This window comes from Natator depressus, chromosome 1, assembly GCF_965152275.1.
Source record: "Natator depressus isolate rNatDep1 chromosome 1, rNatDep2.hap1, whole genome shotgun sequence".
NCBI lineage: Eukaryota > Metazoa > Chordata > Testudines > Cheloniidae > Natator > Natator depressus.
This window is the reverse complement of record NC_134234.1, coordinates 14482269-14691424: the sequence shown is the minus strand read 5'-3', so window position 1 is coordinate 14691424 and position 209156 is coordinate 14482269. Positions and strand designations below refer to the sequence as shown.

Genomic DNA, 209156 nt, shown 5'->3' with positions numbered 1-209156 from the left:
TCATGCTCAAATAAACTGGTTAGTCTCTAAGGTGCCACAAGTACTCCTTTTCTTTTTTCAGAAGTTAGAAGACCTTGGTTATCTTCCCAGCTCTACTAGGGTTTGATCCTTCACTGGCATTAACTACTCTTTGGGCAACTTGGGCAAAAGGTGTTTAGGCCCCTAAAGATGCAGATGGCACCTAGTGAGATTTTCAGAAGTGCCCAAATGCCTAATTCCATCAGTTGCAAGGGGAGCTAGGTGCCTTTTGAAAATCCTAGTAGGTGCATCTTTAAGCACCAGCATATTTTTCAAAATCTGGCCCAAATCTGCTTCCAGTAGGAAATGTGCCATTGATTTTAGTGGGCGTTGGGTCAGGTCCTTAGAGTCCGATCCTGCACTGAAAGGGGAGGTTTTGCTATTGACTTTAGAGAGAGCAGGTTCAGGCCCTTCACTCCATCTCTCTGACTTGGGGATAATATTTATCCAACTTTGTGAAGCAATTTGAGATCTAATGTTAGTGCTGAACGATGCTATTATTTTTCTGTATTTCCCCACAATTCCAGCATGGGCTGCAGCAGTGCTAGCTTCCTCGAGCCGCTTCAACCCTCACCTAGCAGCAACTACCTTTAGGGGTGAGCTTGAGTTATGTTCTTGCCCATGCAATCATAGCATCCCTGCTGGCAGGAGGGCAAGCTGAAACAATAACTTTCTGGCATGGGGATACCCATCTGTTAGGATCTGGCGTGAGATCAACAACTCATTTCACAATAAAGTGACCAGAGAGTTAACAGATGGTTATAGCTTTTGGTCGCTACCAGCCTGTGCTGGACTCGAATCAGTGACCTAGAGGTGAAAGGTTTTGGATTTCCCATAAGCAATCCCCTGAGCCATTACTGTATAAACCATTCCGTGCCAAAAGAGCATTTGAACTGTCCTGTTGACAGTCCCAATATTCTGTTGTAATATGTACCAAAAAGGAATATTGCAACAGTCTGTCTGGAAGCTCTGTTTTGCCCAGCAACTCCTGGGTGTAAGCTACAGCGATGCATCCTGGATGGAAAAACCCATAGTTACAGTATACTTTAATATTATCATATAGGAAAGAGGATGGGCAAGGAGTATGGATTCCTGAAGCAAGCAGTGCTGTGGTACGTTCTATGACTTGCGTTATATAGGAGGTCATACTAAACTATCACAATAGTCCCTTCTGGCTTTGGAATCTATGATCATCTATCAATGAACATCTATTGCCATCTGTTTGGCACTGACTGAGTTAACTGTATCAATGAGATCACACCTTTGTGCTTTCTCCTATGCTGTCCTTCAGTTGGGAGGAGCTCCTTATAAACATCTGCAAAACTAACTCTGTATCCTCCTTCAGATCTTTCCTCAAAACTCCTCTTTGCCATGATGCCGAAAAAAACTTGACAACAGTTAGGCCACTGGTAGTCTCACTGCCCATCAGGCTAACTATGCTGTTTCCTTGTATTCCCCCCATCAGTCTGTCTGTATCCATTTGTGGTGTCTTGTCTTGTAGTTAAATCAATGATTTTCAAACTTTTTTTCTGGCGACCCAGTTGAAGAAAATTGTTGATGCCCACGACCCAGCGGAGCTGGGGATGACAGGTTTGGGGTGTGGGTGGGGGCTCAGGGCTGGGGCAGAGAGTTGGGGTGCAGGAGCGGGTCAGGGCTCTGGGGTGGGGGTGCAGGCTCTGGGGTGGGGCCAGGGATGAGGGGTTTGGGGTGCACAAAGGGGCTTTGGGTCTGGGGGGCGCAGAGCTGGGGCAGGGGATTGGGGTGTGGGGTTGGGGCTCGGGCTTACCTCAGACAGCTCCCAGTCAGTGGCACAGTGGGGGTGCTAAGGCAGGCTTCCGGCCTGTCCTGGCACCACTGACCACGCTGCGCCCCAGAAGCGGCCAGCAGCAGGTGCGGCTCCTAGTCTTAGCGGCCAGCAGCAGGTCCGGCTTCTGGTCGCTTCTGGGGCGCAGCGCAGTGTCAGAACAGCTAGTACCGCCGATGGGACTTTTAATGGTCCGGTCGGCAGTGCTGACCAGAGCTGCCATGACCCAGTGCCTTCCATTCCGCGACCCAGTACTGGGTCATGACCCACAGTTTGAAAACCACCGAGTTAGATTGTAAGCTCTTTGGAGCAGGGACTGTCTTTTTGTTCTGTGTTTGTACAGCACCTAGCACAATGGGGTCCTGGTCCATAACTAGGGCTTCTAGGTGCCACAGTGATACAAATAATTGTAATGGATAGAGATGTGGTGTTCCAGGGCTAACTTTGTCAGGTTTCGGTCACTGCACCCCATTAATTATATGAGTATAATTTTCCACCCCTGTTTATTTGCAGAAACAGTTTGGGTCCCTTAAAATTAAGAATCTGCAGCCACAAACCAGGTAAGTAGATTGTCAAGTGACAGTATGTGGGGGGCCTGAGTAACACAGCACCAAACTCCACCTGTAATTGCAATTGCAAAATGTGAGACCAGTTTTTGAAAATTTGGCCTCAGATCTAGTACGGGTCTGCTTAATCCTAGCCTGTGAGCTTTCTGGGAACTGTTGTAATGGACCAGGATATAGGAAGTCAGGCCTGGTGGGCAGACCAGGAGTCAGAAACCAGAGCAGGGGGTCAGAGACAGAGTCAAACCAAGGGCTGGAGCCAGACTCACTAGCTAGAGGTGAGGCATAGAAGCATCTGGAACAACAACAGAAGTCAGGCAAGAAAAACAGTGTCCAATGCAGCAGCAAGACCAAGACTCACCAAGCAGCTGCTCAGACAGCTTTCTGTCCCTCCTTCTGGCTTAAATAGTGAGTCTGAGCCAGAGAGGAGATCGGAGACATCTCCTCCAATCAGAAGTTCTGTGGGTGGTACGTATGGTGAGCTAGGGTCCAGCGAGCTACCAGGCAGTTGCTGTGGTCTGAGGCCTACCTGAGGACCATGGACTCGGGTTAGAGACTGGTGATCATTCAGACATGGTCTGCTTCTGTGTAGATGAGAGTGGGCAAACTTTTTGGCCTAAGGGCCACATCTGGGTATGGAAATTGTATGGCGGGCCATGAACACTCACGAAATTGGGAGCTGGAGTGTGGGAGGGGGTGAGGGCTCTGGCTGGGGGTGCAGGCTCTGGGGTAGGGCCAAAAATGAGGAGTTCAGGGTGCGGGAGGGGGCGCTGGGCTGGGGCAGGGGGTTGGGATGTGAAGGGGCGGAAGGGCTCTGGCTGGGGAGCAGGCTCTGGGGTGGGGCTGGGGAAGAGGGGTTGGGGGTTCAGGAGGGTGCTCTGGGCTGCGACCGAGGGAATTGGAGGGCGGGAGGGGGATCAGGGCTGGGGCAAGGGCACAGGGCGGGGGCAGGGGTGCAGGCTCCAGGCAGCACTTACCTCAAGCAACTCCCGGAAGCAGTGGCATGTCCTGCCTCCAGCTCCTACACAGAGGGGCACCCAGACGGCTCCGCATGCTGCCCCATCTGTAGGTGCTGCCCCTACAGCTCCCATTGGCCGCAGTTCCAGGCCAATGGGAGCTGCGGGATTGGCTCTTGGTGCGGGGGCAGCGTGCAGAGCCCCCTGGTTGCCCCTATGCGTAGGAGCTGGAGTGGGGGACATGCCGCTGCTTCTGGGAGCTGCGTGGAGCTACAGGATGCACAGAGCGGGGCAAGCCCCGGACCCTGCTGCCCAGCGGGAGCTCAAGGGCTGGATTAAAATGTCTGAAGCGCCGGACTGTAGTTTGCCCACTCCTGCAGTAGATTGTCTGCACACTGCCTATGTACAAAAGGGTCCCTACAGAATCAGGGTCCTAAAATGCTGTTGCAATAGCAATAATGAATAACAGCAATGTCAACATATACTTGAATAATAGGACATGGGAAAGAAGTTGATTATAACCCAGATTCTGCCTGCCTTACTTGCATTAAGTAGTACCTTGTTCTGTAAGTTGTCCCATTCATGGAGCAGTGTATGACTCAACGTGAGTATGAGTGGCAGAATCGGATCCTAGATTTTTCTTTCTGTGAGCTCTTCCCCCTTCCCCCACCCCCAATAACCCATCCACCAAACTACTCACTTGTGAAATGTTTTTGTAAATTACAGGGGGCTGCATTGGTGGATTTTTTTTTTTTTTTTTTTAAACAGTGCTGCTTTGTGCTCACATTACTGATTTGGCACAGAGATAACAACCCGAATCTCCAGCAGAGTCTTCCTCAAACAATGCCATTCTTTCAAATAACATACTATCAGTTCACTTAAGCCTGTGGGAGAACAGGTTTTGAACAGGTTACCATGGATAGCATGCAATCTTTGGGGTTTGTACACCAAAACCATTTACAGTAGTAGCAGAAATCTTGAGGCGGCATTTTTATGTCTTTAGTAAACAGCAGGACCAGAAAAACAATGGGCAATAAAAATGCACCTTTGTGCAGTGACATTTTTTAATGCATGCACTGAATTTTTAGGAATATTCCTATTGAATATAATATAAATGCCGCCAAAGCTCTTGGTCTTTCCACCAAAAAGCAGCTTTTCTTTTGCAGTAACGTTCAGTGACTTTGAAAATATTTGAAAGGCACCTGTATACAGCAGTTTATGAGTCAGCAACAAGTTTAAAGCAGTTCTGTGGGCTACCTCACAATACAATATAATAAAGTCAGGTTTTCAAAGTCAGGCAAGTGTAATGATCTGTGTGCACATCATTCACACACACAAATATCTAAAGTACTTACCCAAAGATCAGCTATTTGCCAACATGTATGGCGATTTAGGGCTGCATATGTTAGGCACATACAAATGCATGCACATAATTGACCTCAGCTACCTTTGAAACTCTTGCCCTCTATGTATATATTTAAAATTTAGTTAATAGTGGACAGGTAAGCTAGTTAATATTTTTTGGTGTTGCTTTTATCGGTTTCTGGTTCCATGTGATATTATTTTTAGAAGATTTTGTTTCCAGGAAGTTGAGTGAATGTATAACCAACCATGCTTGGACTATCACAAGGATTTGAACCCGAGACTATAGTGGAAGTGCAGGCAGAGCCAAGCCATGTTCTCTAGCATGGGTTACAAACACAGTACTTCTTACAGTCCTTTTAGCCACGGTTTCCCTCCTGCTTGCACTGTCAAGGTGCATCAACTCTAACACAGAGAGACCACCTCAGTCTCCTTGCCCATTCATACCTTGGCCTCTCTGTTAAGCTGGCCAAGAAGGTGCCAACTTTGATGGAACTAGATATTCACATGAGTGAGTACTCATGTGAGTAAAGGTTGCCGAATTGGGTCCTCAGGTTGTGTAGGAGCAAATATTCTTGTGATTTTGGACTCTTAGGTTTAAGTCAGAAGGCCAGAATTCTTATCTCATTTATGCAAGTCATAAATCTAGAGTAACTACCTTGTGGTTGATGGAGTGACTCCGGATTTACATCAGTGTAACTAAGAATAGAATTGGGGCAAAAGATGAAGACCCCCCTCTTTGCATGCTACTTCCTACCATCTAGGTTGGCTAAATCCACACTGAACCAAACCCTTCTCATCTGGGTTACTCGTGTGACTCAGGTAAGCATGCGTCATTCCAACATCTACAATACAATAAACCACATTTCAGTTGGAAACAGGGGTGATAGAAAATGTCACCCAGCTAGAAGGAATAACGTATCTTACTGAGTTGGCTTGATGAAAGAGCTGGAGAGAGAAAGCTGTATTGTATTTAGATAATATCATGAATTGTTGTCTGTTAGAGCCCAAGTGTGTATCATAGGAGTCAGTGGGAGTTTTGCCATTAACTCTGTTGGGAAGTCATTCAAGATCTGAGTGCCTCAGGGAATGGGAGGATCCACAATCTTGGGATTTCCACATCAATTTTACTTTGAGCCCAGAATCCGCTACTGATAGCAATAGTAATTATGTATTTAAATTTGAATAATGTAAACCACATTTTCAGTTACATAGCATAATAACTAGACGGTAAAAGCAGATACATAAAAAGGGAATTTGAATGAGAGAGCCAGCAAGATTTATTTTGTCAAATTGCCAAGAAGACAAAACACACAGAAAAGTCTCCTTATAACTGTTGCTTTGGTTACTATTTTAGCTGCCACTCATTTTACTTATGCTGATATCTTTTTGCTCTATACATTACATGGAGTCCCCGCTCGTGCTGATGCCTGATGTTCTGTGATCAAATGATATCTCCTGTGAAGGCATTTGAGTTAACTCAACTACTTTTAACGAAGACGTGCCCACTTTCTCCATCAGCGAGTTTGGCACAGATTCCAGTGATTATTCACTCAGACTTGAGTGTAACATGATCTGCAAGATGCCATCTGGAGAGAAAAACTTGTAAGCCTGGAAACTAGAGATGGAAAACACCTATTAGGTCATCAAGTCCATCCCCTTACATTGCAGGATCATAGCCTGCAACATAGTTCCAAAGGTTTTGTGCAGAGATAGAGGAAACTCCATGTGACCTTCTGCTATCTGACAGATTTTTCCCTTCTTTTCCTTAATTTTAGTGCTCAATAGACGTACCAGGTTAACAGATTTGATGGCTGAAGTCCTGTATCCACAGAACATCTCTGGAAGCAACAGTGACAGCTTCCTCACCCTACTCTGTCAATAGACCTCAACTTTAAAATGGAGGGACCACCTGTATAATGGAGAAAAGTAGCTTTTTAGCCAGTTCACTTACTACATATTGCCTCCTCCAAGCACTATACAAAGATAGGTAAGTGCTGCTATTCCTGTTTTACAGAACTTCCAATCCTGTTCCTTATACAGAGAGAAATATTGCCTCCCTTAGAAAGATATTGTAGATTTCAGATCAATACATGATTTATACACACTCATCCTGCTCTCACTTACCCTTGGTTTTCACCACTGATTTCAAAGAAGACACGTCTGAATCACATCACTGAAAGTGGAAGGGGTGGGAGGAAGAGAATTGGGCCCCCAAGGTTTTGTGTGTGTTTTTTAAATTAGACACAACTCCAGTATTACAAACTGAGCTGTCACCAAGGATCTTTGACTTCAGCAACAAATCCAGGTTTTTCCATCTGTTGGAGCACATCCTCTATAATTGTTGGGTTGTGTCTGAAATGTCCTTTGTCAGGTTTTTTAATCGACGTAACAGCTCCAGAGCAGATGAGCAGCAGTGACAGACCATGATGTTACGTAACGCTTGTTAAGAGGGTTTTTCTGCTGCAAGACGTCTTGACTGCAGGACAGCAAAGACTCACTTGTCTTAAATAAGGGAGGCTTTGATCTAGTAATAGGAATAGCCAATTCCTTCCCAAGGTTGCTTGATTGTAATGTGTGATCCTGCTCTCTGTAAAGAATAGAACAAAATTTGGTTTTATTTTTCATTCCGGGCATCCCACACAACATGTCAGCAGTAGTGCAATGTGGATGGGCATCTACCATGCCCTCAATAACAGCTCACACACAACCATGGGAATTAATAATTATACTTTAAAATTCCAGGTCTTAATTCCAGGATGGCAAGGGACTGTACAAACATCTTTTCTCTCCCATGTCATCTCTGTGAGGTAGGTAGGTAGGCAAGTATTATTATTCCCAGCTTTCAGATGGGGGGAGGTGAGTATCTGGGCTCTGTGCAGGTGAACTCCAGCCTCCAAGTCAGAACCATGGAGGTTGGTGGGCCACTAATAGCTACTACTCAGAATGATCTAGTGGGTAGCAGTGTGGGCTAGTGAGCTGAGCACTTGACTGGGATGCAAGCATTTTTGTCTGATGTGGTCACTGGCCTGCTGTGTGACCTTGAGCAGGTCACGCCCCCACTCTGTGCCTCAGTTTCCCCATCTGTAAAATGCGGCGGGTGATGCTGCCCTCCTTTGTAAAGCATTTTGTCCTGGATCCACAATGAAACTCGGGTGCTGTGATGCTAAGTGTCATGGCACCTAGAAAGTTACAGGCACAACTCTGTGATCTACAGAACTTGAGTTAAGAGCCCTATACCATGAATGGAGAGAGATAGGCACCTTCAAATATGATCCACAAAAGCCAGCACATTAGGCAGAGAGCTCCCTAAGCTAGCCAATGAGAGGCATGTGTCTTGCAGAGATAGGTGCCTAACTCTGGGCTGCAGGGAAGGGCCTATCTCACTAGCGATCCACAAGCAGGAACCCCTCGCTTGCAGTCAGATGGCCTAGGTGCCCAAGTTCTCTTTGTTAGACTGCACTAGGTCCCTGTCTCACTCCACAGAAAATAGCCAGAGGAAGAGAGGGTGCCCCCGCCACCAGATAGCTTTCTGTCCAGGGGTTAGCATGCTCACCTGGGATGTGGCTGTCACAGGTTCAGTTCCTGCCTCAGGCAAAGAGGGTTTGAACAGGTGGTCTCCTCCCTCTCAGGAGAGCATTGGGATATTCCAAGGGGGGGTCCCTCAGTCTCTCCTTTGGAAGCTGTTCCAGTATGATACATAATTAAAGACTGAGTGGAGCAGGGGGACTGCACCCTGGGTTTGCTGTCTCCCAGGCCACACAGCCAGCCCCCCCACCTCGATTACTCTAAGTAGTTAATCCAAAGTTGAAGCTGCACCACAGGAAAGGCTGAGGTAATTCCATCGCTCAGGGGTTAGCACACCCTCCTAGGTTTTGAACAGGGGTCTCCCCCCTTCTCCAGCTTTTGAACAGGACTCCATGCAGTAGGCAGCCTCTGAGCACCCCAAGTGGATTGGGCCCACCACCTGAGTTAGGCGGTGGAACACCTGTCTTCTCCCAGTTTGTGGATCATGTGGTGGCTTAGATGGCAGATAGGCGTCTGGACACCTAGAGCGGGGCAGCAGCCTGTGTGCCTAGGGAACTTTTACCCTGAAAACTCAGGCACTGAGTTTTACAGGGTTCAACCTAAAACTGGGACTAAGGTGTCACCCCAGATGTAGGGCTTGTCTACACAGCACTGCAGTCTGGACGATGGGGTATGAATTGTGGAGCCCCCTGTGTTTTGCTCTAATTGCCCCACGTAGGCCCTGCTGGCATAAACTAAAAGGTACCTAGTTCATGTCAGTGTAGTCCTGTTTGAAACTGGACTACATCAGTGAGGGCTAGGTACCATGTGGTTCACACCGGCAGGGTCTGCACAGGGCAGTTAGAGCACCATATGTTCTAACACTCACAATTCATCCCCCTATGGCCCACGCTGCCATGTAGACAAGCCCTTAAGCACCAAAGTCTAGGATGTAGGGGTACTTAAATACCTTATAATCTCCTGTTACTTAGTGATCTTATCTAAAGTGTGCTTCTCATGAGAGTCCTTCAGAGAATTTGCTTAGGAAAAGGAAGATTACAAGGGCACTGGTGTCATCCCTCAATCTTTTGGAAAAAAGTTACCTTGTGGTTGGCTGGTATGTGCTCACCACCCTATTATACAAAATGGGAAGTGACTGCCTAGGAAGGAGCACTACCGAAAGGGATCTGGGGGTCATAGTGGATCACAGGCTAAATGAGAGTCAACAATGTAATGCTGTTGTAAAAAAAAAAGTAAACATCATTCTGGGATGTACACCAGACCCTCGCTAGAACACAGGATTTGGGATCCACGTGGGGACCGTGTTATAGCGGGGACCGCGTTAAAATGAATTGCAATTTAAGTAATTAAATTTGGGATTCATGGCCACGACCACCTTATATGCGAATTCGCATATATAATTTATAAACCAAGCACTAATTTAGAAGTCACTTTTGTTATTAGGTGCGCATTCTAGCGAAGGTCCAGTGTATTAGCAGGAGTGTTGTAAGCACGATACGAGAAGTAATTCTTCCGCTGTACTCTGCACTGATTAGGCCTCAACTGAAGTTTTGTGTCCAGTTCTGGGCACCTATTGGATCATATTAAAGAGGTTCTGTATTAAAATCACAAATGAGTTTGATTCCCCATAGTTTAAATTCCAGGGTATTACTAATTAAGAGGTCTCTTGGTTTTTGGTACTGTTTCTCTCCCTCTATGTGTGAAACTTGCAAGCTGCTAATTGTGTTAGTACATTCTAAGACAGAGCCTGTTCTCAAAGCAATTCACACAGAGAGAGACTCAAAGCAATACTCTGTAACAACAGAAACAGCACCCAGAGACTCCCCGCCCTTTTATTGTATTAACAATTGTGATTAAAATAGAGAGAGAGGATGTATGTGGATGGATGCTTGGTGTGGATAATAACCGAATGATCAGGGAGGTGCCAGCCTAAGAATGCAGTGTCCATCGGCTGAAGAAGGCGTCAAGTGGAAATAACCAGAGGACCCCCGGAGGGCAGACTGGAATCCACCCAACAGCCTCAAGAATGGGAGAACCAAAGAACAAGATAACATCTAGCAGCATGGAGCAGTCAGGAATGTGCCATCTGCTGATTGATTCAGCAACAGCATGATGAAGCAATTCCCATAGACTGGCATAAGAAGAAACTCCTATAAAAATGGGCTCTAGAAAGTGAGAACTTGGGGGGGGGCGGGGGGGGGTCTGATTCTGCAAACCAACTTCCAGGAGCATCAGATGAGCATCTGACAAGGCCCTGCTCCCTCCTCATGTCCAGGCCACCTGGCCAGTGGCTTGGCATGAGCAACTCTAAGGCTGGTAACTATGATAACAACCTTGCAGAATCTGTGTGTGTGTGTGTGTGTGTGTGTGTGTGTGTGTGTGTGTGTGTGAATAAATATGAGATTGAATGGAATGTTATAACTATAACTAACTGCTTACTATGATTCTTTCTGTATTCCCAATAAATGTGGTATTTTGCCTTTTCCTCTTTAATAAGATCCTGCTGGTTTTTATTTTATTGGTATAACATTTTGGTGGAGAATTGCAAAAGGGAGAATATTGGTAAAAAACCTCAGCTATTGTAAATATTGGTGTGCACACCGCCAGCTCTATTGAGCTAGGCATTTCTATTAGGTTAACTAGACCTGCTGGCCTCCGGGAAGGTAGCAGGGGACGTGCTGGCCTCCGGGAAGGTAGCAGGGGACGTGCTGGCCTCCGGGAAGGTAGCAGGGGAAAAACACATAGATTAAGCTATGATTTCAGAATCTAGGCTGTGTCACTTGCTAAGTAATACCAGGAGTGACAAAGAGATTGAAATATCCATGTTAAAATGTTTAAAAGAAAACAGGGTAAGCCAGTACCAGAGGGAGGAATGGAGTCAGAAGGAACTCCAACCTCACCTTTTGTTTAAAAAAAAAAAAAATTACACCTTTTAAACAAATCCTTCAAAAATTTGGGCACAGTCCTTGGACTAAACAAGCCCTAGCTGATGTCTGCACTGTTTCGGACCTGGAGGATCAATTGGCTCAGTGTATCCTCATATACAAACCTTCTAGTGCTGCCAAAAGAGATGCAGCAGCAATTTGGTTGTTGTGGGAGGCATGTAAGGATTCTTACCTCCACTTGTCCTCATATAAAGAGGAAAAGGCACAAACGGAAAAGGGAGCAGTCAGTTGGAAGGTGCTGGCTATAAATACCCAAAGCTAGCTGAAAATAGTCAAAGTGGCACTCCAGGAATACAAAAAGAGTGAAAAAGTTAACCCTGCAGAGGCTGGAGGGACGCAGGTAAAGGGGGAGAAGGTCCTATGTACGGCACCCCCAGGCATAATTACAAAGAGAAAAAGAGTAAAAAAAAGTTAACTCTGCAGAGGCTGGAGGGAATTAAGCAGCTAAACTTTGTGAAAATGTTAAAAAGGAAATGTGTTAGAGAAAGAACATTCCTGGTTTCTTTGCAACCATTCTGAAGGAAAAATGGGCCCTTTTCCAAAGGAATGTCAGTTTATTTTTGCCTGGCTAATTTACAATCTGATTAAAATCTTTTGACTGAACAATTTAGTCAAATTTGCTAAAAGAACATAAGGGGGTTCTGTTGGAACTTAGCTGCCTCAAATGTATAAAGGGAATGTAAGATGTAAAAAAAAAAAAAAAAAAAAAACACACCGAGCAGTGTGGAAGGGATGTTAAGGAAAAGAAAATGTGTATGTATCTATCTGTGTGTGTGTAAATATGTAAAGTTCTAAGGACCAATTGGTTTTGTTTTTGTTTTAAATAATGCCACTAAAAATCCATTTGACTCTTTAATTCAAAGTTGCAAAACTGACAGACCTTTTTGTTAGACACAGGTAATGAGTGTTGTTTGGCTTTGGGATTTGGCATTTAACCCTTAAAAGGTAACTCCATGCTTTACAACATTTAAAATGTTTTTAAGTTGTGGCTGCAGCAGGGCAGTCAAAATCAGGAGGAAAAAAAAATTCTGGATTCTTTTTGTTTGTTTGATTTTTGTTTGTTTGTTTTTGTAACAAAATAGCAGATGAGAGTTGTAGTAAAAAAAAAAATTAAAAAAGACTATGCCCCTCTGAAGCAACAGCAGGGATGAGGTGCACAAAACAAAAAGAATCAATGGTAGAAACACTGAGCCTTAAAATGGCTCTGAGTAATCAGACTGTCACTTTGATAAAGGTACATGAAAACTCTGTAAGCAAAAAAAAAAAAAAAAAAAAAAAAAGAAATAGTTACACCTTATGTAAAAATGGATCTGGATAATGTTATAGAAGTTAAACTATGGAAGGAATGTGCATTTACCCCAGAATATGTGCAGGGTGTATTGTAGAAGGGGCAAAAGAAATGCAAACATACCATGCTACTTAATTAAAATGCTATTCGGGCTCCAAAGGGAGCCACAATAGGTTGTTTTCTTTTTTAGATTGCTGTGTGGTTTGGAAGCAGAAGTTAAAAAAAAGTGATCAAAACTCTGGTGAAAGTTGATTGTGTCCCTTTTAAGATAGTCTCTGAGCTGCTGATGGCTTTAAATCCAAAAGCAGGAAGCGTCTGTGAAAATGCAAATTACCTAAATGATAAAGGAAGGAAAGAACTAGCAGCACAAAGAAGCTGAGATAAAGGACACACCTGGTCAGCAAACAAATTGTCTAAACAAAAGGCATGGGATAACAAGATAATTTTAATAAATTTAATGATAAGTATTCCTGTAACAACGTATAGTGTGTATGATTTTCGAAAAACCCCTTAAGGTCGTATGGTAATGATGCTTCTCAGTTATTACCTGTAAATAAAACTTAAAGCTTAACACAGCAGGAAAAACATTATAAACTTGGTCTGCTGTATAAGAAGGAAAACTCAGGGATTTAATGACTAAACAGTGGGATAATTTCCCCATAACCCTTAAAAGATAAAAGCCATTGAAACCTGGCCTGCCTATAGAACAAAAACAGGAAAACGTGGGGGCAATTCCTCTGTTTTGCCTGCAATCAGCAAAGGTATTTGTAAAAGAAATATTTTTAAGCAATAATCTGCCACCCCAAAAGGGGTAGAAACATGTTCTTTTTGTCGTTCAGAAAATCAGGAAAAGCTGATGCCAGCCAAAAAGCAACCCAATACCATGAATCTACTGTCACAATAGAAATTGTGTTTTGTGTTCTATGTTTTGTCTTGTGTTTTGTCTTGTTGCTAACACTGTTGTGTATTTAAAAAAAAAATACTAACGACCTGCAGGTACTTAAAAATAAATTAAGCTCTCTGTCCCAGCTACAGGACAGCCTGATACAAAAACAAGTACATGCCAATGTAGACTTGGTCCAAATTGGTCTGGGTAACCTAAAAGCCCGATGGAATCTTTGGCAATGGCTTAATACTACCACATGGCTTATGCATAAAAAAAAAATTTAGAAATCGGAAACTACACAGCCGTAGCTATGGGATGCACTGAAATGCAGATACTTGCCCTAGCTACTTTGAAACACAAAATGTTCTGGGTCATATTGGGAAATATTAAGCGTTTGATGCATTTGTTGAAACAAAGAAAGAGATCATTGTTTGACACTTATCAATATGAATGGATGCAATATGTTGTAAAACCAGACTTGTTAATTGGGAGAAATTGTTGTCAAAATTGCACACCAACAGTCCCTGGAGGCAAAGGTATTGAAGGTTAGCCCACTCCCCATATTACAGATAGGATCCTTCTGGCTACCCTGGACCTCGAGCCAGTGGGCTGGGGAGGGAGGGAAGCTATTGGACACTAGAGGTTGTACTGAATGTACTCCTCAAAAGTGGGTGTGCCTCACCTTGCCTGTTGCACCAGAACCTTGTAGTAAAGATACATCACTAGGATCATGTATGTGGGATGAATTGGAATCACAAACTCAAATTGCCTCACAGTACATTCTCTTGAATAGGCTACATAGAAAGTGACACTGATGATTATAAATCTTAGTGTCAAAAGGGGGATTATATTGTATCATATTAAAGAAGTTCTGTATTAAAATCACAAATGAGTTTGATTCCCCATAGTTTAAATTCCAGGGTATTACTAATTAAGAGGTCTCTTGGTTTTTGGTACTGTTTCTCTCCCTCTATGTGTGAAACTTGCAAGCTGCTAATTGCGTTAGTACATTCTAAGACAGAGTCTGTTCTCAAAGCAATTCACACAGAGAGAGACTCAAAGCAATACTCTGTAACAACAGAAACAGCACCCAGAGATTCCCCGCCCTTTTATTGTATTAACAATTGTGATTAAAATAGAGAGAGAGGATGTATGTGGATGGATGCTTGGTGTGGATAATAACTGAATGATCAGGGAGGTGCCAGCCTAAGAATGCAGTGTCCATCAGCTGAAGAAGGCGTCAAGTGGAAATAACCAGAGGACCCCCGGAGGGCAGACTGGAATCCACCCAACAGCCTCAAGAATGGGAGAACCAAAGAACAAGATAACATCTAGCAGCATGGAGCCGTCAGGAATGTGCTATCTGCTGATTGATTCAGCAACAGCACGATGAAGCAATTCCCATAGACTGGCATAAGAAGAAACTCCTATAAAAATGGGCTCTAGAAAGTGAGAACTTGGGGGGCGGGGGGTCTGATTCTGCAAACCAACTTCCAGGAGCATCAGATGAGCATCTGACAAGGCCCTGCTCCCTCCTCATGTCCAGGCCACCTGGCCAGTGGCTTGGCATGAGCAACTCTAAGGCTGGTAACTATGATAACAACCTTGCAGAACCTCTGTGTGTGTGTGTGTGTGTGTATTAATGAATGAATGTGTGAATAAATATGAGATTGAATGGAATGTTATAACTATAACTAACTGCTTACTATGATTCTTTCTGTATTCCCAATAAATGTGGTATTTTGCCTTTTCCTCTTTAATAAGATCCTGCTGGTTTTTATTTTATTGGTATAACACACCACATTTCAGGAAAGATGCAGACGAATCGGAGAAAGTCCAGAGAAGAACCACAAAAATGATTGGAGGTCTAGAAAACTTGACCTATGAGGAAAGGTTGAAAAAAGGGGTTTGTTTAGTTTGGAAAAGAGAAGACTGAGGAGGGACATAATTTTCAAGTACATAAAAGATTTTTACAAGGAGGATGAAATTTGTTTTCCTTAACCTCTGGTGATAGGACAAGAAGCAATGGGCTTAAATTGCAGCAAGCGCCGTTTAAGGTTGGACATTAAGAAAAACTTCCTAACTGTCAAAGTGGTTAAGCAGTGGAATAAATTGCCTAGGGAGGTTGCGGAATCTCCGTCACTGAAGATTTTTAAGAGCAGATTAGAGAAACACCTGTCAGGGATGGTCTATATAATACTTAGTCCTGCCATGAGTTCTGGGGACTAGACTAGATGACCTCTCGAGGTCCCTTCCAGTCCTACGCTTCTAAGTGGGCACATGACTGAAGGTTAAATGCAGCATTTAGTTCTATGGGATTTCTAATTTCTATCTGAATAGCCACAAGAGACTTCAGTTTAACTTTTCCTTTGGACAAGCTCTCTAAAAGCCTAGGCCTTCTCCTGTATTGCACTGCAATAGATGCAGCCCTGGGGAGGTACCATCTGTAATACCTGGTCACTGGACATCAACCCATGATCTTCTGATCAAGAGTGTGAAGTACTACCCCGAGAAATGCTTCAGCACTGTCTGCTGAGACTGCAACAGAGCAGGCCCTTACCATGGTATAAAAAGTTACTGGGCCACGTTCTCAGCTGAAGTAAATCAGTGTAGTTCCACTGATGTCAACAGGCCTGCTGATGGGGGGGGGCAATTGCCCAGGGGCCCCCAGCTGCCACTGGCAACGCAGTGGAGCTAAGGCAGGCTTCCTGCCTGCCCTCACTCCGCACTGCTCCCGGAAGCAACCGGAATGGCCCTACAGCCCTGGGGTGTGTGTGTCTCCGCACACTGCCCCCGCCCCGAGCACCTACTCCGCAGCTCCCATTGGCTGCGACCAGTGGGGGCTGCATGGGCAGCACCTGCAGGCAGCAGTGCACAGAGACCCCCCCGGGACCCCTCCTACAAGCCACTGTCCGAGGGGTGTGCCGGTCGCTTTCGGGAGCCACCCAAGGTAAGCACCCTCCCTCCGATCCCCTCCTGTACCCCAACCTGCTGTCCCAGCTTAGAGCCCGCACTTCTCACCCAAACTTCCTCCCAGAGCCCGCACCCACTCCTGCACCCAAACTCCCTCCCTGAGCCCAACCCCTCACCCCCTCCCATACCAAAACTCCCTGCTAGAGCCCACATCCCATACCCCTCCCACACCCAAACTCCCTCCCAGAGCCTGAACCTCCCCCTCCCAAACTTCCTCCCAGAGCCCAACCCCTCCCCCCTCCCACACCCAAACTCCCTCCCAAAGCCCACACCCCACACTCCCTCCTGCACCCCAACCCTCTGTCTCAGCCTGGTGAAAGTGAGTGAGGGTCAGGGAAAGCGAGCAACAGAGGGAGGGGGGATGGAGTGAGCAGGGGATGGGGTCTTGGAGAAGGGGTGGGACAGGGGCATGGCCTCAGGGAAGGGGCAGGGCAGGGGAAGGGGCAAGGGTCTTTGGATTTGCCCAATTAGACAGTTGGCAACCCTACTGGGCAGGCATGTGGAAGCCCTGGCAGTGCCGGAGGAGCACGACCAGCAGCACAGCCGGCCGCTCGCTGGGCACCAGCCAGCACTGCCCAAATGTCAGGCAGACCGCATCCGTGCCGGCACAGCTTGTGCGTGCAGGGGGGCCCATTGACTGCTCTGCCCTGGCGCCCGGAATTGCTGTCAACCAGCCTGGATGTCAACGAAGCTACGTCCTCAAACATTTAGGCACCTAACTTCCATCGATTTCAGTGGAATTTAGGAGCCTAAATACATTGAGACTCTAGGCCTAAGTATTTCAGGTCAAATTCTCAGTGACATCAGTGCACATGGTGCGAGATTAACACACAAGCAGATTTTCACTTGCTACCAGTTGTATAGACTGGTTTCAGCCCGCTGTCATAGGAGTGAAAGTCTCTGAAGCATATTATTACTCTAATGAGCCATTTAATCCCTGCACTGAATGTGGTCTGTGCATCAACAGCATCCATTGACACTACACTATCAAATATGTTTATCTCAGGATATTCTGTGCAGCCCATCACTTCGTGTCTAACCACTCTCTGTGAAGTATCTAAGCACAGCAGTCACTTTATAAACCAAGCACTAATTTAGAAGTCACTTTTGTTAATAGGGCAAAGGGTGCATATCATGTAATATACTGGTAAATGCTGCAACTGAAGTACAAAGCAGAAATCTGTACTTTTTATAGCACTGGGCTCATTTTTTTTTCATTTGAAAAGTTAAATCAAGTTGTTGAAAGTACATAGATTTTGAAGTGTAGGGACTCATTTTTCAGCTACCCTAATGGCTCCTGTTCACAAGTGGAAGCAAAGGTCAGCATGAAATCTTTACAGACAGAATGTGTGCTGAGCTGTGTGAAGAAAAAAAAAAAAAAAGAGGGACAGTAACAGACCGCAGGATTTATGCAAGTTCATGAGTAAGGCCAGATTTCAGAGGTTTGTACCCTTGCCATAGTACGTACAGCAGACTATTGATTGTCTAACATTAGAGTTCATAAAGATGGACTGTCTGGTTAAAAGAAAAGGAGTACTCGTGGCACCTTAGAGACTAAAATTTATTTGAGCATAAGCTTTTGTGAGCTACAGCTCACTTCATCGGATGCATTCAGTGGAAAATACAGTGGGGAGATTTATATTTTTGCGAATACAGACTAACACGGCTGCTACTCTGAAACCTGTCTGGTTAAAGTCTTTTATTCCTGATTCAGGTCCATGCGGGCTTTGCCTGAACAAGGATAGCAGCATTAACAACAGAGCTGATCAACATTTTTCTTTAAAAAAGAAATTTTCTTTAAAGAAACAGCTTTTCTACCAAAATGAAAATCTCCACAGAAAATGTCTGTTTTACTCCATGTTATGCATTTTTCCTCTGAATTTTTTTGTGGGGCTGTGTCCCCCTCTTCCACCAAAGAGCGGGGTGTGGGTAGAAATGAAATGTTCCATTTTTGCTTAGTTGACAAAAGTTCCAGGGAAAAAACTTTTAAAAGAAATTAACGTTGTTCATTTAAAATTTTCATGCAAAACATATAGCATTTGTGTAATTAATAGTAATCCAGCCCACTTCTATAGTGAGCATCTCCCAGTGCTCTACAAGTCTTCGTGGATTAAGCCTTACACCACCCAGATGAATTCATCCTTGTTTCAGATGGGGAAACTGAGGCACAGAGTGTGTGTGCATCTTGCCCAAACTCTCACTGGATGTTCATGGCAAAGCCAAGACTAGAATTTATTCTCTTTTGGCTGCCAGACTCCTAAACTATCCAGTCTCCTTCCATGCATACCTATTAACTCTTCCATTGGGCAAAGTTCCTATTGCCCATGCTGTTGGAGGGTGGGACTTGAAGCCATTGCAAGGGACTCTCTGTTCACGCCCTGCTGCTCCATGGTCTGGCCTCAGCAGGAGAGCAGGCAAAGGGGGCCCAGCTGGCCATGTGCAATTCATGGCCCTTGTAACAATTCTGCACTAGTCTATCACACTCCACCCTCTGGGCCACTCTTTGCTCCCCGAGAAGCAAGAGACTCTTAAGGATTGTTTCAGGTATCAGAGGGGTAGCTGTTTTAGTCTGTATCCACAAAAACAACGAGGAGTCCGATGGCACCTTAAAGACTAACAGATTTATTTGGGCATAAGCTTTTGCCGGTAAAAAAAAACATTTAGAAGTGGGGTTTTTTACCCACGAAAGCTTATGCCCAAATAAATCTGTTAGTCTTTAAGGTGCCACCGGACTCCTCGTTGTTTTTAAGCATTGTTCCTATCCATTATGTTTAAATTTGCAGCTGAAATGCTTGGCTAGGGCAAGTTGGGACAAGCTTAATATTATTAGCCAAGTCTGGGTGCATCCCCACTGACCTCACTGGCACAGCTGAGCCTCCCAAGCACTACACACCCCCCTCCGACAGCACAGCTCAATCCCAAACTCCTCCACACAGATGATAGCACCCTCAGACCTGCCTGAGGCAGGGCCTCACCCCACTTCACTCTCTTTTCTCACCACAAACTGCTCACAGACGTTCTTCTGGTGAAATACCTCGTGTCGTTTATTTAGAGCATTCTCACGCACCCCGTGAAGCTCTATATGTACAAGCCCCCAGTCCCTTCCCTCACTCAGCCAAGGAGACAGATAGACTCTTCACCTTGAGATCACTTTTCTAGCTCTTAAAAAAAAACAAAACAAAAAAACCCCTTCTTCCCATAGGTGCCGACTTCTGCTTAGGCTGGTGGGTGCTCGACCCCCCTGTGCCCCTGGCCCCGCCCCAACTCCACCCCTGCCCCCCCCTCCTGCCCCTCCTCCATTCCAATCCCTTCCCCAAAGTCTCTGCCCACTCCCAGCCCCTATTCTGATTCCTTCCTCAAATCCCCACGCCGGCCCCCCCCCTTCCCCTGAGAGTGCCACATTCCCGCTCCTTCCGCCTCCCTCCCGGAGCTTGCTACACCGCCAAACAGCTGTTTGGCAGTGGCAAGTGCTGGGAGGTAGGCGGAGGAGCGGGGACGTGGCATGCTTAGGGGAGGAGGTGCAGGGAGGTGAGGTGGAGCGGGGAGGGGAGCTTGGCTGCTGGTGGGTGTAGAGCACCCACTACTTTTTTGCCATGGGTGCTCCAGCCCCGGAGCACCCACGGAGTCGACACCTATGCCTCTGCCCCCCTGAGCCAGTCCTTCCTGTACCTTTCTACTTTCTGGGCTAATGGGTTAATTAGGCTTTGGGACTCTCCTCAGCCCATCCCAATCTTTCAGTTAGGGACAGCTTTGCCCCTGAGTTAATTCTGGGGCAATTTAATTGGCAATCCAGTGATCAGAGGGCTGGCACAATTACCGTTGCCTCACACTGCCTAAGCCCTGGTCTACACTAGGACTTTAGGTCGAATTTAGCAGCATTAAATCGATGTAAACCTGCACCCGTCCACACGATGAAGCCCTTTATTTCGACTTAAAGGGCTCTTAAAATTGATTTCCTTACTCCACCCCTGACAAGTGGATTAGCGCTTAAATTGGCCTTGCCAGGTCGAATTTGGGGTACTGTGGACACAATTCGACGGTATTGGCCTCCGGGAGCTATCCCAGAGTGCTCCATTTTGACCGCTCTGGACAGCACTCTCAACTCAGATGCACTGGCCAGGTAGACAGGAAAAGAACCGCGAACTTTTGAATCTCATTTCCTGTTTGGCCAGCGTGGCAAGCTGCAGGTGACCATGCAGAGCTCATCATCAGAGGTGACCATGATGGAGTCTCAGAATCGCAGAAGAGCTCCAGCATGGACCGAACGGGAGGTACGGGATCTGATCGCTGTATGGGGAGAGGAATCCGTGCTATCAGAACTCCGTTCCAGTTTTTGAAATGCCAAAACCTTTGTCAAAATCTCCCAGGGCATGAAGGACAGAGGCCATAACAGGGACCCGAAGCAGTGCCACGTGAAACTGAAGGAGCTGAGGCAAGCCTACCAGAAAACCAGAGAGGCGAACGGCCGCTCCGGGTCAGAGCCCCAAACATGCCGCTTCTATGATGAGCTGCATGCCATTTTAGGGGGTTCAGCCACCACTACCCCAGCCGTGTTGTTTGACTCCTTCAATGGAGATGGAGGCAATACGGAAGCAGGTTTTGGGGACGAAGAAGAAGAAGAAGATGATGAGGAGGTTGTAGATAGCTCACAGCAAGCAAGTGGAGAAACCGGTTTTCCTGACAGCCAGGAACTGTTTCTCACCCTGGACCTGGAGCCAGTACCCCCCGAACCCACCCAAGGCTGCCTCCTGGACCCAGCAGGCGGAGAAGGGACCTCCGGTGAGGGTGTACCTTTTAAAATACTATACATGGTTTAAAAGCAAGCATGTGAAAGGATTACTTTGCCCTGGCATTCACGGCTCTCCTGGATATACTCCCAAAGCCTTTGCAAAAGGTTTCTGGGGAGGGCAGACTTATTGCGTCCTTCATGGTAGGACACTTTACCACTCCAGGCCAGTAACACGTACTCGGGAATCATTGTACAACAAAGCATTGCAGTGTATGTTTGCTGGCGTTCAAACAACATCCGTTCTTTATCTCTCTGTGTTATCCTCAGGAGAGTGAGATATAATCCATGGTCACCTGGTTGAAATAGGGTGCTTTTCTTCAGGGGACACTCAGAGGAGCCCATTCCTGCTGGGCTGTTTGCCTGCGGCTGAAAAGAAATGTTCCCCGCTCTTAGCCACAGGGAGGGGGAAGGGTTGAGGGGGTAGCCACGCGGTGGGGGGGGAGGCAAAATGCGACCTTGTAACAAAAGCACATGTGCTATGTATGTAATGTTAACAGCAAGGTTTACCCTGAAAGAGTGTAGCCAGTGTTTCATAAAATGTGTCTTTTTAAATACCGCTGTCCCTTTTTTTTTCCTCCACCAGCTGCATGTGTTTCAATGATCACAGGATCTTCTCCTTCCCAGAGGCTAGTGAAGATTAGAAAGAAAAAAAAAAAACGCACTCGAGATTAAATATTCTCCGAGCTCATGCTGTCCTCCCACACTGACAGAGCACAGACGAATGCGTGGAGGCAAATAATGTCAGACTGCAGGAAAGCACAAAATGACCAGGAGGAGAGGTGGCGGGCTGAAGAGAGTAAGTGGCGGGCTGAAGAGAGGGCTGAAGCTCGAATGTGGCGGCAGCGTGATGAGAGGAGGCAGGATTCAATGCTGAGGCTGCTGGAGGACCAAACCAGTATGCTCCAGTGTATGGTTGAGCTGCAGCAAAGGCAGCTGGAGCACAGACTGCCATTACAGCCCCTGTGTAACCAACCGCCCTCCTCCCCAAGTTCCATAGCCTCCTCACCCAGACGCCCAAGAATGCGGTGGGGGGTCCACCGGCCAACCAGCCACTCCGCCACAGAGGATTGCCCAAAAAAAAAAAAAGAAGGCTGTCATTCAATAAATTTTAAAGTTGTAAACTTTTAAAGTGCTGTGTGGCATTTTCCTTCCCTCCACCACCACCCCTCCTGGGCTACCTTGGTAGTTATTCCCCTATTTGTGTGATGAATGAATAAAGAATGCATGAATGTGAAGCAACAATGACTTTATTGCCTCTGCAAGCGGTGATCGAAGGGAGGAGGAGAGGGTGGTTAGCTTACAGGGAAGTAGAATGAACCAAGGGGCGGGGGGTTTCATCAAGGAGAAACAAACAGAACTTTCACACCGTAGCCTGGCTAGTCATGAAACTGGTTTTCAAAGCTTCTCTGATGCGTACCGCGCCCTCCTGTGCTCTTCTAACCACCCTGGTGTCTGGCTGCGCGTAACCAGCAGCCAGGCGATTTGCCTCAACCTCCCACCCCGCCATAAACGTCTCCCCCTTACTCTCACAGATATTGTGGAGCACACAGCAAGCAGTAATAACAGTGGGAATATTGGTTTCGCTGAGGTCTAAGCGAGTCAGTAAACTGCGCCAGCGCGCCTTTAAACGTCCAAATGCACATTCTACCACCATTCTGCACTTGCTCAGCCTGTAGTTGAACAGCTCCTGACTACTGTCCAGGCTGCCTGTGTACGGCTTCATGATCCATGGCATTAAGGGGTAGGCTGGGTCCCCAAGGATACATATAGGCATTTCAACATCACCAACAGTTATTTTCTGGTCTGGGAATAAAGTCCCTTCTTGCAGCTTTTGAAACAGATCAGAGTTCCTGAAGATGCGAGCGTCATGTACCTTTCCCGGCCATCCCACGTTGATGTTGGTGAAACGTCCCTTGTGATCCACCAGAGCTTGCAGCACTATTGAAAAGTACCCCTTGCGGTTTATGTACTCGCCGGCTTGGTGCTCCGGTGCCAAGATAGGGATATGGGTTCCGTCTATGGCCCCACCACAGTTAGGGAATCCCATTGCAGCAAAGCCATCCACTATGACCTGCACATTTCCCAGGGTCACTACCCTTGATATCAGCAGATCTTTGATTGCGTGGGCTACTTGCATCACAGCAGCCCCAACAGTAGATTTGCCCACTCCAAATTGATTCCCAACTGACCGGTAGCTGTCTGGCGTTGCAAGCTTCCACAGGGCTATCGCCACTCGCTTCTCAACTGTGAGGGCTGCTCTCATCTTGGTATTCATGCGCTTCAGGGCAGGGGAAAGCAAGTCACAAAGTTCCATGAAAGTGCCCTTACGCATGCGAAAGTTTCGCAGCCACTGGGAATCATCCCAGACCTGCAACACTATGCGGTCCCACCAGTCTGTGCTTGTTTCCCGAGCCCAGAATCGGCGTTCCACAGCATGAACTTGCCCCATTAGCACCATGATGCATGCATTGGCAGGGCCCATGCTTTCAGAGAAATCTGTGTCCATGTCCTGATCACTCACGTGACTGCGCTGACGTCGCCTCCTCGCCCGGTATCGCTTTGCCAGGTTCTGGTGCTGCATATACTGCTGGATAATGCGTGTGGTGTTTAATGTGCTCCTAATTGCCAAAGTGAGCTGAGGGGCCTCCATGCTTGCCTTGGTATGGCGTCCGCACAGAAAAAAGGCGCGGAATGATTGTCTGCCGTTGCTCTGATGGAGGGAGGGGCGACTGACGACACGGCTTACAGGGTTGGCTTCAGGGAGCTAAAATCAACAAAGGGGGTGGCTTTACATCAAGGAGTATTTCAGGCAGGACTTCACGGAGGGTTCCAATAAGAAATGGTGCACCTAAGTTATTATTCTTATTAGAACAAGGAGGTTAGCCTGGCCTCTGATTGATACATGGCTAGATTTACCTCGCTGCACCTTCTCTGTGAGTGACTGCAGTGTGACCTAGAGGAATGAGTCCCCTAGACGGGGGAGGAGGCAAATGAGTACAAAACAAATCTGGTCTATTTCTTGTTTTGATCCACTCCATCTATCTTTTACATCTTTGGCTGGCAGCAGACGGTGCAGAAGGACTGCATGCCATTGACATCTCATGGCTGCTCGGCAGAAGACGGTACAATAGGACTGCTAGCAATACATATTGCCTGCCTGCTCACCATAAGACGGTTCAATAGGACTGACTGCAGGACTAAAGACAATGACCTGGTCAAGTCACTCCAAATTTAGTCCCTGCGCCCATGTCTGCCCAGGCACTCCCAGCCGACGCGGCCAGGAGCACCTTGTACATGACGATGACGGCTACCAGTCATATTGTACCGTCTGCTGCCACAAGGCAATGGGTTGCTGCTACTGTGTAGCAATGCAGTACCACGTCTGCCAGCACCCAGGAGACATACGGTGACGGTTACCTGAGCGGGCTCCATGCTTGCGGTGGTATGGCGTCCGCACAGGTAACTCAGGAAAAAAGGCGTGAAATGATTGTCTGCCCTTGCTTTCATGGAGGGAGGGAGGGAAGGGGGGACTGACAATATGTACCCAGAACCACCCGCGACAATGTTTTAGCCCCATCAGGCATTGGGATCTCAACCCAGAATTCCAATGGGCAGCAGAGACTGCGGGAACTGTGGGATAACTACCCACAGTGCAACGCTCCGGAAGTCGACTCTAGCCTCAGTACTGTGGAAGCACTCCGCCGAGTTAATGCACTTAATGCACTTAGAGCATTTTCTGTGGGGACACACACACTCGAATATATAAAACCGATTTCTAAAAAACCGACTTCTATAAATTCGACCTTATTCCGTAGTGTAGACATACCCTAAGAAAGGTGGGTGAGTGGCTGTGGAGATGGACATGACTGCTTCGGTGCCTCTCCCTGCGAGGAAGGGCGCTGGTGCTGAACCAGCTAGTCCTGTCCATGGTCTGGCACCGGCTCAACGCCCTGAGCCCAGCCCCAGAGATCCTGGCCCAGCTCCAGAGGGGAGCTCTGGATTTCTTCTGGCCTGGACTGCACCGAGTCTCTCCAGGTGTTCTGAATCTGCCCCGGAGGAGGGAGGACAAGGCCTGGTCTGCCTCTGCAGCCAGGTCCATGACTTCCGCCTCCAGGCCCTGCAGAAACTCCTTTATGGTGGAGGTAGTCTGGCATGGAGCACGTTGGGGCACGCCTTTCTCCGCCGCCTCTAAGGGCTCCAATACGACCGGCAGCTCTTTTTTCTCCACCCCAGGGTTCTTCTGCGAGACCTCTCCGAGCTGCCGGTCTTCTACCAGGACCTCCTCCAGACCTGGAAGCTGTTCTTGGTGACCAGATCTGTTGTGGCCACTGAGGAGGTGGATCTCATCGCGGACCCCCTGCTACACAACCCCTACCTTCGTGTGCAGGTGGCAGAGTCCCCATCGGTGCGCCGGAAGTTGGTCCTGGCAGAAACCACCATGGTCGGAGACCTCCTTGCCTATGATGGGGGGACTGGGAGAACCCCTGAGGGCTCTGTCAGCACATGGGGCTCTCCACCCTTCCGACCCCCCGGTGTGTATTCCAGGAGTGGGGGGGGCAGCCTTGTTGCCCACCTCTTGGGTTTTCCTTGAGTGGGTCCTCTGAGAGGGTGCTCCCTGCCCACCCCTCACCCCAGGCCCTCGGACCTTTTCATCGGGCCCCCGTCCCGTGAGCCCTCCCAGCCCCCTCCCTTCCACAATCCGAGCTGGCTGCATGCCCTGCAGCCGGTTCACTTCCAAACCGTGCCAAGGAAACAACTATACATGCTCGTGCTCCACACGTTTCACTTCCTCACCCTCGTGTCCCGCCTTGATACCAAATGGTGGGACTATCTACTACCTGTCAGAGATGGAGAATCCATGCAACCTGTGGCAAATTGTCTGAATGGTTAGTTATTCTTGCCATTAAAAATTTACATCTTATTTCCAATCTGAATTTGTCTCGCTTCAACTTCCAGCCATTGGATCATGAAGAGCTCATTATTAAATATTTGTTCCCCATATAGGTACTTACAAACTGAAATCGAGTCACTCCTTAACCTTCTATTTGTTAAGCTAAATAGATTGACCATCCTGAGTCTATCACTAGAAGGCATATTTTCTAATCCTTGAATCATTCTCTTGGCTCTTCTCTGAACCCTCTCCCATTTATCAGCATCCTTCTTGAATTGTGGGCATCAGAACTGGACAGAGGATTCCAGCAGTGCTCACACCAGTGCCAGACACCGAGGTAAAATAACCCCTCTGCTCCTATTCAGATTCCCCTGTTTATGCATCCCAGGATCACATCTTTTGGTCCCAACTCCCAGCGTCACTCTGGGGGCTCATGTTCAGCTGATTATCCACCAGGACCCCCAAATCTATTTCAGAGTCACTGCTTCCCAATATGTGTATGGCCTTCATTCTTTCTTGCTAGATGCATACATTTACACTTAGCCATATTAAAATGTGTATTGTTGTTTACTTGCAGTGACCTGTCCTCTTCCTTATTTACCACTCCCCCAGTTTTTGTTCTGCAAACTTTCCTCAAATGATGATTTTATGTTTTCTTCCAGGTCAGTGGTAAAAATGTTCAATAGCGTAAGGCCAAGAACCAATCCCTACGGGACCCCCATTGGAAACACCCCCTCTTGATGACGATTCCCCATTTACAGTTACAGACCTATCAGTTAGACAGTTTTTAATCTATGTAACGTGTGCCATGTTATTTTTATACTGTTGCAAGGGGGGCATTCCCCGCACACTGCCCTAGAAGAGTTAATATAGGCAAGAGAGGCCAGTTAGCCATAGGCTGCACCTGGAGCCGAGCTAGGATGCAATGAGGTTTAATGGGGATGAAGCTCACCTGGGCAGAAACAGACAGGGCTTCTATCAAGCCAGGGAGCTGGCAATGGGGAAGGGGGCTACAGTGAGATAAGGGGAAAGAACAGGTGCCTCTATGAGGAGGGTAGGAAGCAGACCAGGGAAAGAGCTAGGCTATGTACACACTACACACTATAAATTATGTCGCTTAGGGGTCTGGATATCCATACACCCCCCCACCCTGAGCAATGTAAGTGTAACCCTTCTGCCCGTCAGAGTTGGCAGCAACAAGGGCTGGGTTCAATATCTAGGGGATCCATTCCAATAACACAATGCAAACCGGCTCAAGCCCCCACCCAGTGACCTGGGACAAATATTCCACCCCCGCTGGGCACCTCCAAGAGGCAATACTTCCCCTCTCGCAAGCACATAGTCTGAGTGTAGCAAAAAGCCTTTTAATAACAGAGAGAAACAATGTGGCATTATGTTGGGGAAACACCACCAACGGGATTCATAACACAACCCATGAGCAAAAAACCCACCCCAAGCAAATTGGGGCATGCTCTTTCCCTTTGGTTCTTGAGTCCAGCAACCCCAAATCACCCAAAGTCCCAAAAGTCCAATGACCCAAAAGTCTCTGACCCTGGTCAGGGCAGCCCCAGCGTTCAAAAGTTTATCTACAGAGCTTTACCTCCCAACATGGGTGGAGATGGGGGGCGCAGGTAAGAGGCACCTTACATGATCTGAAGCTGACCGCCCCACAGCTCCATAGGGCTTCACTCCGCTCTGCCAGCCGCCCCACGAACTGCTTCGCTCAGCTCTGCAGCCCACACGCAGCTCCCACCGTCCCACGAACTGCTCTGCGTCCCACCAGCAGCTCCCGCCGTCCTATGAACTGCTCCACCAGCCTGTCCACAAGGCACTCCAGCCATCCCGCAAACTGCTCCATGATATATCTTCAGGCTCCCCCACTACTTAACACAACACTCAGTGATTTCAGCTCTTTGGTGAATTCAGCTTGTAGTAGGGGAGCCTCAGTACTGGTGCACTATTAGCCCAAAATGAGCTCAGCAGCCTGTAACTAGACTTCTAATGAAATCAAAATTAGCTCTGATATTCCTCGGTGGAGGGGGAGGGGGAGGGGGAGGGGGAGAGAGAGATGCAATTAGCCTGCAAGGGGCCCATGCCACCAAGTATTAATACTTGTCCCCAGCCTCTCTCAATTCACAGAGTTTTGGAACCCATGACCCTTGCCTAGCGAGTGCTACTTAGTTGATGGTGAGTCCCTCCAGCATAACAAAAGGCCAAGTACAGTTCCAAGCACAGTTCCCATAATCAGGGTAATAACAATTTATTCTTCCTGCCCCAATAACAGAGACACTGGGGATCCCACAGCAGCCAAAGTGACCATTTGGGCAGCTATGGCCTCATTCTAGGCGGGGTGGGTGTGCCTATGCAAATGAGATCAGCCCCTGAAGTTCTTTTCCACAACTTGCCACACCTCACCACCAGATGTCAGGGTGGAGCTCATCCTGACACTGCTTACATCAGTTACACTGACTTAAGGCCCAGTGTGGACAATGCTATGTCGGTGGAAGAGCTTCTCCCTCACAGGGGCTGGAGTAATTAAATCAATGGGAGGGCTCTCTCCCATCAGCACGAGCAGCACTGTGGTGGTGCTGCTGTAAGCTCTGTAGTGTAGCCATAGCCTTTGGGATTCAAAGGGAGAAGTTTCCCACTCTTCTCCTTTTCCTTATTCTGCTATTAGCATCCTTGAGCTTTCCCCGGTCTCCATGGACTCCAGCTTCCTCTCTGAATTTCTGGAGTCCTCCATTCCCTCCGCCACTCCAAGGGGTCACATCACAGGGACCTGCCCCCACCTGAGGGCCAAACGCCTCTCAGAGCCTCCCAATGTGGTTCCAAGCTGGGACCAGCAAGTCTCTGCAGTTATGAGTATTCGTGTGATGTGTTAGGTGCTCAGCTGAGTGAGATTCTGCCTCCATAACTCACTCCGCCCAGCAGCCCACCAAGTAAGAAATAAAATTCATTAACTGAACCCAGGTTTCAAAGGGCAATAAAGAAACCAATAACCTCGGGCTGGATGCCATTTCCCTCTGATCCAGATTTGCAACCCATTATATTTGACCCCCCACTCAGAGAGATGTGGACATCCCTTGGCACAAGGAGATCTTGTACTTTACAAGCAAATCACAGCTGTTTTTGTAAAAGCAACTGATGCCAAGCACATTGTAGTAGGAGAGAGACCGTGTGGTCTAGTGGTCAGAGCATAGGACTGGGAACAGAAACTACTGCGCCCTGATGCTAATGTTGCGAGGACTAATGATTTGAATGTCAGGTATCCCCCTATATGCCTTTTTAATCAAAGCTTTTTCTTTAAGAGGGCAAGGTCTAAACTAAAGTCCTCATTATATTTTTCTTTTTAAAATAGGAATTCAGGGTGTCTGTCTTTTAGTGTAAGAATATTATAATAATCCCTAGCTTTTATATAGCACTTTTCATCTGTAGATTTCAAAGCACTTTAGAAAGTAGGTCAGTATCATTATCCTCATTTTACAGATGGGGAAACTGAGGCATAAAAATGGCCATACTGGGTCAGACCAATGATCCATCTAGCCCAGTATCCTGTCTTCCAACAATGGCCAATGCTAGGTGCTTCAAAGGGAATGAACAGAACAGGCAATCATTGAGTGATCCATCCTTGTTGTCAACTCCCAGTTTCTGGCAAACAGAGGCTAGGGTCACTCAGGGCATGGGGTTGCATCCTTGCCTATCCTGGCTAATAGCCACTGATGGACCTATCTTCCAGGAACTTATCTAGTTCTTTTTTGAACCCTGTTGTAGTTTTGGCCTTCACAACATCCGATGGCAAGGAGTTCCACAGGTTGACTGTGCATTGAGTGAAGACATGTAACCTATCCACTTTACTGAGGAGCTAAACAGGATTTTGCATAATGACATGACCAGGCTTCATGGCAGTTTGTGGAGCCTGCTGGCTCCCTTCTCCGCTCCTCCCCCCGGAGGATGACCAGTAAGGATGACCAGAGAATGAACATGAGGAGGCCAATGCAGAGATCTCCCCTGAAAGCCAGGATCTCTTTGGGACTTAGGACCCAGATGCTGGCCACGTAGAAGGTGAATTTGATTCCTGCCTTGCAGCAATAAAGCCTGATTCCCAGGCACGATCTGAGACCAGGGCTGAGCAGGCTGATCCTATGGAGGGAACCTCGACGTGTACGTTTTCCCACTACTTTGTTAACGATTTACTGTTTCTTTCAATTTATAGTTATAATGCTCTACTGTGGCGCTAGCTTGTGTGCTAGCCGGGTGCATCCTGGCTGCAGCCATTGTAGGCTAGAAGCCTTTCCAAGTCTGACCTCCTCAGCTTCCCTCCCTCAGCCCACGTTGTCTGTTCTCCTCCTTCCCAAAATGCCCGCTGCACCGGCTGGACAAAAGCACCAAGTGCTAAAGCACCGAGGACTGACCATTTGGAGGGCATATTCCCATGTACCCGTTTCCTTTCGCCTTCCCTCTGCTGTCCTGGCCAGTGAATGCCCCCAAGGCCCTTTGCCAGCTCAAAATGGCGAGGAAGAGCATGGCGCAGCTGCTGATTGGAATAACAAAAACTCTTGTGAAATATGCAAACGCTTGTAGGCAAAAACAGAAGGTACAATAGGGCCTGCTACAAAATCACACGTCCACAACCCATAAACAACACTGAAAGGTGCAAAAAACCCTTCCCCGTAACCCAACCCGCAGGGGATAATACCTGGATGTACAGCGGCACCGTGTCAGGCCGCAATAGGCTTCCCTGATGATACCGCCCCAGCTGTTTGCACTCTGCAGTGGATACCTTGCTGACTGCTCAAACCACTGAGAAGGTTTCTGCGGCCCAGCTTCCCTGCCCTCACTAAGGCTTTCTCCCTTACTCTCAAACACTGTGCAAAATACAACACACGGCTACAACCTTTGGGGTGTTTCTCTCTGCTGCTTCCAACCTGGTCCACAAACAGCACCATCTCCCTTTCAAACAGCCAAATGCTCCCTGCACTAGTACCATTCGGCACCTGCTGCGGGGGGTAGTTAAACCGTTCCATCCTGGATCTACTGCTCCTGTTGCCGCCGGCACATCGTCTGCATTGGGGGTGTGGCAGGCAAAGTCCCAAGCCGAATTTCATCCAGCTTTGAGTGCTGAAATACAATCCAAGCAGCTTCTGCATATATCACGGTTGCCAGCATAGTGGTACGGCGCATTGTTGGGTCCATGCTGGCTCACAGCTCTTTTTAAATGGTGCTAGCCTGCACAGAACAGAAGTACAGTACGGGGTGGAGACAGATGGGTCATGTGAATGCACCAGGGTTCTGCTATGCCTCCCAAAATGCACAGTGGGCAAAGGCCCAGAATGCACACTGCTCACCAGTGATGCAAAGGAGCATGCGATACCCTCCAAGAATGCCATGCTCTCAGCTCTCAGCAAACAGCGGCCATGCACACACAATTATGTGCATTCACAGAGGGCCCACCCGCCTGTGTGCACACTATTATCGTGGCTTGCACACCGTGCGCTACCTGCTGCACAGCAAAACACCAAAGTTTAACCCCCAATGTAGACAAGCTCTTAGACTCTCACCCACTAAAAAATCTCCTAGTGCAATGAAGAATCTGCCCTATAGTCTAAGGCCTTGTCTACACTAGCCATATAAGTATAAGGGCAAAAACCTCCTAATTTAGATGCAGCATATTCTGCTATAAAAGTGCTTTTGCTGGTATAGCTTATTCCAGTTTGTTGAGAGAAAGAAGCTGTACCAGCAAATGGATGTTGATGGATGCCGCATTAACTGCATCTGCACTAGGGCTTTTGCCAGCAAAGAAATGTCATAGAAAACAACCCCACCCCAATCAACAGAGCTAAGCTGCCAAACCTTCGGAGTGTGGACCAAACTAAGTTAGTGTAAGGGCTACGAGGGCGTATCGACACACATGAGTTTAAACATCCTGGCATATTTCAGAGTAACAGCCGTGTTAGTCTGTATTCGCAAAAAGAAAAGGAGGACTTGTGGCACCTTAGAGACTAACCAGTTTATTTGAGCATGAGCTTTCGTGAGCTACAGCTCACTTCCTGGCATAGTTAAAGTGGTGCATACAGCCCTTTAGTGTGGATGCAGTTAGACAGGTGTATAGCTATTCCCATAAGGGAAGGGGAATATGCTCTACTGGTATAAACGCCTTCATACCGAGAGTAAGGGAGAAAAGTATAACTGCAGCCAGGCTAGTAGAACTAACCCCCCCTCATCAAAATAATGATACAAATCCAACGCTTGTGTGTAGCCCAGGTCTAACGTCCTGCACACACTGTACTCGGAACTAGCCTTGAATCTCGGACACTGGAACCTTATCTAATGACTGGGGCCTGGGCCCCAGATTTGCCAGTTTTAGATACAAAAAAATCTTGGGCTTGACCCTCATTCACACCTAAGTGCCTTTGCACCGCTCTGGCAATGGAAAGGGGACTCAACATGTAATGTATGCCCACTTTAAGCCCCCAGTGTAACAGGGTATAAATGAGAATAGGCCCATTGACACTGCCAAAGCACTTGGTTTCATTCACATTCCTCCCTTGCTGGGGGACTCGTGAAGGGCTGGGATTGGTGGCTGTCTCCCACCGGGCCGATAACCCCCCACCCATCCTTATTAGAGTGAAAAATTGCTTCCTTTGATCCATTCTAATTTTACCTTCTCTCATCACTGCTGGGTTGTTAAGTAGATCCCTGTGCCAGAAGCTAAACACCCGCACAACCCAGTACCACTCACAGACATGGAAGGACCAAAGCACCCATTCCCTGCATGGGATCACCTCCCCCAGCCTGTTCCAACGCCTGACACCACATGATGGATGCATTAGTGGCAGGGTGTCCTCCTGGATGCTATGCTGCCTTAGCGAGTTCTTTATTGCGGCTTGTCTCCAGAGAGCCATTAGATTGAAATACTTCTGTTAATTAATAGCCAGGAGGGCTCAGTTCTAATCCCAGGGCTGTGTGTACACCTTCCCCCCGGCCCCCTCAATCACTGTGCAGCAGCATGTGTGGTAGAGGAAAGCCCTGCAGTGTGCTTAGGGCTCTGTCCTGGGAGAAGATAAGGCCCTGAGGCCCTGTAGGTATCAATGAATAATCCTGCCCCCTCTCATCTGTCTGTGCCCCTCTCAGGGATCCCAATCCTGCAAGCTGCAAAGCTCCCATTGGAGCTGATAGGTAGTGTGGCTGCTCCGCACCTCTCAGGATCAGGCATTAAAGGGGTGCTTAGGCCCTGATCCTCAAAGATATATAGGTGCCTAACTCCCATTAAATCTGTGGGAGTTAGGTGCTTAAATGTCTTTGAGGGTCTGGGCCTCGGTGCCTCCCTGTATCTGGGTGGATCAGGCCCAGAGCAGGAGATTTTTCAAGGGACATGCTTGGTAGCAGAGATGGGCCAGACCCATTTATCCGACACCCATCCCTCCACCCCCGCACCCCTACCCTGAGTTGTGGGGTTCAGAGAAAAGAGGAAGGATAGTCCTATAGTTAAGGTCCTGGGACCCAAGTTCAATTCTTAGCTCTGCCACAGACTTCCTGTGACGCAGGGCAAGTCCCCTCATCTCGCTGTGCTTCAGTTCCCACCTGTGAAATGCAGAAGATAATCCTCCTCTTTCACCCACCCTTCCTCTGCCTATTTCGATTGTGAGCTGGTTGGGGCAGGACCTGTTTCTCACTGTGTGTTTGTACAGCCCCTAGCACCACAGGTTGGAGCCTCTAGCCATGACAGTAATCAGATAATAATAGACATCCACAGCGTACCCCCAGTTTGGTCCTCCTCTTGTCTTGAACCCTTAGGAGGTGCCCAGCTGGTGCAGGGTTATCCAGCATGGCTGGGCATGCTGTCAGCGGTATACAAGATGCTGATGTCAAGTGCACAGGCTGTTTAATGATGCCCCTTCCAGGTTTTTATAGTATCTATTTGATGGTGCTAGACTCTCCACAGGTGTAAATCGTGCTCGTCAATGCCGTTGACTTGAGTGGCGCTACCAGCGGAGGATCTGGCCCAGGATGTTTTAGACTCTATTGGTGTTTAAGTGACTGTGGCGCGCGCTGAGTGCCAGGACCTGCTTGAGGAGCATTTCTTGTTATTTTTATTATTTACTATTATTTGATCAATTGCCCTGTGGTAGCGCCTAGGAATCCTAGTTATGGACCAGGACCCCACTGTGCTAGGTGCTGTACAAATGCAGAATGACATGTTATTAAGCATTACTAAAATATGTAGTATTTTGATAGCCTCATTATTAGTCTGGACCCTGCCTCAGTTTACCTACAATGACAGGTTTCAGAGTCACAGCCGTGTTAGTCTGTATTCGCAAAAAGAAAAGGAGTACTTGTGGCACCTTAGAGACTAACCAATTTATTTGAGAGTAAGCTTTCGTGAGCTACAGCTCACTTCATCGGATGCATACTGTGGAAAGTGTAGAAGATCTTATTATATACACATAAAGCATGAAAAAATACCTCCTCCCACCCCACTCTCCTGCTGGTAATAGCTTATCTAAAGTGATCACTCTCCTTACAATGTGTATGATAATCAAGTTGGGCCATTTCCAGCACAAATCCAGGTTTTCTCACCCCCCCCCCCACACAAACTCATCTACCTACAATGGTCACCCTTAATAAATTACTAATTGCCAACAGCTATCACAATCTTGTCCTCTACTTGTTAGGGGTGTGTGGATGGCGGTGGGCGGCATGCGTCCAAATCTCTCTCATGCCGTATAAATCTGGGCAGTGGGTGAGGACGAGGGACCAATCAATATTAAGGGGAGGGACTGGGATTCTTTGGGAGGAGGAGCTAAATTCAATAACCTTTTCCTCAGTACATCACTTCTTGCATTGTTTAAAAAGTTAAATTATGACAATCCTTCAGCAAAAGGGAAGAAGTCTATCAAGTGGTTAAAGCACAAGATGGGGAGCCAAGAGCTCTGTATTCCATTCCTCTCTCTGCCACTGGCATGTTCCGTAACTATGGAAAAGTCACATGACCGGTCTGTGCCTCAGTTTCCCCATCTGTTAATGGGGGCTAATAATACCCCTCTCACAGGGAGATTGTAAGGTTTATTTAATAAATATCTGTAAAAGTGCTTTGAGGTCACTGGTCTTTGATGCTGCAAAGTATATTTATTAAGATATTAACATGGCCGGATATATAATACAGTAAGGGATTATGCAACCCAAGTAACTCCTTTGGCACAGGGGATTAATATTTAGTCCCAGCAGCGATGGGATGATAAAAGCAGGTCATTTAGAGTAAGATTTTCAAAAGTGACTGGTCTCTATTTTTTGGTGGCCAAATTTGAGACACTTTAACAGGACCTAATTTTCAGAGAGCAGGTACTTAGTCCTAGGTGGTCCCTTCTGAAAATTTTGGTGTTACTTTATTCTAGTGATATATAGGAGGAGAATTCTATAGCTTTATTTACCTGCTTTGGTCCTGCAGGGTTATTCACTGAGTTCAAAGTGCGGTCTGATGTGGAGTAGAATTTCTTTTTATTATTACTCCACGTGTACGCTTTCCCATGAATCAGTTGTTTGCAATCATAAAACTACTGTATTTACTGAACCCATGATAGCATTAGAGACAATTACACATTTGTCCCAAAATAATGGGTTTTTTTCCTGAATATCAGTTACTGGGGCTGGTTGAATAATTCAGAACAAATTAATTCGTCAAGTTGCACGTCTTTTTCTGTTCATGAAGCGTCTGCAAGTAAATCGTGGTTTTCTCAAATGTCATGTTGTTTGAAATAATTTGCCAGGACTTTCTAGACATTTTTCTTGGTCTGTAGCTTGCTCATGGGTAGTTTATTTTGCGTATTCAAACTTCAAGCTGTTTTGATTGGCTACATATATCACATTCCATGTTTCTGTCCCCTGATTGCATGAATTCTTAGACTCAAAATTCGGGTAGGAATACTAAAGATTCTGAAGTCAAAATGGACTTTCTGGTGTTCGCCTGCATCTCATTCAGCTGGAGTTAGGGGTCTCAATACTTTTTAAAATCCAGTCCATGGAGTTTCAGGCTGACACATGCAACATCATTGGCCACTTCTGAATATGTGGCCATTCCTTGTGCTTATGATAATGAAGATAATCCTCCAAGTGTAACCAAGGCAGTGCTGCCTGCTGAAGTCCAACAAACTATTTGCTTCTGGAGCATCTTTTTTGTCAAGCTGTGTTTAGAGGTGACAGGAGATCTAGAAAACCATGTAATTCAGCCCCTTTCAGAGGGCAGGTGCTCAGCATTCTCTGAAGTTCCAATCCCACAAAGGTGTCTCAAGTTGGGCTACCCACGAACTGAGGTACCCAAAATCACTAGGCATTTTGGAACCTTTAGGTCATTGTACTTGATTGAACTGAAGTCTAGGATCATTTTTATAAACATGTATAAATATACCAGGTGGATTCTGGATTTTTTCTGTTTGAATTAATTTAGTGATTTTATTATTAATTGCTATTTATTTATTTATTTATATTATAGTAGCACCTAGGAACCCCAGTCATGGACCAGGATCCTGTTACGCTAGGCGCTGTACAAACGCATTTGTAGTTTTGGGGTATTTTTAAGTACAATATACTTGGCAAAAACATTAATACTGTGAGATGTGGGATTGATTTCAGCTCAAACAGAGAAGGCTTTTTGCCATGACAAAGCATAATTTCTGTAGTTTCTTGCCATGAAACCAACAAACCTTAAACTTGATTCAAGGACATCTGTAAAGCAATTTGCAATCTCTGGAGGGAAGCTGCTGTAGAAGGGCAAATTGCTATTATATTTGGCTTTCCTTTTGCTTTGGAATCAGTCAGTGTTCTGTATTCTTCAGTTGTCTGAGTTGATTTTCTGAGTCTTATCATTTGAATCCACTAAGTAAGACAAATCCAGATTAGGGTTTTTCTTAAGAGAATTGCTAGAAAGAGCATCTGACAGATGGACAAGCGACCAAGCAAGCAGAGACCATTAAACCAGGACTCTCAGGTTTCTTCTGATATTTCCAAAACAAGGAAACATGAAATGTCTGTCTATATGTACAGCACATTCAGTTAGAGCTACCTTACCTACACCCGAAAGCAATCTCTGAACTGATCATTTCTTGTTGATGGTTGTGCCTCACATTAAACAAAGCCAGTCCCCGGTGCTGATGTATGGAGCAGGGGGTAGAAAGGGGGCTCTGTAATTCTATCTTCAAAAAGTGATGTATTTTTTAGATGACTCCTGCATATAATGTAATGAACTCCTGTGGATTTGGCATTGGCTACAGTATGGGTGGGGGGTCCACAAATTCTAGTACTTGTGGTTCAATCAGAGATGGCCCCAGGACAGGAAATTCAGATCCCAGCGTTGCTGTCGTTCAGGAAGGGGTTGGGGTTTGAGTCTGAGATTTTGGTTCAGGCCGCTCTCTGGTTCCAAGTTTTGATTATTTGTATTTGTATTTTTTCACGGGATTTTTTAATGCGTCAAGGAGCCAGTTGTGCGACCAAACTAACACAAGAGCTGGTCTCCTGACAATAATTCAGTTGCTGACCGGTGGCTCCATGAGGAGATAAGGCCTGGCATTGTTTTGATCCATTAATGGCTCCCTGCTGCATGACAAATACAATGCAAGCCCAAATACTGAGCTCTATGGGTTTTTTTAGGTTCCTGGGTGCCCAAGTGCACAGTCCTGGCGTTAGGACAAAACTGGCCTGTTAACGAACCATTTATAACCAAGGCCTTAATTCACTTCCTTTCTTCCAGCTCAAATCTAGAGTCACTCCAGCCTCAGCTTGTGCTCTGTCCACTTTATTGAAACTGCCCTCCTCAAGGTCTCTACATCTTCCTGGCCAGGCCTCAGGGCCTGTACTCCATCCCTCCTCCTGCCGTGCTGTTTCCTTTGTAGCAGGGCAGTCTTCCCCTCTTAAGGGTCTGCAGAGCCAGGGTGTAGCGAGCCCTGGCCTAAGGAGAAGCCCAGCAAGCAGGTGCTGGGAACCAGCTGTTCTAGCTAAGTAGCAGCTAAGGATTGGCTCCGCTTTCCAGAGAGACCCAGCTGTGTAAGGGAGAGAGAAACACTTTCCTGATTAGTAGCAGCAGCAGTAGGGTGGGGCGGGCAGGCCAGCTGGCCTGTAGTCCCCCTGATGCTAAGGAAGGGCCAGGACCCTTGAGCTACTGGAGGAGAGGGGGTAAAGACCCTGCTTTAGTCTCAGTCCAGGTCAGGACTATCACGCTGGTTACTTTTCCATATTTCCTGTGTTTGTGTGGCCAGGCCCACCAGACTACACTTTGCTACTACTGCTCGCTGCCACCCCCTGGACTGTCCTCCCTTGACTTTTGGGGCCCTGTGCACCCTTTGTACTGCCCCCTGTCTGACTGCTCACTCACAGCCACCTTTGGCACCTCTTCCTCCTCCCCCTCTCGGCTGGCGTCCGTGTGGGGTTTGTCCTTGGCCAGCTCCGTTTCTCCTCCCATGCCCTCTCCCTGCGTGACCTTCTCCATTCATATGAATTCAGCAATTTTGGCTGTGCTGAGGACTCACAAATCTACCTCTCCCCTGCTGACCTGTCTCCCTCTCTCTGGTCCTGCAGCTCAGCCTGTCTCGCTCATGTTCCCTCCTAGCCCAGTTTACCATGGATAAAACTGAGCTCCTGAGGTCTACTCCTATTCCCCCAGTTTCCATGTCTGCTGATATCACCATCCTATGTGCCACCCAGGCTTGCAGCCTGCGGGGTCATCGGGCCATATCTAAGTCAGGCCGCTTCTTTCTCCACAATATATCTAGACTCTAGGGCTTTTTGTCTGTCCCAATGTCTGGAATGCTTACCCAGGCTCTGATTATTTTTCATTGCAGCCTCCTCCCGTCTGGCCACCCTGGCAACAACATCACTCCCTCCGGGCCACCCAAAATGCAGCTGCCAAAATGATCTTCCTCATGCATGGATCTGGTCATGTCAGCTCCCCACCTATTAGCCCCTTGTCATGCTACTTCAAAGCTAAACATTTCCCCTTGTCTTCTAGGCCCTGCACAACACTGCTTTGGCCTGCATCTTGGACCTTGTCTCTTTTTATGTCCCTCAGACTCCACTCCACCAACAATATCAGTCTTGATGCTCTGTAGCTGTAGACGTCAGGCAGGAGACGGTCATGGCAATCGAGCTGAAAAGCCACTGAGGCACAGACAATGGCCATGAAGACAGAAAACACAGGACAGACTGTGGTGCTATTATACAAGAAGAAACAACAGGATTTAGCAAGAGCTTGGATGAGAATGGAGGGGGAAGGGGAGCTGGAGAGTAATTTCTTTTTCCTGATACATCTTCCTGCTGCATATGGCCACCTGCAACCTTATTTAAGGCCTGAGCGAGAGAGTTATTAATAGGAACAGTGCAAGAAATGATGGCAGATGACCTGCTTGATTCAGTAGGATTAAGCATGGGATTACTGGAGGAGTGTTTAGAAATGTTTACGAGGTTCTGCTGCTTTTTCATGTTGTTGTCTGTTGTTCCTTCCAAAGAGGAGAGTTTTGTGCAGGATTATTCAACCTCAGAATAATACCAGCTGCAATGTGATCAGTTTAGAATTTGGAACAAGTGCACTAGAAATCAATAGTATCCCCATTTAGAACTGATCAGCCCATTTTTACCCATGTGCTAAAAGAGGTGCTTGTTGGTGCATTAATACAAATAATTGTTACAATAAAAATCTTTGAGAGAATTCTGACTGCATTCCATACGGCTGGAGGAGAGAAGTGATGGTTGTAGAAGCCCCTGGGGAGCTATGGGCAGTGAAAAATAATCTAAACAGATGGTGATGGCCTCCTAAAGATTACTCCTCATTCCCCAGCATAACTTCCCCAATGCTAAATCCCATTAAGTTAGTGTTTAATAAAGTTCTCAATATCAAGAAGCAGCTAATTAAAGTCCTGATTACCTGCCAAACGTGCCCTTTAGTAACATGCTTCTTGTCTCAAATGCCTCTCCCTCCTCATCTTCTGTCCATACTCTCTGTGACAGGTTTCAGAGTAGCAGCCGTGTTAGTCTGTATTCGCAAAAAGAAAAGGAGTACTTGTGGCACCTTAGAGACTAACCAATTTATTTGAGCATAAGCTTTCATGAGCTACAGCATCCGATGAAGTGAGCTGTAGCTCACGAAAGCTCATGCTCAAATAAATTGGTTAGTCTCTAAGGTGCCACAAGTACTCCTACTCTCTGTGACGTTGCGCTCCATAATGTTTTATGGAAATATACTTATGAGTGTGAATGTGATGTAACTGGAATATGCTTTATGCAAAAGGTCTCTTGTAAGGTATCATTATAAGGCTTAAAGAAAAGGAGTATTCAGTGGATCCACTGAATGCATCCGATGAAGTGAGCTGTAGCTCACGAAAGCTCATGCTCAAATAAATTGGTTAGTCTCTAAGGTGCCACAAGTACTCCTTTTCTTTTTGCGGATACAGACTAACACGGCTGCTACTCTGAAACCTGTCATTATAAAGCTTATAATCTACTGAGTGTGTTCATCCTATTTGTATGAATGTATCATTCTTGTATCTGAAACTAGGTATACGAAAGGTTTCAGAGTAGCAGCCGTGTTAGTCTGTATCCGCAAAAAGAAAAGGAGGACTTGTGGCACTTTAGAGACTAACAAATTTATAACTCTGAGGTTCTACTGTAATTATGCAAAGTGTGGGCCATTAATGGTGGTTTGGAAGCTTGATGGCTCCCATTGGCTAGGACAATTGGTTGGTTTGTTTACTTGCAAACCTTCCTGGGTGCGTACGGGCCAGCCCTGGAAGAATGGAAGCTGGGGTCTCACAGGACATGTGAACATGTCACCTGATACTGGAATCCATCTTAAACCTGGTGCTTTTCCATTTAGAAGGAGGGGTAGGGACGCAGAGAGACAAAAGATTCCTGCCTTGTGCCAAAGCTATAAAAGGGGGTGGAACAGAACAAAGGGGTCTGCCAGTCATGAGTAAACCCCTAGTTACCACCTAAGCTGGAACTAACAAGGACTGTACCAGGGGAAAGGATTGGGCCCAGAGTAGGAAGGAGTCTAGTCTGTGAAAGAAGCTTATTAGAACATCTCTGAGGGTGAGTTTTTACTTGTAATCAGTTTCTTAATGTATTAGGCTTAGGCTTGCATGTTTTTGCTTTATTTTGCTTGGTGACTTACTTTGTTCTGTCTGTTATTACTTGGAACCACTTAAATCCTACTTTTTATACTTAATAAAATAACTTTTGTTTATTAATTAACCCAGAATAAGTGATTAATACCTGGGGGAGCAAACAGTTGTGCATATCTCTCTAGCAGTGTTATAGAGGGTGGATAATTTATGAGTTTACCCTGTATAAGCTTTATACAGAGTAAAATGGATCTATTTGGGGTTTGGATCCCATTGGGAATTGGGTGTCTGAGTGCTGGGGATAGGTGACCCTCTGAACAGTTTTTGGTTAAAGTCTGCAGCTCTGGGGGCGTGGACCAGACCTGGGTCTGTGTTGCAGCAGGCTAGCATGTCTGGCTCAACAAGGCAGGGTTCTGGAGTCCCAAGCTGGCAGGGAAAACAGGCTCAGAGGTAATTCCAGCACATCAGGTGACAGTCCCAAGGGGGTCTCTGTGACTGAAACCATCACACTCTCCCTTTAAGAAAGAGTTTAGGATTAAACGCTATGTGTACATAGCACCATTCACGTTTGACTCTCTGGGCCAGAGTCTCTCGTCTGGTATGTTGGTGCAGCCCTGTTGAAATCAGTAGGATTGCACTGGAGGAAGAGAGAAGGAAGCATGGTCTTGTCGTCTCACAGAGTTTGTTTTCAAAGGATTAGGATTAAGGTTAGGGTTACCTAATATGAGGGAAACAGTCGCAGTGTCTGTAATGATCCATTTCATCAGGGTGTTGCGAGGCCTGGTTAATGAATGTTAACAAAGTGCTTGGGAATCCTTGGTTCCCTGTACAGTTACAACACGGTGTGATGAAATGTGGATAACGTGCCAAGCTGTGAACATTTCCAAACTATCCAGACCTAACACACAGCAGGTGCTGCCTCAGCTGGGATCTCAAACCCTTTGAAATTCACCCTGCCCTTTATAAAGGGCCTCATCTCTTTCATGTCAGTGGGATACAGCATTCAGTGATGGCGACAGGTCTCTTTGTTACACAAGGCCATGCTGTGATGCCAAGAATCTGAACCTCCTAGTAAATTATATGTAGTTCAGGGAGGGGGAAAAAACCCAGTGTGAGTACAGGAACCAGCACCAGATTAAGAGATAAAACAGCATACATTTATCTGTCAAAATTATGTTAAAAAATTATAGCAATTTACACAGATGAGATTATGAATAAACATTCTTTTTTCAATGCCTGTTCTCAGCTCATTGGTGACTGCTTTGAGCTATCCCTTGGGGAGGTGCTCCTATCTGTTACCTTGGTCTGAATGCTGAGTAACTCTGGGTATGTCTACACGGCAGTCAGGAGGTGCGACTGCAGCACGTGTCGACATACCTGGGCGAAGGCCACTCAGGTGTGTATCCAGGGTCTGGGCGGGCAGGGCTAGCCCATGTAGCCACTGCTGTTGCTGCAGCATAACTGCTATTGTTACTCCATAAGCAGTTATACTGCTAGCTAGATCAAAGCCAAGTTGGGTATGTATACGTGTGTTGCAATCGCCCTATCTGATTGCAGTGCAGACATAACCTCTGTTGAAGCCAAACAGGCAATCCACCCGTGAAAGGCTCAATAGCCCATACTGATGCTGCGGGCATTGACCTCTGCTTCTTTGAGCCTGAACTTTTTCACGGCTAACCTGTGAAAACAACACCCATCTAGACTTAAATGCAAGGGAGGGTCTTAATAGTTTACCACTGTCTGGAAATAGCAGGGTGATTTAATAAAGGTGATGTAAGTCTTAAGGCTGGATTGGAAATAGGAGTTTTACTAAAGGGGACTTTTCATATTGCTGTGATTTTTATTTGGCAATCTCTTACCAAGTGATCATGACACTATAGAGTGTGGGAAACTGGAGAAAGTACCATACGGTACTAGTGGAAGCTAGAGATGGGCCTAAATTCAAACTCTGGATCTAAACGCACACAAATGTTGGGGAAACAGGCCCCAAATCTGTAGCTGGCCCCTAGCTTTATAGAGGGCAGGATCCAAACCTGAGGTTCTGAACGCTCCAGATGGTGGAGAAATGTGGAGCTGAACTTTCAGGCCCATCCCCAGAATAAATGAATGGGGTGGCCTGGTTTATATAAATTCAAGATGCCTGTCCTCTGGGACATTGTATTTCGTTTTATGCTCCTCAAAGAGTTTGCACAGTTCCTCAATGTATGTCTGATGTAATCGATCGACTTCTTCTTGGGATGGGTTGTGCTTCTTCTCCACCTTAATTGGCTTCCCAACTGGAAAACAAATGCACAAACATTAGGAAAGACTACATCCTATGTGCCAGGGTATCCAGATGCTGTCCTCATCTTTAATGCCAAGCTGTGGCCCGTGGAGGCTCTAGGTTCAAGTATGCAATGTTCCATTTGAACAGAATTGTAGTTAGGAATCAAGATGGAATATTGTATGCTATGGACTTGTATTTGGGAGGTGGTGGGCCTAGCTGACAGGGCATTGAACTACAACTCAGGAACTAGACCTGGGTTCTAGTTCCAGCTCTGCTGGGTAACCTTGGGCAAGTCTGCTCACCACTCTGTGCCTCAGTTTTCCCCATCTGTAAAATGGGGATAATGATACTGACCTTCCTTTGTAAAGTGCTTTGAGATCTGTGGATGAAGAGTGCTAGATAAGAGCTAGGTAATGTTATCTGTGGGTACCATGAGACGCAAAGGCAGGCTGTCACCATTTGAGATAAATGAGATATGGTATTGGGGCTCCTGGCAAGCTGCCCTTGCAGCCCTCACTGTCACTAGGATTTGGCACCTCTGGAGTAACCTCTTGTTTTAAAACACAGAGAAAAGATCTCAGTGAAGCCACAAGCTGCCCCCGGAATCTTGGCTCTTGCCCAGGGAAGAGCCGTGGGAGCACTGTGGCTATCACCAAAAAAGCCTCCCCCCTTAATCGTAAGCTGAATTTAGCTACAAAGCCATTCACAGAGCCCCAGGAGCTAGGCATGGGGCCTGGGGAGCATGTCTATACTGCAGTGAAACACCTGCCGCTGGCCCATGGCCACTGACTCAGGCTGGTGGGGCTCAGGTTGCAGGGCTAAAAAACTGCAGTATAGATGTATGGGATGAGGCTGCAGTCAGGACTTGGGACCTCGCGACAGGGGAGGTTCCAAGAGCCCCAGTTCCAGCCTGAGTCTGAACGTCTACCCTGCAATTTTATAGCCCCCCAACCCCAGTCCCACCAGCCTGAGCCAGCAGACACGGGCCAGCGGCCAGTGTTTTATTGCACTGGAGGCATATCCACAGAGGTCAACATTTTCAAAATACACATGTAATTTTGGTTGCTTCCACTTCTGGGCGCCCAACTGGAAAGGCACCTTAAAGGGGCCTGATTTTCAGAAAGTGCTATTCGCCCACCCTCTGAAAACCTTCACAGGGTTTCAGAGTAACAGCCATGTTAGTCTGTATTTGCAAAAAGAAAAGGAGTACTTGTGGCACCTTAGAGACTAACCAATTTATTTGAGCATAAGCTTTCGTGAGCTACAGCTCACTTCATCGGATGCATACTGTGGAAAGTGTAGAAGATCTTTTTATATACACACAAAGCTTTGTGTATATATAAAAAGATCTTCTACACTTTCCACAGTATGCATCCGATGAAGTGAGCTGTAGCTCACGAAAGCTTATGCTCAAATAAATTGGTTAGTCTCTAAGGTGCCACACGTACTCCTTTTCTTTTCACAGGGTTTGAAACTGATTTTGAAACACCTCAAAGGTATTTTGGCCCCTAACTTCCATTACAATCAATGAAAGATGTGGATGGGGCCTCAGAGACTCTAGCAATAAGAACAAATGTCCTTCCTCCCCAAGAAGCAATTTACAGTGGGACAGGCTGCCTCTTTATCAGGCAGGAAGGCCTTGAGGTTATCTGTTGTCCTTCTGAACTTCACTCTAATTGTGTTTGTCAGGCTGCAATGGGTTCCTATTGTTTTAGGTTGCTGTCCATCTGTCTAATTAAAGGTCCTGAAGATGCAGGTGTGAGGGCAAGTAAAGCCATTGAGAAGATCCAAACAAGCTGTAAAACAATTAGGAGTAATTGTAGGCTGTCAAACCCAATCAGCATGGTCAGCCTTGGCCTTTTCAAACAGCCTCTTTAATTAGACTAACAAATGCGGGCTGTGCTCAGTGGGTCAAATCCACTGTTGGTGAAAGCAGGTGCAATTCCATTGAAACCACTGAGCTCCACTGAAATCTAGCCACACGTGGACTGGCATGCTAGGAACCGCCTTTCTCTACAGTTTGTTCACCGAGGCTCAGACCCTCAATGGTATTTAAGTGCTTATCTTCTACCGGTCTTTGAGGGGTATTTAACCAGCTCTTTCAGCTGCTTCTTCTCTAAATCTAGTGCTGCTCCTTTTAAACACTCCGTAGGGCTGCAGATTTGTTTAGTCTCTGATCTGCTTGTGGAACTGGCTGGAGGATGCAGAAACAATCAAATCTACTTAGTGTGATGCAAAGTCTCAGGTCAGAGCTGAACTAAAGCAACCTGGTCCCTATGTACACCATAAAAGGGGCTCCCTGTAGCCCCCATCCCTATGCTGTAGCCCTGCCCATCCTTGCGGGAGGCAGGAGGTTTCTGAGTTCAGATCAATGGGACAGTTTACACTTCTTAGAGCTATTGTTTCAGGCTGTCTGCAGACTCAGGCAGACATCAATTATACTTGGGTCACCTTTTCAAGCTTTTCTTTGCATCCAGGAGCAGGTGCCCTAGACATGCCTGAAACGAGCCATGGCTTAGCTTGTGCAAGCTGGCAGCAAATCCTTAACTCCATCCTGGAGCCAGGAGAAAGCAGGGGCAGGAATTGTATGTTTCTGAGTAACAACGCCCCTTGGGGCTGCTTTGGGATTGATGTAGCGTAAGCACTACCCCGGCACAGGGCTATGTCCAAAGGCACCGTCTTGCTCTAGGTGCCTGTAACAATCTCCAAGCGCAATCACAGCACCCTGTGACCGGGACAAACTTACCCACGGTGAAGATGGGCCGTCGATATGGGAGCAGCCCGAAGCTGTACTGGAACATGCCCCGGGCGTGGAACAGGGGGAGGGAGATGCCCATGATTTGCTGAAGACGGTGCTGCGTTCGCCTCAGCCAGGAGCCCTTTGGGTTGTCGACCTGGTCAAAGAGCTCGTTCTCTCCGAAGGAAAACACGGGGACGAGTGGAGCCCTGCAGAGGCAGAACGGGGACACGGCAGGCAGCAGGCCAGCAGACAGGGCACGCAAAAGGAGGCTCTTTCTGTGCATGGCCAGAAGCCAGCAGAGCTCTGCACTCTGCACGAATGCTCGCCCTGCCGTTGGGCAGGAGACAAGGCGAAGGCACCACCACCTGCCCCTCTGGGAGAGCAGCGTCTGCAGCGCCCACGCGAGGGCTCTGTGGCTTATAGTGCCGGGGGAGTGGCGTGGCTCGGCTAGCCTACCCCTGTACATCAAAGGAGTCTCTATCTTGCTCAGAGCAGGCAGGCTCCCCCTTCCCGCGGATGGGCAGGGCTGTCTAGGGTGTGGTTTTATGAACACAGTGCCGGCCTTGAGCATGAGCAAAGCCAATGGCCATTCACGCCAAAGCCCACTGAAGTAAATGGAGAGACTCCCACTGGCGTCAACAGGCTTTGGAGCCGGCCGTTAGAGGCACCCCAACCAGCATCAATCCTGGCGCTCTCAGGCCAGCCCCGGCTCTCCTTCCGGCTGTGGGACTGGAAGGGGAATGGCCCAGCCAGCAGGCCGTCCTCCCCTCCTCTGGCCTAGTGGCCTTATTCCCCTGCCTCCCCTCCTGTTGCTGTGGTGTTGGCGTGAGGGCAGCGACAGGGCTCCCAGCATTACCCGTGCTCTATGGCCAGCCGAATGAACCCCTTGCGGTTTTTCAGCAGTAGGGTGAAGGCTCCGGGCCGTGCGTCCAGGGCCTCCTGGGCCCCTCCCACTGCTATGGCCAGCACGTTCCCGCCTCCCCGCCTCCTCAGCACGTACGAAGCGGTGTCTTTGTCGGAGGGGACGAGGCCTGGGTGGGGCAGAGACAAGAAGAGACACTTGACACGAAGAGCCTCCATTACCATGGGTCAGTCATTCATACATCACTACTTGTACAGCTCCACTACAGTGCTTCAAGGTGCTTCCTCCTCTCTTCTATAGCGCCAGAAGTTGATCCAGCCCTTTCCAGCCCTCCAAACCCCAACTGGGGGACAGTCACAGGGTGAGCTGGTCCTTTTTAGGGAATCTGGGCTCAGCCTCACTCTGTGACAGTGACCCAACGTGTGGGGCCCAGGCAGGAGACTGAACAAGCGTGGGATTTATCCCTCTCTTTGTTAGGTCGGGGTCAGGGTTCTGTATCGCTGATGTCAGTAATTTCTCCACAACAGATGCATAGGCACCACATTTGCGTGGAATGTGGGTGACTTTGGGGCTGAAATGAGTGGTGTCCCTGAAAATGAGGTCCCTTGGAGTGGTAAGTCCTGTTCCCTGCCTTGAAAAGTCTCCAGTCTAAATAAGACAAGGCAAGACCTGTGGCCCCATTTCTGCAGAGGGCAGGTCCGGGGTTACTAATGGGAAGAAGTAAGGGGCAGCGACTGCCTGGGGAGATTTTAAGAAGGGATTTGGAGGTGAGAGGTGTTTGGCAGATTTGGTCAAAGAGACTGCTCCTGGTGCAGGAGGCATCATGGTGGGAAACAACAGTACGTATGTGATTATTAGCATCTGGAGACCAGGCAGCAGCAGACAAAGGAATAGGTTAAAAAGCAGAACCGTAACTAGGGTGGGACAAGTAGGGTAGCCGCCCAGGGTGCCAAGCCGCGGGGGGGTGGGAAGGGGAATGAGGAAAAAACCCGGGTAGGGGCGCAAATATGTTTGCTTGCCCCAGGTGCTACAATGCCGAGTTACGGCTCTGCTAAACAGCTGCTATTGAGAAGCATGGGAGCTGTTGTGGCCTTTTGCCAAGAGGCCAGTCCTGAACCATTCCATCCTCTCTCTGCCACTGACTCACAAAGAGACTTTGGGCAACTCACTTGGGCTGGGATTTTCGGAGTTAGGTGCCCAACTCGATTGAATATTACTGGGATTTGAGTGTCTAACTCTCACTGGCCACTGGGGAAATCGTACCTAGTAGCTCTCTGGTTCCATTTCCCCATCTCTTCCTTCATAAAGCGCCGTGCGTGCTCAGCTGGAAAGTGCCGTGCATCATGCTATGGCGCGGCTGCTCGCTCGGTTCCCACCCCAAAACCTTGTTGCTCTTTCTGCCAGCTCATATGCAATGGGCACTTTCGGGTGCCAGGGGCACAGCAGAATCTGCGGTCCAGCACTTTGAAAGCGCTGCTGCAACGGGTGTAAAGGGTCTGGGCAAGCACCCAGGAACTGATCCCGCAAAGCACTTACACAGGTGCTTAACTTTGTGTGCAAATAGTGCCACGGACTTCAGTGAGACTATTCGTGTGCCTAGAGCAAAGCGGATGCTTCCGGCTTTACTGGACCAGGACCTAAAGCCTCGCTGATTTAATAATAAACAGCAACAGGGGCAGCATTTTGGAGGTGGAAAGGACAGAGGTGGGTTGGCGTGCAGTTCCTATTGACATCAATGGGAGTTTGGCCACTGACTTCAATGGGAGCAGGATTGGGCTCCCATGGGTGACCTGGTGGGATGACAAACCCCATCTTCACCTGTGGAGCCAATGCAAACGGTGCCAGCCCTGGTGAGCCCACTGGGTTTCTGCCTCCCTCTTATGTCTCTTTAAACAGTGGAGATGCAGCTGTGACTCGGCCAGCAGGCTGAGAGCCAGATGACCTGTATTCTATTCTGCCTCTGCCACTGACTCACCGAGAGACTTTGGGCAAGACACTTAGGCTGGGATTTTCAAAGGAACCTAATTAACATCCACTGAATCTTACTGGGATTTGAGTATCTAACTCTCATTGGCTCAGGTGGAAATCGTACCTATTAGCTCCCTGACTCAGCTTCCCCATCTATTCAATAACACTTAACCTTCTTCGGAAAGTGCTGGGGGTGCTCAGATGGAAAGTGCGATGTATTATTTTCATCTGCTTATTTTTTCTCACTGCCTGTTCCTTCCCCAGTCTCCAGGATTCTATCTCTGTCTGTGGGTACGTCTACACTGCAAAACAAGCCAGTGAGTCTCAGAGCCCAGTTTAACTGATGGGCTTGCAAGGCTCATGTTGCAGGGCTAAAAACAGACACCCCCCCCCCCCCCCAGGTTTCAGAGCCTGGGCTCCAGCCCAAGTGGGAACATCTACACTGCTATTTTTTTGCCCTGTAGTGAGCACCGGAGTCAGATGAGACTTGCTGTTGCAGGGTGTTTTTTGCAGTGGAGATGTACCCTGTGTGACCTGTGGACTGGCAGCTCCATCTGTAGCACAATGGTTTGTTATTTGCATCGTGTTTCCCTGCAACAGCAGCAGGGTCTAAGTCCAGAGGACGTTTTTTCTCCCTCTTCCGTAGTAAGAGCAAGTTCTCGCCTGTATGCGATTTGAACATGAAATAATTGAATTCTCCACCCAGCATGTGGGGGATTTAGCTCTGCCTGTGAGCAGCACTCGCCCTTTGAAATCAGCGGCAGCGGTGAAGCTATGTCCTCAGCTTTGAGCGTGTTTGGGGTTGCATCAGGGCGTGTTGGCTTTTCTTTAACCATTTCATGTAACGAGCAATGCATGAACAGAGGCAGGGTGGTCTCGTAGCTGAGACACTAGGCCAGGACCCAAGAGATGGGGGTTCAAATCCTTGTTCTGCCACAGATTCCCTGTGTGACCATGGGCAAGTCACTTAGCCTGGCTGTTCTTCTGCTCCCCATCTGCAAAATGAGGGTCTTTTTGTCTTGTCTGTTTAGACCAATGGTCTCCAAACTTTTTTGATCACGCACCCCATCAGTAAAAAATTTTTGAGCATGCACCTCCAATATATGTATATTTATTTATGTATAAATTATATATATGTACTACTGTACTAATATATTGTGTAAATTATAAAACATACACAAAAAATAGAAATTAAAAAATGATGAGATAAAGATGAAATAAAATATTTTTAAAATAATTTTTATTTTATTTATTAACAGTACAAAAACCCTTTTTTGCTCTCACTAAAATCTTATTAATAATTTTGTTTTAGTGAGAGCAATGTGATGGAATATGCTTTAGTATTTTTGAAAATCTTGGTTTAACACTTTGTGATACAGCGGGCGCTCAGGGTGGGGTGGGGGGTCTAGGACGGAGTTAGGGTGCGGGAGGGCGCTCAGGGTGGGGGTGCGGGAGGAGGCTCAGGGCTGGGGCAGGCAGGAGGTGCAGAGCACTGACCTGGGGCAGCTCCTGTTTGGTGCAGGGGGTGTGCAGGTGGCTCTGCGCAGGGTAGCACCACCCCCATGGCCACGATTCTGGGAGCTGCCCCCCCGGCAGGCAGGGCCACCCGGAACGCAGGGGCTTTAGGGGCTTCAGGGCCCTGGCCTGCAGCTCTAAAGCCCCTTTCAGAATGCGGCCCTGAGAGCACGGGCCGGAGGACTCAGGAGGAGATGGGGCAGCCGCGCAGCCAGTGGCTGGAGAGAAGCAGAGATTTCCCCTTCAAAGTGCCACTTCTTTCTGGTCGCTGGCTGTGCAGCTGCCCCTGCTCCTCCACGGGCCGGAGGACTCAGGGCCGCCCCCCCCCTTTTTTCCCCTCGGGCGGTGCTCCTCCTGCCGCGCCACCCTTTTGCTCCCCCCCATCGATCATCTTGTGCACCCCCTGGGGTGCGCGCACCCCACTTTGGAGACCACTGGTTTAGACTGTAAGCTCCGCAGAGCAGGGACCGTCTCGCATGATGTGGTTGTACAGCACCCAACACAATGGGGCCCTGATCTTGATTGAGGCCTCTCAGTGCTGCTACAACCGAGGTAATAAATAAGGATGAAAATTTAAACTGAGAAAGTAAGGAGAGGAGAGAAGGAAGGACAGAGCATTTAAAGGGCGGATTGTACCTGTTCAAAGCTTTTTTTCTGGGTCCCCTCCACTCCTTGACTGCGCCCATGCTTATGGCAAAGAACATATGAACCCAAACAACTAATAGGCTCCCCAGTGTGACTCTTCCAAAATCTCCAGCTTTTCACGCGGTCCCAGAGGGCCGAGGTCCTACCTGCGATTACCACTGCCACTCATACTCTGCCCCCATGCTACTGCTTACCTCCACTCAGCAGGATGTCCCTGAAGAAGGGGACTCTGAACCAGAGTGTCAGCATCATCATGTGAGGGGTCATCCCTGGGAACAGCTGCGAAAACCCCGTTGCCTCGGTGCAGAAATTGAGGAAGGCACCAGCCACCAGGACCCCGTGAGGATGGAAGCCAACCACGTAGTTCTTACTTGGATCCAGCTCTGCCGTCTTCACCAGCTGGAGACACAATCACCGATGAGGAGATATAACACAGACGGAGCTGGGAGTTTGTAATGCATCCTAGAGCTGCCGCCAAAGCATGGCTGGGCATTCGCCTGAGAGAAAAGTCATGATTTTTCTGTGTGTGCAGCTGTCTCCCTCCCTCTTGGGGGCGCTACCAGTGAGCAGCCCTTACCCTCTGATGCTCACAGAGGCTAGAGATGCTCAAAAATATCGTGTCCCCCCCAGTTTTTTTTTTTTTTTAACTTTTCATTGCAAATGCTCTTTGAACCAAAATGGGAGATTTTCACCCACCGTTTTCATTTTGGTCACTATTTTTCAATTTCTGACAAAAATGTCAAGCCAAAACCTTTTGAAGTTTTTGGAAACATTTCATTTGGCTGTATGTGGCCCGGTGTGTGTGTGTGTGTGGGGGGGGGAACCCTCTCTCCTGTCTCTCTCTCTCTCTCTTTTTAAACATCCCCTTCCTTTTCTAGTGGGAAAGTTTAAAAATTGAGAGACTGTTTCTCCCTCCCCCCCACTCATTTTTTCACCCAGCACTAGCAGGGACTGCAGCTGTGCCTGGCTCCTGTGGTGCAAACAAAGCATGCAGGGAAGGCTCCTTGGCCCAGATCCTCAAAGGGAATTTGTGCACAATAGGCCTATAGCCTCAGAAGTATGTCAGCACTCACTCCCATTGAAATCAGTGGGTGCTAGGCACCTAAATACCTTTGAGGAGCTGGGTCCTCGTGTCCTACCCCAGCGGTGTGGCGCTCCTGCTCTGCTTTAAGGTAAAGGCCCTCTGGGGTAAGGCGATGAGAGGACAAAGGCTTGTGGGTACAATTTGAATTCCTAGCAACACAGCCTGCCTGACTTTGAGGGTAGGGGAGCTCTCACATTTGAGGAGGAGGAAAATGGTGGCAGAAGGCTGAAAAAGAGCCACTGCCACCAGCAGGTGGCGCTCAGCGGCGTCTGGGCTAAAAGCACATTCCCTGGAGCCTCGTCTGCAGTGAGAAGGGGAAGGAATTCTCCCGCTGGTGCTATAGCACCAGCCCAAGCCGCTTTTCGAGGGGGAGCGACTGTGGGAGAAGCGGGGCAGACCAGGAGCAAGGGTAACCCCTGCCTGCTTGGTGGGGCGCTCTGCCCCCCTCTAGGAGTGGCTACACCATCAGAGATTGCTGAACCTGTTACGGGCTTGGCTAAGAGGCACGTGTCTTGTGGCTCATGCATTAAGCTCCAGAGGTCCCAGGTTTGATCCCAGCTGATAACAACCAGGGTCCCTCGGTGTTACAGAGGCGTAGCTTATCATCGTATTCTTTGCAGACTCTGGAAAGTGCTTCCCGCTTTGCTGGGCTGGCTTAGGGATAAATGTCACACACAGCTCCCTTGAGTGTCTAACTTTAGGAGGCAGATCTGGAGTCCCCCCATCCTTTCACCTGCTGGGACAGTTTCAGGGATAGGGGCATCTGCCCCTTTAAAGGGCATCCCTGTCCCACTTCATTGATGTGATCATCAGCAGGAGACAGGAGCCACTTGACTAGTTTGGTTACAGCCCAACTCAGATATTCAGTCCCTACCAGCTGGGACAGCTTTTGGGGACTGCGGGTCTGCCCCTTTGATGACATTCTCCCCCACCCTCCCTATCATTGCTAGAGCCCCCAACTATCTGGAGCTGGCCTGGATTTCATAGCCATTTGGATGTGCTGCAAGGGCTGCTTTTCTCCCAGGCTTTACAGGAGGAGGGTATGTCAGGGAACATGGCTGCTACTCTGAAACCTGTGTTTATCTGGAGAATTGTGGGTGGGGGTATGTTTTTATCTGGAGACTGCGGGAGAAGCAGATTCATTTGATAGGACATGAGACATAATAGTGCAGTTCAGGGTGCCTGGACTGTGCCTGGGGCCCTAGGCTGACTTGCCTGACCCATTTGAGAATGTGGACACTTCCAGCCTGAGTTAGACTTGACCAAGGGTCTGTCTACACTGCAATTAGACACAGTGGCTGGCCCATGCCAACTGACTCGGATTTGTGGAGTTTAGGGGCAGTTTAATTGCAGTGTAGATATACGGGATCCTAGAGCCTGGGCTCCAGCGCGAGCCCAAATGTCTACACCACAGTTAAACAGTCCCTTAGTCTGTGCCCCGCAATCCCGGGTCAGCCGTCACATGGGTTTTTAATTGCAGTGTAGACAAACCCTCAGTGACCTGGAGACAAAAGTTCCTGCCGACCTGCTCCCAGTTCCCTGAGTCATCCAGTCCCACCCCCATGGCTGTACAGTTAGCTTTACTTACTGTCCAGCTTCATGAGTGAAGAAGCGTGTTGAGAGGAGTCTGTGCATGTCTGGCTGCAGCACTATTAGGAGGGGAATAAAATCTACCAGGGAAAGCCCCCAGGGAAAGAAACTCCTCAAGAACGTGCACACGCCCTGCTGGCAGCGCAGCGGGCGGAGTGAGGCTGTAATCGGCACTCAAGGCAGGGTGGAGGCCTTGTCAATGAGCTCAGGGAGACTGGGAGCAGGGTTGGTGCAGAGCAGCTCTGCACCAGCTGGGCAAGCTCACTGCAAAGGGGTCCATTCAGGGGTCCATTTCCACTCAGCATAAAGCCCTTTTCACCTCCAGAGCAGCTTAAAGGGCCCTTTGCGTAAGAGAGAATCAGGCCCCACAAGCATTATCCACTCTGCTGCCTCCGAGTGCATCAATCCGCTCCGTGGTGCTATTCTAATGGCAGGGCAGCTAATTAATTCCCCTGGAGAAAGCCAGAAGCAGCAGCGACAGCAGGTAGGTCATAAGAGGTATTTTTTATGCTGTGGCTAATTTTCCATCTGTCCCGGAGCATTATTGACAATGCACATGTACCCAGTCACGCGTCATCTCCTAACGAGGTGAGGTCGTGAACAAAAAGCCCCTTTGCTACCGGGCCCAGGTGCTGAGCAAGCAAAGGAGTCCGACTGCTGATTTTACTCCGTAGCCAGGGACCTCTCCATGAGTCACTCAGCCTCAGGCAGCCTAGTTTTGTTTGCTAGTTTTGTTCCTCCTCCCCAAGTAGTTCATAAACGGGAAGGCAAACTAGATCTAAGGGTTTGGGGCATCACTGAAATGTCATCACCCCTGGGGCAGAGGGATTCTCAGGAGCTGTTTAATGGGCCACAGCAACACTTAAGAACAGCTTAGGAGAGGAAGTGAAGACCATTTCCACCGGCCGGAAGGGGAATATTGGAAGTAGGTAAGTTGTAGCCAAGGGAGGTAGTTTGGTCTAGTAGTTAGAACAGAGGACTGGGAGATCTGGTTTGTAATCCTGGCTGTACCACATACTTTCAGAAGACTTCAGCATGGGGATGGCCATAGGCGTCACAATAAGAGCTGAGTTTTTGAAAATTTGTCCTTTTATCTATGTGCTAAGGCGGATGCTGAGCTCTTAAAAACCTGACCCTTCGTGGGTACTGAGCACTTGCAAATCTGGTCCTGTGTGACCTTGGTCTGCCCCTCTAATAATGAGAGATGACTCCAAATCAAAATCTCAACGCCACACACTCCTGGACTTCAGCTGCTCACAATCTGAATATTGCAACCTACACCCAACACTAATAACACTGGCCGAGCTCACAGGGGTGAGACATGGATCCAGACCTCCTTGACATCCAGGAACAAGTGTCTCAAATTATGCACTCAAAAATGGAGGCACACTAAGTTAGGGAGCATATCTGAAAAGTTGGCTGGAAGCAATTTGTCCATGGCCACACAGAGCATCCATAGCCTAGCTAGGATTTGAACCCAGCTCTCCTGAGGTGAGTCCAGTCCCTTAACTAACACTCTATTCTTACAAGCACTATTGCCTCTGTTTGCATGGGCTCCTCATTAATCTGTATGCTACAAAATGAACATTTTTGAAAATGTCATGCAGGGAGAACTGATTTTTATCACAGACCATAAGGGAAGGAAGGACAGTGAGACACACGGCACAGTTCCTGGAAGGAGATCCAATTTAGACAAGCCGAGGATGGGGAATGCAAATCTCGAAGAGAACTATTCAATAGGAAGCAGACACCTGGGAAGCAGGAATGCTGAAAAACAAACCTAGATGTGACAGTGGAAATCATAATTTTGGATGCTGTTAGGCTTTAGGAGACCGGGTTTGATTCCCAGCTCTGCCAAAGGCTCCCTGTGTGTCCGTGGGCAAGTCATTTAACCTCTCTGTGCCTCAGTTCCCCATCTGTAAAATGGGCAGATAACCCCCCCCCACTTTGTCTCTCTTGTCTATTTAGAGAGTCAACTCTTCAGAGCAAGGGCTGTGTGTGTGTGTGCGTGCGTGCGTGCATGTGTGCAAAGAGGCCTGACCTGCTTGGGGCCTTGAGGTGCTATTGATATACAAATCATAATATAGAGATGTTACAGCTGAAGGAAAGTCCTGCTCCTGTCATCCTTGGGGAAACCATGCCTTGGACAGTACATTCAGTACTAGGTACCACCACAGCAAAAGGACACTGGCAAATAAAGATATAATTAGGGGGCTGGAGGGATTAATAAGGAAAGATTAACATCTTGATATTTTGGCTGAAGGACCAGCGAAGGATGTTGTTATGTAGAAACATTTCAAGGATGGAAACATGAAGGGTGGAATCCTGCCCTTCTGGGGAATTTTGCCATTGCTTCACTAGGCTCAGGATTTCACCCCAGTGATGGAAAGGAGCAGGGCTGACGGTGGGCCAAGGACATGCATTGTGTAGGCTGAATAGTGGGAGGAATTTCATTGCAGTGAGATATCAGGGACTCTCACAATAAAATATTTGGTGGCCTCAGAGTGCGGCTACCAACTCTTCCTGGTGGCCGCTATGACAGTTTTTCCTCAAATAATTAACTTTAGGAAAAACGAATACATATGCACATGTCCAAATCATTGTCATTTATTTATGCAAGGGTTGGTTTTTTTTGCAAACTCAATAATAAAAATAGCATACAGTTGTCTCTGTTCTTTACTGGACCTAAACAGAATAGAAACACAAATAAGGTGCTTTGCATGTTCTTGTCTTTTTTTTTGTTTTTTTGGTTGTTGGTTTTTTTTAGATTTGCTAGCTAGTAAGTGTGTTTCTGTTTTTTCACAGCAGCAGACTTATTAGCTAGCTGGGAGGCAGTGAAAAGTGATATTAAGAAACATACAAATATCACTTTTCACAGCAGACTTTCTCAGCCCTGGCAAGCTGGGAGACAAATTAAGCCTTGGATGGGGAGGGAGGCAGGAGGGGCTGGGGGTGATGTGGTTGATGGGTGAGGGGCTGGAGGAGGTAGCGAGGACCGGGTGTGATGCATGAGGGGCTGGGGGCCAGAGCCCACCACCGAATGGCTGGAGCCTGCCACTCCAGGGCTAAACTTGGGAAGCCTGAGCCCCACCACCCCAGGGAAGGTGCACACCAGCTGTCTGCTCCTCTGGCGTTTGTGGCTCCAGGGGAGGGCCACTGCTTCGCCTGCCCCCAGTCACCACCCAGAAGCTGTGTCCGCAAGAAAAGCCCCTGATGGCCACATTTGAGAAACGCTGCATTAGACTGGAACAGTCAAGTGGTTCTCAACCTTTTCCGTTCTGGGATACCCTCCTGTCATAAACCTACAGCTAAGGGTAGCATAAAATCCCTCCTTTACCTGTAAAGGGTTAAGAAACTCAGATAACCTGGTTGGCACCTGACCAAAAGGACCAATAAGGGGAGAAGATACTTTCAAATCTGTGGGGGAAGGTTTTTGTTTTGGGCTTGGGTGTTCTCTCCGGAGACAAAGAGAGAGACCAAGCAAGTAATCTAGCTCCTACTGAATGATACATCTAAACTTACAGAAATAGTAAGTAATAGCAAGGAAGTGCATTAGAGTATCTTTTGTTTTAGCTTGTGAATTTTCCCTGTGCTAAGAGGGAGGTTTATCCCATTTTTGTAACTTTGAAGTTTTGCCTAGAGGGGAATCCTCTATGTTTCAAATCTTATTACCCTGTAAAATTTCCTTCCATCCTGATTTTACAGAGGCGTTTCTTTTACTTTTTTTTTCTTTATAATAAAGTTCTGTTTTTTAAGAATCTGACTGGTTTTTAGTATCCTAAAAACCCAAGGGGCTGGTCTGTGCTCACCTGGTTTACCTATTTAGTTGGTAGATTATGCTCAAGCCTCCCCAGGAAGGGGTGTGAAGGGGCTTGGGGGGATATTTTAGGGAAGCAGGAACTTCAAGTGGTCCTTTTCCTGAATCTTTGTCTAACTCACTTGGTGGTGGCGCATAACCCATCCAAGGACAAGGAAGGATTTTTGCCTTGGGGAAGTTTTTATTCTAAACTGGTAGAAATAAGCTCAGGGGGTCTTTCATGCGGATCCCCACTTCTGTACCCCAGAGTTCAGAGTGTGGAGGGAACCCTGACACCTCCCCTGCAATAAGAGCAATCAGAACCCCAAGAATAGTCCATCTGTGCCTCCTAAGACTGGACACAACACAAATAGACACTAGAGGGAACAAACCTGCAGCAGCCCCAAAGGCATGGACTAGATAAAACCGAACAGTCCTTTTCCATCCCTGATTTCCATGAATCCTGATTCCTGTGCAGTTAATTTATCACTGGTTGCACAGTGTTCTCATTATTTCTGGCTGCTTATTGCTCTCCTGCAATGCTTTCCTTTTAGGTTTCCCCGTGATTTATTATACTTTTATAGCATGCCTGTGTTTAGCCACTGCATTTAGAATTGCGCTATCTGTTCCTGTATCATTTGTTTTCTTTGCAGGTTCCTTCTGGCAGGAGCTGAGCCAGAATGAAAATCCTGGTGTTTTATAATCCTATCAGCTGGAACATCTGTTCCCAATATAGGTTGGGCCAGATCCAAAGGCCACTGAAGTCAGTGGAAAGGCTCCCATTATCCTCAGTGGGCTGTGGATTGGGCCCATACAGATGATGTTTCCCTAAGAGAAATATGTACCTCACATGTTCAGCTGTCCCGTGAGTGGCAGCAAGACTAAAGTTACCCTTCCGTCATTCAGGGTTATAAACAGGGCCCAGTCAAAGTTCCCCTCTTCTTGGGGGACATTGTCAACTCAGCATCCACTCATTGTGGGTGCCTCCAGTGCTGGTTGTCCAATCTGAGGGACACAGGGCCATGTTGCTCAGAAGCACTGAGCACCTACAACTCCAGCTGAGGCCAGCGGCAGATGCAGGTGCTCAGCACCTTTGAAAATCAGGCATCTCTAGTGGGTGATCCAAAAGCAGTGGACATGTTAGGAACTGTAGGCCAAAATCCCTGCTCAAGCTGGGTCCACTTCTTCCCGCCATACTCTTGGCTTCTCCTTTCCTCTCTCTCTGCCCACCAGCTCGCCCGGCAGCCTCATGAGCCCCATCGGCATCCACTCCCCAGTGCGTTAGCCTCTCCCGATCTGGTTCCATAATTCCGCAGACCCACTAGGGAACGCAGACGTGCAGATCTTGGTTCTGCCAGGGCAGTCCTGGCCAGGCTGCCTCAGCATGTCCAGGGCCCTGAGTAAGCAGCACACCCTGACCTGTGTACGCAGTACCAACTTTAGGCCGCTGTGGTGGCAAAAGGACCATGCTTCCACAGAGCTGATATTGCATGTCCTGACTGACAGCTGCACATTCACTAGCGCCTGGGTAAACCTTCCTCCCCTCTGCCCCATCTACTACTCTGCCAGCCCAGAGAATTCCAGATCAGCCTCCCTGTTATGGTTGCACATAGATTTGTATGTCCCAGCAGCCTCAGCAGTGGCTAATGGGTATGAGTGCAAAGGCTGCTAGGACATAAATGTTGGCAACTGGCTGACCCACCAGAAGGATGGTAAAGTGGAGTCAGCTGACCGGAGAAGCCAAGAGGACCCCACATTCTGCGTGGGTCAGTTCTGTAGTCCCACGAAAATTGTTTCACGGGCTGTTCCCTTGTTCATGTGTTGCTTGCAAGCATAGTGAAACAGGCATTTCAGCACAGAGCAGCGGTTCTCAACCTGCAGGCCACATGTGGCCCAATTAGTACACAGCTGTGGCCCAGCTCAGCAGTGTGCTAAAGGCAGGCCCGCGTGCTGGGGTCTGCCAGGTTCCCAGCTGCCCGGCATGGAGGTGTCCAGGCTGCCCTGCTGCCAAGGGCAGTGGGGTTGGGGCTGCTGGCCTGCCCTATGGGGTCAGGGGCCTGGGGTCTGGGGCAGCCGCATGGCAGGGGTCTGGGGTCGGGACAGCCAGCCCCCACCACAGGGTCTGGGTCGGGGCTGCCAGCTGACCCCGCGAGCTTCAGAGTCTGGGGCGGATAGCCGGCCGGCCCCGCGTGGCGGGAGTCTGGGGCAGGGGCAGCTACTGCCCTGCCACCCAGCTCCTACGGCCCAGGTAACACATTGTGGGCAGCATATGCGGCCCACAATGTGTAATAAGTTGAGAGCCACTGGCATAGAGATTGGGGAGGGAGGATGCTTTGGTGTTAGGTCACTGGCCTGAGACTCAGGAGATGTGTGTTCAATTCCTCACTCTGTCATGGACTAATTGTGTCACCTTGGTCACATCAGTGCCTCTATTCCCAAACTTCCATTGATATGTTGTGGGTGAAAGGGAAATTCCCGTCTTGCCTATTTAGATTATAAGCACTGGGGGCAGGGATGTTCCTTACTTATGTGTGTGTACAGCAGCTAGCACACTGGGGTGCTGACGTTGGTTCAGAGTCTGGGCGTTGCTGTAATAACAACAAGCAATTCTGCACACAGTGGACGTGTGAGCAACTTTTTCATGGGCAGCTCAAGTATCCACAGCTGGAAATTGCACCTAGATCAATGAATAAGACGGCTGCTCACATTCACATCACCTCTGCCCCTTTCAGGCTGGACTGAATAGTGATGTGCATATAGCAAGCTCGGGTAAGGGCAACCATGCTTTCTCAATATCTTAGGTACATATTTGACCCCTATTACCACAGTATCTGAACATCTCACTGTCTTTAACAGAATTAGCTTCACAACACCCCTGTGAGGTAGGGCAGTACATTATCCCCATTGTACAGATGGGGAATTGAGGCACAGAGACTTGTCTGAGGTAACACAGGATGTCTGTGGCAGAACATGGACTTGAACTGAGGTCTCCCAGGTGCTATGCTTACCACTGGACAATCCTTCTACTCTAGCCTTCCTCTCATTAAGGGAACTCCTAGACACAATAACTAGCTCCTTGGTGCCTGAATGTTTTCTTTTTAACGTTTAGACATTCCCATTTTCCCTCTTTGTCAAAGTTCAATCTCTTACCGGACTAGTGGTCAAGTCTGGGTCATGGTCACAATATTCACGTACTGGGAAGGGAGTTAATCTCTTACATTGTGCGGCCTAATTGTTATGCAATACAGACTTGTCCTATAGGCCCTTTGGGATGGGAGAAAGGTGGGGACCTCTTCTCTTGCTGATTGGCTGGCTTGTTTGTTTGCTTTTAAAGTGGGGTGGGATTTGCTCTTGATCTGTTCTTTTTGGATGAGTTGTGCCTTTAATAATTGTCAGAGCACCCAGAGTCTGGGGCAGGTGTATCCATGTAGATAAATCTAAATAAAGTGAGCTCCTGTCCTGCAGTGCATCCCAAGGTATTTCCCATTCCAGAAAAACAACAACCTGCAAAAGAAAATGGTAAACGAGAAACAATACTGTGTGGATGTGCCTTCCTCTTGCATCCAACAGATCTGAGGGATGCCGAGCCAATGGCAGGAGATCCAGATGCCTAAGAACCCACCTCGGCTGTGATTGTGTTAGATTTTCCAAGCTGAGCAGTGCTGGGTCTCAGATTAACATTGCTGCCAGCTATATTTGCAGAACTGTAGGAATTCAAGGTCAAAGGACAGGCTAGTTCATCTCCTGACAATGAGAGATTGTTCCCTACAAAAGTATTCCCCGGTTCTTTTTTCAGTGCAATTTTAAATTACTCTGTTTACTGGGCTTTATCCTCTTTCCTTGGAAGACTATTCCACAGCCCAGTGGACCTTGCTGTTAAATTATGAATTCATCTTACACTTTCCTGGGCTAAATTTCATCCTATTACATTACTCCATTTTAGATCCACTCCCTTTTGCTCTTTCCCAAATACCACTCTACGCCAGTGGGTAGAGCAGTGGTTCTCAACCCATGGGCTGCTTGCGGCCCACACAGCCATCGCCCATGTGACGCCCTCAGGGCCATACAGGTAGTATATATATTGTGAAGTGGACCAGGCCTCTATTACCCAGTGTTGTGTGTCCCACATAACACATGGGGAGCTGCGTATGTGGCCCACAGTGGTAAATAGGTTGAGAACCACTGGGGGAAAGTCATCAGTCACAGTAGTCAACATAAAGCCCAAACCCTCCAGTTCAAGTCCATGTCTCTTTCTTCAGGGCTGGTTTTCTTAATAAACAGAAGATGCAAAATCCTTTACATGACACACAACACTGGGTAATAGAGGCCTGGTCCACTTCCACAAGCTGGTAAGGGACAGGATACAGCTCACCCAAATCACATTGGCTTGTCCACTCTGCTAATCTGCTGTCTTCTCCTTAGCCGATACATAAGTATGGAGATAGAATCCCCCTCCCCTCCATGCAGGGGCACAGGCCAGCGAGGTAAGAGCACTGACCCTGGTATTGTCCGCACCAGCCGGCACAGTGCAGTGGGATACACACACTGAGCCCTATCAAAAGGCACAGCAAGGGTTTCCTGAGTGCACGCACGCCCAGAAACCTTGCACTGGCCTTGTTACAATGCTCTTAGGAGTGGCCACGCTGTTGTAGTAGCCAGGCAAGTTACAAGCAACATCTAAACACCACACACGCCTCACCCTTTGTGGTTCTCAAGTACAAGCTCATTAGTTCTTTGTTTTGTTCTCCTGAGCCTGAGATGGAGGAGCTGGTGTTTGCCAGGCAATCATTGCCCTTTACACCACTACACCTTTTAATCTTCAGTCCTAGGCAGAAAGGCCCTGGAGCCTAAGCTAAAGCCATGTTTTCTCTCTGGGTAGCACATCCACAGGGAGAAGGAGGACTGTTAATATTTCACGCAGCGCACTCGTCCAAGCAGCGTTTGTGTTATGCTTCCATTATTCAAATGGGGACCAGGCTGTGGGCCACAGTCCTTCTTCCTGCTCTGCTCCAGTAAACAACTAGACAACAGCAAACCTTCTCTCCTCCCCATCCCCTTCCTCCCGCCCTGGGCCACTGCTTTCTGCTGCTTTGTGATCCCATGTGGAGTCCCCTCAGGCCCACACACCCCTCATTCCAGGGCAGCTCTAGAACACAACTGGAGCTGCAAAGTTCCCCTTCCCCTGAGGCCGGGGCAGCCTGTCTTGTGATCAGAGCAAGGCATCAGGAATCAGGAGTCTGTTCCCCAGTCGGAGGCTGATTGATCCGGGATAAATCTCTTAGGCCAAAGTGTTCCTACTTGGGTGTCTTGAGCTGGTTCCCTAAATCCACATTGAGACTCCTAAGCAGAGCTGGCCTGATGTTCCCAGGTGCTGAGCACACGCACCTCCCAGCGACTTCCTGGCAGAAGACACCCCTCCTTGCTTGGCCTACCTGGGAGTCCAGTTTGGTGTGGAATGCAGGCCTTGCTCTCGGGATATTAACCCCTATGTGCAAGTGGGTGGGCAAGGGGAGGAGCTGTGTCTCTCTCCCGCCCATGCACTGGCCAGGTTATTTGCCGGATAAACATGGAGAAGTGTTATTATTTGTTTTGTGGTAGCACCTCAGAGCCTGAGTTATGGACCTGGAGGACCCCACTGTGCTAGGCATGGTACAAACACAAAACAAAAAACCCCTGCCTCAAAGATCTCAAGCAGCACCCTTTCAAAGGCTGTAGTAACTTGCTTCCAACCCACCTGAGCAAGAGGGGAGATGGGAGGAATTGTGACTTGTCACAATGGCTTCCTGGGGCTGAGCGATTACACACTGCCCCTTACTCAGGGCTGAGCTTAAAGGCTCAAGCTAGCCCTTCGCTTATATCTCACAGATGTGTCATTGACTTGCCAAGACTGCTCCCATGTTGTTGCATCTGACACTTATGCTCCTATGGTGTATGTATCCGTACGCACAGGAAGCTCAAAGAAGGACAGAGCTGCTGACCAGGGTGAGATAAATCTGATGTGCTTCCATCCAGTCGGAACAATGCTGGGCTTTTCAAGATCATGGTTTGGAGGTTTCACTGCCATTGGGATTTCCTGGCATTTGGGTGAACTAGCAGGGGCAGCTGCAGTGTCAGACAATAATGAAGCAAGATTGAATTCCAGATTGGTTTGTCTCATTTCAATCTCCCTGAGTTATCTCGTAAGTTATTGAAGGAAATGTGGGGTGGGCGGGGGAGAACATATGACCTATGTGCAGCATGAAAAGTTACATAAAAGGTGGTTTCAAAACAAGCAGGAATCACTTAGCAGTATCAGCATCAGCGTTCTTGCCGCACCATCAGGTGCATAAAGCTTAAGTCAGTAGCCAACGAATAAATGCAAGAACCATGTGCCATATACAGTACGATATGATAAATGGGCATATAAATCAATACACATCAAGTCACACACCTTCGAATCCGGGCAAAGGATTGAAGTTGCCGTACAATGAGGCTCATCTTGATATTTCACTTCTCTATTCTATTCTGGTAGTACCGAGATGCCTTGGTCCTGGACCGATGATTACAGTCAAATGATCACAACATGGGAAACCAGGCTGATCAGACATGTGCAGGGAAGCAAAAGCTACATTTTGCAGTGAAAAAACAGAGCTGGTTGAAATACTGAATTTCTGTTCCATGGCAAATGCCGACACTAAAAAAACATTTTTGGTTCGAGATTGGAACAAAAAGTTGACATTTCAAAATGTCCCCAAACATGAAATTTCAGAATAAAAAATTTGTTTCAGGTCAGCTGTAACATTTCACTTCCATAGAATTGAATACTGATTTTGACTCTTTTTGTCCATTATAGTTTTATTTTATATAAATTTTTACTTTATTTTTCTTTTTTTTATATAATTTGAAATGAGGGTTTAATTATTTTAAAATTATAATAGGAACATAAAATAATAATTTGTGTTTGGTAATCCAACTGCTAATTAGCTTGGTAACTGATACTGTAATTTGCATAACATAAAATGGTATAATAAAATAATATAAATAGGAAATAAAAATATAAAATAAAACACATTTCTAAATGAGAAGTCAATTTCAAAATGAAAAATTGAAATGCTCTGATAAGGTTGAAATGGACTGTCTCAACCACATTGAAATGTTTCATTATTTTTTTTTTTCAAAACGAAATGTTATTGAAATTGACATGTTCCCATGGAACCTTTAGGTTTTTTGAATTGGACTTTTTGATTGAAAAATGTTCCATTAGCACTGTTTGATCATCTCTGTGTCAAAGTGAGCTTTGTTTGGTATTTTAATGGCAAGGCACGTCAGTGATATGGTAAACGGGGGGAGCTAGCTGAATTAGAAAGACTGGACAGGCAGGGCGCTAGACTGTAACTGGGAGAAGACCTGGGTTCAAGACCCTGCTCTACCACAGACTACCTGGGTGATCTTGGGCAAGTCACTTAGTCTTACTCTGCCTTAGTTTCCCTCTTTATACGATGGGGATAATAGCTGTGCCCTACCTCACAGGGGTGCTGTGGGGATAACTATGTTAAAAGAGCAGGGGCCACCTTGGTACTATAGCAAGGGGGGCCGTAGACACATTTATTAACAATAGGCAGTTTATAGGCTGAGGTCAGTGAATTATCTGCAAACAGGCTTCAGTGTCGATACATTCTGCTCATTATTCGTGCATATAGGGGGCTAATTGAGGGGGTCAGGAGGGAAGTTCCTCTCTGGGCTGTTTATTCCACAGTTGCACATTCCTCTGAGGCAGCTTGTGCTGGCTGCTGTTGGAGCTAGGATCCTGGCCTGGAAAAGGCACTGATCTGAGCCAGTGTAGGCGGGAAGGAATGGTTTGCATGAACACGTCTCCGTTTGTGGGCTATTCAAGATCCATCCTCCCAGACTAGTGCTTCAAGTATTTGTGTAGTCTCCCAGATTGGATGGCTCCCAAAGAGGCTTCAAGCTGGTCACATAACTCCTACCAGTAAATATGAGTTTACGTAGGGTGACCAGATAGCAACTGTGAAAAAACGGGACATGGGGTGGGGGGTAATAGGCGACTATATAAGAAAAAGTCCAAAAAAATGGGACTGTCCCTATAAAAATCTGGTCACCCTAAGTTTACGTGAGTATTCAGTCAGGATCGGGCTTCCTGCACCCTCCTCCCTACGCAGGAGAGGAATGGTGACTCTGAGCTGTCTGTAGTTCTCTGGTCTCCTTCTGGAGTGATACGGCGATGCTCTGCCCCTAAATTAGGGCAGATTTCAAATGGCCTAGAGAGATTGGGGCCTATGCCAGTGACATAGAAAGAGCTAAGAGAGAGATGACTTTGCGCCACTTGACTTTGTGTAACCCCATACTCCCTTCTTTCTTCTCCTACCAATAAATGAAAAACGAAGTGACTGGCCAAGGCTGTTAGAAATTTAAAAGTTCATGGTTAATTTCACGGGCAACTGTATAAATTGCCTCAATTACGAATAATGCCGCCCTTTTATACAGCTCATGACGAAGGGTCCTCGCTGATGTAAAGAATTCCTGGGTGCGTTTGTTTTCAATCAAAGTAGTTTGTGCATCGGTCAGAGCCTGAAAAATCCAGCAGTGCCTCAGGACCACAGTTCTGTTAAGTAACCCCAGTCATGGTTTCTGCATAACCAATGGAATGAGCAAGATGCAGGCCGGAAAGTCCTGAATGGCAGCTTTACAGCATTACACTGTGCTATCTGAAGACACATGGGCTAGATTTTGCTCACGAGTTACACCAGTGACAATCCAGCATGACGCCACTTACAGTGGTGGCCTTTCAAAGTTTGCCAATTGCCTTAGATAAGTAGATTCCGTTAGATAACCTCAATATTTGCAGTACTCGAGATATTTCCTCTTGTAAGTAGCGGGAAAGAGAAAGGGATGCTGTATATACTGAGGTAAACTTTTCTATCTGTCCCGAGTACTAGAGCGGGGTTACTCTGTGGTACCTGATACCAGAACCGGAAGACAAGAATTTAACGGGTGGATTTGCTCTTCATACAGTAGCTGATTACAAAAGAGCCCATGCTTCCTGTGGTTTGCATCAGTTCTGCTCTGGTTCTGACAGGGTTTCCATTTTCTCCCCTTGCTTTCTGGGCTTAACGACTGGTTCTTGTCAAATTGTGTCAGGATGAAACCAGGTAACAGTCAATTTGGGTTTTGTTTGTTTGTTTACAAGAAATTGCTGTATGAGGGCAAGGTTCAGGCTGGTAGGCCTCAAGACTGAGCCCTGGGACGTTCTGGCTTCTGCACTTTGACAGGGCCTTTCCCCATAAGATCTCAAAGCATTAATTTTGCAAGGCAGGTAAGCATTATCACCCCTGCATTTACAGAGGGGCTGCAGAACAAGAGGTGAAGTGACATGTGGCTTCCCAGCAAGCCAGTGCCAAAGCTGGGTATAGAACCCAGGGCTCCTGACATCTAGTCTCTCACTGAAACCCCCAGACAATAGCACTTCCTGATAGATGGCCGGCAGCGTGAGTGGGGCAGGTGCATGGGAGATGCAAGTGGATGCGTGTGGAAGGGAAGGGACTGTGTGAAGGGACAGGAGAGGAACACTGAGTGGGGGATGGCCAGTGGTAATTAGCAAGTGCCCATTGAACCCACTGGTTCATTAGCAAAGAGTGAAGCCGAATGCAGGTTAAGCTGAACAAGTGCAACTTTATTAAACCCTGTGCCCTGCTCTAGTCTGTCCATCTGGCTGAGGTGCTTCCAGACCTGTTCCCCTGGTCCTAACAGCCCTTCTGGGGAGCGCGTGCCCTCTGACTCCAGTTCCCCTGGCCCTGATCATGATACACGCATCAGGGCCTCGCCCAGTTCCTCAGTGGCCCACTGCTGCAACCTCCCTCATTCAAAACCTGCCAGCCCCACCCCCTACAGACTGCTGCAACTGCACATAAGGGGTCTGGGTTGCCGTGCAAGAGTTTTCTGTGCACCCTGCTGAATTTCAGGTTTATTTTTCTCTGCTTCCTTCTCTCCCCACTCTAAGAAGTTCTCCTAAACTCACCAGGACGGGCATCCGGCCTGCTGACCTGTTCACAGGGGCCTGGCAGCCCGCGCTTACAGAATTGTCCCTGTTTTTTTAAAAAAGTCACACCCTGGTAACTCTGCTAGCATGATACCAGCAGCGGGGAGCTCTGACAGTGATAGATCTGCGACAAGCCCATGTTCACATGCCTGAAGCTTGCAATGGCAAAACTGCACAGCCAGTTAGTTACCTGCAGCCAAGTAGCTGCATATGATGAGTTAATTTCACTCAGACTCCAAGAAAATGGATGCACGAACCAGCCCTCCCCTCCTTTCTCCTGCAGCAACGGTGCTCCGAGATCAGAGATCAGCTTTAGGGGACATTTAAAATAGCTTCCTAAAATAACAGAGGTCAGAGCAAATCGGCAGCTCTTTTTCACCTTCTTACCCACAGAAACGGAAGGTTTGCCATGTCAGGTTTGCTGCTGGGATAGGGGAGGATTAGAAGCCATGTTTAATCCTCCAGGAGCAACTGATCCTTTCGTGTTAAATGAACTGATCGTACACAAACACTGCAGCCTGAGCTGCTTTTCTGGGGCTCGACTGAGGAGCAAAGACCAGATCCATTTGTTTTAGTAAATTAGATTGGTAATGCTCAAGCTTGCTAGCTATTTGGGTATCCATCACCTAGCCAACCGCACGGCAATAATACTCAGCCCTTATGCCGTATGGTGCGGGCCCTCCAGAGATTGCAGAGCTCTTTGCAGAGCAAAGGAAGGCTCAGTCTCCCTGCACCGTATCGATGGAGGGACAGAGAGACCTGCGAAGGCTAGGCAGCAAGTCAATGGCAGGTGCGGAAATAGCAGCCAGCTCTCCTGAAGTCAAGGCCCAGACCCTCTCTTGATCTGCCTTGCCCGCACTAGATGTTGCAAGTAAAGAAGCCTGTTGTACCGTGGTGTAACGTTACTGCTCTACAATACCATGAAGCACCGGAACGCTTTCCTTCCAAGCCCTGCCCGGCGGAATGGTTCCGGCTGCCTTCGCTCCCAGAGCCCAGTGGTTCTCTTTCGATATTTGTGTGCTGTTCAGGTTGTCTTCTCTTTGACACGCAACACCTTGTGTTTCTAAAGAGACCCCTCCCTGGGCCCAGGCCAACATTTTCAGCAGCGACTAGTGATCGATTTCAGATGCCTTAAACAGGAGCCTGATTTCCAAATGCTCCATGCTTTGCGAAACCTTTACACAGAGAAACCACACGTCACTCCTCATAATCTTGGCCTCAGGCTCTGCAAAAACCTGCCTGTATCACTTGGAGTCTGCGCTCCCCTCCCTTTGCTTGTCTCGCCTACCTGCTGTCAGACTGTGAGCTTTTTGGGGCAGGGGACTCTCGCTTAATATTTTCATGCCCATTGCCCAGCAAAATGAGGCCCCAGTCAGGGGCTCCCATCGTATAAATAATAAAAGCCTCTCGTTCCAGCTCTGAGTCTTCCTGTGACCTGGGTGAGTCTCCGGGCCTTTAGGCCTTGGTTATCTCCATCAGGATAATAACACTGCCCTGCTTCAAGCGGGAGTCATGATCCATGTTTCCAAAGGGCTTTCAAGCCATAAGGCCTTAATTGTTGTTTTTCCTATTGACAGCAGAGTGCTAAGCATCTGTGTGACTGAGGAGCATGGTCCTGAAGCACGGTTGTGTGGAGCAGGAAGGTTTTGGGGGAGTCCACTGTTTTCCCAGCTCTTCCTCTGCTCAGCAGAGTGAGCTGTATTGCATGGGCTTTGTTGCTTTGCAGCACCACCCAGTGGCAGTCTAGAGAACAGCAGCATTGCCTTGGAGGAGACTCTCGGGTCCTGATTCTGATCTCTCATTCACTGGTGTAAATCAGTGACTGATCTCCTCAGTCCAGGGCAGTTACACCTGTGTGAATGTAACTGCGGTGCGTGGCCTTCTGGCCTTGCAGTTACTACTGCAATGGAGTGATATCTGGAGGTGAGCAGGGGCTTAAGGTGGAAAATGGTAGCTCAGACAAAGTGGAAACCCCATTGGGCCCATGGGGTAAGCACTATCTCAGGGTCCGTGCTTGCATGCAGAAGAGGGAAGGGCTCCTTTGTCATACTCCCCGATCTGGTGCAGGTACAAGGGCTGCCTGAACTTTGACATTGGGGTCCTCATGAAGCAATACAAGGATGTGTGGGAGCTGGCTGTCTTCAGGCGCCTGTGGGTTGATCTGCTGAAAGGCACCATTGGGGAGGTATCAGGAAGGCTTCCAGCAGAGGGGAAGTGAGATCTCCTTGTGGGAGGTCAGGATTCTTCCTTGGGGTGTGTCCTACTCTGCCCTGCTGCTGCTGGAATTCCTCCCTGGCATCCCCCTGGTACACTCCACATACCAGACAGCCAGTCTCTCCACACCGCTGGTTTCTGACCCGACCCTCCTGTTTGGGGTGGGACACAGTGTGCCCCATTTCAGCTAACCTCCAGCCCCCTCTCCCAGCAGGAAATCTGAATCCAGGAGAGGCCCCTGGAAGGTGAGAGTTGGGGGGGGGGGGCTGATGCCATGAAGTGGCTGAGTCCCTCATCCACATGTGAGTGGGGAGTTCCAGACACGGATCTCAGGGGGACGATCCAGGCCTCATTGCTGGCACAGATAGAAAACAGTGCCCCAAATGATTGTGGAAACAGAAGCTTGCACCCAGTTTGCCCTGGTGTAAATGCAGTGTTGCCAACTCTCCTGGGATATGTGGTGCTTTTATTAAAGCCCCAGGGATCCTGTCATTAGGTGACAGGCTTCAGAGCGGTAGTCGTGTTAGTCTGTATCAGCAAAAAGAATGAGAAGTACTTGTGGTGCCTTAGAGACTAACAAATTTATTTGGTCATAAGCTTTTGTGGGCTACAGCCCACTTCATCAGATGCATGCAGTGGAAAATACAGTAGGAAGATAGATATATGTACACAGAGAACATGAAACAATGGGTGTTGCCATGCACACTATAAGGAGAGTGATCAATTAAGGTTTAGTGTGCATGGTAACACCCATTGTTTCATGTTCTCTGTGTATATATATCTCTCTTCCTAATGTATTTTCCACTGCATGCATCCGATGAAGTGGGTTTTAGCCCACGAAAGCTTATGCTCAAATAAATTTGTTAGTCTCTAAGGTGCCAAAGGTACTTCTGTCTGATGCTTGCTGACTGTGTGTCAACAGGTGAGGCAGAAATCAAATGCAGCAAGCCTAACCCATCTTAGCACAGTGTGTGTCCCACTCTCTACTCGTTGCTGGCTCACTAGAGGATAACAGCCTATTGCTGCTACCAGCTAATGGAGTTAGCCCCTTAGCTCAAGTGGTAGAGGCCTGTGCAGAAGGTCTTGGGTTCAAATTCAGCTGATGACCTGTACAGCAAGTCATGATGCTTTGGAATTATATGGCATCTTCCAGATTAGTTAATTTAATCATTACAAGCCCTTAGTGTGGGAAGTAGTTACCTCCATGTAGAGATGGGTAACTTGTGCCACAGTGCCTTACAGAAAAATCCTGTAGAACTTAATAGGCTTTTTTAAGCCATATAATAGGATTTAATATAACTGTGTCTCTCTGCTGTAGGATTCTATAGGATAGTGTCACAGAGTGAGCTGGCCCTTAAAGAGGGGTTCAAGGTCAAGCACTGTTCCTGTTCCTGATTCAGCTCAGAGCCAAGGCATTCTGGGACTTGTAGTTCAGAGGGACTATGGGAGTTTTAGTCTGGGCAGTGATGCATCCTTGGAAAAGGGGGCAGGGATATATAAGAGCTGTCTTTTAAATTGGGGCGAGACATTAGTCAAAGAAGAGACAAGATTTATTTTGGGATCTCCTACCTGAAGGGAGTGGGACTGACTGCTGAATTTCTCTATGCAAAGAGCCTGGGAAGAGGCCTAAGTAGACAGTCAAAGGGGCTCTGGAAGATGAGTGGTGTCTTGCTCTAGAAAACTAGAGAGACCTGGAGTGAATGGGAGCTCCTTGTGGTTCTCCACCAAAAGGCTGTGGACCAAAGTCCAGTGTCAAAGCACTCCTAAAATGGGAGTGGTGCGCCCCTGCACTGGGCTTGGATTCTTACTTATTTTGGAAGAGGAATTGTTGGGCTTGGCTGGAGCGCTAACTTTCCCAGCCTCAGAAGGGAAACTGAAGTAGCAGCTGCGTTATAGTGAAGAAAAGGTAAGTTGCTGCTACAGCGCTGTCTTAAAAACACTTTATAGACAAGTTAGCATGTCCTGTTGTCTGTAAGGATTGAGAGATCCAATTTCTGTGGAACTCCATTGGTAATTCCTGTTAAACTCTGGGCCGTATGTACACTAACCATACTTACAGGATGGTGGCCTCCTTCCTAGAAGCAATAACTCCAAAAAAAAGATTTGGGGAGGGAAGAGGGGGGAGAGAAAGGGGTTATGGTAGATGATAAGGTGAACATGAGCTCCCAGTGCGATGCTGTGGCCAAAAGGGCTAATGTGATCCTTGGAGGTATACATAGGGAATCTCATGTAGGAATAGGGAGGTTATATTACTTCTGTGTTGGCACTGATGAGACCCTCTACTGGAATGCCGTGCTCCATTCTGGTGTCTGTAGTTCATGATGGATGTTTCAAAATTGGAGAGGGCTCAGAGAAGGAGCGTGAAAACGATGACAGGGTTGGAAAACGTGCCTTGGACTTAAGGAGCTCACTGTATGAGCTCAGCAAAGCGAAGGTTAAAGGGTGACTTGAGCAGTCTGTACGTATCTATGTGTGGGGAATGGAAATTTGATAATACAGGATTCTTCCATCAGCAGAGAAAGGCATAACACAGTCCAGCGGCTGGACAGGGGCGGACTAGAAAGAAGCTGCAGTGTTTTTAGCAGTGAATGTGACTGACCATCGGAACAGGTGGCCAAGGGCTGGTGTGGAATCTCTAGCAGTGACAATTTTTAAATCAAGATTGGATGTGGTTCTAAAAGATCTGTTCTGGATGCTTTTCCTAGGGAAGTTCTCAGACCTGTGTTAGACAGGTGGGCAGAGCAGATGATCCCTGTGGTCCCTTCTGGCTTTATAATTTATGAACCTGTATATTCAACAGGAGTTAAGCTTTTCTGTTTGTTGAACTCCACAGGATATTTTCCTCTTCCTCCCACAGGGATCACCAGCCAATCCCTCCCCCCACAACCGGACCAGGGACCCCTCAGGGCCATCTAAAGGTAGGGGCGGGAAAGGAAGATTTGGAGACTGAACAGGCTGGCTACTTCCTGAGTGCCCCCTCATGGCCGGGGGTAGCACTGCAAGCTCTGCTTCAGTTTCCCCTCTTCATAGCCCCTTTAAAACATCACACACTCACTTAGCTTCAGCAACACCCCTCCCCATGGGTGGATTTATTAACCTGACAAACCATTCAGAATAAAAGTTCTCAAGTCCCTGCTCCCTGTCTTCCTGCTGGGGGGGTCTCCCACACCTTCCCTGCCTGGAGCCTCTTCCCTGAAAACTTAGTCTTGCCTGCTGGCTCCCAGCAGCCAGTGACACTGCTTGTTCCTCCCTGAGAATCCCCCTCTCTGCAGCTCCCTGCTGTTCTTCATAGGTAGGGTTACCGGATAGCAACTGTGAAAAAACAGGACAGAGGGTTGGGGGTAATAGGCGCCAATATAAGAAAAAGTCCCAAATAATGGAACTGTCCCTTTAAAAACGGGACAGATGGTCACCCTAGAGAGAAGCAGTTCCACCATACCCAGCTGGTTCTACTCATTCAACACCACACCCCAGCCTGGGTGTGGTAGGAAGGGCTGGCTAATTCCAGGCCTCTGGCCTGTAAAGAGGCACGCCACCCTGTTCCAGGGACTTGCTCTTAGATGGTGGGAGAGAACTTGGAGCTCTTGGGGGCCGGACCAAATGCCTGCTGAAACCAATGGAAAGACTCTTGTTGATTTCAGTGGGCCCTTGGTGAGGGCAGGTGGCTTGCCAGGAGGGAGGAAGGGGACTTGCAAATCTAGTAGCTGTGTGAATGTGCTGACCCAGACTTGCCCTTGGTATGACTCTGACTTCAGTGACACAAGTCTCCCTTCTGTTCCTGTTTGTGGAAGGCATTGGACCTTGAGCCCAGAAGTGATGCAAATATTTCATGGCCCTTTACTGGGAATTCTTGCATTCCAAATCAAACTCTGATACTGACTCCTTATGTGACTGTAAAGTGACTCAGCTCCTCAGTGCCTCAGTCTCCCCACTTGGTGATGGATAATTGCCTATTACATGGGGGTCTTGTGAGATTCAATCAGCTACTGTCTGTACAGCATTTTAACAACAGCATTTATGTAGCCGTGCTCAAGTATTATTGTTGACAATATTAATCCTTCCCAGACCAGAGCTCTGCAGCAGTGACTGTTCCTTGTCCACAGCATAAATATCTCTCTTGCAGCCTCTGCTCCTTCCTTATCACAGAGGGATCCCTAACGTCTACAGTGCCACTGGGCACTCAGATTCAAAGGCATTGTTAGTTTTGATCACTGCACCCAGGGGAAATGTAAAGTACAATGGGCATCAGGAGAGCAATTTCAGAAAGGCTTAAAATGTTACGTCTTAAAGATTAGTATGGCTGCTGTAGTCCAGCAGGATGCAGGGGAGATCCAGTAGCCCTTTGCAATGGGGACTCTTAGAAACTCTCTGGTCTAGTGTTTAGAGCCAGATGCGGCTCTGCTGGAATGGGGCTCAAGGAGACTGGCTGCTCTCCAAAGCAGAGATTGTCTTTTTATTCTTGTTTATACCAGACCTAGCACAATGGGGCCCTGATCCCTGACTGGGGCCCCTAGATATTACTGAAGTGCAAATAATAAGTAATTCTCTTACCACTTTAGTCGTGTTGATAGGACTTAACGAGGAGTGGAGGTTGGTCTGTTAAAGAATTGTTGGGAAAAATGATACAAGCTCACAGGAAAGTGTCCAGTAGTTAGAGCAGGTGACTGTAAATTGAGACTTGAAGAACTTATTTTTGGATCTACTTCTGGCTCGCTGACGACTACAGGTTAGTCCCACTGTACTTCATTATCCCCATTTCACAGATAGGCAAGAACTGCAGATTTCCTATCGCATTGTGCTCTAAAGGCTTCATACAGCCTTGTAAAATTGTCACTTTGAAGCAGCCCAGGCCACCCATCCCCCCCGCCTCGTTGCTGTCATGATGATGGTAACGAAAAAACAAATGAGATTTCACTCCCCTACAAAATATTACTCAACCCTGACACATGGGCAAATAACACTCTGCAAAGCTGGCTGGCTTAATTAACTAATGTACACGAATGACAAGTGCCGGCACCTAGCCGAGCAACAGTGGGGCATCTGGAAGGAAGCAACCATTAAAATAAGGGGTAGTGGAGTAGGGGGAGGGGAGAATTGGGGGACTTCATCCCCTGGAAAATGCTGGAATGCCAGATGGTGTCCTGCATTCTGGAATATTTTAAAAACACTGAAAAAAAACAAATGTGCCTACAAACCCATAAAGTGCCTCTCTGGCACCCACGTGCAAGTCTGGACGAGGGGCAGGTTGGTAGGGTAGCCGGCTGTATTCTGTTGCTGTAGGAATAGCAAGGCCCCTGAACCCCAAACACCTGCACGTATTTGCTATCAGCTGCCTGCAGACTCATTCTAAGGCTGCTCGGAGGAAAATGAGCGGTACTGGCTGGGATCAGTCGTCTTCATGGGCTGCACCTCCTTAAGGATGCACTGACTTGGGAAAGTATGGACTATGCTCTAAACCTGAGCTAAAGTGCTTTGCTGAGTTGAGGCCTAAAAGATGAGGGTGGCCACAGGCTGCATCTTGTAACTCCAGGACTGCACGGATTATTTAAAGGCAGACGTCCCAAATGAAGCAGGTGTAACACAAGCATCCACCTTTTTCCCCCACTGGCTCCAAATCAAAACCCACCAGTGAGTTCTGGCCAGACAGAGACTCTGGGTTGTCTTCTGCCCACCCCTAATCTCTGCACCGATTTATTCTTATTACTTGCAGCGCTGCACTTCCCTTTCACTTCCCTCACAGGAAGCAGCCGCAGCAGTGTGCGTGTCCTTGGCACTTCAGAAGTGCACTAAATACATGCTCTTGCAGAGAAATATTCCTTGTAGACCCAAAGCAGGGCTGCTCACCGTTGCTGTCAGAGGGGTGCGGTATCTGAATGCCAGTAACCAAGGTTCATGTATGACAGGCTCATGTATAGCAGAACACACTTCCACCATTGTTGCCCTAGGGTATCCCCAGTTCCTTTAATAACTCAGGGTATCTTTCATTCAAAGACACTGGAGATCAAGTTTCGCTTCCCCCATGAAGCCTTAGAAGGATGGCAGCCCCACTACACCCATTCTGTACCTTCCCTATATCCCTGCCCTGAAGGCTTCTCTGCTGGTCCCTTTGTCCCACCCATCTTCTCTGCTGACCATCTCTCCCTTCGCCCCCTTCATCCACTCCCAACTCTGTGCTGCCTTTAATGCCACCCTATTCACAACAACCACAAAATGCTAGGTATCTAACCAGCTGAACATGAGCTCCCAGTGTGACTCTGTGGCCAACAAAGGCCAATACAATCCTTGGATGTATAACCAGGGGAATCGCAAGTTAGGGAGGTCATAAGGGCACTGGGAATCCTGTGTCCAGTTCTGGTGTCCACAGTTCAAGAAGGATGTTGATAAATGGGAGAGGGTTCAGAGAAGGGCCACAAGAACGATTAAAGGATTGCAAACCTTATCTTTATAGTGATTCATTTATCAAAGAGAAGGTTAAGGGGTGACTTGATCAGCCTGTAAATACCTAAAGGGGGAACAAAAACTTGGCGGTAGAGGGCTCTTCAGTCTAGCAGACAAAGGTGTAATGAGATCCAGTGGCTGGAAGCTGATGCTAGACAACCCCTGACTAGAAATAAGGGGCAGTTTTTGAACAGTGAAGGTCGTTAACCACTGGAACAGCTTGCCAAGGGTTGTGGCGGATTCTCTGTCACTGGCAACGTTTTTTAAAATTCAATATTGGATGTCTTTCTAAAAGGTAGATTCTAATTCAGGGAAGTCCTTTGGCCAGGAGATCCGATTCGATGATCACACTGGTCCCTTTTGGCCTTGGAATCTATGGAAAACATCTTCCCGGTTAATGTTTGCCCCATGGCCCTCCCTCTCTGAGCTCCTGACAGCCCACCTGTTTGAAGTGTTCTGCCTGTAGGATCCTCACCGGGTCAACCCTCTCTATTGTACTTAGCAGTAGTATCTGTCTGCCTCCCAGGCTAACAGGCTGGCATGGCGAGGCCTGTAGTAGTGGACTTCTGGAGGCTCTGGCTTTGGCTCTTGGGAGCATTGATTGGGGGTTTTGTCAGCTTCTCCCCCGCACCCAAGCAGCTGTCGAAGAGGCAGGTCTTGTGACCTGACCTAAAGTTGCTCAGACTCCAGCCTAGTTTGGTCTCACTCCATGGCAGGATCCCTGACTCTCCGTAATACGTTGCTTTGTTCACAGGCACCAACTTTCCTTGGTGCCAGTGGGTGCTCACACTTCCCCTGGCCCAGCCCCTGGCCCAGCCCTGACTCCGCCCCCTCCCTGCCCCTATTGGACCCCTCCCCAAATCCCCGTCCCGGCCCCGCCTCTTCCCCGAGCGCGCCGCATTCCTCTTCTTCCCCCCTCCCTCCCAGCGCTTGCTGCGCGAAACAGCTGTTTCGCAGCACAAGCGCTGGGAGGGAGCAGGGAGAAGCAGGACTCGGCAGCACACTCAGGGGTGGAGACGGAGGGGAGGCGGAGGTGAGCTGGGGCCGGGGGGCAGGGCGGGAGCTGCCGGTGGGTGCAGAGCACCCACTAATTTTTCCCCATGGGTGCTCCAGCCCCGGATCACCCACAGAGTCAGTGCCTATGGCTTTGTACTGCACAGCTTATGCCTGGAAACTGCAAGCACTTTGAAGCCAGCCCTCTCATGGGTTCTGCACATGCGCGTTGTGTCATGTGCACTCAGGGTGCTGTATAGCCAACAGTAAAACAAAGCGCCAGTTAGGATTTAAAATGTACATTCGGCCCTGCAGCTGGGGGCTACAGTCTCGACTTCAAGCCAGTTAATTTCCAGCCAGCTACTTGTCTGTAAATTGCTCTAAGAACAGGACCTATGAGCCAGGAACTCTTGAGTTCAAGTCCAATCTCAGCTCCTGACTGGCTGTGTAACTTCACTTAGCATCCCTGGTTCTTCAGCTTCCTTAAAAGTGCTCAGATACCACAGAGGGTGCAGGACAAGAATCTAAACACACATGGATGGAAAATGGGGAGACTATTTCCCTACCTCCCAAGGTGTAGTGAAACTGAAGAGGTAGGCATCTAAAGCCAGATTTATTTAGGTCTGTGGGTCTGAAAATGCTGGCTAAACAACTATTACAAGGTCAAGCACCAGGTCTCCTACCCTCTGCCCTAATCTCTAGCCCACCCTTCCCTCCAGGCGGTGAAAGACAAAGCAGTAAAATCTAGTGCTGACTTATTAGGTCCAGTGCTAGGATCCCTTGGCCCCTCTTCAGGGCTGTAAGAGCCTGATCTAATGCCCATGGAACAAAATGGGAGTTCCTTCCCATAAACTTCAATGGGAACTGGATTAGATCCTACCTTTGGTTGCACTTACAGTGGCGGGGAAATAGTCCCTCATGTATCTCCAGATGACGCTGTTCCTGATGCAGTGAATTCGTCGCCCACCTTTGCTTGGCTTGTCCCAGTCCAGAAGCCACCATGTTGCATACAGGACGCTGATCAGCCACAAACGAGTGAAGAAGAGGCCGATGAAGAGAGCTATGCAGCACTGTGCTGAGATAAAAACAGGGCAGTCAATGGGCAAACCAGGCTCGGCTGGGGTCAAGAGGTGAAAGAACTTACTCAGAAATATCATGACTTCCAAGGCAGTTGCACCTCTGACTGCCATTGTTGCCTTCTTGAGGACACCTCAGTCAGATCTCCGGCCTCTACCCATCACATTTTGCAGGGCAGAGTTCTGGGATTCCTTCCCTGTAGACTAGGGATTTAGCTGCTATCCACTGTGATCCCATTAGAAGACCTGACTTTATGGCAGCACCTGCAATTCTGGTAGGGCCAATGACAGAGTTCACCAGTGACTTGCCAGCATTCGTAAGGCAAGATACTACTTATTCAGAACAAAAGCATTACAGAAAGAACATACCTTAAAAACAAAAAACCGCCTGTCTGCATGCTCACTAGACAATACCCATCTGCCACATGGAGCCCCTGGTAGGTTTCAATGTCCTCACTTCTCAGGTCGTTGCTTGCTAGGCTTCGCCAACCAGGTCAAACCAGTCTATGCAATTTCCCCCAGGCAGGGAGGGTTCTCCAGCCTGGTTTCCAGACTAAGGATTTGTATTAATTTCTCTGCCCCCCAAGTGACTTTTAGTTCATGCAGGAATCTCTTACAACTCCCCCATGGAGCTAGAATACAACATCTAGCCCACAGAGATACGTACATTTATGAAGTTGATATAATAGCCTTTGAATATTCCATGTGTCCCTAACAGCTGCCACTCCCCTACAGTCTGTCTGCATGTGGAAGGGGGCTGCCCTTAATAAAGCTGACTGCCACCTCCCTCATGACACTGAACATGAAGCCAGGCCCACAGGCCACATGGTTGCCAACCATCTGGGGGGTGGGCGGGACACAGGGACTGTGAGGATCAGGGGAGATGCTCTGAAAGGTGCATAGAGAGAGTGAGGGGGATCAGGAGGCAGATTTAAGGGGTGCAGGGGCATACTGGGGGCAGGAGGGAGGGGAGTGGAAGGGGGGTTGCGGAGGACTGGGAGGGAGGGGCGGCAAGGGGAGTGGAAGGGGGAGTTTGAGAGGAGGGGGGAGGGGAGTGGAAGTGGTGGTGGTGAGGGGACTGGGAAGGGGGGGTTGGAGAGGGAGGGTGGTGAGGGGAGTGGAAGGGGAGTTTGAGAGGAGGGGTGCTGAGGAGAGTGGTAAGGGGGGTTGAGAGGAGTGGGAAGGGGAGTGGAAGGGTGGGCTCCAAAGGAGGGGGAGGGAGGCGCGGGGAGTGGAAGGGGGGCTCAGAGGAGGAGTGGGCAAGGGGAGTGGATGGGGGGGTTCGAGAGGAGGGAGAGGGAGGGGTGGGGAAGGGAGTGGAAAGGGGGGTTCGAGGGGGGAGGGAGGTGAGGGGAGTGGAGGGGGGGTTCGAGAGGAGGGAGAGGGAGTGGTGGGGAGGGGAGTGGATGGAGGGGTTCAAGAGGAGGGGGAGAGAGGAGTGCGTGAGGGGAGTGCAAGGGGGGGTTCGAGAGGAGGGGGAGAGAGGAGTTGGTGAGGGGAGTGGATGGGGGTTCGAGAGGAGGGGGAGAGAGGAGTGGGTGAGGGGAGTGGAAGGGGGGGTTCGAGAGGAGGGGGAGTGAGGAGAGGGTGAGGGGAGTGGAAGCGGGGGTTTGAGAGGAGGGGGAGAGAGGAGAGGGTGAGGGGAGTGGAAGCGGGGGTTTGAGAGGAGGGGGAGAGAGGAGTGGGTGAGGGGAGTGGAAGGGGGGGTTCGAGAGGAGGGGGAGTGAGGAGAGGGTGAGGGGAGTGGAAGCGGGGGTTCCAGAGGACAAGAAGGGAGGACAGTTGTAATGAAACCCTAAACTGTGTTATACTTTTCACCCACTAGGTGGTGCTGAGTGTAAAATACCTTATTTAAGCTCACCTCAGCCAACAGCCATACCTGGCTGCGCATTAAGGGATCTTATGAGGAACACATCTGGTGCGTATAAGCAAGCTCTGTAGCTAGTCTGTATCTGGTACAGAATATGTGACAGCATACCCGGGGGGGAGGGAGCAGGGGGTGGCAGGCTGGAGCCGGGGGGTGTTCAGGGGAAGTCAGGGAGGGGGGTTCTGGACAGGGGGAGGCAGGGTGAAGGCTGGGGTCGGGGGGAGGGTCTTGGGCAAAAGAGTCGGGGGATGGGGTGGGGCGGCCTGGGAAGTGTAAAAGGCTAAGCCAGTCCCATATTGTCTTTGCTGTGATACTCCATGAATGATACTCATATTAAAAGAACTTTAAATTAATGTCTAACTCATCAGCCCTAAAAAGTAACACATTTATCTGTGAATAATGATGCCTTAATTTAGGTCAGTGGTTCTAAACCGATTGACCATCCAGCCCTTCTCTGACCAAAGGAAATACACCAGGAGGGGGGCAAGTCAGACAGTAAGAGGAAAGGGATTTTAGGGGTGAGACAAGACTAAGCAGAGTCTCCATCCAAGCAGCCAGGGAGAGGTGGCACTTTTGTGTGCATTAAAGGTTGATTTTGTTTTTCAACCTGCAATTATCACGCACGCACCGGCAGAGGAATAGAGGGGGAGTTAAAAAGTCAAAAGACATACACACAAACCCCACAATTTGATGCCAGTCTCATGTCTTTTGATCTCTTGAGGTTGGCAATGCTGACAATTACTGTCACAAGTACTGCTCTGTAGCTATTGGACGCTGACCCTAAGTAATCTACCACCATTATCAGATGGGCTAGGCCCAAAATTTAGTCTTTATTTTGCTTCCGCAAAACTTGATTGGCCCAAGACCTTCTGCACCACTTAATCCCCTGCATTGCCCTCCCAGAAGTGGGCAGGTGCCAATGGCCCTATTGCATGGGCAGTCACCCCTTATGCTGGCTTCCACTGGGCCAGCATGGAGGGGGCTGTTGGGTGGGGAGGGCCTCTGAATCCACATGTGCTGATCAAGTGGCCTTACCCCGCCCACAGCTGCTACAGAGAGTACAGTGGCTATTCTGGGTCATAGGCTGGAGTACCGGTTGTAGCCCACAGGTTGCTTGCTACCTTCAATCCCCTACATGACTGTATCTGGGGCAGGGGTGGGGAAGGAGGGTTGTGTGAGAGTGGAATTTGGGTGTGACTGGAAGGGGGAGTCAATGTGTAAAACCTTTCTAGGATTTTTTTTTAAAATCTGAAAACACTTTTTTTTTAAAAAACAACCAACATTGTTCTACACTGTGCAGCCCAAACATAACACTCGCTTTTCCTGCTCTCCTGCAGGAGGACAAACTACCGAGCTGTCAAGCTTCAGAGCAAAGCTCAAGAAGTCAACAGACAATAAAAATAACATGCTATCATCAGCATATATAAAGTTCTGTCAGAAAATCCAAATTGTGGTCCTGTGCATATCTAGTCATGCGACCAGTCACTGGGCCCAGGCACATAGGTAAGGACCCAGTAAGGGTGTGATTGATAACATAAGAATTTCTTTAAAGTTTATGCTGCTGCAGGCTCCTGTGTACTGGGTAACAGGCTTCCACTGAAATTGTGGTGTATGTGGATGGATCTTATGCCCTGAATACTAGATCTTCACCCTTATAGCAGTCGGCTGGCAGTAATTGCCATCTTGAGTTCATTTCAGATCCATCTTGCTAGAGGAGACACATACAGTGCTCTCTTGACATCACTGTAGCTCGTTCTTGTTTGGTTTTTCTTAACCAGGAGACGTCTGCACTGCTCTGCAGTTCTCTTTTTTTGTGTGCACAAAGTGCAGTCGTATCTTCAGGCAAAATGACTGCAAAGCCTTGTAGACACTGACAAACAGCTCTGCAGTTGTAAGCACAGGTGCTACCAATTAAATAAGCTCTAGTGTAGACCTAGCATAAGCATTTTAGCAGCCCCATGTTATCTAACTCTGCATAGAGCTGAAATAGGACTATGCAATTTCCTAGAGCAGATGCTGCAGGCTGGAGTGTGTCCATCTAAACTGAATACAATGGCCTCCAGCAGACAAGATGCCTAGGCGCACAGAAATGCAGTACACAAAAAAATAAATAGACCAGACCATTGCAGAGCTACAGATGCTCCACAGAATTCAATGGGAATCTCATGTAATAATCCACGGTAGAATGAGCCAGGACCTTTCAACCTGACAATCATGTTGAAATTAAATATTACAAATGACCTTTCACAACTCAAGGGCATGGACTGCTTATAACACGTTGTGAAAACAGCACCCAAAGCTAAATTAGGCGCTGGGGACAAGATGATGTACAAAAGCCCCATATTGACATTAAATTGGCCATGCTCTTAATACACCTCTGAGCCATGCAAACAAGCCTGCTGCAAAATTGCATAATATCTAATTACCTTTTTATCTTATTGCACCCAGCCCAAAGTATGTATTACAAGGAGGCAGTGTTCTTCCTGGCCAGAAGCAGTTGCTGGTCAGTAAAGTTAGATTTATTCTTGCAGTTATGTCTCATGATGATTAATGCCTGTTATTTAGGCTCAGGTGGTTGTCTTTTTTGTTAATAGATTATTTGTGCAGAATAGGTGCTGTACCCCACCGGACTCCACCCTAGCTTACTAGTGCATGTGCTTGTAAAACATGCCGCACTGAACTCCCGTTTCCCATACAGCAGTTCTGTCCGAGTCTAGAGCTAGCCCTTAAAGGTGCCCAGGCTGCAGTGCCTGTAACGCCTTTGGGTTAGATCATGCTGCCCATAACAGGGCACTGCCCCAGATGGGGAAGCGGGGAGCACAGAGGCATAATTCCTCCTGGGGCTCTATTTTTTGCTTGTGTGTGTACACATCATGCAGCCATGACTCTGCCCACTCTGCCCCCCTGAGCATGTAGGTGACCAGGCAAAAGGGATCCATATTCTCCCCTTGCCTGTGGGACCAGGTTAGGGTTAGACACAATCTAGCCCTTGGCATTTACTGCTGTGCAGAATTCAAGAGGCCAGGGCTTTCATTCCTGCCCTAGAATCTAAGATCCTGTCGTTAGACATTAGGCTGCCAAGTTATGAGTGTTCTGGCATCAGCCCTGATGCCTAGTGGTTACTGTGTAACACTGCTGTATTGGATTCCTAGGTGTAATTTCCCTGGTGCTGTCTAGGATGCTGTCCTCCTGGGTCTCACTGCTGAGTGTGTTATCTTAGTGGTTACTGCTCTGCTCTGCCATGTAGGAGACATGATTATGGTCTTTAGGGCTGGGGTGAGCATCTGCTCCTGCTGCCTAGTGGTTGTTCTTTGTAGTGGATTCCCTCAGAATTCAGCTGGTTCCTTTTGAACCTCTTGAAACATCAACAATGGCTTTTTATGGCTTTAAATAACCTATTCGAGGAGAGAAAGCAACAAAGGTGAGAGACTCTTATGTCTATGTCAAAGGAGGGCTCATGTCCCAGAAAAACTAGCTGCCCAGATGTCAACGGATCCTGAAATTTTAGTATCTGTCCATTTAGTCTTTAACTTGAAAGAACGGTGGCTTATGAATGGAGGCTCTTCAGATTCTGAAAGTGACATCAGTGTCCACTGGGGCTGACTCTCTGGCACTACTGCGTGAACTAAAGGAAGGTCTCTCAGCAGCATAGGGCCTAAGACAACATTTTGTAGCTCTAATCCCATCCAGTAGGGGGTGATGCACCAATACACCAGATGGCACATCACACACTAATTATCATAAGCATTTATAAGGTGCCAGATTGAAAAGCCTATTATGAAATATTTGTTCTCCTGGTTGGTACTTATAGGGTGTACTCAAGTAACCTCCTAACCTTCTCTTTGCTAAACAAAATAGATAGGCTCAAGGAGATCCATCACTATAAGGCACATTTTCTAAGTCTTTAAGCATCTCGTGATTCTTCTCTACACCCTCTCCAATTTGTCAACATCCTTTTTGAATTGTGGGCACCAGAACTGACACAGTGTTCTAGCAGCAGTCACACCAGTGCCAAATACAAATACAGTGCCTCTCTATACCTACTCAAGGTTCCCCTGTTTCTGGATCCCAGGATCACATTAGCTCTTTTGGTTACAGCATCATGGGGGGCTCATGTTCAGCTGATTATCCACCAGGGCCCGCAAATCTTTTTCAGAGTCACTGCTTCCCGGATAGAGTCCCCTATTGTGTAAGTATGGCCTACAGTCTTTGTATCCACTCACATTTAGCTGCATTAAAATGAATGTCTTTTGCTTGTGGCAGTTTACCAAGCGATGCAGATCGCTCTGCATCAGTGCCCTGTCCTCTTCATCGTTTACCACTTCCCCCAAGTTTTGCGTCACAGGGTAAGTGCCAGGACGCATTGGGGGGATCCACATGATGCAGATGCCCCTGTGTCCAGGCGCAGAACCGCCACTGCCATGGCACTGGAGCAGAGGCAGGCTGAAAGGGGCAGAGGGGTAAATGAGAATGGAGCTGGGTTCTGCTGATTCTGGAGCCATGCAAAACTCCAGGCAGATGAGGCACATGCTAGGGTAGCTCTTGAGGCTGTAAGCGTCCGATGGGAGAGGTGCAAACTGTTTTTTCACACGCTCCCCCCACAAGCTTTGTGCCTCCCAAGCTTTTTCTGCTTCTGAAGCAAGCAGGACCTCAATGTTCATCACACACACACACTCTCTCTCTCTCACGTGCCTCTCTTTCTCTTTTTCCAGGACCCAACCTCAGCCTCGTGGAGATGCAGATCATGTCTGCCTGTTGAAAAAGAAACTGCAGCAGACTCTACCCCCAGAGCTGGCCCAGCCCCTGGGATCTGGCTGTGCCATTCATGTGCTGAGCTATCCAGCACCCCTCTTGAGAAAGAATGGTTCCTCTTTACTTCCCAGCTGCCCCATTCTCCTTGCATTGGTTCATTTGCATAACCATAGCAACAGCTACCAGAGGAGGTAAAGCTGAATGGCTGATTTCTGGCTCTCCAGCTAAAGGTCTGTGCAAATGCCTGGCACAGCTTGACTGTACCTTGGAGAGTCCTTATCTCAGGGCCGAACCTTGAACCTTTCTAGGCCAGAGATTAGCAGCCAGGGACCAAACTCTGCTCATTTAGAGCCTGATCTTGTGAGTTTGGGTGGTACTAAGCCTCCTTGGCTGGGGGCACACAGCACCTTACAGGGTAATGTCCTTGTATAGAACTCATCAAAAAATTTCTGGCTGAATATTTTTCCATTGGAAAATGCTGGCTTGTCAAAACTGATGTGTTCCTGCGGAAATTTCTGATGTCAACAACGTTCTGTTTGGGGGGAATGGGAGGGTGTGAAACTGTCGGCATTTCAGCCATGTTGAAAGGTTCCCTTCTGACACTTTTTTGGAACACCTTGGTTTTTTTATGGGGTGCTTGTGTGTGTATGTGCATGCACATTTATATATAGAATATGAGCTATGAAGTGAAAATCTAAAGAAAACATTTTTGTTTGACCCCCAAACCAACTTTTTTTTCAACTATTTGATTCCCCGCCCTCTTGCCCCCCAGAAATTTCAGTTTGGAACAATAACAAACTTCAGCATTTCTCTCAGAATTGAAACTCTGAGTTTTGACCAGCTCTATCCTTACAACCGTGTGATCCAGAAGTAACCCCTTGGAAGTCAAAGGAGCTCATTCTGTTCACTTGTCGGGTCTAAACCACCATAACTCTATTGATTTCAGCAGGGTCGCTCTTGATTTACATCAGCGTGAAATAAGAGCAAAACTTGTTCCTGTCACTGATTAGAGAACTCCACTTGTACTTAAAGTGCAACTTGGCTACCAGTGTGCTGTTAAAACCCTCAAATATACCACCTCTTACAGGGGGAACTTCAAGTGCTTTACAATCATTGAGCTATTTAGCTCAGTTGGAGGAAGGTTGCCCATCATTTTATAAATGCGGGAGAGGAACTTTTCTGAACAGAACCTAGACATACTGGGTCCAGTGGAGCTGTATTCTGTGCAGAACCTGGAGGGGGAAAGGGAACTGTACACCTCCCTTGCATTCCTGGGTTCCCCAGGCTATAACAGACATTAAACCAGCACTTGGCAAATTAGAGCAGGTGCAAGGCAATACAGCGATTGCCCAGCAATGCTCTGACATGCACTGAAACACCACACATGCTGGGATGGTGTAGGGCTGGCCATGTCAGCTCTGCACCACCTAAGCATTCCTCAGAGCTGTAGGGGAAAGGGGAAGGATTAACTGTCCAGTTAGGGCGGCTTTAGGGGCTGTTGGTGCGCCTGGTACAATATAAAGGGGCCGATGCTATGGATCACACAGCATTGAGTCCAAACGTAGCCATGCCAGAGGGTTAACAACAAAACGAAACCTCAGCCTTTGCTTTCCTTGCAGGTCTGGATTCCCTGCAAGACCCCAGTTCTCTGCCCAAAGAACCTCTGCTGTGCCTCTTTGTATCCAGGGCACAGTTACATTGCATCTGCCACAATAAGTTAGCCACTTCCTATAGTCACTGAGATACAGAGAGGTTAAATGGCTTGGCCAGTGGGACAGTGGTCCAGTTTATTCCTGATCTTGTGGCTGAACCTAGGGGCCAGATCTTGAACTGGTATAAAGCAACAGAACTACCTTACACCAGCTGAGAATCTGGCCCCACATCTCCTGACTCCCACACCCACGTTCTGTCCATTGAACAATACTGCCTTAATAGAACGGCAAGTCTCTCCCTCTCGTTTCCATTATTATTTAATTTAATCTGTTAGCTGCACGATAATAGGTTTTCTGAGCTTCTGAACTTTTGAATGAGTTCCTTGCCCAAGCTGGGTTTCCTCGGAAACTGCCTTTTTTTTTTGTTTGTTTATCTAAACAAAGAACTCTGCTGCTCAGTGCAGGCAGACCAGCTTCTACATCCTTCGGCCATAATGCATTTTTGTAGATGCTCCTACGACTAACTTGAGTCCAGGCATTGTGATCATCAGGGTTGCATTTTTATGAGTAACACCGAGCACGTGTGTAATTAGACAAGCAAAAAGGCAAGCCTAAGGAGGTGAAAGGATAACTAATTTAGAGGCCAGCTCTGAGTAAGAAGTGGGAGTGGGGCTGGGCAGAGTGGCTCAGAGATGCAGACTACACCAAGTCTCTGTTCTTAGCTTGCAGGGTTTTTTTTAAATAAATCCCTAAATAAGGCAAAGCCACAGAAAGGGAGCGCTCAGTAAATCCTGGGACTATGCTGTTTGGGTGGTGATAACAGAAACAAGGCAGAGTGCAGCGGCAAATGCAATTTACAGGCTGCAGGACAGACTTTTCCTAACACACCCGTATCTGGGCACAGTATCCAAATTAAGAGCAACGTCATTTGTGTCCAAAGAAAGGACTTAACTTTCCACTCCTCTTCGTTATTATTAAACATATTCTGAGATGTGCTATCCTGGAGCAGGATAATCATAATCATAATCATAATCATGGAGCAGGTCCTCAAAGAATCAATCCTGAAGCACTTACATGAGAGGAAAGTGATCAGGAACAGTCAGCATGGATTCACCAAGGGAAGGTCATGCCTGACTAATCTAATCGCCTTTTATGATGAGATTACTGGTTCTGTGGATGAAGGGAAAGCAGTGGATGTATTGTTTCTTGACTTTAGCAAAGCTTTTGACACTGTCTCCCACAGTATTCTTGTCAGCAAGTTAAGGAAGTATGGGCTAGATGAATGCACTATAAGGTGGGTAGAAAGCTGGCTAGATTGTCGGGCTCAACGGGTAGTGATAAATGGCTCCATGTCTAGTTGGCAGCCGGTGTCAAGTGGAGTGCCCCAGGGGTCGGTCCTGGGGCCGGTTTTGTTCAATATCTTCATAAATGATCTGGAGGATGGTGTGGATTGCACTCTCAGCAAATTTGCAGATGATACTAAACTGGGAGGAGTGGTAGATACGCTGGAGGGGAGGGATAGGATACAGAAGGACCTAGACAAATTGGAGGATTGGGCCAAAAGAAATCTGATGAGGTTCAATAAGGATAAGTGCAGGGTCCTGCACTTAGGATGGAAGAATCCAATGCACCGCTACAGACTAGGGACCGAATGGCTAGGCAGCAGTTCTGCGGAAAAGGACCTAGGGGTGACAGTGGACGAGAAGCTGGATATGAGTCAACAGTGTGCCCTTGTTGCCAAGAAGGCCAATGGCATTTTGGGATGTATAAGTAGGGGCATAGCGAGCAGATCGAGGGACGTGATCGTTCCCCTCTATTCGACACTGGTGAGGCCTCATCTGGAGTACTGTGTCCAGTTTTGGGCCCCACACTACAAGAAGGATGTGGATAAATTGGAGAGAGTCCAGCGAAGGGCAACAAAAATGATTAGGGGTCTAGAGCACATGACTTATGAGGAGAGGCTGAGGGAGCTGGGATTGTTTAGTCTGCAGAAGAGAAGAATGAGGGGGGATTTGATAGCTGCTTTCAACTACCTGAAAGGGGGTTCCAAAGAGGATGGCTCTAGACTGTTCTCAATGGTAGCAGATGACAGAACGAGGAGTAATGGTCTCAAGTTGCAATGGGGGAGGTTTAGATTGGATATTAGGAAAAACTTTTTCACTAAGAGGGTGGTGAAACACTGGAATGCGTTACCTAGGGAGGTGGTAGAATCTCCTTCCTTAGAGGTTTTTAAGGTCAGGCTTGACAAAGCCCTGGCTGGGATGATTTAACTGGGAATTGGTCCTGCTTCGAGCAGGGGGTTGGACTAGATGACCTTCTGGGGTCCCTTCCAACCCTGATATTCTATGATTCTATGATTCTATCCTGCTTTCCTAACCTACAGAATGTTTAGAGTCTGGTAAGGGAGAGATGTGGGGGCGTCCGCAGCTTCTCTCTGCACAAATGTATTGCTGCTCGCGCTGTAAGGAGGCAGCATCGTGCAGTGGCTAGCTGATAGGCGTTGGTGGGCTTGGGCTCTGTTCCCAGCTCTGCCATTGTATTGGTGTGAGAGGTTAATTTCTGTGCCTCACTTTCCCCATCTGTAATGTGGGTCACAGGCTCTTTCTTCCTCTGTAAGGTGCTGCGATAGCACTTTTCTCTAGAGAGATATTAAAATAAATCTTACCTAGTCCCAGGAAACTGAAGACCCACTGAACTACTGAAGCAGTCTGAAGCCTTCTCTTTAAAGGAATAGAGAGAGGAGCAAATTCAACCTTCATCTTGGACCAAGTGTGTGATTCAAAAGGCACAGGACTTTCTTCAAGTGGGAAAAGCAGAGAGCAAAGTCTTTTGCATGTATTTACACTGTCTTACAGTACAGCAAGTTGTGCAACATACAGTGAGTACAGAGGTTGGTAATCTTGTTATCAGCAAGCCCAGCCCATTTCAGGAAGCATGAGTAGAAGAATGTTCTCTGGGAGTAGACAGGGACTGTAAATCAAAGCCCTCAACAAATAAACAAACAAAAACCAAACAGTCACTTAGGGTTTCACAATCTTACCTCCTACTCACCATCCTTGAAATAGGCTCTCTTTAGGACCCTGATCTGACCTTTTATTCATGTGTGTCCCTATTTCCGGGGGTGGGGGGGAGGAGTTTCTTTCCTCCAGCTGCTTGAAGTACTCAGCTGTGCATCTGCTTCTAGGAAGGGACTTGGTCTCTGGAGCGCGCGCGCACACACACACACACACAAAATTGAGACATGGCCACGGAGAGAGACTTTTCTTTCTCCCCATACAACGCTCCATGACAACTGTAAATGAGAATTGTTTTTGGTTTTCTTTTCTCTTATTATAGAAGGGACAAGCACAGACAGGTCCATTGTTTGCACTGTCAAGGGCTCTTGTATTTGCAGACTGTATGTAGCTGAAGGACCCATGCAAAATTCTCCTCCAGCAGTGCAGCTTTGGAAGCTGGAAATCCAGCTATTTCTTCTTTTAGAGCAAGGCAAATGCAGGGAGACAATATTACAAAATGAGGAAGACACAACAGCTGAGGGTGTTGGTGTCTGCTGGGCAGAGGCGAGAAGCTCTGTTGCTTTGGGGGTGATGAATCTGATTTTAAAAGGTTTACCTTGTAGATAAGGGACTGGATCTTTCATGGCTACTGCAGCTGGAGGGGGAGATTGGTAAGGAGGTTAGCGGAACTACAAAAGACTGCCAGTAGCAAAAATCCCCAACGGCCGGTGCTGGGACACGAGATGGGGAGGGCTCTGAGTTACTACAAAGAATTCTTTCCCAGGTGTCTGGGTCCTGGGTCTTGCCCACATGCTCAGAGTCTAACTGATCACCATATCTGGGGTCAGGAAGGAATGTTCCCCAGGGTCAGATTGGCAGAGACCCTGGGTTTTTTTTGCCTTCCTCTGCAGAATGGGGCACGGGCCACTTGCAGGTTTAAACTAGGGTAAATGGTGGATTTCTCTGTAACTTGAAGTCTTTAAATCATGATTTGCGGATTTCAGTAACTCAGCCAGAGGTTGTGGGTCTATTACAGGAGTAGATGGGGGAGGTTCTATGCCCTGCAATGTGTAGAAGGTCAGCCTAGACGATCACAATGGTCCCTTCTGACCTTAAAGTCTCTGAGTCTGAGAACTCCACGAATATTGATGATGTGGGCGTACCATGGATTTATATAAATTCATTATGATATTTTCTCTCTTATCCATCCCTTTCCTAATGGTTCCTAACATTCTGTTAGCTGTTTTGATTGCTGCTGTACATTGAGCGGATGTTTTCAGAGAACTATCCACAATGACTGCAAGATCTCTTTCTTGAGTGGTAACAGCTAATTTAAACCCCATCATTTTGTAGGTATAGTTGGGATTATGTTTTCCAGTGTGCATTACTTTGCATTTATCTACATTGAATTTCATCTGCCATTTTGGTGCCCAGTCTCCCAATTTTGTGGGATCCCTTTGCAACCCTTCTCAGTTTGCATCAGACTTAACTATTTTAAGGAATTTTGTATCAACTACAACCTTTGCCAACTCACTATTTATTCCCTTTTTCCAGATCATTTATGAACATGTTGAATTGGACTGGTTCCAGTCCAGATTCTTGGGGAACAACACTATTTACCTCTCTCCATTCTGAAAACCGACTATTTATTCCTACCCTTTGTTTCCTGTCTTTTAACCACACACTGATCCATGCGAGGACCTTCCTTCTTATCTCATGATTTCTTACTTTGCTTAAGAGCCTTTGTTGAGGGACCTTGTCAAAAGCTTTCTGAAAATCTAAGTACACTATATCCACTGGATTGCCCTTGTCCACATGCTTGTTGACCCCCTCAAAGAATTCTAACAGATTGGTGAGGCATGATTTCCCTTTACAGAAGCCACATTGACTCTTCCCCAATAAATTGTGTTCAGCTATCTGTGGAGCACCAGCTGTGGTCCTGGTATACATGTCCCATCAGTAGACGACTCGCTGCACTCTCCATTAGCTTCAGTTTCCAGAATAGCCCCAAGATAGAGCTCACGTGAATTGTCTGCTTTTGTGGTGACAAAAGCCTGGGGTTTTCAGCTGATTGATTTTAATGATTAAATTTGTAGTGAGAGAGAGAGAGAGAGAAAAGAGAAGATTCTGCCATCAAGTCTAAGAGCAAGGTGTGTGGTTAGAGGTGGGCAGCAAGAGGTTCTCTGATTGCACAGCTCACTTGGATCATGATCTCCATGATATTTGCTTGAATTATAAATGGGGCATGTGGCATATGATTGAGATAAGTGAGGTGGTGAACTCAACACGTACCAGAAGGGATTCATTTCTTCTAACAACCTTGAAGCGTACAGTAAACTTCTACCTTCTACTGTAAGGAGGAAAAATAGATTTGACAACTGGGAAACTAGACAACTCTTGTTCTGATTTATGTACTGCTTTCAAAGGCGGCAACAAGGACACCACCCTGGGAGTTGAAGATCTGAGTTCAGTTCCCTGCTCCGCCACTCACCAGCTGTGTGACTGTGGGCAAGTTTAGTTTCACTGTGCCTCGGTTTCCTCTTTATCAGGCGTTAAAGGTACACTTTCTATGGGAGATGCTTTGGAAATCTCTGGATAAAAACGGATACTGAAAAATTAGCGAGCTCGAAGGAGAGCTACCTTACTTTACTAAAGGAGCTCAATCTGCTTATCTTATTAAAGAGAATATCTGGTGCTAGATGGCTCTTTCACCCAGCAGACCAAAGTGTCACAAGATCCAGTTGCTGGGAGTTGAATGTGAAACAAGATGAAAATTTCTAAAGGAGGGTCTCTAACCAGCTTGCTAATAGGGGGTGATAAATTCTCCATTGCGTGGAGTTTTTAAATCAACACTGTATGATCTCTAACCAGTTTGCTAATAGGGGGTGATAAATTCTCCATTGCGTGGAGTTTTTAAATCAACACTGTATGACTTTGTACTAGTACAGCCACAAGTTTTTGAGATAGATACAGGGTATAGATTTCCTGTATTAGACAAGACTAGATGATCAGAACGGACCTTTCTGGTCTTAAAGTATCTGAATCTAAAGTGCTTTTATCAGAGCTAAATAGTGCTTAGGCTTGTGATGGCTGAGAACATCCTGATGACTAACTTATGTCTGCTACAAACTTGTCCTTCCACCGGTTTCTTCACCGTGTCTTGTCTAAATCTTAGCTTGTGAACTCTCTGGGGCAGGGGCTGTCTCTGTGGCTTGTTTGTTGTCTGTTATAATGGGATCCTGATCCCCCTGTGGGACCTTAGATGCTATTGCAATAGAAATAATTATCATTAAGTCTTCATTGTATAGATGGGGAATGGCGGTCCGGAGAGGCTAAGTGACTTTGCCAAAATCTCACAGGAAGTCTGTGGCAGGCAGGGCTGAGTACTGGTGTGCTCTAATCACTAGATTATCCTTTCTCTGTAGCTTTGTCATCAACCACATGATATTTCTGCTCCCTGACCAGACGATTGAGCCTCCTTAACCAGAAGAATAATGGATAACAAACTCCAGGTACAAATTTTCAGATCTGTACTGAAGTTCACAAACTTTTTGGTGGATCACCAGCAGCAGTCTGAATAATATTATCCCCCCCAAATCACTGAGAAACATTAATAGATTCCTTTCCTCTCCCCCACTAACGTATGGCCAGCTCTGATAATTAAGAAATTACTCAAGAAAATGAACTAATCCATTGCCAATCCCCTGTGTTGTGGTGTAAAGCCTAGAAGATAAAGGCTTTGCATCATAAAAGGACAATAAAGTAATAAACATTGGCAGAGAGACATTTGCTAACACTGACAACTTTCTGATAACCAGAAGATTGCAAAGCTTGAAGGTTCAGAATTCAAAAGTTGAAATCTCAGTTAAACCAGGGTCTGTGTATGTAAATGCCTTGGCGGGAGAGAAGCTGGGAAAGTATAGGGTGCCTGTTAGAATGTGCAGGGCAGTCACAACGAGTAAATGACTCCCTTGCACTGTGTGCAGTCCCCTGGGGAAAGATCTCCTTGAATTGCTTGACTCTGTCAATTATGGTATTAATGCAGATGATCAAATTCTAAAGGCAGCCAAATTCTGCTAGCCTCCCTGACTGTCCCTGCCCCCACCTAATCAAGACAGTCTGGCCCTCCATCTGCCTGATATGTCTGGTCTGGAGCAGGTCAGGAATATCCTGACTGAACAGTCTTTCAGCGGAAAATAACAATTTGTTGAAACCAAAATGTTTTGTGGAAGCACATTGGTTTTGATGAACTTCCAGTGAAACGCAAGCAGGCTTCAGAAACAAGGGTACTCAGACTTCTGGGGTCTGTGGCAATGGGGCTGCCCCACCACATGGACTGTCCTAGAGCTTCCAGTGACTGCAGCTCTGGGGAAGTCCTGCCGGATGGACTGCCTCAGAGACAGGACTCTAGAGCTCTTTAGCTCCCTGTCCATAAACCAAGAGTGATGTGGAGTCGGGGAGCCTTGGAGTTTGGGCTCCCAGACTCAACTTCTTTAAGCAAAACATTATTTGGAAACAAAGTGTTTGGGGTGGACGGGGGTTTGGATTCCCCTTTAGTGGGAAACTGAGAAATTTCCGTTTCGTTCCAAAAAGGGAGCAATCTTTTTTCAGAATTTTGGAATTTCCCACAGAATGGAAATTCCGACTTTCAGTCAGCTCTAGGCTGGTCCTTCCCTCTGTGCACAAGAGGTAGGACCATTTCTTCTCACCTCATCCCATATGCCCCGAGGCTGGGCCCAACTGCAGTTGCAGTCGCTGCATTCCCCTTTATGGAAGTGTCGTTCCTGCTGCTGGGGAATGTGGGCGGGATGGCGGTGAGGCCATGACACACACCTTGCACTTGGTGCCCTGCGCGGAGTAGCATAGGGCGAACTGTGCTATCCTGAGGCACAGTGCAACCCAGAGCTCCTACTATGGGCTTTATAGGCTTATGTTATGGGCTTGACGTCATAGACGCCGACTCCGTGGGTGCTCTGGGGCTGGAGCACCCATGGGGAAAAATTAGTGGGTGGTCTGAACCTACCGGCAGCCAAGCTCCCCTTCCCGCTCCCCCCACCCCACCTCACTTCCTCCTCCCCTGAGTGCGCCGCATCTCCTCTCCTCCACCTACCTCCCAGCGCTTGCCACCGCCAAACAGCTGTAGCATACTCCGGGAGGAAGAGGGGACGAGTGGGAACTTGGCACGCTCAGAGGAGGAGGCGGGGAAGAGGCAGGGCCTGGGCGGGGATTTGGGGAAGGAGTAGGAATAGGGGCAGGGAGGGGGCAGAGTTGGGGCGGGGACTTTGGGGAAGGGGTTGGAATGGGGGCTGGAGGAGGCGGGGCAGGGGTGGAGTTGGGGCAGGGCCGGGGACAGAGAGGGGTTGAGCACTCACCAGCGCCAGTAGAAGTTGGCACCTATGCTTGACGTGGGTGAAATTCTATGGCCTTAGTTCTGCAGGTCAGACTAGATGATCATAATGGTTCCTTCTGGCCTTAAAATCTATGCATGGGGCAGCTCTGCACCACTTCCAATGCAAGGCAGTAACGAAGCTTTTGGTGAGCATGATACAGTAAAAGCTGTGTTATCTGGCACTTTACCAACTGGGAAGCTCTAGAAACTGGCATTTAGGGAGGGGGTACAGCACCTGGGCTCTGGGAGAGAGTTTGGGTGCGGGAGGGGGCTTAGGACAGGTGGTTGAGGTGCTGGATCTGGGCGGCACTCACCTCAGGTGGCTCCCTGCAAGAGGCAACATGTCTCTGCTGCTCCTAGGCGGAGGCATGGCCAGGCCACTCTGCGCGCTGCCTCTGCCTGCAGGTACCGCCCCTGGAGCTCCCATTGGCTGCAGTCCCCAGCCAATGGGAGCTGTGGGGGCAGTGCTTGGGGCAGGGCGGGGGCAGTGCATGGAGTCCCCGTGGCCATTCCTCCACCTAGGAGCAGTGGGGACATGTTGCCACTTGTAGGGAGCCGCCCGAGGTGAGTGCCGCCCAGATCCAGCACCCAAAAACCCTCCCACGCCGCAACCCGCTGCCCCAAGCCCCCTCCCCACCCAAACTCCCTCTCTCTAGTTAACCAGAATTTTTGACTTACTGGCACGCCCCATTCCCCCAACATGCCAGATAACAAAGCTATTACTGTATATGGAGTCCTCTGGCACAGCTTGAAGATCTGCACTGCTGGGGAGAGGAGGGCAGAAGGCTACGGTGTGAGTCATGCAGGGCTTGTGGCCCAGAACTTGGCCTCAGTGTGCCATTAGTTCCTCATCGATTTCAGTGGTGAGTTCATGATAAAAACTAATGTCATGATACAGCCCTTGGAAAGCAGGAATTATGACCATGCTCAATGCATGGCCATATGGAGGGGTCCGTCTGTCTGCACTGAGCCCAGAAGAGTGATTATTAAATAGCTTGAGATCAAATAGCTCTTTAAAGTGCATAGCTGAAATGCTGTGTGGTAAGTTAAAAGGTAACCCAGGGGTCGTTTCTGCCAGGCAAATGAAAATGTCCTGTCATGAGAGTGGATGCAAATCCCACGTTATTTATGGCTACTTGAAAACTTCAAATTTAATTCCCTTGTAATGGACAAGAATGAAATTAGAAAGCTACTCACCGGATACATGCCATATAGTCACAGAGTAATTACACGAATACTTGAATGCTGCTATAGCTCCTTAAATATATTGCCAAACAGCAGTGACAGTGTTCCCATTAAAACACTCCTAAAGATCGCAGAACACATACATTTTAACTGGGATGCAGTTAAACTGCTGCACTTATTTGCATTACAGTAGGGCCTGAGGCCCCAGCTGAGACAGAGATCCCCTTGTGCTGGGTGCTGTACTAAGGCATAATAACAGGTGCTACATGTAACACTTTGCAGAGAACAGTTTGTTCCATTAATTTCGCCCCTTTCTTTGTTTGCAAATTACCAGCACTTTCAATTTGTACATCAGTAAAAACTGTTCAGTGGCTGGTCTATGTTGACTTATTTCAGCCTAGATTTTTGCTTGCAAGTCAGTTGCTGCAGCAGTTGCACTAGGTATTCCTTAGAGGCCTGATTCGGAGAGGTGAGGAGCACCTCCCCAGAGCTGTCGAGAGCCCTCTTTTCCTTTCAAGAGGTGCTTAGCACCTCACAGATACCACCCTTTGTGGTGCTGAGCGCTGGTCTCCTCAGTAATGCGGTATTGTTAATTGGACAACTTCTTAACTCCCTCAGCTGTCAAGACAGGCACACACACACACATTTCTGATGCAAATACACTCTGGATGTTTATTGCCGAGTCTCTTTAACACATAGTGGACAATTGTGGAATAACCAATCTCTTAGGGAAGTTTGCTTCCTTACTCTCATCAGTGAATAGGTAGTTCCTGCCCTGAAGCATGCATTTATGGTGTATCCCTTCCCCCTTGCCCCAGTACAGCTGTGGATGTTCTCATTGCTATATTTCAGAGTAACAGCCGTGTTAGTCTGTATTCTCACTTTTTTCTCATTGCTATAAAGATCTAATTCCTGTGTGGGTCCTGCTAAACTCTTGACCTTAATTATATCTTGTGGCTATGAGTTCCATTGGTTAGCAAAGTGCTGTGTGGCTTTAAATCTCTATCAGTTTTAACCTTTTTGCCTTTCATTATCATTGACCATTCGCTGCAGTGGAGTGTACTAGCATATTACGGTTGCAGAGGGGAGTCTCTGGGGCCATGCCTGGGTTTTGCTGCAAAGACCCAGGCAGGCAGCCACTGCGTGAGAGGAAGGTGGTTGGTGTTCTGAGAAGATCCTGGGCTGCTCCTTCCTTCTATAGTCCTAGACTGGAGTTTTGCAATGTGGGTGGGGCTTCCCCCTCCCATAGCCAATCAGAAAGAGTTCTGAGAAAGGGGACAGGGTACGAACCAACCTCCTTCTCTCAGAACATGGGAGAGGCGGAGCTAGGGAGGGAGGTGCCAGTGCTGGTCCCTCCCAGACAGAGGGAAGGTTCAACCTGCTCCTCTTGCTTTAGCCCAACAGGAACACCTAGGGAAAAGAAACCCCACAAAGGGGGTGTTTTGAAATCTGTTATCTCAGGGCTTTGCTCTCTGGGAGAGGCTGCCTCTCTGTGGGGAAAAAACCTCTAAAGGGTTATGGAGCACCAAAAGTTCTTTTAATGAGACTTTGCTGAGCATAGCTATTGGAGAATGGCAGCCTACCCCATCCCTTCCTCACCATAAATAGCTGTGCCCCTCTGCATTGCTTTCCACTGGTGCACAACAATTGCACTGAGCAGCGATAGTCATAAGGAATTCAAAGGGTGACCTTCCTGCTGTCATTGGTCTGTCAGTTCCTGCACAGAGACAACTTGTATAAATCTCTGCCTGCTGCAGCTCATGAAAGGATGCTGTCAAGCGGCCGCTTCTGCAGCTCCCACAGCACTTCTGCCTCACACAAGGGTGCCGTTAGAAACTAGGTGCAAACGTTCATCTCTAGCAGTCAACAGATTGTTTTTAAAGACTAGAGAGAACTAAAAAGGCTGCCATCGCAACTGAGGGGGATGGGTTTTGTTTTGTTTTAAACCAGACTAGGTTTAAAACACAGGAAAAACTCTGGCCTTGGAAACACACAGGGAGCAAAAGATATTGGAGTCATGCTCTCTGGTTGGGGGCACAGCACATTCCACAGTATCCTTAATGTTACTCAAAAAAGGAGCAGTAATGAAAAATTGAAATACTCTGTTGCAATAGGGTTGAAGAGAAACGGAGTCCTTTAACCTCATTGAAACAGCCGTATGTAACCACACTCTGAATGTGTCACTAAAGCTAAGTGTAATGTGGTGTGCATTAATTAAACAGTTCTTTTTTAAATAGAAAATGCCTTAAACTGGGACTAATTAGTTTCTTACGGGGTGATAAAAAACCATTATTTTACTTGGTAAAAACCACTTCGGGTGAATACAAGGCATCTCTGCTTTCCAGAGTACCAGCTGTATTCATCAAGTGCTTGGCAGCTGCGGCAGCAGTTTGGAGGAGACAAGGGATCATGGTCTAGGGAAGATCAACCACAGCAGATGAACAATTCAGTGCGCATGATCCTAGAGATTTTTGACACATTGGAACTCAAAATTAACAGAGGAAAAAAAACCCCCACACTATTACTGACCCAAAGCCTAGCAGGGTGTTAATTTGAGATCAGGAAGAGCTTATTTATCATAGACTGGAAATAAGGCATTCATACCAGAAATAAGGTGTACATTTTTGACAGTGAGAGTAACTAACTATTAGAACAGTTTATCAAGGTTCATGGTGGATTCTCCATCACTGACCATTTTAAAATCAAGATGGGATGTTTTTCTAAAAGCTCTGCTCTAGGAATGATTTTGGGGAAGTTCTATGGCTTATGCTATACAGGAGGTTAGATGATCACAACGGTCCCTTCTGGCCTTGGAATCTATGAAATGGGTGCAGTATAATATCAGAGCATCTTTACCAATGTGCAGTAAATTAATAGACAGAGGTGGAAGGATGGGCTTGTTTGGGAGTCAGAAGATTTGGGTTCAATTTCTGGCTTTGACACTGGTTTCCTATGTGACCTTGGGCAAGTCACTTATAATATCTGTGCTTCCATTTCCCTACCTGTAAAAGGGATGGCAATACATTTCCTCAGAGAGGTGGTGGGAGGCTAAACCACTAATGTCTGAAGCTCCAAGATACCACGGTGACGAAAGTCAGAAAAAGCTCTATAAATAAAGACTTCAACTGACTTTCAAAAGAGCCTCAGGGAAACTCCTACTGAAATTCCAGCTCTTAGCCCAGTCCAATTTCTTTCCTGCGCCCCCAGGACAGTTCTGGTTGCAATATCTTTCCTCTTTGTTTTCCTTCTCCTCTTCTCTGCTAGGTTGAGAACGCTTCTCTTTAGAGGAGGAGATGGTTTGATGGGATAACATGATTTTGGCAATTAATTGATCTTTAACTATTCATGGTAAATAGGCCCAATGGCCTGTGATAGGATGTTAGATGGGGTGGGATCCGAGTTACTACAGAGAATTCTTTCCTGGGTATCTGGCTGGTGAATCTTGCCCACATGCTCAGGGTTCAGCTGATCGCCATATTTGGGGTCGGGAAGGAATTTTCCTCCAGGGCAGATTGGAAGAGGCCCTGGGGGGTTTTCGCCTTCCTCTGCAGCATGGGGCATGGGTCACTGGCTGGAGGATTCTTTGCACCTTGAAGTCTTTAAACCATGATTTGAGGACTTCAATAGCTCAGACATAGGTGAGAGGTTTATTGCAGGAGTGGGTGGGTGAGATTCGGTGGCCTGCATTTTGCAGGAGGTCAGACTAGATGATCATAATGGTCCCTTCTGACCTTAATATCTATGAGAGCACAAAAGAGGGATCTGAGAAGTAAACTTCCCAGAATAATGATTCTGGGCATGGGGAGGACACCCTGGATCAGCTTGCGCTGGATTGCCCACTGTACTGACCTCTCAGTGTTTTATTTAGTGTACTGTCAACACCCCAGGGCTGGTGCCTCAGTAACAGCTCCTGGCAAAGTACTGCAAATACACCCTGGTATTTAAATTCCTCCTATTCTAGGGAATTCCCACCAATTTGACATGCATGGCCACACACCCCACTCACCTTTAAATAAGGCTGCGAGTTTGTCATGGAGGTCGCAGAAGTCACGGATTCTGTCACTTTCCGCGACATCTGTGAAATTCCGCAGCTGCAGCGGCCAGTGTTGCTGATGCCGGGGACTGCCCGTACAGTAGCTGGTGCAGCTGGCCCCGGGGACTGCCTGAGCAGCGGTCCCAGGTTGGCTGGACTAACAGCTGGAGCGTGGCCCCAGGAACCACCTGAGCAGCAGCTGATGCAGCTGGACTTGGGGGGGTCCCCTGGGAAGCTAAGATTTAGTCAGGGGTGTTTTTAGTAAAAGTCATGGACAGTCAAGGGCCATGAGTTTTTGTTTATTGCCCGTGACCTGTCCATGACTTTTACTAAAAGTAAAAGTGACTAAATCTTAGCCTTACTGTGACACTGCACCCCGTATTCGTCATAGTGATATTATTATGATATGAGTATGGCATAATTATGATGTATTTTATGCAAGATAGGTCATGTGAGATATCATTGGAAAGGTTATAATGTACTGAATATGATTATCCTATTTGTATGCATGTATCATTTTTATATGTTGAATAGGACTGGTCCCCTCCCCTTCCCCTGCCAGCTAGGCATGAGCAGCTCTGTGACATGAAGACTTGGCTTTGGTAGTGAGGAATGGCCAGAGCTGAGCTATGCAACATTTAGCTGTTCCTGGGATTTCTTGAGAATTAATGCGCAGTACATCAACCAATCAGATGTCACCAGTCCTCCTTCAGTCTTCCATTCAGTGACTACATGCATCTGTTTGCTATTAAATAATACCTTCATGGATATGCTCTCTTTCATCTGAAGAGCTCCAAGTGCATGACAAGTAGGCATATGTTTATTATGTCCATTTTAAGGACGGGGAAACTGAGGCACAGGCGAAGTCAACTTGATATTATGACAGTGGGTGTACCCTAGAAATGCCCTAGAAAAATAGTGAAGTACCCGAGGTCACACAAAAAATCAGTGACAGTCTTGAATAAAACTCAGGTCCTCCCAGTCCTCTGCTTTATCCACTAGACCATGCTGTGTTCTACATGTGTTGTAAAAACCTAACCCTATCTATCTTGGGTACTTATATTGCCTCTATTACCCTAGTATCTGAGCAGCTCATGATCTGTTAATGTATTTATCACAGAACCCACGTGAGGTAGGAAAACGCTATTATACCCCTATTTTACAGATGGGGAACTGGGGCACACAGAGACTAAATGACTAAAGTCATACAAAAAGTCTGTGTCAGAGCCAGGAATTAAACCGAAGTCTCCCTAGTCTAGGACTTGGGTTCAAGTCTCTGCTTCACAAACCACTGGACCATCGTTCCTCTCTGCACCATCCAAATCCATAGCAACCTTCCCATTGGCTTCAGTTGGTGCAGCCCTAGGTCCTAAGTAGGTAGGAGACAGAGCTAAAGGTAAAGAGTGAAATCCTGGCCTCTTTGAAGTCAGTTGGGATCAGATGATTTACATAGCACAATTGTTTCCGCTGTTGGTATTTTCCCATCATTACACAACCATCTGCATGAGATAAAAGCTCTTCCTGTACACTGCTGCTGCTATTTAAACATAAGGCATTTTATTTATTTAACCTTCTGTCCTTTATGAGTGAGATTTAAAGGCAGCAAATCAATTCAACTGATTGGTGTTAATGTGCTTTACTTGCAGAAAGAGATTACATTATTTTCTGTAGCTTATTTCTGAAAATGAATCAGCAGCTAGGTTTCAGGGCGGTTTTTTTAACTGCAAAAACAAACAGCCTTTACCAAAGGCATTTTGATATTGTCTCATTATGGAGCTTATTACAGCCTCTTGCTCTAACTGGTGTCTGCAAAGCAGTGAATTTATACCATCCTCTGTCTGCAAATACTGTACCGTATGTGGTGGTGTCACATCTCATGTAGAATAAGGCTAGCTGTATATGACAAAGCATTTTATTTCTCCTTTTTTTAAAAAGACCTATTAAGAAGTAGAGTGAAATGATGCTAGTTGTACACATGTAAGATGTAAGTATCAACAGATATTTTAAAGCTTCTTTCAAGTATTGTAGCAAAATTATTTGTATTAAAGTAACGTGTGGAGTCTCCAAATGAGGTCAAAGCCCCATTGTGTGAGGTGCTGGACAAATACATAGTGAGACATAGTCCCTGACCTGAAGACTTTGCAGTCTAAATAGATGAAGGATGGGAGGGATGAGAAGATATATGATTTGATCAAGATCAGTGTCAGGAGTGGAGGTAGAACAAAGGGTTCCTATCTGCTGGACCGCATTATCTCTGTTATACTTACAACAATTAATCACACCAATAGCTTTTAAGGCAACAAATATGAAACAACAGAGCAATAATACCAGTGTGCAATACAAGAGCAGTCGAGGATCATCTAGCCCTCTGACTACTACTCAATGCTACTCCTCCAGATGGGTATTAAAGATACTGTGAGGTGTGACTCTGAGCAGATCAGAAGTGACTACCAGGATCTGGGAGTAAGGGGGAAGGAGTTGGGAGCACAGCTCGTGTTCTCTTTGATCCTTCCAGTCAAGGTAGGGGCCCAGCCAGAGACAGATGCATCCTGGAGGCGAATGGCTGGCTGCGGGGATGGTGTCATCAGGAGGGCTTTGGCTTCCTTGACCATGGGATGCTGTTCTGGGAAGAAGGAATGCTGAGCAGAGATGGGTCCACCTCATGAAGAGGGCTTCAAATTAGGTTCAGTGGGGACAGGAAACAAAAGCCCACAGGTAAATCAAAAACATGGAGGCTTGGGAGAAGGGTTGGAATCTGTGGGGAGCATGGGCTGTGATAGCAGGGATAAAGAAGAGACAAGAGAGAACATGGGGTGAGGGGGAAATCAAATCAGTATCTTAGATGCATATTAACGCAAGAAGTATGGGGAATAAATAGGAAGAACTAGAAATACTAGTGAATAATCACAAGTATGACACAGTTGGCATCACAAAGACTTGGTGGGTTAATACCCATGACTAGAATATTGGTAGAGAAGGGTACAGCTTGCTCAGGAAGGACAGGCTGGGAAAAAAGAGAGCATGTGTTGCCTTGTATATCAAAGATGGATATACTTGGATTGAGTCTGAGATGGAAATAAGAAACAGGCTTGTTGAAAGTCTCTGAGTAAGTATAAAAGGGATAAAAAACCAAGGGTGATGTCATGGTAGGGGTTTACCACAGACCTGCCTTACTAGGATCAGGCTTTTTTTTAAAACAACTAACAAAATCACCCAAAGCACAGGGCTTGGTGGTGATGGGCAACTTCAACTACCCAGACACCTGCTGGGAAAATACAACAGGGCCCAGATTATCCAACAAGTTCTTGGAATGCGCATTGGAGACAATTTTTTATTTCAGAAGGTGGAGACAGCTACCAGGGGAGAGGCATTTCTAGATCTGATTTTGACAAATAGGGAGGAACTGGTTGAGAATTTGAAAGTGGAAGGCAGCTTGGGTGAAAGTGATCATGAGATGTTTCAGAGTAGCAGCCGTGTTAGTCTGTATTCACAAAAAGAAAAGGAGGACTTGTGGCACCTTAGAGACTAACCAATTTATGTGAGCATAAGCTTTCGTGAGCTACAGCTCACTTCATCAGATGAAATGATAGAGTTCATGATTCTAAGGAATGTTGGGAGGGAAAACAGCAGAATAAAGACATAGATTTCAAGAAGGCAGATGTTAGCAAACTCAGGGAGTTGGTAGGTAAGATCCCATGGGAAGCAAGTCTAAGGGGAAAAACATTTGAGATAGTTGGCAGTTTTTCAAAGAGACATTATTAAGGGCACAAGAGCAAACTACCCCACTGTGTAGGAAAGATAGGAAGTATGGCAAGGGACAACCCTGGCTTAACCAGGAGATCTTCAATAATCTGTAAATCAAAAAAGAGTCCTACATAATGTGGAAACTAGGTCAAATTACAAAGGATGAATATAAACAAACAACACAAGCATGCTAGGAGAAAATTAGACGGGCCAGGCTACAAAATGAGATTAAAGTAGTTAGAGACATGAAGGGTAACAAGACAACACTCTATAAATGTATTAGAAGAAAGAGGAAGACCAAGGACAGGGTGGGCCCGTTACTCAGTGAGGGGCGGAAACAATAACAGAAAAGGTGGAAATGGCAGAAATGTGAAATGACTTTTTTGTTTCAGTTTTCACCAGAAAGGTTAGTAGTGCTTGGACGTCTAACATAGTGAATGCCAGTGAAAATGAGGTAAGATCAGAGGCTAAAATAGGGAAAGAACAAGTTAAAAATTACTTAGAGAAGTTAGATGTCTTCAAGTCACCAGGGCCTGATGAAATACATCCTAGAACACTCAAGGAGCTGGCTGAGGAGATATCCGAGCCATTAGTGATTATCTTTGAAAAGTCATGGAAGATGGGAGAGATTCCAGAGGACTGGAAAAGGGCAAATATAGTGTCAAGCTATAAAAAGGGAAATAAGGACAACCCAGGGCAATTACAGACCAGTCATCTTAACTTCAGTACCTGGAAAGATAATGGAGCCAATAATCAAGCAATCATTTTACAAACACCTACAAGAGAATAAAGTGATAAGTAACAGTCAGCATGGATTTGTCAAGAACAAATTGCGTCAAACCGACCCAATAGCTTTCTCTGACAGGGTAATAAGCCTTGTGGATGGGGGGAAGCAGTAGATGTGGTATATCTTGACTTTAGTAAGGCTTTAGATACTGTCTTGCATGACCTTCTCATAAACAATCTAGGGAAATACAGCCCAGATGGAGCTATTATAAGGTGGGTGCATAACTGGTTGGAAAACGGTTCCCAGAGGGTTGTTGCCAGTGGTTTACAGTCGAGCTGGAAGGGAATATCAAGTGGGGTCCTGCAGGGATCGGTTCTGGGTCTGGTTCTGTTCAGTATCTTCATCAATGATTTAGATAATGGCATAGAGAGTACACTTACGAAGTTTGTGGACAATACCGAACTGGGAGGGGTTGGAAGTTCTTTGGAGGATAGGATTAAAATTAAAAATGGTCTGGACAAACTAAAGAAATGGTCTGAAGTAAATAGGACAAAATTCAATCAGGACAAATGTAAAGTACTCCACTTAGGAAGGAACAATCAGTTGCACACGTACAAAATGGGAAATGACTGCCTAGGAAGGAGTACTGTGGAAAGGGATCTGGGGGTCATAATGGATCACAAGCTAAATATGAGTCAACAGTGTAACACTGTTGCAAAAAAAGCGAACATCCTTCTGGGATGTATTAGCAGGAGTGTTGTAAGGAAGATACGAGAAGAAATTCTTCCACTCTACTCCACGTTGATTAGGCCTCAACTGGAGTATTGTGTCCAGTTCTGGGCACCACATTTCAGGAAAGATGTGAACAAATTGGAGAAAGTCCAGAGAAGAGCAACAAAAATGATTAAAGGTCTAGAAAACATGACCTCTGAGGGAAGATTTAAAAAAAATTAGTATGTTTAGTCTGGACAAGAGAAGACTGAGGGGGCACACAACAGTTTTCAAGTACATAAAAAGTTTTTACAAGGAGGAGAATGAAAATTTCTTCTTAGGATAGGACAAGAAGCAATGGACTTAAATTGCAGCAAGGGTGGTTTAGGTAGGACATTTGGAAAAACTTCCTAACTGTCAGGGTAGTTAAGCACTGGAATGAATTGCCTAAGGAGGTTGTAGAATCTCTGTCACTGGAAGTTTTTAAGAGCAGGTTAGACAAACACATGTCAGGGATGGCCGAGCCATTATTTAGTCCTGCCATGAGTGCAGGGGACTGGACTAGATGACCTCTCAAGGTCCCTTCCATTCCTACACTTACTTCTATGATTTTATGTGTGTGCACATGTATGTGGGATCTCCAAGAATAGCAGATCTCAGACCAGTATTGGTTTTATGTTGTAGTACTTGATTGTAGCAGGGCTCAGATAAATTGAATTATTTGTCTGCCTATAAGTATTTTTTAAAACGCATCCTAGAAGTTCAAACAGCAGGATTTTTTTTTCCAGAGAACCTTGTGACTTTACTGTTTGCTCTGAGATATTAAGTAGCATTTTCTTGACTTGTGATCATTGGTGATACCATCAGAACTAATATTATCTAGTACCTACTATTGTATCTTTGCAGAAAGCAAAGCTCACTAGAGATTAGAGTGGGAGATAGGGTAGCAGAGGCTTTGGGTTTTGGTTCTTGCTCTTGCTCTGGTTCTTGATCTCACACACATCAACTTCTGTCTCTGTGCCCCTGTTTCTACATCTATAAAACAGGAGTAACACAGCCACCTCTATAAAATGTGGTGGGAGTTGGGTACAAAGTGCTATGCTTGTGCAGAGTATATCCAAATATCAGGATTTACTTCCTGCTCTCCCCATGAATACTCTTCCCAGACGACCTCACCTTCCATAGTCTGTTGTCTTTCTGATGTATTTCCCATCTAATTTCAAATTAAAAGGTACTGTCTGCCCTGGGGCTCTTGTCTTTACAATCCCTGCTTCAAGTGCAAAACTTAGCTCAGCCTTAACTACAGCACTGCTTTTATCTGGCTGTAATGGGCCAGGCAATATGTCTCTAGCTATTATTTTTAAAAGCCATAATAAAAGAGATACACATATCAGACCCAGGTAGTGGAGACCTGTGGCTTGTTTGCAATTATCTTGATTGCAGTATGAGAGAGGGTGAAAAACCTCCTATTTTATTCATAGCAAAGAGGAAACTCTTTTCTCGCCCCCTTTTAAACTGTGCTTTATATAAAAGCGGAAACAGGACAGTCACTATAGATAAAGGGACAGCTGTTGGATTTATAAATACACATCTGTTTAAACCAGTCATGTAAATTTACATAGGGGTGAGGATTAAGGCCCAGATCTTTAAAGGTATTTATAGGTTTCAAGTAACAGCCGTGTTAGTCTGTATTCACAAAAAGAAAAGGAGTACTTGTGGCACCTTAGAGACTAACCAATTTATTTGAGCATAAGCATGAAGTGAGCTGTAGCTCACGAAAGCTTATGCTCAAATAAATTGGTTAGTCTCTAAGGTGCCACAAGTACTCCTTTTCTTTTTGTAAAGGTATTTATGTGCCTATCCCCCTTTGAAATAAATGGTAGTTAGGTACCTAAATACCTCGGAGTATCTGGGGCTATATTGCGAATGTCTGTACATTACTTTGAGATTGTAGGATTGAAAGTACTATAGTAGTGCAAAGTATTGTTAGCATTACTGTTAATAATACAACCAAATAGCAGCTGAAGCTACTCTTTGCTGCAGCCCCACAAATTTCAGACACTTACCCTATCTGGGGAAAATCATTTTATCATATTTTGCTCATTAATGGCAAGAAATTCGGATGAACCCAGCTCTTTTTCTCCCCCATTGTATATTTCTTGGAATTATTTACCCAGCAGGGACTAAAACGATAGAGGGGACAGTATTACAGACCAAGGCCCCCAACCTGCCAAGGTTTACTCCACTTGTGTGTACGCTTATTTGTGTGTTTAGCTCGGGGCCTAAATAACCACAGGCTCAAAATTGTGGCATAACAAGATTTGGTCTGATAGAAGCAGCCCAGAGAGAGAGGTGCCTGTAAAAGCAGGGAGGAGACTGAATGAGGGTGAGGTGGACGAAAAGGCAGCAGAGACGCAGACTCCCTAAGGGAAACAGAACTTGAGCCATCAAGGGAAGGAGCAGTGAGTCAGCACCAACTGGGGGTGGGGGGTGAACCTTTTCCCTCTTGATTGATCTCCCATTCTCATCCCCTACAAAGGATCTGAGTTGTGTGTGGTGGGGCTTTGGGTGGGTTTTTTTTTTTTTTTTTTTTACTCTTGTCTAGACAGTGTTTGCTTTAAGGTGGCGCTGTGAGCTGGGTAGGTTTGTTGTGATTTTTTTTTTCTCCCCCATGAGGGGAACCATTTTGATCGCTGAAATCCACACCCAGAAATAGGCCACTGGAACAATCGCCCCAGCAAGCAAGTGGCTCTAGCCCTTTGGATTTCCTTAAAGAGCCTAAGCTTTAACAGCCGGTGATCTTCCTTTTCTCTCTCCCTCCCCGCCCCGCAGCCTGGTTCTTGAACTGGGCATGCCAGGGTGGATGAAAGTGGATTAATTTATTGTTTGCGGCTTCATTCTCTGCACGGCTCGGCTGTATGGAGGCGGGCCTCTGTCCAAAGCTTTTTAGTCCTGAAAATGGGTGGGACCAGAGCATCTCCCTGCTGCTGTCCAGCCACACAACACACTCTTCCCAGCTGGGCTCCCCTCCCTTCCGCCCCAGGGGTCTGGGAGGGAAGAGTTAACAGGGCTCCCCCCCCACTCCGCAGGCGCTGAGGGAGGCAGGTGATCTCTCTGCATCCCCCCCGCCCCTTCTTCAGCATCCTTCGCTGCGCGGCGCTGCTGACAGCGGGGCTGGGTGGGGCCTTTTTCTCTGCAGCCGCCGCGGCGGCGATGCTCCGCTCTCCGCGCAGATGATGGCTAGGGGGCGGCTGCTCCTCCAGCCGCGGCCGTGAGATCCGCAGCGGCGCCAGCCGGGGAGAGACGCGGTGCGGGGGGGGGAAGGCAGGAGCCTGCAGCCGGGCTCTTCTCCGCGATGCACCGGGGCTGAAACCCGACCGGGCTGCCGCGCGCCTGCAGGGTGGGGTGCGGGGGGGGGGGGAAGGTTGCACTTGCCTAAGGTCGCCAAGGACTTGGGGGGAATCCGCAGCTTTGACCGACCATTGCTTGCGGGGCAGCATTTCCTTTGCCTTGCGTTTGCCAGAGTCCTCGCCCTTTGCAATTCGTACAGAGCCTTCTGCTTGCAGCTAGGGACTGTGACTCTCGGGCTTGCCCCCCCACCCCATCGAGGTGCCGCAGCTCGAATTGTCCCCCCCCTTTGCAATTCGTAGAGATCCCCCCTCGATCTTGAACTGGCACCGAATTTCCTTTTCCTGCCCCCCTCGGCCGGGTGCTGTTTCAGGAGGAGGAGTGACGGAGCGAGTGGATTACTTTGCTGTGTTCTTTGCAGGGTGTGCGGGGAGAGGCCAGGCTGTCTGGGAAGGGAAGAGGTTGAGGCGTCGCCATGGCTTGGCCCTGCATCACCCGGGCGTGCTGCATCGCCCGCTTCTGGAACCAGCTGGACAAGGCGGACATCGCGGTCCCTTTGGTCTTCACCAAATACTCCGAGGCCACCGAGAACCCCACGGCCCAGGTGGGTTTGCAGCAGCAGCAGCCACGCCCTTCCTCTGCCATCGAGACCCAGCCCTCCATCCTTGGCAGCGACCTGGATGCAGTTGCCAGGGCGACAGTGGCAGGGGGGGACCACAAGGCAGGGCCGGGGCAGCAGCCTCTGGCCGACTCGGTGATGCGCCAGGACTACAAGCACTGGAAGGCGCAGCGGCCGGAGCCCAGCTGCAAACCCAAGAGCGAGTACCAGCCCTCGGAAACCCCCTTTGAGAAGGAGAGCCAGTACCAGAAGGATTTCCGAGCCTGGCCCATCCCTAAGAGAGGGGACCACCCCTGGATTCCCAAGCCAGCCCCGTCCCCTGGGCCAGCGCTGGACAAGGGCCCCCAGGAGAAACCTCCCAGCCAGGAGAAGAGGAGGAAGCTGCAGCCAGGGCAGGAGAAGAAGGAGGAGGAGGCAGAGCAAAGGGCAAAGGAGGAGCAGCCCAAGGTGGCCAGGGCTGAGGAAGGGCGGAAGAAGAGGGTCCAGGTGGTCGAGGATGGGGGGCAGCAGCAGCCCGGGCTCTCGGCGTCCCAGGAGGCGGCCAAAGGGCGAGCAGCGGTGGATGCCCTCAACAGGCAGATCAGGGAGGAATCGGCAGCCGGGGTGAGCAGCTCCTACAGGTGAGAGGCGGATACATCACCCCCCTACCCAGCACCCCCATCTTCTGTGCGCCTTTGCCCAGTAGCTAGTATCTCTGGGCCACCCCCAACCCACATTCACCTGCCCAACACCCTTTCTCCATCCTCTCTGTGTCCACCCAGTGCCCTGCCCCAATCCCATCCACCTGCCCAACACCCCTCCTCCATCCTCTGTGTCCTCTCTGTTGAGGGGAAGCCAGGGAAATCTCCTGCCATCCTCCCCTAACCTCACCCCAGATATACTGTATCTCCCAGTGGTGTGCGTGACCATTTCCTACTAGCTAAACACAATAAAAAATCACTGGGTCTGCAGCTTCAATAACTTTCTGGGTGCTCCTCCCACCAGTGGAGTCTCAACAATAAATCACCCTTTCATTTCCACCTCCCCTTTGTTTGTAACTGTATGTGTTCACATGCTGGGCTATTAAGCCTGCTGGCCACTTTTGCACTATGTCTGCAAGCCGTTATGAACACAGTGAGGCTTTGGGCTGGAGGCTTCATAGGAGCCCAGGATAAAATCAGCTGGGCTGAAGCATGGACTGTGAGCTGAAGGCAACTTGTGGAGTTTAAAGCCTGCACTGTGCCTTTAATCCAAAGGTGCCTCCTGCAGAGACTACAGGAGGGAGCATGCATTGGTCCAGATTTATAAGACCAGGAGGTGTCTGGGATGAAAACAGACCTCCACAATGGGCTTCATTTATGCAGATTAGGTGTGTCCTCCAGGATCCTGCGGTTGGTGGGTGGGGCAAAGTTTTGTCACTGCCGTGTTAGATGCATTTGATTGAAGTAGCTTGCTGGCTGCTGGGGGAATCACACATTCCAGTATATATAAGCCGCAGATTTTCCCCAGCACTGATGAAGTAACCTCTCTCCTTGATTTTATCTCTCTTTTGATTCTCAGAAGGCAATTGATGCCTGATTTCACATGAAAATGGCCCTCCCTGTGGTTCAGAATGAAATGTAGCTGCTGTAAGGTGTTTGTTTCTGGTTGAAGAAGTATGTATTATAAATGAAAAACAAACTGTAACAAAGAGGTGACAGGCTGGAAGTATACACACATTGCCTAGGCCCAACTGGAGTTTTGATTTCCTTTTGAAATCAAAGCTTTTCCTTGATGCTGCTTTCTAGATCTTTCCTTGCCAGAGGAAACTAGGGTTCTATAGTCCTGAGAGCAGAACTGCTGGGTTTTTGGTGACAAAATAAATTTTGCAATTCCTCTGTCTCCTCAACCCCCATTAGGGGGTGTTTCCAGCAAAGTGAATGTGACTAATTAGCCCATCTCATGGGTTCTGCAGATGATACCTGTCACATAGCAACATGAGAAACAATTCATATGAATCTAAAATGTATACATAATTTAGCTCCTCCATTTTTCTGCTTGCAGTGGGGAAAGGCACAGTTGGCATTCAGCTTGAAAATCATGAACGTGGTAGAATTTTCCTTCTTATGAACTGAGGCTAAAAATTCTGGGTCTGATTCTTCATTGCCCTGCATCTTGGCAGCCATGTACCCATGTGCAAAGTGTACTCCTATGGGAATTCTGCGCCAAAAAATTAAAAATTCTGCATATTTTATTTGTCAAAATAACACCGTGTAATCACACCCATTTCAATTATTTTGGTAATTTATTTCAAAGTACCTGTCAGCAAGTATACCTGTAACAATACAGACAACTAAAAAAGATTCAGGAAATGTTTTTGACAAATAGATTCTTTACTAGGCATATTAATACAGAACTTTAAGTTATAATTCATTTCAACTACAATACAGAACCCTATTTCCAGCACCCCTTACAAGCAGTGCAAAGGCTTGGGGAAGTCAGGGATAATGGAGGAGGTGAGGGAGAGGGAAGTAATTGCTGGGAAGGAGACTGGGAGTGAACTTGAACAGTTGTTGGGTGTGGGTGGAAGAAGTATGCAACAGTTTTTTTGGAAGGGGAGGGATTGTTAGGGAATTGGGGAGCCTCCCCCATGCAGACCCTGGCTGACCCCTAGTCTCTCCCATTCAGTCAGGCACATCTGCTCCTGTCCCCATGTGTCCCTGCACCCCCACTCAGCCACCCATCTCCCCCCCATCCCCAGGTGTCCTTGCACCCCCCACTCAGCTGCCCCCCTATCCCCATGTGGTCCTGCACTCCCACTCCTATTCAGCCCCCACCCCAGTCTGTCCCCCCCATAGCCATTCTGAACCCCAGTCTGTGTCACCCCCCCAGCATTCCCATATGCCCTGCTCTGTCTGTCCCCCCCACCCAAAAAAACCCCGGGCCTCTTCACCTGGCCCCAGGGGCAGGGCACTGTGAGGAAAGCAGGCTCTCCTCCTCCCTCTCCACATTTGGCTGCTCTGGCCTGTGAGCCAGCTGCACTCTGTTCTGGTGCCACAACAGTCTCTGGGGGTGAAAGGCGTATCTGCAGTGCCTCTCCAGCAGCACATATTTTCTGCGGAGAAAAATAATCTGCCCGGGACATGAACTCCGCACATGCAAAGTGGCACAGAATTCCCCCAGGAGTAAAAGTGGTGTCAAACTGTGCCACTCTTAGCTGACAGTGTTTTCACCCTTACTTTGCACTAGTGTAAACGATACACCGCAATGAAGAACCCTGGTGTATATACGAGCCTCACTCTGATTTCACATTCGTATAAAGCAGCAGTGACACCTTTCGAAGTCAATGGCACTGTACTAGTGTGAGAGCAGAACGGGCCCTAAGATTCTGATATGAACATGCCACTTGCAAATTAGCTCACCCTTGTGAACAAAATTTTAACCTAAAAAGTTTAAATAGAAAAAACGATATCTGAAATGTCTGTTATGGCTAGTATTTGCAAAAGTCAGAAATTAATGTGTATCTGTCACATCCCTGTAGGAAATGTCTGAGAATTAAGCAGGTTTTTTTGGTGGGGGGGGGAGGCGGTTAGTAAGAGCCCTCTGATTTGTTTTGGAGTTGAGACTGATATTGGATTGAATCAGGGCTCCCGTTGTTATCGGCTGTTGTCAAAGCTCTGCATGTGACACTAGGGACCTTTATATTGTGAAATATCTAGTAGGAAGTTTGAAGGACAAAGGAACTACGGTATTTGGCCAAGATTTGCCAAAATGACTAGTGGTTTGGGGTGCCTCGATATTTAAGGGGGCTCATCTTGAGGTGCCCTAAAGGGGTTTGATTTTTCAGAAAGTGCTGAGCACCTGCCCTCTAAAAATAAGGCTTCTTTAAGATCACTAGTCCCTTTTAATTATGGATTTTCTTGACACTTTTTTTTAGTTTGGGTCAAACAGAAATAGCTTTTGCCTTTGACATTCCTTGCTTGTTTTTTAATGGCAGGAATAAAAGGTAAACGGTGCCCTTGAATCATGTGATAGCTGACATGATAAAGTGCCATACTCTATTCTATCACATCGAGTAAGTGGATATTTAGATTATTTACATACACAGAATCACAGCCCTGGTGCACTGGTAATGCAACTGATCGTAGCATCTTTAAATCGGATCAGTCAGTATTTTGATGCCATGACTAATTCTGAGGATGCAGTGGATATAATGTAATAGGACTGATCAGGTCAATTCTGTTTGGTATGCTTAATAAAGGGCAGGTTTATGTCTATTCTCTGAGGCTGCTGAAAGGGTAGGATGGATGACCCCCTTCTCCCCCCTCCCTCCATGCACCCATGCAGGGAGCAGTCATAATTTAGCTGATTGCACTCCCTTTGGCAGGAGGGGTTGCCCAGTGCTAACACGAGTGATCACCACTGCAAATGGGGCTAGTCATGGCCCCATCTTCACACTAGCTAGCGCCAGGAGGCATCACTGGGATAGCACAAGCTATACCTTTCCTACAGGTGAAGTAACTTCTGCAAGTGATTGTACTTTCTCCTCATTCTTCTAAAGGCATCATGCCTGCTCCTGCCTTGTGCAGGGATAATGCCTCTAGCTGCTACCCTGCAGGTGGTGCATCCTCTTGAACACAGGTCCAGATCCTTGAGCCATAGTAGAGTCCTACCTTTGGAAATAAGTTATTTACCATCAAAATGCTGAAAGCTTCTTCTGAGCTTGTTTGTTGTCATCTGTCATATGAGCCTGTAGCGGGGCACTTGCCCTGCTCCTGGGGGAAAAGGTAGGCTGATTGGGGAAGTTGTGGCCAAACCCAGCCAGGCCACAGCTGGCCCTGATGTAAGGGTTAAGGGAGGAGCTGGGTTAGTCTCACTCCAGCCTTGGGGATAGGCAGAGGCAGCTGGTCCAACCCCGTCGCCAGTGATGAGTGGCCATTACAGACTGCAGTTTGCCCAGAGAAAGGGGACTAGATGATGACTGGCAGTAGACACTGAGGGAAGGTGGGCTTAGAGGGTTGGGGGTTCCCCTGAGAGCAGAGACCCAGAGTAGGGGGGTACTGCTGTGGGCAGAACCCCAAGGGAAAGGAGCACCAGCATCCAGGAGGGACACAGGGCCTGAGGCAGGAGTGACACCAGCCAGCAGGAGGTGCTCTGAGTGCTGGAATCAAGCTAATTCCCGGATGACTAGCAGGAGGCGCTGTGAGTCTGCGATCTGCTACAAAGCCCATTGTTTGGTGTTTTGCAAAGTGAATCTTTAGCAGTAGACTCCTAATTCCTTTGTCAGTCTGGGTGTCCAGCACATGCTATATGGGCTCTATCTTTAGCCCTGGAGGTGTTGGAATCAATGCTGACTGAAGGGCCTCAGCGCCTGGCAGGATTGAGCCTTAAATCTGCAGTGTATTATCCCTTTTTGGTATCTCTTCTTCCCCCCCCAGTATTCCTTTTCTTTGTGCTCTCATTTTAATCCTGTTAGTCCTTGGAGTGTGTCACAGGAGGGGAGTGGGCTATAAAATGGTATCTCTCTTTGCACTTGCCTCTTCGTTTATAACAAAGTGATGTTTGTGCTAGTTGCCAGATGATTTCTAGTTCTGTGTTTAATATGGAAATATTTAAGAGTTATTCATTGTTTAGAAAATGCCAAATTCTAGAAATCCTTTTAATTATTGAAAAGCGTTCTGCTCATAAGCAGCACCCTGTGTGTGTAGTCTCTCGGACACTTACGTTTCCTCCTCCCCGCCAAGACCTCAAATAAGAAAGAGAGTGTGCCAGAGACTAAGGGCATAGTTTGCAAACTTGAATGCCAGAAGTTTAGGCAGCTCATATTCAGTAAGGCACATACTGTAAATATCTGTTTTAGGTACTTAAGACTTCATGGCATGTGAATTTCACCCGTCCATGACGCAACCAGCTGGATAAGTACATAAAATCCGGATTTAGGTGCCTACCCTCTGGTGCCTACATTTGAAAATTTGACTCCATGTGCTCTTTAAACATCATGTTGTGTCTGATGTGAAAGCCACTTTTCACTTGCACAAGTGTAGAAATTAATGGAATTTCTGAGCTACTCTGTTTTATGTTTAACTTTATTCCAAAAAAAATCAGGGAAATCACTGTGTCTGAAAAGTGTTTTTAAAATGAGCTGCTGGGCCTTCAGGAGGCATTAAGGAAATATTGATGGCCGAATTCCAATCACCTGAATTTAAGGAGTTAGTCTCTAATCCTGCCAGGTGCAGGGCTCTCTTGGCCCCCCAGTGACATCAGCACAGAACTTTGCTCAGCATCTTTCAGTATCAGGCCCAAAAAAGCAAACTGTAGGCAGAGAGGGAGGGGCTGGGTGGATACAGATCTGTGGCAGCTGAGCAGAGGTGCTTGGGGCATGGTGCTTGCACAGGGCAGATAAAGGTGAAATGGCACCTTCCTTGTACCACTGGATAGCCAATGGCACAAGGACTGACCACACCTTCAAACCAGTTGACTATGCCTCCTTTGGACCTTCTCCATCAATGCCTAAAGAGTGCTAGGGTCACCGTTATGCCTGGAGTCTGCATGGGTGTAATGGGGAGGGAAGTGGCTTCCTGTATTTTCTTTCCATCCTCCCCCAGCAAAGCCAAGTAGGGGCAGCCAGAGGCCAGACCCTAAATTCAATGTAATACTATTAACCTATTGCTTCAGGGCAGCAAGGACGTTTCATATTGGTGCCTGTCCTCTTTGCCCTTAGCTGCACTGATGCACAGGTGGGGGCTGGCAGCCAATATTCAGAGAACAATGACCTGGGAGATTTCCTTACAGTCCTTGTTGCTGCTGAAGATCAGCGTAATGTGATGCTTTAAGGCCATAAAACCGGTCTCCAGCCAAAAGCAAATGACAAATTCAGTAGCAGATGATATTCTGGTTGTAGGAATGCAGTGGGAATAGGGCCTGATTCTGCACTGCTTTCTCGAACAAAACTCCCACAGCACTCAGTGGGGATTTCACCAGGATCAAGCCTATGAAGGTGACTCACTATTCAGGGGTCTGCTACAGGGGGTTCATGAGAGCTGGTCATGAAAATTCTGACACCTAATTAAAGCGAGGCTTGGGGCCTGATTTCCCAGCCCGTGTTGGAGTCGCTTCCCGCTCCTTCCCCCCAAGATATGGCTAGATAATAATTTCTGCCAGCTTTGACTTACTCACAAAAATAGCTCCGAAACTTGCAAATGGACAAGACTGAATCAACGGGTAGATATACAAGACAAATCAATGTAGAGGATGCTCCCCATTAGCCCTACAACATCTTAATTCGGGGGCATGTGTGCAGTAATTTAACTATGACCCCTTTTGGGGGGGCACATTCTGTGCCCCCCTCTCCTGGCTCCGGCAGGAGCTCGCTCTCCCCTCCCTCTCTCTCCACCCCCTCCCTGGCTCTGGCTGGAGCTCACTCTCTTCCCTGCAGCTCTGGGGAGGACTGGAGAGTTCTGTGCCCCTGATGAAACTGGGCAGCCTGTGCCCCTGCTTGCCCCCCCCCATGCACATCCCTTCACCCCCATCCTTCCCTTACAGAAAGGGGGCTCTCTACAGTTGTGTTAGCTGAGTTGATGTAGCTCACCACTGAAAAGCTCTCAATACCCCACCCTCCTTTGCTGTGTAGACAAGCTCATAATTACTCATGCAAACACTGAGATTGAGAGCTCTTTGGAGCCAGGACTGGCTTTTTGTTCTGTGTTTGTACAGCACCTCGCACAATGGACTGGGGCTCCCAGAGGCTATGGAAATACAGACAATAAATAATAACACATGTCGGCACAATACATTAATTAATATTCCTCTATTACGGTAGCACCAAGGAGCCCTAGCTCTGGACCAGGGCCCCGTAGTGCTGGGTGCTGTACAAACCACACATGGCAGCACATCACAAAAGGGGAAATTTTGCTTATCTCACTCCCACGTGCTGCTCCACTGGCTTCAAGGGGACTGCACACATTGGCACAGGGAGCGTGATTTGACTCAGAGACGTTGTCTGCACTAGATGGATACCAGTACTCTGTTGTACATGTGCATATCTGAGATTGTCTCTTCTGTCTACGGGCTCCTCTGCAGTGGCCGAGCATTTCGCTCTCATGCATAGATTTTATTCTCACAGTGGCCTTGTGAAGCAGGAAAGTACCTTTTTTTTTTTTTTTTTTTTTTTGAATACATATGGGGAAGTGAGGCACAGTGTAGGATAAGACACATGTCCAAGGGAGTCTGCCCACACAGGGAGTCTGTGGCTTGGCAAGGAGTTCCCCATCCCAGCCCCTTTGTACCCCCAAACAGCCCTAATGGGGCAGCTGGGGATTTCAGAGGCGTAGAGAATACTCAGGCAGTGTAACCAGCTCTGTGCTGTTCACTCCCAGCTCCCCACCACGCATAAGGACCATCTTGCACTCTGATGATCCCCAGCTGTATAATGGCCAGGAAGGCCACTAATTCATTAGGATAACTGCAATCACATCATCTGAGTACTGGCCACCAAAAATCCAGCCAAACTCAATAGCCTCCAACTGGTGGAGAACACACAAGGACCACTTGATAAACACACAAGAAGAGAAGTGTATCAACAACTCTACTGAACACTTGCATCAATCCCCCCAAGAGAACCTTCCACTGTCAGCATTGAGGAAGTAAAAGAAGGACTTGCCGCGATTAAAAAAAGGGAAGGCTGCAGGCCCTGATGGTATTCCACCAGAATTCCTCCACCATCTGTTCCCCAAAGGACTCCAATGGCTAGCAACATTGTACTCCGCCACCTTAAGGACAGTATGGATCCCTGAAATATGGCATGAGGCAATGGTAATTGCCATTCCAAAGCCTGGAAAGCCCCCTGATGAAGCAGGAAGCTATAGGCCATTTTCTATACTATGTATGACCTATAAACTTCTTGAACGTATCATCCTCAAAAGAATATGCCCTTTTACTGAGCCAATTATCCCTGTCAAATAGGCAGGCTTCTGGCCAAAACATAGTTGTTGTGACCAAATTCTGGCGCTCGCAACTCACATTGAGGCTGGCTATCAAAAAAAACTAAAGATCGGCGCAGTATTTGTTGACCTGTCATCTGTGCATGATACTGTCTGGATTAAGAGCCTGATGCTGAAACTTGCTATAATTATACCTTGCTACCAAACACTTCACCTGCTGTGGACCATGCTGAGTAACAGATGCCAACGGGTGTACCTGGCTAATAAGACTAGCTCATCCTGTATCAGAAACAATGGGTTACCACAAGGCTCTGTACTTGTAAAAATCCTTTTTAATATGTACATAAGTGACATCTCTCCAACTAAATCATGAAAATTTGGATATACAGATGATCTTGCCAAGCATCAAACCTCCATGACACTGAGAGAGCATTATCTGAGGACCTCCAAAATACGGAACAATATTTCTGGAAATGGAGGCTCAAACCAAACCCTGCAAAAACAATAGTAAGCGCATTTCATCTGGATAATGGGAGTGCCAACAACACACTGAAAGTAATATTCAGTGATTAAAAATGTGCCACACGATTACATTCCAGCATATCTCAGAGTGAAACTCGAGCGCGCCCTCTCCTTCCATGGTCATGTTGAGAAGGTAGCTGCAAAGATAAAAACGAGAGCCAACATAATCCAGAAACTAGTAGGTACAACCTGGGGTGCACCAGCATCAGTGCTGTGAACATCTGCAATAGCACTTGTATATTCAAGTATCAGAGGGGTAGCTGTGTTAGTCTGTATCCACAAAAACAACGAGGAGCCCGGTGGCACCTTAAAGACTAACGGATTCATTTGGGCATAAGCTTTCGTGGGTAAAAAACGCACTTCAGTCTGAAAAAGTGGGCTTTTTACCCACGAAAGCTTATACCCAAATATATCTGTTAGTCTCTAAGGTGCCACCGGACTCCTTGTTGTTACTTGTATATTGTGCACTGGTATGGAGCCAATGCAGCCACATGTGACTGGTGGATACATCGTATCACTGTATTCAGTTGGGTATCACGGGAACCCTTAAGTCGACTCCAACCCCCTGGTTGCCTGTCCTGTCTAACAGCAAGCGAATAGGGCATTTGACTAACTGAATGAAGAAAGGCCCCGCAGTGGCAAAAGGTAGCCAAACAAAAGCAACTGAGCTGGGTTGGCCAGCAAGAGACAGGTAGGTGACTGACAGTGGCAGGGTCCGACCCCAGTGATCCAGTTTAAAGGGGGATTAGCTTTGTTTTAAAACCAGTTGTGATCATCAGCCATGGCTGAATGGAGGGGGAAGTACTCGTGTATGATACTCGGTGATTGAACCCATTTTTGGCTTTCTGCTCTGCAGCCTGACAGGAAAAAAACAGGCCTATGTGACTCGTCCAATTATCGGATGAATGGTCTGGGTGGAAGAAACCAAATTTGTGATTTTCAGCTGCGTGGAAAGCTCTTGCTGGTGAACGGAGCCCTTTTGTATTCGGTTATCTGGTGTTCTGCAAGAGGATCCAGTAACATTCATACTCTGCTTAATCTCTCTATTTTACAGACGTGTATAGCCCCTGTTACGCTAGAAGTTGAGCATCTCTCAATGCATTTATCCTCACATATGTGAGGTAGCGCAGTGCAGTTATCTGCATTGTACAGATGGGCAACTGAACCTAGAGAGGCCAAGTGACTTACCCAAGGAGGGTTGTGGCAGAGTAGTCAATGTAATGTGCATACAGTTTGGCAGTGGCATTGAGTCATGGAATCATAGCGTTTAAGGTCAGAAGGGACCATTTGATCATCTAGTAACACCTCCTGTGTATCAACCAAGAGCTGAAATGACACCAAAGAATTACAGCCTACAGGACCTATTGATTAAAGCAGGTGAGAAAGTGGGGAATGTGTTGGGTGAAAAATTTCAAGAAAGAAAGAACATTTTGGTTTTATCAATGAAAAATGTTGAAGCAATTTTTTTTTAATTTTAATGAAAAAATTCCCTATATTTTGGTGGGCAAAAGCTTGCACTCACTTCATCCCTGTGGGGAAAAAATAGAGTGGAAATTTTTCATCTTTTTTTCAGTAAGGAAAAAATAAGAGTGATTTGTCCCCTCTCATCCCAATGAAATTAACATTTTGGAAAAAATTAACTCATTTCAAAAATTTTCACTGAAAAATGAAAAATTTTGAGCAAAATGAAAGGGTGTGGTGTGTGTGTGTGTGTGTGTGAGAGAGTGAAAATTCTCATTTTGGTTGACAGAGCGTTTTCCCTCAGAAAAAGTTTTTGTTGGAAAACTTTTGACCAGCATTGTCATGGTGTTGATCTCAAAAGGTAGATATAATTTGCTAGCATAAAAAAAAAACCTGTTTGGTTTGTTGTTCTTGTTGTTTGTTTTTGTTTTGGGGGGGCAGGGGTTTGGGTTGGAAATCATTGTTAAAAACAAGCTAAACAAATGAAAGTTCATAAAAACCACAGAGTAGATGTCAGTGCCTGGCCTCCTCCAGTACACAAGCAACAAATAGAGGGACCTCTTAGGAAATGCTGGATTAGGTCCTGATAGAGTAGCAAGTTCATATTCAGAACTACACTTTATGTTCAGAATTGGGTCTAGAATTTCTGTCTCTGACTCTGAAGATAAGATTGAGTTAGTAATACAAGCCTGATAGATCTTACTGTGACTGGATTATGGGTACTTATTGAAACCATTGGACAGTAGGAGTGTCACCTGTTCTGTAAATTAACATTTATGGGACCTATTTCTTTGTACTCTGTTACTATTGGGTGAATCCAGAGTAAAGAAGTTAGCAGTTACTCCTGATATCCACCAGTGGTGTCGGGTCTGTTAAACTTAATGGGAATTTCTCCATGGACTTCTATAAGCTTTGGATCAGACCCATAAGGAGCCAGACTGGGCCCATGATATTATTAAAGCAGGGTATATAACAGTATGGGCCAAATTCTGCTCTTGGTTACATCTGTGAAATCCCTTGAAAGCTCTGTGTCACTGAGAGTAGGATTTGGCAGTATTTAAGGAAAGACCAAGCAAAGTTTCCTTCAAGCCATTATGGGCCATGTTGAAAAAACATGTTTGATAGCTTTGGTACTCAGTGGTTATTTAATATGTAATTGAGTGGTAGCATGGATGTTATGGCTCTGCTGAAGCCATGGAGAACAGCCAGGTTAAATGGATGAATAATTGTGCATAACCTTCCAGAGACGAACAAAGTGAAAACTGATGCTGAGCCACTGCAGGGAGAGGCTGAAAATGTGGTTGTCGGGGAGGTGAATTCTGCACCCTGGAGTCCAGTTCACTCCTGCCTGTTCTCCCCCCGTTCAGGTAATAGGCAGCACTGTAGTCTGGCTAGTACAGTCTGTGCTGGGGGTTCCCATCTCAGCTAGGTTCACTTACACCTATCACTGCAGTGACTAGATCAGCCTGGGCTGAACACCGGTGCCATGGCAGAGAACAGTCAGTGGGCGTGTGGTATAATCCCAGATGCTGAACAGGAACTCTGCCTCCATCAGTCATGCACAGTTTCAATGGTCCCTCCAGCCTGGGCTCCGTAGAGCTGGATTTCCGGCCAGCTCTCTAACCAACCAGGGATGGGGGGGATGGAGAGGCCAGCTTCTCATCTGCCCATCTCCAGCCAATCAGGGCTCTGTGGATTGGGGGCACCCAACCTATATAACTGGGGGACAGAATGATTTGGTGCTCCAGTCTTTGCATAGCCCCTTATTCACTGTGCAACCTTGGACTAAGTCACTCAGCATCTCCCATACTGAAGATGCAGAGAACATCTGGTTCTCCTGCTGCTTGGTACTTTTCAGCCTGCAAACCCAGTAAGTTATGTGAGGTGTATGGCCATCTTTTCTTAGACCCATCTATTCCACCTGTTCCAATCACCTGTCTGTCTAGTCCGTTACCCGTACTGATCAACTTCACACAGAAGAACCTACCACCCCCCTTAATATCAGCAGTGACTTGTTCATGAAGATTCCCAGATGTGATGGTCTTTGATCCTGTGAGCCACTGCATATTTGAATATTTCTTTGTTATTTGTTCAGGGCCTTGGTGCTTTGCAGAACAAAAGTCACAAGGGGCTTACAATCTAATTTTAGGCCTAATGCAATAAGAGAGCAATAAACAAAGACGAGGAACAGGGGAAAGGGAGGACAAGAGTAGTAATCAGATATGGTGGCTCAGGTCTGTGTGTGTGTGTGTGTGTTAAGTGGCTTTGCTATGTGATTGTATTTTAATGGATTTATTTATTTAAAATTGGTGTCTATAAACGGGGGCCCTGATTCTTCAGTGGCACAATTTTCAGGTTGTCTTTTCTCTCTTTACTCCTTCTCCCTGACTACTTTGCTTTCCTCCCTCTTTTATTCCTGGGATAAAGAAGGCAGCTGACTGAGGTGAGTTCATGGCTGTAGGCCTTGCAGAAGATGTCATTTCATTAATCACCTTGGCACAAAAAGTGGGAGTGTGCTAATAAAATTTGCAGATGACACAAAGGTGGGAGATATTGCCAATACAGAGGAGTATCAGAATATCGTACAAGAAGATCTGGATGACCTTGAAAACTGGCATAAGAGAAATGGGATGAAATTTAGTAGTGCAAAGTGCAAGGTTATGCACTTAGGGACTAACAATAAGTCCTGAGCTTATAGCAAAAATTCGTATCTGTTGGAAGCGACAGAGGAGGAGAGAGACCTGGGTGTACTGGATGACTATGAGCCAACAGTGTGATGCGGTCGTGAAAAAGGCTAATGCAGTCCCAGGGTGCATCAGGTGAGGTATTTCCAGTACAGATAAAGTAGTGTTGTTAGTACCATTATACAAGGCACTGGCGAGACCTCATCTGGACTACTGTGTGCAGTTCTTGTCTCCCATGTTTAAGGAAGATGAATTCAAACTGGAACAGGTGCAGGGTACAGCTACTAGGATGATCCGAGGAATGGAAAACCTACCTTATGAGAGGAGACTCAAAGAGCTTGGCTTGTTTAGCGTATCCACACAAAGGCTGAGGGGAGATATGATTGCTCTTCATAAATACATCAGAGTGATAAATATCAGGAAGAGGAATTATTTAAGTTAAGCACCAGTGTGGACACAAGAACAAATGGATATAAACTGGCCATCAGCAGGTTTAGGCTTGAAATTAGACGAAGGTTTCTAACCATCATAGGAGTGAAGTTCTGGAACAGCCTTCCAAGGGGGGGAGTAGTGGCAAAAAACCTAACTGGCTTCAAGTCTAAGCTTGATAAGTTTATAGAGGGGATGGTGTGATGGGACTGCCTATAATGGCATGTAGCCAATCTGCAACTGCTATCAGCAAAAATCCCCAACAGCCAGAGATGGGACACTAGATGGGGAGGGCTCTGAGTTACTATAGAAAAATCTTTCTCAGGTGTCTGCCTAGTGGGTCTTGCCCACATTCTCAGGGTCTAACTGATCACCATATTTGGGGTCAGGAAGGAGTTTTCCTCCTGGTCAGATTGGCAGAAACCCTGGGTTGTTTTCTTTTTTGTCTTCCTCTGCAGCATGGGGCACTGGTCACTTGCAGGTTTAAACTAGGGTAAATGATGGATTCTCTGTAACTTGAAGTCTTTAAATCATGATTTGAGGACTTCAGTAACTCAGCCAGAGATTATGGGTCTATTGCAGCAGTGGGTGAGTGGGGTTCTGTGGCCTGCAATGTGCAGGTCAGCCTAGATGATCACAATGGTCCCTTCTGGCCTTAAGGTCTTTGAGTCTTCCATCTGTCTAGGTGCTTATGTGACAGCTGCCATTTTGGCTGACGCACCACAGATACACTGATAGGGCCCTCATGTCTGTAGGATCCAAGGCCTCACAAACACTAAGAGACTTTATTCTCACCACGCCCCTCTGAAGCAGGGAAGGGACGTTAGCTCCATTTTTAGAGCGATTAAGCGACTTGTCCAGGGTCACACAGTGCATCTGTAAGAGAAACGGAAACTGAACCCAGATGCCCCGAGTCCCTGTCCAGTGCATTAACCCCAAGACTGGCCAGCCTCTTCTTGGGAAGGATTTGAATGAGGGCCTGTGTGACAGCATGGAGAAGTGCATAGGGCTGCCATGGCAGAAGGCATGAAAACAGAAGTGGGAGAAGGACACAAGATTCATCTAGTCTGCCCTCTTGTACATCACAGACCAAAGGTTTTAACCACACATTTCTGCACTGAGCCCAACAGCTTGTGTTTGAACTTGCAGAGGGCTCTTCGGAAGGCATGAAGTGGACTACTGGACTGGGCCTCAGGAGATCTGGGTTCTAGTCTCAGCTCTAATGTGTTGTCGAGTCACTTCACTTCTCTCTTTCCCCTTCTACCCTTTGTCTGTCTTGTCTAGTTAGACTGTAAGATTTCTCCGTGTAGATGCCTAGGACTCTGACCTCCGTTGGGTCCTCAAAGTGCTGTTGTGATAACAAGAATAAAGAATGGTAATAGCGGCAAGGAGCAGCTATTTTAGAGAGCTGGACTTTCCCTCGCCTTACGCTTACATTTAGAATGGGTGTTCTATGATTTGTTTGTATCTTCTAACATCTTCAGATCATGACTTCCGGTTTTCTTATATCCCTGCCATCAGGACAGGTCTTTGTCTGTAAATACTTATACTCTAATCAAGCGCCCCTCTTGCTTTATTTTATCCCTAGCTGAAGGTATTCATTATGCTGACTGTCTGATCTCCAGATACACCTGTTAGCCCTCTTTGTACCATTTCAGGAACTCAAATACCCCTCCTTGAGCCTGACAGCCCAAATGGGAGACAGTGAGTGTGGTTTTAGGAGAGTTTTATCTAATGGAACAATTATCTTTCGATTTATAACTTCCTGCGCTTGGTTCACCTTTTACCCACTTCTGTATACTGGGCTCCTAATTTCAGTCCCCAAGCGTTTCTCCTGTCCTCAAGTAGAACATTATCTGAGGTATATTGCTTTCTAATGATACCTACATATATTTATATGGGGCCATTCACCCAGCAGAGTCCCAAAACACTTTGCAAACAGTATATACAGTAGGAATAACTTGGCCACCAGTGGAAAACTGCTACCTCCGTGGTGAAACACAGCCTGTGCCTGTGAGATGACATAGCCAGGGTGTTTTCTAGTGGGGAAGGGTGGGGAGACTTGTTGCAGGGGAAGTGACCCAGTTCTGGGGAGGATTCTAGGTGGCACATGTAATTACTGGGGTTGCCATTTGAACAGGACACTGTAGTTCACATCCCTACCTCTTGCCAAAAATGCCATCTGATCACTTAGGACTATAGATGGTCAAAGCATCTTCAAGTGCCTAATGACATCATGGTGGGCCATAAGGGCCCAATCCTACAACCATTCACTCACAGGAGTGGCTGTCCTACCGAACACAAGGAGCCAGATCCTCAGCTGGCATAAATCAATGTCACTCCATTGGCTTCGATGGGGCTACACTGATTTACACTCGCGAAGGATCTGGCCTAAGGACTGCGGTCCCATAGGACTGGGTGTCCTAGCCACCCCATAAAGGGCAGTGAGGGGAGGCAGTGGCCCCAAGATCCTCAGTGTTGGCTGGAAGAAGTGAATGGTCCCAGAGGGGAGCACATAATGTATCCCTGAGTGTGGCAGGGTTTATAGGAGCTGTTCTTCAGGCCTCATGGACCTTCCTTGGGGACAGGACAGATGTGTTCCACCCCAGCGAGGGCCAGAGCCTAACTCTCAGGACCAAGCCCTTAGCTTGGCAAAGCACTGAGTCAGCACAATAAACTGTCTTTGCATCAGTTGTTGTGAGATGATAAAATGTGGCAAGTTTCAGACAACACCTAATTAGCCCTCACAATGCCACTGTGAAGCAGAGTCACTAGTGTCCCCATGTCTAGGGTGCTTTGAGAGTCTCGGAAGGCGCTGTGGTGAGGCAAAATATAATTATTACTATAGGTGGGGAAACTGAGGCAGGGCTTTCAAATAACTTACCTCAGGTCATGCATGGGAGTTGGTGATAGAGATTACCACTCAGATGTTCCAGGCTCCCAGTTTTTAAATTAAGACCCTTTGAGTCCTCTGCTCCTCTTTATTGTATTATAAGAATCAAAGCTTGTCATTGCAGTTTAACACTGCATAGAACTAACTGTCTGTCCGTTGCTGTCAGAAAATTTGTGATTTCTTGTGCTAAACGATTGCCAATCAATCAAATCACAAGCCTTTATCATTTATCTCTTAACTCTAAAAATATCAGCACAGAGACATGGTGGAGCTGCAAGTTAGATGATCCATTTCAGCATCTGTTACTATGCCACTATCGTTAGCAAGGAAAGCTGTGTTGTCTCTTCTGTGTGGACTGTACACATATAGGGCTGAACTGCACTGGGACTTTGCATGCATGGCCCTGCAGGATCACCCCCCTCCATGCAAATGAAAACTAGAATGTTGTTTCTCCATCCAGTCTTGCGGGTGTGTTTGCTGGAGAATGGCTGGCTGGGTATTCTGTTGGCTGGGTATTCTGTTATCAATGTCCTTGCAGAGTATTTTGGCTTGCAAATATTGTTTTGCTGCTGCTTTTCATTCGCTTTAAAGGTGGCTATCAGAAGTTGACCTGTTGTTTGATTCTTGCTGCTGGTCTGTCTTATAAGATATATAGGGTGAAGAACGTTCTTTCCTCACCAGAGGCGCTTTTTTGGGGAGCGGAGCAGTTCTGGAGCCGTCCTGACTGCAGAGGGCGAGATACGCTGTGGTGCAACTTCCTGCTGCTCCAGGAGGCAGTAGCATGAATGCCCCTCCTGCTAGTCTAGCACAAAGGAGCTAGATCCCCAGCTGGTGTGAGTCAGAATAGCTCCATTTATTTAGCTCCATCAAATTACACCAGCTGAGGATCTGGCCAAGAGAGGCAGCCTCCATGGGGCTGCGGAGTGCTAGCAGGTCCACTGAGCCCTGCTCTCATGCTGGTGCAGTGGGTCACAGCAGGGGAGGAAGGTTATTTAGAAATAAAAACATGGTTGATTGCCATTTGCTTCTAATGCCATGGAAAGCAGCTTTGTGTCTGAAGAGAGTCTGCTCCCAGTCTGACACCTAAGGAGGGGTGCTATGCAGAAACATCACAATAACATTAGTATACACCAGTTTCCTTGTTCTGCCTTCTCCCTGCTTGTAGAAGGAGTCACCCATGCTGGCCCTGATCCTGTAACTCAGGTGGCCAATCTTCAGATGTTAATATGGAGCTCCTTATATAGGCACCGACTTCGGGGCTGGAGCTACAGGTGCCAACTTTCCAATGTGCCAGGGGGTGCTCACTGCTCAACCCCTGGCTCTGCCACAGGCCCTGCCTCCACTCCACCCCTTTCCGCCCCCTCCCCTGAGCCTGCAGGGCCCTCGCTCCTCCCTCTCCCCCACAGAGCCTCCTGCATACCACAAAACTACTGATGGGGAGGGAGGGGGAGGTGCTGATCGGTGGGGCTGCAGGTGGTGAGAGGTGCTGCGAGCGGGGGTGGGGGCTGATGGGGGGGCTGCTGACGTATTACTGTGGCTCTTTGGCAATGTACATTGGTAAATTCTGGCTCCTTCTCAGGCTCAGGTTGGCTACCCCTGCTGTAATCCCTTGCAGATGGGGTAGGTAGTTAAGCCCATTATGGGAATGCCGGTCATGATGGTTTATAGAGAGAGAAGGAGTGTGGTTGAATATGAGGAATTTTCTGTGATTAATTATTCAGGGAGTGAGTTAGTGCTTTCTTCCTCCCTGTCCATTTTCTTCTCATTCCTTCCCATTAACCAGGCAACAGAGCGTAGATGCCTGCCAGAAAACCTGCACTCAGAAACTCACAGGCCTCAGCAGGTCCTTCAAATACAGTCTTCAAGGGGGGAAGACAATGCCCCAGACTCCTGGGTCCTGACACCAGAAATCCCTTGCCCCAGCCATGGCCCCTATGCATATTCTTAACATATGAAACCCCTAATGTTGATGCACATAAACCAGTTTATGCTTCATTTAAATTGGTTTAGCTTAATTAGGAAATTTGGTCTGAACTCTCCTTTGTTCAGAAATCCAGGTTTTTTTTCCTAGCTTGCTGAAGGTCTCTTGGATATGGCAAACACCACAAATTGCACAGACAGAATGAGACTGCTTGTAGATGTGATGTCACATTTCAGTGAACCAGGAATTCTTCATAGGACAGAGAACAGAATGTACAAATTCAGACTATTATGGTTCTTTTACCACGCCCCTCACCGTGCTGTCTAAACCATACTAAAATCCCTATGGACCCATTCTGAACCAGTGCCTGCAAGCTGCTTAGTGAAGGGACTGAATTCAGAAACCTGATCTTAAGTTCATATCCACTTTTGATTTGCGTCCCCTGCCCTTGGATATAGTAATACGATAGTCAAGTGCAAATGGGACTTTTCAAAGAAATCTGTGTAGCAGCTCTCTTTGGAAGCATAGGGAGAACTGAAAACACAGCTAGCCCTTCCTTGGTTAGACTTGGGTAGCTCAGGGAAAATAGATGGGGCTGGTGATTTATTTGTGAAAGCCCTGGAACTGGGAGCCACCCAACCTTAAAACTCATACACTGTACTGTAGATAATGACCCCTCTTCTCATGCCAGCTGTGAGCGTGGTGCCCCACTGATCTGATTCGCCCTGGTGTCAGACCAGAATTGGGTCCAGCGTGTCCTAAACTCTCCTGCAGGCCTGATTTCCCCTCTCACTGATGCTGGTGTAAATCAGGAGTGACTCTCTTGTAATCAGGTTTCAGAGTAGCAGCCGTGTTAGTCTGTATTTGCAAAAAGAAAAGGAGTACTAGTGGCACCTTAGAGACTAACCAATTTATTTGAGCATAAGCTTTCGTGAGCTACAGCTCACTTCATCGGATGCATTCAGTGGAGTTACGCTGGGGTAAAACTAGTATAACAGAAGAATCAGGCCCCAGAGATTGAGGGGCTGATTTCCCGCTGCCTTGGGGACTCATTTACACCTGGGTAACACCTGACCATTCTGCTCTCAGCACTTCACCCGCTTTTTGCCCAGCTGCAAATGGCTTCCTGAGGGATGTAAGATGATAATGAGTGAGCAGGGTCATCTGAACTCCCATTCATGCAGTCTGGGAACCTTTGTCCACCCTAGAGATACTGACAAGTCAGCTGGTGTATTCGGGGTGCCGGGAAGCTTAGAGACTTTTGAATCAGGATGATAAAGCACCTGGCACAAGTGCCAAGGAAATATCCCTGAAATCCCTATGAACCAATCCTTACGCCGCAAGAGATCTGAGCAGGTCGCATGCAGGGGGGAGCGCCCCTGTCATTATAAAGGACTGGGCTATGGTTGCATGAGGCTGCATAGTCAATTGCTGGGAGGCAGCGGAGCAAGCCAGGGATGCCGTGTGTCCAGTGGATAAATGAGCCCGTCCGAGCAAAGCAGCGGGGCTTGTCACAGAGTCTGCAAGTATCTATGGTAACCGGCCCGGAAGTTTCCAAGTGGGTTTGCTGGCAGGCAGCCAAAGGGGCGAGGTGGAACAGTGGAGTGGCCGGAAGGGGAACCACGTGCCCCGTTTGTGCGGTGTGGCTGCAGGGTGGTAATGTGGAGAGCCGATCATCCATACCGAAAAACCCGCCTGGCCAGCTGCCCAGCTCCCAGCCGTGGACGAGGTCAGGGAGATCAGTGGAACGGTTTGTTACACTAAGGACAGGCCGTGCCCTCTCCCCAACCATTGGCATAAATATACAGAGCACTGATTAATAAAATACGAGCCACTCCTAATGCACTGTACTGAAGGCAGCGTCAAAAAGTGTCTACTGCGGGCCATGCTCACACGCAGCACCTCTGCAGCGCTTTCCATGGAACTGGGCTTGTCTTTTCTAAAAGTCGCTTTCATTCTCCACGAGTTGCGGGGGTGGGGGGCTTGTTTTATTTGGAGGCTGCTTTCTTTTGGGCTTTAAGGCAGGCTGGGCTTCCCTTCCTCGAACAAACGCCTGAAGCTTTGCTTATGCGCTATGCAGGGCCCCAGGCTGCTCGGGAGGAGGTGGTAGCTGCTGCTACTCGGTAATCTCTGTGTGTGGCTCTGTGGCAGTCACACGAAAGAGCTGGTGTGGCTGGTCGGTCTGTGACTGGAGCAGGCGTGGAGGTGTGGGTTGCAGTCCCAGCCCAGGGATTTGACATTTAACAGGGGAGGAAACATGAGGCACAGAGGGGGGTGGGACTTCTGGGGGACTTCTTAAGATTTAAGGGGGCTGTGTTTCCTGGATAGGAGGGGTTGGGGAAGTCTCCCTACGACACTTCATATGTTTTAAGGTCAGAGGGACCATTAGGTTGGCTAACCTGACCTCTTGTATAGCACAGGCCATAGAATTTCACCCACTTATCCCTGTACTGAGCCCAAAATCATGTGTCTGACTAAAGCATCTCTTCCAGAAAGTCATCCTGTCTTAATCTGAAGACCTCAAGAGATGGAGAATACACCACTTCCCTTGGTAGTCTGTTCCAATGGTTAATCACCCTCACTTGGGGGTAAGAAAGGAGGTTGTTATCTGCAGTGTTGCCAGTTCTCACGATATTTGGTGTTTTTCTTAAAGCCCCAGCTCTGGGACTCAGGTGAGGGCCTCAGCTTTCATTTAAAACAAAGGTCAGTTTACAGCCTCGTGATTGTAGAGAAATGCTCAAAAAGGGGACATGAGGCTCAGAAACTAGAATGCAAAGAAAAAGAACCCCAGATCTATTATTTCTTTAAAAAACAAAAACAAAAAACCACTCTAGGCTTTTAAGCCAACCGCAGGATGTGTAGCAGGCTGATTCCTGAATTTTGAACACTTGGGATTGGCAATGCTATATGTGTGGTGATGTGCTCATTAATGCATGGGGAGTTTGTATTTAACAACTCAATGATTTTCATTTAAATGTGACACAACACAATGATCAGAACCGTGAGCTGCAGCCAGGCCCAGTTTGTTTTGTTCCTTCTAGGCCAGAGCTCTGTCTTCCAATTTGGAGGATGGCTCTGCAGCCACACCCCCAAATGCTCACATAACAAGTGCATCCTCTTCACACCCACACTGGTGAGGGAGGCTGCTCTCGTGGTTTAACAATGGACATGGAAATCAGGAGACTTGGGTTCTAACCACAGCTCTGTCACTGATTTCTTCGTGGCCTTGGGCAAGTTACCTAGTGTCACATTTACTCTGTGATGCAGGAGGTCAGACCAGACAATTGTCATTGTCCCAACTGGCTGTAAAATCTCTGAATCCTCTTTTATGTCTATGGGCGGAGTTGGTGATGTCCTTTAGGAGTCTCCCAGTGTGAAAGTGACCCAAGGAGGAGAAAGGAGTGAGTAGGATCGAGAGAGCTAATGTGTTTTGGGGGGGAAATGAGGGATCCCACACGCTGCACAGAAGGAGCACTAGGCAGGGGTTGTCTGCTCTCATAGCCTGACTCTTTGTATAGGCTCAATAGTATCCTGTTAGCAGCAAGGGAGAGCTGTCAGCAGCAGGTTACTGTGATTTTAGATGCAGGCTAGCTTACTTTGTTCAAAGCCCCCCAAATGCAGCCAGACGCATTGCATCCATTCGTGCCTCACCTTCAATTAATTTCACAGCAGCCCTGGCTATGATTTGCAGAAGTCGCTATGTTCTGGCCCAGTTCTTGCCCATATAAGTGCTGGCTAGTTAGATTCTCTCTCTCTCTCTCTCTCTCTCTCTCTCTCTCTCTCTATGTGCCAAGCAATTTCCAGATTACAGAGTAGAGAGAGAATCAGTCCCAGTTTGGTGATGTATCCTTGGTCCCCATTGCTGGTAATAAGACAAGGGGAATGTGAAAATTCTCATTGCCAAAAATGCTGTCGTGAGTATATTTTCAGAGCCATTACAGCAATAAGTGTATAGATCCAGAGGCATGGGAGAGCAGAAGAAGTGCCAGAATGCTGTATTTGCAAGTCTGCAAATATGCCAGGATAGCCAACCTGCCTGTGGCTATCGAGTGATCGCCTTTAGCCTACCACTAGGGTCAGTTCTGGGGTGCTAAAGCCAAGTGCCCAGGGCTTGATCCATTGCTCAATGAAATCAATGAAAAGATTGTAATTGACTTGGAGCCTTGCATCTGTCACTAAGCGAGTATAGTTGCTGGTGCCCAGTCATCCTACTCACTGAGCAAATCCCTCCACTGTCTAGCCTTCACGCACACTTTGGCAAGGACATTTCTCTGTATGAGAAGAGGTCAACACAGCTTCTCATTCTCACAGCTCTCTGGAGAAGGCAAAGTGGTTCCTTCCCTTCCATACAGGAAATAATCTACTCAGGAGCCCCCAAAAGGGGCTGACTTCACAGCACTATGTCTGGTGAAGATTCTGTGCTACTATCCTGACCTGGAACCTATTGCAATTCATAGATTTGAAGGCTACAATGAACCATCAGATGATCTAGTCTGACTGCCTGCATAGTACAGGATTTCAGGGTTACTCCTGTACGGAGCCCAGTAACTTGTGTTCGGCTAAAGCATATCCTCCAGAAAGGCACCCAGTCTTGGTTTGAAGACTTCGAGGGAGGGAGAATCCATCACTTCCCCTAGTAATTTGTGACATTGCTTAATCCCCCCCTCACGGTTAATAATTTGTGTTTATGTCTAATTTGGATTAGAAATGTCAGATCTCAATATTTGACTCATTGAGCTACTGGCCACAAGTTACTTTGCAAACCCAGATTTAAAATCTCTCTAGGCCCTTGATCCAGCGAAACACTTAAGCACATGTTATTGTTAAACACCTGAATAATGCTGTTGACGACACCCCCAGGGAGGTCAGTGGGGTCACTCACATACACAAAGTGAAGCACGTGCTGATGGGTTTTGCTGCATCAGGGCATAGGTCTAAGGTACATTGTGCGCCAGCTGGAGGCTATAGCTTCCCCCACTATATCCCCATTGTTTTGGTCACCTCCTCCATGGCCCCACACACACACAATCATTCTCTCCATTGCTTTCCAGTCGGCGATACCCTTGGTATTCCTTGCCTTCCTCCATGTTCCACAGGGAGAGCGTTGGATCAAGCAATGGCCGTTGTAATAAAAAGTACTTTGATATAAGTAAGGTCACTTGTGAGTCAAATGACCTTTATGGCTTTGTTGGTCCTTAATCATTACTCCTCCCCTGACACACATTACACCCCCCCCCCCACACACACACACATTCCTCCAGCCCAGCAGATGCTCTGAGGTGGTTATCATCTGACTGGACATCTAGATGCACTCCATAGCGCTTGTTTAACATACATGTTAATTTGTCGGAGCCATCATGTCTACCACCCCTATGCTCATGGGAGATTTGTTGGCCATAAGTGATGAGGGCCTTGACTGATGGCCCACATTTTCAGACATGACGAGTGATTTGTGGTCCCTCCATTTTGGGGTGCCCAGCTTTGAAAAGGCTTGCTTTTCATCAGGCAGGTGCTCAGCTGTTTCTAAGAATCAGGGGGCTTTAAGTGGTCTCAAGTTGAGCACCCAGAAAAGGAGGCACCCAAAGTCACTGGACGCTTTCAAGCATTTAGGCCAGCCCCTCCAGCAACACAGTACCTCCCACCCCCGGGCTGTGACATAAGCTCAGTCTGGGGCCACCTACTGAACCTCAGGCACCAAAGTGCACAAACAAGCTGCACAGGCTGGGTGTGCAAAGGCCAGGTAAGGGCTGCACATAACCAGGTGCGCATAAACTTGCAGACCATGCCCCCAGCGCCCTGCACGACATCCTTGTTGCCCTCTACAGCTAGCAGCAGGGGGCCTATGGAGAGGCCTCAGTGGGATTTTGAGCTGTCAGAAACTTCTGCCCCACCCCTCTCTCAGTGAGTGCTATAGGCCCAGACCTGTCAGTGTGGGCTAGTGAATGTGGCACTAAGCTCTAGTACAACACGCAGCTGGAAATACATGTGAATGTGCATTGAAAAAGCACAAAGGGAAGAGCGTGCACAGCAGCTGCATGGAGCTGCTGTATGCAGGAACGTCCACCCTCCCACCTAGAAAGCACAGATGAGACTATGCTGCACCCCAGAAAAGGAAGCAAGCCTACAAAACCCCCAGGTCCATGAGGATCTCTGGGAATCCACTGGAGTCATCCATGTGGCAAGGGCCAGGGGGCATTGCATTAGCAGTGTGGCCTTGCCCTGCCTCTGTAGCAGCTGCTGCCTCTGGATCTCCCCTAAGGGGCAGTCCATATTTTGGGGGGGTTGGGGGGAAGCTGGATGAGTTCACATTGATGAAAAGACGCTCAATCCAAATGCCAAGGAGATCAGTGGAAAAACTCCCACTGGTGTAGAGAGGAGAAGGATTTGATCCTATGCAGTAGAGGGAAGGACTAGCTCTCTGATTCCTGCTGAGCAAAATAGTCTCTCTTTCGACTGCTTTTGCTGTGGGTTGGGGTGTGCCAGCGACTAAGGAAAGACCCAACACTGTCATTTAAGGACCTTCACTTTCACCATCCTCAGTGCTGTTGATTTCTCTCTGACTTGATTGCATTCTTTTAAGTTACTTTTCTTTTTTTTTAAATATAAACATTTATGAAATGTTACAAACTGTAAATTATTTATGGGAGAGGAAGGCACAGCTTTCTCCAAGCTTTCTGCTCCATCGGTTGCAATAAATATCAATTTAGGAATGTGTTTAAACCATGCACGGTTTGCCGGAAAGGAGTTGTCTTCCTTGCTGTGGTCTCTCAATTAAGTGCCCATTTAATACATTTGTTCCTAGCAGGTTTTAGTTTATCAATTAAACTTGGAACAGCTCCAAAGAAATAAGTGTTTACTGACCTTGTTTCCAAATGCAGATTATTTACCCCATGGACCCCGGTAGCTCGGAGGGAGTGTAAATGTATGCAGTATTTACTCACATAATAATATATTTATGAAATATCTTTGCAGATAAGTTATAGGTGTTTAATATATTGGCCATTTTATTATTTTTTAATTCAATTGTCTAAAAGTTAAGGGCACTGCCATCCAAGCCACATTTCAAAGCCTTTGTGGGTAGCTGTATGATGGCAAAACATCTTTGGAGAACCTGCAACGAATAGAGTTTACAGAGGGAGCAGAGCAGAGGTAGGTGAAATGCTGACAAATGCAGGGTGGTGCACACTGCAAGGAGTAACTGGAGGTATTTTTACACAGTGCTAAATTAACTGTAACCCCTCAGGAACAGGAGAGGAACCTCGTTTGTAGATTTTAAGGCCATATGGAACAGCTGTGATCATCTCAGGAAACATTTTCAGAAGTGATTCAGGCACTTAAGAGCCTAAATGTCATTGAAAGTCAATGGGACTTAGGTGTGTACAATCCAGATCATCCAATGTACTTAAGTGCCTACCTTCCCTTGATTTCAATGGGAGTTAGGCACCTAGTGGTATTTTCAAATGCGCCATAGCAAGATACGTACCTGTCTGCATCTTTAGGTGCCCAAATACTTTTGAAAATCTGGCCCTTAGGCACTTCCTGACTTTCAGTGAGACATAGCTGCCTCAGTCACTTCTGAACATGGGACTTAGGCTCCTAAAACACATAGGTGTTTCTGAAATTTTTACCCCTAATCTGTGCAATTATTATGTCTTTGTTTTCTGTGTACTACACTTTTAAATCTCTGGCAATGTGGTTTACAGAGACCGGTGGCCATTTTATGTTTAGTTCAGTGCATGCAGTTACAGAGGAGACACACACACACTGTACTCTCTCATGGAGACTTTACTTTTGTTTGAAATGAAAGCCATTCTTATTCATCATATACGATTTGCTCTGTTTGGCTGGAAAAACACATATCACCTCTGAATTTACTTGTTTGCCAAGTGTGAGATGAAAGAGGAAGGATGGTCTTGTGGTTAAGGCACTAGAGAATCAGGATATCTGGGTCCAATTTCTTGGTCTGGTGCAGATTCTCTGTGGCATCTTGCAGAATTCACTTACTCTCTGTGCCTCATTTCCCTCTCTGTAAGATGAGGACAATAATTCTTCCTTTGTTTGTCTTGTGTATTTAGGCTGTAAACTCTTCAGGGCAAGTATTGTCTCTTACTATGTATTTGTACAGCACCTTGCACAATGAGACCTCAGTCTTGCTGCTGTAATGCAAATAATAATAACACTATTTCTGTGGTCATTGTGATATACATATTCCTAGATCAGGTGTTTAGAACGAAACCTTCAGGGGAATGTATAAAGTCGCCCATGTTACTGTAAACTCCTTTGGTGTCCAAAGGTGCAACCAGTTTTGCCCGTTGTTCAACATAAAGGCTTGGAATCCGTGTAACCTTTGGAGAAAACCTCAAAGCGAATTCATTATAAAATAACATTCTTCTGAAGCCTGGCTTCACATAACCTACCAAGCAAGACTTTTCAGCATTTCTGGTTTTCGACGGCAGTCGTCATATAAACAGTGTCTGTGACATCAGTACCAGCTCTGACCAATAATTGCTTCATCCACTTCTATCGTTCTTTATTTCGCCTAATTAGCAAGAGTTCTTACAATGTGGCCATCTGCTGCAGTGTCTCGAGCTGTCTCTTCCCCAGACTCCCCTGAGATGCAGCTGATGGCCCTGGCGCTTGCTGATCCAATAGCGTGGGGCTCAGACAGTTGTTTGGGAACTAGATTCAATTGTTCTTCCCTGTAAAATAATGATTGACATGCAAATGGTGTTTACATTTCCAAAAGCTTTCAGCCTGTTTTTCTGGGGGGGGAAGGGGGGGGGAGAAAGGGATATCTTACTGTGTCGCCTTCTACCATTGGTCCAAAATCTTGTGCCTTCCACAGGCCTGAATAACTACAAACGAAGGAAGAGTCAGCTGAAAAAGGAGTGGGCCAAGTATTACTCTATTGTGTTGTGTGCTATGCACTCCATGGGCCTGACTCTGCCCTCAGTGAACCCCGTGCAGCCCCACTGTAGTTTTGTGGGGTCTTTTGTGGCTTCCTAGAGAACTATACAGATTATAGACACAGTGTGAGACTTTGTACCATAGTCACATGCTGACTGTCCCTAGTTACAAGGGATATCCCCATTTTTCCACTCTGTCCCTCCAAAATACCTGTCTGTCTGTCTGTCCAGCCCAGTCTAGTCTATTTGTCTATTTTACTTTTAATTCACACAATACCATGTGGTCTAGGCACTAGCCCAATGTATTTCTGTGGACTTAAAATCTGTGTCCCTACATTTCTTCCCAAACCCCTACCTAAAATTTGAGGTATGGGCTCCGAGATCATGCAGACAGTCACCTCACTTTCAGCTTGATGCACTATACTGTGAAGAGTGACATGCTAGAGATGCATTGTTCAAATCTGGAGGCAGGTTTTGCTCACCCAAAAGTTAAAGGTTGTTCAGATTTGGGGCAAAGGTTGGCCCGTTTATAGAGATAATGTACTGTGAACATTTAAGATTAGGATCCTGGTTCAGACTCCCACTCACCCACCAAAACTTCAGTGGTATTTGGATCTCGGATTTTGGTTCTGATCCATCTTTATTACTGACTTTAATTATTCCCAGTTAAAAATAAATACAACCTTCATTTATTTCAGTACAAGAAACCTTCATGAATACATTGCATGAGAGTAATGGAGGGCAGAATTCAGCCTACTACATCAAAGCCAGCAGCTAGGCAGTAATTTTTGCTAGCTAAAAATTACCTTAATTTCACTATAAATAGCCATGTAAAAAGACACAGACCTACACCAATTCCAGCAGTGGAGCGGCTCTGCTCTGGGTTAATCTTGGCTGCCTACATGTTCCATGTTACATTATTCATATTTCTGTTGTTGTCGTAATGCATGCATGACGGAGTTCTAATGAAGATACACATGTTGCATATTGCATGTCTCTATGCCTGATTTCACTCACTGGCGTTACACTCTCAGGGCATAGTGGAAATGTGGCTCGTTGAATTGTGGAAATGTGGCTCGTTGAATTGCAGAAATGTGTCCTATGAAATATTCATAGTGGGTCAATACAGAATTCTGTGCTGCCAGCTGGTGAGTACATTATAGTAAGTCTCAAGAAAATGTTGTCATAGGACATCAGGAAACCCAGACAAGGCTGCAGAACCACATGCAGTAGTATTGCAAACAGCACCGGAGCTAGCCAGCACTTTTGGGTTGATGGTAGTGTAGACGGCATTCAGTTGTGCTGTTGAAGTTTAAGTAACATGGCCAGCATGTTGGGCATGCTCAGGACCAGGACTCTCATGTCTGAAGCCCCATATGGTCAATGAGTCTTCATCAAATTTTGTTAAGGGTACAGGTTTGGATTCTGATCTCATACAAGTGGAATAAGCCCTGCTAAGAACAGCATCTGGCCTTGTAGGAGTGGCACTTGGTGGTCCCTCCACCATATTAAAACATGGACATATTCTATGGTACGACGAAGTGTACAGTGTCATTGTTTTAAATCATCTGTACAATTCTGAATATATCATCACATAATTCAAAGCATTTGAGGAATGATATAGAAAATAATGCATATGTATTATATGTATTATTATATTTATTATATTATATACATATAAATAATAATATAGGGTAACATTCTCAAAAGTGTCTAGGTGATTAACTAGCTCAAGTCCATTGAAAATCAACAAGCTTCTCTAAGAGCAGAAGTTTCACTAGTTTAACTAAAGGTGCCATGTTGCTCTTGGATTAATGTCTGCTTCTTAGAGCAGCTAGTCCAAGAACCCATAAGAGGAGAGGCAATTCTTCATTTAATCCTCAGTGGTGCACAGTGCCTGGTCCAAGAGGTGAATATAGCTGGACCACTTGGTAAGCAACCATAATGTAATTAAATTTAAACACCCTTGTAGGAGGGAAAATACCAAAGAAACCCACCACAGTAGCGTTTAACTTCAAAAATGGAAACTACATAAAATATTAAAGGGAAGTTAAAAAGGACAGTCACAAGAGTAAAATGCCGGCAAGTTTTATTGGGGTGTGTGTGTATTTATATATATTCTAATATATTCTCTCTCTCTATATATATATATATACCCCAAATAAAAAAAACAGTAAGAGGACAACAAAAAATCCCACCATAGCTAAACAACACAGTAAAAGAGGCTGTTACAATCAAAAAGACATCTTTTAAAAATTTGGAAGTCAAATCCTACTGAGGAAAATAGAAAGGAGCCTAAACTCTGGCAAGTCAAGTGTGAAAGTAGAATTAGACAGGGCCATAAAAAAGAATTCAAAGAGTAACTATCAAGAGACACAAAAGCTAATAGCAATTTTTGAAAGTACATCAGGAGCAGGAAGCCAACCAAACCGACAGTGGGTCCCTGGATGATCGAGGTGCTAAGACAAGGCCATTACGAAGAAGTTAAATGAATTGTTTGTATCGGTCTTCCCTGCAGAGGATGTGAGGCAGATTCCCACACCTGAGTCATTCTTTCTGGGTGACAAATCTGGTCGCCCCATCTCAAAAAAGATATATCAGAATAGGAAAAAGTACAGAGGTGAGCAACAAAATAATGATGAGGGTTTTGGAACAGCTTCCATATGATAAAAGATTAATAAGGCTGGGACTGTTCAGCTTGGAATAGAGATGACCGAGGGGGGATGTGATAGAGGTCTATGAAATCATGACTGGTGTGGAGACAGTGAAATAAGGAAGTGTTCTATACCCCTTCACATAACACAAGAAGCAGGGGCCACCCAATGAAATTAATAGGCAGCAGGTTTACAAATTTAAAACAACCATAAGGAAGTAGGTTTCAGAGGGGTAGCCGTGTTAGTCTGTAACAGCAAAAACAACGAGGAGTCCTTAGAGACTAACAAATGCAACCTGATGAAGTGGGTTATAGCCCAGGAAAGTTTATGCCCAAATAAATGTGTTAGTCTCTAAGGTGCCACAAGGACTCCTCGTTGTTTTTTCATAAGGAAGTATTTCTTCACAAAATGCACAATCAACCTGTGGAACTCATTGCCAGGGGACATTGTGAAGGCCAAAAGTATAACTGGGTTAACAAAAGAATTAGATAAGTTCATGGAGGATAGCCTATAGTGGACTTATTAGCCAAGATGGTCGAGGACACAAACCCATGCTTTATGTGTCCCTAAACATTAGACTGCTAGATGTGGGTCTGGACGACAGGGGATGGATCACTCAATAAAGTACCTTGTTCTATTCACTCCCCATGAAGCATCTGACATCGGCCACTGTCAGAAGACAGGATATTGGGCTAGATGGACCATTTGTTTTACCCATTATGGCCATTCTTATGTTTTTATGTTCTCTAGTTTAGTTAACCAGTGCAACATTGTGTATAGATCTAGCCAGTGTTGTCTAATGTATAAGTGCACTGGACAAGGAACCAGGAGACCTGGGTTCTAGTCTCTGCTGGGTGACCTTGTGCCTCAGTTTCCTTCTCTATAAAATGGGGATAATGATACTGATCTCCTTGCACGGTGCTTTGATGAAAAGTGCTATGTCTGGAATCTGCTGATGAAAAGTGCTATGTAAGAGCTAGGTATTATAGGTTATTTAGGCACTTCTGAAAATGTTATCCATAGACACTGGTGGCAATTTAGGGCATAATCTTGCATCAACGCTCCCAATGAATTTGATGGGCCCTTGAAGTCTAAGAAAACATTGTCAGTTTAAGGATTTCTGGATCAGACCCTCTACCTTTGGTAGTAATTAGCAATATGTGCTGAAGGCATGTTCGGTGCTCCATGGGCTGCCAGAGCTGGGTTTTCTTTGCACTGGCCTGTTAACAGCACAAAATGTTTGGTGTTCATTAGATTTGAAAATGCTGAAATGGCTGCAGTGCTGCCCAAGGGAAGGCTGCCTGGATATCCCTGCAGATGCAGAATACTAAGTGGATTGATCTGACCAAATATAGGCCTGAAATGCCTATCTCGTCAATAATTAAGGACATGATCCAGCTCCTACTGAGATCAATGGGAGTTTTTTTCATTGATTTCAGCAGGAGTTGGAACAGGCCCTAGTTGCATTTGCAAAGCATCATGGTCCTAGTTCCCCTCTCACACTATTGTAAACCAAGAGTGACTTTGCTGAAGTCACCTGTGTTACACCAGTGTAAGAAAGAGGAGGATCATGCTTCAGGACTCTGAACTGCAAGTGGTATCCAGCACAGAGCTCAGTTGAACGTTGTTATAAAATGTACTTCAGTTGTATAGGTCTTTATTTTTGTAAATGTCTTGGGATGACGTTTGTTGCTCTTGGAGGGGCTCTCAGATAGATTCCAGACAAACTTTTACAAAGTGGGTTGGGGTGCGGGGGGGGGGGGCCCTGATTCCACCTGCTTGTGTCGAGCAGGCTGGCACAGAGGTGTAAAATTTGAGTTCTCCCAAACAGTAGCAGCCTCTCCCCTCCTCCAGCACCCCTTGCGAAAAGCCGCATCTGAGCAGAAGGCTGGGGAGCATGGCCACACCCTCCTAGTGCTACACAGCACCATTCAGCTTGTTAGTGCAAAGGCGGAGTCCCTGTTCTCTGACTGCTCCTGCATGAGTGTACAAGGAGACTTAGGGTATGTCTACACTACCTGCCGCATGGGCGGGCAGCGATCGATCCAGAGGGGATCGATTTATCGCACCTAGTCTAGACACGATAAATCAGCCCCTGAGCACTCTCCCGTCAACTCCTATACTCCAGCTCCGCGAGAGGCGCAGGTGGAGTCAACGGGGGAGCGGCAGCAGTCGACTCACCGCAGTGAAGATACCACGGTAAGTCGATCTAAGTACATTGACTTCAGCTACGTTATTCACGTAGCTGAAGTTGCGTAACTTAGATCGATCCCCCCCCTCCCCCACTAGAGTAGACCAGGGCTCAGATCCCTGTGCTCCCTTTCCCAATAGTGGAAGCTTGGGTCATTACTTTTGCCTTTTTAGTGTCTTGAACTTGAAAAGCACTAGAAGCTGGGTACCTGTGTCTCACAGTAACGCCTGCATCATTATCACATCCTCATATTAACGTGACACGGGATGTGTTTTCCGACTTGAATAACCAGTAACTTTCCATGTCTGAGAACAGTCTTTTATTTAAGTCTTGCAGTACATTGTGTCTTGTGTACACTGTAAGTGATACTCCAGATATATTTGTATAAAGGATGCTATGGTGATGAGCGCAGTATGAGTACCCAGCTGGATCCACAGAACAGCAAAACAATAGCTGCTATTTAAGTAGGACCTAGACAGCAACAGTGTTTCTCATCCTGTGTCTCCTTTGTTTCCTGGTCAAAGGCAGTCGGTTCAGTTCTATTCCCACAGCTGAATTGACATGGTTGATGATGCTGATGCACAGATAAGAAAGGATATTAGAAAGCCGTACTGATTTCAAGCTCCATTAGAAACACTGGGGGCAGGGGGCCGGGGAGGAAGGTGGACCAGAGATTTCCAAATGGGACTGGAAAGAATATTTTGGCCAATAATATTAAATGGGGGGAAAACAGAGACATCTATCCCCTGCCAAAGACCGTTCTGACCTTCCCTAGGTCAGAGCAGGTTGGTCAACTCCAACGCTTCCCTCCACACGGAATGGAGAAAAGGGAGCCATGAGAGAGAGAGTTGACTGTTGTGGTTTTGAGGATTCATCTAGGCCATCGTTTAGAAAGATTTTGGTAAAATTAGGTAGAGACCTTAGGGCAAAACCTAGCCCTGGTCTACGACTAAAAATTAGCTGCGTGGCTCCGAGCTGTGTCAAGTGTGACGCCCTGTGCAACATAGTTAGGTCGACTTAACCCCCACTATCGACACAGCTAGACTGACAGAAGAAGTCTTCTGTTGACCTAACTACTGCCTCTCAGGGCGGTGGATTAACTGCATAGGTGGAAAAACCCCTTCCGTCAACGTAGGACGCGTTTGCACTATGGCGCTTCCGTGGCACAGCAGCTGCGCCGTAGCTGTGCTGCTGTCACCCCTGCCGTGAAGACATTCTCCGAGATGCATAGATTTTTTTTTTAAGGCCATGGTTATTGTCTCGTCTGACCTCCTGTTTAACACGGGTGAGAGAACTTCACCCCGTAATTCCTGCATCCAGCCCAATAACCTCCTGCGAGGATCTGAGCAACAGCTGCCCTGCTCCATCAGCGCCAGCCCCACAGGTGTCCAGACTTTGCTCTGAGCTCTTGGGCCTGCACCTGAGTTGGAATCGAGTCCCCGTGCTGGAGCAGGGAAAGAGTCTAGATAACGGGAGCAGGCAGGTGTGTTGAAATTGCTTCACACCCTAGCTTCCACGAAGGCCAAAACAGCAGGGATTCTTCAACCGTGGAACTCCTCCCCTGCAAGAGCAAATACCTGTTCCATGGTGACATGAATCACTCCCTTGAGCATTGGCCTGCTAAACCCAGGGTTGTGAGTTCAATCCTTGAGGGGGCCATTTAGGGATCTGGGGCAAAAATTGGGGATTGGTCCTGCTTTGAGCAGGGGGTTGGACTAGATGATCTCCTGAGGTCCCTTCTAACCCTGATATTCTATGAAACAAAGAGTTCAGAACAAAAGACCCTTCCTCTCCCCAACTCCTGCCAGGGCCAGCTCTAGGATTTTTGCCGCCCCAAGAAAAATTTTTTTGGCTGCCCCCACTTTTTTTTCCCGTGCCCGGCTCCGCCTCAACTCCACCCCTTTCCAACCCCTTCCCCAAATCCCCAGCCCCGCCTCCTCCTCACCTGGGCATGCCACTTTCTCCCCCCCCCACAGCTCCTCCCGCAATCCCTGCCCTAGCTCACCTCCGCTCCACCTGCTCCCGTGAGCACGCTGCTGCTCCACTTCTCCCCCCTCCCTCTCAGGCGAGGGAGAGGCAGCGCGTTCAGGGGAGCAGGCGGAGCGGAGGGGAGCGAGGGCCGGGGTGGGGGCAGAGGAACCACTCCCTGCCCCAGCTCACCTCCACTCCACCACCGCTGCCTCCCCCGAGCGCGCCACCGCTCGGCTTCTCCTCCCTCCCTCCCTCCCAGGCTTGCAGCGTGAAACAGCTGTTTGGCACGCAGCAAGCCTGGGCGGGAGGGGGGAGAAGTGGAGCGGCGGCAGCGCGCTCAGGGGAGCAGGCTGGGGCGGCAGGGGCACAGTTCTAGGGAGGGCATGGCCAGCGCTGGGATGCCGCCTCTAGAAATGTGCCACCCCAAACACCTGCTTGTTTTGCAGGTGCCTAGAGCCCGCACTGGCTCCTGCTACAGTAGGTCAGATCAGACGGTTGCATTATTACCAGTCTGATTGGGCAGTTTTCATGCCATATTTTTTGAACATTCAGACCATTCTTTCTTGAAAAGCATTGCATCCAGTTCCTTTCCGTGTTCTACCAAGGACCTGGTTTAAGAACTATTAGGTGGTCCAACAGAACCCTGATTCTACACATTTGATCCAAAACACCTTTGTCTTTCCCAGCCTCCACCAAATCACCTAGCTGTGCCAGATTTCCATTTTAAATTAAAATGTAGATTGAATTTAGGTTCTTAACTGCAGTAACATGGGTTCTGATTCAGCAAAGCATTTAAGAACATTTAAATGTATGTGCTTATGTACTGTTAAGCATGTGCTTAAGTGCATTGGTGAATAGGGATGGACATAAGCACATACTTAAAATTAAGCATGTGCTTAAGTACCTCACTGAGTACTGGGGAGTAATATTTTGAATATCTATCTACAGGCACTTAAGACCAAATTCTGATAACTTTAGTCAAGGGAATAGTACCTCACTCCACAAATTGTCCCACTGAAGTCATAGAATCATAGAACCATAGAATTATAAGACTGGAAGGGACCTCAAGAAGTCATCTTGTCCGGTCCCCTGCACACAAGGCAGGACTATGTAATAACTAGACCATTCCTGACAGGAGTTTGTAAAACCTGTTCTTAAAAACCTCCCATGACAGATCCACAACCTCCCTATGCAATTTCTTCCAGTGCTCAACTACCTGGACAGGAAGTTTTCCTTAATGCCCCCCCTTAAACTTCCTTTGCTGCAAGTTAAGCCCATTGAGGATAGGACAAGAAGCAGAGCTTAAGGAGAATAATTTTTCTCCCTCCTGCTTGTAACAACCTTTTATGTACTTGAATACTGTTATCATGTCCCCTCTCAGTCTTCTCTTCTCCAGACTAAACAAACCCAATTTTTTCAATCTTCCTTCATAGGTCATGTTTCCTAGACCTTTAATCATTTTTATTGCTTTTCTCTGGGCTTTCTCCAATTTGTCCACATCTTTCTTGAAATGTGGCACCCAGAACTGGACACAGTCCTCCAGCTGAGGCCTAATCAGCATGGAGTAGAGCAGAAGTATTACTGGTCGTGTCTTGCTTACAATGCTCCTGCTAATACATCCCAGAAGGATGTTTGCTTTTTTTGCAAAAGTGTTACACTTTTGACTCATATTTAACTTGTGGTCAACTACGACCCCCAGATCCCTTTCCGCAGTGAATGTGTGCATACTTCCCATTTTGTATGTGTGCAACTGATTGTTTCCTCCTAAGTGGAGTACTTTGCATTTGTCCTGATTAAATTTCATCCTATTTACTTCAGACCATTTCTCCAATTTGTCCAGATGATTTTGAATTTTAATCCTGTCCTCCAAAGCACTTGCAGCCCCTCCCAGTTTGGTATTATCAATAGAATTACTTGTGGGGAAAGGCACCATCCAACATATATAAATCTGGCTCACAAATACATAAGGTGATGGGCACTGTCATGGTTCCTTCCCCACTCTGAACTCTAGGGTACAGATGTGGGGACCTGCAGGAAAAACCCCTAAGCTTATTTTTACCAGTTTAGGTTAAAACTTCCCCAAGGTACAAACTATTTTACCTTTTGTCCCTGGACTTTATTGCTGCCACCACCAAGCGTCTAACAAAATATAACCGGGAAAGAGCCCACTTGGAATCGTCTTTCCCCCCAAAATCCTCCCAAACCCTACACCTGCTTTCCTGGGGAAGGCTTGATAAAAATCATCACCAATTGGCATAGGTGAACACAGACCCAAACCCTTGGATCTTAAGAACAAGGAAAAAGCAATCAGGTTCTTAAAAGAAGAATTTTAATTGAAGAAAAAGTAAAAGAATCACCTCTGTAAAATCAGGATGGTAAATACCTTACAGGGTAATCAGGTTCAAAACATAGAGAATCCCTCTAGGCAAAACCTTAGGTTACAAAAAGACACAAAAACAGGAATATACATTCCATTCAGCACAATTTATTTTATCAGCCATTTAAACAAAACAGAATCTAACGCATATCTAACTAGATTGCTTATTAACCCTTTACAGGACTTCTGACCTGCATTCCTGCTCTGGTCCCGGCAAAAGACACACACAGACAGAGAGAACCCTTTGTTTCCCACCCCCTCCAGCTTTGAAATTATCTTGTCTCCTCATTGGTCATTTTGGTCAGGTGCCAGCGAGGTTATCTTTTTTCTTCTTAACGCTTTACAGGTGAAAGGGTTTTTCCTCTGGCCAGGAGGGATTTAAAGGTGGTTAGCCTTCCCTTTATATTTATGACACGCCCCCCCAAATCACAGATAGGGTGAAACGCTGGCTGTGATTTCTTCCTGGAGCTCTAGGAGAAAACAGAGTTAATAAGACACATGTACCTCTAAATATACTACCAAGTACATAAAGACTAACAATATTTTCCACATCTCAAGGACGATTTTAACCAGTTGATTCTGGGAAACTTTCACGGGAGAGTGAATCAGCCACTTTGTTACAAGCTCCTGAGATGTGTTGTATGTCGAAATCAAAATCTTGGAGAACTAAACTCCACCAAATAAGTTTTTTGTTATTTTCCGTGGCGGTATGAAGCCACTGTAGTGCAGCATGGTCGGTTTGCAGGTGGAAACGCCGTCCCCAAACGTATGGGCATAGCTTTTCCAGAGTGTAGACAATGGCATAACATTCTTTTTCACTGACTGGCCAGTTGCTTTCCCTCTCAGACAGCTTCTTGCTGAGAAACACTACAGGGTGGAATTCTTGATCCAGTCCTTCCTGCATTAAAACTGCTCCCACACCACGCTCGGACGCATCTGTGGTTACTAGGAACGGTTTCTCAAAGTCTGGGGCCCTTAGCACAGGGTCAGACATGAGTGTCGCTTTAAGCTGGTTAAAGGCCTTCTGACACTCTTCGGTCCACTGAATGGCATTTGGCTGTTTCTTTTTGGTTAGGTCTGTCAGTGGGGCGGCAATTTGGCTGTATTGCGGTACAAATCGCCTGTAATATCCGGCCAAGCCTAAGAAGGATTGGACCTGTTTCTTTGACTTTGGGACAGGCCACTTTTGGATAGCATCCACTTTGGCCTGTAGGGGTTGATAGTTCCTTGACCCACCTGATGTCCAAGGTAAGTCACTCTGTTTAGGCCTATTTGACACTTCTTAGCCTTAACAGTTAGTCCTGCCTCCCTTATGCGCTCGAAGACTTTTTGTAGATGTTCCAGGTGTTCTGCCCAGGAATCTGAAAATATGGCCACATCGTCAAGGTAGGCAACTGCATATTCTCCTAATCCCGCTCTGAGACCATCTACAAGTCTTTGGAAGGTGGCGGGTGCATTCTGCAGCCTGAAAGGGAGTACATTAAATTCATACAGCCCGATATGTGTGGTGAAGGCTGACCTTTCCTTGGCGGATTCATCTAGCGGTACCTGCCAGTACCCCTTGGTTAAGTCCAAGGTAGAGATGAACTGGGCCCGTCCCAGTTTCTCTAATAATTCATCTGTGCGTGGCATTGGATAGTTCTCTGGGTGAGTTACAGCATTTAGCTTACGGTAGTCCACGCAGAAATGTATCTCCCCATCTGGTTTGGGAACTAGAACCACTGGAGATGCCCATGCACTGCCAGAGGGGCGGATTGCCCCCATCTGTAGCATATCCTGGATCTCCCGTTCTATAGCAATTTTAGCTTGAGGAGACACCCGGTAAGGTTGGACTTTAATTGGGTGAGCATTACCTGTGTCAATGGAATGGTATGCCCGTTCAGTCAGTCCTGGGGTGGCTGAGAACGTCGGCACGTACCTAGTGCACAGTTCCTTGATCTGCTGTCGCTGCATACACCCAAGGGTCATAGAGAGGTTCACCTCTTCCACGTCACCAGCACTTTTCCCTTCATAGTAGACACCTTCAGGCCACTTAGCGTTATCTCCTCCCTGGGCTGTAAACTGACAAACCTTTAATTCTCTGGAATAAAAGGGCTTTAGAGAATTAATATGGTACACCTTAGGCTTTTGGTTGGAGGTGGGGAATGCTATGAGATAATTAACAGCTCCCAGGCACTTCTGGACCGTGAATGGCCCTTCCCACGACGCTTCCATTTTATGGGCCTGGAGCGCCTTTAAGACCATGACCTGGTCCCCTACTTCGAAGGAATGCTCTCTGGCATGATTATCATACCAGGCTTTTTGCTCTTTTTGAGCATCCTGTAGGTTTTCTTTAGCAAGGGCTAAAGAGGTTCAGAGGGTGTTTTGTAGGTTGGTTACAAAGTCCAGAATGTTAGTTCCTGGAGAAGGTGTAAACCCCTCCCATTGCTGCTTTACCAACTGTAATAACCCCTTAACCTTGCGGCCATATACAAGTTCAAATGGTGAAAACCCTAAACTGGGATGTGGTACAGCTCTGTAGGCAAAGAGCAACTGCTGCAACACTAGGTCCCAATCATTGGAGTGCTCATTTACGAATTTACGTATCATGGCCCCCAAAGTCCCATTAAATTTCTCCCCCGGGCCATTTGTTTGATGATGGTAAGGGGTGGCAACCAAGTGATTCACCCCATGAGCTTCCCAAAGGCTTTCCATAGTTCCTGCCAGGAAATTAGTTCCTGCATCTGTGAGGATGTCGGAGGGCCAACCTACCCTGGCAAAAATGTCTGCTAGTGCCTGGCACACACTTTTAGCCCTGGTGTTGCTTAGAGCTACTGCTTCCGGCCATTGGGTGGCAAAATCCATGAAAGTCAGTATGTACTGCTTTCCTCTGGGTGTCTTTTTCGGAAAAGAACCCAGAATATCCACAGCTACTTGCTGAAATGGAACCTCAACGATGGGGAGTGGCTGGAGAGGGGCTTTGACCTGATCTTGGGGTTTTCCCACTCTTTGGCGTACCTCACAAGACCGGACATAGGTAGAAACATCCTTGCCCATTCCCTCCCAGTGGAATGACCTCCCCAAATGGTCTTTGGTCCTGTTCACCCCAGCATTGCCACTAGGATGACTGTGGGCCAAGCTCAAGAGTTTTACCCGGTACTTAGTTGGAACTACCAACTGTCTCTGAGGATGCCAGTCTTCCTGGTGTCCACCAGAAAGAGTTTCCTTGTATAAAAGTCCTCTTTCTACAACAATCCTGGATCAATTAGAAGAGATGAGAGGCAATGTGTTGCTCTGTGCCGCCATCCAAGCTCTCTGGAGGTGTTCATCTGCTTCCTGTTCGGTCTGGAACTGTTCCCTTGATGCTGGAGACATCAGTTCCTCATTGGATTGTGGACCTAGGCTTGGTCCCTCTGGAAGCGATGTAGGGGATGGGGCTGTTTCCGTTGACTGTGAACCGCTCTCCGCTGGTGCACTATGTTGGGTTTCAGGCTCCGGCTGAGCCTCTTGTGTAGGGTTATCGGCTGCTGCCAGTTCCAGTTCTGGGACTGGCTCTGTCTGGGTCTCTGGGACTGGATCCACTACTGCTGTTGCAGACATTGGCATGGGGTCCGGGTCCATCACCTCTGACCGGGCCCTGGTAGAAGTTTCCGGAACAGATCTAGGCATGACAGCTTGCTTAGCCTGGCTGCAGGTGACCATTCCCACCCTCTTGGCTAGTTTCACATGATTGGCGAAGTCTTCCCCCAACAGCATGGGGATGGGATAATCATCATATACTGCAAAAGTCCATGTTCCTGACCAGCCCTTGTACTGGACAGGCAACTTGGCTGTAGGCAAATTGAAAGAGTTGGACTTGAAGGGTTGAATTGTCACTTGGATCTCTGGGTCAATTAAATTGGGGTCCACTAAGGAAGCATGGATAGCCGACACTTGTGTTCCAGTGTCCCTCCACCCGGTGACCTTCATCCCACCCACTCTCACAGTTTCCCTCCGCTCCAAGGGTATCTGGGAGGTATCTGGGCCTGAGGACCTCTGGTGTGATTCCGGTGCAATGAACTGTAATCTGTTGGGGTTCTTGGGGCAGTTGGCCTTCACATGCCCCGGCTTGTTACATTTAAAACATCGTCCAGCTGACGGGTCACTGGGGCAAGGTGGGTTGCTGGAGAATGGTGTGGCAGGACGATAAGGTGTCTGGAATATTCCTTGGTGTGTAGTTGGGGTCTTGGGCTGCCCCCAGTAGTAGGGTGTGGTCTGAGGGTGTCCCTTCTGGTATCAGCTCCAACTGTGACCAGGGTTATTCCTCTCTCCTCCCTCCACCCATTTTGTTCTGGCTTGCCCCGCCTCTCTGGCGGTCTGGGACTGCTCGTATCGATCAGCATAAGAAGCAAGACTTTCTGCTGAGTCCATTTCCTTATCCCATAAACACTGTTTTATTTCCTCCTTTGGGCATATTCAGGAATTGCTCCTGAGCTATCAAATCACACATTCCGTCAAAGCTAGTGACATCCCTTCCTTGGACCCATTTATCTAACAGATCCTTCATCTGGTTTAGATAAGCCACATTACTTAGTCCAGGCCCTCTCTTAAGGGGTTGAAATTTTACTCTGTACGTTTCAGGTGTAATTTGAAATTGCTTTAAAACCAAATCCTTGAACTTCTTATAGTTAGAAGCCTCATCAATAGGCATCTTATTGAATATGTCCAGAGCTCTTCCAGTCAATTTTGTGACCAATGTGGTCATCTTGTGAGCTTCAGGAATTTTATGGAGAGTGCACAGTCTCTCAAAGGTGAGAAAATATTCAGCAATATCACTGGATTCATCATACTGTGGACATAGTCGCTCCCATTTGTGGATTGTTGGGGATTGTTAGGGTTAACCAGTAGACTCCGCTCAGCCCTTACCTTCTCCATCTCCAGTGCATGCTTCCTCTCTTTTTCCTTCTCCTCCAGTTCTTTTTCCCTTGCCTCCGTAGCTTTCCTGTGGGCAGCCTCTAGGGCTTTTTCTGCCTCTTTCGCTGCCTCCAGTCTGGTTAACTCCAATTTGTGTTGTGCCTTGGTTTCTGTCATGGTAGCCTCTCTGTTTTTAGCTAACTTTACACCCAAGAGTTAGAAATAAAACAAACAAACAAACAAACAAAAAACTTGGCTTGTCAAAAGAAAATCGGTTGTGCTGTAACCAGATACTGATGTTCTCTGATAGTGATTGTCAGCCTACAGAAAAATCCTTAAAAAAAAACAACTAACACCTTTGTCTCCAGGCAAATAGACAGAAAACCCCTCTAGTTGCTCTTAGGGAAAAAAAACAACCCACCTCTTCAGGTCTGTGAAGACTTGTGAATTTCCCTGCAGGAGGTTAACTACCCTGCCTTTAGGTAGAGAAAATTCCAGCTCAGAAAAGACAATTCCCTTTTGTCTCTGCTCTGGCCCCCAAGCAGAGACAAAAAAAACTCTAACTGCTTTCAGCTTAAAACCTGCTTTCCAGCTGCCCAAAGGAAAAAAAATTCCTTTTTAAAATCTGTACTTCTGGTTCAAAAAATCTCAAATTGATCTCAAAATGATTTCAAGTTAATCCCACCGCTGTGCCACCATGTCAAGGTTCCTTCCCCACTCTGAACTCTAGGGTACAGATGTGGGGACCTGCACGAAAAAACCCCTAAGCTTATTTTTACCAGCTTAGGTTAAAACTTCCCCAAGGTACAAACTATTTTACCTTTTGCCCCTGGACTTTATTGCTGCCACCACCTAGCATCTAACAAATATATAACAGGGAAAGAGCCCGCTTGGAAACATCTTTCCCCCCAAAATCCTCCCAAACCCTACACCCTCTTTCCTGGGGAAGGCTTGACAAAAATCATCACCAATTTGCATAGGTGAACACAGACCCAAACCCTTGGATCTTAAGAACAAGGAAAAAGCAATCAGGTTCTTAAAAGAAGAATTTTAATTGAAGAAAAAGTAAAAGAATCAGCTCTGTAAAATCAGGATGGTAAATACCTTACAGGGTAATCAGATTCAAAACATAGAGAATCCCTCTAGGCAAAACCTTAAGTTACAAAAAGATACAAAAACAGGGATATACATTCCATTCAGCACAACTTATTTTATCAGCCATTTAAACAAAACAGAATCTAACACATATCTAACTAGATTGCTTATTAACCCTTTACAGGACTTCTGACCTGCATTCCTGCTCTGGTCCCTGCAAAAGACACACACAGACAGAGAGAACCCTTTGTCCGTCCCCCCACCCCCCAGCTTTGAAAGTATCTTGTCTCCTCATTGGTCATTTTGGTCAGGTGCCAGTGAGGTTATCTTTTTTCTTCTTAACCCTTTACAGGTGAAAGGGTTTTTCCTCTGGCCAGGAGGGATTTAAAGGTGGTTAGCCTTCCCTTTATATTTATGACAGGCACCATAGAAGAACTTAGGCTGGAGAAGGAGAGAGCACATGCAGTCACCATGGTATCCTGGAGCCAGTCTACCAGTACCCTGATATGTGAATGAATTGCACTTGATATTAATTGCACAAAAGTATATTTGCATCTTCAAAGAAAAGCAGAATTTACAGGACTGTGCTAAGTACTGTTGTCTTTGCAGGTTATGTCACTTTCCCTCCTCCCTGAACTTTCCTCCCTGAATTTAGGAAGATATAGAGCGTATTGCTTTGTTAGTCTCCGTATTTTGTATGTCTGTATCCTCCCAGTGCAAAAGTGTGATAGCACTGCACGTGTTCTTGGGATAAATCAGACCCACAGAACTCTGTGGTCCAAGAAATGTTTACAGCAGCACTTTCACTGTTCTAGCTCTGTTTAAATACCAAGGCTTGCCCAGATCTGCCTCTGACAACTTCTGAACTGGATTCTAATCCTGCTGTACTCAGCTGTCAACAATAAAGATTTTCACGTCTCAGAACATCTGTGTAATTAGTTGTTTTGTTCGTTTGATCTTTTAACGTGTTGCAGGGTGATTGGCTCGCCCGCATTTGGAGAGAGACGTTTGCAAATTCTCCCACTCGCCCTCTGCAGCCCCCTCCCCACCACTGGGAGGGAATTGGGGGGCTCGCAGGGCAGCTAAATGTTGCCTAAGCCTCTTACTGGCCCTCTGTGCAGGGCTGACCAGTACTGTGGTTTTAGCATTTACAACAAGCTGCATTTACACTAGGAAGTTTGACTGTGTCAGTGGGCTTTGGGTCAGACCTATAAACAGTTCCATGAGGATGGGCGGCACGTATCATGGGCTGGGGGAGGCTGTGCCCCCAAAACAGCCCCGCAGGGCCCCACCCACGCTCCTTCCGGATACCCCCCTCCTGCTTGCCCTTCCTCCTTGCCCCAGCCCAGGCAGGCTGGCTGCTCCTCTTTAGGGAAGCATGCTGGGGCTAGTGCTTGCGGCTAGGTGTAAGGCTAGGGCTGTTGCGGTTGGTCTGCAGCTGGGACTTGGGGGTGGCTGGGGCTGCGCAGTGCTGGGGAGAGGCTGTTGGCACTGGGGCTGCCCCCTCTGTGTTCAGGGGGGGCTGGAGGCTCTGGGCTTAGGGGCCGCACGTTGCCTTCCTGCCTGCCTGGTGCTTGGGTTGGGAGGGCTGCGCGCTGCCTGCGGGGCGCACTGGGGGGGGCTCTGGGCTCCAGCGCGGGAAGGAGGGCAGAAGGGGTGGGGCTGGCCAGGGGCTAGCCTCCTTGAGCCAGAAGGTCACCCGCCATGCATGTCCATGAGGGTTTCAGTCACCTAACTTCAGAAGCCCAAGATATAAAACTGGTCTGTGTTGCTTTAATAGAGTCTGGACAATGATAGATGGGTCCAGACTGGACTACTGCAGCATGCTTCATGGTCCATGGAGCTACTTCTGAAGACCGCTCTGAGGCTACAACCAGTGCAGAAGGGCTCAGCCCACTTGTTCACTGGGGATGGTCGTAGGGAGCATATTACACCCATGGGCTAAAGACTGCATTGCTTTCCTACTTGCTTTCAGCATCACTCAGTGTGTTGGTATCAACATTTAAAGCCCCACATTGTTTGGGTTCTGCGTACCTTGTAGACCGACTCTCCTCCCAAGGCACCATTGCAGCAGTTGAGATCAGCTGGGTCTGAACATGGTGTGTGGCCATTCTCAGTGGAAGGCCCTCAGTTCTGGAACTACTCCCCATGTTGGTCCTGCAGATCCTGAAGCATGGGCGCATGGCAAATCTGTTAATCAAGCAGGGCTAGATTGTGGTTTTGCCCTCAAGGGTGCATTGCTATTTTACCTTGCTGGTTTTCTGAGATTCTCTAGAGTATTTGTGATGTCACTCTTCTGCACCGTGTTGTTTGCAGTGGAGCAGGGATAAGAGTGGGTGCAACTTCTGTGTTGCGCTGTATGGGGGCCACGATGCATGGCTGGCACATTAACTTGGGGTTCTCATTCTAGTGCTGTCTTGAGCTACTGACTCTAGCATCCTTCATAACCAGGTGGAAGGATGGACTCCTCCTAGCTGAATTGACCACATCCTGTGGAGGATATGGTACATGGACAGCATGTTAGCCTGGTCCCTCTTACAGCCTTTTTGAACTCATGCCTCTTGCGCAGTGAGAGAGGATCCCTACAGACTCTTTCCCCCTCTTGTGTTCGAGTTCAGCGCAGGGTAAGACCTAGCGAGGCATATCCATAGGTTTTATTTCCCCTTGATGCTTGCTCCTCTGTTTGATTGTTGTTTCCCACTCACACATTAATACATCAAACTGATTCAGGATATTTGTACATAACTGATACATTCATACCACGATACTGCAGATATTTTGTGCTGTTCAAATTCTGCTCTCAGCCCTGCTGGCATATGGACCTGAGCCAAATCTCAGTGAAGCCAAGGGGAAAGACTCCCATTCACTTCCGATGAGGTTGGAGCAGGCCTTCAGTGTGCAGTTTCTCCATTAACTTCAACAGAGCTACTGAGCTTTTTACATAGGTGTAACTGTAAGCAGGGGTTGCACCAGTGACTGTGGCGAAGTTGATAACAGTGTCCCTTTCCCTTGACTGATCAGCTGTTACTGGGTATTTCAGCTTCCCTCTCACGCTCATATGGGATCTTCCCAGTCACTGGGAATCCTGAAAGATGCCAAGGTCCTGCAATTCCTTTAGTGCAAGAGTTTCAGGAGCTCAGCACCTCCTCTTGGGGTTTAATCCATTGTTATGCTTGGAGGGCTAGGTGTGTTGAACCATAGACCCCAATATCCTTATGCCATTGGTCCTTAAGGCCATTGATACAAGTGGATAGATAGTTGGAACTCCACAGTCCATTTGCAACTAGGCCTTTCTGCTGAGCTGGCCAACATTGGTGTCAATTAGTACTGGCTCTGCTGGTGGTTTTGTGATCTGGGCTTTTGTCCATTAGGAGCTGGATTGAGACAAAGCACTTTAGAAAATGCCCGGTAGGGATCAGTTCTGCTGGGGCAGGGATATGAACTGCCTAGCTAATGATCCCGTACTATCTAACTTCTGTCTAGGCCACCAGCCCCATTTCACACAGATGACCAAGAATTTAATAATTTTATTAAGATAATGTTGAAATAAAAAGAAAACGGTACAGAGTTCAAGCATAGAAGTTTCTGGTTATCAGGGAATAAGGTACAGATTATCAAGGGGTGTGAAATTCGGTTTAGGAACGGGTGGCGTAAGGAATACATAATCTGCAATCTCCCCAATTGGGGGTAAAAGTTTAACCGGTCAAAGTACAGACATTGAGATATGGGGGTATGTTGTCCATATAAGGGAACCATTTGGGGTCAAAAGAAAAGGAGTACTTGTGGCACCTAGTCTCTAAGGTGCCACAAGTCCTCCTTTTCTTTTTGCGGATACAGAGTAACACGGCTGCTACTCTGAAACCTGTCATTTTGGATCAGTAAATTATAGATCTGAGCAAATAATTGATTTTTAGGTTCATGGGCCAAACCGCAACATCTGAAAAATAATTGAGCTCCATTCGAACCAAAACTGAAATCTTTTGTTTTTTCTCACCAAAAGGAAAAGGAAAAAAAAAATCATTACAGGTCAAACAAAACATTTTGTTCAACCCAAAACTAATTTGGGGGAGGTTTCTTCATTTTGTTTTGGGTCATTTTGGGGTGTTTTTCCACTTTTTAAATTAAATTCATTATTTTAATGAAATGCCATTTTGAAATGAAAAATCAAAACATTTTGTTTTCTAAGTGGCTGAAAGGAACAGTGTCAACTTTTCTGAAATTTTTTTCCAATTTTTGGGGAGCCAAAACTTGTCCCAAATTCACAAATAGTGGTTTTTGGTGAATACACTATTCACTGAAAAAAATTGCCCAACTCTAGTCAGTACTGACCTGGACTGCATTCCCATCAATGACTGAAGGGCGAAAGGCTCCATAATTCATTACGAACTCCCTGAGCCAACTGCTTCTTCAAGTAATACGAATAACAATAGTACAATTTAAAAAAGTATCTGTGACGTTTGTATGGCTGCATGTAGAAATTTGATCTTGTAATCACCCACAGTCCAGGGGGTCTTTATTTTTAACATAAACAGATCACGTACTTGCTTGCAGGCATGCGCGGGGGCCTGTTTTTTTGCCGCTAATGTCCATGGGATGTTTGCCACTAGAGTTGAGCTTAACCACATTTTGGTCCTAAAGCTCTTGTCTGACCCACCTGAGCAGTCCTACTGGATTTGTGTGAGTAGGATCACCCGATTGGATCAGACCCGTGGTCCATCCTATCCAGTCTCTGACAGTGGCGGCCACCAGATGACCAGAGGAAGGTGCAAGAACCCAACAGTGGGGAGTTGTGGGGTAATCTGCCTCCTACACATAGCTCTCATCCTGGTCTCTAGTTAGAGATTAGCTAAGACCCAAAGCACACAATGCAGCATGAAGTTTATTATCCCTTCCAAAATTATTGTTGTCATTAATTATAACAACTCTGGACATTCTTGATGTCCATATAAATGTTCAATCCCTTTCTGAATCCTGTTAAGTCCTTGGCCTCGGTGACTTCTTGTGGCAGAAAGTTCCAGAGGTTCAATCACATGTTGAGTGAAAACGTATTTCTTATCATGGGTTTTGAATTTCCCACCACTGAATTTAATTGAATGTCTGCTTGCCATGTGTTATGGGAGAACAGAAGTTCCCAATCTACCTTCTCTACATTCATTATTTTAAATGCTTTCATTATGTCCCCTGGTTTTAAGATGAGTGTGGTATTGTCCTCTGTAATTTATCTGATGTGTAAAATCAGGAGTCTAGGGCCAGATTCTGCTACCCTTACTCACATAGAGTAGTACTTTGCTTCTCAACTAATTGCACTGAGCTGAATGGGGCTACTCAAATAGTAAGGAGCTACTCCTCATGAGTACGAGTGGCAGGACGTAGCCCTTAATTTGTGCCGGACAGACTTTTCTGAAGAAACATTTATCACGCCTAGTTCGTGCTAAGTGGATTTTGCAAAGGTTCTTAAATTTGCACTAATAGAGTTGCCAAACATGCTGCACTAGTTCAGTCTGCAGCCATCAGAGTTTGTCTCTGACTGACAGGAAATGTACTTCAGTTTCCGTGTTAAAAGGAGATAATTGAAGGTGCTTTCTTTTTTAACCTGGAGCCAAGGCAGAAGTGGATGTGATGGAAGCAAAGGGAATGCACGTTTTATCAGCGCATGCTCATATTTGGGTTTAATTTCTGCTTTGATTTATTATGTCCCCTGCTGCACACCTTTCCTCTAATTTTATCAGTAGCATTTAACCTATGAGAAGCAGTTTCTTTTTAGTAACAGACTAGTGCCACTTAATATTATCCTAACCAAAATGTTTTTCTTAATAAGTGGTTTATCAATCTATCTCTTTGTGTACAGCTCCCATCATCTTATTTGAGCACCGGGGCTCCTAAATCCGTTCCACCACTTTGGTACCTTAGCAGCCCAAACACCGCTGTCCAAGTAAATTCAGTGTTAGAATCTGGTTGCCCTACAGTGTCTGATCACAATAAGGAAGGAATCTGGACGATGTATTTTTGGGTGGATAGAATAGGAGACTGGGATTCTATCCTGTTCACTGTTTTCTAAGCCGAGGTGATAAGTAATAGTGCTTCATTGTGTCATAGCCTTCCTTCATCAGTCTGGAACTTAAAAACACAGTAACAGTTTACGGGTAGGTAGAACGCAGGAGTGGGTAGCAAATACAACCAGCGTATTCCAGGTTCTAAATCTTTGCTAAAAATAATTTTGTGCATTGTTGTGTAGTCATGAAAATATTTTTCTAACTCCCCAACACAAAGTGGATCACGTGACATCCAGTTTCTATTGCTCAAACTCTGGTGGAGTGAGTATACTTACAGATTGGCTGAGTCTGCTCAAAGCTGACATTTTTGGGGCAAAGGTTTGTAACAGGGTTACAGTTTCTAGGCCCTTGCATATGAATTCAGGGCTCCTCTCTTAAGCCAGGCTAAGATCAAGGGTGGAACCCTGTGTAAAGACCTTTTTACAACCCTGCATAAAGATGCAGAATAAACACTGTTGATTCATGCTGGCAGATGGATCCTGTTAGCGTCAACCAGAATATAAGGGAAATTGAAGTGTGCCTCGAGAGCAGAGAGAACCATGGGCTGGCATAGAGGAGATGCTGCTGGGAAGCCCTAGAAAGTGGATAGATTGGAACCATGCACAGGGCGTACAATGACAGTAATCACCAGGGACCGAAAATGGGACGTACTAAGAGCAGGGGCATTTAGCACTTAGCCTGAAGGGGTATGTCTCCCCAGCGACTAGGAGGTGTGAGCCCCAGCTCAGGTAGAAATACGTATCCTAGATGGCAGCTCGGGCTAGGCCTCCCGAGGACGCACCCAGCGATTTGGATGGCCTTGTACTTGGGCGGCGCACCCAAGCCGCCACCCAACACGCCAGGGCTATGCTGCTACTTTTAGGGGCTAGCTCAAGCAGAGCTAGCACATGTGTGTCTGCTCAAGCTGGGAATCCCACTCCCAACTGCTGTTTAGACGTACCCAAGGAGTAACTCCTTTCACTGGTAGCTGTAGCAGACTCCTATCTCCTGTGGACCAGCCACTGGGAGGGGACCCATAACATTCGATGAACCATGGGTTACATGTGCAGGCTCCATTTGTAGCATTTGCTTCCGGGTACGTTTGAAGTGATCAAAGCCAAGGAATACCAGGTTCTCATCTCAGTTACACTGATATAAATCTAGGAGATGCTGACTCCCTGCATGTCAGTGGAGTCACTCCAGATTAACACTAGCGTAACTGATAGAAAGATCTCTCCCTTTGGGTGCAGAATTAATTGGACATCCTAAGCTCATTGTGAGCAAACATAAACCTGTCTGAAAGCCCTGTGGGTTGTAGCTTGAAATGGTATCACTCTGAACCAGTTAAACCTGACCCCTGTAGGCGCTGGCTTCAAAACCTGACGGAGATGGAAGAAATCAATGCCTACCTGACTTTCAGTGAGCATCTCCTCAGGTGGCTGCCAGCCACAGAGCTAAGCTCAGGTTCAGCCAGTGTCTCACAGGTCTGTGCGTGTGGGTTATTTGCTTCATCTTCATCTGCAGTCTCCATTAACCCTCCTGGACCGAGGGGGAATCAAATCTGACATATGAAAGAAAAGAACCACTATGAATCCAGCTGGCCAACAGTAGAGTCTCCCTGCACAATGAAAAGGAGTACTTGTGGCACCTTAGAGACTAACCAATTTATCTGAGCATAAGCTTTCCTGAGCTACAGCTCACTTCATCGGATGCAGAATGGGGGCCTCACCCAAAGCTCATTGAAGACAGTAAAAAAAGACTGCCATTGGCTCTCATGGATGTTGACTCAGGCCCGGTGTATCCTATAGTCAAGTCAGATAGCTCACTAACCACTGTGGAATATTACCCAGGGTCAGAGGTACTGTATGATTTCATACAATGACATGCTAATCGTTGTCCTCAGTTGTGTATTTTGGGTCAGTCCTTACTTGGTCAAACGCCTGTTAATGGCAGTGGGAGTTTTGCTGGAGGCTGGATTGTGGGATTTGACCCGTTAGTAGTCACTGAATTCCACAGGCACGGCTTTTATACTGGGGAGTTCAGTGATTTTCAGTTAGTTCTTTTCAGATCTTCCTCACCTGTGCCCGGGGCTGGATGGCGAATCAGGAGCGAGCTCCTTGGCAGCCTCCTGCCTGCCTTTCACCGAAAGAAATACCTCCTTAAAAACAAAGTCAGCAAAATTAAAGGAGGGAAAAAATCTGAAACAAAACCTGGTGGGCTAACCGAGGCTGTGCTTACTGTGCCCATTCTCTCTTGCACGTGCTCACTGCTGCAGTCCACCCCCAGCCTTTCTTTCATATTGCCTGTTTGGGGCTAGGAGGTGGCTTTGCCACAAGCCCTGTATAAGGGGCCATGTGTGATGATTAGCCTGCTTCCTCTCTCCCACGTGGTCCAAGGGGCAAGTCCTCTGCACCAGCACTTTACCATACTGCCGGTTCATCTGTGCTGGTTGTGGGAGAGGGGGTGGAGTCAAGGATCCGACAACTTCCCAGACCTGCTTGCCCAGTTTCCAGCCCCCTGTATTGGAGGTGGAGTAGCAGCTTTGTGGAGGCCGTTGTCTCACTCCAGCCATACATGCAGCCGGTGCTGGGAAGCGAGGAGGCATCTTATGCCTTTGTCTCCTCTGTGTGGAAGCATAACATAGGTTCCATCATGCTGTTGGACTGTCAGTTCCTTAGGACAGGAATCTTGTGCTCCTACCTGTTTGCAAGGTGCCTCACAGCCTTCTGGGGCAATGCAAATATTAAATAGTAATGGAGGAGCATTCAGCATCACAACCACTTGCTGCCAGGCTGAATCTGTTTCATTGTTCCAGGATCAGCTGAGACAGCACAACAAAGATGCCATGCATCCAGAGTATACCACAAGGGGGCGTATTGTTCTGAACAAAGCCTCCATTTTTGTTTGAAAGCAGCATCTCTTGGCCATACAAACGCTATTGAATAAGAGCTTCATTTTAATTTGTTCAGTGCTGGCCACAAACAGGCTTTCACCTTGTTACACTTTATGTTTTGAAACTGCTAGCTAGTTTGCAGTGTTGTTAGAGCCGTGTTGGTCCCAGGAGACAAAGTAGGTAAGGTCACATCTTTTGGTGGGAGGGACAAGCTTTTGAGCTACACAGAGCACTGCATCGGGTGTGGAGAAGATAAATACAAAGTAGGACAGGTTGTTAAGCATAAGGGGTTCACACATGCTGTAGGAGACCACTTAAAATGAAGTGGGTAATTAACACCTCTCCTGGGTTATCAGGAAGACACTCTAAGCCGACGGGAGAGAGCTTCTCCAGTTGGCATAGTTAATCCACCAGACAATGAAAAGGATTAAATAATTACAGAGCGGGAGAGAAATGAAAAAGTAGAGGCAAAGGAAATAAATGTTTTTAGCTGAGATCTGCCATAAAATAGGGAGTTGAGGTCGTGTAAAGATACAAGGAGGCTGTTCCAACTGGTAGGAGTTGCAGAGGAGAAGGCTCTTTCACCAACAGTGACTAAGTAAAGGTAAAAAGTTCAAAGGCTAGATGGGCAGAGAGAAGAGGCGAGAAAGCAGAGAGAGGAACATTCTGTGAGGAAGCAGAAACAAGAGGCTTGTAAATACAAGACCAAATGGGTCCTCAAGTGAAAGGTATTGTTAAAATTTAAATGACTAATAACTGGGAGCTTTTACCAGAGTCAAAGATGGGTCATAGCACCCACAGAGACGTTGCAGCCACAGCAGGAGGGATAGAAGTGCTTGCATGCAGGGCTTAATTTCCTTCAAGCATTGTAAAAACAGACAAGTGCTGTGCTATATGGATGAAATTCACCCCTGTGCAGAGGGTTAACGCATCACCTACTTGAACCCTTAGGACATAACTGATGCACAGATCTTCTGCTGGCTCCCTGAGCACAGGTGAATTTCACCCGTAGGTAAGGAAATGTCGTAGCATGGGATTCCGATTTTGTGTTTCATGCAGCTGGTCAGGAAATGCTTCTCCTTTTTCCCTGAATACAATCTTGGTGAAAAAAAAATTTTTTTGTCAACAAGTTTGTTTGAAATTTTTCCAGGTTGTGGATTTTTTTTTAGTGGAAAAAGTTGGGTTTACAACTGAAAATGTTGAGTTGTTTTGGTTGGTGAAAACAAAACAATTTTTGTTTGCTTTTTTTCTCCCAAAATCCCTGAAAATTTTAAACAGAAATGGAGTCTTTAAAAAATTTCTGATTGACCAAAAAGCCTTTTGCCCACCAGTAAAAGTTTTGATAGGAAATTTTCCACTAGCTCTAGTGTTTGCCTTCAGGGGCTAATGAAGAGAAGAAGCAGAAATGTAGCTACCAGTGCTTGGTACACATTGCAATCTGGGAGTACTTATGGCACCTTAGAGACTAACAAACGATGAAGTGAGCTGTAGCTCACGAAAGCTTATGCTCAAATAAATTGGTTAGTCTCTAAGGTGCCACAAGTCCTCCTGTTCTTATTGCAATCTGGGTGAATCCTAAAAAACCCTTACATAATTGATAGATGTGCAGTCGAAGGGATGTGCTAAACCAGGGCTTTAATGTATATGTTGTGGTGCAAAATAGTACAAATGGCGCAATACAATCCCGAGATGAACGGTGATTGTAGAAAACACTGGATTCTTTACATTTGACACTCACCTAGCTGGTTCTCTTACAGGTAAACTCGCTGATAACAAAGCTCGTGTGCTGAGATGGGAAACCAAACGTTTACTGTGACATCCAATAACCCTGCACATTCCTCTCTCTTTACATATAAATTTTCATCATAAGAATAAATGCATACAAGAGTCCGGAATCTCTCCTTGGGCTTTCCAGAACATAGGTGAAGCAATATAGATTTAAGAGGCACTGAGGCCAGGCCAGACTTTCAAAAGGGCTCAGCACCCACATCTGGGACCAGATTTTTAAAGGCCCAGCTATTTACACACCTAAATTAAGTGGTGAGATTTTCAGCCTCCCAGCAAAGGCTTTTGTTTCAATAGGCCAGATCCGAGTAGGAGTTTTGGCAATGGGCAATGGATCAAGCCCAACGGGAGCTGTTGGATGCTGAGTTCTGTCAAATGTGGCCCCATATGTCTATGGCATAGGGTTTTCAGAATGCAAAATATACAGAAGGGGAAGGGCCATCTAATGAGATGTCTGCTAAGAAAGGGGGTTGGTTTAGTTTTCACAAGCCACCCATGTTCCCGTTGTTTTAATTTCTGCCTCCTGTTTGTTTTTTTTGAACCCTAGAAATGAATTCAGACCTTGGGTGGATGTCAACAGAGTCAAGCTTATAAAAGCTAAGCCCCAATACAAGCCCCCGGACGAGAAAGTGAGCCACGAAACCAGTTACAGCTCTCAATTCAAGGGGGAGCCCAGCAAGCCTGTACAAGCTGATAACAAATTCATCGATCGCAGGAGGATACGCAGCCTGTACAGTGAGCCCTTCCAAGAATCTTCAAAGGTGAGAAATACAGCGTAAGGGGACAAGGGCCAGCACATGTCTGCAGCAGGGCATAGCTACGAAGACTTCACAGCACTGCTTAGTTTCATTCCACTTCCCATGGCTTATTCATTTCTGGCCGGGGACCCTATTAGGAATTGTTCTCTGACACCCCAGTAAGAGGCGTGGGGCTGAATCCTTAGCTGGTGTAGATCAATATAACTGCACTGAAGTCAGAGGTGGGATGCTGGATTACAACAGGTGCAAGATCTGGCCCCAGGACAATCTCTTTGTGTTTGCATTTCCCTGATCTCTAATGTAGACTATTGTTACTTGGTAAACACAAAGCTACAAATGCGTTACCTTCTTGTCTTTCACCCCAGTAACATGCTAAGGGCCAGATCCTCCGTTGGTGTAAATGGAGGTAGCTCCATTGACTTCAGTGGAGTTACACTGATTTACAGCAGCCACGGATGGGTCTTTAAATGGATCCGATCTGTACAATTTTGGGTCTGGATTTTTTCCTTCATCCCAGAGTTTGGGGTTGTGCAGTTCTTCGAGGTGTTGTTTGGTCCCGATGTAAAGAGAGACGGGGTCAGATGGGAAATTCTGCTTCCAGTGGGATTCTAAACCCTACCCCCCAAGTCTGGGAGAGAGAATGGACTGGATCCAGGGTTTTGCTTCGCACCTTCTCCTGATATCATTCCAAGTCCACGCTTGGTGCTGCTGTTTCTTTTGGCAGTAGATGAGCCCCAGGCATCCCATTGTGTTTTTCCTCCATTGTATCAACCTGAGAAAGGAGCAGAATAAGGAGCACGCCCACCCCACCACCCCCAGTCAGCAGCTCCCCAAACAATGGAACTTATAAAGCATCCAACAGAGGATCCTGTGACTCTTCCCCTCCCCTTTGTTCTGGGCCATCGTTTCCCTTGTCTGATCCCAAAGAAAGGCCACGCCTAATGAGGTTGCAAAGGCCACTCCCCAATCAGCCAGTCAAGGGGGTGACAAATTGTGTCCCCTGCCTCCAGCGACTGACCAGTATCCCTGCATCCGTCTGTGTTTATTCAAAACCTGGGGAGTCCAACATATCACATCAAAAAGGCCCTTTTGCTAAGCTGTCCCTAGCAGCCATTGTTCACAAGGTTGCTGAACGCTGACAGCTGTTTTCCTCAGTGGTGTCCCGACAGCCACATGCATTATGGAGACGTTAGAATGAGACCTTGGACGGCATCCTTAAACAAATACAATAAGGCCCTGAATGACGTCTCCTAATGAGTAGAACTCCTTAGAGAGCTCAGAGTCAGGCCACACATTCAGCTGGCTTTAATCAGCGTAGCTTCATCGACTTCAGTGCCAATATGTCAATATACCTTGTGCAGGAGGGTCTGGCGCTTTGTACTTAGATAGCATTAGCCCCAATACTTGACTTAGGGCTTGCCTACACAGAGACTTAGGGCTTGTCTACATTACCCGCTGGATCGACGGGCAGCGATCGATCCAGCAGGGGGTCGATTTATCGCGTCGAGTCTAGACACGATAAATTGACCGCTGATCACTCTCCCATCAACTCCGGTACTCCACCGAGGCAAGAGGCGCAGGCGGAGTCCACAGGAGAGTGTCAGCAGTCAACTTACCGCAGTGAAGACACCACGGTAAGTAGATCTAAGTACGTTGACTTCAGCTACGTTAGTCACGTAGCTGAAGTTGTGTAACTTAGATCGATCCTCCCCCTCCCCCCCCAGTGTAGACTAGGCTTAGTGCGTGCCAAACTGGGGGGTAAATCAAAGTCTCCGTGTAGACAAGCTCTTAAATGAGGAACATAAATAAATACAAATTGCCATCTCTTTGATGATGTCTCTCTCTAAATCCTGTTTTTCTACCTTTTCCTGTGTGTTTCTGTGTTGGCGGTTTGTATGTTACGTCCATCCAGGTGGAGAAGCGTAGTGTTCAGCCTTCCAAACCAAAAAAGACAACGACGAGCCATAAACCACTGAAAAAGGCCAAAGACAAGCAGATTGCATCTGGCCGGGCTGCCAAGAAAAAGAGTGCTGAGAGCTCCAGTGGGACAAAGCCAGAGGACAAGGAGAAAAGTAAAGAGATGAACAATAAATTGGCTGAGGCTAAAGAGTAAATTTCACTGCACTTTTCTCTCTCTTTTTTTTCTTTTATTAAATAAAGGCCACAAAATTAATTAGAGGCTTCTAATCTGCTTTTGTTCTGATTGTATTAGAAGCTTTTATGTTTTATTTCCAAGGAGGATTAGGAATCCTCATTTCAGAGGTCAGGTTTTTGGCTTTGCCTGTACGACACAGATCTACACAGAATGATGGGGAGAGGATGAGGAGGGTGGAATGCACAGAGAATTGTAGGATTACAAAGGTTTTCAATTAATTGTGTGCTGCGAATGTATTAAAAGGCTTGTCTCTTTCCGTGGGCCTGATCCTCCAGTGCTTTGATGGCGTAAAGCTGCCATTTGTTCCACTGATGCAGGGAATGGGCTCAGTTCTGTTCCCAGGAGCTGATCCCATGAGGCTGAGTGTCCTTTGGAGGTGCTGAGCTTTGTCTTCTCCCATTGGCATCAACAGTATAGGAGAGGTGCTCAATATCTTGCAGGATCAGCCCTGAAAACCTGGCATAACTCAGTGGAGTCACTCCAGACTCACAGTACTGGGACTAAGAGCAGAATTGTTCTCAGAGACATCAATGGGCATTTGGCCCAAGGAAGTGATGAAGGCTCAGATCCCTTGTAAGGAAAGATTTTGGGCTAGATCTTCAGCTGGTATAGATGGGCCATGCCCATTTACACCAGCTCAGGATCTGGCCCTTTTTTGCAGCAGAATGGAAAGTGAAGTAAGGCACAGAGAGAGTCTAGCTGGTTGCAAAGATTTCCTGAATGGGCTTCAGGTCAGACTCTGCAGGTTGTTCCTCCCTGTCATTTTCCAGGATCTGCATCTTTTTTATGATTTCCGATTTGTTTTGGATCTTGGTCTGATTCCTTTGTTTTTCAGATGCAGATGGATATTGTGTGCAACAGGAGTAGGAGGAGGTTTCAGAAATGGATTCAATTTGCAGACATGGCTTCTTTATAGGTAGCATGGAGCAAGTCACCATTGTTAGCTCTGACTGCATTTTCATACGCACTGCTAGGAAATTGTCACAAGCACAATAGTTTTAAATATACCTGCACGTTAAGTCATGGTTGCTCATAATTGTGCGAATGGAGCCATGACTTAGTTATTGGGAGCCCTAACCTCCTACTTGGCCAAATCCTCAAGCTCTCAACTCAGTGTTTATTGTGTCCTTACTCTGGTAAATTCCCACCAATGTCAGTCTGACTCAGTAAACACAGAAGGCCTATTTCCCAGCTGGCGTCAATTACATTGCTCTGTTGAAATCGATGGAACTATATTGATTTACACCAGCTGCGAGTCTGGCCCAGAGTGCTGATCTCAGCATTTGGTTCACAGATTCAGCAGGAGCTAAGAGAGCTACGTACCTTGCAGGATTGGTTTAGCTTAACAAAACGGAGACGTTGAACCACCTGGGTAATAAACCCCCAGAGCAGCTGTAGGAATCACTCCTGTTTGGCCTTGGTTAATCCTTTTTGTTATAGCCCAATCCAAGTTGCAAATTTCACTAGGCAAAAGCAACTGGGGATGACGTTAGGTGAGAGCTCCAGGATCATATTGCTGTAGTGGTATTGGAAAAAGGACTATCTTGCTTCTAGAATATATTAGATTTCAGTTAAATACTTGCAAGGGTTTGTTTGTTTTTTCCAGAGGTGGCGATTTCAGTTTTCAGAATCTAAATGTTTGTCATTTGGTATGTCTGAAAAATTAAAAGGGGTGCCACAATGGAAGGGTAAGAGAAGGTTTCTAAAGATTAAGGAAGTTCTATGCTATGGGAATAGCAAACTTTGTTGGCCTGAGTAATGAATACATGCAAAGTTTAGTGTGTTGTGTAATGTGTCCTGTTTGCCTTGTGCTAACAGCCTAAAGCTTTTGAGTATAAATAAGTGTAATGTTCTGAATTCAGTGGTGTATTTCCAAGTTTAGCTGTGTTAGAACTGTGTAGTATGAACTAACCAGGATGTTTATGTGGAAAAAAAATATATATATACATACATATACCTCCAATATTTAGGAGGAAACCAGGGAAATCCTCCAGGAAGTAAAACTGTGGAACTGTTTGTGAATGTAATGCATTTTTGACATGCATGCTTCATGGAGAACCTCACTGAACTCTCTATAACGGTCATCACTATTCCGAGGGCTCAGAAATTGAATGGATGTTGCGCAACTGCAAACCTCAGTTCTGTCTGTGAGTGCAGAGTAGCTCAGCAAAGGGTTTCATTGAACTCATGAAAGATAACGCATGTTCCTTGCATCAGAACGGATGTTTGTTAACTTTTCGGAGAGAGCTGAGCCTCAAAGACTCTGTGATTCTTGACCTGTTGACGGATGCCTCCATTCACCTTTACACTTCTCTGGCCATGCCTACACTGACAAGCTGACAGTGCCACAGCTGTACCCATGCAACCGTGCTGCTGTCACAGCGCTTGGGTAGCTGCAGGATGCCAATAGGAAAGAGCTCTCCTGTCGCCACAATAAAACCAGCTCAGCAAGTGGCAGTAGTCATGTCGGTGGGAGAATGTCTTGCCGCTTATGCCAGCAAAACTCATGTCGCTCCAGGAGGTGTTTTTTTCACACCCCTGAGCGACAAGACTTTGCTGATGTAAGTGCTAGTGTAGACATGGCCTCCATAACATACCTTCTTATCTCAGGTAGAGGATAGCAACAGTTAAGATGATGAAGCGTTAGAGGAGTTAAAGCGTGAAAGTAGTTTACAATAGCCAGAAACACTGGCTCCCTCACACATGAGAGAGATTGTATCCATTCATTGCAGAGGATCGTTCATTTTTGCCCATTAGCATCCATATTAATGCGTCACTAAGTGCCAAGTCCACTGGAAGTCAATGGGACTAAAATGGGGCCCTAAGAGATTTAGCAGTAAGTCCCTTGGATAGGCCCAGTTTTGTCCCTATATGTGCACACTATTGAGGGCCCCAGGCATGCATTGAAGTGCATAGTTTGGCCCGGGGATTAGTATTAGGAGATATAATAAAATCAGGTCTTAAGGTCAAACTCTTCGTTGAGTTGCGCTCCATGCTAGCCCACTGACGTCAGCTGGGTTACGTGTGGCGTGTCTCAGCACAGAATTTGGTCCTAGGGGCCTCATCTTGCCTTAGTTTGTGATGGAACTCCTACCAATGTCAGCTGTGTGCCTGGATTCAGGACAGTGTATAGCCCTCCACCTGCTTCCTCATTGCTCCGACATAATACCCACAGAGTGAATTTAACATTGATCAGAAAGGAGATGAAATCTTTGCTCATTCAAGTCCACTTTGAATGCTAAGCTTGTGGCTTTAATTTGGCAAGAATTTATTCTCTGATTTTGGGTTTCCAACTGCCACAAAGGCAGTTATACTTCATTACCAACTTATCATATGTTTTGCTCTCCTGGTTAAAAAGTGCTTGCTTTATCCTTGTGAGAATTGCTATGGTTTTGACCACCTGCTTTCTTATTTTCACTGTGTCTTCTTATTGTGCTGTCTCTCCCTTTTGCAAGATGGTGCTAAATGCCAACGGGCTTCTTTTTCTGACTGCTTTGCAAATCCATCATCCACTTCCTCATCTGCAATGTTTCTGGTGTAAATACATGACTCCCATGTACTCTTGCCTTTTCGAGGCAGTTAGGAAGTGTCTAATTACTATTTTGTGGCCTGGCTTTGGTTGCATATCACAAATTGTCTCTGTAATGTGTTGAGCACACCACCTCTTGGTGCTACTTCATTCTTGCTGTTAGTATGAGAATGATGAAACAAAAAGATTAATGTATAGCCAATTGATTGTGACGTGCTTGTGATCTTTGCTTGCTCAAAGGGGTTTTTTTCCCCAATGATAAATAAATGCTGAAGACGAATACCACCTTCTTGATCTTGTTTTCTCGCTAAGAAGCACAACTGAGTAAGTGAAGGAAGCACCCTTTCCAATGTTTTACATTGGGAGAGCCATGCTGAGTTTCATATTGCAGAGATAACAGTGAGAGGCTGCAATCTGGCTCTCTTCAGATGGCTGCTAAAGTCACATAAGCATGAACTGAGGGCTAAACATTGGCAGAGATGAAGATGGACAGTGAAGTCATGTGAACGAAGCAGGTAGTTTGGATTTTATTTCTAATCGGTGCCGTGTTGAACAGAGGTCTCCTGCTCCGTGCCCCTGCGTGCAGGAGGTTACTGGGCAAGATTCTCTGTGCCTTGCTGCTGTTCGGATCACAGTCAGCCAGGCCACAGAAACATGGCCCAATGCGGAGGAGGAGAGGAGCTCCTGCCAAGAGCATGATGGCTGAGTTATTAGCACTCGTACCTGGCATTCCGATAAAGCCACTTAAAGCCCATTGAAGTCAATTGGGAGTCTTTCCATTGCCCTCAATGGATTTTGGATCAGGCCTTGAGCGCAGAAACTTACGCTCAGGGTTCTCTGACAGGATCATATAAAATGAAAGCTACCCAGCGGTGAACTCGCAATGGCACATCCTCAACCACAAGCCGGGAAACTCAGAATCCTACTCTCAACACCAGCGCTTGCGTCCTATCTTGCCAACAGTCATATCCAGGTGTTAGGAAGAGTTGGTGTCCATTCACAAGCTGATCCATATGCATAGATGACCAGCAACAGGGGGCTTACACAGGCAGTCTATATGAAGCCAAACAATTTTTTGACCAGGGTCCATAAAATCCTTGCTGGGAAAATAGTGCATTTGTTTTGCCTGACTTTTTTTGCAGTGGTAATTAGGCGACAAAGGGTTAAAAATACATGTTGGAACATGTACTATATTGGCTACATGAGGGAGGAAGAATGGTCGTATTTTGAGCAGTGGATTGGAATCCAGGACTCCTGAGTTCTGTTTCTGTGTGCCGCTGATTGGGGCAAGTCACAGATTAATTTATTTGTGCCTCAGTTTACCCATCTAAAGCTAATAATACCCAGCCACCAAGATGTTCTTCAGGGGCTTAATTAACTGAGTATGAAGCACTTTGAGCACCTTGGATGAAAGTTTCTGTGTAAGTGCAAAGTATTGGTATAGACAGTAATGTAAGTGTGATTACTAGCTGGGAAAAAAGATGAAGGGTAGAGGGGGAAGGGGTGATATTTTGGCTTCAAGTTATGAACAGCCAGAGAATTTAATTCAGCTTTTTTCATCCAGATCTGCAAGCTTCTGCCTTGAATATTACCTCTATTCTCATTTAATGAATGCTACGTTAACACACTGGGCCAGATCCTCAACTGGAGAAAATCTTCTGTCCTTGGGCCAGATTTGTGGCTGTTGTCTGTTGGCATAGCACTATTGGCGTCAGTGGCGCTATGCCCGTTCAGACCAGCTGAGAAACTGGCCCATGTAAAAAAAATGACATTATACCGTATGTCCTACCAGATTCCACACCCATGCCTAGTCTACAAACAATCTGCTAAATATATTCCATTTCCATCACGTGCTGAAAACAACACCCTGTTCTAGCCTCAGCAACTTCTCACAGACACACACGTACCAACCTGTGGTCAAGCATGACAACCATACAGCCGTAAAACATTTCAGCTGCTCTAAGGGTGTCACAGCTCTAATTTCCAGAGGTGTGTTTGCACTCAGCTAGATCGGGTAGACAGGGAAAATGTGTGTCATTAAGAGTACGCAATTTGGATGTGTTTGTTTGTAATTGTGGGAGCTCATCAGAGTTGTTTTCATACATCCAGTATTTATGCACCCGGATCTGACCTACCATGGAATCGCTGAGCACCTCTGCTTAGCATTCCAACAAGAACCTGCAGGAAACCACCATGCGCAGTGCTGGAAAACATGATTTAGAATTAGCTGTGAATTTCAAGCGCTACATATATGTGAATGATACATTTTGAAGAGACTGTGTGGCCTAATGAATGAAAGATTGGCTTAGACACCAGGAACTCTTGGGGGGCTAATCACAGGTCTGCCTCTGACTCACTGTGTAGCATGGAGCAAGTCACTTACTGACACAATTCATCTGTCTCAGAGGGGTGTTGTGGGACTGTCGGTACAAAGCTTTGAGGACAAGCATTATTTAAAAAGGGATGTTATGCTTTGTAGATCACTTAAAATGTGGAGAGACACACCAGAATGAGCACAGTGTTGGATATGAATTTAGGGAAGAAAAGATTTAAAAGAATTGAAATGTATAAATTAAAACAACCAACGGTCAACTTTACTTCACTACACCCTCAGAAACCGAATGTTTGAGGTTGGCTTGAGCTACCAGTAGCTGGCCAGTCAGAAAATGGTTAAATCTGACAAAATACACTAGATTTCCCTTCACAATTGGCTATGTTTAGGTTGCCTGGCTGGCTAAGACGTGGCTTTGGATTGAGATATTCCAAGTTGTGTGTCTAAATCTCCAGATCATCTTTGAAAATCTCAGATTTTTAAATTAATCAGTCCCAATTCCTGACTGTTAAAGTCAAAGTAAGTCAAGAATATATCTCACTGGTTGATGCGCTACCCGCAGAGGTGAGTCCTGTCGTTTGTGTCTCAATATTGTAGGCATTAGGATATACTGGGCCATCTGCCACTGCCAAAGAGAACAGGAATGTCAAGGCAGAAGTCTCTGTCATTGCTGGTGTTTCCCAGTGTCCTAGAAATAATTGTGTTCTTCTTTCAACAACTGCAGCATCAGAAACTAAAGAACTATACTGGAACAAGAAATGTTTCTCTAAGTGTGGACTTGAATATATGCTAGCATTGAGTGCTAAGAATATTATCCCCGGTGCTGTAGCAAAATACCCTGGTGCTTCCATCTTCCAAACCAGATCTTGGCCAGATCTTGGCCACCTATCTGCAGTAGCTACTTGGTAAGTCTGATTTAACTGTGGGTTTAAGGGCCCAATCATACAGATCCTTACTCATGTGAGTAAATCTATTGAAATCACTAGGATTACTCACATGAGTAAAGGTTTGCAGGAAGGGGTAATAAACCTCTGATATTTGATGACTGGTGGCTCATGGTGAAGTGTGGAGATTCCTTGTAAACAACATGGATTTCTGTTTCAGGCTGCCTTTTGAAAAGCTACCTACCCAATGAATGTCAGAATGGAGGACATGTGAGGCTCATGACAAATCTGTGCATGGATTGAAAGGATCTTTGGGTGTCTCGAATGCAAGCTCGCTCTACGGAGAGGCTACTGCATAAAGCGAGCTACAGGATGGAGATGTCCGTACTCTCTCAGAAGACAGTGGCTAAGAAGGCAAAGTAAACGTAAGCAACAGCTGGAAGGAATGTTTGCCAGCAAAGAGAAAATTCATTTCCAATAAACATTTGTTGAGATCTGAAACTACTTTGTTGTCATCATGATACCCCATGATCTCCCACCCACATCGGCTTTTAAAGCGAATTGTCTGGTGTAGTAGTGGCCTTTCTTCACATCTTCCTCGGCCAGCAAGACACGGTTGCATGGGAGGCGTGGGTTGCCTTGCTCCATTCTATTAGGGTAGGCCCCTTGCCCATACACTGAAACTCACTGGGTTCCTTACTGAGCTGACAGGGCCATGTACGTCCTGGGAGCTGACGTCACCCCAAAAGGCCGGGCTTTGCCCTGGGCTTTTCCATCTCAGCAGCAGGTGTTGCGGGAAGGGCAGGGAGAGGCGGCTGCAGATCAGAACAGGGCTGTGCATGTGCTGTTTCGAAGCTACTTTCAGAGCTGCCGTCTGCTGCGCGGCGAGATGCTGCTCACACGGCACCTGAATCCCCAGTCCTGCTAGCTGACTGACTGTGGCGGCCTCCTCTCACTGGGACAAGCCTAGGTACCCCGGGACCCTCTCGGGGCAGATTGTGGCTCAGCCACCCTTCAGAGAGGAGAAAGGTCACCACCACCTCCTCTACCTTTGTCATTGCACGCTGCCCCCTTTTGCTCTCTGTGCGCCTCTCTCATTCCCCTCCACGTTCTTCACTCTCCGTCGTTTTGGGAGGGTGTGGTCGTGCAGCCCCTCCCACACCCTTAAACCTCTCCCGCTTCCCGTCCACTACGTGCCTTCTCCTTCAAAGCCCTCCTGAAAACCTGCCTCTGACAGGAATCCCTCCACCGTCCCCACACCCTCCCCGAGCGCCTGTCTCGTGCCTTGTCTCCTCTCTTGTGCAGTGTAAGCTCGTCGGGGCTTCCCTGAACTTAGATGTCCGTCGCTATGTAACTGGTGAGAATAAACAATAATACCTCACCCCTCCAGGGCCCCACTTCCCTCTCTGTCGGTTGTACGGCTTCGGCACCCCCGTCTGCCAGAGCGCTGTCTGTCTGGCCTGGTTACCTGGGCAGCAGGTGGCCTCACTGCTATGTCTATCGTAGCCGCCTTTTGGGATTGCTGAGCTTGTGGTTCCGCTCCCTCCCACACCCCTCTCTGATGGCAGCGGGGAACCCCACTCGGCTTGTTCTGCACAAGCGTGCTCCCACTTCAGTGCTGTAACGTGACCTTCTGCCTTTGCGGCGCTGGTGCTGCTGGCAGAACATGGGGGGCTCCATGCGGAGGAATTCGTTGGGGCTCCTGGATTTTCATGGGACGGTGCAGCCATGTGAGCTGTGGAGGCTGGGAAAGAGCTCGCAGAAGGGCAGAGAAAGCTGCAGAAGCCACAACAGCAGCAGATGCCCACGCATCAGCCTTTCCTAGCAGAACAGAGAAAGCAGCGGGAGCCACATCAAAAGCTGCATCCGTGGACATCAAAGCAGCCATCTTTTCCAGAGGAAGCTGCAGTGGCTGGATCAGCAGCAGGAGACGTTTCAAGGGTGGATTTCAACAGGGCTGCTTGCAGCCTGAATCTGGATGACAGCCTCATGGTTCTGGTTTGCACTGCTCATCTTTGGCCTGCCCTTGTGAGGGGCAGAACAGGGACTGCATTGAGACCGACAGAGTCACAGCTCGATCCTTGCTTCTCAGTTCCTACAGCATCCTACCACAAAATATTCTATAAGAAGGGTAGGGGTAGCAATGCGTATATGCACTCACTGAACTGCTACCCATCACCACACTCTGCTCCTAATGACCTCCAGCGGGAGACCTGCCATTGCGTACAATGGGATCACTGGGTGCAGTTAGCCACAGAGGAAGAGCAGCATGTTAGTAAAAGACTGGATGAGGAACAATGGGAGCCAGCCAGTCACCACTGAAAAGACTTCCTTCAGGAAATGTACTAGTGTGTGACATCATAACACAGTGCCAGCTACGGCCATGCGAGCAAGCCAGAGACAATGTATGGCATGAGGCGCATGAGGGAGCTGGAAGGCTCGAAGGGGAGAGAAGGCAGAGATGTGTGGCGAGAGGCAGGCCACTATGAAGGACAGATCTGTCCCCCTTAGTTCTGATCATAGCGCTTATACAGGGCCAGTTTCTTGATGCCCTTCCTCTCACTGAGTACTAAATGACTCTGCATTGAAATCAATGGGATTGCTAGCAGGATAATGGACTATCCACTGTGAGTCAGGGTATCAGGATCTAACACCTCCCAACCCTCATGCTTTACCTGTCTGGTGCTGCGCTCAGTCCACCAGTGCAACGCAAAGGCGTGAGGCCCTGTATTTACAAAGCACTTGAAATATTACCTAGTTAATGCTCACACTTCTCAGAAGACGCAAGGGAAGCATGGTATTACTCTCCGCATTCTACATATGAGCCACAGAGAGGCTAAGGCCTAGATCCTCAAACCTATTTGAGTGCCTAGCTCCCACTGAAATTAACGGGAGGTAGGCGTCTAAATACCTTGGGGATCTAGGCCTAAGTGATGCGCTTGAGGCTTCACAGCAAGATATTTGGAGACCTGGGATTGCAATTTAACTTAATTAGAATTTAGCTCAACCAGAAGTTATGGGCTTGGGGCAGAGTTTACTGGGTGAGGTTCTTTGGTCTGTGCCAGGCAGAAGCTCAGACGCGATGGCCATAATGGTCCCTTCTGGCTGAATCTAGGAACTTACGAGTGCCCATCTTCATGCTCAGTCCACTAGACCACACTGCCTCTATCCGTCAGTGTCTTAGAAAAGAGAACACACATGCGGGGAAGTGACTAACACGGCAGATGCCACAAAATTGGATCCTTCATTGAGAAGGAGGAAGGTGACCAAGGGCTAGATTCACAAAGGGACGTGGGCACCTAACTGCCTCTTAAGGTACCTGAGGCCAACATTTAGGTGTCACTGACATTTACAAACCACCGCTCAGCTGACGCTGTAGGCCCTAGGTGCCTAAAGTTCTGCTGGTGGGCAAGCACAAAGCCGCCTAGGTCCTGCTGTCACCAAGCTACTGGGAGCCCTTGTTCGCACCTGAGCCCTGGAAAAATGATCAAACTAGGCATTCCCCCACTTATCTTGTCTGTGGGCCATGACCTGGTCGGGGTGCTCAGAACATACCTCACCTGCACACACAGCCAGGAGCAGGCACGTAGGGGGCTGGCTGGAGTATGTGTCTGTCCGGGTGAGGGCACTCATCTGGGGTGTGGGATATCCAGGTTTGAATCCCTGATTTAGTTCAGAGACTTAAACCCGAGTCTTCTGCCTCCCCAGTGAGTGACTAACCACAGGGCGGTGGCTATAATGGGCTGGCTTGCATGCATGCTGCCTCCCACCTCCTCTTTGGCATTTCCTACTGCCTAGCATTGGTGCCTCCCTACTCAGCATCCTGCCTTCTGTGAGTCCCTTTCTTCAGTGCCTCACTGTGCCCAGGGGGAGCCTGGGTGCATAACATGGGGCTGAGGGTTCCACTGGACAGCAGGATGCCTAGGCATTATGTGGCTAAGTCACTGTTATGAATCTAGCCCTGGGTTCATGATGACATGAGCAGAGTAGGCATCTAGGCAAATGAACGACATGCAATTCAGGGGCAGATCTTCAGCTGGTGTAAGTGGAGTGGAGCTATGCCCACTGACACCAGCTGAGGATCAGGCCCTTAGGATAAACCAATGTACAGAAATGAAGAAGCTAGGAACAAAAACTCCAGTGCCCAAATGGAGCAAGAACATGCATGATCCCTGGTTCTTCTTCTGGCAAGTGCTGGGTACCAGCACTTCTCCTTATTACGAATTCTGAGCAGCTCAGTCCTTGTTTACCAAAGATGAACCTTAGTTACAAATCATAGTAGTTTGCATCTAGCTCTTTTTCATCCAAAGCTCTCAAAGTACTTCACAAAGGTGGCGAAAGCTCATATCCCTAATACACTGAGGCATCAAATGGTTAAGTGACTTTCCCCAAGTGAGTCAGCATCAGAGCTAGGATGAGAAGCTAGGTCCTTTGCCTCCTAGGTTCATGCCCAACGCATAGCGCTGGATCTGGCCCACTGTTTTTAATGGAGCTATGCCCATTCTAAACACATTTACACCGGTGCAAACCAGGATGAGGCGTGCCACTGAGCTCACTGGTGTGACACCAGCGTAGTGGTGATGTAAGGGAGAAGAATCAGGAGGAGGTGGGCTCCCATCTCTGGGTTCCATAACTTGGAAGGAGGGGAGCCCAATGCCTATGGACAATGGAGTCAGTGGGCCCTTTAGGCCCACAGCACCTCTCCATCAAGCCCAGTCAGTTTAGGGCGCTGCACTGAGTGCCTTGGGGCATGTCTACACTGCAGCTGGGAGCCAGCCTCCCCGCCTGGGGCCACAGCCTCCTGTTAGCACACGAGGGGTTCTGTGCATGACATACAGTATCTCAGTCTGTTGTTTAAAGCTGTTAAATGCTGGCCGGTTGTTAAGACACCTGATAATTCACTACTAAACCCCTGCATTTCTTGCCAGATCTCTTTCCCAAGCTGCCTGCAACCAGAGTTATGAGCTGCTGCCTAGCATCCATCCCGTCCTTAGGGCACCGATCTGTCACCTTGTCATAGCACATCATTAATTTCTGCTGCAAACTTGGCGAGACCCCAGTTTTGTTGGATGATACGTTGTCACAGACGGTCCGTGAGAGTGCAAAGAACTTCAGATAAGTGCCTCGCCTGGCTGAGACAACAGGAATTTTTAACACACAGTCTATAAATTGAGACAGTTTTATTTCAGGAGCTGGCTTTTCTTTCAAACCACCCCTTGTTCTGAGGGTAGATAGTTCACCTTCCTGACTCACTTTGCCCAGGTCCGCTGAACGTGATCCAGTTGGTTGTTTTGCGTGTGCTGGACAACGTAGGGGTTGTGGGGAATGTTTTGTTTCTTGTGTCCTTCCTTGAGTAGGGATTTCGCAAGGAATTAATGCAGCCTCCCCCTCCCCCATTTTATTGCCTGTTGTGAATGAGCTTTATTTGAAATGACTATCACACCATTATTCTTATTTCAGTTTCTCGTGAAGGATGCCAAAGAAGGGGGAGGTGGGGGCCTGGTGGACCTTTTCTCATCTAGGAGGCTGGTGCATAGCCTGCTGGGACACTCCCATCTCATGGCCATTCAGTGGCTTACATGAAAGAAGCTCGTGGTCTCAGCTCAGCTCCTAGGGGAGAACTGTTCACAGCACGAGTGCTGCATGGGGGCATGGAAACTGAAAGGCCCTCTCAGCCCTAGTGTGGATTGCTAGGGTGTCCGCTGACACATTCCCAGAATACTGAGCATTCTGGTACTGCTGGGAATGGCGGAGGCCTGCCCCACCAGGGCCACCTTGCCCCCGCTGGCCTGCCTTCACATCCATGGTGTGTACGAGGTCACGCCACACAGAGAGTCCACCATTTTGAAGACTGCGCTCCTCCACCCCTGGCCAACATGGCCTCTTCAAAATGGCATCCCCATCCGATACTGGACAAAACCAGGTCCGGTTTTGTCTCAGTACCAGACAAGGGACAAACCACCCAAAAAGAGGACTGTCCAGATTAAATACAGATGAATAGCCTGCCCATGTGTTGCTGGATGAGGCATATTTGCACAGGGTGATGCAGGGGAACTTGCATTGCTGTTCCTGTTCTATGCCAAGAGGACTTTGGCCTCCAAGGTTATGTCTACACTGCATCTTGGAGAAAGCCTTAGAGCCTGGGTTCACAGACTCATGCGAGCACCTTCAAAATCGTTGTGTAGACATTGCTTTGATGATGTACCTTGGGCTGGAGCTCAGGCTCTGAACCCCACCCTTGGCTTCAGAGCCCCAGCACAAGCCACTGTGTCTACACAGCTATTTTTAGCACATTAACAGGAGTCTGTGGACCCAGGCTGGGAGGCTGGCTCCTAGATGCAGTGTAAATATGCCCCAAGGCACTCAGTGCAGCGCCCTAACCTGACTGGTCCAGGTGGGGCGCTGCCGTAGGCCTGACACTCCCACTGACTCCATTGTCCTTAAGTGTTGGGCTCACCTCCTTCTTGGGGTCCCCTCCTTCCAAGTTATGGCCAGCTCTCACACCGTGCACCCCTGGCCTCTGCAGAAAGCCAGTTGTGTTACCAGCTTACTCCCTGCTCCATGACTGCTCCGTGGGGTGGGGAAGTGCCCACAGGCCCCCTGCCAATATGTTCTGGCAGAAAAATCCACCCTGCTGCAAGTGTGGAGGTCAGGTAAACCCTGGACACATGAGCAAGATTGTCCCTAGCTGAGCAGCTCCCAGTCCAGGCTCTAGCCTGAACTGGCATATAGCCTCTTGCAGGGACAGTTGTGCTCACAGGCTGCAAACCAGGATTGCACTGGATTCGATCAGATGGGCAGACACTACTATACCTACACGCACATGGGCAGGGCGCTGGCCACAAAATCCACCCTCCCTTTTAATCCCCAACTATCATTGGTCTGTACATATGGCCAGAGCCTGCGTATGAGTCTCATTGAAAAGGGCAATGCAGTTGCCAGATATTTCAAATGGCTGCCAGCAGCCGTTTAAAATCTGGCCTGGATTCCGCCCGCATCTCCGTTCTGCCTCTGTGACCTCGGAGAGCCCTTCCCACCCACTGCATCTCTCCCTTCCCATACTCCTCCCCAGCCCCAGAAATCCCCCTTCCATTTCCTTCCTGACCAACATGGATCCCATCCATTGCCCTTCCTGACCCCATAGATCCTTTCCTTCCAGCTTTCACCTGTTGCACGCCAAACCCGCAGACCTCCTTCTTTCCCCTCCAGGGGCCAATCTGCCTCCTGCCCTGATCTCCCTCAGCTTGTTCCCCCACCATCCTCCCTGATTCCAGGATCCTCTCCCCTCCTGCTTCCACTTGCTACCTGCGCTGACCCCAGGCATGTAGCACCTCCTACTATGGTCCCCATGGACTGTCCTCCTTAGCACATGGGCCCAGCGCCTCAGCTGGTTACATCAGCATCGACTCCTATGGAACCCGCTGGCCCTGTGGAGCGCTAATCAATACCGATGCCCAACATCTGGGTTCCGCCCCCAAAAAACAGGATCTGTCATCATGGGCGGTGGGTATAATAGGCCAGGGGAGGCTAAGCTTCCTCTGGCACAGCCACCTCTGACCCGCTGCCAGATGCTTGGCCCAGGGTGGCCCTGCCTGCTCTCTGCCTCTTCCCCTCCCTGCCCCGAGGCCCCCACCGCCCACCACTGCTTTGTGAGTCTGTCCCTCCTCTCCTTCACTCCACCCACCCCCTCTCCAGAGGTTGCTGCTGCTCGCCACATCCCTCCTCTCCTCCACCCCGTCCCCTGTAGGGGACTGTGGGGTGAGGAGGTACACAGCGAGTGGTGGGAGTGTCTTGTGGGATAGAGGGTGAGGAGGGAAGAAGACAAGAGGTGGATGGTGGGGGGTCTTGTGGGGCTGGAAGGGTGAGGAGGGACATGGTGGGCAGGGGGGTCTTGCAGGGGTAGGGGGGTGAGGAGGGAGCACGATGACTGGTGGATGGTGGGGGTCTCACGGGGGTGAGGAGGGACGTGGCGGGTGGGGAGAGTCATGCAGGGGTGGGGAGGTGAGAAGGTATGCAGCGAGTGGTGGGCGGGGGGGGGCCTTGAGAGGGGTGGGGAGGTGAGGAGGGACGCGGTGAGCAGCAGTGGGGGGGCTGAGTGGGGATGGGGAAGGGCCTGGGGCAGAGTGGGGGACAGAGAGCGAGCCCCCAGGGGAAGCTTCACCCACCACCCATATCTGTCAGTTCCCTTGGATTGCTGAATTTACATATGAAAGGTGTTGGCAGAGTGGAATCCTGGTAGGGTGAGCAGAAGTCCCGATATTATTGGGACCGTTCCAATATTAGGGCCTTTGTCTTACATATGCAACTATACCCCCATTTCCCCACCCCCAAAAGAAAGTGTCCCGATTTTAAACCCTGGCCTGTATTATTCAGGCAGCTGCTGTTTGGTAAAGCCAATCATTTTAATGACCCGGCAGGATCCGAGCACTTCAGGAGTCCCTAAGACGCTCAGGGCAGACAAGTCACCCCTTAATTTATAGCACACAGCTCCCTTATGTCACAGGGCAGTCACGGCTCGCTTTGAGGGAAAGACACTGCTTCTTTGTTGTAGAATTTTACAGTGAGACACCCTTTGACTGCCTATGCAGGTTATAATCAATTGGCAAACATTTTTCATCGCCGATTTGTGGCTTCCCATTGGGCCTGATCCTGTTTGTGCCCAAACCCAGAGCAAGTCTGCTGAAGTCAAAGAAGTGGCACAGGTGTAGTAAAACCAGTGCACGGGCCTGACCCAAAGCCCAGTGAAGTATATGGAAAGACACCCATTGACTTCAATGAGCTTTAGATCAGTCCCTAAATGAGAGCAGAATCAGGCCCATCGTCGATACGGTGACCGTAGGAACTATTTATTGGGTTTATAATAAATGAATGCACTCCATGCAGTGATTCACTGCGAGGCCAATACCAACTGGCGAGGGGCGGGGGGCATGTTCTGTGGTCTTTGATCACCAGTTCAGTCTAGCAGCTGTCGAATGACTCTCTTTTTCTGCTTGCAGGACCCTCGATAAAGCCACCGGTGCTACAGACCAGGAACCAAGTACCTTAGCCCAGGACCCACCGACATGAAGTGAAGCACTTCATTCTGAGTGGCGGCTGGGACAAACACAGAGCCTGCATGAAACATGTATCGTCCTATGGCGTACAATAAAAATGGTGAACTGCTTGGAATGGGATCTTCTGTTGCCCGTCAGTCACTGAAATGTTACTTCTATCTGTGTCATTTATTTTACTTGATCATGATAGAATTGGTATTTGGTTGAGCAGGGGAAGCCAATGGGTCTGAGGCTCCCTTCGCTTACACTGGTGAAATGCCACTGATTTCAGCTGAGGTACTGTGGCTGATGGGAGACAGACTCGTGCAGGTATCACATTGGATTTTAGGGCTTATCCTAGGAGCCTAATTGCCAGTGTCAGCGGTTCTTTTTGTAATCTTCAAGGGATATAATTTCTTATCTGCTGTTTAAAAACCCGCATTTGGATGCCATTTGATTAAGAAGGCTGTATACAATATTCAACAGGAAGATAGAATCCCTTGACTTTATTTTGCAGTCAAGAGCATCTTATGCTTTTCAAGGCCAACACAAGTCCTAAACACTAGAGCAGGGTGAACTTTTTTGGTGGAAAAGCAAAAGCCCAAAATTTTCACTTGAGAAATGCTGCCACGGTGCCTCAGGGGAGTTGTAGTGCAGGTGTTTCATGCCCCCATTCTCCTCTATTGGCCAGGCACCCTGGTGGGACTACATCTTCCATAATGCACCCCGGTGTCCCCTCTTGCTGAGATACTGCAGTACATCATGGGAGTCAAATAGCTTTGGGGGATCATGGGAGATGCATCCAGTTGGAAACCCCAACCCATAGCGATGAACGAGGGCATGAGGCATATGAACTACAACTCTTATGATGCATTGCAGTGGACTTTTCTATTTAAAAAATAGGGCTTTGGCTGAAGTTTTCTGCTTTTAGGGGTCTTTTTTTTTTCTTTGCTGAAACATCACAACTTTTTGCAAAGATCAGATACTTTTCCCGAAAACCTTTGTTCAGTCAAAAACCTAATTTTCATTGTTTTAACGCAAAAATTTTGACTTCTCTACTGTACTCCATTTAAGCCTTCAGGTCAGACTTAAGTGGTGTATATGCCTTAGGCTGGCCCTGTGCATGGGGTGAATTTCACCTTTAGTGAGTCATCACTATAAGCACAAAGGACCAGATCCTCAGAAGCATTTAAGCATTTAACTAGCTTAGAGGATCTGGGCCAGGGTGGCCTGCTTTTCTTTTCTGATTCGATTAGCTGAGGAAGCTATTTCTAGCAAGGTAGGAAGAGAGCTGGGTAGTCATTCCTGGAGCCCAAAAACAATGTACCCCCTACCTTGCGCTGGGAACAAAACCAGAAGGAACCTGATTCAAAAGTGGCCCAAGATGAAGCATTGAAGAACGTCCCAAATATTTCGATGTGGATTTGGAAGGTTGTGGGCCTGATGCTCTGCCCTCTCACACCAATGTAAACTGGAGTAACTCCACTGTAGTTAATATTTCACACCAGTATAAAACCAGTGTATGTGATAAGGGATTCAGACCTTTTGACCTTTAAAGAGGAAACCCTTAGTTATTGCTATTGTTTATTATTTGTGTTGCAGTAATATCTAGGAGCCCTATTCATGCACCAAGACCCCATGGTGCTCTGCGCTATACAGACACAGAACAGAAAGATGGTCTTTGCTCTACAGAGCTTGCTAAATATAAACCTTAAGCTTTTGGTATCTGCGTTATGGTGACTCTCGTCACTGGAAATGGAATGGATGTTAGTAAATTCCAACACTTGTTAAGGGGATAAAACACAACACAGTATTTGTAGTGACAGGGTTTGTCAGGTAACAGCCAAGAAGAAATTAGACTAAATCCAGTCATCAAACCATTACAAAGCATCTCAGAGAAGCTGCTTATAGTAATTAAGGACATAGTCAGTACAAAAGGAGGTGGATTAGAAGCCTGTGAACAGCTGGAATGAGCATGTGCATAGCTTGCTGGCTGAAGGGTGCTCATTACACATGATTAAGAAATTATCTTTTTGTGTGTAATTACCATAATCATGCAATTACTAGAGATGGGCACACAGCAAAGCTCCAGTTGCAGACACCCTTGGAGCTTCGAGGAAGTCTCATTCAAGATCAGAGGTGGGCAAACTACGGTCTGCGGGTCACATCCGACCCGCGGGACCATCCTGCCCGGCCCCTGAGCTCCCGGCGGCGGCGGCTAGTCCGGCCCCTCCCCCGCTGTTCCCTCTCCCCTGCAGCCATGCCGCCACGCGGGCAGCGCACTGGGCGGTGAGGTTGCGCGCTCATGCAGGGGAGCGCGGGGGCCAGACGTGCTGCTCTGAGCAGCATGGTAAGGGGGCTGGGGCCGGGGGGTGAATAAGGGGGAGGGAGGTTCTGGGGGGCAGTCGGGGACAGGGAGCAGGGGGCAGTTGGATGGGGTGGAGGTTCTGCGGGGAGGCAGGGACAGGGAACAGGGAGGGTTAGATAGGGGGTGGGGTCCCCAGGGGTAGTTAGGGGTGGGGGTCCCGGGAGGGGGCGGTCAGGGGTTTGGAGGTTCTGAGGAGGGCAGTCAGGGGGTGGAAAGTGGGACGGGGCGGGTAGGGGGCCAGGCTGTTTGGGGAAGTACAGCCTTCCCTATCTGGCCCGCCATACAGTTTTGCACCCTGATGTGGCCCTTGGGCCAAAAAGTTTGCCCACCCTGCTCTAGATCATTGCAGCTGTCTCTGAGCTAAGCCAAAACCCTGGGTCTGAACCACACCGAGTTCTGGCACCATTCAGGTCTCACTCCCCATTTGTCACCTCAGGCCCATCACAAGTCATTAAATACAAAGAAGGTGAAATGGGATCATGCAAGGAAAAGGAGCTGAGGATGCTTTTTGCTGTATTTAAAAACTACAACCCACGTATGGTGCCTGTGCCACTGAGGGCCAAGGCTGATTAGATGAGATACAGCCAGCTGATCATAGAATATCAGGGTTGGAAGGGACCTCAGGAGGTCATCTAGTCCAACCCCCTGCTCAAAGCAGGACCAATCCCCAATTTTTGCCCTGGATCCCTAAATGGCCCTCTCAAGGATTGAACTCACAAGCCTGGGTTTAGCAGGCCAGTGCTCAAACCACTGAGCTATTCCTCCCCCCCTCAGCAAGTGAACCAGAATCATACTCTCAGCAGCAATAGCAATTCAATGGGACTTTATTTTGCACAGTGTCGTTCACACACAAAATACTTTCTGCGTGTTACAACACACCAGCAGTATTTATTTACACAAAACAGCAGTGTTGAAGGTATTTGTAGGCTGGGAAAAAATACAAAAAAAACCCCATACACAGCCAAGCCCAGAACAGGAAGAGACAAATGGGAGATTAAAAAACGAAAAAGCTGGAGGAAAGAGAGAAAAGAAATCTTTCCAGATGAGAGCTGAAATCAGATGAAGAGCTACAGAGGCACATGGGCTGCAGAGGTCAAGATTCTTGGGCTCATGCTGGCTGGGTAATGGGAATGGACCAGAGAGAAGAGCTGGCATAGATCAGTAAAGAGGAGCAATAGGCTGGCGCAAAGCTATGGCCAGACTGAAAACAAGGAAGGCCATTTCTGAACTTGGATTACCTCCTGGTCTTATGGCAGGCTCAGGGCTACCGCAGTTCTAAGGCTTTTCAGTGAGTGGCACATACAGGGCATTGCAGAGAAGTGTAAATTCACTGCACCCGCAAAGGCACTAACTTCATTAAGAGGGATTAGTGTTGTAAAAAGCCTAATCTTCTGGGTTATTTCCATGTAATGTGTTAATGACTGAAAGAGCTTGGGGACTGGGGATACAGTACAGACAAAGCCTTCAACCATCTACAAATCTTCCTCTTAGTCAGAGTCAAGGGGGATACACTTATGAATCCAGGGAGAAAGGCATCCCTGATGCAACTCCACTGAAATCAGTTGAATTTGCCCCGTTGTATTAATTTTGATGGAATAAATGGGCCCAAAGAGTCAAAGGTGTTAACACAACCCAGAAACTGCCATTAAGCAGTTTTTAACAGGGTTTGGGGTTTGGTATACAGAGACCTCAGCCTGCGTAGTACCATGGCAAACACACCATTTAAAACCATTTAAACCTTTTATTAAAGATACAGAAAAGAAAGGAAAAGAGCTAAAACCTATGAAATATAAAGTATTAAGTAAGGCCTTCATTTTAACAACATCCTTTGTTCCCCTGCAGAGAGAGTTTCAAACAAACAAACTAACTAACAACCCCTCCATCCCCTGTTTTTACCTGTTTTAATACCTGAGGTGGCATTAAAGATGGTAATAACTGGCCTTTTCACGGGAAAGAGAAGTTAGTTGAGATGGGCTGTTGTTGCAGTCTAATCCCATTTCCTAGAAGACAAAACATGCCAAACACACACAAAAGGGTAAAGAAAAGAACAACAAATATAGAAAATGCAACTTCTGTCTCTGCTGTTTAGTTTTACTTGCAAACTGACTACTGGAAAAACACAGGCACAGCACACCGTTTTTATCAGTCACCCTGAGATCTGGCAAACTTGTACCAGCAGCAGGCTGTTTAGGGCATTGCGCAGAGGTTTATACCAATGTTGCGTGATATACAGTCTTCAGACTCTTAAACAGAGGCAAGAGGAGAATAGGAAAGAGAAGAAAAAAGGTGGGGAAGGAAAAGGAGAGCTAGCATACATGTGTGTGATGACAGTCATCTGGGTCCTGCTCTTGGCCCAATCAGGTCAGGACATACCTCAAAATCAGGCTAATGAAGGCCCAAGGATGTCATGGTGGATCCCAGGGTCCCAGAAGCTGGTGAGAATGGCAGCAAGCTCATGCCTTCCCCTTCTTTCAGTCAGTAATTGTTGCATTAGCTTCCCTCAAGATCTTTTTTTTTTAAGGACCCAAAAAGGCAGTGACAGGTGGAATAGCCCATCTCCTTGCTGTTTTGCCTACCAATTAAGCCTAATTTATGACACAGCAATTTTGCTTCATTGATTACTAATCCCACACTTCTCTTGTTTACCAGGTATGACCTTAACACAGACCTTGAGTTACATCAGTAGGACTTTTTGATTGGATTAATTCAGTCTGCCTGTCTCCCTTTTGCACCTTTTCCCATTACCATTTATTGGTATAGTTTATTGTGACGCTTTATAAACTCTTATCCACTTTCCCATAGTTAGGCTTTACATAAGAACAGCCATACTGGGACAGACAAATGGTCCATCTAGCTCAGTATCCTGTCATCCGACAGTGGCCAATGCCAGATGTTTCAAAGGGAACGAACAGAACAGGGCAATCTTCAAGTGATCAAGCCCCTGTCGTCCAGTACCAGCATCTGGCAGTCAGAGGCTTACAGACACCCAGAGCATACAGTTGACCATTCATGGCTAATAGCCATTCATGGACCTATTTGCCATGAACGTACCTAATTCTTTTTTGAACCCTGTTATAATTTTGGCCTTCACGCTATCCCCTGGCAATGAGTTCCACAAGCTGACTGTGCGTTCTGTGAAGAAGTACTTCCTTATGTTTGTTTTAACCTGATGCCTGTTAATTTCATTGAGTGAGCCCTGGTTCTTGTGTTATGTGTCGGGAATTGGTCCTGCTTTGAGCAGGGGGTTGGACTAGATGACCTCCTGAGGTCCCTTCCAACCCTGATATTCTATGATTCTATGATTCTAATACTTCCTTATTCACTTTCTCCACACCAGTCATGATTTTATAGACTTCTATCATATCCCTTCTTGGTTGTCTCTTTTATAAGCTGAACAGTCCCAGTGTTTTTAATCTCTCCTCACACGGAAACACCATATCCACTGGATCACCCTTAATGATTTTTGTTGCCTTTCTCTGTACCTTTTCCAATTCTAATATATGTTTTTTGAGATGGGGCAACCACAACTGCACTCAGTATTTAAGGTGTGGGTTGTATCATGGATTTATATAGTGGCATTATGTTGTTTACTGTCATTATTTATCCCTTTCCTAATGGTTCCTAAGATTCTGTTAACTGCTTTGACTGTTGTATACACTGAATGGATGGTTTCAGCGAGCTATTCAGGATAACTCCAAGAGCTGTTTCTTGAGTGGTAACAGCTAAGTTAAAAGACCACTCATCCACTTTTGTGAGATCCCTTTGTACTCCTTCGCAGTCTTCTTCAGACTTAATGATCTTCAGTAATTTTGTATCATCTGCAAACTTTGCCACCTCTCTGTTTACCCCTTTTTCCAGATCATTTATGAATATGTTGAACAGCCCTGGTCCCAGTACAGATCCTTCGGGGACCCTGCCGTTTACCACCCTGCACTGTGAAAATTGACCAGTTTTTCCTACCTTTTGTTTCCTATCTTTTATCCAGTTGCTGATCCATGAGAGGACCTTCTCTCTCTTGTCCCATTGTATCTTACTTTGCTTAAGAGCCTTTGGTGATGGGCCTTGTCAAAGGCTTTCTGAAAAATCTAAGCACACTATATCCACTGGATCGCCCTTGTCTACATGTTTGTTGCCACCCTCAAAGAATTCTAGTAGATTAGTGAGGCATGATTTCCCTTTACAAAAACCATGTTGACTCTCCCCCAACATATTGTATTCATCTAAGGGTGTCTGATAATTCTGTTCTTTACTATGGTTTCAACCAATTTGCCTGGCATTGAAGTTAGGCTTACTAGCCTGTACCTGCCAGGGTCACCTCTGGAGCCTTTTTTTAAAAATTGGTGTCATATTAGCTATCCTCCAGTCATCTGGTACAGAAGCTGATTTAAGTGATAGGTTGCATACTACAGTTAACAGCTCTGCAATTTCATATCTGAGTTCCTTCAGAGCTCTTGGGTGAATTCCATCTGATCCTGGTGACTTATTACTTGTTTAATGCATCCATTTGTTCCTAAACCTCCTCTATTGACATGTCACTCTGGGACAGTTCCTCAGACTGTCACCCAAAAAGAATGGCTCAAGTGTGGGAATTTCCCTCATATCCTCTGCAGTGAAGACTGATGGAAAAAATTCATTTAGCATCACTGCAACTGCCTTGTCTTCCTTGCGTGCTCCTTTAGCAGCTCATTTGGCCAGGGTCCCCTCTGACTGTTTGGCCGGCTTCCTGCTGCTGATGTGCTTAACATTGGTTGTTTTTTTTTTTTGCTGTTCTGTAAGCAGAGTCAGGATGAGCTCCACCCTGACATCTGGTGGTGAGTTGTGGCAAGTTGTGGAAAAGAACTTCGGGGGCTGATCTCATTTGCATAGGCACACCCACCCCACCTAGCATGAGCCCATAGCTGCCCAAATGGTCACTTTGGCTGCTGTGGGATCCCCAGTTTCTCTGTTATTGGGAAAGGCAAAATAAATTGTTATTATCCTGATTATGTGAATCAAGGATGGTGGAACTGTACTTGGCCTTTTGTTATGATGGAGGGACTTGTCATCAACTTAGTAGCAGTCGCTAGACAAGGGACATGAGTTTCACAACTCAGTGAATTGGGAGGTGTTGGGGGTAGGTATTAATATCTGTATGGGCCTCTTGGTGAGAGCATTACATGCTAATTGTATCCCCTTCTGCCTGTCAGAGTTGGTAGCAGTAAGGGCTGGGTTCGGTATCTAGGGGTTTTATTCCAATAGCATAATGCAAAACTGGCTTGAGTCCCTATCCAGTGACTTGGGACAAATATATACCACCCCTACTGGGAGCCTCTAAGAGGCAATACTTCTCCTCTCCCAAGCACAGAGTCTGAGTGTAGTAAAAGTCTTTTAATAACAAAGAGAAACAATGTTGGGGAAACACCACCCACAGGATTCAGAGCAAAACCCATCCCAAGCAAATTGGTGTCTTTAAACGTTTTCCATGCTGCTTGGGCATTTCACTTTTGTGACTGTTCTTTTTAATCTCTGTTTAACAAGCAGCCTCATTTTTGCATAGGTCCCATTTCTGGAGTTAAATACCACTATGGTGGGCGTCTTCAGTATTCCCCCACAAGAATGCCCTGAAACAGGACTAAGTATAAACACCTTTCCTGGATGGTCTAATGGCTCTTAAAAACCTCCAGTGACAAGGATATCACAAGTTCCCTGCTCAGCCTGTTCCAGTTTAACTGTACTTATAATTAAAGAAGTTTTACTTAATTTGTAACCTGAATCTCCCTCATTGCAAACTAAGCTCATTACTTCTTGTCTTTCAGTGGACGTGGAGCACAATTGATCACCAGTCTCTTTATACCAACCTTTTAATTATTTGAAGACTGTTACCATGCCCCCAGCCCCCTAGCCTTCTCTTCTCTGGACTAACCCTGGCCAGTTCTTTCAACCTTTCCTCATCTCTCGTGTTTTCTAAACCTCTGATCATTTTTGTTGCTCTCCTCTGGACTCTCCAATTTCTCCACATTTTCTTTACATGTGCACCCAAAACTGGACATTCCAGCTGAGGCCTCATCAGTGGCAAATGGAGTGGAAAAATTATTTTCCTCTTTTAATATATGACCATCCTGTTAATGCCTCCCAGAACGATATTAGCCTTTTTCGCTGCAGCATCATATTGTTCTTCTAGCAATAGCTAGCAATATTCCACGGAGTCTCCCTGTGGACCCTACTGAATGTTTTCCTGAAGTCGATAAAGTTAATTAAAATGGCAGGAGCTTTTTTGATGATTTGACAAAGAGTGAATATCTGTTCAGAAACTGATATACCAGCTTGGAACTCAGACGCTTCTTCTTGTAATATTTCATGCACCACCTTCTTCATTCAATTCAGCATAACAGCAGCCAGCACTTTGCCTGGGATGGATAGCAGTACAATACCTCTTCTGTTCATGCACTGAGTAAGTGTGACGCTGACAGACCCCAGTTGTCAGGGGGCGGGATTGAACCTGGGATCTCTGGAGCTTAGAGCATGAACCTCTTCTGCATGAGCTAAAAAGATAACTGGCTGTAGAGCAGACTCATTAATTACTTTCTCTCTTTCTAGGTGGTCTTGGTGCCACTAGAGGGGACAGAACACCACACCCAGGAGGTGTGTGGGTTACATACTTCCCCTAGCTGAGGAAGTGCGTCCCGAGCTTCAGAGACTTCCCAGTTGAAATCCCAGACGATCCCCCACTGTAACACCAGCAGAAGCTGGTCGTTGGGATCGAACCTGGGACCTCTGGAACTTAGTGCATGAGCCTCTACCACAGGAGCTAAAAGCCAACTAGCTGTTAGCCAAGGCTGTAGAGCAGACTCCGTGTGTGTGGTTGGTTTCTCTCTCTCTCTCTCTCTCTCGTCTCAGTGCCACTAGATAAGACAGAACACCACACCCAGAAGGTGTGTGGGTTACACAAGCCCACCTTTTTTTGGCAATGCCATGGTGATACCATCTCTCCCGTCTAGTGGCACTTCTTCTTTCACCCATATTTTGTTAGAGTTTTGTTAACTGTTCATTCAGAATTTCACCTTGCTCCTTGAGTACCTCTGCTGGAATTCTGTCATGCCCAGGAGCTTTCATGTGCTAGAAACTATGGGCTATCAGCCATAATGAGTTTATATCATGGAAGCAGATAGGCAGTAAGATCAGATACAGGCCTGGGCAGGGGAGTTCAACATTATGACTGGCGTTAGACAAGGATATGTGTTATCCCCAATCCTTGTTGCATTAGCAGTAGACTAGGTGAGGAAGCAAGCAACAAAAAGCCTTGTGGATGGCGTAAAATATTATAGCGGAGACAAGTTACATGACCTAGACTTTGCCAATGACATTGAAGTGTGACATGGGACAGAATGATTGCCCTGTCATCAGATAGAGGACAGGAAGCAGCAAAAAATGGGTTGAAAGTAAATGCAGAGAACACCTAGATTATGAAGGTGAGAAAGACGACAACAGAGGGAAAGGTGTACATGGCTGGAAAAGGAACTGAACACGTAGAAGAGTTCTGCTACCTAGGGAGGGTGATGACCTTTGAAGGTGGCTGTGATAAAGATATTCATACGAAAATCGGAAAAGCAAACACCACTTTTGGAATGATGAACAATATCTGGTCAAACAGAGGCCACCCACTGCACCAAACTACAGGACATATTATGCCACGCAACTGCACTGAGCATGCTACCCTATGGAGCAGAGAGGGGGCCGATGACAGTGGCTAACAAAAAGAGATTGGAGGCTAACCATCATAGATGGAAGAGGAAGATACTACACATTTCAGGGAAAGACAAAATAAAAAACGTGGGCGTAGGGGAGCGGCCAGAGCAGGACGTGTCAGACAATATCATCAAAGAAAGAAGGCTCAGGTGGTTGGAACATGTGCTCCATATGGAAGATGGGAGACGTGCTAAGCAAGCGTTGAATTAGGCACCTGAGGGAGGAAAGAGAAAACGAGGAAGGCCATGGAAGAACTGGCAGAAGACAGTGACAGGGGATATTGAATGCACTGGCATTATCTGGGACAAAGTATCACAACTAATGAGTGACCATAATGTATGGAGGAACTGGACTGCCCGATGTGTCAGTGACACAGGTGGAACTAAGTGCTAAGTAAGTGAGTAATCAAACTGCTGGCTCATTCTGTTTGTGATCCACTGTAACTCCCAGATCCTTTTCTGCAATTCTATAGCCTCGCCCTTTATTCCCCATTTTGTACCCTTACCCTGAGCACAGAGGAGTGCCTTACATCCTCTAGTCTAGAGTGGGAATCCTACACAGCCACAAGGAGCTAAACCATAAACATAAAAGGGCTCGATCTTCTGCTGGTGTAAAACAGCACTGATTTGGTACTTGGACTTGTATGGAGCAATGCTGATTTACAGCAGCCAAAGATCTGGGACGATCAGATCCAAGATCCAGGTGACATTGCTGATCCACTAACACCTTGCTGTGCAAAACCAAAATCCCAGATCCAAACACTCGAAAGCTTTGGAGCTGTTTGGGCTTGGATCCAGCCTTTGCCCATTGCTTCTTAGGGCTGGATGAAAAGAACCAGTTTGCAAGTTCCAACATTCCCAACCGCAAGCATTTAAAAATAATGAGCCAGCCCCACCCCCCAAATCCTGTAATTGGCGTAAAAAACATGAGCTAAATAAATAAATGTTGGGTGCTTTTAAGTTTGGCTTTTTTTCCAGCCTCCGGTCACTCCTGGGTCCCATTTTTCAATCTTTTTTTACTCTTTTCTTAAATGAAAAGCTGAGAGTTTCACCTGATCACATGACTCCAGCAGCTGGGGCTTTATGAAATGTCAAATATCATGCGACTCAAGATAAAATCTGAAGATAAAATCATAAGTGCTTTCCTAAACAAGCTTAAAGTATATTGAATATTTTGTATTGTCTGGCTTTTTGGAGGAATTGCCTATGATATTTCACTCTGCAAATGGAAAGGAGAAATCTTACCAGACCTTTTGGTTGCTCTGTTCACAGTGCATAACATTCTGGACTTTATCAATCTTCATGGAAGTCATTAAAACAGATAGATCAATGTAATTGATTTTCCTTTTTTCTCGATGGAACACATTTATGGTTAGCAATTCCTTACTTGGCATTCTTGGGGAAAGAAAGGGAATGTACATTTCTGAGCCATGAAACTACACACAACAATCACAAGTCTCATAATAGTAATTTTTCAAAGGACTAGCAATTCTTATATTAAAAATGAACTTTTTACTTGTGGGAATTTATGACAGCCTAAGCCTTTATTGGCTGGTGGTAGGAATTATAGTTATTATAGAAAAAGAACTAAATATTAAACTTGGGTCTAAAAGAAAGATAAACCATTTATTCAGCCCTGCAAACAAACAAATAAAACCTTCCTGAAACAAGGGGAGGCTAATAAAATACTAATAAATCTTAGTGGGAAAGGGTTTTTTGCTCAAAACCTCACCAGCGACAGTACATTTTGGAATAGTACTGACCACCACCTAGGAAGCGATTCTTAATTGTCATTTTACCAGATTCTCCATCTGGTTGAAAAATTTTCATCAGAAAGTTTTCAATTTAAAAAAAAGCCTTTTTGAATCATATGAACATTTTTGCAAAAAAAATGTGTACCATTTGAAATTTTCTGATTTGTTGATTAAACAATTTGAGATGAAAAAAATCTGTTTTCAATCAAATCAAACAAAAAATGGTTCCTCTTGATTGGAGGAATTGAAATGAACTTTTTTCTGTTTCGGCTTTTTGGAGTTTGGCGAAGATGATCTAATAGGGAACTGTGGGGGGGGGTCTATGGAGAACCAAGTATAGTAGAGGTAGGGAAATCTCTGCCATTTCAGTGAGCAGGGCACGCAGTTAGCATGACAGAAGACAAATCTTCTGTGGAAGGAAATCCTTATGGCATCTGATGAAGAAGATTGAGGGATAATATTGAGCAAGATGTAAATGCTCTTACAGTGAATTATCATCAATGTGAAAAATATGTCCTTGACAGCTAGAAGTGTGGGCAGATTGTGAGAGAAGTCAAGGACCTCCATGGTCTATAAAAGCTAGGAGTAGGACAATAGGTGTAGTTGTTTGGGTTTCCCCCACTCTCCCTTTTCACCCTTTTTCCAGTGGAAAAAAATGAAAATGTGTCATTTTGAGTCTATTCAAATCCAAATTATTTCCCCCCTTTTTAATGGATTTGAAGCCATTTGTGTGTGTGTGTGTGTTTTGAATCCTTTTAGCAAAAAATAATAATCAGAAAATGTCAGAAACATGGTTTGACACGTGGCAGAGAAAGATGCAAATGTTTTGCCTGGCCCTACCAAACCCTTAAAGAGGGCCAAGAAAGCCCTGTGCTATGAATGGAGAAACTTGGATCTGCTTGTTATACCTCCAGTACAAAGTCGGAGGAAAGCTCCCTCCGTTTGGTGATCAGAAACTTAATTAGATTAAAGCTTTTGTAACTGCTAGTTGTCAAAGGAGGATTAGCAAGAGGCAAATGATGTCAATGAGGACAAGCTCTTAGAGGCTCTCTGAACCCAGAGAAGGATGGTGGGTCATCACGATGAATGGTCTGCTGTCAAGAGCAGCACAGACCTCCTTGAGAGCTAAAATGTCTAATCCTACTTATTCAGTAGATTTTTACTATAAAAGAGGTGGCCTGGCTAACTAGGCTACTGCTCAGTCGATACCCATCTTCTGTGCATGAACGAGACAAGCTTTCAAGCTACAAAGAGCTCTTCTTCAGAGGAGAGGGGGCTGGACTAGATAGATGACTTCTCAAGGTCCCTTCCAGTCCTGCGATTCTATGATGCAATGATTGAGGCCTGGGAAACTAAACAGAGCTCTGTGTGGCTCGAAAGCTTGTCTTTCTCCCCAGCAGAAGCTGGTCCAATAAAAGATATTATCTCACCCACCTGGTCTGTCTAATATCCTGGGACCAACCTGGCTACAAGAACACAGCATACTTCACCTTGCACAGTCATTTACCTGGGGAAAGTGACTCTCAAATGCCACCATTCTGGTCTGGTAGTGTTTCACACCCCTTTGCACTAGTGTAAGTGAGTGCACAAGGTGCAGGGCAGTGGCGAATCAGGCCTCTTATTTTAACAATGACTAGCAAAGCATAGATCCTGTATGTCTGAGGTTATAAACTTCAGTACAGGCTTTTCCATGGTGTTCGTCACCATGGTATCCGAGCCCCTCACAAACAGAAATGGCTTCATTCCTATGGCTGGGTGGTAGCACCGCTGAAAAGGACCTGGGGGTTAGAGTGCATCACAAAGTCAATGAGCCAACAATGTGGTGCAGTTAAAAAAAGGCTAATCTCATTCTGGGGTGTATTAACACAAGTGTCAAATGGAAAACACAGGAGGAAATTGTCCCACTCTACTCAGCACTGGTGAGGCCTCAGCTGGAGTCGTGGGTCCAGTTCTTGCTGCCACACTTTAGGAAAGATGAGGACAAATTGGAGAGCATCCAGAGGACAGCAACAAAAAATAATAAAAAGTTTAGAAAATCTGATCTATGAGGAAAGGTTAAAAAATCTGGGCATGTTTAGTCTGGAGAAAAGAAGACTGAGGGGGACCGGATAACAGTCTTCCAATATATTAAGCGCTGTTATAAAGAGGATGGTGAGGAGGAGAAGTAATTGGGCTTAATCTGCAGCGAGGGAGATTTGGTTAGATATTAGGAAAAACCTTCTAACTCTTCAGCTGCGGAACTGAGGCACAGAGAGACTAGATGACTTGCCCAGGGTCACATGAGTCTTTGGCAGATCTCCTGAGTGCCAGTCTAGCCTTAACCACAAGAAGACCAGTCTCAAGAAATACCCTGAAAACACTACCTTTAGTCCCCAAGTCCTTCCTCCTAGCCTAGGAGCAAATGCACCTTAGCAGCTGGGAATCTGCTCCTATTCACACACACACATTATCAATAATTACTTCACTGGTGATTTACTTTGTCTTAATTTGTGATGGCTAAACTGAGAGCCATGCTGCAAGATATAACTGAGAGGTTTATGAATAAGCTTCCCCTATGGACGGTATTCCATATCTGCCCACTTCAGGGTTCCCTGCACCCCATACTGGGGCCAAGGGCTCTGTAGGCTTAAAAAAGGATTCTATGTTTACATGGATGATGGAGCATCCTGGCCTCCTTTGTGAAGTGCTTTGAGATCTTCTGATGAAAGAAGGCATTATAGAAGAGCTCGGTAATATTACATGCATTCAAGAGGATATAAACTCTCATGCTTCAGGGCAAAATCTAGGAAGAAATGCCCCAGAGGAATCTTATTCCTTAATTGTTCACTACAATGTTTTTTTGCATCTTCCTCTGAAGCAGCTCCCTGATCACTAACAGAGACAGGGTGCTAGAGCAGGTCGTGGCCAGCAGGGAATTCCTGTGCTCATATGGTTTATAATGCCTGAAATCAGCCATTATTTATTTTTTAACCTCACATTAGGTTAGCGTGGAGAACACCTGGCTCTTTTTGAGATGTATATACAGCATTCTGATGGCAGCCCACATAGCTAGCTATTTAGGGGCCAGATCTTCAGCTGGCGTGAGTCAGCATGAACTCCGTGGAGCTATGCTGATTTACATCAACTGAGGATCTGGCCCTGGGGCACCCAAAGCACTGCCTTCGCTTCACATTAACAGCTCTCCCCTGCAGTGAATCCAGCTTGGATGTGGCACACACACACACACACACACTCTCTCTCTCTCTCTCTCTCTCTCTCTCTCTCTCTCTGGAATCGTGGTGGAAGACTATGCGCATTCAGAAGGAATGCCAAACACACCGACACTTTTAGGCTGCTATGGACGTTGATTAAGTCTGAGCTCTGCTCCAGGCACTTCAGAAACACATGTGACATTACTGCAAATACACCTCCAGTGTCAAAGCACATCAATCGATCCCTTTCATGAAAGGCAGCTCTCTCTCTACCAGGCTCAGACACTGTTTTATTTATCGAAATCATTACGGCTGAGTTGGTGTTTCCATTACAGAACTTGGACCCTGAGGGCTAGCGTTTCGCTCTGCTGTTTAAAATTTTTTTGGACGGAAACTTGGCTTACAATTGCCCTGATGTCAAGAGTTAAATACATAAAGAGGCAATTTTGATTCCGTCTCTGCCGTGAGCCAGAGCTTTGCCACCTTGTGGCTGGATTGCTGCAGGATATGCCTCCTGGGAAACTCCACCTTGGGAAGCACACCGCTGCCTGTTTAGGGGAAGACTGCACCCGGCCTTAGCACAGGATAGAGCATGGTGCCAGGAGCCTCCCCTGTACTCCTGCATGAGGGCCTGGCCTATTCACAGTCCCTGCATTCAGGGGAGCAGGAGGATGCTCTCTTCTAGCACCCCTGGAGGCACAAATCACCCCAGTGGCGGGACTGTGATCCAGGATTATTCCATAGCAGCTACAATGCTTCTTAGACCTTTCCTCTGAGGCCCCTGGTACTGGCCCCCATCAGAGACAGGACGCTGGACAGGTGCAATTCCTACAGCATAGAGACCACCCCTATCCTCATCACAACACGGTGGGAGTTGAGACCTAGGGGCTTGTTCAAGCCTCCAGGCCCTAGCTGTAAGTGTCAGGATGCATGGCACTCTCCATGAAGGGCCTGGGGCTCTGGAATTTGATCCCCTGCTGGCCTGACAACTTTCAGAGCAGTTGTTCTAATTATCGATGGCCTGGCCAGAGCAGAAGGGCTCACATACATTTTAAAGGAGTCAAACAGCAGGTTCTAAATAGCAGCAGCAAAGCCCCAGAGCAGAGAGGGGCATGTCTTTTAGAGAAAACATTCCAGGCTCCCATCCCAATCCCACAACTGGCTCCCCGCTCTCAGACCTCCGTGCCTACCTGTATGCGACATGGGCTCCATGTAGGTCCAGAGGGCCAGCCAGACAGACCCAGCTGTACAATCAGGGCCTAATTTTATACATGGCACACAGATATCACAGCAGCTGAATAGAGAGAGAGAGAGGGAGATTTCAGTTGCTGTTTTCATTTTGTTAGTTACTTGTAGTTCACACCCTCTGCCTGAGAATCCTTGTCCAGTTTTATTTCCCAATTCACATATCTGGGAATCCTACAGTGGGCGAGTATGGGGGGGAAGCTGGTGTTAATGGTGCCCATTCCATACCCCTTCCACATGTAAGATAAGGTTTTCAAAAGTGAGCAGCAATTTTGTGGGCCACAATTTTTGAGTGCCCAACCTGTGACACCTTAAAGGGGCTAGACCTTCAGAAAGTGCTGAGTGTCCACCCTGCGAAAAACACCTCTAAGATGTATCAAGTTGGGCAACCAAAACTTCTAGCCACTTTTGAAAACCTTGGAGCAGCAATCTCCAGGGATGGTATTCTGGGGCTGTTAACCAGCACCAAGAACTTATTTTATTGGGTGTTCTGTGTGTGTGTGTACATGTTGATGTTCCTCATGAGGCTCTGAAAGAGGTACAGAGCAAGATAAAATGGGAGTGACTTGGGTCTACGTCCACTTCATTCAGTTTTCAGGACAGTTGCATCAAAATAAGCGCTGGATCACAGGATGTGGTGTGTGCGCATTGGCATCGCTCTGCTTCCCATGGTTATGTACAATTTAAAAATAGGTTACTCAGTGTTCATGGTCTAATGCATAATGATACCTAGTGCCTGTGTAACACCGACAGACCCCGGTTGTTGGCACTGAAGCTGGGACCTCTGGAGCTAAATGCATGAGCCTCTACTGTATGAGCTAAAACCCAACTGGCTGATAGAGCACTACACCCAGATGGTGCGTGGGTTACACCTGCAATTCCCAATAAGGTCAGTAGGTGTCAGGAGTGCTTGGCACCTCTTGGAATCAGGGTACGTGTGTGTGTGTCTGTCTGTCTGTCTTCTTTCTGTTGTCCATAAAGCTTTTTAGAGGACAAAATATACCTTTAAAAAAGCAAAGGCAACTGTCAAACAGCACCAACGAGACTGTGCCCAGCAGCCACAGGCGAGTTGCAGAAGGGCTTGATATTTAAGCAGACCAGGTTTGATCATTTCTTGAAGCTCAAAGCTACGGCCATCAAGCCACCATTTTGCTTCAAAAGGGCATCATCCCTTTTAAAAAATGACTGTGTAGTGGTTTAGTGCTGGTGAAAGGTGTTGGGATCTAATGTAGTATTATTATTTGTATGGCAGAACATCTACAGGTCCCAATCAAGGCTGGCTCCTCTTGCACTAGGTGTAGAAACACATAGCAAAAGAAACAGTCCCTCCCCCAAGGAATTTACACTTTAATTAGACAAGGCAGAGCAAAGGGAGGGAGAAAGAAAACATCATTATTGCTGTTTTACAGCTTGGGAACTGAGGCACATAGAGATAAAGTGATGTGACCGAGGTTACACAGAAAACCTGTGGCAGAGTCTGGGGTTTAACCCAGATGTCCTAAGACTCAATGCAGAGCCTTAGCCACTAGGCCAGCCTTCCCAACTGAAGTCCTCTCTATGCCCACAGAGATCCTGACCTGGGAGGACCATCTCAAGGGTGTTCCAGTTTCCATGGCAAGACAATCCTTGGCCAGGCTGAGGAAGCCCACAAGGCACAAAAGTTAGGGTATGACTACACTGCAAGTGAAGGGGTGGTGGTAGGTTTAATCTAGCCAGCACAGGTAACAATAGTAATGTAGACATGGTGGCACAAGTTTCAGCATGACCACATGAGTAGAAGTCGACCAGAACACCTGGGTACATACTCTGGTTACTAGCCCATGCTGAAGCCTATGATACCATGTCTACACTATTATTGGTACCCATGCTAGCTAGAATAAAGCCAATGAAGGTATGCTTACCCCATGCTACACCTTCACTTGCCATGTAGCTAGCCCCTTGGTGGCAAACATGATAGGGAGTGGGAACTGAACTGAGATTACCCCTAACTCATTTCACAAAGGCCACTGACCTCCCATCAGCTGGTAACTATAAACAGCACACGCTGAACCCAGAAGATCAATTGCTGCATGAAATCTCTACTGGCCAGGTGATTATATTAACCACAGGTGGCTCTGTCAAGGTTCCTCCCCCACTCTGAACTCTAGGGTACAGATGTGGGGACCTGCATGAAAAACCTCCTAAGCTTATCTTTACCAGCTTAGGTCAAAACTTCCCCAAGGTACAAAATATTCCACCCTTTTGTCCTTGGATTGGCCGCTACCACCACCAAACAAATACTGGTTACTGGGGAAGAGCTGTTTGGACACGTCTTTCCCCCCAAAATACTTCCCAAAACCTTGCACCCCACTTCCTGGACAAGGTTTGGTAAAAAGCCTCACCAATTTGCCTAGGTGACTACAGACCCAGACCCTTGGATCTTAAGAACAATGAACAATCCTCCCAACACTTGCACCCCCCCTTTCCAGGGAAATGTTGGATAAAAAGCCTCACCAATTTGCATAGGTGACCACAGACCCAAACCCTTGGATCTGAGAACAATGAAAAAGCATTCAGTTTTCTTACAAAAAAGACTTTTAATAGAAATAGAAGTAAATAGAAATAAAAAAAAATCCCCCCTGTAAAGTCAGGATGGTAGATACCTTACAGGGTAATTAGATTCAAAACATAGAGAACCCCTCTAGGCAAAAACCTTAAGTTACAAAAAAGATACACAGACAGAAATAGTTATTCTATTCAGCACAATTCTTTTCTCAGCCATTTAAAGAAATCATAATCTAACACGTACCTAGCTAGATTACTTACTAAAAGTTCTAAGGCTTCATTCCTGGTCTATCCCCGGCAAAGACAAAATATAGACAGACACACATACCCTTTGTTTCTCTCCCTCCTCCCAGCTTTTGAAAGTATCTTGTCTCCTCATTGGTCATTTTGGTCAGGTGCCAGCGAGGTTACCTTTAGCTTCTTAACCCTTTACAGGTGAGAGGAGATTTCCTCTGGCCAGGAGGGATTTTAAAGGGGTTTACCCTTCCCTTTATATTTATGACAGGCTCCCCTGCCCTATGCGGCAAAGGCAAAGAATGGTGTTACCCACTCATATCCCAACAACCCTCTAGAAATAGCCCGTTCATTGTCATGGTCTTTGCTGCTCTCACACCAAACACCAGCAGCATCCTGGGCAGCCCAAGCGTTGCGGTCACAAGTGGCATGTCAGCTCTAGTCAAAGTTCTGGACAGGCTACATGAAGGTCTTTTCAGCTGCACATGAGTGAGCATTTATCCCTTGCACCCAGGGGTGCTACAACAGCCACTTATGATCCTGTTTGGTCTAAAAGTACAGTGTCAATCCCCCTGACACAAATGCTGATTTTGAAAGCATTTGGCACCAAGTTTCATCTCATTGGGCCAGTGGGCACATCTCTGCCTCCCTCTCCTGCATTGTCATCACATGTCAAAGCACGTAGTAAGTCAGAGACCCCAGCAGCAGGAATTTGGCAAACAATTATTCTGACTTCAAGGCTCATCACCCTATTTCACTGTAACTTGATGAAGGATGTAGATCAGCATTTGGAGAATTAGCATTCACATACACTGCCCCACTGGTGAAGAAATGATTAGTAGTGGCAATCGGCCTGCTTTACTAACTGCTAATTTAGAGAGACATAGTCAAATTAGCTTTAAATCTGAAGGGTGCAGTGATGGTACCTACAAGTATTAATTTTAAAGATGAGCTCAGGTTCATAACTATATCTTTTCAAATGATTTCAGATAGTACGTGTAGCGTTTACTGTGGGTTTCATGTTTGGTAAGAATTTTCAGAAAAGCTCAACTCCCATCTGAGCTCAAAATTAAGTGACCAGATTTTCAAAAGAGCTCATCACGATACATACCGAGTTCTTTGGAATATGTGGCCCTGACGGTCACAATGGGTGCTTGGACCTTTTGAAGGTCTGGCCCTTATTTCCTTTTGGAAATCCACCCCAATATGTCTATTTCAGTGGTTCTCAAACTTTTTTTTTCATGGACCACTTGAAAATTGCTGAGGGTCTCGGCGGACAACTTAATGATCTTTCCAAGTGTTGTTTGTGCCATTAGCTAACTATTGTAAAGTGCTTTGGATAAAAGTGCTATATAAAAAAAACTTAATAATAATTACCCTTTTTTGTTCTACAAATAAAAGCACACAACTCATATTTTAATATCATCATTCTTATCTTGCTAGTGCAATGGATGTGCTCTCTCTCCCCCGTCGCGGCAGCCCCCGAGCTGGGGCTGGGAAGGGGGGGGGTCTCTCCCTCTCTCCCCCACCGCAGCAGCCCCCAAGCTGGGGCTGGGAAGGAGGTGGGTCTGTCTCCGACAGCCGCAGCCCTGGAGCTGGGGAAAGTCGCTTCTTTCTCTGGCTGCCACAGCCCTGCATGTCCCAATTTCTCCGCATTCTCTCGTGTATGGCCACCCAGACGTGCATCTTAGAGGGAACTATCCACAGACCAACTGAATGGGGCTCACAGACTAGTGGTGGTCCACGGACCACAGTTTGAGAACCTCTGGTCTATTTGATTTTAGTTATTACGCAAGGGAATAGGGGATACCAACTGATGTAGCCCCTGCTTGCTTTTCCTAGGAACTTTAAGAAGAGACAGTTTTAAAAAAAACTTAGTTTTCCCTTTGGCACCACTAAAACATCCTTGTAATGAGCACTGGGCTTTACGCCAGCATTTTTTGTCTTTAAAATGTGGAGGGCACTGTGGTGTTTATACCATGCCACTGACAATGAAAAACTGTATTTAAAAAAATCTCACTGAATGTTCATTCAATTCCAGTGAGGCTGACTTTTCAGCCAAAGTTGTATTTAAAAATGATGGGATTTTCTTCTGCAAAACTGGCTTTAACTAAAGGGGGCATGTTTGAAGTACACACCGTTTATTTCAAAAGGCGGGTATTTTTCCTGCAATAGTTTAAGGTTAATTTCAAGATGGTGGCAACCGTGATGTCACAGCAACAGGAGAATGTGGTAACGGCATGAGAAGAACAGAGTGACATCACAATGGCAGTCTTTAGAAACAGCTGCTGTTTGCTTTCAAACACGGGAGCAGGCTGCATGGAGAGTGTGTGAGGATCTGAGAGACAGTTGCCACCTGTGTCTGCGTGTGTGTGTGGAAAGAGATAATATTCCAGGCCCCAGCTCTGGCTCTGCCTAATCCTGGACAAGGTAAGAGTTTTCTCACGTTACTGCATTGCTCATGATTTGTATATGTTCTCTGACCTTCACTGTTTCCTTCCTGCGCCCCCCCCTCCTTGCAATGTAAACCTGATGCCCATTTCTCCTACTTGCATGCTTTTCATGCTGCCCACGGTGTTGCCAACCCCAAACGTGAGTCAGACCCTGCTCCCTATATCATGATATTGCCTTAAAGAATCACGGGAGACTTTTAAAAATAAAAATACAGGTTTCTTTTTATTTGCTTTCTTGTTTAGGAACCTTTAGGGTGCACTCAGGGCAGGTTCTCAAGCTCTTTGCAACCAAGAGGGCTAGAAGGTTCCTTTTAGTAAAAAATGAAGAAGAGATTCTCACGTGACTCCAGGATATGGGAATTTAAGAAAAAACACCAGCTATGGCAACACTGCCCTCCATAAACCTGTTCTCCAACCCACTGCCCTCTTCACATTCAAATTGTTCCTAAAATTTATTTCTGTCTGAGCAATGGACTGGGAGCCAGGAATTCGTGAGTTCTAATCCTGGCTCTGACAAGATAAAGTTCCACTTGAATTCTTATCCAGATCCTTATCTGACCCAAGCCTTCAGGTCTGCAACAAGTTGCTGGGAATCTTGAAAGAACTCAGACTCACTGGTGAGAGTTTCAGTACTTCTAGTAATACCAAAAGTGCCACAAGAACTGCTTCCCTCTCCTGGTATCTTAGCATTTCTGGTTTCCATCCCAGCCAGAACCAGTGCAAAATGTATTTTTATGGGTTCCCCCTCCACACCAATTTAATGGAACTTTTTTTCAGAACTCAGAAATATTTTGTTCAGATTCACTTTGAGTTTGGAGCAAAATCTAAGGCCTGGTAGCCAGAACCTCCTGAATTCTATCCCGTGACTCACCTTGTGACCTTGGGCAAAATATTTGATCTCTCCATTTCAGTTTTGTGGCATGCAAAGCTGCACTGGGATAACTCGTTATTTACCTGCTTCATGGAAAGTTGTTGTGAAGATTAGTCAGTGTTTGTAAAGTGCTAATTAGAACTAATGGAATTATTCCTTGAGAAATACAGAACATCAAAGGCATTGGAAGGAATGAAGCAAAATCCAGCACACGCTAATGCAGCAGATCCTTCATACTCCAGTGCTGGCCTTTCCTAGATCTGGTGCCAGATCCCCTGCCAAAAGAGCACTTTGCTTCAATTCCCCTTCCCCGAGCTTGTGTCTCAAATCAAACCTACATGGGGAGACAGCCAATAAAATAAAATATCCAACACATTTTCTGCTTGTGAATTGATCATGAACAGACTTGAATTTTCACCAATTGTAATTGTGCAAATTAACCCCCCCTCACTTCTGCTATTTGCTGTTCACAACACAAAGAGGGTGACAGGTCAGTGAAATCACAGGGTATTCCTTCTGACCCCTCAGTGGCAGAGTGAAACTTTTTAAAGCAGGAAAAGCAGAGAAGGTGAATAGCAAATGCTGTCACCTTGTTCACGTGTGACTAATAGACATATGTATGAAGAGCAGCCAATTCCCAAGCATCGGTGTGAACACAACCCGGAAAGCACCATGTTCAAATAAAAGGGGCACAAGGGGGAGTCAAATCAAAAAGCAGTTTTCTGGTTCCAGACATCTCTCCCGTTAAAATCACTTGGCTCATCCCTAGCATTACTCTCAGCTAGGCTGCTCCTGTCCCGTGTCAGCATATGAGAAGGGATTGAAAATGACACTTTCCTGGCACAGAATTTGCCTGTCCTTCTCTGAACCCCCATTTAGAGCAGAAGGAGTTTGATGGTAGCTACTCAATAGTCCTGGTGCTCTTAGAGAGGGAACTGGAGTCACACGTTTATTGATCAGAATTAAAGTGTACGTTGAGAGGACTGCAAGATGGGCCATGTCCTGCTTTTCCACATGTAGCGTAATGGGGCTCTGACCCAGTTAGATATTTCATGCAGGAGGCAGACAGCCATTGACGCGTCTAGCTGTAATAAATGAGTTGGCGGTTCACAGTGGTTGGGGTGGTTTATAAAGCACTGGTCTGTTAACTCTTTGATTCCCTCTCTTTAAAGCTGAAGCTGGAAATTAATATGCATATCAAGGGGGGTCCCGCAGAGATCAGTTCTGGGTCTGGTTCTGTTCAAAATCTTCACCAGTGATTTAGCTAATGGCATAGACAGGACACTTATAAAGTTTGCGGACGATACCAAGCTGGGAAGGGTTGCAAGTGCTTTGGAGGATAGGGTTAAAATTCAATATGATCTGAACAAACTGGAGAAATGGGCTGAAGTAATTCAATAAGGACAAATGCAAAGTACTCCATTTAGGAAGGAACAATCAGTTGCACACATACAAAATGTGAAATGACTGCCTAGGAAGGAGTACTGCAGAAAGAATCTGGGGGTCATAGTGGATCACAAGCTAAATATGAGTCAGCAGTGTAACACGGTTGCAAAAAAAGCAAACATCATTCTGGGATGTATTAACAGGAGTGTTGTAAGCAAGACACAAGAAGTAATTTTTCCACTCTACTCCGCGCTGATTAGGCTTCAGCTGGAGTTTTGTGTCCAGTTTTGGGCACCACATTTCAGGAAAGATGTGGACAAATTGGAGAAAGTCCAGAGAAGAGCAACAAAAATGATTAAAGGTCTAGAAAACATGACCTCTGAGGTAAGATTGAAAAAACGGGGTTTGTTTAGTCTGGAGAAGAGAAGACTGAGGACGGACATGATAGTTTTCAAAGTATATAAAAGGTTGTTACAAGGAGGATGGTGAAAATTTGTTCTCGCTAATTTCTGAGGAAAGGACAAGAAGCAATGGACTTAAATTGCAGCAAGGGTGGTTTAGGTTGGACATTAGGAAAAACTTCCTGTCAGTGTAATTAAGCACCGGAATAAATTACCCAGGGAGGTCGTGGAATCTCCATCATTGGTGATTTTTAAGAGCAGGTTAGACAAACACCTGTCAGGGAGAATCTAGATAATACTTAGTCCTGCCATGGGTGCAGGGGACAGGACTAGATGACCTCTCGAGGTCCCATCCAGTCCTACGATTCTATGAGGAATGTCCTGTTGGTAGATGATCTTTACACTAGAGATGGGTCCAAACTGTCACTGCATTGAAGGCATATCCTGTAAGAGTTTACCTGTCCCATATCCCCATAGTTCAGAGGTGTTTAGGTTCACAATGCCAGTTCAGCCCAGTCTAACCTGTGGTATTCAGATGTGGCTTTGGGCCTACATTTCCAATTCTCCCACCTCAAAAAAAGGTTGGAGGTGTTCACATATAGGCTAAGACCTTTCAGTCAGGTCACCCTCCCAACTCAGACTCATTCTGCTTTAATTCTGAGGGAAAAGAATTTACTGTCTCTCTGCACCCTCCCGAACCCACTACAAACCCTTAGAATATTCAGACCTCCTGCATGAGACAACTTCGAGTGCCTAGCAAAAGAGGCCAGGCTGCCAGCCCCAGAGGGCTTCTATCCCACTTTACTGGACAATATCTTTTTATTTAACTAAGGAACTGCCTCTTGCATCTTTCAGAGCTCAACCCACTAAACCTCTCAGCCCTCGGAAAATCACACATGTGCAGACAGAATGGGGGCAAGAGGGAAGAGTGTTGAACCAAAGAGAGGTTACTACAAGTGGGAGGATTTACTCTGGCAAGGAAGAGGGTTAACTCAGGGCCTCAGATAAGTCAGCTCAGCTAAAGAACTCTGAGGGTCTTGGGAGGTAGGATCTCACCACTAGGAATGGGTGAGGACAGCTCTCATTTCTATCTTTCTAATGTACTTATATGGACCTCATTACCATAGCATGAGCACCTGACAATCTCTTCCACCTAACACTCCAGGGAACTAGGAAAGTGCTCTTATCCCTGTTGGGCAGATGGGGAACAGAGTGACTGGCCCAAGGTCACACAGGAACAGAGAATTGAATCCAGAGCTTCCAAGCCCTAGGTACTAACTCACGTCTCTAACCATTGGACCATCCCTCCTCTTCTCCAATTTTAAGACTGCCAAGATATACCATAGTTTCCAAAGAGTTATCACAATGCTCAGCATGTTCCCATCTCCTGACACTGGACAGAACATTTATGAAGTACTGTCCTATGTGAAACATCTGCGTATTCATATCTCAATGCAACAGGCTGACACAATAAACATCTCCGTACAATGAATGGATTGTAACTCACCAGTTGCTGGAAATCAAGGCTATGCCTCCTCGTGAACTATGAGCTGGATCTGAACCATGACACACTTTAAAACACCCTTAAAGCTTCTTACTAATGCAGGCCTTGAAACTGGCAGATGATGAAGTGACTGCCGGCAACTTTTCCCATCACTACCTTTTTCAGCTTTCCTTCCTGTTTTTAAAACCAACAGCTGTGAGATCTACAGCCAGGGTTAACCACCCACCTAACCTCTCCCCTCTCACCAGCTCAAACATTCCAGCGGCACAGACTGAGAGGGAGACAGAGAGGAAAATGGCAGGTGAATTCAGACAAGGATAAGGCTTTTTCCTCTTTGAGGGCTGGTGGTAGAAGGATGGTGTTGTGGTTAGGGTATAGATCTGGACATTATTACTGGCTGTGGTAAAGAAGTCCCATGAGACTGTTGACAAGTCACTTAAGTTCTCGGTGCCTCAGTTTATCCATCTGTAAAATGGAGCTAATTCCCATGTGCCTTGAATGGGTGCTGCGCAGGTATCATTATTATAGAAACAGTGTTACTGTGATAGCCAATTAGATTTGCGGGGGGGGGTGTCAAATGCTTTCTTGTTTCTGTCGGCCAGGCTCATTGAACATACCTGCGGCTCCTTGCATTCCTCCATTCCCTCCTCCCCCAAGCTCCTCATGTGCTACCCACCTGTCCCTCTCTTTTTCAGAGACTGTCTGCAATTCCCCCCCAATGTCTCCCTGCCAGGGGCTCTGTGGGCCCCCTTCCTCCATTATTCTTTTTTCTGTCTGGGAAAGAAGTCACTCAGTGCGTCAACATGGTAAGCTATTGGGAGGATAAGCAGAGATGAGCTGGGGTACTGTTATGCACAAAGGCATTAATGGATGCCGTCAACCAGCCCTTTGATCTATAAACAATTGCAGAGGTACTGGGGCTGTGCTAAAGGGCTCCGTTTGTCAATAGGGTTCTGATCACTAATGCCTGGAACATTCCCTGAAATTCTGGAATTGATTGGAGAGAGTGTTCAAAAGTTATCAGGTTACCTACACACAGTCAGACAGACAAATGACATTGAGCATAAGGCCTTTGCAAACTCAGGCAAACTAGTAGACTATTTAATCTACTCATGTTTCTGACAAATACTTCACAAAGAGATGAAGAATCCCTGTAGTGAACAGTCATGAAATAAGCTGCACCTGGGAGAAATTTCTTCCTGAATCCCAGCAATTAAAGTTGACTCATCCCCTGAAGCATGAGGATTTTAATACCTTATCTTATTTGTATCCACTCCAGTTTAACTGTGGATGTTCTTATGAGCTGGATAAGTGACCAGTTCTTTTTTGAATCCTGCCAAATTTCTGGTCCCAGTGATATCTTGTTGCAATGAATTCCACAGGCTTATTATGCATTGTGTAAAAATATTTCCTTTTTAACAGCTATATATGTATTGCTTTTTAGTTTCCTAGGATGTCCCCTTGTTTTATGATAGAAGAGAGGGAATATAGGAGCTTTCACTTCACCTGCTCTTTCTTAACCGTTATTTTATATCCCCTCCCTCTCTAAAAAGTCCCAGTCTTTTTGATCTCTCCTGCTACAGAAGTCTTTCCCACCTCTAATCATTTTTGTCACCCTTCCTTGGATCCTTCCCTCCTCTCTATTTCTGCCCCAATCTGCCTTGAGACAAGGCAACCAGGACAGAACACAGTATTCCAGGTGAGGGCATATAAACAAACAATTTATATGAAGGCAAATGTTTTCTCTCCTTTTTGGACCTGAAATAAAATTGGACTAAGGGCTCTGAGACAAGAGGTTCAGCTCTTGATCTGGGTCCAAACTTTCCCAAAATTCACAGATTTTATTGCCAAAAGAGAC

The 209156-nt window shown here is 46.9% G+C and overlaps 2 protein-coding genes across 5 annotated transcripts; one reads left to right on the top strand and one right to left on the bottom strand.

Annotated features, from left to right (window-relative positions):
• Positions 1-42891: 42891 nt before the first annotated feature.
• On the bottom strand, positions 42892-89359 carry MOGAT2 (monoacylglycerol O-acyltransferase 2). Its single transcript, XM_074942957.1, has 6 exons — positions 89264-89359; positions 78148-78326; positions 51295-51499; positions 46967-47141; positions 46117-46316; positions 42892-43380 (listed from the first exon to the last, which is right to left on the bottom strand). Exons 1-6 carry the CDS (start codon positions 89355-89357, stop codon positions 43226-43228), a joined length of 1008 nt encoding a protein of 335 aa, XP_074799058.1. The 5' UTR covers positions 89358-89359; the 3' UTR covers positions 42892-43225.
• A 19155-nt stretch (positions 89360-108514) lies between these two features.
• Positions 108515-181726, top strand: MAP6 (microtubule associated protein 6). Of its 4 annotated transcripts, none has more exons than XM_074955163.1 (5): positions 108515-108691; positions 109153-109970; positions 163481-163694; positions 165604-165800; positions 177520-177637. In XM_074955163.1, exons 2-5 carry the CDS (start codon positions 109207-109209, stop codon positions 177620-177622), a joined length of 1278 nt encoding a protein of 425 aa, XP_074811264.1. In that variant the 5' UTR covers positions 108515-108691; positions 109153-109206; the 3' UTR covers positions 177623-177637. The 4 variants fall into 4 exon arrangements, with proteins under 4 accessions (XP_074811264.1, XP_074811270.1, XP_074811277.1 ...); XM_074955169.1 differs by lacking the exon at positions 177520-177637 and adding an exon at positions 181588-181713 and having other exon boundaries at positions 108516-108691; XM_074955176.1 differs by having other exon boundaries at positions 108516-108691; positions 165604-165763; positions 177520-177626.
• Positions 181727-209156: the final 27430 nt, after the last annotated feature.

Coding starts and splice junctions, on each gene's coding strand:
- MOGAT2 (XM_074942957.1), bottom strand. CDS start 89,357: ATGAAGGTTGAATTTGCTCCTCTCTCTATTCCTTTAAAGAGAAGGCTT. Junction 51,500..78,147: donor GGGACTATTTCCCCGCCACT/GTAAGTGCAACC, acceptor TTGTGTCTCCAG/CTGGTGAAGACGGCAGAGCT. Junction 47,142..51,294: donor GGACATCCTGCTGAGTGGAG/GTAAGCAGTAGC, acceptor TGCCCCACCCAG/GCCTCGTCCCCTCCGACAAA.
- MAP6 (XM_074955163.1), top strand. CDS start 109,207: ATGGCTTGGCCCTGCATCACCCGGGCGTGCTGCATCGCCCGCTTCTGG. Junction 109,971..163,480: donor GGGGTGAGCAGCTCCTACAG/GTGAGAGGCGGA, acceptor TTTGAACCCTAG/AAATGAATTCAGACCTTGGG. Junction 165,801..177,519: donor AAATTGGCTGAGGCTAAAGA/GTAAATTTCACT, acceptor ATTTCTTGCCAG/ATCTCTTTCCCAAGCTGCCT.